Source organism: Podarcis vaucheri (assembly GCF_965113315.1).
Source record: "Podarcis vaucheri genome assembly, chromosome: Z".
Lineage (NCBI taxonomy): Eukaryota > Metazoa > Chordata > Lepidosauria > Squamata > Lacertidae > Podarcis > Podarcis vaucheri.
The window spans coordinates 37,231,129-37,518,621 of NC_138758.1; the positions used below are offsets into that span (position 1 = coordinate 37,231,129).

Consider the following 287,493-nt stretch of genomic DNA (forward strand, 5'->3'; position numbering starts at 1 on the left):
GCTGCATGCGGAAGAGCGGGGAAGCGAACTCGGTTCACCAGATTACGAGTCCACCGCTCTTAACCACTACACCACACTGGCTCACATAATAATATAGCTATATATATCATGATAAGGTGTGGTCACTGTATATCAGCTAAGTAAACAGACATGACATTAAATGTAAAACCTCCAGCCATTCATGCTTACATTCAATGATTCAGTTATTGGATTAAGAGTCCCTACTCAACTTTTCTTTTTAGATGCGACTGAAGTAAGCATGTAACCATGTACAGGATTTGTTGGAACTGATTGAAACTATTTTATTAAAAAGTCCTCCACTATAAATTTGTCTAATCCTCTTTTAAAGCCTTCCAAGTTGTTGCCCATCACTGCCTCCTGTGGCAGTGAGTTCCATAGTTTAACTATGTGCTGCATGAAGGACTTTATTTATCCTGACTATAAAAGGGAGGCATCTTCCTTCCAGTTGGTGGTGGGCAGGAGGCAAGGTGAGAACTGCAATGCCTTCTCTCTTGATATTTTTTTTAAAAAAACACACACGAAGATTTTTGTTTTTAGCAACTTTTTGCCCTGCACCTTCGAAGCTTCTCTCTCACACACAGAGCATGCCCCCCGCTCGGAGCCTCCCCCAGCCTGGCAGAAAAAGTGCAGGCAGATCAAATGTATTCTCTTTGTAGGCCGGTGAACATTCACACACCCAGACACGGCCGCATATATATTTCATGTGCCTAAAGATAAAAAATACATTTTACAGGTGCTTTCGGCATCTTTTCCTCCATCAGCTCCTCAGAGAAGTCCAAACACACACACGCACTCTAAAGGGGTATTTATAATGGACATCAGTGAAGACTTCTGCAAGGAGAGAAAGCTATGATGAGGTTCATTCGGTAAAGCCTCATACACTGAAAAAACTGGAAGCACGCAAAGAACTGGAAGAAGGCAGAACACTCAGTTTCCAAGTTGATCAGCTCTAATCAGCACAAAGGGCCAGGAAACTTCTTCTCGGTGGCTAAAAAAGGTCCCTTTCCATGCTGACTGGGTGGCTCTAGGATACCAGGGACAGGGAACCTTCTGCAGAAATAATAAGTAGTTTCTGATCTGCTGCAAGGTCGAGGTCAACTTTGGAACACAGCTGTTCAAGGCAATCCCCAGTAGCTAACAATGGGCAACATGTATTGATGCTAGTCATTTGGGCCAAAAAGAAAAAAGCCACTTTTGCAATGCTTTCCAAGCCTCATCTCCTAAACGGAGTTTCCAACTCACCATAGATGAGCAAGCAAATAGTTTGCTTTACACCAGGGTTGGGGAACCCTTTTCAGCCTAAGTGCTACATTCCATTCTAGGCAACCTTCTAGCAGCCCCATGCCAGCAGTAGGCAGAGAGAGAAGCAAAAGTGGGTGCAGGAACAAATGCTAATTGACTCTCTCTCTCTCTCTTGCTCTCTCTCTCTCTCTCTCACACACACACACACACAATCCTCCACCCAGGCAAGCTAAAGGCATTACTAGAGTCCATGGACACATTCCAGCCAGGTAGAAACACTTAAGGAAGGTGTGTAGCAGGGAAGACATTTACTAATCTTTCCCACTATACCTTCCTCAAACAGTAGCATCCTCAGGTGATGAAATGTCTAATTTAGATCCCACTCTTCACCATGAACTGATTGCAGAGGACTTTTTCTGTGGAATCTCCTCACCACAGACGTGTGGCTGCCACTTTCCCATACAGCTTTCAATGAATGCTGAAGATGCCCCTCTCTGCCAGGCCTTTGACACCTGATAAGTGTGTGCTTTCAGGGCCCACCTTATTCCTGGGACTGCAATTCATTTTAGACTGTTTTAAATTCTGAATTTTGAATTGCCGTAACCAGCCCTAGGATCTGCTGGTAAAGGACAGGTAATAAGTTTAACAACAACAACAGGAAGAAGAGGAGGAGGAGAACCCCCAGACTGTGTACCTGGTCCTTCAGAGGCCCATCTCCCTCCAGAACAGGTCATTCACCTAATCCTCAAACCCAGGTTTAAGTGAAGAGTATAAGAACAGAGCTGGTGGACCAAATCTTAGGTCCATTCTCATTGAGCATCCCAGGAAGTAATGCATCTTGTGACTAGGAGGAAGGACTGCAAACATTTTAACTTTCCTCCCTAGAAAGGAAGGTAACATGGAGGGAGAGAGGGGTTCCCTCTTCCATAAGAACTCACCTTATTTCCCCTCTGGCTGCCCTTGAAACGGTCATCTTTCATCAAGCTGGACAGGACAGATTCCATCTTCATCTCTGAAACACTGGAAGGCGAAAAACAAGGGATGGAAAGATCACTCATGTTTTGTTATTTAGCGCATATTTTATTAAATCATGTCTGGAAAGGGCACTTTAAAAATAAAATAAAATAGCGCTACATCAAGGGTAGCCCAAGGCGATGCCATTCAGGTTCTGCTGGGCTATAATGAAGGTGTGTAGCTTCATTTTTCAGCCTGAGGGCCACATTTCCCTTCTGGGAAACCTTCTGAGGGCCATATGCCAGTGGTGGGTGGGGCCATGAGTAAGAAAGCAACAAATATAAACATTAAAGGTAAAGGTAAAGGTACCCCTGCCCGTACGGACCAGTCTTGACAAGACTCTAGGGTTGTGCGCCCATCTCACTTAAGAGGCCGGGGGCCAGCGCTGTCCGGAGACACTTCCAGGTCACGTGGCCAGCGTGACAAAGCTGCATCTGGCGAGCCAGCGCAGCACACGGAACGCCGTTTACCTTCCCGCTAGTAAGCGGTCCCTATTTATCTACTTGCACCCGGGGGTGCTTTCGAACTGCTAGGTTGGCAGGCGCTGGGACCGAGCAGCGGGAGCGCACCCCGCCGCGGGGATTCGAACCGCCGACCTTTCGATCGGCAAGTCCTAGGCGCTGAGGTTTTACCCACAGCGCCACCCGCGCAGTATGTTAGTTTCTATAGAAATACACTCTTTCTCTATCCTCCATCCAGGTATTTCACACAAAATACCAGGTGCTTATTCTATCTATCTATCTATTATCACAAAGCGGTTTACACAAGGAAAAGGGCCTCAGATGATGATCACGGGGTCCAGGGAGAGGCAGTTCTTGAGGTACTGAGCTCCTGAGCTGTTTTAAGGCTTTATAGGTCAAAACCAGCACTTTGACTTGGGCCTAGAAACTAACTGGCAGCCATTACAGTCAGGTCAGGATTGGCATTATATGATCAAACCATCTTGCCCTGGTGTTCATGTGTTCACACATAAACACACACACACACACAATCCAAAATGCCCACGAGCCTGCAAGGCACACCAATATTGTCATCTCCATATTGCAGATGGGAAGGACCAAGAGAAAGGTGTAGGGAAAGTAGCTACAGTCCTTCCTCATAAATGCGGCCAAAATGTTTACCTATGGTTTCTGAATATTGCCCTTTTTGTGGGGTAGGAGGGATGGAATGTCTTTAAAATGAGGCTATTGTTGTAGAGTTGCTAGTACTGAATCCCACAACTCCTGCTTTAAGTTCAGGCTAGCCACCAAGCCATCCCCCCTCTTCCCTTCCTCCTTCCAGCAATCCTTCTGAGGACAGACCCTGCATCCATTTTACAGAGGGTAAGAACCACCACTGATGGCAGCTTGGTCAGTTTGCTGCTCATCAATGACGGCAGGCACACCTGCAGGCTTAAAAAAAATTACAGAGATTCATAATAACATGAGAGGCAAATGATGTGTGCAAAACAAAATTGTTCACAGTTCCATATAATCAATAATCATTTAAAAATTATTATTATTTACTCATTTCCTATCTCACCCTTCCTCCCTAAAGAGCCCAGAGCAGCAAACAAGAGACCAATCCATAAAACCCTCACCCAGTGTACTGGGCATCAACTCAGTGCAACTGGGTTTTGTAGTTGTTATCTCAACCTTGGATTATCTTCCATTAACCTTTCCCTTAAGACCATGATAGCATTTTGTACAATCCTGCCTCTCTCTCCCCCCCCCCCGATTTCTCATACACACATACACACACCTTTAAAATTTAGCTTCCTTTTGCATCCACATGGAATGAAACTGACATTTCAAAGGAGAAATAGACAAGGAAAGTGGAGGGGAAGTCAGCTCTAAAGTGTAATTTTTCTTTTGCTGTGTGTGTGTGTGTGTGTGTGTGTGTTTGCTTATGTCTCTCTTGGTTCCTTCGATTGAGACTTGCGGTTGTTTGGGGGTTGCGGGGGAGACGGGTTGAAAAGGATTGCATTGTTGTAAGAACAGCACAGGGGCTTCCTCGCCGACAGCTCATCAGACAATTGCTTTATTTCCTAACAGCTGCCTAACGAAGTTTATAAAAGAAAGCGGATCCCCGTGAAGGCATGAAGCCACACACACACACACACACACACACACACACACCAGCTTCAGCCCCTTTTCTGTGACGTGCTCCCCGCTGAGTGAACGAAGTTCGCTTATATGCAAGGTTGCAAGCTGGCAGCATGCCAAGCGTGAGGAGAGAAATGGCAGGGGTAGCAGGAGTAATTTTGGGGGAGGGGGTGTTATCTTTATATCTCCAGGAAATCACTGTCAAGTGGGGAGGTGGGGGGAAGGCTTTGACATTTTCATTCACAAATGTGTCAGAGCAGTGGGGAAAACACCACTTCTTCTTTTTTTTTAAAAAAAGAAAGAAATAAAAGCGCTCTGCCATTCATATCTTAATTTTATGACTTAATATAATCAAGAAGAACCAAAAGGGGGTTATTGAGATCTAGCGCAGTGGTGAGGAATGATGGATCTGGACCATATTTCCTCAGAGGGCAGTCCTGCCAGGTTCGGTGGGCCTTCCTTCCCCAGGTTAGACTGTGCCATGAATCACAAAATTGTTGGTTTTGTCTCTTGCCTCTGCTATGAACTCCTAAGAATGTAAGGGGGCCCTGCGAGATGAAACCCAATTGTCTGTTCAGTTCAGCACTGTCTTTCCACAATGGCAATCAGATGCCTCTGGGAAGCCCACAAGCAAGGGCATAAGGGCACCAGCCCTTTTCTCACTCCCGATTCCCAGGAACTGAGCTAGATGAACCAAAGGTATGGTTCAGTGTAATGCAGCTTCCCATGTTCCTATTTAATGCAGCCCTTTATAAAGACTATTGTGTGGGGAAGGGCTGCACCTCAGTGGTAGAACACCCACTTTGCATGCAGAAGGTCCCAAGTTCAATCCCCAGCATCTCTAGGTGGGAGAAATACTCCTCGTCTGAACTCCTAAAGAGCTGCTGTCAGCTAGCACAGGTCCTCAACGCAGGGTTGTCCACACAGACAGAGTCTCTCTTCGTAATGTACTTTGCTGTACCGTCCATCCAACACCGCCAAGGGCATCGGTTGGAATCGTAGTTCTGTAAAAGCGATTCTTAGTAGGGCAAGTGGGAGCTTTGTCGGGTATCTGGCTTGGGCATACTCCATTTTGATAAGTGGGAACCATGGTGAGCTCTTGGTAGGAGCAATCACAGTTAGATCCCTTTCTGCATCGGACCTAAAGAGATAGTCTCTTTAGTGCCTCTTATCCATCTTCATGGTCACCTGAAGATGTTGTAATTGATATTGGGACAAGAGGCGTTGGATGCCACTGTCAGCTAGCGTAGACAAAAGTGAGCCAGAGGGAGGAGCAAGGGTCTGACTCAGTAAAGCAGTTTCCTATCTAACATTTCGTCCTGCAAGAACATTCTGCTGCTAGAAGCCAGTCTTGAACAAGATAAAGGGGAGGGCGGTTTCCAGTGTGAAACTGCTGAAATACAGCTTATTGAGAAGTTCAGTTCCATCACCTGTGGCCTGAATCTGTTTTTAAATCCTGCTATAGGTATTCATAGGGACGCGGGTGGCGCTGTGGGTAAAAGCCTCAGCGCCTAGGGCTTGCCGATCGAAAGGTCGGCGGTTCGAATCCCCGCGGCGGGGTGCGCTCCCGCTGCTCGGTCCCAGCGCCTGCCAACCTAGCAGTTCGAAAGCACCCCCGGGTGCAAGTAGATAAATAGGTACCGCTTACCAGCGGGAAGGTAAACGGCGTTCCGTGTGCTGCGCTGGCTCGCCAGATGCAGCTTTGTCACGCTGGCCACGTGACCCGGAAGTGTCTCCGGACAGCGCTGGCCCCCGGCCTATAGATGTGAAATGGGCGCACAAACCCCAGAGTCTGTCAAGACTGGCCCGTTCGGGCAGGGGTACCTTTACCTTTACCTATAGGTATTCATGGTTTACCAATGCCTGTATGCAAGCGACGATGCTGCTTTCTGAGCAATGACTTTATATAATTTTACCAAAAATGTACTAGAAAGAAAGAAAGAACTTATTCATGCAGCTCATAGTTAAACTATGGAATTACTCCTGCAGGAGGGAATGGTGGCCACCAACTTGGATGGCTTTAAAAAAGCATTGGGCAAATTCATAGAGGAGAAGGCTATTGACGGCTACTAACCAAGACAGCTAAGCTCTGCCTCCACAGCTGGAGGCAGCAACGCTTCTGAGTATCGGTTGCTGGAAACCACATGGAGAGAAAGTGTTCTTCTATCCAGGTCCTGCTTTCTGGTTTCCCACAGGCATCTTGCTAGCCCCTGCAAGAACAGGATGCTGGACTAGATGGGTCATTGGCCTGATCCAGCAGAGCTCATTCTATGTTCTTATGTACATTTAAGCTTTATCACAGTCTGTGGGTTGCACATTGAAGTTAGTCACGTCCATCAATTTCAGTGGGCCTACTCTGAGCAGAACGAGCACTTACAACAGTCTTGTGTTCCTTGTATAATTTATCCACATGATGACACTGCTAACATCTTCTCTCCCTCCACCCATGTGTACCTGTCAATGTATCTGTCAATATAATAATAGTATTTCATGAATCCGATGAAGTGGGCTCTGGTCCACAAAAGTGGTACCTAAATTTGCTTTTTTCCTCTTCCCTCTCCATCACCTTTTCCTTTTGTGTTGCATCTTTTAGATTTAAAATCTTTGCGTGGGAATGGTCATGTTTTAGTTGATTGTATGTAAATCGTGCTGGGACTATTTTCACCTGAAGAGCAGGACACAAATGCTCTAAATAAATAAAAAGACTAACAAATTTATTACAGCATAAGCTTTCATGGACTTAGAGACCACCTTGTCAGACACATAAAGCAATTTGTTCGCGTTAGTTAGCTCAGAGCAAATTGCTATCTGCCACGAATGTGCCCAAATCGTATTATTACTGTTGTCAGTTACATCAGTTCATTAAGCTTATTAGTTTAAAAAGAGACAAGAGGCATGCGAAAAAAGAGACACAAGGCAGGCGACCAACCTTTCAGAAGGTGGCGGAACAGCTTTGCTTTCAAAGCACAATAGTTTATGCGCCAGACCAGCACATGGCCATTCTTCTGCCTCGTTTCCCACACTGAAATTGTCAGGATAAATTTCCACCAGGCTCCATTTATGAACGGAAAGGGCAATTAGATTTGATGCCACGTGTTGCCCTGGGCTTGGAACTGTCTATCCGGATCTGATCTGTAATCCATTAAGCCCACAGCCTGCTATCAGTCCCTTCTTACTTACACACAGGGATAATCCAGTTCCACATAGATAACTATCACACAGTAAGAAGCACCTACCTGTCCTAATTAGGCTCATGGATTCTGAAACGAGGACTTTCTAAACACTCTACTAACCCAAGGTCCTGTCCCACAACAAAGGGGTCCTGACTCCTGTCCCCTTAAGATTTTCCCCCAGTCCTCCTGGGAGATACTGGGAGCCTTTTCTAACTGGGGTGGGGAAATTTTACAGCTCAAGGGCACATTCAATTCTGGGCAACTTCTCAGAGGCCTCATGCCCATGACGAACAGGGCTAGAGGCAAAAGTGGGAGGAACAACAAATGCAAAAATTCACCTTTGTACAATAGGCTATCTTACACTCTCTCACACATCCCTCTCTATTACTATTGCTGCCATTGATAGTAATGAAATCCCAGCATTATCTATAGAAATTGTGGAACACTTTAGAGCTACTGAACCACCTAATTCTATACAGTATACAGCAAATTGATTATCCTAGGCCAGTTTATCGAACCAAACAGCACCATCTTTGAAGAAGAGTGAAGTAGCAGCAGGCTTGATGAGATCTCAAGACTTGCAGGAGTACAATAAATATTTAAGAAGAACTCACCCCCCACCTCCACACACACACAGGGGGCATGGAATTGTGGTGACTGACTCCTGGTGGGAAATGATGGGGAACTGAGACCAACTGGGGAGATGGAATGGATTATAGTGGTAGAGGACATGGCTGACTGGCTGGCACCCTGAACAGGAAATCACCCCACTGCAACTTTTTGTTGCAGGTTCCACTTAGATGGGGGAAAAGTTATCACATCAGTGAAGATGGGGCCTCCCATCAACAGAAAAGCTTTACACATAGAAATCCAGAAGGCATAACCCAACAAGTCTCCTCCTCTACCACATGTTGTAACTACTGAGTACTCTTTTCACTTTTTACTCAATTATGAGGCCACCTCCTATTCTGTTTCTCTTCCTACTCTGCAGCCTTTCTCATACCTCCATTTTCATCTTTGTCCCCATTTGCACGTCTCCCCGGCTGTCCTTTTCTGCATCTCCTCCTTTGCACTCCCCCATTTTCATCTGCACCTTCTCCCCCTCCTCTTTGCCTCCTTTTACCCCTTGCAAACAGACCACCACCATTTCCACACCACCACCTCCCTATTCTCCTACATCGGCAGATTTATGTTCCTACAAGTTTAAGATGAATAGCATCTTAAAAGCAAGCTCGTTCAGTTAGAGAAGGCTAAGTGATGGATGGTGTGTATACATGAGTGTTTGCTTGTTAATAAAATGCTTGCTGTAAATTACTACATTCTATTTGGAACTTCATCTTGAAGGCAACATTTGCTACCAGGAGTGAAGTGATATTTTAGCGCTACTTTATCACTTTCCCATGCGGCAGCTGAGGAAAGGAAGAGGGGGAGCTTTGAGTAAAGCAGGGACGGAAGGACAATGAGAAGGAAAAAGTTGCAGTACAGTGGTACCTCTGGTTGCGAACGGGATCCGTTCCAGAGCCCCATTCGCATCCTGAAGCGAACGCAACCTGCGTCTGCGCGTGTTGCCACTTCCGCGCATGATGTCATTTTGAGCATCTGCACATGCGCAAGCAGCGAAACCCGGAAGTAATGTGCTCCGTTACTTCCGGGTCGCCACGGAGCACAGCCCGAAAAACTCAACCTGAAGCTACTTCAACCTGAGGTATGACTGTATAAAACAATGGCAGAGGTTTTAATAAGGCATGGATAGAAAAGCACTGAGAGGAATAAAGTGGTGGTCTTAAGCAAGATTTCAGTACAGCTAGAAGGGAACTAAGAACAGCTTTGTTGTGTAAGCTTTTTGGTGTTGGTTTCTGTGTTGTACCCATCTCCACTATATCTCCTTGTTAAAACATTAAATAAATAAATCAGTATTTCTTCCTCCCCAATCTATTCAAACCTCTCCTGTTGTTTTAAACCTTCTCGCTTCCATGCAATGGTCTCTATTAATGGACTATTAATAACAATAACAATTAATTATTATAAGTAATCGGTTGTGTCTAACTAAGTTCTACTCTGCATTGCCCCACTGAAATTAATGGGCCCACATTAGTCATGTCCACCAATTTCAGTGGGTCTACTGTGAGTAGGACTAGCACTGTTTTCATCATCATCAGCATCATCATCATTTCTCCCGTATCGGTCTCTACAGCCACAGCAGGCGCTGCAACCTTCCATTTGCTTGCCTTTACCCCCAAAGGCACACTCCTCAATTGTCTCCTGAGACACAAGGATGCCAACCAACTGAGAATTTCATTAATTCTTTTTTTGTAATGAATTTTTTTTTTAAAAAAATCTCTTTGAGAATCATACTTCAGCTGTCATTAAAAGCATCCTTCTAAAAAGAAGGTAGCAACTACCATCCATTTGTAATGAGACACAGCAGTGCAGATACCTTATTATTGGTTTAGCTAGGAAGTTTGGTTGGAGAGGAGTGCGGGGGGGGGGGAGTTTGTGACTCACTTAATCTTGCAAGAAGCCAAGAAGTTGACATATTCCGCCTCTGAAGGTGCAAGGATGAGCAGGCTGTTCCCGTGACTGCCAATCCGAGCTGTCCTCCCAACACGGTGGACGTATTCGGCAAGCGAAGCTGGAGGATTATACTTTAAAAAAGAAAAGAAAAAATAATGTGCGAGAGAGAGAGAGAAAGAGGAAGTTTGGAGAGTGGAGGGGAAGAAAAGGAATTAACAGATTGCATGGGTGGTTAATTATCAGAGAGAGTGCTGTGTCTGAGGTCATTTAGAAAAATAAATCCCAGGTCATATCAGCTTCCTTTTCCAAGGAAAGAAATGGCTTATCAGAACCCATCATCCTCATATCCCCGCAACCATCATTCACAGCTACAGTGGTAACAAGGGTTTTTTTGACATATGAATATGACACATTGGCCAAGCTGTCTTCTCACCAATTTTTTAAAAAAACAAAATTTGTTTCTATGCAGGGGAGTGGGGGCATCAGTGACCTATTTGCTTCCTTTCTTAATATGCATCAGCTGCTCGCCATAGGCGCGAGACAAATAAACCCAGAGAGCGCACCTGAGTTGGTTCCCCTTAAAATTATATTGGCTTAAGTATACAGTAATTGGCTTGCTTAAAGCTTTCCAAGACCTGCTACTCAGCAGAGAGATGCATTTACATAGGCTTAGCTTTACAGTGTCATGGCATTTGATGGCTGATTCACACATTACACTGCTACCGTATATGTACCGTACACTGAGTGCACGCTTCAAAAATGTTAAAAAATGACAAATGGGGGGGGGGGGACTGCATTCCATACACTTGCAGAACCGCTTCACACATGCAAGGTCAATTCCTTAGGATGGACTACAACACAGGGCAATCACTCATATGTGCGAATCGGGTTTCGCAGACAGACTGATCGGGTTGCCTGCTCCCCCCCAAAAAATCATTTCAAAACACACATCTTCTTTTTTGCAACAGGTTCCAGTTTATGCTTTTAATTAGCAAGCAAAGGAATCAAGGGTAGAGAACTCAAATGACACCTGAAGGTGAGTGTCATATTGTAGCGGCACCATATTTATTAAATTAATTTCTGAACTGCCTTCTTTGGAGTAGGGGGGAACTGTCCATATCTGAGTGCCAGAGAATCTGCTCTGCACACAGAAACTTCCAGGTTTAATTCCCGAAATCTCCTGGCAGGGCTGGGAGATATCGAAGTCTGAGGGGAGAGGAGATAGCCATCTTCAAATATCTAACGGGCAGTCACATGGAGGCTTGTTTTCTGCTGCTCTGGAGGCTAGAACCTGAACAAATAGATTCAAATTTCAAGAAAGGACATTCCGACTAAACACCAGGAAGAACTTTCTAACAGTAAGAGCTGTTCAACAGTGGAATGGACTCCCTTGGAAGGTGGTGGACTCTCCTTCACTTGAGATTTTCAAGGAGAGGTTGGACAGCCATCTGCCATGTATGCTTTAGCTGAGATTCCTGCATTGGAATCTAGACGACCTGCAGGATCCCTTCCAACTCAATGATTTTATGATTGCATGAAAACCTGGAGAGCTGCTGTTGGTCAGTACAGGCAAAACTGCACTAGATAGATCAAGGGTCTCACTCCATACAAGGCAGCTTCCTATGTTCCTGGAAAGCACCACATAGACTCTGTGGCAGAGAATCTGCTTTGCATGCAGAAGGTCCCAGGTTCAGTCCCCAACGGCCTCTTCAGCTAGAGCTGGGAGAGACCCCTTGTTTGAAATTCTGAAGTGTTGCTGCCAGTCAGTGTAAACAGTACTTAGCTAGACCAAGGGCCTGAGTTAGAATAAGGCGGATTCCCATGTTCCTATCTAGTACAGTCATACCTTGGGTTGAAGTAGCTTCGGGATAAGTATTTTTGGGCTGCACGCTGCGGCAACCCAGAAGTAACAGAGCGTGTTACTTCCAGGTTTCGCCACTCGCGCTTGCGGTCAAAGTGATGGCACACGCGTGCACAAAAGTGGCGAATCGCGACCCGTGCACGTTGCGTTCGCTTCTGGATGAGAATGGGGCTCTGGAACGGATCCCGTTCGCATCCAGAGGTACCACTGTATGAGCTTACTCTGCCGTTTCCTTATTCCCTCATCAGAAACCTAAAGACCGATCAGCAACAGCCCCGTTCCATCGTTTTTCCCTGTGCCCTCTGGCATGCCTTCGACAGGCTGCAGGGCCACCCGAGACACACAGAGAGTAATCTAATTGCTTCCCACAGGTCTCTCCTCGGGCTTATCCGGATGACCGAGCCAAGCCTTCTGGACAAGCAGCAACTTCCCCAGGGTCTCCAACACACTGTCATCTAATATGGGGGGGGGTGTCAACCTGCAAGCCAATCCTGCACCTGAAAAGAGGCATGACCATTCGGGAAGGAGGCAGCATTTATTTTATTTATTTATTAAATTTCTAAACCACCCTTGATCTGATGGCAGAAAAGCACTGCTCTCTTATTTACAGGCCAGTGGAACACCTGCTGTTAGGACTGGCGAAAGCATATATGTTTAGAAGAGTATGTTAGTGAGATGTGCATGCTCATACTTGGGGGCAAGTGTGTGCCTGTATGCCAGAGGTAGGGAAGCTGAATGCAGCCTCCCAGGCCTCTCTGCCCTTGGACACTCCTCAGACTACACCCCTCACTTGCCCTGATTTGAGCGGTTTTGCTTGGCTGGGATATGTCCTTGCTCTGATGCCTAGCACAGGAAACTGCCTTAGACTGAGTCAGAGCATTGGGTCCACCTAGCTGGCGACTGGCAGCACATCTACAGGATTTCAGGATTTCATTCCCGCCCGCCCCCCACCCCCAAAATACGCTGCCTTGGGAAGGAGGTGTAGCTCAATCACAGAGCACTTGCTTTGCATGCAGAAAGTCCTAGGCTCAATTTTCCAGTTTATCCTGTTAAGAACCATCCTGCACAGCAAATGACCTTTGGGAAATAATTATGCCAGAGGCTGATTTTAGATCTTGAGAGGTCTAGCTAAAAACCTAAGTAGAATCAACAAGCCTGATGCCTGCCCACTCCTGATGCACAACCTAGAGCATACCAGAGCTCTGGACCAGGTTTCCGTGATGTTGAAGACTGATCCCTCCACCCATCAATCACACAACACACACATGCACAGGAAATAAAGGAAAGAAAAACTTACCTGTACAATCCAGGTAACCTGGGGCAGGTCTAATCCACGAGCAGCAACGTCCTTTGAAAATGAATAATGTATGATGAGCTCAGTTTTTATAAAGGTTTACGTTCACTACATTTATTATCGTTTATCCTGTCATTCATCCAAGGTGTTCAGGAGCAAATTACAATTGATCAACGGTGGAGATGTTACACTAAACTGGGGTTTGGCACTCTATGGGAAATTGGGGCGGGGTGTAGAGAAAGGGGAGAACCTTAACCTCCAAAAAGCTATTGCAATAAAGAAGGAAACAATTCTAAACTCAAATAAGAACATCCCCTATAGACCCACAAAATGGAAGAGCTAAACAAAAATGCTAGCAAGGGCCCGTGAACAACACTTCCCAATAAGTTGTATAATTAAATCAAATAAATATATGCATGACCTTATGTTCATAAGTTGTTATATAAAAAGATATTTCAACCCAATGCACTATGAAGAATGCATATCCACAGCCCTTTAAATAACATACTTCAGGAAAAATACGAAAAAAGTGTAATATTAAGAATGAGTCCTATGCTCATTAACTCCCTTCTCCACCTACATGCTTGATTTCAACAAATGACACACTACATCTGAACCGGCAGCTATGGTTTGCATTTTGTTTCTGAACACTAACTTACAAGCAGATTTTGCAAGGCAAAGTGAAAACCATTGTTTACTAGGAATTAACTCTCTTGAAGCCAAGCAGGAAAGGGGAAGTGTGTGCAAGCAAAGAACTTGTTCCCAGAGTAACAAAAGTTTACACCTGAACCAAGTTAGAGGTGTGAGTCCCAACCTGTATCTGTCCCTTTGATCTCTGTGCTGAAGCCCAAGTTGTATGAGTTACATTGCACCCTCTTCCACTTTCTCTTGGACCTCTAGCTGTGAAATCTACCTGGATATACCTTCTTGAGGGGCAAACTGGCTCATTTGTTTCTCCTGATTAGTTAGCTAGCACCAGAGACTTCCTATCAAAAAATGGACTTTCTTTAATAAACAGAAGCTTTCTTATTTCATACTGAGTCTCAGCCTGAACACTGTCTGTTTAAAGGTTTGCTCCAGCCATATGCCAACAAAACTTGGGATCTTAACAGCTGCAGAATCTGGGGCTCATGCATTCCTCAGCATGGAAACCTATACTGGCGGGTGAAAAATCCCTAACGCCAAATAAGAACACAAGAAAAGTCCTGCTGGATCAAGCCAAAGGCCCATCTAGACCAGCCTCAAGTTTTCACATGGCCAACCAGATGCTTCTAGCAAACCCGCAAGCAGGATCCAACCACAGAAGCCCTCTCCAACTGGAACTGCAATTAGCGATCACAAGTGTTGGAAGAGGATTTCCAAATTTTGTTTTTATATATATATATATATATAAAAGCGTAACTATAAAATAACACTTTCCATCCAGGTCCAACCCAACCCTAGTTGAGCTTTCCTTTCGTAGCGCCCCCCCAAAAAAGGGGGGGTTAAGGGATTTAAATTGGATTTGACCGATCGCTTCAGCTTATTAGATGCCATTATGCCAAGATATTGGATTTAGTTTTAAGGAGCTGCCAAGTTAAGAAGGGGGATTTATTACACCCAGCCGCGACCGGCGTCGAGTCGCCGCCTGTTCCCAGTCCACTTGATGAAGCAGATACACTGCCAAAAGAGGTTATTAGTTTAAGCAGATCAAGGCACAACACCATGCAAAGCCGTAATGAGTATGCAAATATATCATCTCTGGTTACAGCTCTTCGCCAGCATGGTTTTCGCTCTCTTCTCCTGCAATTAAAACCAGCTGCCTCCCAACACAAATCGCACTTGCATTCACTCACACCCCTCACACACGGTCATTCTGATTCTGCAGGTGCAACTGGAGCCACATCTGCACCACACATTTAAAACACTATGATGCCACTTTAAACAGCCATGACCTTCCCCAAAGAAGCCTGGGATCCGTTTGTTGTTAAGGGTCCTGAGAGATGTTATGAAAACCCTATTCCCCCTCCTGGAGAGAAGTTTAACAATCAATTCCCCTTCCCAGGGCTCTCAGGCAAAGGCAATTTTTTGTACTCCTTGTCTGCCCACCATTGGCACAAGGCCCCTGAACATTTGTCCAGAGGAGAAAGTGGCCCTTGGGTTCCTGTCCCTGGTTTGGTGCAACAAGACAAGGAATCTTGAATGAGCATTGCAGCAGCTAGACCCTGTTGTCTCACACACCACCCTTTAGGAACTGGCTTCTAAAATGAGACACAATCTATTCATTCCTTGCCAAAATGGCACGCTCAGTGGTCCTGGAAGTTGTATCCTCCTCTTAAACAAAAGTTCAGCAGTGAGTGTAATGCTGGAGAGAGAGGAAGAGGGTTCAGCCAGTAAACTCATGCCATGGACTATGTGCCCTGGGGCTTCAGAGTCCTCATCAGGCACAGAAGGGAATAGCAGCCTACAACTCCAGCTCCTACCATTGGCTAGCTGTTTGAAGCATCTAGATCGGCCAGGCCCACTATCAGTGCCCTGACTGGTGCGTTAGGGGAGGAGGTTAATTGAGAAGCACCTTCTACCCCAGGCTGGCAGAATGTATCCTCTGGGTTGGCTAGCCTGGTATAAATACCAGAGTCCTGATCCCTTCTGCCTTTGCCTGGTTGAGGGAATGGGGCCCTCATGGCCTGTTTCAGATTTCATTTCAAGGCCTCACTCAGGCTTCGTCCTCCTTGGTGGTTTTGTGCCTGTTTTGAAGGGTGGTAGGACAGAAATCTTGATTACTTGGAATGCTCATTTAACCCTAGTTCTCGCCACCAGTGTCCAGCCACCTTCTCTTCTCCAGGGAACTTTAGCCAAATAAGATGATTCAGTTGGTGTGTGATATCACATACACACACCATTAAGTTAAAGTCTCATAACATTTTATGGGAGTGCTGTTGCTGTTCGCAGATAATCTGGCCCCATCTACACTATACACTTAAGCAACACAATACCACTTGAAACAGTCAAGCCCCCCCCCCCAAGGATTGGGGGAACTGTCACTTGTTAAAGGTACTGAGAGTTGTTAGGGAACACCCACCCACCAATTCCCCTTCCAAACTTAAAATTCCCAGCATGTGTTAGCAATCAGTCTCTTTTCCTAGGGAACTCTGGGAACTGTAGCACCAGGAGGGAAATATGACTCTCTGAAAATTTAAAGAGATACCCTTCTGAAGCTACTATTGTACAGCTGGCTAATTTCTAAACATACATACTTCTCTTTATTATCCTCCATCCAGAAAAGCAAAGGTATTACCTTGGGTTACATACGCTTCAGGTTACATACGCTTCAGGTTACAGACTCCGCTAACCCAGAAATATTACCTCGGGTTAAGAACTTTGCTTCAGGATGAGAACAGAAATCGTGCTCTGGCAGCGCGGCGGCAGCAGAAGGCCCCATTAGCTAAAGTGGCGCTTCAGGTTAAGAACAGTTTCAGGTTAAGTATGGACCTCCGGAATGAATTAAGTACTTAACCCGAGGTACCACTGTATTAGAGTTCAAAAACACATCTCTGCCAGGCGAAAAACACCGGAGAAGGATTTGAAGCAAGGTTGCTGAGAGGGTGTCGTCTGCAGAAAAAGAGGGTGGGACTTGTGAAGGAGTGGGACCTGGGGAGACAAGTAGGCTGGAGTTTTCGCACAGGAAGTAAAAGAAAAATCAGTGAGCTTGGTGGCTTAAGAGGCCACAAAATTTGTTATCAGCAACCTTGCAATCAAAAAGGTCCCTTGTGAGCAAAGGCTGGGGGTCTACATGCAGTGACTGGGACTATGTGCACATAAAGCCCCCATTAGGTGGAGAAAGGAACAGCAGCACCCATGTCTTACCAGTAGTACGAAGCCTCTAGATTGGCTTGGCCTGGTATAAATACCATGAATGGCAAGGGCTCAAAGTTAGTTTTCTGTCTTTGCTGCACTTCCATCTCCACCGCTGGAGCTCTGGAGCTGAGGCAGGGGTGTTTTAAAAATCTTTCCAAATTTGGATCCTGTGTACAACCCCAATGTTCAGGACCCACCAACATCCCCAAGATTTAGGGACAGAAGAGAGAGAAAGAAATCTGATGAAGTCGTTCCTGAAAGGGCACTCAGTGGTGAGGCCTTGAAGGCCTTAGTCTTGACAATTGGCAGCCTCCGCAAGGCCTAGAAGGTGCAGATGGAAGGCAGCTCGTTCAGGTGCCAGGCTGTCAGTTGGATTAAAATGACTCATTTATTTACCAAAAAGAGGCACACACAAAGCGCTTTAGCTAAAACAGGGGGAAGCGAGAAAGAGAGGCAGAGTCGGGGGGTGGGGAGAGAGAGGGCCAAGCGGAAGGTAGGAGCTCTCATGACTTCCCAGCCTGCCAAGAGTCATTACAGCTGAGTGTCGAAAGCCATCAGCGGGGAAGGGACCCCCGTCGGCCAAGTGACAGATTGGGCTGCACGATTGGAGGAGGAAGGAGAGGGGGAGAGCGCAGAAAGCTGTCAGAGGGCGAAAGCGTTTGGCCGCGCCCGCCAGAAAACTGGCAGGATGAGTTAGCGTGATGGAGTTAACAGGCAAACAAATCTCCAAAATGATCTTCCTCTCACTGAACTTGCTCCCCCCCCCCTAAAAAAGCAGAGGCACCTCCCTGAGAAAGGCAAGCAAATAACTTCAGTGAAGGAGAAAGCACAGACATTTCGCAAGAGAAGCCCTGGTCTGTTTTTCAAACGTTAATTGGCGTGTTTAGGGGGAAAATTACAATTACTGCATAGGAACAGCATAGGAAGCTCTGGTGAGCCATCTAGCTCAGTACTGTCTACACCAGGGGTTATCAACCTTGAAGGTTTTCAGGGCTGCCTCAGGTCAGGTGCCCCAGACTGATTTTTCATTATTATTTTTACAAAAAGCAAGTCTCCAGCCCTTCTAGAAAGAAAGTTATACGGCAAAATGTGCAGGCACACACTAAGCGATTTCTGCATGGCTACCTCATATATTTTCCCTCATACTGAGGAATGCTCCTTGTTATTAGACAGCAACAGTCGTGTGGTGTGTGTGTGTGTGATGTACATAATCAGGACCAATAGGGCATAGCTGACTTCCCATGGTAAGCATAGTTGTTGGGGGTGGTTCTCTATTCAATTCTGTGTTATGCTGTGCTCCACAGAAATCATTTTTGTGTCATGACATGCCCACTCCATGGCAGCCATTTTTTAATTGGCACCCCTAACACTCTGAAAATTTGAAAAATGCCCACTAGTCAAATAAAGGTTGGCTTCTACTATTAATTCCATGGTTTTGGAGGGGTGTGGTTGCCATTATTGTTTTTGTGCCATAGAAGCTGGCACAGGGTTGCCTAGAATGTTATTTTTGTTCCAAACATTGCAAATTCTTGACAAGATGGACTGTTTCAAGAGGTGGCAGAAGGATATTTAGAAATTTGTCTGGCAGGGCAAAAAACCCAGAATAAAATTTAAAATTTTAATGGATGCAAAGGAAAGAGGGGGATTTGCCCTGCCGGACTTAAAACTGTATTATGAATCAGCAGCGTTCTGCTGGATGAAAGAGTGGATGCTCCTCGAGAATACAGATATCTTGGACTTGGAAGGTTTTAATAACGTATTTGGATGGCATGCATATTTATGGTATGACAAGGTTAAAGCGCACAAAGCTTTTAAAAACCACATTGTTAGAAAAGCATTATATAATGTCTGGATTAGATATAAAGATTTGATGGAAAATAAAACTCCTAGATGGCTGTCGCCATTGGAGGCTAAAGCTGTGAAAAAACTCAATATGGAGGCCAAATGGCCAAAGTATTGGGAAATTCTGGAACAAGAGGGTGATAAACTGAAATTACAGAGTCACGAGAAACTGAAGACTAAAGTACGAGATTGGCTCAATTATTATCAAATAATGGAGGTTTATAAACAAGACAGGAAAATTGGCTTCCAGGTGGAAAATCAAAATTAGAAACAGAACTGTTAGAGCCCAATGCTAAGAATTTGTCTAGAATGTATAACTTGTTGCTGAAATGGAATACACAAGATGAAACGGTTAAATCAGCTATGATTAAGTGGGCACAGGACATTGGTCATAACATTATGTTCGCTGACTGGGAACAGTTGTGGGCCACCGGGTTGAAATTTACGGCATGTAATGCCTTAAAGGAAAAGATTATGAAAATGATTTACAGGTGGTACATGACCCCAGTCAAGCTAGCAAAAATTTACCATTTGCCTGACAACAAGTGTTGGAAATGTAAAGAAACTGAAGGTACTTTTTATCACCTTTGGTGGACGTGCCCGAAGATTAAGGCTTTCTGGGAAATGATATATAATGAAATGAAAAAGGTGCTTAAATGTACTTTCCCTAAGAAACCGGAGGCCTTTCTCTTGGGCATTGTCGGCCAATTGGTGCCAAAGAAAGACAGAATTTTTTTTATGTACACGACTACAGCAGCAAGAATACTCATCGCAAAGTATTGGAAGACTCAAGATCTACCCACTCTGGAAGAATGGCAGATGAAGGTGATAGACTATATGGGACTGGCTGAAATGACCGGCAGAATTTGTGATCAGGGGAAAGGGACGACGGAAGAAGATTGGAAGAAATTCAAAGTTTATCTTAAGAATTATTGTAAAATTAATGAGTGCTAAAATGTCGAGATCTTAGGGGAAAAGGGGTTTACAGCTGAAAAAGACTAAGTAAAGAAAAGAATAAGGGAAAAATCTGATAAAATCAAGTGTTAGGATTTGCTAAAATAGTTTTGGAAATTGGGATGTAGAAAGGGGAGGTATGGGGAAGTCGACGAAATAAGGTTTAAGGAAAAAAAGGGTATGAAATTATACATGTTTGTTTGTTTGTTTGTTTGTGTTTATAAAAATCTTGTAAAACCAATAAAAAATTCTTAAAAAAAAAAAAGAAGCTGGCACAGGGAAATAAACAGGAGATCCAGGCGAAACAAACTGGTTACGACAGCAAGTGGCAAACACAAGCTCATGGGACTCACGCACTCTAGAGAAAGTCTGAAGCATAGGCTTTATACTCCTCAGAAGATAATTTTGAGACCTGAAGGCAGAAAATCCAAGCAGCTTTCCTCACTACTCAGATAGTAGGAATGCAAAATCAAAACAAAAAAATATACACAAAAAGTCTTTCATTGGAGGTAGACTGCTGTATCTGCACCAAATGGTCCCAAACAGTATGGCTGGCCAATCCTGCTTGTTCGAATAAAGGGAGGCCAGGTTACTCCAGCATTCCATTCTCACAGGGGCCAACCAGATGTCCCAATGGGAAGCCCACAAACAGGACCTCAACTATGGCAACTGGAAATCCATAAGGACTAGCCACATTACAGCTCTGGCAATTGGAAATACAGCTGCTATACCCAAGGGCAGTCTGCTGCTAAATATGGATGCAGAGGACAAGAAGAGAAGGCTACACTCTTCCTGCTTGGTTAGTGAGCAACTAAAGGCATTGGAAATTATCAGCAGTGGAAGGGAATTAGCTGCTGGACCTTTGGGCCTGATCCAGCAGGACTCTTTGATGCCTACCTTGCTCCTATTCCCAAAACTTGCAGCCATTTCCCAATTTAAAAAAATAATAATCATCAAGTAAAGCCACGTTATGGCAACCCAGAACGTCAGAACTTTTCAGCTCCAATGGCTCCTGATTGCTGTTAATTTACACATTTATGGTAGGCAGCCATCACTGAGACACACAGATTTCCCAGGCTTAACAGCTGCCATGGCTAAGTGAGCAAATTGTGTAGTGATGCAGCAGTCTGAAGCAGTAGAGAGAAAGGTTACTAGCATCCCACAAGCAGTGATGGTCTTCTATCCGCCCTTGAAGCGAGTTTGAGTTTATAATAAAACAGGTTATTGTGCTTTGATCTCAGTATTCTTAGTTTTCTAAGTTAATCAGGACTAGACAGACAACAGACATGGTAACTGGAAATCCACTGGGCATGCAATCCTCACTCCTCCTCTATTTTGGACTCCTCTTACCCTGAATTCATTCCATGCCCTTCCCTGCCAGATGACAACATAAACTGGGTGTCAATTATACTTGCTCATATTCAAAGCTATGCCAGGGACTGGTTGGATGCTAAAGAATGGTGGGAGGAACCAGCTGGGGAAACCTCAAGGGGAGAAGACTCAGAGTTGTGGTAGTAGGGGTTGGATGATGATGAGTGGTCAGAGAGAGAAGAGGAAGGAGGAGGAGGTGCCAGAAGCGGTAACAGGGCTTAGGGAGCGGGGAGAGTCTGTGACAGACAGCAGACCAGAATCAGTAGAAAAGGAAGGAAGCAAAGAAGCAGAGATGAAGAGGCTTGTGAAGAGGTATGAGTGTCTCCCCCTCCTGCTGCGATAAGTTACCCCCCCCCCCAGTCTCCCAGAACCAGGAGAGGCATAAAGTGGGAGAAGCAAAGACAGGCACGCAGAACAGTCTCTGACCGCTTGGGAAAAAACCCTGCAGAGGAGGAGACATAACCGGCTGTGGAGAGACAGGACTTTTAGTCTCAGCAACTGCCTCATGGGGACAAGACCTGAGTTGCTGTGCTCATCAGACATGACACTCCTGTGCATATCCTGTTTTGCTAATGTAGAGTTAACTCCAGCTTACATGGTGCGATACACTGCTCAACCACTCCTGTCAACTTATTATCCAGTAACTTACTGTGCAGAGTAAAATGCTCGTCTTTGATTGCAAGAAGTCCTGGAAGACAGACGTCCTCTCCTAAAAGAAATGAAGGGATTTATGAAGCAAGCATCCATGTGCTTCGTGAGCAAAATGAATCCTGTAGATGGGCAGGACATGGATCATGAAAGGTTACAAAGGATTTGGGGGTTTGGATAGAGCCTATGAGACCTGTCAATGTGAGAGGCTGAGGAAAAAAAGATTGTGCAAACTAATTATAAATAACCAAATATGATGCATGTTTAATTGGTTTTTTAATTATTTATACTGTAAGCTCCTTGCAGCAGGGACCTATCTTATACTGCTGTAACAAAAACTGTACTTGGATAGTGCTACACAAATAAGTAGATTAATTAAAGCCATTTAATTGGTTAATCATTGAGCGGGATTTCAACACAAGGGGCTGGGCAATGGGAAAACTTGTTGGTTAGATACTATCTTAGTTCTGCAACGGGGATGACATGGCTTTCCCCTCTAATAGTGACTGGTAGATTTTAAATTAACTAATTTACTGTCACACTAGCCTTCAAGGGCTAGTATGGGCTCTGACTACAAATCCACCTAACAAGTTACCTCATTCAACTCACATCTTACCACCTTCTTTGCAGGAATATCATAGGGGATTTTGTCAAAAGCTTTACTGAAATCAAGATATACTATGTCCACAGAATTCCACCAAGCTGGTAACTCCATCAAAAAAAGAAATGAGATTTGTCTGGCCTAACGTGTTTTTGAGAAACCTGTGCTGGGTCTTAGTATTCACAATATCCTTTTCTAAGTGCTCACAGACCGACTGTTCTAGGACCTTTCCTGGTACTGATGTCAAGTTCAAAAGTCAGTAGGTACCTGGGTCTTCTCTCCCCCTCCCCTTTTTTTGTGAAGATGGGAACATTTGGCTACCTCCAGTCTGCAGAGACCTCACCTGTTCTTGTTTACATAATGCTGTCCATTGGCAGTAACAATAAAGCCTTGACAGACCAATGGTGTCACTCAATATATTATAAGGCAATTTCCTAAGAGCCAAATCTGCATATCATATTAAAGGCACTTTTGCACCTAAAGTGCACAGGTTTTAGAAATAAACTCTGCCAGCTGGGGTCAGGGCTGATAATTAATGAGAGCAGAACAGGCATGGAAGAGGATAGAACTAGATGCACCAGTGTGCGCCAAAGAAAGCAACTAGGCCAAGCTGCCCTCAAACCCCAAGCAAAGGAACTTGTATTGATGAGACCAGCCTGTGCCCAGCAGTGCTGTATAGGAGGCACAATTTAGTTCCATTAATGCCCTTAATTCGAAGATACAGAGGGCTAATTGCACATTGGGCCCTAAAAGACAGGATCTTCCCTCTGCTGCTGGCTTTGGAATGGTATGTTGGTTGTCTTAACAGCTGGGGTTTGCATCAGGCGAGGCCAAGCCTACTCTGCCTCTCTCGGGTTAGAGAGAGGTTGGGAATTCCAAGGGCAAGAAAAGCACATTTCTAGGTGCCACGGGAAAGGAGCAGACGAGGACATAACTGCAGCTTCTTTATTTCTCAAGGTGTACCAGTTGCAACACAACTTGGAAATGTGACAGAGCCTCTTCCTGTTTAGGCACCCCACTGAGGCCCCCCCAAGTCCTTTCGAAAACCAAAGTTGTCCAATGACAACTTCATAGATGAGTGAGGATTTGAACCCCAGTGTCGTCTCAGCCCTAGTTTGACTCTCTAACCACCACCCAATAGCTCTCACATTTCTTCCGTCTCTCACATGCAAGAAGGAGCACAGCTCAGTGGCAGATCAGCTGCTTTGCATGCAGAGAGTCCCAAGGTCAATCCCCGGGACCATCAGGTAGGGCTGGGAAATGTGCCCTGTATGAAATCCTGGAGAGTTGCTGCCAGTCAGTCAGTACTGAAGCTAGACAGACCACTTACTCACTATTAGGCTGTGGATAGTATCCGAGAATAGAGCCACTGAAAGAATAGACCTAATTTAGTCAGGGCTGTCCGTTAGTTTACTCTGAGTAGGAATAAGCCCCATTTCTTTTTAAAGAACAATATCCCAAAAATGGCACGTGGAAGAAGCAGGATTACTGATTGCCTTTGAAAACCTTCAGCCAATTTTGGCCGGCTCCTGAATGGGGAAGTTGGGAGAGTGGGCAGTTCACCTCTTGTTTCATGTCACCATGCAAGCGTGCGAACGTCAAGGGCGAAAGAGGAAGCCATGGCTGCTCAAGGTCCGCAGCCAAGACTTTGTGGAAGAGGGTGTGGTGAAACTCCACCTGCTCACAGCTGGAGAAGAAGACAATCATCTTGTTGCATTTTTCAAACTGTGGGAATAAGAACAGACACAAATCAAGGGCTGAGTGTACTGTGGAATTCCGCAGGAGGGTGGGGGGAAATTAACAGAAGATAAAGCTATTGGTGGCTACTAGTAGGCCTCTAAATACCAACTGCAGGGAACTGCAGGAGGGGGGAGTTGCTGTTGAATTCAGGTCCTCCTTGTGGGCTTCCCATAATGGGTATCTGGGTGGCCACTGTGAGAACAGGATGCTGGACTAGATGGGCCACCGGGCTGATCCAAGCTGGATTGAAGTGAAGTGGAAAGAGATCCCCCCCATATACAGTGGTACCTCAGGTTAAGAACTTAATTCGTTCTGGAGGTCCATTCTTAACCTGAAACTGTTCTTAACCCGAGGTACCACTTTAGCTAAGGGGGCCTCCCACTGCCGCCACGCGATTTCTGTTCTCATCCTGAGGTAAAGTTCTTAACCCGAGGTACTGTTTCTGGGTTAGCGGACTCTGTAACCTGAAGTGTCTGTAACCTGAAGCGTATGTAACCCGAGGTACCACTGTAATACTAAAATTCAAGGACATCCAATGAAACTGACGTCAGGAGATTCAGGGCAGACAAAAGGAAGGACTGCTTTGCACAGCGCTCTAATTATGGCATTTGCTCTCACAAGATGTAAGAATGGCCACCAACTGGGGTAGTTTTCAAAGAGGAGGAGACAAATTTATGGAGGAGAAGGTTCTTATTGGTGGCTACGAATCACAATGACTATGTTTGGCCTCCATGGTCAGAGGCAGCAGCGGCGTAGCGTGGGTTGTCAGCACCCGGGGCAAGGCAAGTAATTTGCGCCCCCTAACCTGCCGTGTCAGGTGATCTGAGGCGAGTTGCCGCTGGCGCTGCCGCCCAAACGACGCTGCTTGCCCAGAGGAGGAGGAGGGCAGAGAGGCGAGGAAAATGCAACATGGCCCAGCAGCTGCAGCAGCAGCAGCGGCGGCGGCGGGGCTGTGAGGAGGGGCTGCCTGGCGCGCCCTCCGTGGCCCTGACGCGCGGGGACCGCGGTGAGCACTGAGAGCCGCTGCCAGCTCGTCGGTTCCGCGAGACATGGGGCTCTGCTACAGCCTGCGCCCGAGGCTCTTCGGCGACTCCGGAGGCGGCGAGCGCCCCCCCAGATGTTGCGCCCGGTGTGGCCGGCCCCCTTGCACCCCCCCACGCTACGCCACTGAGAGGCAGTAATGCTTTTGGACACTGGCCGACGGAAGCCACAAGATGGGAGACAGCTCTTGTGCTTGTGTCCTGCTCACAGGAGGTCCTTTCTCACTGGGGCACCTCATTTTTGTCCACCGTGAGAGCAGGATGCTGGACTAGATGGGTCACTAGCTTGATCACTTCTTATGTTATTACATTCTAAACAACAAACCCTTAAGAGAGGGGTCATGTTAAGTCTACTATAGGAAAAGATCTGGGGAAGGCCCACCCATTAACCTGTCAGCCAACAGAACTAGAACCTCACCTTCAACTTCCCAAGGATAAATGCTGCCAGCGTCACAAGCCTTAGCTTGCTAGGGACAACCACAACATTCTGCTGGAGGTTTTCCGGTACAGCAAATCCTCTTTGTTCCAAGCTCACTGGAGCGACACCGGCATCCTCCTTAGCACACGCTTCTGCCTTGGAAGTGTTTGACCCCAGTGATCCTTCCGCAATGGAAATGTAAACAGGATCATGCAAGCTGATGTCAGCTAACCTCGAGACTCCTGTTTCAGGCAGGGGAGGAATATTTATTTAGTATCACTGTTTCTTTATCCTGTTCTTCAACATGAAATGGCTCCCAAAGGAGCTTGCAAATATTAATGAGATACTGGTTGAAAACTGTATCTCAGGGGTGGGGAACCTCAGGGCCAGGAACAAATGTGGCCCTCTAGGCCTCTGTCTGGCCCTGGGAACTCTCCCCAGACCACAGCCTTCACTGGCTCTGCTCCATACCCTTCTTGAGTGCTTTAGCCTGGCTGGGATATATCATAGAATCATAGAATCATAGAGTTGGAAGAGACCACAAGGGCCATCGAGTCCAACCCCCTGCCAAGCAGGAAACACCATCAGAGCACTCCTGACATATGGTTGTCAAGCCTCTGCTTAAAGACCTCCAAAGTAGGAGACTCCACCACACTCCTTGGCAGCAAATTCCACTGTCGAACAGCTCTTACTGTCAGGAAGTTCTTCCTAATGTTTAGGTGGAATCTTCTTTCTTGTAGTTTGGATCCATTGCTCCGTGTCCGCTTCTCTGGAGCAGCAGAAAACAACCTTTCTCCCTCCTCTATGTGACATCCTTTTATATATTTGAACATGGCTATCATATCACCCCTTGAACTCTGATCATGTGTGTGTGTGTGGAAACTAGTGTATTCTAAAAAGGTAAAATTTACATTTGTGCTCAGCCCACACTTTGCCTCTGGCTCCACCCACCACTGGCATATTGCCCCTAGAAAGCTGCCCAGAAAGGAATTCAGTCCTTGGGCGAAAAAAGTTCCCTCACCCCTGCCAGAGCTGCTGGGGGCCCTCTCAGGTCTGTCGCGTGGGTGCAGGTAGGGGTGGGGGAAGAAGTTCCCTGCAACCAATAACTTTCTGGTGAACTTCCCCATCTGCCCCTCCTCCCACAGTGGCTGCTGCAATGAAAATACGAGCATCTATGTAGTACTTACCATCTGTAAGCGTTGCCGACAAAAGAACGTTTTGCCGCTTCTCACCGTCAGCATTTATGGCATTCAGTATCGCAGTGACTGCCTTCTCAAAACCCAGATCCAGGATCCTGAAACACAGGTGAGACATAAGGGGGGGGGACAGCACGAGGATAAGTAACACATCCAACTTTCCTGGTTCATGGTGGCAACCTGGCATTATGGGATCTCAGTAGCAGAGCATCCTCAGAAGGCCCCAGGCTCGGTCCCTACCATCTCCTGCCAGGAAGGGCTGGGGGAAACCCTGGAGAGCCACACCCAGTCAGTGTAGACAGTGCTGAGCTAGACAGACTCCATATAAGGCAGCTTCCAATGTTCTTACCTGCTGTGTGTTGTCTCAAAGATCCCACCTCCCTCATTGGCAGCTACTTCCAACAATTGAGGATGCAGCCAGGACTGCTTACCTGTCTGCCTCATCCAGGATCAGCCACTGGATGTGGCGGAAGTGAATGCATTTGGTGGAGTTGATATGGTCCACCAGGCGGCCAGGAGTGGCAATTAGGATGTTTATTCCTTTGCGTAATCTATTTTAAATTATAAAAAAAAATCAGAAGAAGAGTGATTGAGCACATGGGTAAAACAGACTAACTGTTAACAAAAGATCACACCTCGTTCATAAGCTCCTCCCTCCCTTTGTGATCTCTAATCCTGACACATACAACACACTGGACCTCTTTGTTTGCCAAGGTTCATGGTTTTCGTCTCGCAGCTTCCAAACCAGAATCCTTGAGGTATCCTGGACCCAAGTTGTTCAGGACTTTGCAAATCAAAACAGGATCCTGGCTCAGTAGCAGGTAGGCAGCCTGTGCAGCTTTTTTAATACTAGTGTCACATGTTCTTGACCCAAAACTCCCATCAGCAATGTGGCTGCAGCATTCAGCAGCAGATGAAGCTACCGAATCAGACCCAAGGGCAACCCCACATAGAACGCATTACAGTAATCTAGGTTCATGGTTCCCAGTGCATGGACTATAGCCGTGAGGCTACCCCTGTCCAAACCATGAACTTAGTCCTTCAGAGGGAGCACAACCCCATCCAGAACAGGTAACTCTCCCATTTTCCAAACATGGGAACCCCCCACCCGAAAAGCCTCTAAATAGAACACAGCATAAAGATAGCAAACATCATGGTTGAAAGAAAAAATTGACATAAATCAGTAAAACAGTAGCATGAAAGCACGTAAAAACAAATTTAAAAATAAGGAACTCAAGATAAACTTTAAAGGGGTACAATCTTACGGGTTGGGAAAAAGATTAGTCTTCACAAGATGTTTAAAGCAGCTCATGGCTGTTGCTTCACAAATGGCAGAGGGAAGGGTGTCTGTACAGGGGTGGCTGCTTCTTGTTTAGCGCCCTGTGATATTCGTAGAATATCACAGGGTGCTAAATTCTGCTTGTGCAGAATTTCCCCAGAAGATCTAAGGCAAGGATACCCAACATGGTGATCCTCTGGATGTCGCTGTACAAGAGCTCCTGTCATCCTTGACCATTAGTCATGCTTGAAGGGCCCAATGGGAGTGGAATCTAAGCTGCCGTTTTCTGACTCTTAAGAAAGACACACACACTTTCTTACTGCAAAATGGCAACATAGGAAGCTGCCTTATACAGAGGTCAAACCACTGGTTCAAGCACAGTATTGTCTTTGTTGATTGGCAGCAGTTCTCAAAAATTTCAAGCAGGGGTTGAACCTGGGACCTTCTGCATGCAAAACAGATGCTCTAGCACTGTTGGTGCAGTCCTTCCCTCTTAAAAAAGCATGACATAGTTCCAAACAAATAGGAAGCTGTGTTATACCTAGTCAGACAATTGGTCCTTCTAGTTGAGCATCATCTAGGGTTTTAGGCAGGGCACATTCCCAACTGTACCTGGAGATGCTAGGGATTGAACGGGGGACTTCCTGTATGGAAAACAGATGCTCTACCACTGAGCCACAGTCCTTTCCTCTAAAAAATAACTTCTAAGATCCCAGTTCTTGTCATAAGAAGTTGCCTTATACTGAGTCAGACAATTGGGTTCATCTAGCTCAGTATCAGACACTGAGAACATTCCCAGTCCAACCTGCAGGTTGAACAAAGGACAGATTCTCTGCCACTGAGCTATAGTCCTTCCCTGTCCCATCAGTTGAGCAAAACAGAAGAGCTTGCAAGAGACCTGGGTGGAACAGCAGATCTTTTTGGGGGGCGAGGGGAGTGGGGAAGAGTAGAGAAAGAATCTTACACACACCGGCAGGGATCACAGGCTAAAGAAGCTCATCAACATTTTACAACCAGAGAGAGGAAGATGAACACACTTCCTGCTGGCTCAGCTGTCCGTTTTTTGTAAGATCCACAGTGGGGGGTACTCACAGCCTGATCCAAAGTCACTCTCTCCCCACTAATAAAAAAAAGGCACCCTGGGAGAGAGAGAGTGGCAGATGAAAGGGACTGGAGGGGAAAGAGTGAACTAAAAAAAAAAGAACCCCTACAGGTTTTATGAAAGTGATGTCCTACCTGGCTTTCTCAGACTTTTTCTTCTCTCCTCCCATCAACACGCCAGGAACAATCCAGGTAAAGGGCTAAATGGAGGAGGGGGAAGGAAGGAAGTGTGGTGGATAACTGAGAAAGTGGGGCACTCACATTTCAAACCAAGTTGCAAAGGCAGGGAGTTCGACAATGAGCGACAGGAAGCTGACAGGCTTTCCTTCGAAAACAAAAGCAGTCCAGCAACACCCCAGTGGTCTTCTTGAACTGATTCCTGCATTGACCAGGAGACCACATGATCTCTGAAGTTCCTTTTGACTCTATTATCAGGTGTGGGGAACATCTGGAGGGTCAAACACCCCCTACCCAACTTGCTCTCTATATATGATCCACATGCCATCTGCAAAGCTCAGGGGAGAGTTGGATATGTTCTAGCAAGCCCCCTCAGTTCACACAGCTTAAGATAGAAGGGGCACAGGCCAGGATGTGATGTGAATCAAGTGAGTGCCCTGGAACATGCTCCAGAATCCTCAGGGGTTATTTCAAAGCAGTGGAGACTGGCCCATTAGGATGAATGGGGCAATGCCCCACTAACCTCAGTCTGCTCCCAGACAGTCCACCCCTGCTTGCCTTCTCCCTTACAACCCATCCAGGGGTGGTGGCCTTGGCTGTCAGCTTCTGCCTCTAGTGTTGCCCCTTGTAGAATAATGTAAGTACAAGGCACTTATCCACAGTGGAGTGTCTCTACTGCATCTCTGTATGTGACTGATCTAACGTGCTCCTTTCTATCATGAGGCATGGCCAGTGCACACAGAGATGTAAAGAGCCAGGCAGTGGTGGCTGATGGGAATGGTAGGGTGGAAGGCAGGGAGACCAACTGTAGGCAGAGACAGAGCCTAAGACAGGCAGAGCCAACTAATTCAAGTCCCACCTCCGCAATCTTCCTCCTGCCAGCCCTCACTGCCTGCCTTCTTACTTTCATCTAGCCTGTCAGCTTCCTCCTCCTGGGTCTTAGTTTTGCCCTTTCAGAACTTAGCAGGGAGAAGAATGGGATCAAAACTAGAATGAGTTGGCTCTGCCTCCACATACTGTTTGGGGTCCCTGCCTTCTGTCCCACTAGTCCCAATGAACACCAGTCACCATTAGTTAACGGACAAGTCAATGTGAACAAGATCCCACCTTTGTCCATGATGTTGGTCTTGTAAGGAAGTAATGCTAAACGATGGCTTAATGTTACATGAACATGCACCCCTTGCCCCCAAACAGCACAGCTGATTACCTATGGCAAGCATGCATTTGCCTCCAAGTGACCAGGGAACTATTGTAGGTACAGAGAGACACATGCACCCATTATAGTATGCGTTAATACAGTGCTATACAAAGGCTGTGCAATATCAGAACCATTGCTAAACTTTACATTCTATTGGGCAAGCATGGCCAATGTATGCTGAATTTGACCATTCAGAATCCCCCATCCCAAGACAGAGGGGGAAAACTGAAGAGGATTGAGGAACCTCTAGCTACCTCTCTGCACCCCAAGCTTCTCTCCGATTATCTCATATCTCCTTCTCTAAACAGTATCTTCAACCATGGGTCTCATGACACCTGTGGACCACAACTTCCATCACCCCTGAATATTGGGCTAAGCTGGCTGGAGATGATGGGAGTTACAGTCCAACAACATCAGGAAATCAAAAGTTGAACAACACAGAACTTAAAATGATTCCTACTTCCCCAAAAGTAAATATTTACCTTTAACAGTTTCTGGACAGTTTCAAAGCTCTGCAGAGCTAGCTGGAGAAAAGAAGGGATTAAACCAAATTAATACACATTCACACAAAATCTGCATTAAAACATCATTCTCCTTTGGCATAAACCAGTGGTTTTCAACCAGTGTGCTGTGGCACCCTGGGGTGCCTTGAATGATGCTCAGGGGTGCCACAGGCAACACTGGCCTCTGTCCCTCTTTCCTTCCCTCCCTCCCTTGATGCCCTCTCATCTCTGCCTTGCACAGCTGTTTGTTGCAGCAGCCCTGGCTCAAGCTCCCCAGACGAATGGTGGCTCTGGGCTGACCAAGGGGTGCTGGTTGGCAGGAGCTGAGGAGGCCTCAGAGTAAGCAAGCGGGTGAGGGAACCCAGCCAGCCACCAGCTTGCTGTTGGGAATGAATAGACAAGTGGGAGGCCGGGCAAGCAGGCAGGCACTGCGCTGGCCTTTCTTGTGCTTGCTGTGTGCATGGCCTGCCTGGGAGCCGAGTGCCTGGTGCTGAAGGGGAGCCTTTCCGCCATGCAGGCCCAGCAGCACCTACTGCTGCCACCCAAGGTAAGGTGCTGGCCCCATGTTAACCTTTGGTCAATCTCTGATGGGCCACTAAGGCTATGAGCATCCTCTTCCCAGGCTGTTGTGGGGTAGTGTGAGGAGGTACCTCTCCTTGGGATGGGTGGGGGCAGCTCAGAGATCAAGGGCGGTAACAGTAGTTGCCCGGAGGACCCCCGAGAACAGAGATTAAAATTTAAAATACTGACAGATGCTAAAGAAAGAGGGGGATTTGCCCTGCCAGACTTAAAATTGTACTATGAAGCAGCAGCATTTTGCTGGCTGAAAGAGTGGATGCTCCTCGAAAACACAGACATTTTGGACTTGGAAGGTTTTAATAATGCATTTGGTTGGCATGCATATCTATGGTATGACAAAATCAAGGTGCATAGGGCCTTTAAAAACCATATTGTTAGAAAAGCATTGTTTAATGTTTGGATAAGATATAAAGATCTGTTGGAAAACAAAACCCCTAGATGGTTGTCACCCTTGGAGGCTAAGGCATTGAAGAAACTCAATATGGAGGCCGGATGGCCGAAGTATTGGGAAATCCTGGAACAGGAGGGAGATAAATTGAAATTACAAAGTCATGAGAAATTGAAACCTAAAGTAACAGACTGGCTTCAATATTACCAAATAATGGAGATTTATAAACAGGACAGGAAAATTGGCTTTCAGGTGGAAAAATCAAAATTAGAAACTGAACTGTTAGAACCCAATACTAAGAATTTGTCAAGAATGTATAATTTGCTGCTGAAATGGAATACACAAGATGAAACAGTTAAATCGGTTATGATTAAATGGGCACAGGACATTGGTCATAACATTATGTTTGCTGACTGGGAATGGTTGTAATGCCTTAAAGGAAAATATTATGAAAATGATTTACAGGTGGTACATGACCCCAGTCAAGCTAGCAAAAATTTATCATTTGCCTGATAATAAGTGTTGGAAATGTAAAGAAATTGAAGGTACTTTCTATCACCTTTGGTGGACATGCCCGAAGATTAAGGCTTTCTGGGAAATGATATATAACGAAATGAAAAAGATACTTAAATGTACTTTCCCTAAAAAACCAGAGGCCTTTCTCTTGGGCATTGTCGGCCAATTGGTGTCAAAGAAGGACAGAACTTTCTTTATGTATGCTACAACAGCAGCAAGAATACTCATCGCAAAGTATTGGAAGACACAAGATCTACCCACCCTGGAAGAATGGCAGATGAAAGTGATGGACTATATGACATTAGCTGAGATGACTGGCAGAATTCGTGATCAGGGAAAGGAGACGGCGGAAGAAGAATGGAAGAAATTTAAAATCTACCTTAAGGACTATTATAAACTTGCTGAATGTTAGAATGTCGAGGTTCGAGTAAGAAAGGGTTACAGCGATATAAGACTAGATTGAAGGAAAGATTAAGAGGACAGAGGACTGACAGACATATTTAGAGTTGCTAAAAACTTTGGACATTGGGATGCAGAAAGGGGAGGTATGGGGAAGTCCGAGAAACACGGTTTATGAAAAAAAGGTTATGAAATTATACGTGTTTGTATGTCTTTATATATGTTTGTATTGTCTTAAATTTTTTTGTAAAACTAATAAAAAAATTATTAAAAAAAGGAAAGAGGCTGAGGGAACACTCCACAAAGGAGGGTGTTCAAAAAAGGGTGAGAGGCTGCCAGCTCTGCAGGCAAGGGGTGACATAACCGGGCTCCTGACCTGCACAGGGTGCCACAGAAGGAATGGAGTTGGTCAAGGCAGCCATGGACTCAAAAAGCTTGAAAGCCATTGGCTCTCTTGCTATTGTTGTTGTTTGCATTTGTCTGTCTCAAGAGACAATGGAAGACTGTGCCATACGGGGTAAAGTCAAACCACTGGAGAGTTACGGCATCTGCTATGGCTGTAGAGGCCAATATGAGAGAGACATGTTTTATTGCAGGTGGGGCCACTGAAGGTGTCCGGTTTCATTAGTGCAGATGCACCATGGCATTTCTTCTTTCTGCACTCCTTCCAGTGGTATACCCAGTCAGGCTAGTGGGTCCAGCTAGCTCAACACTGTCTACACTGGCTGGCAGCAGCTCCTCAGGGTTTCAAGCAGGGAATCCTTCCCAGTCCCACCAGGACCTGTTGGGTATGGAACCTGAGATCTTCTGCATGCAGAGCAAGCACTCTCTACCACCCTTCTTTCTCTCTCCTCCCCTTCTTCTCACCACCCCTTCTTTCTCCCTCCTTCCCCCCTTTCAACCACCCCTTCCCTCTCTCTGTGCCTCTCTCTTTGTTACCCACATGCAATTAGGTTGCCTGCTGCCCCCTAGCAACATTACTAACCATGAAACCGGTGTGGTTAGGAGTTAACCACAAATGCCCAGCAACTTACCTCCCTGGTTGGGACCAGTACGAGAGCATACGGACCATCACTACGCTATGGAAACAAGAGGCGTAGGGTAAGTGGCAACATTGGACACAGAGGAACGCGAGAGAGAAGGGAAAGAGCCCTTGTCATCTTCGACCGACCCAGCATGCCACAATTCCCCACAGTGCCAGAGTCTGCTTGGATCACTCTCTTTTCTCACATGGTGTTTCCAGAAGAGCTTTTTTAGGGACTATCAGAAAATCTCTGAGGGAGCCACAAGCCATGCCAATGAACTCAACCTTCATAGTCATTTTTAAAACAGCAAGCATCCTCCCATAAGTGAAAGGCACAAGAACAGCAGTCCTTGGTCCTGGTGGGGGGGATGCTCTCCGCCTTAAAGACATCATCCAAGGTTGTTGTGAGAATTACTGATAAATATGAAGTGGCTGAGAAAACCGGCTTTTCTTTTTTACAAGGTGGAGAGAGAGAAAGCCCATTTCAACACACTCACCTTTATTTTCGGCTCTGCTCTTTGCAAGGCCTGTACTAGAGGGATTCCGTAGGCCAGAGTTTTACCTTCAAGAGAAAAGATATTAGATTTTAACAGTCATAAGCAAAACTGTGTGTGGAGTAAGGCACAGTTGCCTTCTACACCCAGAGCATAGGCCTTTATAAAAGACCAATTTCCCATATCTCCTCATTCTTCAGATTAGGAGTGGGGAACCCTTTGGATATTGCCAGACTACAGTTCCCATCATCCTCAGTCTGTTGGCCATCCTGGCTGGGGCTGATGGGAGTTGGGAGTCCAACAATGCATAGAGGGAAACAGGTTCCACAGCCTCCCTCCGTTTCTCTCTGTCTCTCTTGGGAATGTCTCTTCTAAATAAGAGGCATTCTTCCATCTTTTGCATCCATCTATCTCTCAGGAGGTGCCACCACACAACAAGATTGATTCCTTACAAGTGCAGAACAAGTATTTTGTGGCACCTGTAACATTGCCAGTTCCAGTGATTGAAGTGGTTGAGTGGGAACATATGGGGTTGACTCAAGAGAACTACAGATGCTGTTGGACTCTAGCTTCCATCTTCCCTGGCCACGCTGCCTAGAACTGACAGGAGCAGCGAGTTCCCTGTCCCTGCACCAGACATTTAGCCATTGACACGCCATGTCAAAGGTGGCTTCCCAAATCTAGCACAGAGCTTGCTCGCTTGCTAATGACATCACCACTGTTCTTTCCCCATGGTGGGCCAGAATCAATCAACTGCTCTACTTCTGTTAGATCCCTGAGACAACAGAGTGCCCACACAACTGACCATCACACAATGCAGTACAACCAAAGGGTCACTTTACACCAGGTGGAGGGAATCTTTGACCCCTCCACATATTGCTGAAAGACAACTCTAATAGTCCCTGCCTAGTATCTGGAAGGTCAAAGGTCACCTACTACTCCTTTATACTACACAGTGGATGCTCGAGTTGCGAACGTGATCAGTGTGGGATGCACGTTCGCAACCCACAGCGTTCGCAACCCGCGTCTGCGCATGCGCGGGTTGCGATTCGGCGCTTCTGCACATGCGCAAAGCGCGATTTAGCGCTTCTGTGCATGTGCGACTTCTGAAACCCAGAAGTAACCCATTCCGGTACTTCTGGGTTTCGGCAGTCCACAACCCGAAAAAACGCAACCTAAAGCAGCTGCAACCCGAGGTATGACTGTATTTAAAATTATTTGTAGGCCCCCTTTTAAAGCAAAGCCGAAACAAACAGCCTACATATACACACACAACCCCTCCCCCACACTTACCAGAACCTGTCTGCGATCTCACCAGTGCATCTTTTCCTTGCAATAGTATGGGAATAGTTTGCTTCTGAACACTTTTGCAACAAATGGAGAAGTTAAGAAAAATCAAGACACGTTCTATTTTAGGTCAAAGTATTAAGAATGTAACAGTTGCTAGTTCATCTAACAGTGCTGGCTGGTCATTAGTGTAAGCTAGAAAGATGCTGGTTCAGTCTCTTAGGTGATAGCTAATTAATACTTAGATAATAGTCAATGAGATAATAGTCAGTCTGTTAAGTAATTGTCAGTTAATAGTTAAATAATAAAATCCTAGAACTGTACAGCTGTAAGGGACCACAAAATCCATCTAGGCCAAGCATAGGCAAACTCAGGCCTCCATATGTTTTTGAGACTACAATTCCCATCATCCCTGACCACTGGTCCTGTTAGCTAGGGATGATGGGAGTTGTAGTCCCAAAACATCTGGAGGGTTCAGTTTGCCCATGTCTGATCTAGTCTAATCCCTCACAATACATAATAGTTCGTTAAGTAACTAATATCTGTTAAGATAATAATAGGTTAACTAAATACTGTGGTGCAGCAGTGGGAACCTCCAGTCTGGGAATTAGAAAGGGTCCCAATTGCTGTGACTAAGCTGTTGATGGGTAGCATGCAACTCCCTTATGGAAACAGCTAAACTGGCTTCCTGTTTGCTTCCTACACCAACCCAAAGTGCTGGTGAAGACTTCTAAAGGCCTGTTATTGTTTGTAACTGGGATGTCCAAAGGGATGTCCAACATCCCCAGGAACACACCCTGTTGGGACCTAGGACATGACCTTCTCAGTGCTGTAACCAGGCTTTGGGTCTAAATCTTAAGAAGAGTTTGCCAGCCATCCAAAATTAACATTCACTGGATATCCCAGACTTCTAGTATCACGAGATTCACTTCCTCCACACCATGTAGAATTACATATTTATTATGTCTCTTCCAATCTGCCTTTTCTCCAAACAAAAATGAATTTGATTAATTGATTTGTTAAGTCATCAAACCCAGGACAGTCTCTAGGCAACTTACAATAAAAACTTCTATTCATGAAATAATTACACACACTTACCTGGTCATGCTAGATATTTTTAAGACAGAGATTAGGGTTGAAACCTGGTGGGGAGGTGGAGACAAAAATAAAACATTTAGGGCATAATATGTTTGATCCTAGAATAGGACAGAAATAGCCAAACCAGTATCATGTCAAAAATGTTAAATCAGAGAGGAGAAGGGAAAAAAGCAACAAGTATTTTAACGGGAACAGTCAACATTAGGGGAAAACTCAAGCATGGGTAGGCAAACTAAGGCCCGGGGGTTGGATCCAGCCCAATCGCCTTCTAAATCTGGCCCATGGATGGTATAGGAATCAGCATGTTTTTACATGAGTAGAATGTGCCCTTTTATTTAAAATGCATCCCTGGGTTATTTGTGGGGCATAGGAATTCGTATATTTTTTCCAAAATATAGTCTGGTCCCCCACAAGGTCTGAGGGACAGTGGACCGGTCCCCTGCTGAAAAAGTCTGCTGACCCCGAGTGTAATAGCTGTTTGAGAAAAGACTCCCTCAGGAGGTTGTGGGCTCTCATTTGCTGGATATATATAATCAGAAGCTGGATGGCCATCTCTGCAGGAAGAGGGAAACTTTTAGGCCTACAGGACCAGATATTTTGACTGCTCCCACATCTGTGGGCCAACTATGGCAGGTGAGTGGGAGCCTAAAAAAATGCTTCTTTGCCCAATCGACACCAATGCGCTGCCCCACAGCCTCTGACACAAAGCGATGAGCTGCATGCAGCCTGAAGCCTCCGACACAGCTGCCAGTACGCTACAAAGAGGTGGCAGAAATAAGTTCCAGTGAGTTCCAGCCCCCCCCAATCCCCTAGTAACTTCAGATGATTGACGGGGGGCCAGGGGTGCGGCATCCCATCTACCTGCCAAAGTTTTCATAGAAGGCATTGTTAAAAATGAGCTTAGCACCCCTTTTTGTTTTAACTGCAGTTTCAATGCAAGCCACTTTGTACTAAAGGAGTAACATATGAGAAAATTTGGCCCATGGGACAAAGGCTTCCCACTTCTGCTGTAGATGCTGCATCCTGCAATTCCAATCCTGCATTAAGCAAAGAGTTAGAGTAGATCTCCAAGGTCCCTTCTAATTCGATGATGAGAATGATCTAATTCTGGGGAACAGAGGAGGGGAAAGGTCCAGCTAACCCACCCCACAGGGTAAAGTGTGATACAGCTGGGGAATCTGTGGCTCCTCATATATTTAGTGGATTCCAACTCCCTTCAGCCACAGCAGAGCCAATGGTCAGAGATTGTGGGAGCGCAGCAACCTCTGGAGGACTTAAGATTCCCCATCCCTGGACCAGATACAGTGGTGCCCCGCAAGACGAACGCCTCGCAAGACGGAAAACCCGCTAGACGAAAGGGTTTTCCGTTTTGGAGGCGCTTCGCAAAACGAATTTCCCTATGGGCTTCCTTCGCAAGACGAAAGCCCATAGGGAAATCTCCGGGACAGCGGGGAAGCGCAGCGTCTTCCCCACTGTCCTCGGACCTCCTCCAAAGGCTGGCGGTGGGGCGGAAAGCCCTTCTCCCCGCGCCAGCCTTCGGAAGGCTGCTCTGAAGGCTGGCGGTGGGGCGGAAAGCCCTTCTCCCCGCGCCAGCCTTCGGAAGGCTCCTCCGAAGGCTGGCGGTGGGGAGGAAAGCCCTTCTCCCCGCGCCAGCCTTCGGATGGCTGTCCTGAAGACTTGCAGTGGGAGGAGGGTTTTCCTTCCCACCGCCAACATTCAGAATGCTGTTCTGAATGTTGGCGGTGGGGAGGAAAAACCCTCCTCCCACCGCAAGCCCCGGGAACAGAGGAGAAGCGCTGCGCCCCTTCCCCTCTGTTCCCGTACCTGTCCTGAAGGCTTGCGGTGGGGAGAAAAGCCCTTCTCCGCACCGCCAGCCTGGCAAGCGGTTTCCATAGGAACGCATTAATTGATTTTCAATGCATTCCTATGGGAAACCGTGCTTCGCAAGACGAAAAACTCGCAAGAAGAAAAAACTTGTGGAACGAATTAATTTCGTCTTGCGAGGCACCACTGTAAAACATAGTATCCACCTCTGATCTTCAGATACAGGCACAGCTGTCAACTTTTCCCTTTTCTTGCGAGGAATCCTACTCGGAATAAGGGAATTTCCCTTTTAAAAAGGGAAACGTTGACAGCTATGGGTACAGGGTGGTATAAAATTTTAATTTAACACAACAACAACAATTCCAAATGAGCCAGCTGGCCCCTCTGCACACCAAAATAGTATTGCGGACATTGTAAATAATGCTTTAGTGCTGTATGCTGGGAACTGAACAGGAACTTTTGTAAAGTTGCATTGGATCTTTGAGGAAAGGCATTTAATAAATATCATTAACTACTCCTACACCTACTGAGACATAGCACAAAGAAATAAAGTACCCACCAAATGGGGATGGAGGCCCAGCTGATCAAAGGAGTCTGAAGTGAAAACTTTCTCCTGCACTTGCTTCACTGATGTTCTGTAGAAGGAATTAATTTATTAAGTCGCAACCTTGAAACATGGCTAGAAAGGATGGTTCCAACTTTGTAGAAGGGAGAGCGCTTCCAGTGTGCTAGAGGAACACCAAACCTGAGACAAACATGCATTTGTGGCAAGGGCCACAGGCACTTTGGTAGGGCAGGGTCAGAGGCAAAAGTAGGCAGAGCAATTCATGTATTATTATTATTATTACTGTTGTTGTTTTGTTAACCTTTGTAGGCTACTTCTAAACACACTCACACATCCCTCTCTATCCAAATAAGCAAGAGTTAGCACAATCAAGACTGGCAAAAGCATCAAAGGGGGCTGTGAAGAAAGACTAGTTAAGGGTGTGGCCTAAGAAAAGAGAGTGTGGCTGGGGAAGGTGGTCTACATGAAACTCCTAGGGCCAGACAGACAGGCCTGGAGGGCCACATTTTGCACCTAGGCATGAAGTTTTCCCTCCCTTTGGTTACCCACATTTTATCAGAAAAGCGGGATTAAAAATAAGTACCTCTGAATGTCTGGAATTTCAGGGTTGTTTTTGAAGAGGCAGGAAGTCTTAACAAAAGGTCTGTTGCCGCTGGCGTCACTGTCCTTTGCATCAGTTAAAGGCTTCTGTGAAGGAAACTTTGGCAACCCTGCTTCTCTGATGCCACTTTTAGCTTTCTTCTGTGGTCTCCTGGTTTGGGGCGAAGGTGGAGCTGGCTTCCGCTTTAGTGGATTCCCTTCCTGGGGGCATTCAAATTTTATTTGTCCAGACTTAAGGAAGAAAAACAAGATGAAACAGGGGGACAGATTCAGCAACGAATGTCAGAATTAGCCTAGGCTTATGTGGTTCCCACCTCCCACGTGGCTGGGACTTGGCATTCAGAAGATTTTGCTTAACCATATTTATCATGGCATTTGGACTGACAAACCATGGTTCATGGAAAGTATGGTTAGTTTCAAACCAACAACTTCAAACCATTGTCTGAGACAATATACTTCTAAACACCAGTTGCTGGGAATCACAAGTAGGGAAAGTGTTGCTCATGGGTAGGCAAACAAAGGGCCAGGGGCCGGATCCGGCTCATTCGCCTTCTAAATCTGGCCCGCGGACGGTCCGGGAATCAGCATGTATTTACATGAGTAAAATGAGTGCTTTTATTTCAAATGCATCTCTGGGTTATTTGTGGGGCATAGGAATTCATATATTTTTTCCAAAATATAGTCCGCCCCCCCCCAGAAGGTCTGAGGGACAGTGGACCGGCCCCCTGCTGAAAAAGTTTGCTGTCCCCTGGTGTTGCTGTTTGTGCTCAGGCCCTGCTTGCAGGCTTCCCATTGGGGTGTCTTGGTAGGCCACTGTGAGAATAGGATGCTGGACTACCCTGACTGAGCACAGCTCTTCTACTGTTAGAGATACTGAATCTGGCTCACTTAAACCAAGGGTGGGCAGACTTCTGCAGGGCTTTTTTTTTTTTTATGCAAACCCTGAAATTCACCAACCAGAGCCTGATACAAAAGGCATAAAATTAATTTTGTGTTCAGGAATTTGTCTTAAGTACCGGAACTTAAACTAACTTCACAATCCTGCCACATAAAAATCCATGCACCCAACTCCCTAAAAATCTTAATTATATTTCAGCAGTATAATGGAGAGGGAAAAATTATTAATTATGTTATTGCCACTCAGAGCTCTCCTAGTTTTGGGGCATTGCAATGACCTATCAGAGGATAGAAAAGCCTCACATTACTTCTAGCTTTTCAGGCACCATGTTATAATAAACATGGCCACAAAAGGATTATGACATATGCAAACAAAATATTTTTAATTTGGCACATTCTTTTCTAGTCTTTTTCTGTGGTATGAAATCATTTTTGATAAAAAAAAACCTTAGTTTCATGCAACATCACTGTTGATATTAGGTACAGAACAAAATCTTGCACTGCAGGATGTTGGACCAGATGACCCTTGAACTCCCCACTATGATTCTATGACCCTAGGTTCTATATCAGTTAACAAAACTTGTGCATATTTTACAAAATCACGTCTCTTATTTGCTTAGATTTGCAGCTATAAGATGAGTGTGTCACAATTTATTTGCTGCATTTATATCCCATCTTTTTTCTCCAAGGTGGTGTACATGATTCTCTCCCTGCTTGTTTAATCCCCACAACTATGCTGTGAGGTAGGCTAGTTAGGCCAAGAGGCAGTGACTGGTTCCCAAGTCATAGCAGAGAAGAGATTTGAACCTGGTCTTCCAGGTCCTAGTCCAACACCTCTAAGCACCACACCACACTGGCTCTCCAATATGATCTAATTCATATTGAGGAACTTTTCAAATTCTCCAAAAAACCAAGTGTCATAATGAGAGGCCCCCCCCAATTGAGATTGGGGCCCCAGAGCCAGATCACTGCCCTGACCACCACCACTGTACAACTTGTGGGAGCAAATCCCATAGTTTAATGGTGCCCTGTGTGAAAAAAATCCTTCTTTCAGTCTGCCCTGAATCTCCCACCTTTCTGCTACTTTGGATGACCTCAGGTTCTACTTTTATGAGAAGGGGAGATAAACCCATTCTCCACACCATGCATAATTGTATACACATCTACCATGTCCTCCCTTACTCAGCCTTTTCCCTTAAATAAATTAGCCTCAAATGTTGTAGCCTTTCAACTCTATGAACTTAAATCAAAGACACTGTATGTACTTTTGTAACACAGTAAAATCTTAAAAAAAACATTTAAACATGTTGCAGCCTTTCCTAATACTGGGGGAATTCTTCCAGCTCCTTGACCATATATATATATATATATATATTTAAACATCTCACTCACCCACATCCTTACTCAACTCCCAACCTAAACTAAAACGCCCCAACTGAGGTAGGTACAGGAGCTGCTCCAACTCCATTCACTCTGGCGGCCCCCTTTCCCCCAAAACGCTTTCTCCCTCACCAGCAACCTCAGACAAGCATACCTTTTTTGCCTTGCCATGCTGTGGCTTTGAGGCTGTCCTCTGCTGAGTGCGGGGCTGCAAACCAGAAGGACGCTGGCAGACGTTGATGAACAGCCCCTCATCGCAATCCATGGCTGGTTGAAACGAAGCACTTCTGACAGGGAGTTAGGGGACCCAGAAATCGATTTAATACCAGGCTTTTAGGGGAACAGCAGTAGTAACTCCCAATACAGACTCCCAGAGTTTTGCACACTTGAGTCATTACCCCACCAGCACCCACGTGCGTATGTTGGAAGTAGAAGGACCCCAAACATAGGTGTCTAATAAGATCCCTTGCAGAAAAGCAGAAGTGTAGTGGATTCTGTGTTAGGAAAAGTTATACATAATCGCGAGTGTCTTAGTCTTTAAGGTGCCGCAGGGCCGTTTTTCCTGTTTGAATCGTGTTACTTTGGTTGCGGACACTCACAACAGACACACAAAAACATGATAATAGGAGCTGTGGTCTTTATTCCCCTCCGCGTTTTCGACAATTGAAAGGTGTATTTTTAGGACCCATCTTACGTGATTCCAAGTCGTTTTTAACATAAATGTTTTAATTGTTATATCCTGTCCTAGAACCTGAGGCTGGTGGTCTCATAAATGATAATGTTAATAATAGAGTCAGTGTGCTGTAGTGGACTAGGACCTGGGACACCAATCTTCGAATCTCTTCACTCGGCCATGGAGGTCACTGGGTGACTTTGGGCCAGCCACTCACTCTCAGCCTAACTAACCTACCTCGGAGGGTTGTTGTGAGGGCAAAACGGGGAGAAGGAAAAATAGGTGAGGTATAAATAAAAGCAACATAAAATAATAGCGTAACCTAGCAACGCCTGGATAGCCACTCCTTTTGTTCTCTACTTTTTTAGGCCAGTTTTAATGTATGTACATCGCTTTGAGTTGCCCTGGTAAAAAAAAAAGCGAGTAACAATAACAAAAATTTAAACTAATGCTTGGTTAAAGCCCCCAGGGATACTAAACAAAATAAAATAAAATACCGTAATTGCCTTCCTCTGCTAATACCAAAAAGCACCCGCACTCTCAAAAATCCAAATTCCTTTTCTCAGGCACTTAATTAGACACCCCTCGAACGGATTCTCCCTCCCCACCATACACGCGAGAGATAAACTAAGGTCCTTCCTCTCAGGCCCCACTAAGCGCAGCGGCGCATGGGCTCTCTGTGCTCGGATGGTGGGCAGTGACGGTTGGCGGCGGTGGAGCGTCGCGGGTTTGAAGGGGAGGGTCGCGCGGCCTTTAAGGCGGCGATAAGATGGCGATGGCGGCGGCTGAGGGAAGCCCAGCAGTGGAGCCGGCAGCGTCGCCGCTGACAGAGGGGAACGACGACGACGAGGAGGCTGAGCCGCCTCAAGAAGAGGAAGAGGAGGAAGACGACGAGGCGGCGGGACCGAGCAGCGGCAGCGGCAGCGCGGGGTTCCGCTTGACGGCGGTGCGTCGCGAGCCGGCAGTGCGGCTGCAGCACGGCGTGAGCGGTGTGGAGCCGCTGGCTTGGTCCGAGGACCACCGCGTGTCGGTCTGCACAGCCCGCAGCATCGCCGTCCTGGAGCAGCTCAGCGACGTCCAGGGCGGCGGCGGAGGAGGAGGAGGTGGAAGCAGCGGCGCTGACCTCGTCATCCACCGCACGGCCGTGCCGGCCCCCGCCGCCGCCTGTTACCTCAAGGTGGGCAGTCGATGGCGACCGCTGCAGGGTGGGATGGGCGGCCGCGTCTAGGCATGCACGACGTGTGCATGATCAACCAGCGGAACCCACCGCCACAGGATGCGGAGGTGTGTCTGTTTTAAAGGAGTTCACTCTCAGTAGGACTAACGTTAAGCGCAGCCTGTGCTCTCAAATGACATAGAGTTGGAAGGGACCCCCCCCCCCCCAATCAGGTAGTCCAACCCCCTGCAATGCAGGAATCGCATGCAGACCTTGCCTTTTCTGCAAGGAGATAAAAAAGCTTAACATGGTTCTTCCACTCTCTGCTTAATGAAGAAAGTGATCCTTATTCTCACTGTAATCCAGCATGTTAGGTTAGGCAAAGAGAAACAGAGGCTGGCCCAAGGTCACCTAATGAGCTTTATGTGGCTGAGTGATGATTTGAGTCTTACAGATCCTAGTCCAGGGTTAGGGGACCTCAGGCTCAGGAGCATGAATGTGGCCCCAGGCCCCACTCAATCTGGCCCTTGGAACTCTCCCTAGACCACACCCCCTATTCAGGCCACACACCCTCAGATATCCTGCTCCACACCTTTTTTTTGCCTCACTGAAATGGGCCTTCAAACTGCCTCTTTCTTGCCTGGGTAGAAAAGTCAGATGGTTCAAACCTCTGATATTTGAATGACTGGAACGTGCAAAAGTTTTGTTGTTGCTGCTCTGCCCACTTGTCCTCTGGGATGAAAAGGGTTTCCTGCACCTCTTCCATAGTCCAACACCAACCACTACACCACATGATAGATCTCCTGGTCAATAATAATAATAATAATAATAATAATAATTTATTTATTTATACCCCGCCCATCTGGCTGAGTTTCCCCAGCCACTCTGGGCAGCTCCCAATCAAATGTTTAAAACAGTACAGCATTAAATATTAAAAACTTCCCTAAACAGGGCTGCCTTCAGACGTCTTTTAAAGATAGGATAGATGCTTATTTCCTTCACATCTGAAGGGAGGATGTTCCACAGGGCGGGGGCCACTACCGAGAAGGCCCTCTGTCTGGTTCCTTGTAACCTCACTTCTCGCAGTGAGGGAACTGCCAGAAGGCCCTCGGCGCTGGATCTCAGTGTCCGGGCTGAACGGTGGGGGTGGAGACGCTCCTTCAGGTATTCAGGACTGAGGCCGTTTAGGACGTTAATGGTCTGCACCAACACTCTGAATTGTGCTTGGAAACGTACTGGGAGCCAATGCAGATCTCTCAGGACCAGTGTTATGTGGTCCCGGCGGCCACTCCCAGTCACCAGTCTAGCTGCCGCATTCTGTACTAATTGCAGTTTCCAGGTCACCTTCAAAGGTAGCCCCACGTAGAGCGCATTGCAGTAGTCCAAGCGGGAGATAACTAGAGCATGCACCACTCTGGCAAGACAGCCTGCGGGCAGATAGGGTCTTAGCCTGCATACCAGGTGGAAGCACCAGATCTCTGGGTGGTTTGCAATAATTCTGGAAGGATCTCAGGTGTTTTAACAGCAGCAGTGAAATGAGTCCCACCCTTTGCTACTACTGAAACGAAGAAAACTTTGGGTAATCAGAAGTGAATTTTGGGGTGAAAAGTTAGGAATTCTTTTCATTTCCAGGCTCAGATTTTCTTGTCTTCCACATCATAGCTTGTCTTCCACATCATAGCTGGTTTGGTTTATTAACTCAGAGTTCTATTTTTTAAAAAAACAAACTAAAACAAAGTAGATCCCACAAACCTGAAGTCTGTGCACCTCCATGCTTTACATATCTAGAACAAGGCATGGCCAGCATGTGGAACTTACTGCTGCAAGATGTGGGCTTGACTGCAAGTCTCATTCTTGAACGATTGGGCGTGGGGAGAGATGGTAAGAGGGCTCTTAAATGAAAGCCACAGTCCCTCCCTCCTGCTCATGTCAAATGCCTTTTAGTCAAATCAAGAATGGGAAACTTACTGCTCTCCAGATTTTGCTAGACTAGAGCTCCCATCATCCCTGACCATTTTCCAGTGTGGCTGGGACTGGTGGTGATAGGAATGCAATGGCTTCTATTTCCAGGCCCTCTTCAAGGGGGCCAGGATATCTTAAAGACTTCTTCCTCTCATTTGCAATGGCTCATAGGTTACAATCACCTTCTGAACAGGTTTTGGTGGTTGGGAATACCAGGCAGGGCCTTTTCTTCAGCAGCTCACTGGCCGTAGAATTCGCTCCCCAAATAGGATTAGATTGGACCAATCCCAGTTGACTTTTGGGCAGGCAGCTAGAAATGTTTTTATTTCATCTGATGTTCAGCAATGGCTGATTGGGCGATTGATATTCTCATTCCATTTTCCTTGCTTTTTTAGTATCTGAATGATTCTGTTAACAGTGTTTTAGTTGTTGTACTGATTTTCAGTGTGTCACAAATTGCTTTGGCCTAAAAGGTGGCATAAAAATGTTTTTTTATGAAAAAAGATAAGTAAAATAAATTTGGGTGGCTACTGTTGACAGGAAGCTTGACTCCATAGACTTTTAGTTCATTCCTGCTGACACTGTCTTACTTTCTGACAAGGACTGGACAGATCCATGGAGGATAGGGCTATGGGGTCATGATAACTGCCTCTAAGTACAGTGGTGCCTCGCAAGACGAAATTAATCCGTTCCGTGAGTCTCTTCGTCTAGCGGTTTTTTCGTCTTGCGAAGCAACCCTATTAGCGGATTAGCGCTATTAGCGGCTTAGCGGCTTAGAAAAAGGGGGGAGCGAAAAAAATCGGAACACTCGCAAGACGTTTCCGTCTTGCGAAGCAAGCCCATAGGGAAAATCGTCTTGTGAAGCTGCTCAAAAACGGAAAACCCTTTCGTCTAGCGGGTTTTCTGTCTTGTGAGGCATTCGTCTTGCGGGGCAGCACTGTATCGGGTGTTAAGGACAAACAAGAATGTGATTGTCTTCATAATTCTACTTCTGAGTGTCCTTGGCTTGCTTGCAGCAAGAAACAGAGGAATGTATCCAATTTAGTTCTACTTAAAGTAGATCCCCTAAAATGAATGTATTTTAGTCCTCTCTTCTTTTAGGGTTTTGTTTTTTAAAAAAGCAATCAAGCAGTGTATTAATTTTATGAGATAAATAAAATATGAAATAAATATATCAGTTTCAGTGAGTATTCTGAGTAGAACTAAGTTTTAATACAATCCAGAATGCTGAATTGCATGGCATTGGGTCTGATCCAGGAGGGCTATTGCTGTGTTCTTACAAAGCCAGAAGGAAATGTGCTAAATATAACAGTTTGTATTTCTATAATTTCTATTACTTTGATCATTGTTAACTGCCTTTGCCTCTTTATGGAGCAAAGGTGGGCGATAAGAATAATAAGTTATAATAATATTTTCCTTTTCTCATAAGAATAGAACCCAATGGGGTCATGCAATAAAGCAGAATGGTGAGAGATTCAGGACAGACAAAAAGAGGGACTTCTTGGTGCAGCATGTACTTAAACTATGGAATCTGCTGTCACATGGTGTAGTGATGGCCACTGACTTGGACTGATTTAAAAGGAGATTAGTCAACTTCATGGAGAATAAGGCTATCAGTGACTACTTGTCATGATGGTTATATTACCTCCAGGCTCAGAGGCCTCTGAATACTGCACCATTTGCAGGGGAACAATGACAGTAGGTGGCTATTGTGCCAGGGTGGTCCAACATGCAGCCCAAGGGCCACATGCAGTGTGCTGCTCACAGTTTCCATGTCAAACTACTACAGCCGCCCACTTGGTATAAAAATTTGGACCTCCCTAAGATAGGTCTTCAGTCTGATCTTACTGGGCTGCTCTTACGGTATTTAATGCTAGAGTGTTCAAAGTTGTGGCAAGAGCTTGCTTGATCAGATGTTTTCACCAGTATTGCACCAGGCTTTTGCTAAAAGTAGCTCATTTATATACCTTTAAGCTGCTACACCAGCCTTCATTTTGAACAAGCTAGTAAAATGTTTAATTGGTGTGTTTTTTTAACACACTTATTCTTTTTCAGGTTGGTTCCAAAAAGGAAGTTGCTGAATGTAAGGAAAAGTTTGCCAGTTCTAAGGATCCAACCGTGAGCCAGACGTTAATGTTGGACAGGGTGTTTAACCCCGAAGGGAAGTCGCTGCCGTCAATGCGAGGCTTCAGATACTCCAGTTGGTCTCCGCTGGGCTGTGATGCAAACAGCAGATGCCTCCTGGCAGCATTAACCATGGACAACAGGTTGACCATCCACGCTAACCTTGACAGACTTCAGTGGGTGCAGTTGGTTGACCTGACTGAGCTCTATGGAGAGCGCCTGTTTGAGAACGGCTACCGGCTTTGTAAGGGTGAGGGTCCCAGGGTGGATTTAGGGGACTTCTCCGAATTCCAGAGAAGGCACAGCATGCAGACCCTGGTGCGCATGGAATGGTCTGGAATCTGCACCACCCAACAGGTGAAGCATAATAATGAGTGTCGGGATGTGGGCAGTGTGCTGCTAGCCGGAATCTTTGACAATGGCAATATTGCCATCTGGCAGTTCCAGCTCCCATTTATGGGCAAGGAATCAATTACCTCTTGCAATACTATTGAGTCAGGAATCACTTCCCCCAGCGTACTGTCATGGTGGGAATATGAGCACAATAATAGGAAGATGAGTGGTCTCATTGTTGGGAGTGCTTTTGGACCCGTTAAAATCCTCCCTGTCAACCTTAAAGCAGTCAAGGGCTATTTCACCCTCAGGCAACCGGTGGTTTTGTGGCAAGAGATGGACCAGTTGCCTGTACACAGCATCAAGAGCATTTCTCTCTACCACCCATATCAGAAATGCAGCTGTAGCTTAGTGGTGGCCGCAAGAGGATGCTATGTGTTCTGGTGTCTTCTTTTAATCTCCAAAGCAGGCTTAAATGTTCATAATTCACATGTTACAGGGCTCCACTCTCTCCCAATCATTTCCATGACAACAGACAAACAGAATGGGACTGTCTACACATGCTCTATTGATGGGAAGGTCAGGCAGCTGATTCCCATCTTCACGGATGTTGCATTGAAATTTGAGCACCAGCTGATAAAGTTGTCTGAAGTGCTTGGCTCTGTGCGGACTCATGGGATCGCAGTGAGCCCATGTGGGGTGTACCTGGCGGTAGTGACCACAGAAGGCATGACCAATGGCCTCCACCCTATCACCAAGAGCTACCAGGTCCAGTTTGTGACTCTTAAAACATTTGAGGAGGCAGCAGCCCAGCTGCTAGAATCATCTGTCCAAAACCTTTTCAAGCAAGTTGACCTCACGGATCTTGTCCGCTGGAAGATCTTGAAAGATAAGCACATTCCACGATTCCTACAGGAAGCCTTGGAGAAAAAGATTGAGAGCTTTGGGTCCACTTATTTTTGGCGCTTTAAACTGTTTCTCTTGCGGATTTTGTACCAGTCACTGCAGAAGGCTCCCTCTGAGGCCCTGTGGAAGCCAACCCATGAGGACACAAAAGTCTTAATAGCACATTCCCCTGGGATGGGCACCAGTGAAGAGCATCAACAAGACAAAGGCACTTCAAAACAGGGCAGCAAGCAGAATCCAAGTGACATAATCCGAGGAGCAGATGTGGATGATCTGGCAGATGACTCTCTTGTCTACTCCAGTGACATAGGAGGACGGGAGCCAATGGAAGATAAGCTTCTTGAAATCCAAGCTCAGATTGAAGCAGTAGAAATGCATTTGACACGGGAACATATGAAGCAAGTGTTGGGCGAAGTCTACCTGCACACATGGATTACGGAGAACACCAGCATTCCCACGAGGGGAGTCTGCGACTTCTTAATGTCTGATGAAAGTTATGATGACAGGACAGCAAGGGTAAGTGCATCCCAGCATAAAAGCTGTTGGGTTGCAGTAGGATAGCACGGCTTAGTTTGCCCTATCAAATCCTGGCTTAAGAGACCAGGATATGCACCAGCTTCATGTATGCACATACAGCCCCATTTCTCTCACTTTCCTCCTCTCTTTGTGCAATCAGCAAAGCAACCATAGTTTCTTGTTATGTGTGACAGACAAACCACAATTCAAAAGCCAACTGTAAATCTTGGTGCATATTAAAATTTTTAAAAGATGGTCTCTAATCTGGAAAAGTCAAAGGCTACTGTGTCTAGGTCATTGGTGCAGGCTTCTGATGCCTTTCAGTGTTTATCTGTCCTTATTCACTAGGCAGATCTGGTAGCACTGACTGCTCCTGTCAAAGAAAGCAGGCCCCACCTGCCCATACTAGCAAGTTATAGTTTGGATTCCTAATAGTTCTTGAAGGTCTGCCAGAGGATCACAACTTCTGTTACTGGCTTCTATAAATATCGTGGACTTGTTGATCTGATCTAATGCCAGATCTCATCAGGGAGCAAAGGGGGGTGCTCTTTGCTAAGGCCAGAACTACCACAGTCAACTCTGCGTCACTCCCCTTCTGTGACGACTCTAACTACCATCAAATCACCTGTCTCAGGAAAGAACTGTGTGGCAGGAGCTGCCTTGTCCTCCTGGCCTGGGCATTATCTGATACTGAATTTGGTCTGGCGGGGTTGGGGTGGGGAAGGGTTGCTGGTCCCCCCAAGACAAGTGGCACCTGTATAGACAGTCTGTAAGGCAGAGGAGACTGCTTACTTATGCTAAACTGGACTGCGAGCAACTTTCTTGAAACCTACTTGTAAGCCACTTTTTCACAAATAAACTGCTTTTAAAACTTGTGAGTTACCCAGTGGTATATTAATATTCTAAATAAAATCAGTAAATATTTGTAGAAGTCAAAACATCACACTTTTCAGGAGGGAGTGCTAGGGCCTTCCCCTGCTGCCTCTCCAGTTGACATACGAATTGTAAGATCCTTGGGGCAGAGGTCCTGACCTTTTGCTTATGTCTTATTTACTTACTTTCATTAATGTATATATATACAGTCCTTCACAATATTCAACTTTGGGTGCTTACAGTACAGTTTAAAACATAAAGTAATAAAATATGCAATAAACCAAATGAAGGTAACAAATAGCATAATTAGCACAATACTGGCAGCCCCCCATTTACGCAGATTTATGTTCCGTGGCACTGCACACATTGATTAAATGGGGTGTAATTGAAACCCATCGAAAAAGCCTGCAAACACCATGTTCCACCCCTGCTCTGCCCTCATCCAATCCTTTTAGTGATGTTTTTATGACATTTCCAAGTGACTTCCAGGTTTGGTGCGATTCGCATATACATGAGCAGACATACTGAATGTGCATAAACAGGGGGCTGCCTGTACCTAGAATAGCAATTAAACTGGAAAGTAAAAAAAAAAAAAACAACCCAACTTCAATTCCAGTGGTTTTAAAATGTATATTCTTTCCATTACGATCTTAAAGCACAAACCGTTACAGTGTCTGAGAGAATAAAAATGTATGAAGCTGATGCCTTCTAGATGATAAAGTGGGGGCCAGGTAAGCTTCCTTGAGGCTGGAGCAGTCAGCAAGGCCTACTTGGATTCCCAACACCAAGATCGTTGCCAGGTACCAGGGGAAGGGTGCAGGTGGCCAGGAGGTTGGCATTGGGAGGGTGCAACCAGTCTGATGCCTGCACCATGCCAACCTCCCTTCTTCCTCTTGTTAACTAGCAGCAACCTTGGAATTGGGAAGCCAGGTAAGCACTACCACCCTGCCCTACTGACCACTCCTGACTTCAGGAGAGTTCCCCAGCTTGGGATACCCTAGATGAAGAAGCCGTCTCTTTTGTTTCCTTTTTAATCTGTGGTGATTGCAAAACTCTTAAGAGCCACAGCAAAAGATCTTTCTGCTTGGTTGATGTGGGAGCAAGTGGTCCATAGAGCCCTGCCTCCATTGATGGTTCTACATAAATAACAATTGTGCAGTGCCGTGGTTGCCACAATCCCGTATTTTTCTGCAGCTTCCTAAGTAGCTAAGACTTGAAACTCTGCTGACATAAGAAAGAGTGTTCAAAAATATTTTATCATGTTCTCTTGAGTGGTAACATGCGCTTTGAGGCAAAGCTCCTCTCTTTTCGATTTACCTTCAACCATCAGTTTTCTTCCGAAATGCGTGGGGGGTTAGGGCAATTAAGTTCCTCAGACTACCTGAGCGGCATGCAGAGAAGTCATTCACTCTGCATTTTGCATGCCTGAGACGCCTTTGTTGCTTTTTCATTCTGTTGTATTCCGTTTTAAGCAGGGCTTGGGCTTTTGCATCTTGTGTTCTTCAGAAAGCCCGCCTCACAACTCCTGTGAGATTTCCCCACCTTTCAGCAGGCAGCTGTCTCTTCCTATAAGTGCTGCTACTGACTGCTGCTGCTGTGTGTTCCCAGGTGCTGATTGGGCATATCTTAAAGAAAATGAACAAACAGACTTTCCCAGAGCACTGCAGCTTGTGCAAAGAGATCCTGCCGTTCACAGATCGCAAGCAGGCAGTTTGCTCCAACGGTCACATTTGGCTCAGGTAAGCCCAACTTCAAGCAAGCGCTGTCAGGTTCCCTTCTTTCTGATTTAGCCAAGTGGAGGGAGGGGGCAGGTGTTTATCAGTGGCTGTGAAATGCCTTTCTGCATGCCGAGGGGAGCAGAGAGTTAGAATCATGTTGATCTCTGCTTGCCTGAGAAAGTCTGCAAACAGGCAGGGTGCTTGCTTGCAAGGGCTGGAGAAGTATGGCTCTTAGGCAGTCAGTTTGAAATTCCTTTTCAATGCTATTTCAGCCTGTTGGCAGTTGTGTGCCTGAGTGTCTAACTTTTGCCACTTCCCTCATTGCCATCTTGTTCACAACAGACACCGGAATGTGGTGTACAGTGGTACCTCGGGTTACATACGCTTCAGGTTACAGACTCTGCTAACCCAGAAATAGTACCTCGGGTTAAGAACTTTGCTTCAGCACGAGAACAGAAATCGTGCTCTGGCAGCAGCGGGAGGCCCCATTAGCTCAAGTGGTGCTTCAGGTTAAGAACAGTTTCAGGTTAAGAACGGACCTCCAAAACAAATTAAGATCTTAACCCGAGGTACCACTATATCACTTTTGAGGTTCCTGGGAGGCAAGTGGGCATTCAACACCCAGAGGTGTTTCCCAGCCTGTGCTGTTTTGGACAGACCTGTAAATTTGCACCCCCCAAACTGTCTTTAAAATTGTGTCAGAACTTAAAATGGTTTTAACTTTGTGCTTGTTTCTTGGTGTGTGTGAAATGTGTTTTATCTCAAGAAATTGCCTTGGCAGCCTAAGATGGGCTGAAACAAAGGGTATAGATTCATTAAGTTGAAAGAAATTAGCCAAAGGGATAGGAATCGGAATCTGACCATGAAACTACAAGTGCTGAAGCTGAATATTGAGCCTATTTGGAGTATGTTACCTGCCTGTGCTCAAGTAAAACTCTGTTGGAGAATTGTTTGTTGCTGCCAGATTGATTTGAAACCTGTGGTAGATCTGACCAAATGGATTCTGTTCCACCAAAGTTCCTGTCATTATAGACTTGCAAGCCTTTGATTGTGCTGTTGAATCTTGGCTGTTCTGATTTGAAACTAATGTTTCCCGATTGCCTCCCTGACAGTGATGTAGTATTTTTTGATACAGTTTCTCAGTATTTTCAAATGTACTCATTTTAAAAACTTTTGTATACCCCTAAAAACATGTGTGTAAACCAACAATGTGGTAGTCTCAAATACTGGTAGGTGGGCAACGTGGCCAGCTAGTTTCAGTAAGGTGGGTAACTGACATCACTACCTCAGATTATGTAGGATAGTTCTACCATGCCAACAATGTTTGAAAAATAATGTCATCTGAATCATTATTTTGAGTGTATTTGCTAAAAGATGCTAACATTCTGTGCCCAGGCCATCAAAACTGATCTTGAAGCCTCAGGGCAGAACTAGTGGAAATTTTGCTTGACCCTAGGCACCTATCAAGAAATTTTGCTTGACCCATGGCACCTATCAAGCAAATTTTGAGATTTGGAGGCAAGCCTATCATTGTAGCTACAGTGGTTAAATGTGTTCTTTTCCCACTTTATAGGAGAGATGAATTATGTGTCTTACCTGCTTTCCTGCCCAGTCAAGAAATTCATATTTTTCATGTACTAGACTTGGATAATCTGATTTGCTTTCATTAGTTGTATTCTACATTTACATCCAACTGGTGATTTCTTTTTAGAAGAGTTTGGATCTAGACTAAGTTAGTTCATCTTAGGCCCCACTGAAATTATTGGGCAAGTTACTCATTACTCGTCTTGTTTATTCCCATGGGAGCAGAATTCAATTAATTTCATACAGTCCAGTATTTCCTTTCTTAGTATCATTTGAAACAGGGCTAGGGAACCTGTGCAGTTCTACAGAACTCCAGCTCCCAACAACCCTGACAGTTGGCTCTACAGGCTGGGACTGATGGGAGTTGGAGTCCAATAGCATCTGGAGGGCTTCATGTCCTCCAGCTATGATCCGAAGGGTGGCACAGATGGCATTCTGATAAGCATCTGATCCTTTTAACCACAAAGGCCTTTCCATAATTCTTTTCCCACTTCTGCAGGTGCTTCCTTACCTATCAAGCCTGCCAAAGCCTGGTGTACAGAAGATGCTTGCTTCGTGACAGCATCGCCCGGAATCCAACCCCAGAAGGTGAGCTCTTTCCTTTAGACCTAGGAGTGGATGATGCGGCTGAGTCTGGCTGAGTTTCTGATCTGGGCAAAGATGCAGGCTCTGCATTGATCCACCCTAGGCACCTATCAAGCATTCCTATCAGCTGGGTGAGGCCTAAACACCCCAGATATTGATTTACCTTGACCTTTTTGTTAGGTCATGGATTCTCATTTCTCCATTTCAAAATCCACTTGAGATTTCATTCCAGAAGCTGCACTTCTTGGAATGGGGAGTCATCCTCTTTTTGTGTATCATAATGAGACTGAAGTCATCTGTCAGGGGTTCAGGAGCAGAGGCAAGGGCAAGGGAGGAAACAGAGAGCGAGGGGGAGGAGGCAGAAGAAAGGATGAGTGATGACGACGACCCGAGATCTCCGAGTCTTTCCAGTGAATCAGAAGATTCACAGAAAGGAGCACCAGTGGCCAGGGCAAGGGAGGAGCCTAGGGGGACACCCCAGGAGGAAAGGGCCAGAGGGAGCTCAGAGGGGAGCAGTTGGAAATCGGGACCAGCGTCACCAACAGAGAGCAGGGGAGAGGAAGGGAGTCAGGTATCAAGCGCTGGCAGCTCACAACAGCAGGGAGGGCACGAGTCAGGAGTGGCCACACCTCCATCGGGGAGCGAAGAAACGGTCAGACGGAAAGTGGAAGGTTGGGCGCGCGCGCCAAGTTCAAATGCACAGGAAGGTGGCGCAGTAAGCAGCCCGGAAAGGGAGCCAGGTCCTAAAACCCGGCGCAAGGAGACAGAAGGGTCCGGGGGGTCAGTGTCAGAAGAGTCCCGGAAGGAAGAGACCCCGGGGGGCAGAGGGACCCAGAGAAGAACAGTCAGGCGGAAAAGGTGGAGTAAGGCTAGGATATTAAGTTGGTGTACAGGAGGCGGGGACCCAGACAGAGCTTCGCCGATCTAACCATAAGACGTAGAGTTGCACGCAGCAGCTTGAGAATGGGAACTGTAACTCAATAAAGACTTTTACTAAATGATCGCTGGCTAGCGTGATCCTCTGTGAGCTAGGATCGGGGAGCAACTCTGACATCATCCATGAAAGAAAAGGCAAGAAGATCCCAAGTTGCATATAATGCTGTTTCTTTGGTCCAATATGTTTTGAAGCAAATCTGTGCTCCCCAATAACAGTTTGCAAATAATCACATGTGTGAAGAATATTTGTGACCACAGAACAATGTGCTTTGTGGAGCCTCCCACCACCCTAACCCCCAGATTATTTTCTTCAAAACACTTTAGGCAGTACAGTGGTGCCTCGCAAGACGAAAAGAATCCGTTCTGTGATTCTCTTCGTCTAGCGGTTTTTTTCGTCTTGCGAAGCAAGCCTATTGAAGGATTAGCGCTATTAGAGGCTTTTAGCTGCTTATCTGCTGATCGGATCAGCTGATAAGCGGTTTAGCGCTATTAGCACTATTAGCGGCTTATCTGCTGATCGGATCAGCTGATAAGCGGCTTAGCGCTATTAGCGGCTTATCTGCTGATCGGATCAGCTGATAAGCAGCGGCTTTTAGCTGCTTTTAGCGGCTTATCTGCTGATCAGATCAGCTGATAAGCGGCTTAGCGGCTTAGAAAAGGGGGGGAGGGGGGAAAAACCCAGCAGGAACTTGCAAGACATTGTCGTCTTGCGAAGCAAGCCCATAGGAGATTCGTTTTGCGAAGCACCTCCAAAACGGAAAACTCTTTCGTCTAGCGAGTTTTCCGTCTTGCGAGGCATTCGTCTTGCGGGGCACCACTGTATTTATCTGTGTATAACATGCCCCCGTGTATAAGAAAATGGGGGGGTTGCCCCCATGTATAAGACTTTCCCCCTTTTAAACATTATTATTAGTTAAAAAACCTAGTCTTACATACGGAAAAATATGGTAGTATTCTGTGTACTGTACTGTGAGGCATTTCCCCCTATTGTCTCATGATTGGCCTTCTCTTTCGTTATCACCTTTCCTCATTAGTTCTCCAACAACCTGTTTTCTTATTTTCAGATCCTGATTGGATCAAGAGGTTGCTGCAGGGGCCTTGCAGTTTTTGTGACTCTCCTGTTTTCTAAAGAACAAGATTGAGAGCCTGATGTATGTTTTTCCAGCGCACAAAGCACCACTCTAACCCTGGAAACTGCCTGAAGGTGCAAGCATGTAAATTACCCAGAAAGGAACTTTTGAGTAGAAGACAGTGAGCTGGACATGCTTAGTAGTCCAGCATCCCATTTCAAACCTGAGAGGAAGCAGAAAAGCCTTCTGTTGGGAAAACTTCAGTACAGACACTTTGGAAACAGCCCTGACCCATCCCAGTTAAGCATTGGTACTTGACTCCTTTCTTTTCTTGTCAAGTAGGGTCTGGAATTGGAGAAATGCACCGGGGCTGACTTCACACCACCCTCCAGCCTGCTTCATTTGGCAATGGGATGCTTTTCGTGCAAAGATCCCAGCAGTGGGGGATACCGCTGCTGCTGCTGCTGCTGCTGCTGCTGCTGCTGCTGCTGCTGCTACTACATAGGACTTCATAGAAATTCATAGGACTTCATAGGAATTCATAGGAATTCATAGGAATTCATAGGACAGCAGGATTTGAGCCTCCTTTTTGCTCTTTCATTTATTTTTCAATAAATGTTTTGAACAAATGGTGCTCACTGTGCCGGAGACAATTAAATATTTAGAAATAACATGCGGGTTTAAGAATATTTTTTAAAATGTCCTGCATGCCCATTACATGAGGGTGAAAATCCTGACCATTTCACTCCTACAGAGGTTGGCAATCAAGTCCAGTGGCTTCTTATAGGAAACGTTAATCCCTCTGTGCCAAATGTGGGAGGGTAAGTTTTAAAAGGCTAATCAAGCTATTTCAGCAGTGGAGCATGTCACAAAGGGCCTCTTTTCTAAAAGTCTGAGCATCAGCATTTTTGATCAAACTCTTCTTGCCAGTGAATTTTTACCCCCTTGCAGCCCAGTTCCCCCTTCTAATCGCATAATCTTCTCCCAAATTTTTGCCAGTGCCTTTTTTTTTTAGCAACAATTATGCTTGCCAGGAATTCTTCTTCCTCCCATTATAGATGGATACATTATTTGTAGCTGTTGGCTTTGGCAGTCAATACGTTAGAAAATGCAACCAGGCAAATGTCTAACTTTCCCACCAAAGTTCTGTGGCCATTCACTCTTGTCTTATGAAATGAAGCTATCCAGCCAGAGAACTAACACTTGTAAAAATCCATTTTCTCTTTCAGTTTAGCTGCTTAGGGCTCTGCTTTCAGAGAGGTGGGGTGTAAATGTTTTAAATAAAATTAAAACATTTGCAGCTTGCTGTGGCAGAATCTGCAGCTGGATCCCTCCCACAGGAGGTGGTGATGGCAACCAACTTGCAGAGCTTTATAAGAGGATTAGACAGATGGATAAGGCTGTGTTCTCGCTTTGCTGTCAAAGGTGGTGTGCCTCTGAATACCAGTGGTTGGAAACCAGAGGGAAGAGGAGACAGAGGCGCCAGCTTCTGAAGGTGAATGGGGGAGTGTGTCGTGGTACATGATGTCAGGATGTTGGAGGAGCTGGGGGCAGAGCCGAACGTGGCAGCAGTTCAGTGGCAGCCAAGTTTCAATGGCTGTGTCTCCTGCTGCTGCTGTTGCCACCATCAGGGTCTGTTTCCCTGCTCCTTCCGCTCCATGACTGAAGGAGGAGAAGCCAGCTACTGAAGCCATGCCACGCTTGGCCGCCTCTGCTGCTTTTGGACTTGGGGGCCCTCCCCAAAAAATTGGGAGGGCAAAAGGGCTCAGCTCCTAAAAGATGGCACCCCTGAGGGGAGAGTATTCTTGTAATCAGGTCCTGCTTATGGGCATCCCAGAAGGGGCTGTGCCACTGTGAGAACAGGATGCTGGACTAGATGGGTCATTGCCCTCATCCAGCAGGGTTCTTCTTAGGTTCTTACAAGCTGCAGCAGAATAAATCAGAGGTCCTACTTCAGTGGGGAGCACATTTGTAGCACTTCTCTCTGTAAATAATAAAGTCACCAGTAAAGAGTTCCTGCAGGTTAAAATCAAGTATTCTGCTGCATATGTAGGCTAAGCCCTCTGAGGACATGCCCTTCATAGGAGTGAGCAGAAATTCTCTAGGAGAATTCTCTAGAATAGGCTGTAGGTACACTTTTTAGTTGTCCTTGACCAAAATACTGCACTTTAAAAGGTGGAGGTCAATTTGGATTGATCAACCAGTTCATGAAAATAGGAATTTATTGGCAGGGCGAACCGAAAGGGATCATAAAATGTTGTTGGTTTTGTTAATCATTTTGTGCTTTGGGGCTGATGTTTTTAGTGCCTCTGATGACTTTGTTCTAATGCTTTCTCCTGAAGTTATCTACTGCTCCCCTTGTACTTTCCAAGAAGGTCTTTCACACTGTGGGTATGAAAGATCCATGTAAGCAGGTCAAGATGATAGTCCTCACCCTACAACTCCAGCATGAAGGTCTCCTCCAGTTTAAAAGGATCTTGAATAGAACAGTGAGTGCAGTCTTGAGAGTAACTACAAATCAGTGTAGACAACACTGGGCTCAATAGGTTGATGGCAAAGTAATCTACTTTTTGTTTTGTTTTTTATTCTGGAGATGAGTAGACCCTGCTGGAGGAGGCAGTGCTATTTCCCAGCGATCACTCCCCACCCCACCCCCTAGCTCTGCCTGTTGGAGCCCATTCTCAGCCTATTGAGAGGACCTAAACAGTACGCATTAGGCAGTATGCTGGGTTAATTGGATTAAAACAGTGTAAAAGGCTAATTAAATATTGAACAATGTATTCTTGCTATGGTAAGCTGAGCAAGAGAGTGGAGTGTATGGAGCTGAATTCTCATCAATCAGCACTACTGAAGAACTCTACAAACTGCTGTAATAGATTTGGTGTTGTGTGGGAGGTTATATGCGGGCAAAATACAGCACCTGTACTTCTACTAGATGGACTTCAATTCTTTCCTGTATCGACTTTCTATTTCCTTCCAAAGGTAAATGCCCAGTATCTTTAGTTGCAGAGAGATTTAACAATGGGAGGAACCCACTGAACCCTCAGAAGCACATGAGAGCTGAGTTCAGACTCACTTCTGTTTTTCAACTGTCTTGACTGTGACAAAACTTGTCAAGTGGCTGACTCAAGCCCATGGCAGTTGAAGGGGCCAATTTTTGATGAAGGAACATTGTAGAATCAAAATGGAGGAGCACCAGTCTGCTGTTGCTGACAAAATGGGTTTACAACTTAGCAAATTCTTCTGTCTTGTGACTTATTTCTGAATGCTGTCCTCATAACCAAACGACTCCCACTTCTGCTGTGTGTTTGTGTGTGTTTAAAAAAAACCCCCACACACTGAATGTAGGAGGAGTTTATCCATTCCACTTTAGTTTTTATATATATATATATATGCAGGTTTTGGTGTCTTCGGGTGTCTTCCCGTGTAAGAGTCGGGGTGTCTGGGCGACGTTTCCCGACTCTTACACGGGAAGACACCCGAAGACACCAAAACCTGCATTCCTGTACCCGTGAAAATCTACGAAAGCATATATATATATATATATATATATATATATATATATATATATATGCAGGTTTTGGTGTCTTCGGGTGTCTTCCCGTGTAAGAGTCGGGGTGTCTGTGCGACGTTTCGACGAGGTCTCACTCGTCATCTTGAAGATGACGAGTGAGACCTCGTCGAAACGTCGCACAGACACCCCGACTCTTACACGGGAAGACACCTGAAGACACCAAAACCTGCATTCCTGTACCCGTGAAAATCTACGAAAGCATATATATATATATATATATATATAAATTTTTATTAAAGATTTTCCTCGTTTACAAAAGCACATTCATTGTCTCTTTCTTCAGGTTTTGTTTTCTACAGATCAGTTACATTTGTTGTGAGACATTGGTGTTATATGCAGTATAGGGTTGCGAAGAAAAGAGGGAGATGGGAGAGGGGGTGGGGTGGTAAAGCTTATGTTCTTTTACTTAGTGTATGTGCCAGGTTTTTGTGTCAGTGTCACTTGGGTAGGTTCTCTTTCTATTCACTTGTTATGTTTCCTTGGTGGTGAGAGAGGCTGGGGTGGCCTAGGGACAACAATCACACAAGAAATAAGCAAAATAACTAAACAGGTACTAGAAGTCACCCCAGAACTGGCCCTACTGAACATCTTCCAAGATAACAATGCCCACTCGCACTATAAAGAGCTCATAACCCCCTGAGCAGCCAGAAACATCATAGCCAGACACTGGAAGGACCTGTCAGGAATAAACATGGAACACTGGTATCAAGTACATCCTTGTGCAAATTAATTGAAACAAAACATGTTTTCTATCTTACTCGTAATCCTGTACTCAGAACAAACATGAAAATTCAGTTGATCATTATGGTGTTGGAAGCCTGCAGCCAATAGAAGGAATGATGCGCTCGCCACAATATGTTGAGGTTCTACGAAAGAGAGTTATTCCTGAGCTGGAAAAGAGGTATCCTGACAGTGCTGGGATATTGTAGCAGGACCTAGCCCCCTGTCACACATCAAAAGTGGTGAAGAAATCCATGACAGAGCAGCAAATACAGGTACTTGATTGGCCAGAGGATTCCCCAGACATAAATCCCATTGACAATTGGTGGGCTATATTCATAAGTCGCCTCCGTGCTGTAGACTGTACGACTATGGAGAAGCTCATTCAGGCGCTGATTCAAGTGTGATACAGGGATCCGAAAATCAACAGTGACTATTCGAAACTAGTAGACTCCATGCCAAACCGTGTTCAAATGCTGCTTAAAAATAGCGGAGGTCATATCCGTTACTAATGTACATATATGTGAGTTTTGTACATGTATATGTGAGTTTTGTACTGTACAATAAACTACTTAAATTCATTGTTTGTTTCAATTAATTTGCACAAGGGTGTAATATGGGAAACAGCCTTACTAGAAAAGCTAACCAATAGACAAATAGACGAGGATGCCTTTACTGCTCCCCTTTATCACATCCCGCTTAAGTTGAAGATGAAATTGGGGCAGAACCCAACCTTTCTTCCAAGGCTCAGAGTGAAAATGAAAACCATCCTTTTCATTATTTTATCGTCTTGCTTACAGAGGATAGATGGGACCAACCTCCAAGAACAGTTATTTGGAGTTTCATTCTTTTAAAAATCCAGAAACTAGAAGCAAGAGATGAGAATACTAAGTGATGTTAATGCTTGATCAGGCCAGTTGTCCCTCTGGTCTAACAACAGTTGGCCAGGCATCAGGAAGTTCTCATACAGATAGCAATAATGAGCCCAAAAGGCTCTAGGGCACTGCTGTCCAAACTTTTTTCAAAGGGGGCCAGATTTGATGAAGTGATGGAGTGAAGGGCCGTGAGGGCCAACCAAAGTGGTTGACCTTTTTTAAAATTTTTGAATTGAAGTTGTTGAGCTTTTTAGGATTGAAGTTGTTGAGGTTTTTTTAGGATATTACCCCAGGAAATAAACTGCCACAGGGGCCAGATTATACCAACCGGCAGGCCAGATTAGGCCCCCAATGTGGACTTTGGACATGAATTCTCTAGGGCAAGTGTGACTAACTTGTGGACCTCAAGATGTTGGATTCCCAACTCCCATCAGCCCCACTCAGCATGGCCAGTGTTCAGGGGTGATGGGAATTGGAGTCCAGCAGCAACATGGAGGGCCAGTGGTTTGCCACCCCTCCTCTAGGAGTATCTGACTGATCTAACCTGTAATCTTGGAATGGGTTTCCTGTTTTCTTTCCAGCTACATTCAAAAGCTTGAATAGATTTCTTTTGACTCATACACCTCATTTGAAACAGGTGAATACAGAACTTTGTGCTTATTGAATTAATATCAGTGTGGCTGTGCTCCCAGTACTTTCTCTGAACACTGGTTGTTGGCTCAAGATTTAATGAAGGCCAGCACAGCTTGACTGTCTAGACAAAGTCAGACTGCTCTTCCTTAAAGAATTGAGTCTCTTGCAAGAATTAGGGCAGATATTTCTGATAGGCAATATGGAGTTCATAAACCTGCCCAGTCACATTGGGGTGGGGTGTTTTAATCACAGAGGTGACTATTATGTTGTGTTCAGCTCCAAAATGTAGCAAATTCTCAACTAGCTTAACATTTGGTCTCCTTTATTAAAGGACAGGGGTGGGGAATTCTTCATTGTTATTTTTATGAAATAGAAACCAATGCCTGCCAGTCTGATGGATAGCGTGGGTCTGGAGATAGGGCTTCTGTCTGCCAAGGATGCTGTAACACAAGGTTGGCAAGGGCCACATTCACTCAGTGGGTGCAACCACTCCTCTCCCCTCTTCTCTCTTGTGCTTTTCCTCCCCTCTCTGCAAGGTTTCTGGGGGACAACACAGGTCACTCTTGCCAGTAATAAGCACTCATTTCAGGGGTGCTGCATGAAATTAGGCTAAGGGATGCAAGTTGCCTACCCATAGAACCATGGAAAGGTAGAGGTGGAAGGGATCCCAAGTTTCATCTAGTCCAGCCTCCTGCTATGCAGGAATCTCAACTAAAGCATTTGTGACAGATGGCTCTCCAATCTATGCTTAAAAAGCTGCAATGAAGGTTGGAGTGTGAGACATATCACCTAATATTGGGGTGAAGTGCAGCTTTGTCTTTACTGCAGGTTTTCCCCAAAACAAAGATTTGTTTTTCTCCATGGGTGTGAATGGCACCCGAGGCTTGTGAGGGAGCCTTAATCTGGTCCCAGCCCCCAGTGGTCCCATTAAAGTGTGAACCTGAAGTTCATTTAGAATCAGAATTGTAGAATTGTTGAAAGGGACAGTGAGAGTCATCTAGTCCAGCCCCCTGTGATACAGAAATCTCAACTAGATCATACAAACCTCCAGGGAAGAAGAGTCCACTACCTGCCATGGGGAGTTTGTTCCACTGCTGAACTGTTCTTACCGTCAGAAAGTTATTCCTGGTGTTTAGTCAGAATCTCCTCTCTTGTAACTTGAATCCATTGGTTCAGGTCCTACTCTCTGAAGTAGGTCCTACTCTCTCTGCAATCCATGTGACAGCCTTTTAGGTAGTTGAAATAGCTACCATATCTCGGCTCAGTCTCCTCTTTCCAGGCTAAACATACCCAGCTTCCTCAACCATTCCTCATAAGGCTTGCTTTCTAGACCCTTTATCATCTTGGTTGCCCTCCTCTGTACACGTTAAATTATGTCGCGCAGAATTGGGCACAGTATTCTAAGTGTGGTTTGACCAAGGCAGAATAAAGTGGGGCCATTACTTCCCTTGATCTGGACACTATACTTCTGTTGATCCAGCCTCAATGAGCTTATGATCATTGCCCAACCCAACCCAAATTCATACCATAAAGAAAGATCAATATATAGTCAGCATTTTTAAATTTATTAATTACCATTACTGGGATTCAGAGCATGTAAAAATAAGGAAGTGAAACAAGCAGAAATAATGTTACCAGAGGTTCCTCATTGGTGAGAAGGGGTGCACTCTGCACATGCCCACATCCTTTATTTCTGAGACTCACAGTTCCTAATTAGATTTTTCACACTGTACCCCACAGGCTTCTTTACAACCCCCAGGTTTTGACCCTCCTTCAACTGCTTATTCAGCCACTGCACAGTCCCATTGACCATGTTTGTGAATATTGAAATACTGACCACTTTGGGAGATCCTGCTATAGTGGGACAGAGCAACCTTGGGAACTACCCATTACGGATACAGTTAACCCTTAACAGCATATTTCATATGGCAAAAGAACAGTTCCTTCTGTTTCAAGGCACTTCATGCAAGTTTTTGCCAGAGAAGGTGGTGGGGTCTCTGCAATACAGAAATAACTATCTTGAAGGAACCCTTCACCCCCAAACACTATATCCCTCCAACCCCCCCTTGGTGGTATGTGGGATGCTGGGTCTGATGACACTGCAAGATGGAGCCAGAAGAGAAAATGTTTTCTGTGTTGCTGTTCTGCGGAAATGGGGTGAGGAGGAACATTATCCAACCCTCACGATATCGGTCCCAAATAAAAATGGGCTGAGATTTCCTTTTGAATTAGATTTCTGGTTGTAAAAGCTCACCTTTTCTGGCTCTCTTTTACAAAAGTTAAAAAGTAGCAGAGCCAGAGGTCTGACACACCAAACCATCAATTCTGAGGAGAAAAGCCATCAAAAATTATAGTCATTTGTAAAGATATTAATTATCCACCCGCTCAGCATAAATATAAAATATGTGTTATGTCTATGCGTTGTTGATTTCTTAAAATGCTGTGGTGCAATAAGGGAGTCTGATTAAGGGTTCATTCCTTAATCCAGTTAGGGCTTTTGCATCTTGGCTATTAAACAAAAAACAAAATCGATGTGTTGTAGAAAACAAATGTTAATCAACTAGCTGGTTCTTGTGTTACCAAGCTGACCGCATTAAGACTGTGTTATGAAAATGCTCTGGTTCCCTCGAGGACGGTACATTACTGTGAATATTAATGATGTATATATGGTTGACTTCTTTTGTAAATGTGAAACAGAATCTGGAGAATGTGTTTTGTATACTGCAACAGTAGCACTGTTACATTAATCTATTTCTAAATAAAGAAACACACAACTTGTGTATCGTGTTTAAATAGGTGCCTTGGCAAAGTGAAGGAGAATGGGTGATCAAACATTGGATTCTTGGCCGATAAAGCATTATGCTGATTTCTTGACCAATTTGTATTGCTTTAAAAGAGAATTGGACAAATTCAAGGAGGAGAAGGCTATCAACATCTACTAGCCATGATGGCTATGATCTACCTCAGGCTTCCTCAACCTCAGCCCTCCAGATGCTTTTGGCCTACAACTCCCATGATCCCTAGCTAGCAGGACCAGTGTTCAGGGATGATGGGAACTGTAGTCTCAACACATCTGGAGGGCCGAGGTTGAGGAAGCCTGATCTACCTGCATGGTTCGGGGTGTTAAAGCTTCTGAATACTGGTTGCTGGAAACCTCAGGCGGGGAGAATGCTGTTGCAATCAGGTCCTGCTTGTGGGTTTCCCACAGGCATCCAGCTGGTCACTTTTCACAGTGACCAGCTGGATGCCTGTGGGAAACAGGATGCTGGACTAGATAGAACATTGCCCTGATCCATCAGTTTTTCTTGTGTTATGACAATTAGCCCAACAGAAGGGACAGCAAGCCTGACTATATGTTACTTCCATCCTATGTGCAGTAGCTAGCCATGGGTAAGCCAGGGACTGAAGAGACGGAGGATTCTGAAGGGGCTCCCAGAGCCAAAACAGAGAAAGCTGGAGGGGACAGTAGTAGCACTTCCTGCCACCTTTCTCTGTGCTTTATTCTCCTTTCATCTACTAGATAGAGGTCAAATAAGTCCCAAATTTTGAATTAAGCTGTAACCCTAGTAGCAAGGACTCCATGAAAACCAGACAAATAAGAGTCTTACTGAGCTGAAAGCAGTACTACTTTGATGGCCACTTTAAGAACCAGAGGAAGAATGTTTAAGGACTGAACACTCAGCCCCACCCCATCAGTATCTATTGAAGGGAGAGGCCCCATCCATGTACAGGCTTTATTCCATCCCTGTTAAATGACTTGCTAAAGTCATTGCATGACTTGGTCAAGTGGAGACTCTTCCCTGACCTGGCATGCAAGCCACTGCCGCTTACCAGAAGGTGTGAAGTAACATTGGTGTGGTATGAACACACTGGCCAAGCCAATCTGGTTCAATCTGATGACTGAACCTCGTGCACAGCGTGACTGGGGAGGTATGTGCAGGACCTGGTGTTTCTCTATGCACACTGAGCTTAGGCAGTTTTGGTATCATGATGGTTTGTGCTTGAGCATATTGCATATTGTCACAAGACGAGGTGAGTAACCATGGTTGCCTTGCTTTGCAAGAGAAGTCCTTGACACAGCCAATCCTCTACTGAAAGCCTTTTCCCCCTCCCCACTCTCTTCAGCAGGAATTCCCACCAGAATTCTGGGACATGATTGCAAGGGGTAATAAATTCCATGACTGCAGGTTCCCGTGAGCCCAAACCTCTCACCCACACAGGGGAGTATGCCTGTTGCATCTCTGAATGACTTTGCTCGGGCCTTGCCCCTGCTGCATAAAGGATTCCGCTATGTCTCTGCCTAGGGCATGATGAGATAAGTTAAACCCTCATAATGCAGGCATGTAAGCAAATTGGCTGCCTCTTCAGCCTCTGCCTGGGGCCATTCTGTTTGGCATTCCTCTATCCGGTCAGGAGACACACTCACAAACAGTGATGTGTTTTTGAACAGGGCAAAAACAGGTTGCCTCCTTCTGAAGTCAGATTATTTCTTACCCTTTTTTGTGCATGGCATGCACTTCCAGTTCCAAATCAGACAGGAAGATGTGTGCCTGCTAGCAGAATCTGGGAAAATTTCTCTTGAGAATGTAGCAAGTTGGTGGATGGGACAAGAGTTGCATGTTTTAGGGGCCACACAAACATCCAAGGACTAGTTGTTGTCACCTGATGCACTCCTAGCCTTCTTTCTTGAGCTTGTGCTCTCCTTGCCAAATGTTTATTTGGCTGGAATCAGATGCTAATCAAATCCAGCCCAGCTCCCAAATTGGTTTTGAAGCATCGTCTTCCAATTATAAAAGTAATTCCTCCTCTCACCCGCTGAACCTTTTGTAGCATTAACAGGGCCTCTTACTATGCAAAGTGGATGCAAAGGCCTCTTTCGTTTCCCCAGTAATTAAATGAATGTCAATTGTTTTAGTTGTTTCTGAGGGAGAGTCCTACAAGAGTATTAGCATGTTCTGCTAACCCAGACGGCCTGCACTCCAGGCCTGGCGGAAGCCCTTGGGGGGTTGACCACTGACCCGAGAACTCTCTGGGCGGACACACCGGCTGCATCTCAATGAGCCGGCCTCATTCGGTTTCTCCGCGACTGGCTGAGCGGAACTAATATTGCCGACGCATATAGATGAAAGAAGGGGGGGGGGAATAGCTTTATGGCTAAATTAATTAAGCAGATGTACCTGTCTAATTAAAGAGCCACTGTCCCCTTTGTACCCTCACTTGCACGGCAAACAGTATTTAAATGCGCGGCCGAGCCGTTTCGCCTATCAATATTTAGTAGGAACACTCTGATGGAGGTGATATTAGCAAGATGTACTCTCCATTTATTATTAATAGCCGCCATTCCAATTTATGCACGGGAGCGGCAGTGTATCTTTACAAGCATTGGGCCAGGGCCTGGGGTGGAGAGGAGGCAGCTGCTGAGGTAAGCAGCCACGCATCCCACCGGTAAGGGGAAACCCGTCAGAAATGCCCCAGGGTCGAGCCACTGCAGCCCTTTCACAGGTGCCTGCTGACGTCATGCTTCTGAGCTCCAGCAATCCAAAGGTTGCCCTTGGTCTGATGTCACAGCCAGAAGCAAGAGGTGAGCAGGGGCTAGTGGGCCACGGGGATTGCTAGGTGACACCCCCCACATCCACACCCGTTGGGCTGGGGAGGACAAGGAAAGAAGTCCTTGCCTACTGTTGATCTGGAGCCTGGCCTCCTTGCCAGAGATTGCAACAACGTCCACAGCAAAATGGCAAAGGGGGAGCCAGGTGGCAGTGGCTGGAGCTGGAGCTGCAGTCGAAAGCCCATGCACAGAGGCTTGGCAATGGGCTGAAGCCAGAGTAACCAGCCTGGGAGGGTAAGAATGTAAAGCAGCATATTGAGCTTTGTCAGATCCGCTTCCTGTGAGGTTGGGGGCAAAGATGGTCCTTCAGAAAACATGAAAAGGTCATTGAGGCCTGAGCTGGAAGCACATTTAAAGAGAGCCAGGGGACTATAATAGGAGGTAGGGAACCTCAGGCCCAGGGGCCAGATCTGGTCCTCCAGACCACACCCACTGTCCCCAGGCCACACCCTTCACTGGCCCTACTTCTCCCCCCTGAATGCTTTTGCCTGGCTGGGATGTATCCTTGAATTCTAATAATGCTTCTTTCTTGCATGGATGGAGCATAGAGAGGGGTGTGTGAGTCTGTGTAGAAACTGGCCTACTGCACACAGTGTAAAATCCACATATGCCTCTGACTGTGCCCACCACTAGCACATGGTCCTCAGCAAGTTGCCCTGAAGGGAGTGTGGCCCTCAGGCTGAAAAAGACAGTCAACCGTGGGCTATAGAGAAAGATGGACCTATTGGGGGCCTTTTAGTGCAGAGGCTGCCTGGGCCTGCATGGCTCAATTCATGCTCTCCATTCCTTTGGTCAGAAGCGATGTGGCAGTGTGTAGATAAATTCCTCAGGTCATTGGCTAAAGACCGGAGAGGAGACCTGCTGGAAAGGAAAGGGGACTTCTAGCTCAGACAGACAGTTCATGGGTTCTCTGGAGTCCCACTCAAACATCTGCTGACTCAGCAGGATCCTGGCCCCCTCCACCAAAGAAGACGCCTGGTGTCACCAAAAGGGCACAACTGGAGTCCATCAGCCATCTGCTGTGAGATGCACAGACCCTTCCCCCAAATATGTCTGGCTCTGAGACAGGATTATGGCCCTATTGTTTGTTTCCATTATTATTTATCATTTCCTTTATAAAAGGCTTTTATGTTCTGTTTTCCTCCTTCCCCCAACATTTCAATGGCACCTTTTAATTTTTTTCTTCCAGTGCAAGTCGGCCAACATCACACAATAAGGAGGTTGGAACGTAAGTTCAGAGAGCTTTTTTTTTTTTATCTATTTTTATTAAGTTTCATGTGAATATCCAGAAAAAAGAAAACTAATCGACAATTACAAAAAGTAAAAAAAAATAACAAGAATCTAAACATAACATAAGAATATTACCCGTTACCGTTACAGTTAAATCTCTTCACAAGTTCAGAGAGCTTTTAATAGTCTGTTCTACATCTTCTGACCCAAGAACACATCAGGCAAAATTTGGGAGGAATCAGATTTACAGCTTGCCTTGAACAATCATCCATATAGGAAAGGACAGGATGGGGTAGGGAAGAGGTTTTTCTTCTGTCGCTGAACCATGGGAATGAGCAGGACACAAAAATAAAAAAAAGAAAAAAGAAAAATCTTGATTCATTGATAATCAAGAATGTTAAGTAAAGGTAAAGGTACCCTTGCCCGTACAGGCCAGTCGTGACCGACTCAAGAATGTTACCACCCCTTTAATTTATCTTGGGAAAACAAAACATCAAATTTACAGGGGGAGGTGTGGGTTTCTAGTCCAACTGGATGCTCTCAGGTCTAACTCTCAACATATGGATACTAGCAGTCCGCCGCCACCTATTTTAGGTCAGGTTTGAGGAACCTGTAGCCTTCCAGATGTTACACACCCAACTCCAACAACATCTGAAGAGTCACATGTCCCCCATTCCTGATCTAAGCATTCCCTAGTGCATGCAGAGAGTGGAAGAATGTCTCTATTTAGAAGAGGCATTCCATGTGAGAGACGATGCCTCTTCTTAGATCAAAGTGGGACTCCCAACTCCTATCAGCCTCAGCCAGCAGGGCAATGGTTGGGATGGAGAGCCATAGGTTCCCCACCCTCTTGTAAGAAGCAGGGCTGTTTGCAGCAACACTTAAATCTAGATCAGGAAGGTGCCTTATCTCTAGCCCTGAGATTGGTGACCTGAGTAGGTAGAGCCAAAAGACCCTGCTCCACTGATTAGACAAAGGCAGGAGGAAGCACTCACAGTTCTTCTATATATACCAGGCCCAGAGGATCCAGAAAGTTTATGATACCTAAGTCAGTGGTGAGGAAACTGGCCCTCCAGCCTGACCAGACTGGAGGGCCCCAAGTTCCCCACTCTTATTATAGGGAATCCATCGAGGGCTTTGTAGGCTGTGGGGAACTTGTGTTTCCTGACCCTGTTGGGCATCTGCAACCTCCTGGGTGGAGGGGGTGGGGTAGCTTAAAGCAAAGGTTAGTGCAGGATTGATGTAAAACTTGTAGTTAAAATTTTGAAATAAGGAACAGTTAAGGATGGTAATTATATATGTAGTACATGGTATGTATATATATATATATATCCCTCCATTTTGTGGGGAGATATATATATATATATGCGCAGGGTGTGGGTGTGGGGTGTGGGTGGGTGTAAAATGCAGGGGATAACACACACACATATATCCACCTCCCCCTTTTGTGGATCCATATAGATAGATAGATGATAGATAGATATAGATTTCCCCTGCATCTTCTTGGATATATATATGGATCCACAAAAGGGGGGAGGGAAGTCCAATGGAATATGTGTACTGTTTTGTTTTTGTTTTTTAATTGTTGTTTGCAAAAATTTGAAAATAATTTTTTTAAAAAATTTAAAAAGGAAAACAACGTAAAACAAAGCCAAGCCAAGCACTTGCCTAATCATTTTCAAGAAGACACTTCAAGCCATTTCTAGTGGAAAGCCTAGGGTGGTGGGTCGGGGATTGACAATGTAGCTTTCGATGTACTCAAATACTGTCTGAGGGTCTTGGTCACCATTGATGAAAATGGCATCTTCAAATACAGTCTCCAAGCCTTCAGCGATCCTCAAGTAAGCGTCCACTTTGAGTTTCACAGCCTCTTCCAAGTCCCTCGGATGTATCAGGAGGCGTTCACTGGCCTCCTTGGAGGCTGCCGGTTGGTACAGTGTGTGGTACCTGGAAATGGGGCAGAACAGTAAAAAGCTCAGAGACGAAGCTCTACCCTACCTTTTTAAGAGTGTCCTGGTGACAGCAGGAATGGGGAACCTGTGGCCTTCCAGAACCTGTAGCCACAACAGTCAATGGTCCAGGGATGAAGGGAGTTGAAGTAAAACATCTGGAAGGCCACGGGGTCCACCACACCTGTTTTAATAAACAGCATTCCCTACTGCATGTAATACATGGAAGGATGCTTCTCTTTAGAAGAGCAGTCTCTCATTTGAGAGAGGGGAGTGCCTCTTCTTCGATCAGCAACTGTGTGGCCCTCCATATATTGTGAGACTCCCACCAGCTCCAGCCAGCATGGCCAATGGTCAGGGGATGCTGGGAGTTGGAGTCCAGCAACATCTGGAGAGCCACAGGTCCCCCAATGCTGACATAACAATATATAGCCATAATTCAGAAAAAATACTCTTTAAAAACACAGGAAAATTGTTGGCAAAAGTGCTCACAATTCAACCAACCAAAGCTGGGGAGGCTTGGCCTACAGTTTTCTAGCCCCTGAACATAGATTTTTTTGTTTTTAAATGGCAAGTCTTGCATTCAAGTTTACAGCCTTGCCCCAAAGGTAAACTCCCTTCCTCTTGCTTGTCTGGATGGAGAACAGAGCAGTGTGTGTGAGCGTGTGATGAAACTAGCTTACTGTATAAATGCGAAAACTGACACTGGTTGATCTGCCCACATTTGCCTCTGGCTCCTCCCATCACTGGCATGCAGCCCTTGCAAGGTTGTCTAGAAGGGAAGGCAGCTTTTCAGCTTAAGAAGGGTGACCCACCCCTGGAGTAAATGCAAATGCAGACAGGGTCACTGTCATTCCAATGGAAATTCATCTCGCCCTAGTGGTGAAGGCTGTGACTAGGCGCATATGCCTGCTCAGTCTGCTGTCCAGGTGAGGCTGCCTGTTGGGAAGGGTAACTCAGGGCTGTCTTTGAATTGCATTTGGACCAGACATCCCTTTAAAAAGTGAACTGTATTCTGCAAAACAAAAACAAAAAACATGCCGCCCCCCTAGATTTGGATAAATTTTCCAAAACTATCCCCAGCACACTTGCATTGGTGCTACTAACCTTTCTCCAGTGACTGGGTCAAGCATACGGTAACACAGGCGCTCCAGAATGGACTCAGGTGTGATGTGCAGGAAAAACACCCTATGAAGAGAGAGGAGAGGGGAAAATGTTCAGTTAATGCCACTAGCAGTAACACACTTGACTGTTTTCTGAGAACAGCTGGATTCTTGCTATATGGTAGGCCCACAACTTATGCAGGGGTTATGTTCCAGGGATCAAGCCTAATGCCACAATCACATATAGTCAAAACACATTGGGTTCTGTGGCAGGTGGGACTGCCAAAGTCATTTCCACCCGTTTCTGCCCTCTTTTTTATTTTTAATAGGTTTTTTTTTTGGCCATGCAAGTAAAGCTGAAAGCACACAAATTAAATGCACCCAAGTTGCGGGCATTCTGTATCCTAAAGAATAATGATCTTTGATTAACAATACAAGAAGCTGCCTCAGTCCAGGGCCAGGGTCTGTTCCCGTCACCTGCCTGCACTTGGTCCTCTAACCTGCAGAAGCCTTTTGGATGCTGCGGTCTCTCTCAGTTAGCCTCCAAGTTAAGAGAGATAATTTCTCTTCCATCAAAGGGATCCTGGTGGTGCTATCTGGCTGGAATGTTCCCAGTAGCACCAAAGTGCTGTGTCTAGGTGCCATTTTAATTTCCCACATTGCCCTCATTGGAGCATCATTAAAATGGTGGCCTTTAAGGCAAATTGGAGTGTCACAGCTTTGAAAAAGGTGAATTCCATGCTAGGGATCATTAGGAAAGGAACTGAAACTAAGAGTTAAACTGTGGAACTTGCTCCTACAGGAGGCAGTTGTGGCCACCAACTTGGATGGCTTTAAAAGAGGATCAGACAGGTTCATTGAGGAGAGGGCTATTGATGTCTACTAGCCATGATGGCTGTGTGCTACCTCTACTCTCAGAGGCAGTGATGTCTCTGAATGGCAGCTGCTGGAGGTCACAAGTGCTTGCTGGCTTCCCATTCAGGCATCTGTTCAGCCCCTGTGAGAACAGGACGATGGACTAGATGGGATCATTGGCCTGATGCGAAAGGGCTGTTCTTACGTTGGGCTATTATCCTTCTTCAGGCATTACCAGTAAGCGCTCATGGAGCCCAAGAAGCTCAGTCCATTTGAACCTGGGGTTTCAAAGGAAGGAAAGGCAGAAGATCTCTCCATAGAGGATGTGCCAGAGTTCCTTCCTGTGCTGGCTCCTTCCCTAGATTTTGTTTCTGAGCATGCCTTAAAGTCCAATCTACACAGAGGGATGAGCTGGAAGAAATCTGCCCTGTATCACTGCCAGTTGAGAGTTACGCATTTTTAAATGCACCCCAATATTAAAAACTCCCTGCCACACATAAATATTATTTATTTAAAATGAGCACAACACAGGCCATGATTGAACCTTTGTCCTTGATCTGCTAGTTTTCTCTTTGCATGGTGTGTGTTTTTGTAAGGGAAAGAACTGAGAGGAGCATTTGAATCTGGAACTCCCCCACCCACAGGCTTAAGAGGAGCAATCTGTTCCACCACTCATTCATCATGTATATCATTTTGACCCTTGGAAGAAAAGCACCAGGACTTACACTCCTGGGCTATCCCAACTGACTACAGGAGTGCTCCTATTTTCAGATGCTCCCCTGAGCCCAAAGCTCCCCATGTGCAGTAGGCCAGCACTTGAGGGACTATGTTAACCCTCTCTCACTTCTTTACTATATGGAGGGGAATTTTTTATGCTCATTCATAACTACAGCCACCACTTTCCAACCCTGAAGTATGAAGTGCACCCCAGGATTTCTCATGCCTCAAGCTTCATAATGCAGAAAATATCTTTACCAAAAGGATATTGGAAGAGGTAACTTGGAAGAGGGGGAAATCTCCTGTTTATTATTTAGCTTTCTGTCTTTCTCCTGTTCCCTAATCCATTCCAAATTCTTTGTAGAAATGAACTTTTATTTTATTCTGGGTGGTGGGGAATAGGATATTTTGCCGGCTTTCCTCAGAATGCAATTTCTCCCTGCGGCTGGCTTCAAGGCTATACTGCTTAGTTTTTATATTTCATTTCAATTCATTGGGGGGGGGGCATGCACGTGCCTCTCAGACCGGTTAGTGTAAGCTTTAGACATTCACCAAAGGGAACATTTTATCCTTACTGGGGAGAATCAGATCAGATGAAAGCCGGAGGGTTCTATCACCGTGGCATGCACGTAGCAAGATTATTTGGCTCCTTTGTAGAACTTAAAGTTATGAAAATCATCGCGCTGGCTCTTCAAATGTTTACAGATAATGACTTCCACTTGCATTGAGTTAAAAAACACACACACACAAAACACACACACCTCAGCCCAGCATTAAAAATAAAAAAAGCAGAAGATCTCAATGATTCCAAAGACAGGAGGAGAATATAACAGTTTTCAACAGTCTTTTATCCTTTACACTCCAAACATTTTGTTTCTGCTTTGTTTCTGTTGCCCAACAACCGTCTAGAATTGTGACTGTCACAACGGGTAACTAGTGATAAAGTGTATTGAGATGAATATTCTAGCAGAAGGCAGGGAAAGGCGCACGCGGGGGGGGGGAGGCAACAATGTCTGCTTATACAGTCCTGATAATTGATACGGCTCCCCCTATTATTTTCCAAAATAAACAAAACAAAACAAAAAAAGAAGGAAAGGATTATAACCTGCCATATCAAGGAGCCTTGTCGCTACTCATAGTCACTAAGTTGAGAAAAAGAGAAATGTAGCAGGAAACTGAGAAGCAAAAGCCAAAGACCCACCCCTCTTAAGAAGCTGCCAGGAAGATGAACAGTGGAAGAGCCTTGTCGGAAATACACATTTTGTGTGTGGAGAAAGCGTGTCTTATTATTCAGTCTGGTGTCAGCAATAAAGACAAGCAGAGGGAAGGAGGGGGGGATGTTGTAGGGAGTCAGGTGGGTAATTCCTGACTCAGACGTGTTTATTGCCTAAATCAGCCATGGGGGAACGTTTGGCCTTCCGGGTGTTGCTGAACAACAGCTTCCATCAGCCCCAGGAAGCATGGCCAATGGCCTGAGATCATGGGCACTGTAGTCTAGTAACACCTGGAGGGTCAACGGGACAAGCAAGGGACAAGCCATCACCAAGCCCCTACTACAGGCTTCCTCAACCTCGGCCCTCCAGATGTGTTGAGACTACAATTCTCATCATCCCTGACCACTGGTCCTGCTAGCTAGGGATCATGGGAGTTGTAGGCCAAAAAATATCTGGAGGGCCGAGGTTGAGGAAGCCTGCCCTACTATATCCTGGCATCACCCAGCAGTTGAAGAAGGAGGCCATTTAAATGTGTCTGTGAGAGAGGGGTTATTGATTTGCTCACTTTTGTTTTTATGTTTCGGGTTTTCATTTTGTGCTTTTATGTTGTGAACTACCCTGTGATCTTTGGATGAAGGCATAGGCGCCGACTCCATGGGGCTTGAGGGGGCCCGAGCCCCCTCAAAAATTCGTTTGGGGGGGGCTCCGCCCCCCCAATAATCTCCGGCGCCCCTCCAGCAGAGCGCCATCGCCGCCCCTCCCCCAGCCCAAAATGCACAGGGTCGGGCTGCATGCCTCCTGCCCTCCCTCCCGAGCAAAAGCTCCACCCAATTTCCTTCGGAGCTGATTAATAGGCGCAGCACACTCTCCCCTATTCGCTCATGAGGAGGCGGCGCCACTTTATTTGCATATTCATGAGCTTATTTATTATTCATGAGCTTTCCCGGGCCCCCCCAATATTTTTTATAAGTCCGCGTCCCTGGATGAAGGGCAGTATACAAATTTAACAAACAAACAAACAAACAAACAAACAAACAAACAAACAAACAAACAACCACATTCTGAAGAGGATTACAAGGCATCTGTCCATGCTGCCAGAACTGCACAGCCCATCCTATTTATTGGTCTCCAGGGATAATCAATTTGGTTTCCTGAGCAGAAGATTCGGAGCTGGAGAATAGAGGACAGCTCCAGCCCCACCATTAGGAAGAGCAGCAGGTGCTTGCGGGGGGGGGGGGCATGCGGATGTAATCAGGCAGCAATTTCCATCCAGTCCTCCGTTCTTCACAATCAGCACTGTTTCCATTCTGCTAGGGTTCAGCTTCCACTAAACCTACATTATTACTCCCACTGTCTGCTAAAAATTAATTACAAAGAGTTGTATCCAACTAAGTTTTGCTCTGCCACTGAACTACAGCCCTTCCCCAATTGTTTTAGCTTTTATAGATGACATTAGTATTTTTACTGTTTAAAATTTTTGAACCAGCCCCAGCGGGCATGGTTAATAAGTGCCCTATAAATGCCCTCCCTCCAAAAAATGTATAGGGTTCTTTCTACATGTGTAGAGCAGGTATCTGAATAGATATCAGGAGTGGATGCAATCAAACTGGGATGCTGAGTGTTGGGCCCTGGGTTGGACAATGGAAATCTGTTGGATGTGGACCAGATGGAACGGGAACATTCTTGTGGGCACACGTTGGGACTCCTGGGTGCTAAACTATGGAACTCACTTCCACAGGAAGTGAGTTGGTGACGGCCACCAACTTGGATGGCTTTAAAAGAGGACTGGACAAATTCATGGAGGAGGATAATGACTATGAGTCATTCTGGCTAAACTGCCTCCAGTTGGAGACAGTAATGCTTCTGAATACTAGGAGGGGAGAGAGCTGTTATGCTTGGGTCCTGGGAGAACAGGATGTTGGACTAGATGGGCCATTGGCCTCATCCAGGAAGGCTCTTCTCATGTTTTTAGTGGTGGTTGTTGCCCATTGGGCCTTGTAGGGCAGAAGGCAGTGACCCTGCCAGTAGACAGAGACAGAGCCAATGACAGGTGAGGCTGGAAGCAATCAGAGGTGGGGCCAACTCATTCTAGTTCTGTCCCCATCCTCCTCCCTACAAGGGCAGCACTGAAACCATGGAGGAAGAAGCTGCCTGGCAAAGCCAACCCCTAAAGAGAAAAGGCAGGCAGGTGGGGTAGAGGGGCCCCTATATGCCCTAATAGACCAGCCTCGTCTGGTTAAAAGCTACTTTTAAACTTCTGCTTTTATTGTGAGACATCAACTTTCAAAAATAGAAGGCCATTCATCTTGTTCTCAATTTGCTAAAATAGCCTATACATCTTCCCCTTGGTAAGCAGGGACCAGCTGCCTGCTTTCTGTTCTGCATGCTCTGCACTTGGCGGGGGGTGGGGGTGGGGGGGCACTGGCTGATCCTTGCTTAAAATGGGAGCATAACTGATAATGCCACAGCTTCCCCCAGCTGTGCCTAAACCTGAGAGAGAGAGAGGGATTACTGCTGTTAACTATTCAGTTGCCAAATGTTCCAGGCCTGCCTTGCCATGGCCCCAGAACAATACAGAACCACAGAGAGGAAAGAGGCGGTGAAATCCAGTCTTCCTTCTTAGCCATGTAAGGCTGTCATCTAGGACAGGTGCAGGGAATCTTTGGTGTTCCAGATGTTGCTAGACTACAATTCCCATCAGCCTTAGCCAGCATGGCCTGGGATGATGACAACAGTTCAGGAATATCTGGAGGGCCAAGGGCTCCCTCCCCCTTGATCTACGGTGACACTGCAGAGTGAATAGCTTAAGAGGTTCCCACAGACACACTTCCTGCTCTGCCTTGCCCCTTCTGCTTCTAATTAGGAAGGAAGGATTTGATGCAGTTCACGTTCAAATCCACACTTTATGATACAATACATAAACTGTAACACAGCTCTCCTTCAAAATTCACACTTCTCCAAATTTTGCAATGCAGTCCTCTCTAGCCAAATGATGTGTACAAAAATGCAAGGAGAATCTGCTTCAGCTTTTAAACTAACCACAGTTCTCAGTGGGAACTTGGTAACTGTGGTTACAGCCAAACTACAGTTTAGTGTTACAAGGCTCTCCTCTTTGCTGAGTCTGATGACTGGCAAACTGAAGAAGGGGGAAAGAGCCTATTCAGGACATCACAGTCTGCCCAACTGATTCACAGCTTTTTGTACTTCAAAGCGGAAAAACTGACATGGCCTTCATACAGAAGAAGTCTCTCTCTCTCATCTTACCAAATCCTGAACATATACAACTTTGTTCTGATAATATTATATAGGGGATCAATCAGCTTCAGGGCAAACATGCCCAGTCTAATCCTCCTCCCCACCCCACCCCACCCCGTTCCAGTCACTAAATCTGCTAGGAATCAGGAATATCTGGTTGTAGCCAATGAGCAAACCCACTGAAATTACCAGATCTAAGTTAACCATACCCACTAATTTGATAAGTCTGCTCTGCGTAAAGCACTGAATACAACCCATCATCCACTGAGGGGGTGTTACATAAGCATACGGAGGGAGGGGAAGCACAGGCAATGCAAACATTTTAAAGGCTTTTCAAGATGTCCATAAAGTTTCTTTAGAGAAATTGCTCATAATGCCCCACTTTTTAAAAAAGAAAGGAACTGGTGGTATCAGCAACTGCTCCTGAAATGACATCACATCTCTTCACGCAAACACACAAACACACACACACCACCTCTCTCATTTTTATTCTCTGCCTCCTCCTCCCTCTCGTTTGTTATTCCATCATTGTCAGATTCCCCCCAGAGTTTGCTCCAATGGCACTTCACAGATCAGGAATAAAGATGGCAGCAGCAGGGAGCTCCTTCGGTGGACAACTGAGCTGGCCCCATTTCCCCTAATTGTGAGCTTAATCGCAGCTCGTCTCGGCAAGGAGGGGGCTTCTGTGGCTTGGAAGGGAGCAGAGAAGACAGAGCCTTTTGCTGTTGGAGCCACAGGCATAATCTGGATCCCGTACAATGCCAGGAAAGAACTTTTGTGATGCTGCAAATGATCCTGAACACATACAGGGAAGGGATGTATCTCATCTCAATATCTCCAGGTAGGGCTGGGAGACTCCTTGCCTAAAACCCTGGAGAGCTGCTTCCAGTAAGTGTAGACAGCACTGAGCTAGAAGGACCAAAACTCTGGCTCACTATGGCAGCTTCTTATGTTCCCCTTGGGCTGCCCAGCAGACTTTCTACCCTGCAGTTGGGGCTGCTACTGAAATGTCAGCTGGCTTGCTTGCTTCCCTACCTGCCTGGCTCTCGGTCGGCAGCCCCAACAGATGCCTTCCAAGCCTACCATGCTGTCTGAAGAGGCCTGAGTGCTTAACTTTGGTCAAGGAGAAATATAATGACATCACACAAGGGCCGGTAGACAACCTCTCATCACTACAGCTATAAGGTGAGGGAAAAGCAGGTCAAGACAACTGAACAGCATCAGAACGCAGATGTTTGTTTTGGCTATATCACCTGTGCCAATTTTCTACATTAACATCAAAATAAGATGATAATTGGCACAGCTGAAATGCAAGCTGAGAAGTCCCAGGTTCAGGTGTCACCTCGGCCACAACCTCATCCACTGGCCTTTGTAAGCCACTGCTTTGGCCCATCACTTTCCTGGGGCATCAGCCATGCTTAGTGAGAGCTGATGCGAGTTGTAATTCAGAAGCATTCAGAGAGCAACGCCCCCCACCCACTTTAAATACCTGAAAAATGCTATTTAAATTGCCAAGTATTAGTATAAAGAAATAGCGTGTTTTAACACTGTCTGTGTCCACAAAGCAAAGTTAATCCCTTTGGCCAAACGATAGTGGCAGAAACTTTTCCAGGGGCAAGATCTATGCCCTTGAATAGTCTTAATTTTTTGAAGAAGAAAAGGAGACACATTGCAAATGCAAAAGAGGGAGAAGGGGGGGGGAGGAAAAGAGCCGATGATGTGTCACTTTACACACGTGTCAAGAGTAACCAATTTCCTAATAGGGAATAAATTTCCCCCATTTAAATACTGTCAAACAGAACCTCTCCAGCCTAATAGGGTTCGCTTCTGGGGAAAACGCAAAATAAATCGGATTAAATATTTATATTTCATAGTATTAATTAAGAGGCAGGAGGGAGGGAAAGAGTGGGGAGGAAAGCAGTCCATCAAGAGAACCCCAATATGTTCAGCGCGTCCCCAGGAAGCCAGAGAAAAGGAAATTTCACAATCAAGTGTGTAAGTGTTCCAAAAAAGGGTGCTGAATATTTTATGAATATTTGTCATAAGACAGAAATAATAACCACCGTGCAGAGCTATTAGAATTAATATTTATGCTGCCCACCATGAAATATTCATGGGGACAGAGAAACGGGGGGGGGGGGAGAGACGGGCGCCCGTTAAGACAAGAAATAATTTACATTGGGTTCGGTTTACCCGCCGGCTTGATGTTTAAAGACGGGTTGACAAGGCTCCGTATGAATCCGTCAGTCACTTCCAGCCAGTGGGTGGGGTGAAGAAGGGAGGGATGGCAGAAGCAAAAGTGGGGAGTGGTGCCAGGGGGAGAAAGGGTCCAGGCTGCTGACAGCTCACAGATTGAGTTTCTGACAGCCCTTTTAAAAAAAAGGGGAAAAAGACCCTAAACGGCCCCCCCTTCTTCCATTGCCGGAGGCGGTCGGTATTTTGCCACACCATACATCCGGCGCTCTCCCCTTCCATCTGCTGAAATTAACGAATTAATGAGTGCGATCCATTTTACAGTGGGGCCCCAGGAATGTTTACTGGTGATTAAATTATAATGCAGGAGGAGCTGTATAATTCATGAACCAATTAAAGGAAGTGTTAGTTGATTTGATGGGAAGCGCAAATACAAAAAGCATTTAACTAATAGGGAACCGCGGGCCGCCCACCCGCCTCAGCTCTCTCGGATTACGCGGCTAATTGCTCTGCTTTATAGGGCTGTCACAGATAGCCATGCATATTTCATTGTTCTCAAAGACTTCAATTGTTTGCATGCGTGTCTCTACTGTAAGATGCAGAAGCCCGGCCAAATTTCGGTGTAGTTAAGGCACTCCCCCGTTTCAAAGGCCAAAGAGGAGGATGTGGGGGTGCACCAGGTAGAGAGGAGCGGGTGCCCGATGCTTGGGGGGGGGGGAAGGAGAGAGAAACTTAAGGCCACCGAATTGAATGTCACTCAGCAATTACGTGATTAAAAAAGTGTGGCGTACACACACAGCCATCTTTTCCGTTGTGGCCTTTTCTAGATGCTTGTTTGCAAGGCTCTCTCTCCAAATTTATTACTGTGTTTGCTAAATGCTCCCATTTCCTCCACCTTTTTTTTTTTTAATAACAGAGATTGGGGTGGTGAGGGGCACGGGGAAAGGTATGAAAAACTAGGGATTCAAATCACTCCAGAAAGCACAGCCTTCTGTGGCTTACGCTGATGGCCACCAACTTAGATGGGTTTGAAAGAGGATTGGCCAGATACATGGAGGAGGAGAGGGCTATCGGGGGCTATTAGTCACGATGGCTGTGCTCTGCCACTGCAGTTGGGGGCAGCATTTCTTCTGAATACCTGTTGTTGCAAACAACAGAAGGGGAGACTATTCTTGTGCTTAAATCCTGTTTGGGGGTTTCCCACAGGTATCTGATTGACCACTGTGAGAATAGGATACTGGACTAGATGGTCCACTGGCCTGAACCAGCAGTCTAAGAAGAGACTTCTGGCCTCTGGGCTCCCGGCCAAAATGATCAGCCAGATTGGGTGGTGAGGGCCAGCTGCCCATTGAGGCAGAGGCCTAATGCCCCACTTGTACAATAATAATTGTACTGGCCTTGAAACATGGAAAGCATTGGAAATTGGGTAAAGAAATGTTGAATAGATTATCCCCTGGCACCCTAACATTGGGAGAAACAGAAACAATACAATGTGATAATCATTTCATATTTTAAATTAACAGCATTCTTTGGGGGTTTAAGACTGAGACTAGGAAGAGGGTAAGGCTATTGATGGCTACTGCTCATTCTAGCTATACGCTGTCTCCGGTCCTGCTTGGCTGCTATAAGAACAGGCTACTGGAGTAGGTGGCCTGATCCAGCAGGCCCTTCTTATCTTATCATGTCTGATGTCTTGGGCCAATGCTTGAGCTAATAGCTCTGCAAAGTGGACATGCAGTGGACTGGCAAAGGAATTGCTATATTGGCTGGTTTAGGAGGCATGTTTCTCACTCGCCCCTCTTTGTACTGACAGGGCACTTGGCAAAACGAGCCTGCCACCTTGGCTCAAGCTGACCAGCCACAGGCCCTAGAAGCTTAAGAGAAAACTGATTCTTAACGAGAATGAAAAGAATGTTGCTTTTCACACAAAATGTTGTGGTGTGAAAAACAGCCAAGAAGATTTGAGCTGAATGATAAAATGATGAGTGGAATTTTAGTACTGCTCTCCTGAGAGGCAATGACAAGATGCATCAGGAGTTTATGCTCTCGGAAGAAATCTATGCATTTCTTCAAGGGAAGTAATAGTGCCACTGCATTCTGCTCTGGTCAGACCTCACCTGGAGTACTGTGTCCAGTTCTGGGCACCACAGTTCAAGAAGGACACTGACAAACTGGAACGTATCCAGAGGAGGGCAACCAAAATGGTCAAAGGCCTGGAAACAATGCCTTATGAGGAACGGCTAAGGGAGCTGGGCATGTTTAGCCTGGAGAGGAGGAGGTTAAGGGGTGATATGATAGCCATGTTCAAATATATAAAAGGATGTCACATAGAGGAGGGAGAAAGGTTGTTTTCTGCTGCTCCAGAGAAGCGGACACGGAGCAATGGATCCAAACTACAAGAAAGAAGATTCCACCTAAACATTAGGAAGAACTTCCTGACAGTAAGCGCTGTTCAACAGTGGAATTTGCTGCCAAGGAGTGTGGTGGAGTCTCCTTCTTTGGAGGTCTTTAAGCAGAGGCTTGACAACCATATGTCAGGAGTGCTCTGATGGTGTTTCCTGCTTGGCAGGGGGCTGGACTCGATGGCCCTTGTGGTCTCTTCCAACTCTATGATTCTATGATTCTGGATTTTGCTCTCCTCTAATAGAGCTGGCCCCAATGCTTGCTGGTTTGAATTTAAAGCAAAAACTACTTGATATTTCTGTGGGGTAGGAATTTCTCTGGGGGCAGGGGGGATAGGTTGTGCAAAGAGTCCTTCTTTTGATGACACTGGAAAGTACCACCATTTTCTCCTGACGTGCTATTTAGTGATACCCAATTTCAGTGGTTGGCGGGGGGGAGGTACAGTTCAGGGTCTGACTTCCATCTGGGATGCAGACCTAGATGCTTAGTCTCTGCTCCTTGTTCTAGCCTTCTCACTCCTCTAGAAGGTACTGTTAGCATATCCACTGAGCAACCTGGTTTGGTGCTGCTGTTGCTAAATGCCAGATCAATCCATAATAAGACCATGCTCATCCATAACTGGATCATGGATGAACAGGCTGATTTAGTCTGCATTACTGTGACTTAGATAAGTGAGCTGGGTTGTCTTGCTTTATGCAGCTGTGTCCACCTGGGTACTCAGTACAGCACTAGGCTAGGCTAGAATTGGGGGGGGGACACTTGGAAGGAGGTGTGCTATTGTCCATCAAAGCACTACCCCCTTGAACAGAAAGCCTCTTGATCTTGGGACAGGGTTGGAGGATCTGCACTTGGATGCCAGGCCATAGAGAGAGATTGGGGATGCTGCTGGTTTACTGACCATCCTGTTGCCCAGAAGCATCCCTGAGAATCCCTGGCCAAAGTGGCCTCTAGGGTATTGCTGGAGGACCCCAGGATGATAGTCCTGGGTGACTTCAATATCCATGTGGAGGCTACTACTGGGTCAGCTCAGGACTTCATGCCCTCCATGACAACCAGGGGTCTCTCTCAAATGGTTCAGCACATCAGGCAAGGCACACTCTTGATATAGTCTTTGCCCCTGTACAAAGGGGTATAGGATGTTAGTCAGCCAAAGGCCTGGTTGAAAAGGAATGTTTGCACCTGAAACCTAAAGGTATATTAAGAAGGCTCTATCTGATTCTCCCTGGGGAGAGCAATCCACAAATGGGAAACTGCTGCAGAAAAGGCCCGTTCTCGTGTTGCCACCCTCTGGATCTCTCATGGAGGAAGCACACCAAGAAGGGCTTCAGATGATGAACACAGGGCCCAAGTTGGTTCATGTGGGGAGAGGTGGTTCTTGTGGTCCTGAACCATTTAAGGCTTTATAGGTCAAAATCAGCACTTTGAATTGGGGATGGAAACTAATCAACCACTGCAGTGAGACCTATAAGTTACCAGAGCATAGGCAACACTAGTAAGGCTACTCCTGTCCAGATAGGGGGAAGCTGGGCCACCAGATGACATATTGAGGATGCAATGGAGGCAGCAAAGTATGCCTCTTTTACTGCCTTCGTTGCCACTAGGTAGGCTCGATGATGAGCCCTCACCAGTGTTCACTTGCATTTGATCAGATCTTTCCTCCATTCGCATTCAAGCCATCTCCCATTTTATTTCCTCACCCTAAGCTCTGGAGGATACCAGGGAGCTAAGCAGGCTCCACAAGGTGGGAGAGGGAGGTCAGGGGCAATTGTGTCAACAGTCTGATCCATTTGGATGATCCATTCAGATGTTCCAGAGGTCAGCCAGGGCTTTGACAGAAGTGCCAGTCATATCAGCCAGAAAATCTCCCAAAGCGATCTGGAAACCCATTGGATCCATCAGCCTCCAAGGATGGGCCATCCCTTCTGCAGAGAGGGAAAGGTGCTGAAAGCCTAAATGTCAACAGGCAGTGATCATACCATGACAAGCTGAGAAAACAAGGTCCAGAGTGTGGCCTGCCACAGTGTTGGGCCACTGACATGTTGGGATAGTCCCATGCTTGTCTTGGCAGCCATGAAGTCCTGAGGCACCCCAGAGCCAGTCACCTCAGTATAGATGTTGAAGATCCCCCAGAACCAACAGTCTGGGAAGCCTCAACACCACCTCTGAGACCAGCTCTGTCAGCTCAGACAGGGAGACAGCTGAGCAGCAAGGCAGGTGGTAAAGGAGCAGAATCCCTAATCTGTCCATGTTTCCCAATACCAGGAACATACACTCTAGTTCCCTCTAACTGGACAGAGATTCTGGAAAGAGAGATGGAATCAGCAACTCCCCCTTCCCACCCTTCAAATCTGCTCTGCTGCTGTACTGAGTGCCAGGTGGTGGGTACAGCTGGCCCCACCCTGTTCACCCACCCAGGTCTCAGTGATGCAGAACAGATTGGCCTCCTCATCCACAATCAGATCATGGATGAGGGAGGTCTTACTCCAAGCCCACCTGGCATTCAACAACAGCAGCCACAGAGAGAAGTGCTGGCTGATAAGATAAACCCAATTCCCCAGATTGGAGGAGGGTGTGGAACGTGGCAAAGTCAGTGGCTGCCTGTGCTGTGTGCCCCTTACCCAGCCTGCTCAAACCCCTGCCCCATATTATACCTCCCCTGAACTACAGTGACTGGGACCCTGCTTGGCAGGGGGTTGGACTCGATGGCCCTTGTGGTCTCTTCCAACTCTATGATTCTATGATTCTAGGAGCTGCTCTCCCCAGCTCCTCTCTTCCCAGGCACATCCCACAAAAAAATAATAATTTAAAAACATACAAGATAGAAACAGTTAAAAACAATTTAAAACAATTTAGACAACTGGGGCAATAATAACAAAATTGAAACCAGCTAAACAATACCGTAACCCAAATGTCCTGAATGCTGACAATCTTAGTCTCCCTTTGGAACTGGGCAATATAGAACAGCACAATGAAACAGGAGGCTGACATGATCATTCCTGGGCATCTCCCCCCATTCCACATTTGTAAGAAATCAATATTTTAGTGTGACAGAGCCTACACTTTGGAACTCCTGCCTATTGTTTCTCTGCTGTACCTTTTTTAGCACTTGCTAAAAACATTTATGTTTAGACAAGTCTACCCAAGTCTACCCAAGTCTACCCAAGTCTATACATTTCATTAAATAAAATACATATCCCTACTCCCACCCCTCTTCGTATATCAAATGAACCATCCCATCCCATCAGGGTGCAGGATTCAACCTAACATGTGGCATGAATATGTAACTGGACATCAGTTAAAGCTTCCTGCTATCAATTGGATTCGACTTTGTGATGACATAACTGAGAGCATGTGAGAGCCCCTGACAGCGGCAATTTAAACAGCGGCAAGCATGTGTGCATGTGTGCATGTATCCAAGGAGAGCCAAAAAAAAGATATATAACACTGCAAGAGAACATATAAATAAATAAGACAACTGTTCTAGAGAGATTGCACTCTTCGTAAATACTTGAAACTCTCTGCAAATGCTGAAAGCCATGCACATGTATTATCTCTGTAGTTCTTCAAAGACCTTTCATATAAAATATCTCCTATTTGTTTGTAATATTTCCATTTCCTTCTGGACTGTGGACATACGAAGCATCTGAAGCATGTGACTTCCTCCAAAGAATCCTGGGATCTATAGTCTGTTAAGAGTACTGGGAACTGTGCAAAACTCCGAGGTGGGTATCACCAATAGAGGCCAAGGCTCGGAAAAAACCCAATATGGAGGCCGGCTGGCCGAAATATTGGGAAATAATAGAAAACATCGGAGACAATTGGAGGTTGCAGAGCTTTGAAAAACTAAAGGGTAAGGTGCAAGATTGGCTTCATTATGCCCAAATTAATGAAGTTTTCAAGTTAGACAAAAAAACAGGATTCCAGGTGGAAAAATCGAAACTTGAGACAGAGTTGTTAGAACCAAAGACCAAGCTATTATCGAGAATGTATAACTTGCTGCTTAAATGGAATACTCAGGATGAGACAGTTAAATCAGCCATGATAAAATGGGCTCAGGACATTGGTTATAATATCATGTCTGGAGACTGGGAGAGGTTATGGACCACCGGTATGAAGTTTACTGCATGTAATGCTTTGAAAGAAAATATCATGAAAATGGTATACAGGTGGTACATGACCCCGGTCAAGCTGGCTAAGATATACCATTTGTCCGACAATAAATGTTGGAAGTGTAAGGAGGCTGAGGGGACATTCTTTCATCTTTGGTGGACTTGTCCAAAAGTGAAGGCCTTCTGGGAAATGATCTACAACGAGTTAAAAAAGGTGTTTAAGTACACCTTCCCTAAGAAACCGGAGGCCTTCCTTCTGGGCATTGTCGGCCAGAAGGTGTTAAAGAAGGATCGAACTTTTTTCATGTATGCTACCACAGCAGCAAGAATTCTTATTGCTAAGCATTGGAAGACTCAAGATTTGCCCACACTGGAGGACTGGCAGACGCAACTGATGAACTACATGGAACTAGCCGAGATGACTGCCAGGATCCGAGATATGGGAGAAGAAGCAATGGAGGAGGACTGGAAAAAATTTAAGGACTATTTGCAAAAGTATTATAAGTTATATGAACTTTAAGATGCCGTATGATTTGGAAGGTTAGCCCCAGCAACGAGAGTGGATTATATATGAAATTGGATAATATTTATGAAAGAATTAAAGTTTAAATGGGTAAAAACGATAATATGCTATATTTTTAGAGTAAATGGAAAATAAGGGATTTAAACTTAAAATTGCAATTGAAAGTACAAAGAAATACATGAAACAAGGGTATAACTTGCTGATAATTTTATTGTTAAGAACGCACTATGCGGGAGATGTGAGGAAGTCCGATAGAAATTTGATATAAGTTGTTGAAATGGTTTTGATTTTCTGTTTTTTTTCTTCTTTTTCTATTTTCTATGTTCTTTCTTTTTTCTGTCTTTTTTGTAATTGGAAAAAATGTAATAAAAAATTATTATAAAAAAAGAGTACTGGGAACTGTAGCTCTATGTGTGGGGTAAACTACAGTTCCCAGGATTCCTTGGGAGAAGTAGTGTGCTTTTAAATGTACTTTACATGTATGGCATGTATACAGCTCAAACATTTCTGAATGGCCATGTTTTCAAATGAGCTCATTCGGCATTCAAATGACAAAACTGGACCAAGTTGTCTCCCTTTGCCCATTGAACAGGGGCATTATCAAAAGACCCTCCAAGAGGTTACTAGAGGTTTATTCCCCCTTTTGAGATGCATTTTTCATCTTGAAAGGTCAAACTTCCAGCTCCTTTGATTCCAGCTAGCTGCATTTCTCTGCTCTCAGCTTCATAGTTCCCAAGACACAATCAAGATGGGAGGAAGCAAGGTATTTTGGCGACCAAGTCAGAAAATCCAAATGGCACTTAAATAATTTACAGAATTATCAGGGGGCACCACCAGACGGCTGGAACGAACATCACTGAAATGACCAGGGCCTTCTTGCAAAAGAATTGCAGTCCTTCTGAACAGGTCTCATTCACTTCGGTGGAGATGTGTGTGTGTGCAGGAGATGGTACCCACTGGGTTTTCCACTGGATGGTATCAAGGGGTGTAAGAAAGCATTGGTTTCTATTCTTCCTTGTATTCGTCACCTGCAGCCCTGTTTCCATTCTGATGCAGAAAGCCACATCAACTGTCTGTCTGCTGTGGTGAGATTACATAATTTATGCAATTAATTGTGTAAACTTCACTGCTATTACTTCATCTCACCCTATTCATTTAAATCCAAAAGAAACACAATGAAAATGGGGTGTGTAGTTAACATTGATATCCCACCTTTCCCCCAAGGAACTCAAGATGGAGTACACAATTCTTCCCCTCCTTTTTTCCTCAAAACAACCCTGTGAGATTAGCCTAAGAGACTGTAACTGGCCCAAGATCACCTTGTGCACCTCGTGTGTTGAGCTGGGGATTTGAACACTGGTCTCCCAGGTTCTAGTCCAATGCTCTAACCACTGAACCACACTTGCTCTCATTGTAGCTAGCAGCCACTGATAGTGAATTTGTCTGATCCCCTTTTGAAGCCACCTAAATTGGTGGCCATTGACACCTCTTGCAGGTGCAAATTTTGTCATTTAGTTGTGTGAAGAAGTGCTTATGGTGGAAGAGAGAAGGAGAAGGAGAAGGAGGCAGCATGAGGGGGAGAAAATACTGATTTTCCCACTGGTCCATTAGCCTACTTTACTGTCCTGGTTTGGCAGCATCTGTTCTATTGCATCTCTCTAGCCGCTGTCTCTCGCCGGACCCTCCCACGCAGTCAACCTCACTGGCCGCTTGCCGAGGATGGACTGTGAGGAGTGTTATTTCTACCAAAACACATCCAATATGTCTCATTTCTGAACTGAAACCCTCTTGTCTTTTCATCGCCATCTTTCAGGACCCTCCTCTAGTGCCAAAGGGTTGCACTTCTAGTAACAGTTGCTTGTGTATCGTGCAGGCTTGGACACTCAGGAGAAAAAGAGGCTCGTCATCCTGGTGCAGTCTCTTGGCTAAAGTACAAGATGTGAAGCTAGGAGGCTTTGATGGAACTTGGGGTTTGCCAACTGTCCTTGGTTTGGGGAAGAAAGCCAGAAAAACTGTCCAAGAAGAAGCTTTTTTGGTGCCAGGCACGTGTTTTGAAATCTTTATATGGCTGAGTGAAGACTGAAACCTGTTTGCTGATTTGGGGGTGGGGCAGATCTCCATCCCAATTTGGGCAGGGATCTGGGTCATCAGCAGCAGCCCCTCATAGTGATAGGAGCCTTAGAATGGGAGTGAGGAACTTCTTTCAGTCCTAGGGCTGCATTCTGTTGTGGGGGACCTTTTGCAGGTAATGTGCCAGTGGTGGGTAAAAGTGAGTAGAACAAATCATGTGAATTTTACCTTTTTACAGAAAGCTACATTCCAAGCATGAAAACACCCAAGCTTCTCCTTCTTCATCTTTCACCAGGAAAGTGAGAGGTATTGCTCACATGCTGTGTTGCCTGGGGAGAGTCGCAGGGACTCCTAGAGGGCTGTATTTACGGTAGTTCCCAGGCCTGAGGTTCCTTATGCCAAGAATATTTCAGCCCCTCTCTACCCCCCACCAGGACTGCATGCCCAGAAGCCTTTAATACAGTGCTGGGGGAGGAATGTCTGAGAATTGCGTCAGAAACAGAAATGGGAGTGAAAATTCCTACGATTTGCACATTCATACAAGGTCAGGAACAGAAATCAGGCAAGTGAGTACGAGTGGTATTGGCAATTTTTTTTAAGTCTGCAAATGATAGGTAGACAATCATGCTGCTTACTGTATTGTTTTTGACGTTTCCTTTCCACTGAAATACATGGAAGTTCATTATGTAACTCGTTAAGCTACAACCACAGCGTGTATTGGGGACAAATAACATCAGTTAAAGCGGAGGCTAAAGTGCAGCAGAACAAAAACAGCACTGGTTGGTGCAAAGTCAAGATAGGTTGGTAAATGCTGTCTCCTTACATCGCTATGTACATATGCACGATGGCCAATTCACGCTCCTCATCATTGTACATGCCTAATTACATCTCTAGATAAAAAGGCCCTCAGTGGAGATGTATACGCCATACATTTAAAGTACACCCTCTCTACTCAAGAATCCCAGGAAGTGTAGTTTACCTCCCATGGAGCTACAATTCCCAACACTCTTAGCAAACTATGGTTCCCAGAAGTAGGGGGTGCTTTAAGTGTAAAGCGTGTTTGCAGCCTTTATTTTGCAAAACATCATCAACAATGCCTAATTCAAGTCTGGTCAGATTTTAATTTTCATGGGTCACTGAACTGCCCAGATCAAAAATCAAGAGCAAAAGTTATCTGAAAGCCAACACCCCTCCATTTTGATGGGTCCAAACACAGCCAGTACAGCGGCATTAGGAAAAAGCTCTGCAACTCATTGCCTTGGTTGTATATATATTAAAAAACAAACAACCTTTTTCTCAATCCTCCTATCACTACAGCAACATATATATAACCCATCAAGATTAGTACCCTGAGACTCTCACTCATCTGATTTCCTCTGATCTGCTTATTACTCAACAACTAAATGTTTCACAAAGCCATTTCCCAGAGAAATATTTATGGCTCCCCAATGTTTATTGAACCCTCCATCATGATCAAGGTTTTATGAGCACTCTGTACACAACTCTGAATTAAAAAACATAATTCTTGCTCCATCAAACCTCAGCTTGATGTGGCATTTCTCTCCCTTTATACGAGTCAGCTTCAGAACCCCTTACAGGAGAATTTGTTCGCAGACAAGGAATATTTCTCAGCCAGAGAGGGTGGCTGTGAGGCGCTCTGGTTGCATAAACACAATGCGATACAGCGAGAGCCAAGCCTGGAATTGATTTTCTTGGAGGATAAGGCTATTGCTAGCTACTGTGCTCTGCCTCCACAGCTGGAGGGAGGAATGCTTCTGAGAACCAGCTACCCAAAACTCCAGGTTGGGAAAAAGCTCTTCTGCTCAGGTGCAGCTTGAGGGTTTCCCACAGGCGTCTGGTTGGACACTGTGAGAATAGGATACTGTTTGACAGTCTATTGGTCTGATCCAGAAGCGCTCGTCTTATCTTATGATTTTTCTGCTTCTGTTACAGAGGTTAATGCAGCCTTCATCAACATGGAGCCCTCCGGATGTTTTGGACTAGAACTCTCATCAGCCCCAGCTAAATGGTTGGCTACAGCCCAACTATTATTATTATAGCCTTGTAACTGGAATATAAAAGTTGGGTTCTGGTAGTTGGTCACCCCTCCTCCTCTTTGCTATGTCCTCCAAGGGGCAACACTGAGACTAAGGAGAAGGAGGAAGCTGCTGGGCAGTGCCACCCCCTGGGCTGGTTGTAAGAAGGCAAGCAAGTGGGGTCCAGCTGAGTGCAGACTGAGGTTAGTGGGGCAGTGCCCCCCCACTCCAATGTGCAAGCCTCCACTGCTGGAGCTGGACCACAAAATAATGGTGGTGGTGGTGTGTGTGTACTGTAGTGTGTGTGTGTATCTTCCTATATACATAAAAGTGTAAGGCTGTTGTCATTATGTGGTTTGCATAGCCATGAACAATAGGCAGGCAGGTGAGGAAACAGCATGGGTGGCAGGTGGTCCAAGCAAGCTGTTTAACCAAAGAATGAAGAAGATTCAGAGAGAGGCTTGGCAAACCCCTCTTTTAACTGCCCCCCATTAAACTTTCTGAGGTGCCTCCCCCACCTTTTGAAAGGGGTTGGAACAAATTGTGAGGGAGTAGGGGAAGTATAAAGGGAGGAGGGGTTGGGAAGGGGTGGAGGAAGGGAGTGGAAAAAAGGTCGGAAGGTAAGTGGGGTTGGAAGTGGAGTGAACAGAGGTGGCAGCCCCATGGGCAGGGGGAGAGAAGTGAGGGAGAGGGAGAGAACGTGTGGGTAAAACGTTGCTCTTTCCTGGCTCATTCTTAGGGATTTCAGAGATCCCTGTATCCAAGTCCTATTGCTCTTGCAACATCTGTGATGACTATATTGCTTGTGGCACAGTGTCTCGCTCTCCCCCCTCCCCCCCCTATCTGACCCCCACTATAGATCTCAACGGTTGTTTTACCTTGTCAATGTTTTGTCTATATTTGCTTTAACCCAGATGCCCCCGCTTTGCTGGCAGCTGTGGGACTTGGTCCCCTCTCTCCTATCAACAATAATTAGGCCTTGTAAGACTAATGGAAGAAATCGTGTCTAATTACCTTGCTGAAGACCCAATTATACTATTAACATTCACAGGCTAGAAGCTAATGATGAGGAGAGCCTTTCATTTGCATAGCATTAAGTTAATTGAGCTGGAAGCTATAGGGCAAAGAGTAGTGGGGGGGGGGGCAGGGAGTGATGCTGGCAAGGTAGAATTACAGAATGGATAAGGATGTCCAGACCGGGACAATTAATCTGACAGTTTTATTAATTAACGGCTATCTGACTACCTAGAAGGAATAGCATTTGGCAGCCTTTGTGTGTGTGGGCGGGGGGGGGGGGAACAGCTCACCTCCTTCTTCCTACCCAATGTTAAGAGCCTGCCCTACTGCTGATTATGTATTATGGTGCAATTTGTGGATAGTAACAGCGCTGTCTCTTTGAAAAAGGCTAGTCTGCAAACTTTGAAGCATACAGGGAACAGCCATGGAGGCAGAAGCTCCCAGGTTCACTCCTCAGCATCTCCTATTCAGAATCATGAGAACTGAAGTCTTATTTTATTTTCAGATTAAAGATTAAAGACTCAAAGATATAGCACATGTTCTGAATGCAGAAGGTCTCAGCTTCAATCCCCAACTGACCTGCTGTCAGCAAGTGTATTGAGTTTGACAGCGCAAGGGCCTAACTCTGCATAAGACAGCTTCCTATGTTCCTAATTTTACAACACTTGCATACAGCCAGAGAAAGGATTCCCAGTTCACAACTCGAGTAGCTGCCTTATCCAGGCAAAGTCCCATCTGTTCTAAAAGAACTTCCCCGAGTTAAGGTTCCCACTTAGCCAACATAATCTGGCTTTCTGCTTTTATTCCCAAAGTTCCTGGGAGCTAGCCAGGTTCAAAGGTAATTTACATTTTTGAGGTAGCTGCTTCAAAAGTTAATTGCCACACAGCTCTCAAAAGGCAGATAGCAAACCTAGTAACAGACTTCCTTAAACTAAGTTTTAACCCTTCAAGAAGCAAGAACGACCTTTCCACATTTACTCAGAATAATAATATTCATCAGTTCCCCTCCCCGCCCTCCAGCACAAGCACAAACAGTGGAAATAAATAGTCAAATGTCAACAGCTTAGAAATAACAGGACAGCTTCATTTCCCTCTCATATATTTCTTTTTCCTCTCTCATTTACAATGTGCCGCTGTCCTATGACGTGTGAAAAAGACCCTGACCTTCCCAGTCTAGTCTTAAACCCCCAAAGGATGCTGTTAATTTAAAATATGAAATTATTATCACATTATATTGTTTCTCTCAATCTAAGGTGCCAGAGAATAATATATTTAATATTTCTTTACCCAATTTCCAATGCTTTCCAGGTTTCAATTTCCACATCCTGCAGGGCCGGTACAAGTGTTGTACAAGTGGGGCATTAGGCCTCTGCTTCAATGGGCAGCTGGCCCTCACCACCCAATCTGGCTGATCATTTTGGCTGGCAGCCCAGAGCACATAAGAAGAGACTGCTAGATCAGGTCATTGGTCCTTCTAATTTAGCATCCTGTTCTCACAGCAGCCAACCAGATGCCTGTGGGAAACCCACAAGCAGGATTGGAGCACAAGAGCCCTCTCCCCTCCTGTGGATTCCAACAACAGGTACTCAGAAGCAATGCTGCCTCAAACTGCAGCAGCAGAGCAGAGCCATCATGGCTAATAGCCCTTGATAGCCCTCCTCTCCTCCTCTTCCTCCTCCATGAACTTGTCTAATCCTATTTTAAAGCAATCTAGGTTGTTGGCCATCACTGCCTCCTGCAGGAGGCAGTTCCACAGTTTGCACTGCATGAATAAGTCCCTCCTTTTTTCTGCCCTGAACATTCAACTTCCCTGGATATCCACAAGTTCTAGTGTTACGAAAAACTGTTATCCACCTACTTTCTCCAGGCCATGCTGGTTATAAAATTCTATTGTGTCACTTCTTACATTTTATCTAAACTAAAAACTCCTAAACACTGCAACTTTCACAGGGGGTCACTTGATCCTCTCAATCATTTTCGTTGTCCTTTTCTGAACCGCAATATTGGATAATGCTCTGACCTTCAGAAGCAGCTTTCTTGGGGCTCAAGGGGCTGTAATGGGAAGCCCCCTGCCCTCCCCATAAACACTCAGTGCCTGTCCAGGAGGAACACTACAAATAGTGCTTTGGATCTTAGCCTTTCACATTATTGCTAAAGATGAAAACAGAGTTGTAAATTGCAAGGCAACCACAGGGTCCACGTCCCAGTCACTGAATTGTCCTCGGCTTGCTTGATGATTACTGTAGCAGTGGCAGCAGAAACACCTGCCAGAACCTCCCTATGCTGCTACCGACTTGGTGGGCAGAAAACATCAGCTCTCAGGCATGATGAGCAAAAAGATCCAACAACTGAGAATAATCCTGGCAGCCAGTTTTGGAGAGTGTCTAGTCCCCCACTGTCATTCCAGCAAGACCAGCAGAAGATCTGGGGAGATGATTTGATCCACTGCCCTCCCGCCCCCAAGAAAACCACCATTTCCCCTGAGAGTTTGAAAAACTGGGCATCTTTTGACTTCTGGGGAGAAGGAATGGCAGATGACTGTCTCTTTGTTAGTTCTCTGCCGACAGAAGATAATTATGTGGTAGTTGATGACAGTCAGACAGATGGTCTGACTATTATAAACCACTCTAGAGATAAGAGTGATCCAGGTAGATAGAACCTCAAATGCTTTGATCAAGGTCATTTTTTGGAGTCTGCACCTGGGAGCTTGGAAGGGGGCTAGAACGAGCTGGTAAGCTGAGGAGTCAACACCATGCCCAAATGCCACGTAACAACCCTTTGTGGGTATGAAGACCCACATCCTCTCTTTCTTAAATAAAAGAAAAACTGTAAAGTGGAGAGATTTCTTTGATGTTGGTGAAAAATAACAATCAGGAAAAAATTCTTCTTGTTTCGTTTCTTTCTTTTTCAGTAGTAGATAAGAGAGGGAGCCCTTTCTGTGGCTATTCTCATATTGTGGGATTCTCTCCCAAAAGAGGTCAGTCAGACTGGTTGCCTCTTTGCTTTCCTTCTGCTGGCAGGCAAAGACCTACCTGTTGAGACCAGCCTTTGGAAACTAAGGTGCAGGTGATGCTGATCACTGGGACAAAGTGGATTTGAATAGCTGGCTCTAAATATATTCACATGTATTTTAACTATTGTTATTAACTACGGTAGTTTCTTTTTATTACTTTGTATTTTATAAGGTTGTTTTTTAAATATTGGATGCAGCCTTGAATCCCATCTGGGGAGAAAGGCAGGATAATAATAATAATAATAATAATAATAATAATAATATAATAATAATAATAATAATAATAATAATAATAATAATAATAATAATAATATATTGTGGAATGCCTTCCCTAATGAGGTGTGCATGTGTCCATTATTAGTAACTTTTCAGGAAGAATGTGAAAACATTCCCATTTAGCTAGGGATTGAGTGGCTGAAGAATACTGATCCTGGAAACCATGAGGTCATAGGATGGAAGAATGTTTTTAACTGAAATTGCTTTTACAATGTTTTTTAAAAAAAACCTCTAACTGCTTTTAGATGCTTTTGATTGCAACTGTTTTTAGAATGTTTAAATCTGTTTTATAATTTATTTCATTTTCATCTTTAAAAATTGTATCTCTATTAACTACCCTACAATCCTTGAGGAGGAAGGTCAGATTACAAACTCAGTAAATTATAAAATTAATTATTTCTCATCTTCTTTTCTTCATTGATCTTTGTGTGGTGCCATTTTGCAAAGCAAGTGTATAGCATGGGATAAGAGCCCAGTTTTTAAGATTTATTCAAGTGCTGATTAATCCAGCCATCAAAAATAATCTCTCTCTCTCTCTTTCTCTTTCTCTTTCACATACACACGAGCACCTTTGACTCTGGACTCTAAAAACTTCCCTCATTAACTTGTTGGGATCTTAATTAAGTCACGTACCTTCATCTCTCCACTTTTTTAAAATATTTTTTCGATTGGCCACGGAAAGCAGCAGGTAAATGTTAAGAGGAGGAAAGAACAGAAGATTTGAAGTTAGATGATCTTTAACCAAAATCTTTCTTCCAACTGAAACGGGAGCATCCGCAGAATACATATTCAGCTATAAGTATTCCTGCCCACGTCTGGCAAACTCACAGATAATGGCACCATGTGAAGGTCACTGGGGTTCTATTAGCTCAATTAATAGAGGAGTAAGATAGGGCTAATACCTAGCTCTTCAAACGGCTAAAGAATAGAGCTGGTAGTAATAGAGTTATTAACCTCTCTCAGCCATTGAATTTTGCTGCTGGTTCAAACTCCATCTCCTAGTTCAGGCCTCCATTAATAGGCTGTTTATTATCCCTAATCCAACCTGAAAATCAGATGTTGGAAGATGAAGGCCTAAATAATGACCAAAAGAAAAAATGCAGGAAGAATCATCTAAATTCCCACTCTTCCCTCACCACTTAAAATTTAAAACACTCATCCTATATCTGGTTTTGGGAAAGTGGAACATATTACCAACAAAGCAGAAATGCTGGGGGTTAGGGGAGTGATCCAATTAGAGAGACCCACCAGAGCCTTTTAATATTGGCTCAATCTGTGAAATATTAAGAAAGAAGTATAGACAAATTACATTTTATTGGAATTGGGCCTGGAGCCTTTTGCCAGCCCATTTGGGCACTTTCTGAGTGCCCCCAAGAGCTTGGAAGGGTCCCTCACTAGCTGCACTGCCATTCTCCACTGGTCCCTTTGATGCTTTTTAGTGGCAGTGCCACTTTTCTATATGAGCCAAACTCATCTCCTATCCAAGCATAGTGCCACCAGCCCCCTCAATATTTGTAGCAGGGGACGAAGCCCCCGCAATGTTGAGGGGATGGACGAGGCCTCCTTCCAACAATGTGCGCCTCATCCTGACAATGCGTGTGCCACATGGCATGCCCTGCCGCCATCACCCCCTACCTACAAATGTGGCTCAGACTGCCCCAAACTGATGCCACCATCTGCCCACCCAGCCACCCAGCACCTTCCCTCTGCTGGCTCTCTGCCACCATCACAGCAACTAGACCAAGGTCTCCACTGCCACATCGAAGCATCCACTGAAGCCAGATCCAGCTGCAGATGTACTTCAAAAAACCAGGTCACACTTCCAAAAGTATGTCTGCAGCTGCACACATTACCTGGCCAGAGTACTGCACTTTGGAAATTTTGAGAAGAGTGAATCCTGAAGGATAGCTCTGTGTAGGTTCAAGTTTCATTTCGGGAAGTGAGAATTTGGTAAGACCGCCTTTAAATGCAAACTGAATCACGGATTTCCGGGTTAGCGCCATCGGCAATGGCGGAGTTCCTCTGACCGAGAGGAACCTGCTCCGTGAGAATCGGGTCTTGCCGCCGCGGCGAAGGCGGGGACCCCTTAAAAATCCCAGGCGGAGGAAGCCTGGGAACGTGGGATTCGGCGGGCACCAAGAGCGCCTCCCCTACTCGCGGGGAAACCCATTTTGGGGCTCCGGAGCGACGTGGGGTGAGCGGCGCGGTGCTTCAAACTGATTGCTACTTTCACAGAGTGAAGCCGCACAGCTGTTGCCGGAGAGCGCTGACTTTTTCCTGTGGACAATTGGATTTAAAAGTAACTACCCGTGAGTAAAGTGAAGAATTGGAGTTTTAAAAGTTGAATTAATTTGGCACTGAAGCGGGAAGGTCTAAACAGGAAGTCCACCTTCCGCTTTTGTAAATAGATTGAAGCAAAGACATTGCAAGCTAAAGTCTGGAAAGTCGTTTGTAAAGGACTAAATTTTCATCAGCTAAGAACACCAAACCCCCCTTGGAAGCAGGAGAAGAGGGGAGAAATCTTAGATTGTTTAAACCTGCAGGAGAGAGAGTAAAGAAAGATAAATTTCCACCGTCTTGAACCTGGGAACGGGGTGTCAGAGACAGACGCTTTGGGGAAGTTCATTGACTGTAAATAAAACGCTTTTTGACAGATAGTTAAAAAAGAGAAACATATTGATTCCAATGTTTCCTTCTGCATATAAAAAGGAATAAAATATCTGGAAAACGAAAGTATTTTTGTTGCTGGAGCTGCTTTCAAAAAGACGGATACAAACAGAAATTGTTTCCTCTAGAGGGAGCTTGTGATACTGTTGCTGGAATCGATCTGGGGAATTTTACAGCTGCAGAGATTAAAGATCGTGGGAACCTGACATTGACCTTGAGCAAGAATGTGTCTAGAAGAAGTTTTAGTGCTTGCTCTTTGCAAGACAAGCACTTTAAATGAAAAGATGGATTTGATGACTGTTGCAGTTAGCAATTTTGGACAAACGGTGAATACCTACATAGAAACTACTCAGGAACTACTCAGGAACCATCTCAGGAATTTGATTTGACAGGGCAAGTTGTGCAGAAGACAAAGGAGGAGGTTGTTGCTGAACCTCAAGTAATAGAAATGGAGAGAGCCACAGCCTTGCATGAAAATAAGTTGTTGTTTCTGACGACTGAACCTGGAGAAAGTCAGATTGGGAGAGATGGAGTACTGTTTGGTTTGGAGATGGGAAGCTGGATGGATCCCCCTATGCAGGAATGTTCTGACTTTTGGGATCTGGTTGTGGGCCAGGGGGAGCTTGGAGTTGTGGGGGCCCTTAACTTTGGAGGGACTTTGAAACATGCCATCAAATATCTTTTGGATTTCAGTGCTGACTATGGAGAATGGGCTGACCTGTCGAGAAGGGATAAAGACATTGTCAAGTTGGAGTCTCCCCGAGATCTACCCCTCAGTGAGAAAGGATGGAAATTAAGAATAAGATCAGCAGAAGATAAAGTAAAGTGCAGGTATAAACATGAAGAAGACCTGCAGAAGGGACATGGAAAAGACTTAAGAGCCTCGGATAGAAGGTCACCAGGTTAATGGACTAGATGGAAGGGATAGAAAGGACTGACAAAACTCGAGACCAGGAAGAAAAGACGAAAAAAGGGAGGTGTGAGGAGGTTGATGAAACAAGTTAACGAAAGATAAAGATTTGGGAATATTGGATTTGTTTTTAAATTTTTTGTTTTTCCTTTTTTTGTTGTTGGTTTTGATGTATTGTGTGTTTTGTATTTTTCTTTTTATTGACTTGTATTGATTAATTCCTTGTTTTTCTGATTATATATATATATATATCTTTTTTCTTTTCTTTTCCTTCTTTTTCTTCTTCTCCTTCTCCTTCTCTCTTTTTTATTCTCTGTAATTTTAAACTTTCAATAAATATCATTAAAAAAAATGCAAACTGAATCACATTCCTCCTCCAGTCCCATTCAGTGGAATAGCACTTCCTCATAGGGATGCTCCGTTTTGTTATTATGCTTGATAGACTGATCCTCTAGGTGTCTATATAATCGTTGTTATAAGCCCTTGGGGCAGGTGGCCATCACCAGGTATTGCAGTGAATTCCATAATTTAAAAATTACATTGCTGTGTGAAGAAGTACTTCCCTGATTGTCTGTCAGTACAGCCAACTCCTGTTTTGTGCATGTTCAAAAACGAGTGACAATATATGCGCGAGCTGTTTTCGGACCAGAAGGAGGATGTGACAGGGCATAACAGGGCATAATGGGGGCAAGGGAGGGCTTATGCATGCTCCACCGAGGTGCACAATGACCTGGAATGTAACCCCCGTGGAAAATGTGGGTTGCCTGAATGTCCTTTGTGAGCCTGCCGTTGTTCATCTTGCTTTGGGGGCCAACGCTGATTTAAACAAAATTTAATACCTTCTCTGTTGGCAGTGTGAAATACATTATTTCCTTCTTTGCTTTAAGGGCAGATCTCTGGGTGCTGTTCCTGAGGTTGCAAGAGATCTCTCTTTTTTATTATTACATATTAAGGAACTTTATAGTCCAATTTGCTCCTTGTAGTTTGGGGGGTGGGGGGGTTCCTCCCCACCCTTTCAAATAACTTGATTTTTCATTCTTCCCTGCCATCAATTACTGAGTTTCTTTCCTCTACTCTTCCATAAGACGGGAGAGCCAAGAGACTGATACTGCTCAAAGGTATATAATTCAGTATTATTTGCACCAGGTTTATGAGATGGAAGTCAGATAAAACATCGTAGTTGAACACTAAACCATTTATTACTTCTAAGAAACAGACTCACAAGTTTATGTCCCGACAATAATTCTGCCTTTTGATCAACCAGAGAGGTCTACTCGGAGTTCCCAGCACAGAGTAACGGACCTTTCCACCAATAACTTTGTTTACTGATGTGACGGGGTTTTAATAATAAAACTTGATATATATGTAAATTTATTTTAATCTAATTTCATCAACCTGAGCCCACCTAAAAATGAGGAGGCAGAAGGGGAGATGCAATTGGTTCAGGCTGTGATTTATACCTTTCCACTTCCATTCCCAGATTGATTTCCAAGCACTAATTCTATCTGGGTTTCCCGCAGCCCCTCCCCCGCTGAAATCACACTCCATTGCAGACAGTGTGTTTTATAACCTGTGCCAGAAGCAACTGATTTACAGCCCAGCTTCCACCAGACCGCTAGCTGTGCTTCCACCGATTGTTTCTCTCTCGCCCAGTGCTTGTCAACAGCTTTGTGTGTGTATGTGGAAGGCATCAGTCTCAGAATCAAATCAGTTTCTCCGTCCCCTAATAAAACACATACACCCCTCCCATCATACTCAGGAATTTCCACACTCATGCAGGAGTGTAGTGGCAAATTCAGAAGTGAAGGGACCTTTTGTGGGAGTTGTAGCCACGCCCCCTTCTAAGATTATACAACCTTCTGAGATGATGAAATAATCTTATAACTGCACAACAGTAATTACAGATGCATTGCAACAACAAATGTAGGCTTCCATGTGCTGCTTTTCAGCCAGATCTGCTATTTTCTGCGAACGTACATAGCCAAATGATTTGGTGTGCTCAGATTATTTTCTTCCAGAGTGGCTTAAGATCTGTTTCCCTTGAAGTTCTAGTCTATGTAACAAACCTTGCACTCCACTCTCTGGATACTTAAGCACTTTGTATTTTCAGAACACTTAAATGCTTAGTTTTGGAGCTTACAGTGGCTAATGGGGTGGCTCTAGGATGCTAGAGGCAGGGATCATGCTCTGGAAATAGTAACAGGCCTTTGAAATCCCTGCCCCCACTGACCCCACAGCATTACACCAGTGCATTCACATCAATAATCCCTACCTGTGGCAAAAGGTGCCCCCTACAACTAGAGGCACATCCAGACTGCTCTAATTTAATGGTCTGGATGTCCCATTTCTGCACATGCAAAGCTTATTCTCCTGAGGCTTCACAGGTCTATACAGGAATGACAGCTTGGAGAATGGCCTGGGTGCCTTTTTCAGTCTACATTCCTTCATGGGCAAGCTCCCAGGGGCCACATGCCAGTGATTGGTGGGGCCACAGGTGAAAGCAGACAGATAAACAGTTGCCGCTCATACATTCTGTACCATGGTTGACATTCCAGCCAATCAAAATCCAGAGGCTTCCACCCCACCAGCACCACCCCACATCTCCATCCTCCACACAGGTAAGCGAGAGCCATGGTCACAGTTCAGAGACAGAGCATTGCTGGGGAGCAGTGTGGTCTCTGGAGGGCCATGGCTTATGGAGGGTTGTCATGGGCAGGGAAGAAGTGCAGGGATAACAGAGGATATTCACACACAGATTTGGGGGCAGGGCAGGAGGGAAGATTCAGGGCAAGAAGTAGTGATGCTCAACAACCTAGGTGTGTTTAGAAGAGGATTAGACCATGGAGGAGGTGGCTAATGATGGCTAATCTCTGCCTCCACTGTCAGAGGCATTATGTCTCTGAATACCAGCTGCTGGAAACCACAGGAGGACAGGTTGCATTTGTGCTCAGGTCCTGCTTACAGGTTTCCTACAGGCATCTGGTTGGCCACTGTAAGAAACAGGATGGTGGACTAGATGGGTCACTGGCCTGAACCAGCAGACTCTTCTTATGTTCTTATGGGAGCACAAATACCCACCACTGCCTCAGGGCAGGCTGTGAAGGAAAGATCACTGATCTGCCTCTGAGTTACTCACACACAGAATGTCCCTGAAGAAAAGTTTCTTTGTTACCTGTTTGGATTAATATTTGCACGCTGCATCAGCTTTGCCTGGTCCTCATCCCGAGGGAATCCGTGGAGCACCCAGCCTCGGATGTGGCAGTCCAACCTGTTCAAACGCTCTGACAGCATCTTTACAACAATGTTGTCTGCAACTGGATGGAGAGATTTGGGGAGAACATGCTGGAAATTGACATCATGGAAATGAAAGCACAGGAGAGTTAATTAAGGGTCCTAGCTAAGCACCCTACATTGATAAAAGTGAAGGTGAATTAGGTGGGATCGTTGGACATGGCTAATGTTATGCCGAGCCAGTAGTCAAGGTAGAGGGGGTGGGGTGGAGAGATGGTCTGCGAGATCTTTTCATACTCGGTATGTTCCCCAGACTGATGAAAGCAAAGAAGAGACCAATGTTCTAACTAAAGCCCTTGCTTTGGAGTTACTAGAATTTGCTTGAGCCTTACCTGGCTAGATATCAGAGGAAGTGATGAATTTATACACAGGCTAAGTGAGCTACAGTTTAGGGCCTTGGATTGTGAGAAGCCTATACACACACACATAAATGACTAAATATCAAGTTTTATATAGCTAGTTAAAAAATAAAGGAAATGGGAAAACAGACCCTAAAGCAGTCATTAGCGTTCTGATATGACAAAAATATTCTTAGTGGTTATATACTTGTCATACTGTGTTTATAAACCTGTGCAGAAATACCTGTATCAAATTTTCATCAGACCAGGTACCCATAAGGTGTCAAACCACACTAGTGAGGGCTGGGTCAGTCCTCAACATATCTTAATCTGTCCCTGATCACAGCCTAGAAATAGCTTGCTATTTCGGAATCATCATCATCATCAGTGGAGCAAACTGCCAAGGGTTCAATTGCATTATAACAAATTTGCATTAGTAATCCTTACAACAGACTTCTGAGGTAGGCTAGCATTTATTTTTTATCCCCACACTGTACAAGGGGACAAGGAACTGAACCCAGAAGACTAGGCTTGCGTTGGTGACTGGAATGAGATCTGAACCCAGGAATTCCTGGGGTGAGAGTCAAACCCGGGGATACAACTCACACTCTTGGACACGATGCTTCACCAGCACACAGGATCATGTGATAAGATGGCAGGTGACTAGACACTTTTTAGTGATAGTCTCCTTACTTGTGGAAACAAGGTCTCCTTTTAGCATTAAGGTCCTGCTTGAAGGCTTCCCATCAGTCAATAGAATTCGTTTTCTTATGTTAGTTTCACTAATATACGTATTTGTTCATGCACACATTTCCCAAATGTAATCATTTTTGTGCACATTACTTGGCTAGACAATTGTAAAAATTAAGAGAAGTGTACGTTTTGAAGAACAGTCATGTTTTGGAAAGTGCAGATTCATAGGTGCAACTTTAAATGTGAACCAAATCAAATTTCTTCTTCTTCCCTCCCACTCTCCCCCTCGCCCTGCCGTCCACAAAATAAATAAATAAATACTAGCCTACCTTAAAAGGCTGTTGTAAGGGTTGCTAAAGAAATGAGATAGTACCCCAAATAAAACAGAAACATAAAAACCCTAGAATCCACTTTCAGAGGGGAACAAATCTTTTGAGAATTTGGAGAACTGCACTACTTAGAACAGCTGCATTAAAGAAAACATCTTAGCAGGTTTTCAAAAGGCCAGGATGAAGAAGAGATGAAATCTACATCACTTCTATTTCCCTGTGATTAAAACAAATGAGGAGGCAGTAATGTATGGTAGATCTTCTCACATGGGGCTTCCTTGAGGTTGTCGGGAAAATTGGCTAGTCTCTGTAATTGCCATTAGGGTAAGACTAAAAAGCTAGCCCTAGATCTCTCAGCCTCAAGTGTACCACTAGCTAGCAAAGTTGAGTTCACAATCCTTCTGATGAAGTCATCAATCCGCCTGCTTTAAGGGGATTATGATGCATGAGAATTGCAAACCATCAGTTCTCTTTCATCCTAAATGTGTGCGAGTCTTCAGCCTCTGTCTTGGAGCTAGAGGGGTTGTGTGTGTAAGGGAATCTCTACAGACAGAGGTTTTTGGTCTTTGGAGAAGTCCAAAGGTAGATTTCTAGTGGAAAGGGCCCAATGGCTGGCAATGTTTGGTTAAAAAAATAAAAAGAGAGTATTCATCAGGGGTGATCATAAGGGAGTGTGTGCACAGGAGATGAGCCAAACTGAAGAATAGGATCCTGGCTTGTGGGAATCCCCAAGATGCTTGATTTTTACCATGCAAAGAAGCTGCCCACTCAGCTCACTTGTAGTGAAAGCAAGCCAATTGGGATTGGCTGCAGCTCCCAGGGAGCATGAAGCCAGCACCTGTAGTGCAGCCAATCCCAGCAGGCTTGCCCTCCCCACCAATCAGCTGATTGGCAGTGACTGTAAACCTTCTGACTAGATGCCATGTCTCCACCTGCCCCTCACCTGATGCCACAAATGATGTCATGTGTGGGGCAGGTGGGCATGGGTTTTGGGAAAATGGCCTCGGCCAAACTGGGACCTCTGCAAGTCCCAATGAGGCCTGCAGCCTGGAGATTCCCTACTCCTGGGTTATTGGACTAGGACCCTGAAGACCAGGGTTCAAATTCCCCACTCAGCTATGAAGTCACTTCCTCTAACCTGCCCAACAGGGTTGTTGTGTGGATAAAATAGGGAGGGAGTAGAAGCATGTACCTTGAGCTCCCTGAAGGAAAAGTGGAATATAAATAAATGTAGTAACAACAATAATTTCTGAAGGATGCCACTTAAGCTCTTGCCAAATTCTCTTTACTCTATAAGCCAGCTACCTAGATCTATTATCTCTGTATGCTCCTTCTATTAATTAATTAATTAATTAATCAATTCCTTTCTCTTTTTCTTCCTCAGACAGAGCACTGAGTGGCTAATAATAAGGATGAAATAGGAGGCTAAAAAAGTTAAAACAGAACCCACTGTAAATAAGAAGAAGAAGCATAAAATACTCGGATAAACAAACAGGGCTACCTGTCAAGTTGCGAATGCCCTGCAGAAATGGGAGGGACCTCAGTTGTGTGACCTGAACAAATATAAAGGTAAAGGTACCCCTGCCCGTACGGGCCAGTCGTGTCCGACTCTAGGGTTGTGCGCCCATCTCACTTAAGAGGCCGGGAGCCAGCGTAATGAAGCTGCTCTGGCGAGCCAGCACCAGCGCAGCACACGGAAATGCCGTTTACCTTCCCGCTATAAAGCGGTCCCTATTTATCTACTTGCACTTTGACATGCTTTCGAACTGCTAGGTGAGCAGGAGCTGGGACCGAAAGACGGGAGCTCACCCCGCCACGGGAATTCGAACCGCCGACCATGCGATCGGCAAGCCCCAGGCACTGAGGTTTTACCCACAGCGCCACCCACGTCCCTGAACAAATATAAAGTGGCAACAAAATTGGCCAGGGGGAAAAAACCAACCTTCCAGAGCAGCTTGTTTTGTCCTGGTGCCCTCCAGATGTTCAAGACTATGTAAGATCAGAAAGAAGAGCCTGGCTGCTGGATCAGGTCCCACAGGCCCACATAGTCCAGCATTCATTTCTCACAGTGGCCAAGCAGGTGCCTATTATGGGAAGTCGAAAGGCAGAACCTGAGCATAACTGTGCTCTCCCTGCTTGGGATTGCCAGCATCCTTCATTGAGAGGCATACTGCCTCCAGCAATTGAGGGAGAACATACTAGTCATTGTAGCCAGTAGCCACTGATAGCTTAATCCTCCATTAATTTGTCTAATCCACTTAAAAAGTCATCCACATTGGTGGTCATCACTACATCTTGAAAATTGATTGGGGGGGGGGAGGATTAATCCCCACAATAACCCTGTGAGGTAGGTTAGGCTGAGAGGTAGTAACTGGCCCAAGGTCAGCCAATGGGTCTCCTCTGGGTCCCTGTCTGTTGCTTTAACCATTACACCCCACTGGCTTTACCCTAATATATTTTCCTGCAAAAGAAGGAGAAAGCAAAGAAGCAACCTGACACTTCTTGACCTCCACTCTAAACCCATAAATCCTTGATAATCCAAGAACCATACAACAATGTTCTTGGGATGCAAAACTTCTAAAATTCACATGCATTCACATGTGAAGCTTTCCTAACCCAATATCTTTGCCTCCTTTAGAAAAAAAAGGAAAAGATTTCTGACATATATTGACCTACACTCTAAACCTATAAATCCTTAATATCCAAGAGACACATAACTACGTTCTTGGGGTGGAGGTCCAGGGAGCTCTCCATTCTAAGCAGGTGAAAGTTAGAAGCTTCTTTGATAGTGCTGTCCACTTACCCTTTTCCCTCCTCTTAGATATTTTCTCCCTCCTTCCCCCATTAGGTCTAAAGCCTTCCAACATTAATTCAGATGCCTGAGGGTTGATCTCAGGGTTTGACAGTTAACATCTTGCCCTGAATACCAGCTACCGCCAACGGCTACTTTCCCTGGATCGGCCTGTCATCCCTAAATTCAGCAAAGTGTGAGAGCAGAATACCTTATTATTCCACAAAGGTCAAATTGGTTTAATATTATTTGAGTCCTCCAGGGAAATCCCCAGTTTTCCTGCTGACCATGAAGTTCGCAGGAGTTATTTCTTTTTGTTAACAAATGGTTTCAGGAAGGGATAGTCTATTGGTTACAGTATGTGGCCAGCCAAGAACGACAAAACTAGACAAGACCTGGGTTCTGACCTTTGCTGGAGCAACACCTGTTACCCCCTGGGAGCTATCCTAGGTCCTGAATAACCTGGTTCTGACCTGTTGCATAGAAATCTTTCTGCTACCAGGTAAGCATGATGGCTATGTTGTAAGTTCCTAAATACCAGTTGCTGGAAACCTCAGGAAGGGAGAGTGCTTTTGCACTTGGGTCCTGCTTGGGGGCTTCCCCTTGGGGCATTTGGTTGGTAACTGTGAGAACAGGATGCTGGACTAGATGGGCCATTGGCCTGATCCAGAAAGCTATTCATAGGTTTTTAGAGAACTGCTGCTGTCTTCCAAGTCTAACACCCTCAGACTTTACCAGCACCCTGGAAACACTTGGCCTAATCTAGAGTAGGCACAGCACAGGAGCAGACGATTGGATACCTCTCCGTTGCTGCACCATGAGATTCAGCTTTTGGAATAATGACACAAACGCTCACTAAGCAAAACTTATTAACAGCCTGAATATCACATTTGGTAGAAGCTATTACTGGCTAGTGGTCCACAAACTGGTGAGTGTGCAATTTCCCATTGGCTCTCATGACCCAGACTCTGGTGGCCATTCACGAGTATGCTCATTCTAAGGCTCTCTGCTAGTGGAAGCATAAGCCCAGCCCTCTTGGATCAGTCCAAGTACATCTGATTAGGACTGGGAGAGAGACCCCTGTCTGAAACCCAGGACAGCTACTGCCAGTCAGGATAGACAATATTGAGCATATGGATCCATGACTTGACTCAGTGTAAGGCAGCTTCCAATGTTCCCAGTGAGCTTCCTAAGCTCAGGTCTCTATTTCAAACATTCAATCCATTTCAACACAATGGGCATCCTCAGAGAAAAGGCTTATAGGGTCTTCTTAGGGAGGCCAGCCTCATACTTGCAGAAGCCTTGAGGCAGACCACTGGTCTTCCTAATTTTATAATCCTAATGTGCAACAGGAGACTGAGTTACTCTTTATGTCTATCTTTCTCTCCTTTCTCTCTTCCTCCATTGCCCTCTTAAAAATAAATAAATGAACATTACACACACACACACACACACACACACACACACCAGTGGTGATGTTGCTTGTACAATCCAGGGCTCATTTATGGGCCCTGACACACCAGTGGAATATCAAATGGCCAAACTCTGTTCTTGTTATGAGTCTTTGGGCTGGAACATTCAATGGGAAGATTAGCTCAGGAAGGTATGCAGTGTCACGCCCCAACAGCTTCTTGCAGCAGAGCCAGAATCAGACAAGGCCTCCTCAGGGAAGGAAGATCCCATTGCTGGTTCTTAGCACATAAGCGGCTCAAGAGGAGTCAGTGGAAACTGAAAACCCCTCTGAACTTACTATCCAGGAAGGTGCCCCACTCAGGGATGTGACAAATCCAGGGAATCCAACATGCTGACTGGTATGTCCCCTTCCAGCTGTAGAAACTGTAATGTCGCTGCCAGGAGCAAAAATGGTGGAACACTGCCAATTTAATGATAGCATGAGGCCATCCTTCTAGTCCTGCTTCAGAAGAAGCCAGAATGAAACCTACTCTTGAGTACAGCCGTTGTGATGCGCCAGGAAAGAATGAGGCACCAGGGGCAGCTATAAAGCCTCCTAGTTGGTGCCTAGCCATTGCAACACATCAATTAGTTTAGCTGTCTATCACTGGACAGTTGGGCCATTCTCCATTCTTGTGGTTAATAGGAAAATCTAAGTCAGGGGAGGTCAACATGGCTAGACTACTACTCCCATATAGTCCTTGACCATCAGCCATGCTGGTTGGAGCCAACGGGAGTTGAGGTCCATGTGGGCACCACAATTTAAGCCACACAGCTGTGGTGGTGGGAACAGGGCAGTTATAGTCAGTTTGGGAGCTAGGGCTGAAAAATAGTTGAGTTGTATGGCATATCTGTCCACAGGTAGATGAACAGGGGCCCTCTTGGCTTTCCAGAATGTGCATGAGATCACCACGGAAGTGTGTGTGTGTGTGTGTGTGTGTGTGTGTGTGAGAGAGAGAGAGAGAGAGAGAGATGGAAAATTTACTGAGGTTATTAGGCCTTGACTTCCAGGGGAGGAATATGGTGGACTGAACATCTTCTGTCAGCAGGCTGCAAAGGAGACAACTCCTAGGGGCGGGTGGGGCATTCCCATTCAAATGGTGTATGGACTGTGTCACGTGATCAATTATGTGGGAAGGGGCTTACCTGGGCCCCAACATTATTTTGTTCATCTTGGCACGCCTGGCAGGTTGCCAACAGAAACAGGGAAATAACCTCTGACACTCTGAAAAAGCCATTTTCTAAACTGAGAGACTGAGAAGCAGTCAATTCCTGGGAACCTAGATGGGGGTGAGCGACTTAAAGCGCAGGAATAAACATTATGCCCAAAAGCCATGTAACAGCACTGAAGGGCAAAGGGTCTGCAAAAGCCTCCATTTCTCTAATTATCTTTGAGAAGTTTATAATTTACAACTGAGGACTCAGCTACATTCATAAAGATAAAGTGCTTTATATGTGTTATAACACTGTGACACCACATGGCGCTGTGGAGTCCCATCTTTTGCCAACAAGATTTCCCTGCACGAAGTTTACAACAAGTTTAACTGAATCGCCTTTTTGATGTGTCTAGATCCTGCCTGAGAGAGGTTTCTCTGTCTGCCGGTTGAAATTTACAACTGTTGTATGAGCTACTTTCTGGCTTTAAGAAAAGTTTATCATTAAAGGGCTGAAGCCAGAACAAAAAGCATGCTCCGTTTGAACCAAGTAAGTTTTAAACGATCAAGGGTGTTTTGAATGCTAATAATTTTTATTTTCTTTAAATTTGTTTTCTCAGTGAAAGTGTTGCCTTGAAATCAAAACTACTTCTTTGCTATTTCTTATTTCCTTTGTGGGAACGTGGTTTGATAGCAGATAATGTTACAAAGATCTTAAGGTCATGACAGGGGGTTGAAGACAGGAGACTGTGAAGATCTTAAAGGGGAGCCTGAATTGTTAATATCAAGAACATTCAGTATGGCAGATAAATTGCTGGACACTCCATTGGCTGTTGGTGTCCTTCAGCAATTGTCTGATGAGTAAATAAAAGTGATTAGAGCTGAGATTGGTGAATGAAAGCAGACCAGAGAAGGATGAAATGGAAAGTGGCATTAAAGAAGACACAGGGACTTCAGAGAAAAATATGGATGAAGGATCGTCAGAACAGGAGGGTGAAATGGATGCAACAGATGGTGAAATGGAGAAGTCCTCCATACAGGTATTTGAAACAGCCAAATGGATGGATAGATGAGAAGACATCCTGAGCTGGCTGAGATAGAGTTGAGAGAGAGAAAGGACTCTGTTTACAACTTTAGTGTTTTCCTTGGGAAAAGAATGGAAGAAGCATAAATGGAAAAGGAATTTAAAAAAAAAATCAAGATGGAACACCACAGCACATACAACAGGAAATGGGAACGGAAGATATGGAACTAGGTGCGAATTAAGAAACGCATAATAAGTAAAGAACTATGGAATAGTTAATATACTGTATAATCACAGCAGAAAGAATCTTGTGTGGACTAAGACAGAAAGACTTATTATTGTTTAATATGTTGAAGTTACTGGAGATAAAGTTGATATGTTTGATTAGAGAAAAATTATTGCTTACATTTATTATTAATAATAATAATTAGAGAACCCCTTTTGAACTTTTTGTGGAAAAAACCAAAATGAATTAATCTATTTGGATTGGAAGATTGGGAAAATATTGTCTAACAGAAAGTAGATCAGTTGGGTGTCATTCTAGAGTGAATATTTTGAATAATTTATTTTTATGTAACTGATGGAAAATCAGAAGTCCTTTTTATTTTTGTTCTTCTCTTTTTTCCTCTTTTTAAGTTTTCCTTTGGTGTTTTCTTTTCTCTTTTTGTTTTTATTTAGATTAGATTCTTTTATCCTACTGTATTATGAAAGAGCTTTAACTGGCCTAACTGCAGATTGGAATGGGCCCTTCTTCCTTTAGGCCAATTGATTAAAGTTGTGTCAAATTGAGACCATACTATTTCAAAAGACCAAGGGGACAACCACCTATGTGATGGATGAACAATCTAAAACTATGTTGATGCAAGAAGCAAACAACAGAGAACAACAGAAAGAACTTGAAGAGGCATATATCTAAAGATGGATGTGAGACACTTCAAAAGAAAGAAGAAAAGTATGTGTGAAACTAATGCCATTGCATCTCTTCCTTACAAGGGAAATTGTGAGCAATTTTTAAAAAGTTGAACCTTATTTTAAACCAGGCTATTGAGAAGCCTGCAATAGAATTGCTTTGGGGATGGAGGGCAGTTGTGATCCAGCGATCCATCATCGCCATTTCCATTCCAAGAGACCATCAGGTCAGGAAAGGTCTGTTTTTGCATTCAGGCAAGAGCGGCTCACAGACCCAAGTCTGGATCATCCTCGCGCCTGCAGTAATCTCTTGGTGAAGCATTCCTTTCCTCTTCCTCCTCAGCTTCTAAGTGTGGGGATTTTATCTTGCATGAATAAAGATGATAAACTTGCACCTCTTTTAGTCTGCAAGGTATTTCTTCTCCCCCCCCCCCACTTCCTGCCCCCGTGTCCAGCTGCCTTTTATTCTCCACTTTCTGTCTCTTCACGTGTGGGTGTTTCTTTTTTCTTGTCTGAAGATTTTTCTAGATTCCCACTTTGAAGATGACATCTAAGGCTGCATCTGGTCTAAAGTCTGCATTATGAGAATTCATGTAAACTCCAGTTTCCATTAGAAATTGAGGTCCAGGCCCTTCAAAGTGTGGCTAACATAATAAGTACAGGAGGCATCTAAGACAATCATTATTTCCTTAACACCACCGCTGTTTTTACAGCTTTTGAGTCCTGCCGATGGAGGCTCTGGTTATGTAGCTTGCTAACGTTTGCCTATGATGTACTAATAAACAGAACAGTGGTGATCAGAGGCAAACCTCTTGGCGAAGTGAGTTTGTTTATTAAGCAGCGCCACCTGCAGGTGATACATGGTTGCTGCAATGTGGAGCTGTGCTCACCGAAGGAAGAAAGGTACATTTTTGGGTGCCAAGACTGAATTTTACAGAATAGGATAGATGCCTCTACCCCAAGACAGGGAGGCGGGGGTTGTGTGTGTTAGAGTGTGTGTGTGTCGAGTAGACAACAGTTACAGCTGCTACATCAGAGCTACGGCTACCTAGCATTGCAGCACACAGTTAAACAAGGGCACTTGCTCTTCCAGGAAGCAGTAATGGCCATGATCTTTAAGAGAGGATTGGACAAATTCATGGAGAAGGTTATCAATGATGACTAGCCACAATGTCCATCCTCTGCCACCACAAGCAGAGGCACTAATGCTTCTGGAAACCAGTTTCTGGAAACCACAAGAGGAGAGAGTGCTCTTGCGCTCAGCTCCTGCTTGCTGGTTTCTCCCTGGCTGGGCACTGTGAGGCAGGATGCTGGTAAACATACTTAAGAATGTTTTTAAATATCGGCTTCAGTGCTGAGCTGGCCTTAATCTGGGAAAGGTGGAACTCAGGTGGGCCACAGGCTCCCTGCCCCAACATTAACTGATAAAATACTGCAGTGGGTGGTAGTGTGTCCATTTGTTGCCCTTTTCAGGGTTAATGCTGAACCTGCCCTCGGCTAGCGGCCTTCATAGGTAATGTTCTGATGGGGGAAGAGAGGGGCAATGAGTATTTCCCACCATGTAAAGACACACTTGGATCTTCCCCACAAGGGGCCCTTCTGCCCTGAACACCCTTTCTTCACACAAACCCCACCCAATGAGATCCAGCGTGGTATGGTGGTTACAGTGCTAAACTAGGACCTGAGAGACCAAGCTTCAAATCCCCGCCTTGGGTCAATCACTCATTCTCAGCCTAACCTACCTCACATGGGTGTTGTGAGGATAAAATGGGTAAGAGAACTATGTAAGCCACCTTAAGCTTTTTGGAGGAAAGATGGATAGAAATTAAATACAAAATAAAATAAAATAAAATAATTGTCACAACAAGAGCATTTGGTTCATAGTAACAACTCTTAGCATTCAGACCAGTTGTTCCCCTAAGTGGACAGTACCACTTTGCTTGTGGGGCTGTGGGATTACATAGGTAAAGGTAAAGGGACCCCTGACCTTAGGTCCAGTCGTGGCCGACTCTGGGGTTGCGGCACTCATCTCGCTTTATTGGCCGAGGGAGCCGGCGTACAGCTTCTGGGTCATGGGGCCAGCATGACTAAGCCGCTTCTGGCGAACCAGAGCAGCGCACAGAAACGCCGTTTACCTTCCCACCGGAGCAGTACGTGCTTTCGAACTGCTAGGTGGGCAGGAGCAGGGAACGAGCAATGGGAGCGCACCCCGTCGTGGGGATTCGAACCGCCGACCTTCTGATCGGCAAGTCCTAGACTCTGTGGTTTAATCCACAGCGCCTCCCACATCCCTGTGGGATTACACAGGGGGTACTAAAAGGCAAGAGAGTGTGCTGGAGGTGCAAATGACTATCGGACACTGAAAAGCTGGCATTACTGGATGAAGTTCATCAGTTTTGTTGAATTAATTAAACCAAACACTTTAAATTGAATTTTTAATAAATGTGCAATTAATTGTTACTGGTGTGAATTATATTGTGCTATTATTGTCCTTAGCGAGCTGTGCAAATCACTGTTTTTGAATAATGCTTTCTATAGGATAGGGTAAGGGAACACATGTTTTAGATAATACTTTAGTGACCCTTGCAACAGCCTAGTTAAGGCAAGCTAGTACTGTATTGGGGAGAGAGAGAGAAAGAGAAAGAGAAAGAGAAAGAGAAAGAGAGAGAAGCAGATACAGAGACAGAAATAAAGACAGAGAGAAGGGAAGATCCACTGGCAGGTGGTTTATTTGTTCCTCTAACCCTCAGTTTTTGTCACCGGGGTTGGGAGGACAGACATAGCCCCATGAAGAAAACTCTGTAGTAATTCCCTAGTGCAAAATGTCAGACTTGAGAATAGCAAATAGCAGGTGGGGGCAAGGAATTACTTCTATAGCACTGCTAAACAGCCAATGGAGCTAAAGGTGGAACATCCGATCCATTTCAGGTTCTGATCATCCCAACTTACGTTAGCTCACCACTTTTCCAGTTCTGTTGCAAAAAATTTTTTTAGAAAGCCCTTACGAGACTTTGTCTGCCTTTTAAGGCACATTTCTGTTGTTGTTGTTGTTGTCATTATCATTATCATCATCATTAATTATTATCATTATTATCATTGTCATCGTCATCGTCATCATCATCATCATCTTACCTGCCCTCCCAGAGGAGCCCAGGGAACCACACACATTAATAATAACACCATCGAAAACATTTTAGTTAAAGGTAAAGGGACCCCTGACCATTAGGTCCAGTCGCGGATGACTCTGGGGTTGCAGCATTCATCTCGCTTTATTGGCCGAGGGAGCCGGCATACAGCTTCTGGGCAGGATGACTAAGCTGCTTCTGGTGAACCAGAGCAGCGCACGGAAACGCCGTTTACCTTCCCGCCAGACCGGTACCTATTTATCTTCTTGCGTTTTGAAATGCTTTCAAACTGCTAGGTTGGCAGGAGCAGGGACCAAGCAATGGGCGCTCACCCCGTTGTGGGGATTCGAACCGCCAACCTTCTGATCGGCAAGTCCTAGGCTCTGTGGTTTAACCCACAGCGCCACCCGCGTCCCCGAAAACATTCTAAAACCAACTAAAAACAACCACATTCACTCAACCAGTGATTTCAGAGTTTCCAGGAAGCTTCCTCATAAAAAGCAGAGCATTCCACAAACAGGGAACCAACAGAGGAGACCCTGCCATGGGTCTAAGACCACTGGGCAGTGCCCCCCACAAGGCCTCACCAAGAGAAAGCGGAGTCTGAGATGATTGGCATATATATGATTTTGCAATGATTTCCCCTAATATAATGCACTCTTGTATTTCCTTTTCATGAATTATATGCATTTTTCAGGTACACTTTCCCCTAATATATACATTTTGCTGCAGGAGAACTCCATCGCAAAATTACCCCCCGTCACCAGGAGACTCGAAGAGGGCCGGTCAACGGGTGGATAAATAGAACTTTAGGAGAAGAGGAAATTAATCTGATTTTTCGTTCCTGTTTGGACTTGTGTGTATAGAAAGAAAAATGAAAGAAAAATGTAGAGGGATTTTCCATCCTCCCCCACCCCCCAATAATAAAAAAGAGAAAGTAGCTCTCTGCAGGGCCCCTACAGCTTGTGAAAAATTAAAGTCGACGGATTCAAACTGTCCTATTTCCACATCAAACGAGGAGAGGCACTGTGCGCTTCCCAACTTATCTTCAAACGCCCAGCACCCTCGAAAGTTTCTTGAAAAAAAGAGAAAAAGAGCGAGAGGGAGAGAGAGAGACAGGAAAAGGAAAGAGTCTCCAGCTCCCCCAAGTGCTGTGCCCGTTACCATAGCCGCTGTCTCTCTCTCTCCTAATTATACCCCTGTGAGTTTATTAATCAACTTGTAAATTATTTAGAGAGCCATGCGTGCGCGTCTTCAGCTAGTACAAACACACGTGTGAGAAGAGGCGCTTGGAAAAAAACCAGCGGAGGGTCCCCCAAAGGATGCTCCGGCAATGTTGCAGGCTGCTTTCAGGATGGCTGGCTGGTGTGTGTGTGTGTGTGTGTGTTTGAAAAAATAAGAAATAAAACCGAGCTTATCTCCTCAGATAGAAAGATTTACCTAGCCTTTCAACTGAGAAATTATTTGCAACTTACGGATAGCAAACGATCCGCTACCACCCCCCAACTCTCCTTCATAAGAAGAGAAAGAAGGCTCTATTGTCAATTTTTTAAGCTGCCACTTTAGAGATAAGAATGTTAATTTCACTGTCAAAAATAAATAAATATGAGGGTGGGGAAGAAAAGCTGTGATCTTGGGGCCACCATGACATCCAAACTTGCAAAAACGAAAAGAGAGAATAAAGTAAATCATTGGGGAGTGGGGGGCGGCGGAAACATCCCAGTTTATTCATTTTTTCTGCAAGAAAAGTTAATGTTGTTATAGTAAAGACTGGGGGGTTTTTGTTAGTAATAGCAGAAATTAGGAGATTCCCAAATCCCCCTTCTTCTACTCCTCCCTGTTCTCCCTCCGCCCAGCCAATGAAGCAAGAAGAGAAAGCCACTGGGATGGATTCAAATATTACTATTTTATAAATGGAGAGTAGCAGAGGTGGGGAAGACACCAACACAGAGAGCTTGTGTCTAGCTCAATGGGGCTTGAGACAAAAAATGGGGGGAGACCTTATCTTTCTTTTCGTTGCTTTTGTTTTGTTTTGTCTATTAAATTTGTATACCACCCTTTCTCATCTCTCTTGTCAGACTAAAAGTTGTTCTGACCATAAGTGAATAGCACCAATCAAGAGCATGCCAAGGCCCCAGCCTGTCCACAAGCTCCAGTGATGGGGAGCAACTGGAGAAAAGAGGGTGAATAGACCCCAGATCGGTTCTGAATAGACATCAGGCTGGGAAACCTCACAATTAGTGAGGCAAACTCTGGCCCTCCAGGCCTTCTCTGGCCTTTGGGAGCCTCCTTCATGACCCCTTTTCCCCCAGCCTACACCCCTCACCAGCCCCACTTTGCACCTTCCTTGGATGCATTTTTCTGTCTGGGGTGTGTCCTTGGAACTCTGCTCTTGTCTCTTGCTTTCCTGGAAGGGGGACAGTGAGAGGCATGATAGCGTAGCAACTATCCTCTCTTGCAAAGGTAAAATCTAACATTTGTTGCTCTGTCTACTTTTGCTTCTGGCTCTGCTCGCCACTTGCATATGGCCCCTGAAAAGCTGGCTAAAGGGGAATGCAGCCTTCAGGCTGAGAAAGGTTTACCTACACCTGGGGGAGCAACCTGAAGGAGCCTGTGATCTTAACAATCAGACAAAAAGGTGTGGGGGAAATTCTTAAGAGTGGAAGAGGAGTGACAGAAGAAGGGGCACTGAAGTTAGGAGTACTACAGTCTTTGACTAATATGACTTTTTTTTAAAAAAAGGTTCACCAAGTAGCCTAACTCTCTTTCATTTCCCCCAAGGTCTTCTGCAAAGCCACTAATGAATTCTTGTTAGTATTTACTCATGCAAATTCATGCTTTGTTATCTTGAGGAGGAGTGGATTAGCAAAATGATCAGACTTATTATTTGTCTTAGAGCATAAATATTGGCTAGGATGCATCCCTTCATTCTGCTAAGATATGCCCCACTTAAGCCATAAAGCCACACAGATGCAAAAAAATATCAAAACAAACTTGGAGAAAAACAACTCTGGGATACTTATTGGTCATGTGGACAGAAGATAAAGCTCCAATGGGTGTCCTTAGGATATGTTATGACCACGTTACAGTATCTTTGCCTAGTAGAGAACCCTAACATTTAAACCATGGGAATGGCCAGGATCCAAAGGACTATTTAAAATATCATCTCTCCCCACACACCTGGCCATTTACCCAACTAATCACTGTGCTCTGCAGGTGAGGGCCTCTGCAGATGTACCAACTTATCAGGAGGTCTGTTGGGCTTTTAGTGTTATGGCACCTACTCTTTGGAATGCCCTCCCTTTAAATATCAGGTCCCGTCTCTGTTGTCTTTTCAGCACCTCTTGAATACATCCCTCTTTCAACAAGCATTTCAAAGTTGAGATCTTTCTTCATCTGCATTGGAATTGTTTTTCAGATGTTTTGATTGTTTTATTACTTGTGTATTTGCTGCCCTGGGATCATAGATGAGGAGAAGGAGGAGGAAGAGGAGGATCTACCCAGTCATCCTCTGGATAAGAGATGCTGAGAATTAGCAGGGAAAGTCTATTGCCTTAAGCTCTTGCATGTGTGCTTCCCTTTAGGATGGGGCAAGGTAGGTTACTCAGTGGGACACCATAGTGGGACACAGTAATGACCTTTGAGGAGCACAGTTTTATGGAGATTAGTTTTTGTTATATCTTATACATTTCTGATACTATTTTACTTTTATTTTAAATTCTGAAGAATGTTATCATTTTTGAAGTAACTGATACATTGGATTTTTTTCACAAATTGAAAATATTTATGGAAAACACACAGTGGAAAAAGAGGATGTCAAGGAAAGTGAGAGTACCACCAAGTCTGTAAAAGAAGATGGTACTGTGCCTGACTTCAATTACAGTGACCCTGCCAACTGGTCTAACTATTGCAGTGATAATTTGTGACAGCTTATAATACAACATGAACCACAGCAGGTTGTATCACATGATTTCCCCAAAGAGTAAAAGAAAAAAGAAAAAAAGAAAAAAGTTCTCTCCTTTACACTACAAGAGAAGAATAGCAAATGGTGAAGAAATATCAATTGAGGTTGATATATTCAGCCTCAAAATATGGTGTGTGTAAGTTGTTCGGCAAAAATATCGTGCACTACCTCTACAAGAAACAGGTTCAAAAGACTGGAAGAACATTGAATAATAATAATAATAATAATAATAATAATAATAATAATAATAATAATAATAATAATAATAAATTTATTATTTGTATCCATCCCATCTGGCTGGGTTTCCCCAGCCACTCTGGGCGGCTTCCATAGAAACCAAAAATACTGTCTTCACATGAGAGGAATACTGACCATTTAGAAAACTATCAGACCTGGAAATAACTATTGCACTTATCTAAAGGAAAAACATTGGTGATATTAACATGAAGAAAATTAGACAAGAAGAACATTATTGAGGGCAAATCTTGGAACACTTGATTGCTTTGGTCAGAGTTCTTGGCATACAAAACGTGGCATTCCATGGTACAACTAAAAAGTTGTATGGTGCTAGTTGCACAGTGGAAATATTTTGAAGTTTGTAGAATATCTAGCCCTTTATGATCCCATCATGAATGAACATTTGCACAGAGTTAAAGATCAAGAAACAATGGTTCACTACCTAGGAAAAGATATCCAAAATGAGCTTATACAGCTTCTAGCAGGTACTATAAAGCAGGGGGGGAGCACATGAAAACGCAGCCCAATACTATTCAATTATTTTGGACTGCAAACCTGATGTTAGTCATATTGTACAAATGACAATGATTGTATGTTTTGTTGATGTAATCAAACCATCAGATAATGAGATATCTGAGCCTTAGGTTATAAAAAGAGAACATTTCTCAGGATTTGTTCCACTAAAGGAGACTACAGGTGCCTTTATGACAGAAACTCTTTTGGACAGCTTGAGCAAATGGGATTACCAAGGAAGAATCCGTATTGTCAATGTGCAGCACTGTGAAAGGCAAAGAAAATGGCACACAAAAGAGAGTCCTGGACATAAACCCATGTGCCTTTTTTGTGCCCTGCAATGCACACTCTTTAAACTTGGTTGTCAGTGATGCCACTGTTGTCTGAAAGCAATTCAGTTTCCTCAGTTTAGATCAACAGATCTATAATTATTTCTATGCATCGACTCAGCGTTGGCAAATTCTAACTAACAATGTATCAGACTTAGGTATAACTGTTAAGCTGCTGAGCGAAAGAAGATGGGAGAGTCAGATTGATGCTTTGAAACCACTGAGATATAATCTTAGAAGTATATATGATGCTTTAATAGAGATCTTTGATGACACAAGCCTAAAAGGTTTATCTGGAAATGCTTCCCGAATTGAAGCTAAGGCCCTTGCTGATCTAATTTGTAAGTTCAGGTTTGTGCTGTGAACTTACAGCAATATCTCAAAGACTTCCAAAGTCGATACCACCACAAGGAGTACTTCTCTTCATACTACAACAAAAACACCTGGATAATGTGCCTAATGGTTCTGTTGCTCTAAGGATCCTTCTCACACTTCCAGTTTCTCAAAGCTCAAACTTATAAAAACTTACACTTAATGTTGCAAAAGAGATTAGTTGGCTTGGCAACTATATTAACTGGACTTGCCCAAGCATCAGCCCTTGACCAGAAGGAATTGGTGGCAAAATTTGCACACAAAGTGAGATTTTGATGTGCCTGAAATTGAAACTTTTAAGAGATTCATTTTGAGCTTCGTAATTCACAAGATTATTCAAAACGATTTGTATGCTAAAACACTTTCTTTTGTATTTGAGAAAGATAATCAAAGATTCTTGTACTACTTATTCCTGCAATTTTAAACAAATTTAGCAGTTTCAAGTTTTGTGCTTTCCCTTTTTTTCTACAAGAATCTGTTTTTGTCGAAGTTAGCAATTTTTTTTTTGGGGGGGGTGCATGTGTGCACGTAGCTAGCCTTGCCTGGGGTGCAAAATAGTCTGGCACTGGCACTGGGAAACAGGGAGGCTGGACAAGATAGCCCTTGCATCCTGATCTAGCAAGGACATAAGAGGAGCCTGGCTGCCGTATCATGCCAAAGGAGGACCCATCCAGCCAAATAGCTTGTTCTCACAGCAGCCAAACTGATGCCCCAATGAGAAGCCAGAAAGCAGGACCTGAGTGTGACAGCAACATTCTCCACTCGTGATTCCCAGCAATGGTTATTCAGGGGCCATGCTGTCTCCAACAGTGAAGGGAGAATAGGAGAATACATGTGCTTTAAATGTATGGTGTGTATGCAGCCACACATGTAACAAATACAAGCCTTTCTCCTTACCCTTGTGTGATTCAGCCACCACTGATGGATAATACCAGAGTGAGGGGAAATGCCACTCTGTGTGCACAGCACACAGGCATCGCAGCCTCCTCCATGGCCCCCTACAGTAGGCAAAACTCTCCCTTGTGTATATCCTAACTTTCGTGTATTGATGAGCATTTTATTAGATGTTGATGGTATTACTGTTATAGTGGTACCTCTAGTTACGAACTTAATTCATTCCGGAGATCCGTTCTTAACCTGAAACTGTTCTTAACTAGAGGTGTGCTTTTGCTAATGGGGCCTCTTGCTGCTGCCGCTGTGCCACCAGCACACGATTTCTGTTCTCAAACTGGGGCAAAGTTCTCAACTCAAGGTAACTCTTCCAGGTTAGCGGAGTTTGTAACCTGAAGCGTTTGTAACCTGAGATACCACTGTACTATTATTATTACTACCATCACCAGTGGGCATTTCAAGAAAAGGTTGCTAGGAGGAGTGTTCTTGTCACAGCTTCAGCCAGCTGGCAATGACACTTTTCAGCAAACTGTATTCCATTTGCTCTCCAGTTTTCTTGCCCCTCACCCGATTGATAATCAGCCAACATTCTATGTTTGCTGAGCATGCTCAGTTCTCATTGGCTGTTTCAAATTCCCTCTTCTCTCAGGGTCCCCACAACCCTCAAAAATTGTTTATTTGTTTACTTCTGAAAACTTTGGGATTCCTCCAACCCTGCTTATTATTTACTCCCTCATGTGCAGACGGTACTTCTTTGGCTTACCTATGGATCCACTCTGAGAGAACAGAGTTCCCTATTATTTGATGACTGGTGATGGTACTCAATAAGCCACGTGTAGATGTCATGGATGGACAAATCAGTCCATTTCACTTTCTCTCAGATTCTCATTGTTCCAATCTTAAGTTTGGTGCTCCACATATCCATATCAGTTTGCAATATTTTTTAAAAAATATTTTTCCTCATGAAAACTCAACAGCATTTTAGTGCTAATCTCTCCTAATATACACATTTCAAGTATAATTTTGACTAATCTTACGCATAATAAAATTGTAAGATGTTATCACTCTGTTTTCATTAACTGCTTTCTGAGGTTCTAAAGGCAGGAGTAGGGTGGGGTGGCTCTGAGAAAACAGTGTGACAATTGAGCAGGGAAGAGAGAGGGCAGGTTAATATGGGAGTTTTGGTCCTCTGGTGATGGGTGGGAGGCAAAGAGAAGGAATTGGGAAGGATAGATAGGGGAGCAAAGTGGACATCTGTGGGGAGAATGGTAGCAGGGCTAGCAAATGAAGCAAGCAGGGGCACAGCTCCTAGTATACATATATTTTTGAAAAGCGTTTCCCCCAAATATAACTAATTTTTTGTACATCATTTTTACAAGTACTGTCATGGATGCTTTTCTCTAGCAAGAGCATTTTTGCGCACACAACTTGACTACAGAACCACACAGTAGAATTTAAGGGTACAAGGGTTTCAGAGGACAGCTGGCTTTCAGTTAGCACATTATTTCAGAAAGGGTAAACTAAGTAAGTTCGCAAACAGAACCAAATTTATTCCCCTGCCTTACAAGATGCATCCTCAGCTCCAATCATGCCACAAAGATGCCCCCCTCCAAACCCCAAGATTATGCATCTGTCGTCCGTTCCCCCCAACTTCCCCACCTCCCCACAGATTTGTAAGCACTGCATGGGAAGTGCAGAAATGTGACCTTACCTGGCCAACCACTGTCAAAATACGGCTTAATGAGTTCTCCAAGTTTTGTCTCGTCGGCTACAGCTTCCTTTAGCAATTGCCCGCAGCAAACTGAGAGGAACGAGGAACAAAAAAGACATAAGGTTAATTTTTAAAAAGGAAGTAAGAAAGCAAAAGTAGAGGGGAGGGGAAAGGTGGATTGTGGGGAGGGCAGAGAGAGAGAAAAATGGCAAAGAAGCTGCATATTGGGAAAAGGGCACTGAATAAAATAAAAGACATGGGGGCTTGAGGTGGTTTCTCCATCTCACCCCTCTCTCTCTCTCTCTCTCTCTCTCTCTCTCTCTCTCTCTCACACACACACACACACACACACACACCTCTTTTTGCCCTAGCCAAACAAAAGCTGGAAAAAATATAGGATAATAAAGAATACATTTGGCTGGGAACATTTTTATTTTAAAAGAAAAATATACTAATCAAAATATAGAATGGAAAACAGCAAGTCAAGGGAGAGTCTATGGGTTGCTGACTGGTTATAAACATAATTACTGGAGGAGGAAGTTACAGCTTCCAAATTTTTCTGCTGGAGGTGCTGAGGAGCTCCTGGCTTCCTCATGTGGAAAGCTGACCCAAAGGGCTGTCGGCTGCTAGTGCCAGAACGCTGGTAGCTGGAAAGGATTCAAGAGGTCCTTCTAATTCAGCGCCCCAAGAGCAAACAAATAGGAAGAATGTAAGGAGTGCACAGTGGCTGGATTAGGCCTAAGGGCCATCTGATCCAGTTCTCACAGTGCTTGATGGCTGCCCAATTATGGGGCAGGAGCACAACAGCAGCACTCTTCCCACTTGTGCTTCCCAACAGCTGTTATTCAGAGCAACTGGCATCCCAGCAGCTGGTACAGAACTTTGATAGTGCCGTTTACTCATCTGGATGGAGGACAGAGGAGTGTGGGAGAGTGTGTGAAACTAGCCTACTATACAGGCGGTGGCCACTTTAGGCACGTCCAATTCATGCGTGATCACTAACGGGAGGGTTCTGCTCAACTCAGAAAGTGCAGAATGGGAGCAGGTCAAGGTGGAGTGGACACAAGGCGGGGGTGTGTGTGTGCTTATGCACGCTCTGTTGGTGCGTGCAGGGGCCAGGAATGGAACCCCCGTGTTGCCACCTATACAACGGTAACATTTTATTCATTGTTCCACCCTCTTCTGCCTCTGGTCCCGTTCACCACAGGCAGGTGCCCTCTGGGAGGTTGCCCAAAGCAATGCCTTGCCATGACCTTCGCGAGTGCCATCAGTGGGGGAGGAACGTGTCACACACCATGCCACTCACTCTCATGTTCCTTGGGGAGTGGGACTCATGCACTCTGGCCAGCCCCAAGGGGTGGCAGCAGCAGCCCAGCCCCACTGGGGTTTTGTTTATGCTGCAGCTCCCCATGCAGCTGAGCGTTTCTGGGAGATAAAAAAATGTGCCGGTACTACGTAAGTAATGCCAGGAAAAAAGCATTGCCCAGAAGGGAATGCAGCCTTCAGGCTGCTAAACATTCCTCACCTTTTCTCTAAGGATATAAACATGGAAACTTTAAATGTATATATATATATAAACGTACAGTACATACGTCAGTGCTGTCTTGTTAAAGTTACAAAAGTTTCTATTGCCTAGTGGCCTTTTATCAGGGGATTTTTGCTTTTGATCTGGGGTGGTTTGGAGAAATATTACATCCTCAGCAATGGACAGAGACAGCCTGAGACCATTGAGGATTTAAGACAGAGAAGGTAACAAACCATTGATGATGCCATATTTCCGAGAAAGTAACGATGCTTGCATGCTTTTCCCAGAGCCTGGCGGTCCACAAAGGAGAATCCGGGGTGAAAACGGGGCAAGTGTTCGAGGAGGAGCTTGGACATGGGTGAAGACTGACAAACAATAGAAGTGGTGGAAAGTTAGGATATTCAAAGGGTATCCAAAGGTAAGCACAGAGGAATAGCTGTGGGTAGTACTGCCCCCCCTTCTGAAATCTGCTTGTTTTGCTTTGCCTAACAGTAGGACCCTTGCACCTTGCAGGTTAAGGAGACTTGCTGTTGGTTTCATGCCGGGGAGGGGGGCTACCCAAATATTAGAACTAACCCTACTCACAGCGGAGGGAAACAGTCCATTTGCACATAATTTATTCCCAAATAAATATCAGCTAACCAGAGACAGCTCTAAGCTGTTCTTCCCAGCCCAGCATATCTGCAGCAGAAACATAACAGGCCAAGCAGCCTGCTTACAAATGATGCTTAATTTGCAGTAAATAAGCAAGTTAATTAGGAGTAATGATCCCCCAGACAGTCTCCACATCTAATTATTCTTTTTAAAAAATCTGGCTGCTTGATGCATCAACTGGAAGAAAAAGATGGGGGGAGATGATCTGGAGAGGATTTTTTTTCCATTCCAATTTTCAATTTATTTCACTGCATTATTAATTAATAATAATTAATATTCAGCCTGCATACATATATTTACAATTCAAGGCATGAATTGTTTATGAACGATGATGTGAACTTTTAAATGTAATTAAGTAATTTAGAGGTAATTAATTTTGTAAATTCCGGATATAAACCTCCAACTTGTTTACCTCAAAGTGTGGCGCTTGTGATTAGAAGGAAAGGCCCTTTTTCCAAATGAAAATATTAGCTGGGTGATAAAAACAGGCCACTGAAAGACTGTTGGGAAAGGGGACAATTAAAAAGCAAAAGAGAAAGAAGAAGAAATGTGCTTTGTGGCTGTCAATTTCTCAATTTTCCCTACGGAGAGCTCAAATGAAAGGAATCATTTATATACAAAGTCATGATAGCAAACCAAAGAAATGAGGGTACATCACAAATATGTTTGTGTTGAGATGAGGGTTTGTTTCACGAATTGTTCCACTCCAAAACAGGGCTTTTAGGCTATTTCATCTTAGAAGATCTGGGGAGTGGAATTTTCAAAGTGGGAAAGAAATGATGCTCACCCTCTGAGAAAGATGGACCTGAAACTGACCCTGTTGACAAAACCACAAAATCTAACAGCTGTCCATCTCTTCCTACCCTGTGCAAAAACATCTGCGCATGGCTGGTCAGCGTTGATCAACTTCATGCAACTCCCAAAGGACTGAAGAATCCCAGGGTAGTCTTGATGGTATTTCAATATCCGCCTTGCGGTCTCCACTTCAGATATGCCATGCGGCACCTTCAGGCGCTGCCGTATGTAGTCCTCAGTTGGCCAATCAAAAGTTGTATGGTACACCTCTGGAAATGGGTTGGCAGAAAAGATTCACTTGAACAGAGACTGGGCTGCATCCGCGCCATACATTCAAAGCATAATTAAAAGCATATGACTTCTTTCTCCTTGTCTAATGAAGCATCCTGGAACTGTAATTAATCCCCTCATGGGTAACTTGGAACAGGCTCATAAATGTGGCTGCCCCTGTTCTGTGGAACAACATTGCTGTTGAGACACTGGTGGAGGAAGAGGAGTGCGGGGGGAGCGCATCGCCCCCGGCAGCGCGATCCCGGCAGGGTGCCATTGTGGCTGTCCCCCCAGGCTGGGCGCCCCACCCCCAGGACACGGACACGCCCCCAGGATGGCACGTAACGCCCCCAGGACACGTGCCAGCCCTGCCCCCACCTGCTCTCTGCCCCCCCCCCAGTGCCAGAGCATAAAGCTCCGCCACTGTGTTGAGATACAACAGGCACCCACAGTCTGCACTTTCCAGAAACAAATTAAGACATTTTTGTTCCATGAGCTTTCCTAACTGGATGAAAAGGATCTTTTATCAGAAGTGTTCACTCCCTAGTGATTTAGTCTTGTTTCAAATGTATTTGCTGTTTTGGTGCTTTTAACAGTTAATTATCTTTTGTGTAAATTGGCTTGAAACAGTGGTTTAGGAGATGATTAATAAATCTGTGGTGATGGTGGTGATGATGATATTCTAATCTACTGCATCCCCTGAGCTAAAGATTCCATTGCCCCTGCCACCTTTATCCTGCCATTCTCAGCCACCACTTCCTCATTTCTGTTAGCAAGAAAACAAAAACAACGGCACACCTCCTGTAGAAACATCCACTCTTTTCCCAAGATTCCTCTCAATCAGCACAATATCTGGAGCGAAAAGCACCACTAGGAAGGAAGAAAGGAAAAATAATTGCAAATACAACTGACGTTAATTTGGCTTTCTGGAAGCCTGATTAAAACAACAACAACAACAATTAAAAGTATGCATTCCAGATGTGCAGAGAGGACTTTAAAACATATAGTTCTGTATATGTGTGTGTTCCTTTTTCTCCAGGTATCAGGGAAGTTCCTAGATCTGGTGCCAACCTGGTGCCCTCTAGATGTTTTGGACTATAGGTGCTATTAGTCCCAGTCACCATGAAGGCTGGCAGGTTGTGAAAAGCTATGCTGGACTTACAATCACACTAATTTGCATGAGGCAAATTCCTCCAGGGAATTATTTCACACAATCCTTATTGCAAGGTTGGGGAACCTCCTGCCTGCAGGTCAAACCTGGCCCAACAGGCTGTTTTTCTGAAACCACACCCATCTGACTCACACCTGATGTCATATGTGAATAGGAATATAAGGTGGGTGGAGATGCAGCTGCTGAAAACAGAATTGGAGCTGGTTTGCAGGGAGTTCAACCCAGTTTTGTGCACTATCTTCCCCCATCCCAGCAGGGCAATTTTGACATGTGAGTGGGACACCACACCTGTCAGTCACCTAGTGTCAATATGACATCAGATGATTGACTCGTAAGTAGTCAAAGTTGGCCAAAATTCCTCTGTCTTAAATTCAATGGCGCAGGGACAGAGGTTTCTGGGGATAAGATGCTGTGATTTTCCTCCCCATTACAGTACTGTGCCAGGAGAAGAGGAACCTCTCCTTCCAGCTGTTCTGGTTCTCCATCAGAATCAGAACTCAAAGTATCACCATGTTTGGAAGTTTTTATATTTATGAAGTCAGTATAGAGTCTCAAAATTGGTCTACAGGTTTCATATTGGGAAGGCACAGCAGAGACCTACAATGCATGACTAGGCTGAAGTGAAGACGTTGAAGTAGAATTTGACAGCCCCTCCCATGTGCTCTCCTTTTGAAGGTATCTATCTCTCAAGCTCTGGGGCCCTCCCCACAGTTTAGACTTCTCCTGGGGCCCCAAATTCTCACCGCCAATCTACAAAGATCCTCCCTCTGGTCAGCCTCCTCTAGCTTTCCTCATCATCATCATAATCTGACCACTCTCTCTAAGATGCCTCCATAGGACTCATGATACTAGCTCTGGGCTGTGTTGGGGCACAAAATTGGGGTCATGAAAGTTGCCTGAGGCTTAGTAGACCTGGGCAGTGGTTTAGCCACCACTGCTCTAGGCAGTAATGGAATCCATGGAAATGCAGTGGCTCCTCCCACCAACACGAATCATTGGTTCTTCTGATTTGGGCAGTGAAAGTTTTTCCTGGCTCTGACTCCTGGCTTGATTCTCTAGCTGCGACTCCTGGATTGACTCCTGGCTCCAGAATGAGGCCTGTACTCATCAGCCCTGATGTTGACCCCTTTATAGTATTGGGCATTAGGAAATGCCCAGCTTCACCAGTCATGGGTGCTCTTCTGCCACATGATATTCACAGAACCTACTGTTATGTCTATACTACTTTCTCTACCTCATTTCTGTCAATGAGGCTTACAAGTTTAAAACACTAAAGAAATAAATTATGTATCCTGTAAGAAACCCTGGGGCAAGGGGGTAGGGCAGTCTGTTGTGTTTGACCTGATGTTCTCTTGCCTCTTCCTCGTTCTCTTTCTCAAATGGAAGAGAGAGATTAGAAAGTCAGAAAGAATTTGTAAAAACACAATGGAACTAAACATGTTCTTACCAACGTGCTTGGGAATGATGCCCATTGCCAGCAGCTCCCGGGCAAGTTCTCGACTTTGGGGAATAGCCTCCATAATCCAGCCCTGGTGAAATAAGACATATAACAGCTGATCATTGAAATGAAGCACATATTGGGTCACGATGCTGGGGAGTCATGGAAGGAAAGGTCTCTGATTTGTGACTGCTGGATAGGGATGCGGGAGATACTTGATTCAGTTCATACTTCATCTGCACCTCCTGAAATAATACACCAACCAAAACAGAACCATCCTTCTAATAATTTTGCAGTGCATGTTTCCAGCAAACTGGTGTGTAAAAAATGCATTATATTCATGAAAATAACATACAGAGATGCATTCTCTTAGGAGAAATAGCTTTGCAGAAATGCAGTATATTGAGGAAAAATGCATACAAAAATGTTCATGTTTGGAGAAATTTGCATTAAAATGCTGCTGAATTTTCATGAGACCTTCTTTAAAAATTGCAGACCAATATACTTATTTTATTTATTGCATAAAACTTATGCACCTCGTAAAAGGCGGGGGGGGGGATACCTCAAAGTGGTTTACAGCCCAATGTGGAGAACCAAAGACTGCAAAACGAGAAACAGAGAGAAACAAAAATCAACATCCTCATCCATCCCTAGTTTCAAGCCTCTGAGCAACTTTTCCCAGTATAAGGCCTATTGAAGCAGAATGCTTGTTTTATAGGAACAGAGATAGAGATATAAAGATAGAGATAGATACCCTTCCAACTCTTAAACCATTTTTATCTGCACATGTCTTTATTGAAATATTTTTAAAAAATGGGAAGAGAAGGAGAAGTCTAGGTATTTTTGAAATATTCAGGAGGATGTGAACTCATACAGCCAACTTTTTAAAAGCTAAACCAAGCTAAAGAGGACAAAGGGGGAAAGATATGTGCATGTCCATCCCCCAAATTATACAGGAAAATGTGCTGTAATGGAAGCCTCCAAACCCCCAGAGCTAACGAAGCAGGCAAGCTAAAGAGATCTATATATGAAAAGGGCTGTTTGCTCCCTAAAGTCCTTGTTATAACCAGCTAAGTGCTGGACTGAAGATCTTTTTTATGATTATGTAAAACAAGACGAAACAGAAAACAACAACAACAAAAAAAAAACAGGAAAAAACCACAAATACTTATGAATCTGTACTGGACTGACTGAGGCTGAAAGGAGATGTAGTCCAAAACATCTGGAGGGTACCTGGTTGTCAAAAGCTGGTTTACGCAATACAGTGGTACCTCGGGTTAAGAACTTAATTTGTTCTGGAGGTCCATTCTTAACCTGAAGCTGTTCTTAACCTGGGGTACCACTTTAGCTAATGGGGCCTCCCGCTGCTGCTGCGGCGCCACTGCACAATTTCTATTCTCATCCGGAAGCAAAGTTCTTAACCCAAGGTACTATTTCTGGGTTAGCGGAGTCTGTAACCTGAAGTGTCTGTAACCTGAAGCATCTGTAACCCGAGGTACCACTGTACCAGACTGGAAGCCAAACTGAACCTGAGCCAAATACTTTTTTTTTTATTTAAATAATTTTTATTGCATTTTTTCCAAATAAAAGTACACAGTATTAAACAAACAAAGAAAAAAGGAAAGAAAAAGAAAAAAAGAGAAAAGAAAAAAGAGAAAACAAACCATTTCAACAACTTATTTCAACTTTCCAACGGACTTCCCCACATCTCCCGCACAGAGCATTCTTAACAATAAATTTATCAGCAAATTATAACCTTGTTTCGTATGTTTCTTTTATACTTTCAATTACAATTTAAGTTTAAATTCCTTATTTTCCGTTTACTCTATAAGCAAACATACTATCCTTTTTGACCATTTAAACATTGATTCTTTCATTAATATTGTCTAATTTCGTATGTATTCCACTCTCGTTACTGGGGCTAACATTCGAAGTCATGCGAAATCCTATAGTTCATATAACTTATAAAATTTTTGCAAATAGTCCTTAAATTTTTTCCAGTCCTCCTCCATTGCTTCTTCTCCCAAGTCTCGGATCCTGGCAGTCATCTCAGCTAGCTCCATGTAGTTCATCAATTGCGTCTGCCACTCTTCCAGTGTGGGCAAATCTTGGGTCTTCCAATACTTAGCGATAAGAATTCTTGCTGCTGTGGTAGCATACATAAAAAACGTTCTATCCTTCTTTAACACCTTTTGGCCGACAATGCCCAGAAGGAAGGCCTCCGGTTTCTTAGGGAAGGTGTACTTAAACACCTTTTTTAACTCGTTGTAGATCATTTCCCAGAAGGCCTTCACTCCTGGACAAGTCCACCAGAGGTGAAAGAATGTCCCCTCAGCCTCCTTGCATTTCCAACATTTATTATCAGACAAATGGTATATCTTAGCAAGCTTGACTGGGGTCATGTACCACCTGTATACCATTTTCATAATGTTTTCTTTCAAGGCATTACATGCCGTAAACTGCATACCGGTGGTCCATAACCTTTCCCAGTCCTCAGCCATGATATTGTAAACAATGTCTTGAGCCCATTTTATAATGGCTGATTTAACTGTCTCATCCTGAGTATTCCATTTAAGCAGCAAGTTATACGTTCTCGATAATACCTTGGTCTTTGGTTCTAACAACTCTGTCTCAAGTTTCGATTTTTCCACCTGGAATCCTGTTTTTTTGTCTAACTTAAAAACCTCGTTGATTTGGGCATAATGAAACCAATCTTGCACCTTACCCTTTAGTTTTTCAAAGCTCTGCAACCTCCAATTATCTCCAATGTTTTCTATTATTTCCCAATGTTTCGGCCGAACCTGAGCCAAATACTGAACCAAACCTCTCTCCCTGCACCTCCCTGAATTGGAAACCAACTGGAATCACTATTTGAAAGCCAACCAAATCAATCTTGAATTGCTAATTGAACATGGACAAAGACACAACTTGGGTGTGGAGAGGGAAGAATGGTTGGCATTTCAAAACAAATCGTAACAACTCACTAGAAGAATGATGTCTCTCAAAGAGAACCAAATCAGTCCTGGAGGTTTGCAGGCTTACTGAACCTTTACAGTAGTACCTTTGGATACGAACAGGTTCCATTCCGGAGCCCTGTTCGCATCCTGAAGTAAATGTAACACGCGACTGCATGTCTGCGCATGTGCGGGTCGTGTTTTGCTGCTTCCGCGCATGCGTCTGCTATCATTTTGAGCATCTGCGCGTGCGCGAGCGGCAAAACCCGGAAGTAACGCGCTCTGTTACTTGCGGGTCGCTGCAGAGTGCAACCCGAAAATATTCATCCCGAAGCTACTTCAACCCAAGGTATGACTGTACTAGCTTGGGGGAGGACAATTCAAATTGTAGCTGAGCACAAATCTAAGCTGAACCAAATCCTTCAGTGGCTTGACGCCTGACTATGTGGCACCAGTGTCAGCTGGAGCTGGGCAGCTGTGGGGCCCATGTGCTGGCAGAGCCCACTGGGGCTCCTCATAGTTGGTAGGGTGGTCAGTCATACATTTCCAAAAAAAGAGGATATGCATCACGAAAAGGACAAAAGAGGGGTTCAATTGACATAACATTTTAATTTATATGTATCAATGCACTTTTAGAAATAATGTTTTAAATAGAAACACAATACATCAAGCTGCAGTGGAGGCAGACACCAGCTGACTTGTGTGCCTACAAACCAAGTAAGCCCAACTGCTGATAAGCTCCTACGTGCCATTTTTATGGCTCCTTGACCAGACTTGGGGACTGGATAGCTCTCAAACAGAGGCGTTCTTCAAAGGATCAGCTCTTCACAGCAATAGATGGTCCTTTGTAAACTAGGACATGTGGCTACAATAGTGCTGGGTGCCACAAGTAGTGCCCCCATGCTTACAGGTGACAGCACCACCACTTACCTGGGTCACTAACACACATGCAGCCTTACCTGGTGGTGCTAATATGCTTCTTGCTAGAATGAGCCTCGATTTTTTATTTCCTATAATTCAGGGGTCACCAACATGATGCCCACAGGCACCAGTATCTCCATCAATACCTCCTATGGTGGCTGCAAAAGATCTCTTGGGGGAAAATCCAAACTGTGTTTGAATGGGTGTCTGCTGCTAAAATGCAATGCTACAGAAAAGGAGTAGTGATGAACATCTGTGGGACTGCTGGGGGGGGGGCACCAGTGGTTATATACCAAGGACCCACTTATGCCTGACAGGCCAGCCCCATTCAACTCCCAGAAACACAGCTCGCTTCCATAGCAACACTGAGCAGTGGGGAGGATGGCATTTAAGACTGCTAAATCTGGCCAAAATTTTCCCTCTGCTTGGTGACTTGACCCTGCTGTTGCATTACTACCAGGAAATTTTCAGAGGAATATGGGAGAAAATTGTGTGTGGGTGCACATGTACCATGAAATATAAATATTTAATATTGCATTAAGCCATTGATAATTATCAGTTCCTGCCTTAACTTGAATCTGTAATCAATAGGGGACCCCAAAAGCTGCAGAACTGTTCAAGGGAAACATATCCCATGAGGAAGAGACCAAAACATTCTAATTACTGGAAAACACAACTGTCTGCTGGCAACTCCCTAATTAGACCAGTTTTACTAACATGCTATGCCACGGATTTCTTCAGGAAATGGGAAAACAGTCTTGAGGCAAAGGTATCGTGGAAACCGTCCACTGTTACCACTGCACCTCCCAGCATCGTGTCTGCAAACAAAACAGCACCTACATTAAGGAAGTCCAAGTATCTGAAAGAGGTGGGGGAGAAAAATGGTCCATATCCTATATGGCTGACAGGCGGTGGTGACTGTTGCCCATTGGAATTGGCAGGGCAGAAGGCAGGGAGGTCAAAGAGCAGGTTTAGCCACAGCAAAAGACAGATGAAGCCAAAGCCAATGACAAGCAGAACCAACTAGATGAGGGAAAATAGTATTAAGCAATCTAAAATGGCTGTTTATAAGACTGCATAGATGAATCACAGTTCAGTGACAGAGCACATTCTCTGCAAGTAGGGATGGATGGATGTTTCCAGTCTGCATCCATTTCCTTGTGTGATAATTTGTAAAAGTTCTCTCCTGCTTCCACATTAATATGTGTTTTTAAAAAAATATGTGTGAAGATTTCATGTTTAAATACATATATTTTACTGCACTTTCTCACAGAATACAAATTTATAAACCTACTTCATTGGGGGGGGAAATTAATCAGGGAGTCAAACCATTAATTTTGTTTTATTTTTTGGTTCAGCCACAACTGAAGGTGTCCCAGTTTGGTTCTGGTTCAAGATAAAAAATGTTCAGCCTGTGCAATCGAATTGGTTCAGCTCCAGTTCACTAGAGATTATCTTTGTAGTGTTTGATTTCAACTGTACAAGCACAAGCACACAAGCATCTGTAGTAGATTAAGAAATAAATCAAAGTAATTTTAAGGAAGGAGGAAATGATTTAGTAAATAAACACTGAACAATTACTGTGATTAATTGACTTTAAGGTTTTCAATTGAGTTTTTCTTCCTCTTTCATAATACTAGAACTTGTGGATATTCAATGGAGTGGAATGGTGGAAGATTCAGGACAGACAATAGAAGGTACTTCTTCACACAGTGCATAATTAAACTTTTTAATTTATTATTAATTTAACTCCATAGTTGGAGGCAGTAATTGTTTCTGAATACCAGTTGCTGGAAACTACAGGAGAGGAGAGTGCTCTTGTGTTCAGGCATTGCTTGTAGGCTTCACATTAGGGCATCTGGTTAGCCACTATGAAAACAGGATTCTGGACTATGTGTCATTGGCCTGATCCAGCAGAATCATAGAATCATAGAGTTGGAAGGGACCTTGGGGGTCATCTAGTCCAACCCTGTGCCATGCAGGAATCTCTTCTTACATTCTAATCCACTCCCACAATAGGTAGTGATGGACAAAAACCTGGATGGCTTTAAAAGATGAGTAGACAAATTCATGGAGAAGGCTATCAATGCTATCAATGGATAACAAATTCATGGAGAAGGCTATCAATGACTATGTTCTACCTCCATTGTCAGAAGCAGTATAGGAATCACAAGTAGGAAGAGTGCTGTTGTGCTCAGGTCCTGCTTGCGGGCTTCCCATAATGGGCATCCAGCTGGCTACCATGAGGACAGGATGTTGGACTAGACTGGTCTGATCCAGCAGGGCTTCTACATTCTTATTTGTGATGGCATCAATGTAGGATTTTAGGGTGAATGTCCCCAGCCTCATACAACAGAACAGGACGGCTCCCAGATCCATCAGGGCTGGCTGACCACATATTGAAATCAGCAAAGTAATGCACCTTAGCACAGGAATGGGGAACCTGTCACTCTCTAGTTATACTTGATCTCCAACTCCCTCCCATCAGTCCCAAGTCAGCATGGCTAATACTCACCAAAAGACCATTCAATTCAGAATTGGAGACCAAAGTTGGAGATTGCAAAAATTCTCCGTGGCTGAGGTCACTGATTTTTGCCCACTAAGTTCCATGCAAACATACACACATTTGCTACTCCACAAGTAGAAACACACCACCCCTGAGATCACATATGAAGCTGGTTCCCACATCCCAGTCTATAAAGTTTGTGATTTCACAGTTTAAGGCTCTAAGCAAAGCAACAACAAATGAAATGAAATAACTAAATAATAATAATCCAAGAAGGTAGCTCAACAAACAAGTTGCTTGTAATTAAGGCGCCATGCTAATACATTATAAATAAGCCCTCTCTAAAACAGTTAGATATATGGGTCATTCTCCACCTCAGCCCCCCCCCCAAGGTTTCCCAGTTCCAAGGCCCCAGCCAATCCCTAATTAGAATACATTATCCGTCGGCTTGACACTTCAGTGAAATGTCTAGCCTGCCGCCGAGGTGCAGCTCCGCTCGGCACAGGGTTTATTGATATTCCGCTGCATTTCCTTCGCCATGCCCCCAGTGGCTCAGTTCTGTTTTATCACACATCAAAAGGGCCGTATGCTCAGGGCGCCCCCCCCCCTTGCACATGGCTCAGAGCCGGAGGTCTGGAACAGCTGCAAGTAGGATGGTATCACAGAAGGGACAAGCTCCAAACAGATGTCAACGATAAAAAAAGGGGGGGAGGATAAGAAGACAACAGTGGTGGGGGGAGAGGGGGAAGGATTGTGGCTTGGGAGCCAAGGATGAAGGAACAGCACAGAGTCCATCGAGGCAAGTCAGGCTTTGTGCAAATGCTGGTCGTTCCTGCCCTCCTGACTGCCATTAAAGGCTAATTAGTACCTTCACAAGCTAAGGATTTGTTTCTTTGCGAAGCAATTGGGAGGGAGAGAATGCTTCCCCACGCAGGCAAATAATCCCCAGACGCTTGAATAAACGGAATAAAAGATCCTTCACACTTGGTCCCACATGTCTGTCTGCCTCTCCCATTTGATCTACTTTGAAACAGGGCACCATGCACATACCCCAGTCATTTAAGAGCTCATCCATACAGTGGTTTAATGTGAATGGTAAGCTTCCTGTGCCTCCATTAATTTTTCCGTTGTACACATGGTGTTCTCCTCCAAGTCAGTGTCTTCCCCACACTTTCCCCACCCTCAATCTGGATTCCCCCCCATCCCAATCCCTCTGCAAAAAAAAGGAGATAGCATGAGAAAACCATAAGAACAGCTCTGCTGGATCAGGCCAATGGTCCATCCAGTCCATCATCCCGTTCTCACAGTGGCCAACCAGATGCCCCAATAGAAAGTCCGCAGGCAAGATATGCACTAATATTGCAACAATGGTGTGTGGCAGAATGAACTTGCATGTTGTTGGGAGCAGGGAACCAGCGTGTGTGTGTGTGTGTGTGTGTGTGTGTGTGTGTGTATAGGGCAGACCCAAGACATTCTGGTGCTGGAGATGAAGGAAAAAATAGTGCCACTCGTTCACCCTACATGCAGAATCAAACCAAATTGTCAGCTGACTCCACTTCAACCTGGCAACAGATTGGTCTCCACCACTACACTTCAGCTAAGCAGGGTAGCTTAGGGAAAGCAGCATGTTGGTGAGCTTCTACCACACACGCATACACCATGCTTTGTTTCTTTGCGGCAGCTACCTCACCTCCAAGTTACTGCATTTGTTCCATTTCACAATTTCTGGGTGACTGAGTTCATCGTTTTGGAAAGTTTGGGATACAATTTCTTTTCTTTTTCTCAAATGAAGGAAAAGATAAGAATGGTAGAAAAACATGCTTTTTATATATGTAATTGTTTTATACTTTTTATTGTATGGTAAAATCAATTGGAGATGCTTCATGGGAAGAGATTTCTAACTGGAATGTAATTAAGGGTACTGGGAATTGTAGCTCTGTGAAGAGGATCTCCTAACAATTCTCAGCATCCTTTAACAAATTAAAGTTCCCAATATTTTTTTCTGTTAAATTGATATAAGAGTTCTTTGAAATGCATAGTGTGAACATGACCTATTTATTTCCTCACAGCATAGTTTTGAGCAGGCCATAACTATGCCGGTGGACTCGGTAACGTTTTGTGTGAAGGTCTTCAAATGATTCCTCACCAGGGCTTCCTCAATTCCTATAAATTAACTCTGCTACCACACTAAACTAGCACAGCTGTGGCTTCAAGGAACAGCCAGTCAGTGGGGCTGCAAGGACCTTATGCGAACCTCGTAAGGCACAGCAGCCCCAGTTCCCAATCCCACACATAGCTTGCTCTAGAACATAATGCCTGCCATAAGTTTTCTCGGTTTGCTAAGACCACCACCACTCCCTGCGTGATCCCTCAGCACCCTAACTGCATTTGGATTTGCAGAACAAGCCCTATGGGGTCCTGGAAGAGCCATTGATCAATAAAACCGTGTTCCTCCGAGGATACAAGCGACATCTATAAACCTGAGAGTGTCAAAACAACGGCACACAAAATCCGGCATTCCTACCATCGGCAGGATGAAAGCTGGGCAATTAATGCCAGCCGAATGACACCACCAGGAGAAATAAAACAAACAGCTGGTAGTACAGTGGGCTGGTGGCCCGCTCCTGGCAATCTATTAACATTTTTTTCCAGGATAATATACTGACTTGTGTTATGAACCACAGCAGCATAAATCTGGCTCAAGAAGCAAGCTGACGGCCTCTGCAAGATTCAAATATTTTGGGGTGGGGTGGGGGGAAGTTTTCTATTCCAGAAAGGCACAAGCTCCAGATGTAGCGTGTTTTGCCTTCAAGGTGGACATTTAAAAAGTGCTATCAAAAAAGTTTTGCACTTATAAGGCACTAATCACCAAGATGATTCCTGTGTGCTTGTGCTACAGCTGTTGTCCAAGGACAGGGGTGGTAGCATGAGCTGAGGTCACAAGCACCACACTAGATATTGAACAGGGCTGAGGCATGGCTGAGCAAGATACCCATGATTGTAGGAACATTTGAAGAGCCCTGCTAGATCAGGCCAAAGGTTATTGAATCCAGCATTCTGTTCTTACGCTGGTCAACCAAATGTCCATTATGGGACGCCTGCATTATGGGATGCCTGCCTGAATGCAACAGCAACTCTCCCCACTTCCCAGCAACTGTTATTCAGAGGCAGACTGCCTCTGGTAAGAGACAGCCTTATCCTCCATTAATTTGTCCTCCCTTAAAGCCATTCAAGCTGGTGGCCATCACTACAATAAGTAGAACAAGTCCATTGTTTTTGTTCATAGTTCCTGAAGAAGTATTTTGCCCTGAATTGTGTTGAGCTGCAAGAAAGAGCTTTGCATCAGTGAGCACTGCAGCCTATTGTCCTTTCAGTTTTGTACCCATGGATTAGAATGTAAAGTTGTAAACTATAGTCACAGCTTCCCAAGCAAACCATGGTTTAGAGGAGTCTATCTCCTTTTGTTTGCCATCTGATCGGCTCATCCATCTCTGAGTGTGGTGGCTTCTAGGAATCTGGATTAATTGTCAATTCAGACATTTGCCAATCCATTTTTTAAATTCTGCTCTGCCAGTGTATCACAAACCAAACCTCCTTTTATTAATCTTAACATTATGTCAAACCATCATTAAGCTTCCTGAACCATGGTTTGGCATGATGTCTGAATGAAGCCTCAGAGGTCTAATTCCTGTGTGCATTAATACACATTTATGCAAATACAAGAAAACCACACTAGATATTTGGCCCTGTGGGATAAATATCTATCTATTCATCATGAGTGAAGGGGTGGGGTGGGGAGAAGGATAAATAAACAGATAAATTACTGAAGCAGCTCAGCTTTAAAGAGCTCTAAGAGAAATCAGGCAGACCCAAATAATTCAAGCGCAAGTCATTTGCAATGCAAAAGTTTAATTCTACTTTGCAAATTCAAAATGAGCAGATAAATTATGGATTAAGGTGCACGGTATTTTGTACGGGCAAACTGACAACCACTTTCCAGTCATTTAGATTTCCCTTCAAATCTCTCACCTCCCTTTTCCTCGAACAATTCAAAAGGACTGATGCAATTTTCTTGTAGTTGATAGAAAGGGAGGGACAGAGAGAGAGTGTGTGTATAAAATGGCACCCTAAAAATGTAATGATTGGCCATTTGAAAACAGAAAGCAGATGATAAGAAAAAGGCTTTTAAAAGTTAATGAGCTAAAAAGAATTAGCTTTCTTATATCTTTGATGCAGCCTATTACAAAATGAAAACCTGTAAATGAAGTAAAAATAAAAGTCAGTGTGGTGTAGTGGTTAGAGTACCAGATAATGATCAGGGAGACTCAGGCCAAAATTCAACAAAATTCCTGAGCTAGCCCAAGAGTTAGGGGTCAGCCAACAGGATTTCCCCTTTCTTCCCCCTCACCGTGCACTTTGCCATGCCAAAATCTGCTCAGGAGGGTTGAGGGAACCCTCAGGACAGATTTAGGGGTGTGGGAGGGAGAGAATGTTCTGTTGTGCAAGGATAAGGTTGGTCACTGTGGCTGGTTACTATGAGAACAGGATGCTGGACTAGATGGGCCTTTCATCTGATCTAGCAGGCTCTTCTAATATTCTCCCCCCCCCTTTTATTGTTTTTCAGTGTTTCAACACATACATGTTCTAAATATTTTCTTCCATCCATTCCCTTTAGAACCCCCCCCCCATGGCTTCCTATTTTCCCTTTTTTATGGGGCAGATCGTCAAAGAAATTGCCACCCATTATCATTCTATTCTTTATTCTAGTTAGGCTCTTCTAATATTCTTATCCTTCCAATATTTTTATTCATCCTTCAACTCTCTCTTTCCATCCATTTTCCATCCATTTACAAGGGGCAGTGGTGACCACCAATGTGTGTGGCTTTAAAAGAGGAAAGATTCACGGAAGATAAGGCTATCAATGTCTACTGGTCATGATGGCTAGGTTAATCTCCACAGTCAGTGGGAGTATGTCTGTGAATGCCAGTTGCTGGGAATCACAGGTAGAGACAGCTGCTGTTGTGCTCAAGTCTTGCTTGCAGGCTTCCCATTGAGGCATTTGTTGGCCAATGTGAGAACGGGATGCTAGACTAGACGGGCCACTGGCCTCAGCCAGCAGCGCTGATTTTCCTGAAATACCAGGGAATTGTGACAGACACAAGGATACACCGACTGCCCATCCAGTCAGTAGCCTCTTCCTATTTCCTTTCATGAGGGCTGCTGGGACTCAAGGACAGTCTAAGAGGTCTCGGGTGAGTGGGGTAAGGCTGAAGGAAAGAGGCACAGCCTCTTATTTTAATTGTTCCAAAATTGGTAGGTATGCTGGTAAATGGCTACTACCTTTTGCAAGGTGATGCCTTCATGTTTTAGATTCTCTTTGTAACAACCACCTCTTAGAGGGACAGAGAGAGGGAAAGTCATGGCAGGAACTAATTATAAACATCCTGATTGGTCTCCCCCCAAATTCTTATTTATTTTCCTTTTCTTGGCACAAATCCCATCTCCTTGATTAACATACCTTTAGTTAAATATGCATTATGGTATTTATAAACATCTTTATTAATTCATACCATGTTACATAAATATACCTTCAAAGATACTGGTGTTGATTTAAATAGGGCTCCTTGAGCAAAGGGAGACAGCAGCCCCTACCAGGAGGCAAAGCAAGGTGGCCATCTCCTGCGGCAGTGGATCTGAAGTGCCTCTAAAAGGTGTGTGTGTCCAGAGACACACAGATCTGACCAGTGAAGCCGGTACAGCTAGGAATGTTCTACCTCCATCGCTGGAGGCAGTATGCCCCTGAAGACCAGTTATTGGGAATCCAAAGCAGGAAGAGTGCTACCATGATACATCTTGTTGGCCCCTGTGAGAACAGGATGCTGGACTAGATGGGCCTTTGGTCTGATCCAGAAGGCTCTTCTTATGTTTTCCCTCCACTGTCAGAGGAAGTATGCCTCTGAATATCAGTTGCTGGGAATCACAAGAAGTGCCATGCCCGGCCTAGACCTGATGCCAGACATTGAGTCCTTGAAGGAAGGACCAGGCACCCCACAGATCAAGGACCAGATATGGAGCTACCAAATAGTCTTGCAAGTTTACATTTTTAATTGCACTGATATTTTTATTGTGATTTTTTTTTGTAAATTGCTTTTGAGTTTTCTTTTGTTTTTTTACAATCAAGCAGTGCATAAATTTTATGAAATAAATAAATAAATAAATCTGTTTGCTGAAGAGAAAGAGCAGGATATGAAATTAAAAATAAATAAATAAACAACACTTTAATGAATGCACAATTTGGGGGGGGGGGGAGATATCTATGAAATGGTTGGTTGGTTGGTTTGCTTGTTTGCTTCTTAATGTTGCCTGTTTGTAACAGGTTTGCCCACTCAGGACTCTGCCAGTCGCCTGCGGCAGTCAGCAGAACTACACGGCTCTTCCCCCTTTGGTCGTCTTGGTAGCCAGACAATTAACATATGTGTACCTTCAGCTTCCCCATTTATGCTGTTAATCATACTCCAAATTCCCTGCAATGACCTAGGGGAATCAATCCCATCCACAGCACAAACTTCCACGTCACCTATCCCACCACACCCCATGAACAATCTCATCCAGCAAGAGCCACACTTACGCTGTGAACACAGTCCTCAATCTGCAAACGTTCCACAATCAGTTCAGCCCACAGAGCGTCAGGGATTTTCTAAAAATTTTAAGAAAGAAATACGGTGAGTTTAATATCCACAAAGCAGTTCAAAGAGAATTACTGCACTTTCTGTGTTTGAATACCCCCCTTAAAAAAAAGAAAACAGCTGGAGGGATCAAACCCTCTGCAAGAAATGACACACAAAAGAAAAACAGAAAGCTTCCACCACTCCAGCCAGTGAAAGAAACAAATTGTCAGCTAAGCAGTGGAGTCGAAATGTACAGTTGGTGGGGTTAACTGTTTTTTTTTTAAAAAGACACTCTTGGCTAATTAGGCAACATTTTTATATAAAACACACACACATTATTTTAAATTTAAGTATTTTCAAAAACTGCAGGTGGGAAGCCCCATCATAAAAGAGGCAATCTCCCTTGCCTCTAACGCAATAGGGAACACCTATTCTAAAGTCGTACACAATTTTAAGCACTGCCTCGTGGAAGGGGTGTGGCTCAATGGCACAGCATCTGCTTTTTTGGGTGCAGAAGGTCCCGGGTTCAATTCCTGGCATCTCCAGGAAAAGACTCCCTGTCTGAAACACTGGAGAGTTTCTGTCAGTCAGTGTAGACAGTATGGAGCTAGATGGACCAATGGACTAAAGCAGCTTCCTATGTCCATTACAGCTTGGTTTGTTTTTAACTAGAGATGCTGGCAACTCCAGGTCCCAGGAGACTTGAGATCTTCTGCATGCAAAGCACATTTCTATGGCCCTTCCCCAGGTATGGAGTGTGCATTTTCCAGGCCTGGATATCCCCCTGAAGTGAGTTTTTTGAACTGGAGCTGGAGATCTGAGCTGGAAGCTGAAGTCTGTTATATCAGAGTCTTGCTCAGAAGACCAGGCAAGAACAGAAGGCCATGCTCCTTGTATGCCTGCCAAACCAGGCAAATCGCCAATGACAGGCAGAGCCAGCTAAGGCTACATTCCTACCATATATTTAAAGCAGTATGATACTTTAAACAGTCGACGCTTCCCCCAAAGAATTCTGGGAGCTTCTTTGGGGTGCTGAGGATTGTGAGAAGACCCCTTAATCCTCTCCCAGAGCGACCAATAATTTTGAGAATTCTCTGGGCAGAGGAATTGCTTGTCAAGCCACTGGGAAATGCAGCTTTAAGAGGGAAAACAAGGGTGACATCCAACATCTCTCTGCACCCTTAACAAACTTCAGCTCCCAGAATTCTTTGAGGGGAAGCTATGATTGTAGAAAGCAACACAAGATGGCTTTAAATGCATGGTGAGAATGTGGCTTAATTCCAGTTTTGCCCCCATCCTCTTTCCTGCTTAGTTCAATAAGGGGAACACAGAGGTTGAGAGGAGGAAGCTGACAGCTTAGGCCCCTACTCCATGACTGGTTTTAAGAAAACAAGTGCCACAATTAAAGGAGGCTATCAACAAATTATTGTTATTTTTTTATTCAACAGAAAATACATAATAAGAACAAAAACAAAGACAGCCCAGTAATATCCCCTTCCACAACATGTTTTAAAAGGGCATGTCAAAAGGCAGGGGTCAGCAAACTTTTTCAGCAGGGGGCCGGTCCACTGTCCCTCAGACCTTCAGGGGGGCTGGACTATTTTTTTTTTGGGGGGTGAACGAATTCCTATGCCCCACAAATAACCCAGAGATGCATTTTAAATAAAAGCACACTTTCTGCTCATGTAAAAACACCAGGCAGGCCCCACAAATAACCCAGAGATGCATTTTAAATAAAAGGACACATTCTACTCATGTAAAAACAAGCTGATTCCTGGACTGTCCAGGGGCTGGATTTAGAAGGCGATTGGGCCAGATCCAGCCCCTGGGCATTAGTTTGCCTATCCATGTCAAAAGGCCTTGTTATAGAGGAAAGTTTTCACCCAGCAGGCACCTAAAGGTGTATAATGAAGGCGTCAGCTGAGCCTCCCTGAGGAGAGCATTGCACTGCAGAAAAGGCCCATACTCATGTTGCCACCTTCCGGACCTTTTTGAAGAAACACACGAAGAAGGGCCTGAGAAGAATGTGTGCAGTGGAGAGCAACCAAGATGATTAACAGTCTGGAAACAAAGCCTTATGAGGAACCGTTGAGGAAGTTGGGTATGTTTAGCCTGGAAAGAGGAGACTGAGCGGAGATATGGTAGCTATTTCAAATACCTAAAAGGTTGTCATGTGGATTACGGGGCAAACTTGTTTTCTCCTGTTCTGGAGGTAGGACCTGAACCAATGGCTTCAAGTTACAAGAAAGGAGATTTCAATGCAACACCAAGAAGAACTTTCTGATGGCAAGAGCTGTTCAACAGTGGAACAGTCTCCCTTGGAAAGTGGTGGACTCTGTTTCATTGGAGGTTGTTAAACAGAGGTTGGATGTCCACCTGTCATGGATGCTTTAGCTGAGATTCCTGCATTGCAGGGGGTTGAACTAGATGACCCTCAGAGTTCCTTCCAACTCTACAATTCTATTATTCTATTATTCTAACGGCAAATTGATGACAGGCAGGCAAGGGAGCAACAAAATGACCCACTTAGGTCTTTTCTCAAACATCTCCTGAGCTCCATCCCACTCAAAAGCAGGCGCATTCACGCACACACAGGTGAGGGGGAAAGAAGAGCAAAAGGAAATAAAATGTGTTCCTTGCAAGTCTGCGGGTCCCGCAGGGAGATGCGTCAAAGCCTCATGCAGCCTCTCGCGGCTGGAGCTAGGACTGGCAGCTTTGAGGCTGTCATTTTACAAAGGTGCCTCATGCTGCTCTCAGAAACAGCTAGACTCCCACTTCCCTCTTTGATGTGTCATTTCAAGAGAGGCTAGTGGGCTGCCAGGGGGTCCACCTGGCTAAGGCTTGAGGAGCCAATTTAAACTGGAGTCCTCTACAGGTTCCTTTAGCAGCCTTGCAATCTGAGCAATCTGCAGAGCACCTCTGTTGACCAGAATTTGGGGGGTGGGAATAGTCAAGGGGGCGTTTAGAGACAATGCAAAGGGGCTGCTGAGCAAAGCCGCTCTTTCAAATTGCAAAGGCCCAGATCCAGCTTTCGCTTCTAAGTGCTTTTTGTTCTGACTCAAGTTCTGCATACTACCACTGAGCTGCAACCCTCCATCAAAGTTAGGAGCACTGGAAGCGACCTTATACCACACCAGACTCCTGGTCAAACTCTCCCAATATTGTCAGCACTGACTGGCAGCAGCTCAGTAGGCTTCATTCAAGAGACATTCCCAAGTGTACCTGGAGACAACAGGGATTAAACCTGGGACCTTCTGCCTGCAGTGCAGGTGCTCTGCCATTGAGCTACAGCCCTTTCCTGCTATATATCACCTCAGTAACAAAGGAAGTTGTCTTATAGAATGCCAGACCACTGTGGTCTACCTAACTCAGTACTGTCTACACTGACTGGCAGCCACTCTTCAGGGTCTTGGACAGGGCTTCCCCCTAGAAATGCCAGGGATCAAACCTGAAAACTTCTACATGCAAAGAATGTGCTCTGCCACAGAGCCACAGTACTTTGTCCTCAGCAACATAGGGTCTGATACAGGTGCTTGGCACAGACTCAATTTTCCTCCATTTTCCATTTATAGAGCCAGCCCCAGACTTTTTGTCCTGCAAGATGGAAGGCCCCTCTTCAGCCAGCTCCCGCCGTCTCCCCTCCCATATGGTTAGCATCTTTGAGCCCTCTTGCCACTTAAACGTATTTGGCTCCTTCCTCTTCTAACAGTGGCAGGGTGATAAGCAGTGGCCAGGAGCTGGCCCGGCAAAAATCACTCAATGAACTTTCAGCTTAAATATTTGCAGATTCTTCAATGATGGACAAAAGAAGAGTCCTCTCCTACCTGGAGCACCCATCATGATATAAGTTTATAAACTTATGCATGGCATAGAGAAAGTGCATAGAGAAGAAAATATCTCCCTCTCTCATAACACTAGAACTCGTGGACATCAAATGAAGCTGAAAGTTAGAAGATTCAGGACAGATAAAAGACAGTACTTCCTCATGCAGCGCATAAACTATGGCCTTCTGCTCCACCAGCCTCAATGGTCCCTATCCACCATGGTTACTCTCTGGCTCCTGAGGCTAACCTTGCATTTTTAAAAAAAGATAATACACTTGTTTTCTTTTTAACCAAAAACATCTTCCTATGCAAACACCCTGCCAACTCGAAAGAGCATGTAAAGCACTGCACTGATTTCACCACTTCCCTCTCTTTCTTCCCCTCCCCATACAGCCTGATTCCTTGCCAGATCTCCTTGACTTTCATGTCCCACCCCATAATAATCAAGGAAACCCTACAGGGCCCCCTTGAAAGTGCTGCTGATTAGCCTGAAGTATGCTAATAATGAGAGTAATTAAACCAAAGGGGATTTTTGTGCGTGAGGCTGTGTTCCTTTCTATTTTTCTCCCTCCAAATCAATGGTGGGGGTTTTTCTTGCACAACTGAATAAAAATAATCTTTGACAAAATGAACAAAGTTTAGGATTTATTTCCGCATTTGTTTTATGAATGCAGTTTTATTCCTAGGGTTTTATTCTGCTCACTGCCATGACATTCACAGTACATAAATGTTTGCAAATGTATATCTATATTTTCAAAAGATGCTCATTTGCTATGTGTTTGGACACCTCTGAAGATATCATAACCAATTATGCATGGTGGTTCCTGAGATCAAAGAGTAGACTTTTGTCTATGTCTGAATACAACTGGATTCCATTTTGAATCAAGATGGTGGAATGAATCTTTCAAAACTGCACTGATTTTAATTTGGACAGGTGGCAGGTTTCAAGTTGAATAAGATGAAAACCAAGGTTCTAGAGAAAAATGTAACTATGAATGAGAGAGAGAAGTTTCAGGAGGAGACAGGACTAACATTGGTTTAAAAAGTGAAATACTTAGGGGTTAACATAACTGCTAAAAATGTGAACTTATTCAAGGATAATTATGAAAAATGTTGGACTGAAGTGAAAAAGGATTTAGAAGTATGGACAAATTTGAAGTTATCATTGTTAGGCCGAATTGCTGTGATAAAAATGAATGTGCTGCCAAGGATGTTATTTTTGTTCCAAACATTGCAAATTTTGGATAAGATGGATTGTTTCAAGAAGTGGCAGAAGAATATCTCTAGATTTGTTTGGCAGGGCAAGAAGCCTCGAATAAAATTTAAGATATTAACGGATGCTAAAGAAAGAGGTGGATTTGCCCTGCCAGACCTTAAACTTTATTATGAAGTTTTTTGCTGGCTGAGAGAATGGCTGCTTCTTGAAAATACTGAAGTGTTGGATTTAGAAGGTTTTAACAATGTATTTGGTTGGCATGCATATTTGTGGTACGATAAGGTAAAAGTACATAAAGCATTTTAAAATCATATTGTTAGAAAAGCATTGTTAATGTTTGGATAAGATATAAGGATTTGTTAGGGGGGGGGGAACCCAAGATGGTTGTCACCAATGGAAGCGAAGGCACAGAAAAAACTCAATATGGAGGCCAAATGGCCGAAATATTGGGAAATTCTGGAACAAGATGGAGAGAGAATAAAATTGCAGAGCTTTGAAAAATTGAAAAACAAAGTGCGAGATTGGCTCCATTATTACCAAATAATGGAGGCATACAAATTGGACAAAAAAGTTGGTTTCCAGGTGGAAAAATCAAAATTGGAAATAGAATTGATAGATCCAAAAACCAAGAATTTGTGAAAAATGTATAACTTGCTGTTGAAATGGAACACTCAGGATGAAACGGTGAAATCAGCTATGATTAAATGGGCACAAGATGTTGGACATAATATAATGATGGCTGACTGGGAACGGTTATGGACCACAGGTATGAAATTTACGGCATGTAATGCCCTAAGAGAAAATTTAATGAAAATGATTTACAGGTGGTACATGACACCAGTTAAGCTTGAAAAAATCTACCATTTGCCTGATAATAAATGTTGGAAATGTAAGGAGACTGAAGGTACATTCTTTCACCTTTGGTGGACGTGCCCAAGGATTAAGACATTCTGGGAGATGATTTATAATGAAATGAAAAAGGTATTTAAATATACCTTCCTTAAGAAACCAGAGGCCTTTCTCCTGGGCATGGTCGGCCAATTGGTGTTAAAGAAGGATAGAACTTTTTTTATGTATGCAACAACAGCAGCAAGAATACTTATCGCAAGGTATTGGAAGACACAAGATCTACCCACCAGGGAAGAATGGCAGATGAAGTTGATGGACTACATGGAATTGGCGGAAATGACTGGCAGAATCCGAGACCAGGGAGAAGAGTCGGTGGAAGAAGACTGGAAAAGGTTTAAAGACTATTTACAGAAATACTGTAAAATTAATGAATGTTAGAAAAATGTTGGAATGAAGTTATATGGCTTTAGTAGAAATGCTGTAAGGAATTAAGTATAAATAGATTAATAGAACTTTAAAGGAAAGAATATGGTTAGAATGTGTTAAGACAATTATAGGATAGAAAACAGAGAAAGATGGGAAGGAATTGCTGAAACAATTAATGGAAGTGGAATACAAAAAGGGAGGCGTGAGGAGGTCGAGGAAATAAGGGAAAGAAAGACAAGATGTTGAAATTGGATTGTGTTTTAAATGGTTTTTGTTTTGTTTTGTTTTGCTTTGTTTCTTTTATTTTGTATTGTATTGTATTGTATGTTTTTTTTTTCCTTTATGGTTTTTTGTAGTGTTGTGTTGGACTTGTTGGAAAATTAATAAATATTTTTTTTAAAAAAAAACTGCACTGATTTTAACCTCAGATTCAAAACTGTACTGATTCTTTGCTATCTTAGAATCCCCAGGAAAAATGCTAGGTACACTGCTAGGGAATATATAAAACCAAGTTCACCTCTTTTAAATTAGAGAAAGGAAGGAAGGGGAAAAGACTGGGTCTGTAGCAAGGCTGCTGCTAGTGCAGCAGGGGAGCTGTCTAACTGAAGTGTGAGAAGTGGAGAAAAAGACTAGGAGAGACAGAAGAGGAAGAGTTGCACAAGCAACAGTCAGACTTTATTCCTGGTCCTGCTCTTCCTGGAGCATCTGTAGGACCCTAATCAGTGAACATGGGCTCACCATTCCTCCCCAAGGCCAGAGATCCCAGATGGATGTCATCATGCTGTGTACCTTTTAATCTGTGTAGCTTCAATCTAAGGCCTGTAACTTTCAGTTCCAGGAATGATTGCAGAATGTAGAGTGTCAGAAGAGAGAGAGAGAAGAGAGAGAATATAAACAATTAGGGTCTGATCCCTGGACTCTACAACAGGAGTGAGACACCTCAGGCTCTCCAGGCTTCAGAATTCCCCTCAAGCGGCAACCCTCACTGGCCTTGCTTTGCACCCTCCTTGAGTTTCCTGCTTGGCTGGAATGTATCTTTAAACTCTGATAATGGGCCTGCTTGTCTGGATGGAGAACGCAGAGGGGCATGCGTGAACGTGTGTGTAGAAACTAGCCTATTGTATGAAGGTGAAATTTACATCCCTTGCTCTGCCCACTTATGCCTCTGGCCCTGCCTATCATGTGGCCTTGCCCATGGCTGAAAAGGGTTTCCCATGCCCTATTCTACAGGCTCAAGGCTACTGATTTTGGACTGTGTCTTCCCAGGACCACCCTCCTTGGCACTGACTATGCAGAAGACCAAACCAGGTGAGGCATCTTTCAGAGGAGAAGATCTTTGGAGTGCTTGTCAGGGTCTGCTCTGTTCACTTCATTTCTAAATATGCTAGGAACTGACAATAGGGTCTTCCTCTAAGAAAAGGGATGCAGGTGGCATTGTGGGTTAAACCACAGAGCCTAGGACTTGCCGATCAGAAGGTCGGTGGTTTGAATCCCCGCAACGGGGTGAGCTCCCGTTGCTCGGTCCCAGCTCCTGCCAACCTAGCAGTTCGAAAGCACGTCAAAGTGCAAGTAGATAAATAGGTACCGCTCCGGCGGGAAGGCAAAGGGTGTTTCTGTGCGCTGCTCTGGTTTGCCAGAAGCGGCTTAGTCATGCTGGCCACATGACCCGGAAGCTGTACGCCGGCTCCCTCAGCCAATAAAGCAAGATGAGTGCCGTAATCCCAGAGTCGGTCACGACTGGACCTAATGGTCAGGGGTCCCTTTACCTAAGAAAAAAGTCCCCACCTGGTTGCAGGATGGTCCAAATAGGTGGGTGGGGCGATAAGTAGGATACTCTCCCTACCCTAACCTCCCCCATCCTTAAAAAAGAAAGTTGTGAATAGGGATGTAAGAAGGCACCAATTTTTGTCCCATCCTGCTTTCATGAGAACCAGTGCTGTTTCCGCTCTGTTTACACTAAAACTCGGGTTATTCATCTGTTTTGGGCCAAAACTAATGTTATTATGTACTGTAATTAATTTCAGCAGAAAGGGAATGTCAAAAATGGTGCACAAAATGGCACAGACTGAAAAAACCAACAATAGTAAATACTGCTCATATTTGCTTCTGTGATTTCTGTTCCTGACCTTGGTCAAGCATGCAAACTGTCATGATTTCTGCTCCCATTTCCAAAAGAATTCTCCAACATCGCAGCTATGGACTGCATTACATTCAGACACACTGTGCTCATGAATTTCTATCCACCTGGAGGAGTTTTTAATACCTTGTTTTTAGTAACAACTATGGCATAGGGTAGATTGTGAATTCAGAAAAGTTCAATATTTATTCTCAGCTGAGGATAGCAAAGCTCCCTTTGCTATTTCATCCCTAGAATGGAGGGAGCCCACTGCCACAAATTCACAAGTCTGTTCTGAAATCACCACAGATACAAAACAAGGTGCGATAATTGGATCGCTCGTTTGTGTCTGCAGAAAAATAAAACGGCAAATGCCACAACTTATATTTCCCTTCCATGCAGAGATAGCATCGTTACCTCTGCCCACGCACCTGTTTTGTGTCTTGATACTCCTGTACTTTGTCTGTGAGGTTTGACCACGCACTGGTTAACAGAGTCTCCGGAGAAATCCGTGCAGTTCCCAGTTGTTTACAAAGCCACATTGCCTGGAGGGAAAAGCAGGTGTTTGGGGTGGGGGAGAGAGAAGGAATAAGAGAGAGCTGTATCTTCCCAAAGGAAATGAAAGTGAATTTGAAGAAAATTTAAAAACAAATAACACCAGCATTTTCACAGTTTTTCCATCGGAGTGTGCAAAATTCGTAACGCTTAAGTGGAAAGTAGAAAAAGAAAGCACCATCTGTAACAGGAGAGGGGGAACAGCAAATATGTTATCTGTCACTTTTAAAAGGAATATAGTGACCATTTTGAAATTCAGCACAATGGAGATCTGGAACGTTTTCATTTACGATGTCACTTTAAAACCTGTGCTCCTTCTGCCCCCTCCCTCTGGAAGAGCCCAATGCCTGGATTTTCTCAAAGACTGCTAGGGAATGAAAAAATAAGCAGCAAAACCTATACACACACACAGGGAATCTTACTTAACCTGTTTCCTTCTGACGAAGGGTAATTAATCAACAAAGAAATTTATTGAAATTAAAATTAATCTGTAAAGAGTTTAAAGGATTCAGCCTTAGGCAGAGTAGGAGAGAGCAATGATTTAGTGCAAGGACAGGCCTGTGTTAATCATACTACTTTATGTTTATGAAGGGCTTGACTTTGCAATCCTATACCTAGACAGATGGGTAGAGGACCGCAGCTTCAAAGTTTTCCAACACTTTCCCATACATTGCACAACTCCACTGTGAGGTAGAACAGAATAGCTGCAAAGATGTGGGCTGAAGAGAATCTGAAAGTATACAGTGGCTTCTTGTCTAAGGCTACTTTTGAGAATCTGGAAGAGACGAAAGGTTTGAACTGGGAGTTTCCTGACTCTTGCGGCCAACTGCCCTATCGCAGGCACTCAAGGAACTTTGGAAAGACTGATTTATACCAATGATTACTAAAAATGTCAAGCCATAGGCCAAGATGTCTGCGTTTTCACGGAAACATCACAGGTGGTCTGAAGCACCGTAATAATATAAGGCAAGCCTGTTGGAGCATGCCAGTGGCCCATCTAGTCCAGCATCCTGTTCTCACAGTGGCTGGCCAGTTGCCCCAATGGGAAGCCAGCAAGAAGGACCTGAGCACAGCAACTCTACCCACTTGTGATTCCCAGCAACTGCTGTTCAGAGGCATACTGCCTCCGATAGTGCAGGGTAGAACATAGCAATCATGGCTTATCCTCCATTTGTATAATTTAAAAACCATCCAAGTTGGTGGCCGTCACCCACATCTCATGGGAGTAAATTCCACAATTTACCTATATTGGAGCTTTTTGTCCAGGTCCAGAAAAATGCTAAGTACTAATATAGACTTTAATAAAGGCAATGAGTCCTACATCTGCTATCCATTAAGAACATTTCCATGCATGCACAAAATCCACTTACAATAGTCGTTTTCCCAGAAGCAGGAGGTCCAAGTATACAGATCTTTGGAACTGTAGATGAAATAAAAAACACATGAATGTCACAACATTGTAGCTGTTAAGGATCCTTGTAATTTCCTGAAGATAACTGCAATATCCATTGCCATGCCAGTTCCTTTTATTAGCATATGTTTAAATGTTGGAAATGCTGGGGTGCACTGTAGGCTTAGTCCCCTTCCTAGACTGTCCTTTTTATGTTGACCTATTGAACTTTATCCAGTGCTAGACTGATACCCAATTCCTCTTCCATTTTCTCCATGCCTCCCTGGTGAGAGGACACCTTTTTGATTCTCTCACCATCCAAGATGCAAGATCATGCATTCTCCACCTTAGATAGAACTAAGACCTTTCCAATCAATCATGCATTTTGTTCAATGAACATAGCTTTCCTCCCACCCAAACTTAAAGAGTCTCAGTGTGATTATATACATAGAATCATAAAAGTAGAAAGGACCCCAAGAGCATCTATTCCAAACCCTGTAATGGAAAAATCACAGATAAATAATCCCTGACACATTGTCATCCAACTTCTGTTTAAAAACCTCCAGTGAACAAGAGTTCACAACCTTCCCAGGTAGTCCATTTCACTATTGAACAGCTCCTACCATCAGAATTTTTCCCCTAATGTTTAGTTAGAATTTTTCTTTTAATTTTGGTAATCAAGAGTAAAGTAGGCTCCTCCAGCAGGGATTAACTCAAGATGCCAACAATTTACCCCCTTAGTATGAAGACCTCAGGTTTGGACTAGTGGTCAGCTAGTAATTGTGGGGAAGGAATGCTGCTATTTTACATAGGATAGGCAACATTGTGCCCCTCCAGATGCTGCTAGACCTAGTTCCAATCAGCTGCAACCTACGTGACCAATGGCCGGGAACAATGAGAGTTATAGCCCAGTAGTATCTCAAGGTGGTAAACAACAGATCGTATTAAGAAAAGCAAGCTTTGCTCACTGTTCTGAGGAGATAGGCTACAATCTCAAGCAGAGTGGGGAGGACCTAATGGCCCAGGGTAAAAGACAGATTCAGCTGCTATTCCAAAACATATATGGGACCTCCCCACTACTTCAGGAGACCTGCAGCCTAAGGACTACCTGTTGAGTGCACTCGGGTTGCCTGTGTATCCCTGGGTACTGGTTCTGACTTTTCTGGCTTTCAAAGCCCTGAACACCTGGGACACCTTCTGAGAAATGCACCCGCTTAGAATTTAAGATCCAGATCAAGAGTCCTCAACATGCTCCAAATTCAGGGGGCAGAGACTGGATCAGTCATGTTGCCTGCATTATGGAGTGACTGCCCCCACTTCCAATGCTTTTAAACAGTGACTGATCATGGCTGTTTTGATTACAGTGGGCCCACCACTTCCACAAGGTTCGGTTTTAGGAGTCCACGCACAGAGGCAGGAACCCCTGGAACTGCCTCCCACCCCTGCAACATGGAGAGCAACTTACTAGGGTCTGGAAAGGTTGTGGGAGAATCCTGAAAGCTTCCCAGGGCGTTTGTGAAACCTTCCCAAAGCCCTGTGCCTCACTTACCTAGCTTTGGGAAGGTGCCGCAAGGACCCTGGAATGCTAGTGCCAGAGTCCTCCTGCAAAACCTAGTGGGTGAACAATGCAGGGAAAATTAATAAATGGAGAGCAGAGGTGGACCTGGCTCTCCATTTATTTATATATTCCCCACAGCAGCCGGACATAAGGTTATGATCATATACGTAAAGCAAGCACAATTTGAGGGCTTGATGTATTGCTATTTGTCCTGTGCTCTTATTAGTTTTATGTGGTTTTGCTCTTACATGGTTTTTAATCGGGGCACTATTTGCTTAACAAGAGTGTGGGCTATGGATTTATTTATCTTTTAATTAAAGCCATGATTGATTTTTGTTAAAGTTACCTTGCTTTGTGTATTAAGGCATATCATTTCTTTTTAAAAAAAATAAGTCAAAAAATTAATGGCTGCAACTAGTTCCCAAGGTAGAAAAAATAAAAAGGAATATGTAACAGTGTTGTAAGAGGAAGCGGGCCTTCCAAGGCCTCATCCTGGCCAGTCCCGGCTCAACCAACAAAGATCTGGGGTTGAGGGGCATGGGGGGGGTGCGCTGGGGTGTGTGTGTGTGCAATGCACTCTCTGTGTCAAGAGAACAGACCTACCACACCCCTCCTAGATGTGTGTGACGTCTGAGCAGAACCATGGCAGGTATTTTGCTAGTTTAGAAAGAAGATGGTTTTCATTTCACTTTCCCCTCACGTCTCCTTGACCCAGAGACTAGCTACCTCCTGGGCAGAGCTGGGGAAGATGAGACACGAGGTGCGTTTCCCAGGTTCCTTCTGGAGCAAGATGGCAAAAACTCCCCCCCCCCTTCAGCCGCTAGAGAGAGAAAAAACAAGTTACTCCATGTGTGTTTTCACCCTCCTCAGTCCTTTTGTCTCGCTGCTCACTCGCTCTCCCCCTGGACAGCATTAATATCAGATTCCTCCCTGCTCTTTTCTTGTTCATTCCTCGAGTCCATGGTTGTCCGTGGCACAACCTTCTTTTGGTTTCAGAGCAAGATTAAAGGCAAGAGGAGCTGAAGAAGAAGAAAGGGATGGCGCGCCAGCCGCCTTCCCCCTCGGCACATATGTCCCCGCATCTTCTTCGTTACGCGGACGTGTGCGGGGTTTTAATGGGCCCTTCCATCTCGAGCACCGTTGCGGGCTTTTAATGATTAAAATATGGGAGAGAGGAGGCCCAGGTGCTGGGAAACGGCAATCAAGTTGAGGTGGATTACCAGAAAGGATGGTCTAGCGAAAGCAGGGGGAGGTGGACATAAAGGGGAAACAAAGGGTTGAGAGTGTAGGAGGCAGGAAGCCTTGGGGAAGTTCTTGGCTGAGATTAAGGCTGTGTACACACTAGGCCTTTAAAGCACATTTGAAACGCATTCTTTCCCCTCAAAGAATTCTGGGCACTTTAGTATGTTAAGATTTGCTGGGGATTGTAACTCTGCGAAGGGTAAGCTACAGTGCCAAGAAATATTTGAGGGAAATAACGCACTTTAAATATCTAGTGCAGGCACAGGCAAACTCAGGCCTCCAGCTGTTTTGGGACTACAACTCCCATCATTCCTGACCACTGGTCCTGTTAGCTAGGGATGATGGGAGTTGTAGTCCCAAAACATTTGGAGGGCCGAGTTCGCCTATGCCTGATCTAGTGTGTACATATGCCCATTTTCAGGAGTTGTGGCATGGGGTGTCAGCGGCCTCTGGATCAGAGCTGCTAGGAATTGCAAGTCAGGAGAATGATCTCTGTGCTTGTGGGTTTCTCACTGGGGCATCTTGTCTGCCACTCTGAGAACAAGATGCAGAACTAGATGGGCCTTTGGTGTGATCCAGCAGGCTTGTCTAATGTTCTTATGGTATTTCAGCCCACCTAAACCGATTCTTTGAAAACACAGTTATCTTGGGGTACAACTCAACGGCTGAGTAACTATTGGTATAAGTCAGTCTTTTCAAAGTTCCCTGAGTGCAAGAGACAGGGCTTGGTTACGGAAAGACAAAGACTTTTTGGTTTCCACACCCTTTTAAACTTTACTCTTTTAATATCTCCTTTGATGCTTTGTTTTAATGCAGCCTTCCCCAACCTGGTATATTCGACAAGTATACTGGCAAGGCAGCTATGGCAATGACTCACCTCTCCAAAACAGTATGGGAAAATGTGATGCTAACGACCAATGCTGCATCACACTGTTCTATGGAAGTGAGTCGTAGGCAACTTATACCCACCAGAAGCAAAGCCTCAATCTCTTCCATAAGTGCTGCGTCAGGAAGATTTTGGGCATCACATGGCAGGACAGGACAGTCTCAAACAAAGACGTGCTCTCCCAAGCCCACATTCTCAGCATGTTCGCACTCCTGTCTCAGTGACATCTACATTGGATTGGTCATGTCTACAGAATGGAAGATGGCAGGATCCCCAAGGACGTGCTCTACGGGGAGCTGGTTTCAGGCACCAGGCCTGTTAGCAGACCAACTCCACCTAAACATTAGGAAGAACTTCCTGACAGTAAGAGCTGTTCAACAGTGGAATTTGCTGCCAAGGAGTGTGGTGGAGTCTCCTTCTTTGGAGGTCTTTAAGCAGAGGCTTGACAACCATATGTCAGGAGTGCTCTGATGGTGTTTCCTGCTTGGCAGGGGGTTGGACTCGATGGCCCTTGTGGTCTCTTCCAACTCTATGATTCTATGATTCTAAGATTCTATGAACTCTATGCTACAAAGATGTCTGTAAACATGACATGAAGGCTGGCAACATCACCCCCTCCATTTGGGAATCCCTTGCAGATGACCGCAATGCCTGGAGACAGACAGGTTCATACATCCATAGCCATAGCCAGAGGAGGAATGACCACTGGGAGGAGTGCAGAAAGAAGAAACGTCATGGTACACCTGCATCAGCACAGCCAGATGCCATCATCTGCCCCAGCTGCAGCAAAACATGTCTCTTCCATTTCGGTCTCTACCACCACAGTAGGAGCTGTAACCCTCCAATGGTTTGACTTCACCCTCAAAGGCACTTTCTTCCATTGTCTCCTGAGACAAACAGATGCCAACCAAGCAACCAGCCAAAACTATCTATCAATATGACATGTTAAAGTTATGTGCCTGGGTAAGCTTGTTGGAACAAAAAAGGTTTTGGCACCACAGGAAACAATACAGTGAAGGTGTATTGATATTAGGTAATAACATAAATGGGCAGGAAGTTCCAAAGTGTAGGTGCTCTTACACTAAAGGACCAATTTATTGCAAGTGCAGAACAAGCATTATATGGCAGGTATAAAACAGACAGAAAATAACAACCTTAAATACTTTTTTAAAATCCTGCTTGCTTTGGAGATTTTGTTTGCAACTGAATCTTAATTAGATCCACAAGCAAATATATCCTTTGAACCTCACTCTGTTGCCCTCTGTTCCTGAAATCTTTCAGCTTTGTTTAAAATCTGAAATTTGGACACCTGCCATTTTCACGATGCCCTTTGAGGTTGTGATCTGTTGCCCCTTTGCCCCCACCCACACACCCACTGCCATGTTATATACAAGCACTGTGATGGCTAGTCTCCCAGTGCATTTTCTTGGAAGCCTGCTCCCTTCTACCCCTCACATCTTTTCCAAAGGTACCTGTGGAGATAATTTCAGTCGAAGATTCCAGCCGGCCAAAATAAAAAATGACAAACCTCGCTAGATCTTGCTATCCAAAAGGGAGCGATGCTCTCTGATCTTGGCAAGAGAGCCAAGGGAAAGAGAGAAGTGTATTCCCCACCCCACCGTCCACCCCAAAGCTTTGCAACCGCTTTCCAGTATGGAGTTGAGCAGTGGAAAATTTTAAATCATGCATGAACCCCCCAAATTACAAATTCATCTTTACAAAGTTCTTTGACTTGGGAGGTTTAAAGGAAGGGCTCTTACTGGCTCTTGTAAGAGCACCAAGAAAAGGCTATACATTATCAGGAAAAGAATGCTTTAAAAGGCTACATCAAGCTGTTTTTGTCACCTAATTTCTTTCAAAAAAATAATGTGATTAAAACCTGTGTGGCTTTTTTCTCCTCCATCCCCCTTTTTTTTAAAAAAATCTTAACACCTTGAAACTCCAGCCTGGTAAGTGAGGAATTATTTATAAACAGAGCCACTGAAATGTGCTGTGGTGCCAACACTAATCAACTTCTTCAACCCGCTTCAAAGCAATATATATATATATATATATATATATATATATATATATATATATATAATATCACGAACCTTTCTATCTACAGATCCTTTTGAGGTTTAAGTAAGGAGCACGATTTAAAATTCACAAGAAAACCCTGAGGTACTGAAGCTTTAATACACAGCTTTTTGGACAAACGTTTGATAGGAGGGGGGAGAAAAAGGAAACGTACCATTATACACACCGTATCACGCTTTAATATTGCCCAGGGCTACTGTAAATGCTCACTTTGTACTAAATCTGCTTTTCCTTCTGCATAGGAGCTGGCAGAAGACGTGCCAATGCAGAAATGTGCCGATTTACTCATCTGCACACCGGTAAAAATCATCTGGGGCTCAGTCCCTAAATGTACCACACGGGTGGCAGAGTGTTTCTAGGGCAACTTTGTAATGGACTGTTTAACCCTTCTGGTCTGCACACCGATCCCTTTATACAGTCAACAGTTCACCATTCAACAGAGAGTTATGCCAGCTGAATCCCACTGATTTTTGTGTACTTAACTCCTTCTTGGACTAGGGCTATGGCATGACCACCACCCCTACCCCCCAAGCAGCTGCTAAAATGCCAGTGTTATACATTTCCAAGATGGAAATTTTAACACAGAAGGCTGTCAAGGATTTGGCTTCCAAAATTTCTGTTATCTAACAAGGTGTGACTTTGTTGAATAAGCAATCCATGTTCAATTATCCAACCACTACCTGATTCTGCTTCTCTGCACTTCATTCATTTTTCTGAGATTAAGATTCAGCTTTGATAATCATAATCATCATCATCATCATCATCATCATCTTTATTTTGTTCACAGCTAATTTACATTCAGATTAGTGCTACAGTTTCTGCTGTTTGTCCTGGGTCCAATTCAAACTCCTAGTATTAATCTTTAAAGTAGCCCTAGGGGTCAGTTTACCTGCAAGTGAGTTCCTATCCAAACTCTAAAATGTACCTTCTGAATGCCGCTGCCAAATGTAGTGAGGTGGATGACTACTAAAGGGGAACGGGGATTGAATGAAGGATGAAATTTTATTTGGATCGCATTTAAAGATGTACTTGCTTAATTCTCACTTTTTGAAAAAACTCAGACATACAACCTTCCGAGTCTACATTTCTCCTAATTTTTACAATGCAGTTCTCAAGCCCAGTAGCATGCCAAAAAATGTACATGCCCTGGTAAAGTGTGCACAAAAAGCATACATCTGTGGAAGTCATATATGCATTCTGTTAGGGGAAATTGCTTTGCAATCATGTATATTGATAGACTTTGCATACAAAAATGTTAATATTAGAAGAAATTTGCACAAAACACAGATGAATTTCCACAAAGAGTTTTAAAAAAAGAACACCACAAACTGATGTGGAACTGTAACTAGCTGAACCTAAAAACAGAAAACTGAGAAACTGAAAGAAGCCACAATTTTCAAATTTGCCCAACCCTACCTGAATGTAGAATACCATCCCTATAAGGGCTTCCTAACACTAACTGCACTCTTTCCGGCACAAGACCAAGACCCTTTTATTCTCCCAGGCTTTTAAAAAACTTTCACTGTTTCTTAATTATTTCAACCCACCCTAATTTCAGACTAATATATTTTATATTGTTTTAATTCCGTTATAGGTTGCTTACTTTTTAACCATTATATGTTTTTAGCATTCTGAGATTTTAAAATAAATAAATAAATAAATTGTAAGCCACCTTGAGTCCTGGTTCTGTGGGGGGAAGGCAAAATACTAATAAATAATAATTAGTCATAATAACTCTCATTGGGCCGACACGTAAACTTTGCAAAATCTGAGGCTATGTGCTTCAACACTGCCCCCCCCTCTTCCGCATACCCAAAAGGAATTCACCAACATCAAAAAAACAAAAAACAAAAAAACTGCCGCACCAAATTCAGGTACCTAGGGGATCGAATAACCAGAAACCTCAACAAACTACAGTCGTACCTCGGGTTGAATGTGCTTCAGGTTGAGCACTTTCGGGTTGCGCTCCATGGCAACCCGGAAGTAACGGAGCGCGTTACTTCCAGGTTTCGCCGCTCGCGCATGTGCAGATGCTCAAAATGACATCACACGCATGCGCGGAAGCGGCAAAACGCACCTTGCACTCTCACAGAAGCGCAGTCGCATCTTACGTTCTGTTCAGGATGCAAATGGGGCTCCGGAACGGATCCCGTTCGCATCCCGAGGTACGACTGTATACCTCCACAATTACAAGCCCCTGTTCAGGCTGCCTCACACTTTGGAACTCCCTGCTGCCTGACATAACTACTCTTTTTGGTGCCTGCTAAAATATTTTTGTTTAGAGAACCCTACCCAGACATGTTTAACCTGTTTTTTAGTTTATAAGTGATTTTATTTATTATTCTGACTCAGGTAGACTAGAGTATGGTGATACCCACAGGAGAGTTGTAGCTCGCAGAGTGCAGGGCTGAAGACTCACTCTGATTGGCTGCAGGTCCAGCTAGCCAGAAGGTCTGTGGAGACAGAACTTTGTGACTGGAAAAAGAATAGCAGTTGAGAGTCTGGGTTCCTGGCGTTTCAGTTGGATAGTATAGCCCATGGGTAGGCAAACTAAGGACTGGGGGCCAGATACGGCCCTATTGCCTTCTAAATCCGGTCCACGGACGGTCCAGGAATCAGCATGTTTTTACGTGAGTAGAATGTGCCCTTTTATTTAAAATGCATCTCTGGGTTATTTGTGGGGCATAGGAATTCGTTCACTCCCCCCCCCAATAGTACACCCCTCCCCGCAAGGTCTGAGGGACAGTGGACCAGCCTCTGCTGAAAAAGTTTGCTGACCCCTGGTATAGCCTCTGAACTGTGTGCAATTTGCCCTGAGAATAGTATCTACAGCCAGAGAAGGAAGTCTCTGAGCTGGGTGTTAGATTAAAATAAAGTGGCTGGTGTCTTTTAAGAGTATATAGACTAGTGAGAACCAGGAAGCTCAATTTGAGAAAAGAGAAGTGGAGATATGAGGAAATACTCTATTTAGGTCTCAAGTTCAGTAAAAAGGGGACAGACTTTCTGAAGAGAGGAGTAATCCCAAACCAGTTAGCAGTGGTGTAGCGTGGGTTGTCAGCACCCGGGGCAAGGCAAGTAATTTGTGCCCCCTAACCCGTGGATTTGCGCCCCCTAACCCTAACCCCCAAATGTTGCGCCCGGTGCAGCCGGCCCCCCCCTGCACCCCCCATGCTACGCCACTGCCAGTTAGGAGGGGAGTGTGTGCTGATCCCCTGGGCTAGTATACCAAAAGAGGAGGCCTCAGGGGTGAGATTTGTAAAAGGTTGGAGAAACTGACAGAAAGTGTCAAGTTTTCAGAACCCTAGTTTTATGACCTAAACTGAAACAGCGCTGCAATTAGTTTAATGAACCAAAGCATAGCTGTCAACTTTTCGCTTTTCTTGCGGGGAATCCTATGCGGAATAAGGGAATTTCCCTTAAAAAAAGGGAAACGTTGACAGCTATGAACCAAAGTGAAAATAATCTGTGCATTTACCATCTTGTTTAGAAGCCTGTGACATCCACTGTGATATCAATCAATCGATCGATCGATAGATAAGATACCAGTAACTGTTTCTTTAAATAATTCTGTCCCCTGACACATCTTCTCTTTTGCCTATTTTACTTTAAAATAAAATATTTTACCTTTTTAACTTCCCTAAGTCTCCAAGTGCCATTTTCTTTAAAAAGCAAAAATACCCAGTAGGAAGAGGGGACACATATCCTATGTTTTAACCTGTTTTTAGTTTATCGCTGATTTTATTTTTTTAATGTTTAAATAGTTGTTTTTACTAATGGTTTTATTGTTTTGTTATTTGTAAGCTGCTTTGAGGGGTTTTTTTAAACAGCAATGTATATATTTAAGAAATAAAAATAAATTTTGATTGGTTTGTATCCACTCAGAGAGGACTCATTGAAATTAACAGATCCAAGTTAGTTATATCCATTCATTTTAATGGGTCTACTCTGAGGAAGACACTGGATACAACCCCATTGTCCTTGGGTTTTTCTGAGTGATTGTTCAGCTGGAACTGAAGCTGGACGACATTGAGGAGTTTGACGGCACCCGCAAGGAACTTGAGAGTCTTAGGAAGCGCAAGGAGGTGGACGTGGTGAGAGCCAGGGATGGTGAAGGTACGCTGGGACTCTCAACACTGATCATAAGAGCCGGGAGCAGATGATACATGACCAGATTAGCTACAAACCCCAGCCCAAACCAAACAACCATTCATCTCAATTTGGGAACTTTGAGTTCTAGAGCCCAAAGGGCGGACAGTGGCAGTGCCTGGTACCTGTGAGCTTCGGAAGAAAGCAGGAACTTGTTTCAAGAGCCCGACAGGCTCTGTTTAGAAATAGCAAAAGAGACTAAGCTTCTCTCCTCTAGGTTTAAATGGAATTCCTCCTTCAAGCAGAGCAATCTTGCTTTCCCTACAAAGATGGGATCTCTGCCTTACTTGATGGTTTCTTTTGTGCAACCTTGCTAGGCTGCTGTGCTTAAAGAATATTTGTTTTTAACTTTGCATGCTTCATTGTATAAACATAGATGGACATTCTAGCTACTGTACTTAATAAAAGATTTTTTTATTTTTTAAAAAAAGTTTCTCAAGGCCTGTTGTCGTTTGGAGCTATAAATTACCAGCGCCTTTGTGTATAGCGTCATCGTGCCCACGCCACACTACTTAAAGGAGTACTTTAGAACCAATTATTAATTAAAAGCTTTTCTGCCTTCACACCTGGGAAAAATACAATCTCTTTTTCTTTTCCTTCCACATCTCTGTTTGAATTTTTCTCTGGGGCGAAAGCTGCCTTGGAAGGAGAGATCATGAAAATTCATAGCTTTCCTGATGACTTTAATAAGGTAATGCTTCTCCCTCTCTTCAGTCAGTACCTTCTTCTGTGATCAAGAAATTTGTTTAAAACACACACACATTTACACACAAAGAAACCAAGATTGCTAGAGATTCCTCCTCTGTTATTCTTTCTTTTTTTTCTCAACAGCTCTTTTTAGCATTGTTCCTTCCATTATTTAATAAGAATACTCTGAACTTGAGCAGACAGCAGTGCTTCATTTAAACCAAAGACAATCTCTTTTACTAGAAACTCAAAATCAAGAGCTTTTTGCTTTGTTTTCAAATCCCACTCTGAAAAATAAAAGGAACAAACCGTAGCTTGGTCATTTAGGATGTTCAGCTCAAGAATTTAAAAACACAGTTCAGCTAACTGGTTCCACTAACAGGAGCCACTACAAGAACTTTTGCTAGCACAGTGGGGCTTTCCTCCATCCTTAAACACACCCCTACACCCCAAATTGGCTCAGGGGGGTTGGGAGAAACTCCAGAACAGTGCACAGGGGAGAAGAGGGAAGATCATTCCATCAGACAAACAGGATGTTGGAGCAATCTCCTTAGCACTGTGTTGAATTTCTCCCCCAAAAAGCTGCCTTATACTGCATCACTCACTGGTCTACGTAGTATAACATCATCTAAACTGACTAACAGTGGATTCCCAGGGTTTCAAACACAAGACATTTGTGGAATGCTCTCCCCAGAGAGGCTTGCGCTGCATGAGCAGGAAACTCTCCCCCCGCGCCTTCCAAAATCTTCTTTGATCGCTCCCCTAACCATCCAGAGCAGATGGGGGGGGTGAAAGGGGTCACATTTCACCAGCAGCATTGGAAGCCCTGGTGGCACCTGGGGCAGGTGCATGCACACCCCACTACACCATGGGAGCGGGGCATGCCATGGGGTGGGCTGGGGGCCAGAGCAATTATGCCCTAAATCAAAATAGCAATCATTATCATCAGTTGAATCATGCCCTTGCTTCAGCAGCCAAAAGGTTTACATGAAAACTTTTCTATGGTGTACTTAAAAACAAAACGAAAAAAACCCTCTCTTAAACAGATCAGAATGGGTGCAAGCTACATTCAGAAACAGCTCCTGGATGCAAATTGTTTTTTCTCACTCACCAACCCCAAATATTTAGCTTCAAATTCACCTTGATATGAATCTCAACCCTAAAACATAAAGAGCCCCAGACGTCTCTAGTGACAGAGATTTTATTGATGTGACACAACAGAACGTCTGGTGTGTGTGTGTGTGTGTGTTTTAAAAAAGCAACAACCCAGAGTAAACCGTTACAGAAACATCAAAGCAACATGACACCATTCTCGCCTTGACAGCTCATGTGGAATGAAAAATTAGAGTGCCGTTGTGCATAGCCAAATCTAATCCGCCTAAGGGTGAACAGTTTGTAAATCAAATAATTTTGATTGAGGGTACACGGCTCTTCATTGTGGCAGGAACGCAGGCTGTTCGATTCGTCAGCCTGCCTTACACACAAACACACACTCATGTTAAGAAGCCCACTTGCAGCTTCCCCGACTGCGAAGCTGTTGAGCTGTGGAAGTCATTAGCTGTGGCAAGTAAGTAAGTAATTTAAAAATAAAAATAAATGGCAGGCAAAAGCTGCCAGAGCTGAGAAGCCAAATTTTCACTTGACAAAAGGAGTAATTAGCAAGCTTAATGACATCAGGAAGTTATCAGACGGAGGCACAGAGAGTATAAATAATGGATACACAAGAACTCCTGCCATTCCCAGGAAAGGCATCTTGGTTGTTGTTTTTTAAAAAGGGATCTGTTAATGCGCTTTTCTCTTTGGCTTTCCACAGGAAAAGAAACTTGAAGCATCTTACAAACCCTAGAAATTAGCACATGGTGGGCAACGGGTAGGAACATAAGGAGGCAGTGATTTCTGTCCTGTCCTGTACTTGCCACAATCAGCACTGTTTACATTCTGCTACAGTTTGGCTCCTGCTAAATCCTGTTTGCCTCACTATATTATGTCTGAAACTAACACAATTATTTACATAATTAATTTCTATGCATTTCAATGGAAAGGAAACATAAAAATAATGCAGCAAATCACATTTTTGCAGACTCAAAAAAGAAAAAGAAAGGACTTCCGGTTGGCGCCAGTGCTTAATGGCGGTCCTTGCCTCGAGCTCCGAGGGAGGACTGCTCCGCAAGTTCGGGTCTGACCCGCTACGGCGAGCGGGGGACCCCTAAAATTACAGACGCTGAAGCCTGTAAGCAAGGAGACTCGGCGGGCACCTTTTGCGCCCCCCGGTACTGTGAAAGAGCCTTTTTAAAGGCTACGGAGCGGCATCGGGAGTGAGCGCGGTGCTGAGAGTTGTCACCCAGCCTGCGGAGTGAAGCCGCGTCACCATTGAGCAGAGAGCGCCGATTCCTTCCTGAAACTGAACTCGGACTGTAAAACCCGTGAGTAAGATTGACAGACGGAACGGGACATTTAAAATGGGACTTTTAAAATTTGGCTGAAAACGGGAAAGGCATAAAGTAAGGAAGTCTGCCTCCCCGGACTGCATGTAAATAAAGCAACGAAAGAACAAAGCTGCATTTAAATGAAGGTTAACTTCTAAGTTGTTTAAAACCTGACATCGGACTTAAACTTCCCCCCCAGTGAGCAGGAGAAGGGGGGGAATAAGAGTGAAATTTACAAGCCTGCTTAAAGGAGTGGAGGAAAGAGATCTTTCACTGTCAAAACCCTGAGTCGGGCTGCCGGAGCAAGCACCTGGCAACTAAACTGTCAACTCAAATTGGATACAAAGTTGGGGTTTTGACTGAAACAAAGTTATAAGACTTTAATGGAGTTATTTTGTGAACATCTCAGATTGAAACTGTAAAAAGTGTTTTGACTATGGACTTTTGGACTCTGTTTTCTGGGATTCTTTGTTCTCTACCCCAGTGTTTCCCAAACGTTTTTGGGCAACGGCACACCTGTTTACCGGAAAAAAATCTCGCGGCACACCACCATTAAAGCCCCGCCCCGTGACGTCAGCGCGCAGCGTCACGCCGGGAGGGACGCACAAAAGTGAACGTTTTTTCCCTTCCCCTTGCCGGGGTGGGAGGAGGCAGCAGAGCGAGGGACTGAGGGACGGCGGCAGCTGAGGCGGCGGCAGCTGTTGTGGTGGTGGCGGCGATAGCGGGCGGAGGAGGAGCCGTCGCCGGGAGTTGCTGCTGCTGCTGTTGCTGCTGCTGCCCGGACATGCCGGCCTCCTCCTCCTCCGCTGTCTCGCGCTCCTCCCTTTTGCGCGCGCTGCCCCGCCGCTCGGCACCACCACCGCGGAGCCGCCCCCGGCTCGACGCGGATCCTCGCCGCCGCCGCCTCTCGCCGCCCGACTCGCCCGCCTCCCTCCCACGTCACACCAGCCGGTGTCTCACGGCACACTAGTGTGCCGCGGAACACCGGTTGGGAAACACTGCTCTACCCTATGTGTTTCTGACTTTCTAAACTGGATACAATTAAATGCTCCCTCTAGAGGACTTAAAGAAAATTTGTTACTGTGAGAGGGAAAGAGTGGAACTTTCCACTTCTAAGCCTTTCCTGTGAGAATTGACCTTGAGGACATGAGTAGCCAACCAGATGAGATAACAACTAGATCCAAAGCAAAACAAACCCAGCAAACTCAAAAGAAAAGGGGTTCTTTGCAAGGCACAACACCAGCTGGACAGGAAAAAGCACCAACTGCATCTATGGAGTCAATGACACAGGCATTGCTCAAAATAAATCAGTCTTTGGAAGCACTGACAAAGCAGTCAGCGGAGAATACAAAAAAATTGAATGATCTGACAACAAGATTGGACTTGAACACGGCAAGCGTAGCCTCTAATACAGACTCGATAAATAAACTTATTCAAGAAAATTCAGAAACAAGAAAGATTGCCCAAAGTGCAAAAGACACAGCAGAAGAAACTAAGAGGGAGCTTGCTCCAATTACGAAAAAGGTGAATGAACATGATGCAACCCTGGCTTTGTGGGAACTTCAGAGAAAGGAGAAAAATCTTAAATTAAGATCAATCCCAGAGGAAGAGAAAGATAGTCTTGCAGAATTCCTCACAGAAAATATTTTGGAATTTTGGCAGGACGAATTCCAGGAGGAAGAATTTGAAATAACAACGGCCTTCCAATTGGGCAGAAGGCAAGGCAAGAAACCTAGGGACTGCTTGATTACATTGAGATCTAAAGAAGAAAGAGACAAAATTCTAGATCTACATTACCAAAAGGCCCTTGTAATCCAGAACTGTCAAGTACAGATCTTCAAAGACATCCCTAAATACATTTTGGAGGTGAGGGCCTTTTATAAAGATCTGGTCTACCTTCTGAAGAAGAACAATATACCTTTCAGGTGGGAGTTCCCACAAGGACTGTCTTTTAACTACACAGGAAGGAAGATTAAAATAAAAACAATTCAAGACAAAGAATTGTTTTTGGAAAGAAACCAGGAGGATCTACAGAAAGGAACAGTAGGCACAACAGCGGAGAAAGAACCGACAGATATTGCAAATCTCTCATTTGGACTTTTACTACCATCGGAGGAAGAACAAAAACTTGGAGCAGTTGGAGGAGTAGGTACATAGCACCAAAATGTCTCTGCAACTTCTTAGTTGGAACTGTAATGGTCTAAACCTCCCCAGGAAGAGGCGCCAAGTCTTTCATATTTTGAAAGGAGAACAATTGGACTTAATTTGTTTGCAAGAAACGCATGTGACTAGGATACACAGGAAACTACTTATAAATAAGAGGCTTGGACAAGAATTCATCTCATCAGATAAAGTTAAAAAAAGAGGTGTTGTAATTTATGCAAAAGAGAAATTGGCTCCTAAAATGATCTTTAAAGATGAACAAGGAAGATACCTGGCAATAGAAATACAAGTACAAGGAGAAAAAATTATGATATTGGGAATATACGCACCAAATGAGGGGAAGGCGGAATTCTTCAAGAAGTTGCATGAGACTTTAATGGACTATTTGGACTTTAAAATTATAATGATGGGAGACATGAATGGTGTTGTTTCCACCAATATGGATAAGGCACAGAGACAGACTATCTCCAATGATGGGAGACTTCCAAAGACCTTTTTTGAAATGACTGAAACACTGGACTTGATTGACATCTGGAGAGTAAAGAACCCTCTGGAGAGGGAGGGAACTTTCTTTTCTGAAGCAAAGATGACCTGGACAAGGATTGACCAAATTTGGGTAACTAGTTGTATGGCACCGAAGATAAAAAAAGCAGAAATTTGCCCAAAGACTTGCTCAGACCACAACGCAGTGAAGATAGAGATGAAACTTACAACAACTGGAACCTTCAGATGGAGGATGAATGACGCCCTATTTAGAGATGAAGAGATCTACAAAAAGGCCCAAAAAGCACTGAAAGACTATTTTGAAATAAATTTGAGAACTGATGTGGAAAAAAGAACAGTTTGGGACGCTAGCAATGCCGTGATGCGAGGTTTCCTAATACAACAAAACTCCATAAAGAGGAAAAAACAGAATGAGAGAAAAGAAAAACTTTTGGAAAAGATAAAAGAAGCCGAAAAGAAATTGAGGTCCAAACCAAAGTCTCATGAGATTTTGAGAGAAATAAAGTATTATCAGTCACAATATATGGAACTGATGAACCAAGAGATAGAATGGAAGATAAAGCAAATGAAACAAAGAACATTTGAATCGGCGGACAAATGTGGGAAACTTTTGTCATGGCAATTGAAAAAGAGACAAAAATTGAACACTGTGACAAGTTTGGAAATGGAAGGAAAAATTATCCACAAACCAAATGAGATAAATAACTGTTTCCAAAGTTTTTTTAGAAAACTATATGCACAAGGGCCGATTAATGAGAAGGAAATAGAAGAATTTATTCAAAAACATGGATTACCAAAGATCTCAGATCAAAGTAAAAGAATTTTGAATGAGAAAATAACAGGACAATAAATAGAGGACGCCATTCAGAAGATGAAACTGGGAAAATCTCCAGGCCCAGATGGCTTGACTGCTAGATACTACAAGGCACTGAAGGATTGGTTAATACAACCACTGAAGGAAGTTTGTAATGAAATTTTGGAAGGGAAAAAGGCACCCGAATCGTGGAAAGAAGCTTTTATTTCACTTATACCGAAAGCAGAGGTTGAAAAGAACCAGGTCAAAAACTACCGCCCTATATCATTACTCAATGTGGATTACAAAATCTTTGCAGACATTTTAGCAAAAAGATTGAAGAGAGTATTGGTGCAGGAGATTCATAAGGACCAAACAGGCTTTCTCCCAGGGAGACATATGTCAGACAATGTAAGGAACATTATAGACATTTTAGAGTTGTTGGAAGTTAACATTAATAGAAAGGCAGTGATAATTTTTGTGGATGCGGAGAAAGCCTTTGATAACATTGGTTGGACCTTTATGAAGAAGAATCTCCAAGGGATGGGGGTAGGCCAAAGATTTGAAAACGGTATAGGTGCTATATATTCTAAGCAAAAAGCAAAGCTGATTGTTAACAATGTGGTAACGGAAGAGATTCCTATAGAAAAAGGTACACGACAGGGATGCCCAATATCACCCTTACTTTTTATAACAGTCCTGGAGGTTTTGCTGAACATGATTAGAGGGGACCAATTGGTTAAAGGCATTCAGCTCGGAGCAAAAGACTACAAATTAAGGGCGTTTGCAGATGATTTGGTACTGACGTTGCAACAGCCAGAGACTAGTACTAAAAGGGTCTTAGAACTAATTGAGAATTTTGGTCAAGTAGCAGGATTTAAACTGAATATGCAAAAAACTAAAGTGTTAGAGAAAAATCTAACAATGGCAGAAAAAGACAAGTTTCAGAAGGAAACAGGTTTAACAATAACAAAAAAGGTGAAATATCTGGGTGTGAACTTGACTTCTAAAAATGTAAACCTATTTAAAGACAATTATGATAAATGTTGGACAGAGGTGAAGAAAGATCTAGAAATATGGTCAAGATTGAAACTCTCCTTGTTAGGCCGAATTGCTGTCATTAAGATGAATGTATTGCCTAGGATGTTGTTTTTATTCCAGACACTCCAGATCTTAGATAAGATGGACTGTTTCAAGAGGTGGCAAAAAGACATATCAAAATTTGTCTGGCAGGGCAAAAAGCCCAGAATAAACTTTAAGATTTTAACTGATGCAAAAGATAGAGGGGGTTTTGCCCTGCCGGACTTGAGACTTTATTATGAATCGGCAGCTTTTTGCTGGCTGAAACAATGGCTACTTCTTGAGAATACAGACATTTTGGATCTGGAAGGGTATGATAATAGATTTGGCTGGCATGCATACATATGGTATGACAAGGTAAAATTGCATAAAGGCTTTAAAAACCATATTGTGAGGAAAGCACTGTACAATGTTTGGATAAGATACAAAGATTTGCTGGAAAGTAAAACCCCTAGGTGGTTATCACCAATGGAGGCTAAAGAGGTAAAAAAACTAAATATGGAGTCCAACTGGCCAAAATATTCTGAAATTTTAGAACAAGATGGTGAAAGAGTTAAATTGCAGAGTTTTGACAAATTAAAGTCTAAGGTGCGAAATTGGTTGCATTACCGTCAGATAAATGAGGTATTTAAACAGGACAGGAAAATAGGTTTCCAGAGGGAGAGGTCGAAATTAGAAACAGAACTGTTAGAACCCAACACTAAGAACCTGTCGAGAATGTACAATTTGCTGCTGAAGTGGAATACACAAGATCAAGTAGTAAAACCAGCCATGATTAAATGGGCACAAGACATAGGTCATGACATAATGATTGATGACTGGGAACAGTTATGGAATACAGGTATTAAGTTTACAGCTTGTAATGTATTAAGAGAGAATATAATGAAAATGATCTATAGGTGGTACATGACCCCAGTCAAACTTGCAAAAATTTACCATCTGCCCAGTAATAAATGTTGGAAATGTAATGAGACGGAAGGTACCTTCTATCACCTTTGGTGGACCTGCCCGAAGGTAAAGGCCTACTGGGAAATGATCTATAATGAAATAAAAAAGGTCCTTAAATGGACATTTTTGAAAAAGCCAGAGGCCTTTCTTCTGGGTATGGTAGGCCAATTGGTGCCAAGGAAGGACAAAACATTTTTTATGTATGCTACCACAGCGGCAAGAATTCTTCTGGCAAAGTATTGGAAGATGCAGCAGCTACCTACTCTGGAAGAATGGCAAGCGAAGGTGATCGAATATATGGGAATGGCAGAAATGACCGGCAGAGTCCGCGACCAGGGGAGAGAGACGGTGGAAGAAGACTGGAAGAAATTTAAAAAATATCTTAAAGACTGTTGTAAAATTGATGATGCTTGAGATGTTATGGTTATAAGAAATAGAGAATTGCAGCTGTAAACTATAATCTTAAAGAATGTACAAAGAAAATGAGCGAATTAACTGAACGAAGGGTTGCTGAGAAGGGGTTAATATAAGGATGCAGAAAAAGGGAGGTATGGGGAAGTCCGGGAAAGAAGGTTTTGAAAATAAGTTTAAGAAATTATACATGTTTATTTGTTTGTATGTCTTGTAGGGTTTGTTTTGTTATTTGTTTTATTATATGTTTGGAAAATTAATAAAAATTATTATAAAAAAAAAAAGAAAAAGAAAGACCATAGCGAATTCCACTCATATTCACTGGCATGATTTCTGCTGCCAGCATCAGACAAACATGTACATTGTGTACAAAGCTAGCCTTGTTTTCAAAGTTGCCATTTCAGGTTTCAGGACAGGGGAGCTATGAGATTACAATAGTGGGACACAATTTCCAGCAAGGATCAATTAACTTGTTTTAGAGATATATAGATATATACATATGTATTCAAGTTCAAAACTGATGGTTATTTTATAAGTATTTAATGTGGGGTTTCTTAATATCTAGGTCAGGGTTTCCCGAACTTAGGTCACAAATTGTTTTTGGACTGCTACTCCCATCACCCCAAGCTAGCAGGCTCGGTGGTTAGGGATGATGGGAACTATATAATCCAAAAACAGCTGGAGACCCAAGTTTGGGAAACCCTGATCTAGGCAGAGGCTTTTCAATCAGGTTGAATGGGGTGCTGCCCCACCAACCCCTCAGCCAGCCCCCACCTGCCTGCCTTCTTACTCACAACCAATCCAGGGAGTGGTGCCCCTGGCTGTCAGCTTTCTCCTCCTCCCAGGTTTCAGTGTGGCCATTGTAGAACTAAACAGGGAGGAGGATGGGGACAAAACTGTAATTAATCCCCCCCCCCCAAAAAATGGGTCTAGCTCCACCTGCTGTTTGGACTCCCTGCCTTCTGCCCTTTCAGTCAAAACAGGCATCAGCCACCACTGTACCTAGGTGCTCCTGGAAAATAATTGTTAGGTCTGAAAGGCATAGCCCTCTTGGTATACCATCGCTAACCAATTTCATCTCAGTCGTGCAGATGATGGTTAGGTCCTACTTGTGTGCTTCCCACTGACACCTGATTGACCACTGTGAGAACAGGATGTGGAACTAAATGAACCATTGGCTTGATCCAGCAGGCTCACATTTATGTTATGTTATGTTATGTTATGTTATGTTATGTTATGTTATGTTATGTTATGTTATTTTGTGTTAGTGTTATGTGTTAGAGTTATGTTACCTATGGTTTCCATGCAAAGTGGTAGGGGCATAGGAAGGGGGGGTACAGGGGTGCGGTCCACCCCGGGTGTCATCCTTGAGGGGGGTGACAAAACGGCACACCGCAGGGGGTGGCACTTATCGCGGGTCCTGGCCTGCAGCGTGCCCGAGCCAAGCATCTCTCCTGGGAGTGACGCGGTGGCTCGGGGCCCCGTGCTGCCTGAAATGGCGGCATGGGGCTTGCGTCCGCCAGGTAGACTCCATGGGCAGCTCGCCACACCACCCCCTTGGGCAGATTGCCCCGGAGCCCCCATGCACAATCGCTGCAGCGCCTCCGTGCACAGATCACCCCGCCCCCACCGCTCCAGGTGTCGGGGCAGTTAGCTACGGCCCTGCAAGGTGGTACCAGCGGCGTAGCGTGGGTTGTCAGCACCCGGGGCAAGGCAAGTAATATGCGCCCCCTAACCAGCTGCCGCTGCCAGCTTCTTCTTGCTGCTGCCTGGGCTGGTCTGGTGTGGTTCTCTCCCACGCTCAGCGCTGCGCTGGGCGGCCGCTGCGGTGTCCCTCCCCCAGATAGTCCCTCGCTCTCTCTCCACACTGCACGCCTGGCACCCACCCCCTCCACAGTGGGCGGCGACCAAGCGGCTCGGATCGGATTCGCACAGCCAGCACTGCAGTGAGAGAGAGTGAGTGAGCCAGGTAGGGGCAGAGAGCTGCGAGTGCAAGCGCCCCCCCCCCAATGTTGCGCCTGGTGCGGCCGGCACCCCCTGCACCCCCACGCTACGCTACTTGGTGGTACTGTTGGGTACTGATTAGGGCTGGTCAGCCAAATCTCTACATGAAGCAACCCCTTGAAACTAAGCCATCACTTTTCCCCCTTCATCACTGCAATATGGCCTTACCAGCAGATCCCATCACCCTGTGGCTGAGCCAAGCATAGAGGAAGTGGGGAACTAAAAGCTGAGATAGGCTCCCCTGTTATTTTAGCTTCCCACTTGTGCCTCTATGCTTTGCTCAGCCATGGGGTGATGGGATCTGCTGGAAGGACCATACTGGAGGAAGAGAAATTGTGGGTGGGGGGGAGACTGTCTGCACTTTGGGAGGAGGCCAGAAAATATAGTTGGTGGCTGATCAGCTGTCTTGATGTCCTGCGTCCTAGAGAAACTGATCAAAACATTCTGGTGGCTGCCATAAAGGGAGAAAATGTGTAGGAAGAGGGTAGGCAATAAGACAAAAAGGATGGTGGGAAAGACAGGCTTGAGGTCAACAACTTGTAGGGCAGGAGCTGCCTCTCATAGGCTGGATTCAGCTCAGGAGCTGCTAGTTGCCCAATTCCCCAACTACAATTATTTCTTCCCTTTACTCACCATCATAGTTGTCTCGTTTTAATTGTTTGATCAAGAAGTCTAAAGGCTCTTCCGGTTTATGGATAAGCAAACCTTGAAGCATTTCCTTTAAAAACAAAATTAAAAGAAATATTATTACAGTGGTACCTCCGGTTAAGTACTTAATTCGTTCCGGAGGTCTGTTCTTAACCTGAAACTCTTCTTAACCTGAAGCACCACTTTAGCTAATGGGGCCTCCCGCTGTGGCTGCGCTGCCAGAGCACGATTTCTGTTCTCATCCTGAAGCAAAGTTCTTAACCCAAGGTACTATTTCTAGGTTAGTGGAGTCTGTAACCTGAAGGTACCACTGTACTACTACTATTATTATTACTGTTACTGTCTGCATACACTCCATACATTTGTTTTTTTTTAATGATATTTATTAGAAGTTTAAAGATTACAGAAAAAAGAAAAAAAGAAAACAATAGAAAATTTAACAGAACATACCTTACAATACATAAAAAGAAAAACATGAAAAAACAATACAAGACAACAAAAAGAAGCAAAAACATTAAAACACACATCCAATATTCAATATCTTTACCTTTCATTACTTGTTTCATCGACCTCCTCACACCTCTCTCCTTTGTATTCTAGTTCAATTAGCTATTTCAGCAAATTCTTTCCATCTTTCTCAATTTTTGTTCTATAATTTATCTTAACGGTCTAACCTTAAATTTTTCCATTTTGGCCATTATCAATCAGTTTTTACTTAATTCTTTATTACATTTCTGCTAAAGCCATGTAGCTTCATTCCAGCATCCTTCTAACATTCATTAATTTTGCAATATTTCTGTAAATATACTTTAAATTTTTTCCAATCTTCTTCTACCGACTCTTCTCCCTGGTCTCGGATTCTGCAAGTCATTTCCGCCAATTCCATGTAGTCCATCAACTTCATCTGCCATTCTTCCCTGGTGGGTAGATCTTGTGTCTTCCAATACCTTGCGATAAGTATTCTTGCTGCTGTTGTGGCATACATAAAGAAAGTTCTATCTTTCCTTGGCACCAATTGGCCGACCATGCCCAGGAGAAAGGCCTCTGGTATCTTCAGGAAGGTATATTTAAATACCTTTTTCATTTCATTATAGATCATCTCCCAGAATGCCTTAATCTTTGGGCATGTCCACCAAAGGTGAAAAAATGTACCTTCAGTTTCTTTACATTTCCAACATTTGTTATTGGCCAGATGGTAGATTTTTGTAAATCATTTTCATTAAATTTTCTCTTAGGGCATTACATGCCATAAATTTCATACCTGTGGTCCATAACCGTTCCCAGTCAGCCATCATTATATTATGTCCAACATCTTGTGCCCATTTAATCATAGCTGATTTCACTGTTTCATCCTGAGTGTTCCATTTCAACAGCAAGTTATACATTTTTGACAAATTCTTGGTTTTTGGCTCTATCAATTCTGTTTCCAATTTTGATTTTTCCACCTGGAAAGCAACTTTTTTGTCCAATTTGTATGCCTCCATTATTTGGTAATAATGGAGCCAATCTCACACTTTGTTTTTCAATTTTTCAAAGCTCTGCCGTTTTAGTGTGTCTCCCTCTTGTTCCAAAATTTCCCAATACTTCGGCCATTTGGCCTCCATATTGAGTTTTTTCTGAGCCTTTGCTTCCATTGGTGACAACCATCTTGAGGTTTTATTTTCTAACAAGTCCTTATATCTTATCCAGACATTAAACAGTGCTTTTCTGACAATATGGTTTTTGAACGCTTTGTGTGCTTTAACCTTATCATACCACAAGTATGCATGCCAACCAAATACATTGTTGAAACCTTCCAAATCCAACACATCCGTGTTTTCAAGAAGCATCCATTCTCTCAGCCAACAAAATGCGGCTGATTCATAATAAAGTTTAAGGTCTAGCAGGGCAAATCCACCTCTTTCTTTAGCATCTGTTAATATCTTAAATTTTATCCGAGGCTTCTTGCCCTGCCAGACAAATCTAGAGATATCTCTCTGCCACTTCTTGAAACAGTCCATTTTGTCCAAAATTTGCAATGTTTGGAACAAAAACAACAACCTTGGCAATACGTTCATCATACACTCCATACATTTGAAGTGCATGACTTCCCCTGCCCGGGAATTTTTGGAACTGTAGTTTGTTAAAGGTGCTGGGGTTTATAGCTCTGTGAGGGATAAATTGCAGTTTCCAGGATTCTTGGGGGGAGGTGTGTGCTTAAATGCTAATGGTGAGTATGCAGTCAATATTACTAGTGGTATTTATTAGACATTAAACATTTCTTACACAAAAGTCTCCAAGCAACTTTTGGAGTTTAAACATAAAACGTATTATAAGATTAAAACATTCCTTTAAAAAAGAACACATGTAAGTCATAAGAACATACAAAAGAACTTACTCCTCCAAACAGCTGTGGTATATAGAAAATCCATCTCTCTCTCCAGGCTCTCTGCCAGTTGAGCGGAGATCTAGAGTGTTTGTCCCTGACAGTGGGTCATCAGGACAGATTAGGCTCTGGTTTACCACCCACCTCACTATCCAGCAGTCTCCCTGCATGAACTGACGAAAACAGTGTTGACAGGGTTTTTTTTTTCCAGCTGGAACTCACCAGAATTTAGTTTTGGCACCTCTCATGTGCACAACGTTACCATGATAAGAGAGCAAGGGAGGCATTCGTGGTGAGTTCTGGCACCTCTTTTTCTAGAAAAACAGCACTGGGTGCTGATGACTCCCAGTCTTTTGGTTCTAGAAGACTTCAACATCCTTGTCCTAGGCTATTAAATTGGGGGTGGAGGTTCAGGGCTTCAGGGCTGACGTTACAATATGTTATTGGCCCATCCACACTCTGTATCTGGTTTTCTTGACTGGGCAGGAAAAAGGTGGATTGGATTTAGATAGTAAGTGCCTGCCCCTTATTCATTCTCATCACCAAGGCTATACCTGCAACTGTGGCTGATAGCCAGCAGAGGCCACTGTGGCCTTGCCAAATTAGCCACAACTCTGCAGGTCACCCTGCTGCTCCCTCTGCTCGGATTCAGTTGCCTGAAGAAGGAAGGAACAAGAGGGGGAACAGTAGGGTTGTCATATTTCAAACAGTGAAAATCCAGACAGAAAAGCTGTTGAGCTTTTTTTTGGCAAATTTGTTGGCAAAGACAGCACTGCAAGCATATAATCTAATGTCATTATCCCTCGGTTTAAGGCTGCATTCTCTCCTCATTCACCCACAGTCACTTTAACGTCCCTCTCTTGAAAGTTGATTACAATTTCCAAACAAAATGACGAGAGTAAGGCAGTTGGGGGGCTGCTATTTTTATTTTATCTTTGCATTTTATTTTCTATTATTAAAACCACCAGGTTGCCAATAAAACCAGGATCATTGGTTATCATCCCCAGAGATCTAGCCTGTAAACTTTAAAAGGAAGGAAGAATGAATGGGGAACCTCTGGCCTTCCAGATGTTACTGGACTCTCTCCCACCATTCCTTACTATCAGTCATGCTGGTTGGGGCTGATGGGAGTTGGAGTGCAATAATGTATGGAGGGTCGACAGTTTCTCTGCCCTGATCTAATAATAATAATAATAATAATAATTTATTATTTATACTCCGCCTATCTGGCTGAGTTTCCCCAGCCACTCGTGAGGGAATGACTCTTCTAAATGAAGGCCTTCTTTCATCTATTGTGTGCTACTTCTTCGATCAGGAATGGGGACCTGTAGCCTTCCAAATATTGTCAGACTACAACTCCTATCATCCCTGAGCATCAGCCATATTGAGTGGGATTGATGGGAGTTGGAACAAAATCTGGAGGGCTACAGGTTTCCCAGCACTGGATTACAACTGCCCTGATGCTCCAGTTCATTAGCCAAAGTTCATTATCCTTTCTCCTTATTGTGGCTGGGAGCCACAAGTTAACAACAGATCACATGCTTCTGCTTTATATATAGGCAGCAATCATTTTAGGCATGTCCAAATGATGAGTGATTACCAACATGTGAGTCCTTTTGGACCTGGAAGAGGAAAGAACAGTGGCAGGGTGATGCTGTTGTCTAAACCACTGAGCCTCTTGGGCTTGCTGATCGGAGGGTTGGCGGTTCAAATCTCCACAATGGGGTGAGCTCCCGTTGCTCTGTCCCAGCTCCTACCAACCTAGCAGTTCGAAAGCATGCCAGTGCAAATAATAAATAAGTACCTCTGCGGCGGGAAGGTAAACGGCGTTTCTGTGCACTCTGGCACTCATCACGGTCCTCCGTGCACCAGTTGTGGTTTAGTCATGCTGGCCACATGACCCAGAAAACTGTCTGTGGACAAACGCCGGCTCCCTCGGCCTGAAAGCGAGATGAGCATCGCAACCCCACAGGTGCCTTTGATTGGACTTAACTGTCCAGGGGTCCTTTACCTTTACCTTTTTATGTGCACTCCACTGACGTGTGTTAGCCATTGCCTGTACAATTATTTATTATTATATATTGAATATTGTGATGAATTATATTTCTCTAACTTTTTTGTATTTTATGGATATTATAGGCAGATCCACACAATATATTTCAAACTTATTTCTCCCCTCCCAAAGAATCCTGGAAAGTGTAGTTTATTAAGGGTAGCTGGATCTGTAGCTCTGTGAAGAGAAAACTACACTTCCCAAGATCCTTTGTGGGTGCAGCTTATAACAATCACATCACCACCTTCAGGCTTATAATACTTTTTCAATAAAATTAAAATGAAAGAGCAAATCACCAGCGCTCACTCTGACCTATAAATGCAGGGTGGACAAATACCCTATGCTAATCTAGCTACTGCATTTCCCCAGAGCAGGAATGGGGGAAATGAAATACAACTCCCATCATCCCTCACCATTACCAATGCCAGCTGGGGCTGATGGTAGCTGGAGTCCAACATAGGTGGCACGTCCACCCACTTTTGCCCTAGAGCATGCTGGGAACTGTAGTCTAATAGGCTTCCCCTCCCTCGGTGGTTGCCGGGAATTATCGAACTCTCACATATCCCGTCCCGGTCGGACAACTCCCTTGTAAGTTTTATATTCTCCGGGCCGTTTATTCCCTTCAAGTCGCCTGCGCCAAGCATCCCCTCACCTGCATAATTTGGTGGAGGCGGTGTTTCTCCGCGTAGAGCCCCATCTGCGGAGGGATATGTATAGGTCTCTTAGTGGCGTCCATGGGTGCCCTAGCAACAGCTCGTCGCTAAAGGAAGAACGTCACTAGAGAGCGACGAAAACCATGGCCGCCAGATTTGGCATCACCCCCTCATAGATCTAGGCTTGCTAGTTCGTGCAAACGCAGTGTATGTCATCAGATAGCGACGAAGCTATCTTCTCCATCACACTCCCTGCACCTTTAAAGGGACAGTAACGGCTAACTGGTTACAGGATTGAGATAGTTTCTAAATCGGGCCATTTACCTCATCGTATGAAAAGGACTGCACATCACATTTCAGCTACTCATTAAGACGCATAAATATAGATAGATAGATAGATAGATAGATAGATAGATAGATAGAGATAGATATACGTGTGTGTGCAATATGTATCGTTCTGCTAGGATAACTAAAGCATCACTAACAAAGAAAAAATGCGCGCACACAAAAAGCAGGGAAAAGGGAAGGGCACATATCTGCATATGTTAATTCATTAGTATAAATGCAAATTTAGACAAATACTATATCATAGAATTGTATAGTTGGAAGGGATCCTGAGGATCATTCTAGTCCAATCCGCTGCAATGCAGGAATGTGCAGCTGCCCCATTCAGGGATTGAACCTGCAACCTTGGTGTTAACACCACTATGCTCTAACCAACTGTTGGCTAGAGGTTATGGTTACGGAAGAAGAAATATCTCAAAATAATAAGAAAGACCATGTTGAGGTGACTTTGTGCCTGCTGGGTGTGGTGTCTAAGTACTCCCTCGAATATCCATAAATGCTTTTATTAGGTAGCCTCAGTGGCTAGAACTGCCTTATACCAACTGCAGCTGGTTCAACAGCTACAGCCATTCCTGGACCATGAAAGCCTTGCCACAGTTGTTCATGCATTCGAGACTGGATTATTGTAATGTACTCTGTGGCGCTTCTCTCACACTTGCCCCAGAAGTTGCAGTTGGTACAGAATGCTGCAGCATGATTGCTGATAGGAATGAGGCCTGCGCTCAGAGAGCAGCACTAGTTGCTGACTTCCTACCAGGCCAAGGTGTTACTAATACAGTGGTGCCCCGCAAGACAAATGCCTCGCAAGACGAAAAACTCGCTAGACGAAAGGGTTTTCCGTTTTTGCATTGCTTCGCTAGACGAATTTCCCTATGGGCTTGCTTCGCATCAAAACGTCTTGCGCTTTTTTAAAAAGCCGCTTGAAGAGGCACAGTTGTGACGGACCGTGCTTCGCAAGACGAAAAACATCGCAAGACAAAAAGACTCACGGAACGAATTCTTTTCGTCTTGCGAGGCACCACTGTATAAAATCCTTACCTTGGTACCAATTTACCTATGAGATTGACTTACCCCACATGTGCCCAATCAACTGCTTTGGCACTACTTCAGGTGCCACATAATACCTATTCCACATTTGTAAGAACTCGATTGTTTAGAGTGGCAGCACCTACACTTTGGGACCCCCTGCCTATAGATATCAAGTAGGCACCTTCACTCTTTTTGGCAATTGCTAAAAACATTCTTGTTTAGACAAGTCTACCCAGATGCTTAGAAAGTTGAGGTAATTTTACTCTGTTTTAGTATTTTAACTTTCCTATGTTATGAAATATGGTTCTGATTTTTTCTTGATTTTACTGTTTTAACTTTTGTAAATTGCTTTGAGGTGTTTTTTTTTTACAATCAAGCAGTGTTAAAACTTTATGAAATAAATAAAGTAAGAATAAATAATAATACCTTTATTTCTGGCTGGGCACTCCCCCCATCCTGACTGATCCATGGTGGACAGAAGATTCAGCAGGTACTTCTGACCCCCATTTTATACTCACAGCCATCCTTTGAGGCAGGTCAGGCTGAGAGATTTTGATCAAGGTCATAAATGAATTTTGTGATAGAATGGGTCTCTGATCCTGGCAAGCCCCATCAGTACTATACATTTAAAGCAGTATCAAAGGCGGAATTGATGTCCAGGGGAGACGAAGGGTGGCACTTTGTCTTTAAAAAGCTCAATAAATTTTTAGGGGCGTTCCTTAAGAAAAGCTCAACAACCTTTGGGATGTCCTGGTTTTTTACTTTTTGAAATATGGCAACCCTAATTATACTACTTTAAACAGCCGTGGTTTCTCCCTCTCCTGACTGTTCAACCATTATGGAAACTGAACAAATCTTTATTCTGCATTAATTATTAATTATTAATTATTATACGCTTTAGGAGAGGAACCCCACCTCCCAGTCTATTGATTACAAGAATGTTCCATGGCCACAAAAAGATGGGGAACGTGGAGGGAGAAAAAAGCATGGAATATCCAGGAAGCAGGGATGGCTGTCTGGCTCCCAGCGCACAAACCCTTTCGCTATCACTTTTTGTAATTTTGTACTGTAATTTCACATTACCTTCCTGCAACAGACTAAAGAAAGCTCACATGGTGAGCGGGTCGGGGAAGAAGAGGTTCCCGGTCGCTTGTCCCCACAGGTAGACTACGTCTGAGCGTGGAGGCTCCACTGGGAGCGCGGCGCTTAGTCCAAATCCTATCTCCTCGCACTCCAAAATATCTCCAGAAAAAGCAGCGGACCCCCTCCACTCCCAACTGTAGGTGGGTCGGGTGGGACTGGGACAGGGTAGGATGGGGTTGGGTGGCCCTGGACAGGGAGGCGTGCCGGCTGCGTCAGCAGAGCCTCCCGCGGCCACGTGCACGCGCGTACACACACCCCGGTTGCCCGGGGTGACGCGTGTAACAATTGCTCCGGCCGCTTGCCTCCAGCAAGGAGCCGGCGAGTGCCAACAACAGCCAGCGCCCGCGGCGGAGGCGGCTTCGCGACATGCACAATCGGGGAAAGGAGCGGAGGGAGGAGGAAGCCTGAAGCTGCAGTCGGAGAGACAAATTAATGACATTCCTGTCTCCGACCTACCTCACAGGGTTCTTGGGAAGGCTGCCGAGTTGACGCGCGCGCTTTGCGCTGAGAACATTCTAAAACGGCGTTTGAACGGGAAAGGGGCCGGAGGTCAGTGTCAGAGCGGCGTCGTGGCAGACAGAAGGTCTCAGGTTCGACCACCAGCATCTCCCCTGCCAGGCTGATGGGAGTTGCAGTCCAAAACATCTGGAGGGCACCAGGTTAGGGAAGCCTGATCTAAGGCACACAGACACACAGACCCATCTCTCTGGGAAGAACTGCAAAGCCCAGAAGGGCACCCCACTGGTGTAACTCAGTTTATTCAGTTGGTCTCCAGTTCTCAAACTTGTGTGCCAGAAGAGAACTGTAAATCTAAACAGGTTAAACAACAAAAGGTTCCTGGGAATCCGGGGAATAACGAAAAGGCTGTTCGGTATGTTGCTGCTCTGGGCTGACATTCAGTCTGCGTCTGCTAGGGCTAGGTAACTGCTCGGTCCCTGAACCAGGTATATCTCTGCATTCAATACCTCCTGGTGCAGGAACAAAGCAGATTTGCCTGCTCTAAGAAGTGGGTGTCTGTTGTGTCTCTGTACAAGTCACTGCTCTGGGCTGACCTTCAAATCAGGGACAGGAGATGTTCAAAACAGCAACTTATTTTTTGTTTTACTGTTTTGTTTTAACTTTTATTGTCATTTTTCATAACAGAAGGGTTGCAGACATAAGCAAATGCAAAATGCAGCAAAAACGATGGTAAAAATAATTAAGGATACTGAAGAACGGGAGGGGGAAACAACATAGTGTGCAATTCAGCATAGAACAACTATTGCATGTAGAAGAGTCAGTTTAGTGCTCAATAAATTTAGTTCTCTGCATGTTTACCTGTAAAACAGGGAGTTCAATGGGCTGTGCCAGTCAAGTTTACATAAGAGAATAAACATCCCACATTGAATAGAAGTGATCTATTTTAGATGCACCATTAAAGACTCTGTTGGTGTGTCCGAATTTCTAACAGTACAATGTCCCATACCTTTCCTAGACACTCCTCTCAGGAAGGAGGTAAGTGAATGAGACTAGCTAATTCTTATACTGTACAAACCATTCTGGGCATCAGTGTTCAGTTTCTGACATGCCTACTTTTGAAAGAGTTGATACGCAACCCTGGCCCTTGTGCCAAGGTTATATTCCCTACATCCTCCCTCTACCTGCCTACACACATGCACATGCCCTCTCCACCTTCCACTTGGAGGGGACCAGTGAAAATCTGGAGACTCCACATCAGACCCAAAGATCTGGCAAACCTAACCCCTTACCAATCTAGATAGGGAGCCACAGCACATCCTATAAATGTGCCCCCCCCCACACAATCTCAGCTTAGAAATGTGAATGATCCATGCTAGAAAAACCACTACCACTTCTAGAATCCTGTCTCCCCCAATAGGTGCAAGCAAGCAAAGGTTAACATCAGCTGCAGGGGCCCCTCATTCCAACGTCCATCAAGCTAGCCTTTGCATTTAATGACCAGGAGGAAATCTGAAGTCACTTGGGCCACTGTTTTATGCTAGCCAAGAGGAGGCTTCTGTCCCCTCGGTCTTTTCATGGCATCACAGTTGATGCATTGCCGCATTATGTTTACAATCGACTCACTAGGGTTTATGGCACCTGATTGTCAGTCAGTCTTTTCTGGACTGGAGGTCTGTTTCTGCTGTATCATTACAACCATATTGACTTACTGTTTGGGGATCAGGGGCTGCAGAGTTAGATTGTGATATATCTTTCCCACTCTCCCTTTAAACACACACACATCTTGCAACTGGGCTCTTCTATGGCAATATAGCTTCGGGTGTCCGCAAATGGATAAGCACCAATAATCGAACCACCTGGGAAGTCGTTAGTGTTAAGATCAAGCTTCTCCATCAAATGAGAAGATGGGTGGGATATGAAGCAAACACATATTAAGTATTTTAGAAGGTTGCAATCTGCTGACTGTATATTCAGAAGTTACGGGAGGTAACCTGGCATGTGGGGGAAAGGGGGGAAATGAGGTGGGGAAGTATCATGCATGCTCTCTTGAGTTTCTTTTGTGGGAAAGGGGGAATATAGGCTATAATAATAATTCAATGAACAAATAGAAAATAAAAAGTACTAGATCTAATTCAATTCAGATAGTGCAAGAGGACAATGCAGGTGTCAACATTTAGGCAGGTAATTATGTAAGGAAATAGTGATCACAACTATAAGGCATGTACTGGCTTTATAAAAGCCTGTTTGTTTGTTTGTTTGTTTGTTTCATTTTTATACCACTTAATATTTTTAAGAAAAATCTCAAAGCGGTTTACAGAATATTAAAACATCAATAAAACAATCTGAGGAAAGTAAAATTTAGAGTATACAGTCAAAGCAACATAATTAACAGAAAACTAAAATATCTTGAAGATTTCAATATAAAACTACAAAGGAGGTCAACTACAGAATACATATTTAACACAAACAAAGTTAACAAAAAAACTTAAACATTTCAAAAGAAAGCATTGCTAAGGAAAGTCAAATATAAGATGCATATTTAAAACAGCATAATTAACAAGAGAATAAAATATTATAAGCATGGCACGGCTGTGAGGCAGACACAAAAAGATGGGGCAAAAGAATCCAATAGTTGTTGTCAGGCATAGCGATGTCCCTCTGGTCTCACAGGAGCCTCTTTAAAGCGGCCCTACCCGCTAAGCCAGATGGAAAGGGCCTTGCAGGGAGAGGTCCTTTACGACTCACAGCTTGGTGAAGAAATGTCTCCTTGTTTCTTCCAAATCCTAGGAGCAGGGGAAAATGAATGAAATCAAGGAGAGCCTGCGGAACATTGAACAGACTTACAAGATCTTCCAGCAACAGCAGTTCACCTTCATTACTGCACTGGAACACACCCGAGAGAATGCCCATGACAAAATCAAGCCTGTGTCAAGCATCGGACAGGTATGGAGAGATCCCAGAACTAGGGGATGAGGGAGAAATCCACTTCAGGCCATAGCTCAGTGGTAAAGCATCTGCTTTGGTTACAGAAGGTCTCAGGTTCAATCCGCCATGGCATCTCCAGGTAGGGCTGGGAGAGATTCCTCCCTGAAACCTTGGAGAGTCGTTGCCAGTCAGTATAGACAGTGATGTACCAAGGGCCTGACTCTGTGTAAGGCAGCTTCCTAGGTTTCTCTGTGTTTACAGGTGACTCTACGTAATGCATACTTTCCAGTGCAATTTTGGAAAACCGAAATGCAGCCTCCCTTCGAAATCTGTGCTTCTCTGAATTGTGTGATGCAGGTCCAAAAATGTGCCAAGAAATTATGAACATAACTAGGGTGAAGAGTGCATAAATGTACATAATATAAATGAAAAGTGCATGCAAAATGCATCACATTAGAGGAAATTCATATATTTAGACAAAATTGCAAATATATTAGGATAAATTTGCACTAAAATGCTTATGAATTTTCATGAGGACTTAAAAAAAATAATCACAAACTGATGGTGAGAATTGAAACCGATACACTGAAATGGACAGATTCGCCCATCCTAGTTTTTTTCTCTTCCCCCTGATTTCCCTCCCCCCCCCATTAATCTTTATTAAATTTTAAAACACATAAAAAGAAAAAAGAAAAAATTACAGTTGTCAAAACAAAAAAAACAATAAATGAAGACTTCCGTAGTGTATACCATTTCTAAAACATATCCATTATGGATGTTTGAGTGCAAAATAAATTACAAGGTTTTAACATAAAGATTCAAACATTGTTTGCTTTTTTAGTTAATCATGTAAGAAGGAAAGGAGAGCCTATGCCAACCAAACCTTCCTATATATCTTTACTGGATTTTGGGGGGAGGGGGGAGGACTTATACAAACATAACATAAAGGCCTGAACCAATGTACCCAAATTGCAAAATAGGAGATTTAAACTAAACATTAGGAAGAACTTTCTGATGGTAAGGGTTGTGGAAAAGACTCACTTGGGAGCTGGTGGATTCTCCTTCCTTGGAGGTTTTTAAGCAGAGGTTGGATGGCCGTCTGTCAGGGATGCTTTAGTTGAGATTTCTGCATTGCAGGGCGTTGGACTAGATGAAACAGGGCACCTTTCCAACTCTACAATTATGATTCTAGGAACAAACATAGTATGCTAACTAAAACAAAACATAGACTTGGTGTCTACCCACAAACTCTAGCATTACAATCATGGGTAGGCAAACAAAGGCCCGGGTGCCGGATCTGGCCCAATCGCCTTCTAAATCCGGCCCGCGGATGGTCTGGGAATCTGCGTATTTTTACGTGAGTAGAATGTGCCCTTTTATTTAAAATGCATCTCTGGGTTATTTGTGGGGCATAGAAATTCGTTCATTTATTATTATTTTTCAAAATATAGTCCGGCCTCCCAGAAGGTCTGAGGGACAGTGGACCGGCCCCCTGCTGAAAAAGTTTGCTGACCCCTGATTACAATGAAAGCAAGAGAGTTGGAAACAGTTTCACATCTTCACAGTGAAAATTATAAACCCTATGTGCTGTTTTCTTCTCAACAACCATAGTCTTCAAACCAGCAACCAACAGTAGTGTTTGGGAACCGTATCCAGCAACATAGATTTTGGGTTCACCTATCCTTGAGTGCAATTAATAAATCCTTTGGCCCATTGAAAGGAATGCAGTTAATCCATCATAACCATCTCTTTTTCATAGATGATTGAGGACATACTGTCCTTCGCTGCTCCTTGGTAAATCTGGAATCCATAATGTATTATAGCAACAGCCTTTTCCCATCTCTCTCTCTCTCTCTCTCTCTCTCTCTCTGACACACACACCACTTTCCCTCACCCCACAGTGTGTGTCCCCATGGTGTAACTATAACTTTGGAAACCGCCTATTAAAAATAATGGCTATGTGTCAAATGTGGAATGATGAATGAAGACCTTGCCTCTCCCTCCTTGGGGGACACACAGATTCTTTCTGAGTTGTACTAACGTGGAAAAATGTGTCAGCTCTTAAGTGATCAGTCTTGGAATATTTCTCTTTTAAAAATAAATAAATAAAACAACCTCATTTTTCACACTTCCAGTTCGCAATAACATTTAGACCTGGGGAAGGGGAGTCACATAATAAGCATTCCACTTGAACAACATGCTTTTTTAAAAGCAGGCTGATCTCTTGCTAGTCATTTCAAAGTTATCCCTTTCCCAAGGGAAGCCTTTACAATGTTTACAGAGTAGTCTTTTTTAAAAAAAGAGGAAAGTGCTATGGAGCCCTTTATTCTCTTTGTGATAATCTGCTTATTTACAAATGTACAGTTAAGGCAGAAGTGCAGAAACAAGCAGACAGGAGTACCAAGCAACAGCATATTGTTCCCTCCACCCCAGCTAAATCCAAATATTTGTTTCTTTCCGGGTCGCCATGTATATTTGTCCCCTCCTACCTGCTCAAATTCATTTTTTCTTCGTCTTCTAACGCTCCATGTATACTCATACTCTAGATGTCCAGAACTTGGAAAGGTAATTTTTTGAAAAGCAAGTAGTTCTTGCTCAGGTGTGGCATGTCCAAACAGGAACTAATTTCTGTTCATCTTCATCCCTCTGAAAAACAAGCAAGCTCAGTTCAAGTTCATCCAAATGATCTTCGGCAGAAAGAAGAAAAAACGATATTCAGAATGTTGCAAGTATATTAAATATACTTAAGACTAATAAAAAAATTAAAACACACGCACACAGTGGAATGTGAACGGCTTATTTCCTTCCAAAATTATTATATTTTTAAGTTAAAGGCTGAATGAGTCTAAGAAGTTAAAAACACATGGTCCGTCTAGCTCCCCACAGGCTGGCAGCAGCCCTCCAGGGTTTCAGACAGTCAGCCTCTCCCAGCCCTACCTGGAGATGCCGGGGATTGAACCTTTGCTCTGCAGCTTCAAGTCATTTGCAGCAGAGGCTGAATTAAACAGGGATATTAGAAGCTGCCTTTTCACTGAATCATATTTTTGGTCCATCTTGTTCAGTATTGCCTACAGTGATTGGCAGTGGCTCTCTAGGGTTCCCAGCCCTACCTGGAGATGCCAGAGATTGAACCCAGGACCTTCTGCATGCAAAGCAGGTGAGCCACAACCCTTCCCCACAGGACACCAGATTGCAGACAACTGGCCTAACGTGTAATACATATGTACTTAAGTCACAGGTAGCCAAAGTGGCGCCATCCAAATGTTATTGACTACATTCCTATCAGCCCCACGCACCCACCCCAGCCAGCGTGGTCAGTGATCAGGGAGCTAGCCCTGAACATGGATGATGGGAATTGTAGTCCAACATCATCTGGGGACCCAAGGTTGGGGAAAGTCTGCCTTAAAGTGCTGCTTCTCTCTGTCCTTTAACCTCCCCACTTGTAAGTTGGGCCACACACACACACTCACAGGCCTACTAAGCCAGGCAGTCGTAATAAGGTTCCCCAAGATAAATAAGGTACTTCAGACAAGCACTTTGTAGTAGTAGTAAAGCACAGGTGTGAGGAATCAGCTAAAGATTCTTTAACAACCAGGAATGGTCAAAGGTTCAAGCATCTGCCTTCCACCTTTGGGGAAGGAACGGGCATCCTCAGAGACCCTCCAGCAAGTAACATGCACAGTTATTTTGATCTATTCCTTCCATTAGGGAATGTACGTGGCAACAGCTCTCCATCTTGGCGATGTGGCCGAGCTCAAAATCTGGTGGGGCCACTTAAAAAGGAAGGAGGAGGGGAGTTCACTCAGACCTGCCTGGGCAACCTTGGCCCTTTTCCGCTGAGTCTGTCATCCCGGGACTCAATTAAGCAGAGCCACTGTGAGTGGCTTCTGTTGCGCAGTGAGCTTGCCTGTCCACTAACGGCTGACCCGAGACTGCCAGGCAGCCAATTGAGGATACAGATTTGCAGCAGGTGACCGGCCTGAACCGGATTGAAGCCAGCAACCTCTGCACCCCATTATCTTTTCCCTTCAACAACCCCCCCACCCCACCCTGTTTGCATTCTCTTGCGTGGAAAAGGCAAAGTAACAAAAAAATATAAGCACAAGAGGTGACAGTATTTGTCTCCAAACAATTGTCAGGACTAGGAAATAACTCCTTTTTGCAGGTTCAATGTCCTAGCTCCTGGTAGTTGTCCTGGATTTAGATAGAACTGTATAACTATCTTTTATTGTTTTTTTGAGGATCATTTTATCCAAGGCACCTAGATTATTTTGCTTATTTAAAAGCATTTATATACAGCTTAGGAACGTAGGAAGCTGACTGAATCAGACCTATTGGCCCATCTAGCTCAGTACTGTCTACACTGACTGGCAGCAGCTCTCTGGGGTTTCAGGCAGGAATCTCTCCCAGACCTACCTAGAGAAGCTATTGAGGATTGAACCAGGGGCTTTCTGCATGGCAAAGCAGATGCTCTGTCACTGAGCTACAGTCCTTCCCCAAAGCTTAATTGTTCAAAAATCTCTAAGCAATGCATACCCTAATATAGATATATCATTCAAACACAAACTAAAACCAGAAAAACTGCAAGCTTCTTTGGAGAGACGAAGGATCTCTGGCTGCAGCCATCATACATACAGTGGAAGAGAAGGCTAGGTTAAGCCCCATCCAAACAAGGAAGGAGATGAAGCACACAAACTTTGGCTGTGAGTTCCAGGAACGTTTTCCAAAGCCCATTAGGACAGGGGTATGGAACTCAGGCCTGGAGGCCAGGTGTGCCCCCCAAGGCCACTCTATCTGCCCCTTGGACACCCCCCTCCCAAAGCATGCTCCCCGATAGCCCTGCTTTGCATCCTCCTTGAATGTTTTCGCCTGGCCATAAAGGCATCCTTTTACTCTGAACCTAAGCCTCTTGCTAACCTCACACTCAATTAAGACTACACAGAACCTTTATTCTCAATAATGATGGAACTCACAGGTGGAGAATACCTTTCTTCTCTATATATCTTCATTATTTGTAAAGGGAATATTTGTATAAGTGAAAACTTTACTATCCCTTTGGAGTTGCGCTGTGTCTTTGTACTTTTGTCCTTGGAGGCTGTGATGATTTATGTTTCACACTTTTGACTTTGTTTTCTTTCCATTTTATTAACTTTGCACTTGTTTTTTCCGTTAACAACTTTTTTTTAAAAAAAAAGAGCTGCTGATTCTGAAATTCATATAGACTTCCACCATGCTAGCTCCGGCCCTGCCCTTGCCAGTTGGTATAACTCGCCCTCCTTCCCCCTTGTGTGTCCGGCAGGTGCAGACCTACACGGACCATTACTGCAACAACTCCACTGACAAACGTATCCTGCTCCTGTTCCTCAGCATCTGCAGCGACTTGAACAAACTTTGCCAACGGCTGGAATCCCTACACCCTGGTAACAGTGTCACCAATGCCCTCTTGGACAAGTGCAAAACGTTGGTGAGCCACAGCAATGACCTCAGTGGGATCAGAGCCAAGTAGGTATTTATTTGTAGAGCATGGGCTGGCTGGGGCTAGTGGGGACTGTCACCCAAAACATCTGGAGGGAGCCAAGTTGGCTAATGCCATCATAGCAACATAGGAAGCTGCCATATGTCTTGTACTTCATCTGAAAACAAAGCAACATTCCAGTCCCCATTATTCTGAACAGCAGCATAAAAAGCTGCTATAAACCAAGTCAGACCCACTGATCCATGTAGCTCAGTATTGTATACACTGGCAGGCAGTGGCACCCCACGATTTTGGGCAGGAAACATTCCCAGCCCTAGCTAGAGATGGCAAAGACTGAACCTATGGCCTTCTGTATGAAAAGCTGGTGCTCCACTACTGAGCTGTAAGTGCTCCTGATGAACACATGAAGTTGCTTTATACAGAGCCAGATCTTTGGTCCATCTAGCTCAGTATTGTCTACACTGATGCACAGAGGTTCCTCGGGTTTCAGATAAGAGTATATCCCAGCCCTTCCTGGAGATGTCAGGAATTGTACCTGGGATCGTCTGCATGCAAAGCAAGATGTTCTGTCACCGAGTTGTGGCATTTCCCCTGAAAGCCAGGATTCCAGTCCTGATGGTTCCGAATTAAAGGATGATTTAAATAGGCATGTAGGGAGCTGCTTTCTGCTGAATCTCCATCTAGCTCAGAATTGTCTACACCGGAGCTTTCCAAACTTTTCAGGTTGGTAACAAACCTTTTAGACAAGCATCATTTCACATTGAGTCAGACCGTTGGGGTCCATCTAGCTCAGTACTGTCTACACCAGCATCTTTTAACCTTGGGTCCCAGATGATGTTGGACTAAAACTCCCATCATCCCTGACCATTGGTCATGCTAGCTAGGAATGATGAGAGGTATAGTTCAACAACATCTGGGAACCTAAGGTTGAGAAAGGCTGGTCTATACTGACTGGCAGTGGCTGGGTGGTGCTGCATATAGGCAGCTCTCCCAGAACTACCTGAAGAGCTTCACTCAGAGATCTAACTTTGAGACACGTGGAGGAAGAGGCGTATCACACAGAAGGGGCCTGGCTTTCCCCTATTCCGACCTGTTGTCAATCCAAGGAGGAAGGCCTACAAATAGTTGAAGGGGGGGATTGTTCTATAACCGCCACAGTAGAGTAGTGGAAAATTTAAAAGTGCAGGATCCCTTCATGCAGGATCCCCTTTTGAGATTATGAAATTATCTTGTAAAATTATATGATGATGCAGGATGCATTCCAACAGTCGGTGCAGATTTCCATGTTTTCTGTGCATGAACACAAATGATATTGAGTGCTTCAATATCTTATTTTGGAGTGATTTAAGTTGTGTTTTTATTGACATTCCATTGTACATAACAGAACTAGCACATCCTTCTCTTAAAAGTGAGGAACCTTTTCCCAGTGCTCCTAAATGCTCAGCTTTTAGGACAACTCCTTGGTGTCCTTCCAGTGCATCTTATCCAGAGGGACCCTAGGAGACCATCCTCAGCAGCTGACTCACCTCCTTTCACTCTGATTGGCCTCCAATCAGCAGCACAAAGAGGCTTTTTATCAGTGCCAGAAAAGTTCCCCTTTTATGCTGATTGGATAGCTCTAGAATGCTGAAGACAAGGACTGTTGCAGAAATAGTAATGGGTTTCAGGGCCACTCATGACCAGGGCTGATGAGGGTGGAGGGGAAGCCAGTACAAGAGGGTCAGAAGGTGACCCAGGGCCTGACTATATTGCATGTATTTTTGTCTTGGTTGTATCATTATTTATCCATTGTTTCTGACATCCATTGAAAAACCGCTTGCAAACTTATGCTTGGGAACCAAGCATTCCCATTTATTTCTGACTCTGTATGAACATTAGCTTCTGTGCATTGACAGTAGGACAACAAAGCCTCATCTTATTATGCACAGTCACCTCTGTATGTTTTCATAAGTGAATTCTGTGTGAATACAACAAAGTTGCCGCGGGATGCACATCATGTTGCCTTACATGTACAAGTTCAACATTTAAAGTATTTGGCTAATTCAGCTGAGATCACATGGGTGCTTCTATTACTGATATTAGCTGTTGGGACCTTAATGTTCTCAGCTGGCACATGAATATTATACAGTGGTACCTCGGGTTGAGTACTTAATTCGTTCCGGAGGTCCGCTCTTAACCTGAAACTGTTCTTAACCTGAAGCACCACTTTAGCTAATGGGGCCTCCCGCTGCTGCTGCGCCGCCGGAGCCCGATTTCTATTCTCATCCTGAAGCAAAGTTCTTAACCTGAGGTACTATTTCTGGGTTAGCGGAGTCTGTAACCTGAAGCGTATGTAACCTGAGGTACCACTGTATTTATTATTAGCACACACATGAGATCACACGTTTATTTTTATATCCCTTGTAAAGATTTTTAGCCACTCTGCCCTCGCTGGAAGCTGTGCAAAAAATAAAAATAAATCAAAAATTAAAAAAAAACAACACACCAGGGCCCAAGTCTGCTCTCAGTGGCCCCGCCCACAACCCCAAACCACTGAACTGCCATTGACTGTACCAATGCCTTTTGGCCTTCTCCTCCCCGCCACCCCCAAATGTCCAACAGGTACCCTCATGATGTTGTGAACCACCTCAGCTGCGATGAAGCCCGGAACCATTACGGCGGTGTGGTGAGCCTCATCCCCATTGTCCTCGACAGCATGAAGGAGTGGGTGGCTCACACTGAGAAGCTCCCGCGGAACATGTTACACAGTGTGAGTGCCCGGAAGGCCGCCGTCTACAACCAGGCAGAGCTGCCCATTCGCCGTGTGGGCGACCGCGACCACTTAGGCCGGCCCGCTTTCATCACCGAGGGCACTCAGACCTACATTAGCTTGACAGAAAAGGCCAGGGAGAGGGAGGACAGGAGGGTTAAGCTAAAGCAACTGGGTGGCCTAGGCAGGGCCATCCGGAAGTTTCTCGACGGGCCCTGGAGACCGCCTGGCAAACACGCATTTTAAAAAAAAGAGAGAGAGAGTAAAGACCAAAAAAAGAAAAAGAAAGCAGCCTGCTCGCTTAGCATCCGGCGATTAAAACAATCTCCCTATATTTGCTTCAGTTATGCCCTTTCCTGAGGGGGAAAAGAAAGAGATACATCTGCTTTGGTAGCGACAAGCATGATCTATCTTATCCCTTTCTTGGAGCAGGTCACCCTCAGATGAAGATACTTTAGCCTACTCAACAGTGTTCGAGTAACCCCAGCTTTAGAGCAGACCAGGCCTACAGAATTAATGGGCTACTGTGGTGAAATTAGGCCACCACCAAGTACTGGTGTGGTGTCCGCCAGGCACTTAATGATACCTCAAGTTGTGGGGAGGCAGGGGAAGGGTTAGTGGGTCATCACATCAGAGCACAGGGTTTTGATTCACCTTGACAGCTGCCCCTCTTCTGCACTTCTTATAGGCTTGAGTGTTACATGTCTGCCCAGTGTGAACCTCTGGCCAAATCATAACTCTAACATGGGTTACTTATTTAGCTGGGGAAAGAGGTGGTAAAACAACCAGAGAAAGGAGGATCCATTTACACATTTCTGAGAGGGTGGAAATACGCTTTAAAAGAAACAAAAAACTTGTACACCCACTTAGAGCTCACTACTATCTGGCACCAGTTAAACCAGGATACACTGAGTTTCTGGAAGCACTGAATTTGGTTGAGTAAAGCTTTTTGACACACAGAAGGAAAAGCACAGGGCAGGAAAGGAGTATTTTTGTACTTAAGTAAGATTCCAGGTCACCTCAGGAGACTTAGACCACTTTTCAAGGCAGAATGGCACTTTAAAAAAAAAATTAAAGCACCTCTGGAAAAATGAGGGCTTGACTTCTCACAGAAACATAAAAAGGAGGAAGAAAACACATTTCCAGCATGCCAGGCTCACACCAACTCACACCAACTTCTGCCAGGGGTGGGATAGGGAGTATCCATTGTTTTCAAGAAATGGAGCATTTTAACATTAGATCTTGTCAGTACAACTCAACTCCTTTTGTCTGATTGTTTCTTTTTCCCCTCCTCGCAGGATCCTTAGCTCCTGTTTTTTTGCCTCTTGCCGGAAGATGCTTCTGAATAAAGCTGTTTCCCCTGCAAGTGCAGCTCGTTGCTAGAATTATAGAGGTGTTTTCGTGATCAAATTACTAAAGGAAAATTATGCTGAGCCCAGGGATGGGGGTGGTAGAGAAGGGACAGGCAAACTTGAACCCCAGACCCAGGACTACCCTCACCCTCATTTTAAATCTATAAATCTACAACATGGTTCCCCCCACTTCTAATTACTATGACTTTTTTTTTCATCTCCCCAAATTACACACTGGAAATCTAGGCCCAAATCCAGTTCCTAGATTCTTCCCAGACACCCTCCCTCTACTTCTTTTTGACTGTCCCATTTGGAGATTACAGACAGGCAAAGGAATTTCATCACACAGTGCATCATTAAACTATGGAACTCCTTCCCACAAGAGGCAGTGATGGCCACCAATTCTGATGGCTTAAAAAAAAAAAAGATGAGATCATGGAGAACAAGGCTATCATGACTACTAGATATGTACTCCTCTGTGTATCAGTTGCTGGAGGTGACAAGTGGCGAGAATGCTCTTGTGCTGTTTTTGCTTGCTGGCTTCCCACTGGAGCATTAGGTTGGCCACTGTGTAAACAAGATGCTGGACTAGATGAGTCGCTGGACTGATGCAGCAGCCAGGCTCTTCTAACATTTTCTGTTATTCTAACATATTCTGTTATTCTTTTCAGAATACTGCATGACTTTAAACTTCCTAGCCTGGGATAGTCTGAGCAGAAAGGTGGGTTTAAAAGCTGCAATAATAGTGGGAGAATGGTAGAAACAAATCCCAGTTCTCTGCAGGGGAGACTGGCCCATTAGGGTGAATGGGGCACTGCCCCACCAACATCAGTCTTCCCTCAGCCACTCCCCACCTAGCTGTCTTCTTTGTTTGCAACCAGTTCAGGGGGTGGCACTTCCTGTCAGCTTTCTCCTCCTCTGTCTGTGTGTTGCTCTTGTAAAACTCAGCAAAGGGAAGATGGGGAGAGGTAGGATTAGTTGGCTCTGCTTGTCATTGGCTCTGGCACCACAACTGTCTCCTGCCCTACCAGTCCCAATGAGCACCAGTCACCACTGGTCCTCTGATGTCAGATGAGTTCTAATTTTCTTTAAAGAATAGAAAAAAGAAGAGGAAGATAAGATAGCTATCACTTTCCACCAACACCTTTGTAGTAAGGTAGCAAGTTAAAATGCACTGTGGGGTTTGAGTTTCTACTCTGCATTCAGGAAGTAAAAATAAATGAATAATTGAGCCCTTTCAACCTACATCCCCAACTCTTTCGGTATAAAATGTTTATTATTTATGGTGGTGTTTATAGACCTACCAAAGCATTCTTGCTTAGCACTAGAAAGCGCTGGAAGGTAATTTATTTTTCTCTTTTTCTATCTTGCTGGCTTCCTTTCTCTGATATAATACATATTTAATCATTTTGATCCAGGTAGGGAAGCATTCCCCTTTGAATATTAAATCAGCAGTGAACCATAAAAGTTATTTTTCCAAGTGCCAAATTTCTTCTGTATTTATTAAGGCAAACCCAGCCTCCATCCCAGCCAATGATTTATGCAAGAAATCCAACATATTCCTATCAAGTCATTCACACACCCCAACATATAGAGTAGTACCCTTTTATTGCTTCAATAGCACACCGAATGTTGTGCATTAACCATTTATAGCCTATTGCATTGGCATCCATCTGTCTCAAGAGAATGGATTATGCCTCCAGGGATGACGTCAAACCAGTGCGTAAGCAGCACCAAAGTGACCTCCCCATGACACAGTATGTAAGTTGGTCCTGGGCTGCCCAGATGACAGGAACCACCCCCCTCGGCCTCACTGGTGTGGTCCAAAGGAAAACAGAGCAATACGTTTTGCATCAGCTTGGCTGCAGGAGTTGCCAGGCCATCCAACCGTCTTCTCCAGATATGTATAGCCTTTTCTGCTTCTGAAGACATCATGCAAGGCAGCAAAGGTTTAGGACCAGTTTTCCTTCTCCTAGATGGGCTACCTTCCCAGGTTGACAAGCCTCACCTGCCCCTCACTTTCCTCTACAACACATGCAGAAACCCCCCTCTTGATCATTGGACCCACTATTTATCTCGTCCGCTCAATATGCTGGAGCCTGTCTTCTCATGCAGGGAAGTCCTTAACCTACTGAGGGTTTGAGACCCAACAGCTACTCTTACCTGGTTTAGCCAGGCAGTCAAAGTCACTTCCCAGGGTGTAGCTGCTGTCGCATGCTAACACCTTCAAGGAGCAACAGATGAGAGTTGAGTGCAGGATGGGAACCAAGGTGGACAAATTACTGCCGAAGAAGCACAATGTGTCCCCTCCCAGAGGTCCTACCCTTCCTATAACACCCCTTATTGCCTGTATTTATTTTAAATCCCCCATTAAGGTAAGGCTAATCTTGACAAGAGACTGTTTCGAACCAGTATACGTGAGTGGAAAATGGGAAATTTGCACTTTGCTACATGTAAACAGTTACCTTTCTGCACCCACCCACATGCGCACACACACAGGTTCTTGAGTTAAAACCCGTAATTATTGAGAGGTAGGGTGAAGGAGGATTAACCTGGATTCTGGAAACAGAGTGCTCTTGTGCTTGAATCTTGTCTGGTTGCCCATTGTGAGAACAGGATTCGAGGGTTGGATGAGCCATTGGCCTGACCCAGCAGGGCTTTCTATGTTTTTCCTAGAAGCCACCTGCAGAATCTCTTAACAGCAACCCCCTTCCCAGTTACGAATTCATTAGCGGTTTACAAAATCCCAGGTTACAAAATTCAGATTTTATACACAAACCCATACCCAAAAGAACTGCTGGCCAGCTGCCTTTTGCCCCAACTGCCCAACACACAACTTACATCTCTGGGTTGGTGTTTATTGGATCAACACTTGGCTATTAGTAGCTGATCCCTACTAGACAGGTACTGTACATAAAAGTTGGGAATCGTTTGAGACGTTGCTTCACAGAGTTCCAAGGCAGGCACAGCTTCATTCAAAATGGAAGCAACTAAAGCTACAGCAGCCACAGAGCTTCCAGAAGAACCCCTGGACAGAGGAGGAATCTTGCTAGGCAGGCAACTTGAGATGGCTTGAGGGCTTTTGATAAAAGGTGGCGGGGAGAGCAGGTTTGCACCAAGAGTACGGTGGTGGTAACTTTTTTCACCCAAGGGCCACATGCTATGGTGGGCCGGGCCAGAGTTGAAAGTGGGCAGAACAACTAATGTAAATCATTCCTCTGTACAGGCTAGTCCTACACAAATCTCTCTATCCTTCATCCAGACAAGCAAGCAGCATTGTCAAGAGTTTTTAACCTGTCTTTGAAAACTCTTGACAATGCTTGACAACAACACACACACACCCCAAGGTGCAAAGCAGGACCAGAAAGGGTGTATAACCTGGAAAATATTCAAAGGGCCATATGCAGAGGCCTGGAGGGTCACATTTAAGATTCTATACCCCAGGCATACTACACACACTAAACAGAGTAAGTCTAGTCCAGTATTCTCCAAAAGTTGGCAGATGCCGCTGGGAAACTCTGAAGCAAGGAATACTGGGAAGAAGAGAGGTTCCATTAAGCTGCCATTAACTATTAACGATTAGCTAGAGTAATCAGATCTTGGTCTAATGAATCCCACCAAACGTCACACACTGTGAGGAAGCATTGTTACACCTCCATGCTCAAAACCACATGCACTGTGGAACGCTGAAATCCTTACTTTAGGAGACAGGGAACTGGGGAGTCCCATCAACATCTGAAGAGCCACCGGTTCCAGCTAGCCTGGTCAAGACTGATGATGATTTATTATTTGTTCCCTGCCCATCTGAATGGGTTGCCCCAGCTACTCTAGGCAGCTTCCAGCGTATATAAAAACATAGTGAAACATTAAGCCTTAAAAAGCACATCTCCTTGACATCTGATGGCAGGGCATTCAACAGGGTTGGCGCCACTACTGAGAAGGCCCTCTTCCTGATTCCCTGTAGCTTCACTTCTCACATTGTGGGAATCTCCAGAATGATGTGAGTTGTCACTCAATCTCTGGGAGGGTTACACTTTCCTTAACCCTGCCTTGCTACGGTTGGAAAACCAATCCAGCTGTTCAGTAAAGTGCCCACTCTCTCAAACAAAAGGAGTTTCTGCACACTCCTATTAACATTAGTTAGCCAGTATAGGTCCTCCAACAGGATCCTTTTATGATTTTACTTGCAAAAACCATTCAGTCTAACATAGTACAAAAGAATTCTTTTTATTTTTGTTCACAGTAAAACACAAGGAACTGCTGTGACATATTACAACATCCTAGCAAGGACAGCAAATTTTCATCCATTTGGGGTTTTTTTTCTTTAATTTACTCCTTTATCTTGAATTGCACCATTTCTTACTTACAATTTCATATTTACGGCATTTTACATTTTATAAATGTAAAATATTTACTTATACAAAGAGCAAGGCAGGAAAATGTTAAATCTAAATAAATCGCTCTCTGACAAACGGTTAACTAAAAGCAGCCAGGTTGTTGGGTTTTTTTGTTAAGGGAACAAAATAATTTCCAGCTTTACCACCGGGATCTTCCTGCATCCCCTTGCCTTTTCATGTGCTGCATTCATGATTCAAGAGATTTACTGAATGCTCCATAATTTCTGTGGTCCATGGTGCAGTGGGGAGAGAACATACTGGGAGATTCTGGCAGGTGATCATGTGCCCTTTTAGTGAAAAATGCTGTCTCTATAAAAGAGAGAAGGCTCTCTCAACTGAAGGGGTACTTTTGTATTGAAAATAAAGCCCACTTTGCAAATGAACCACAAGGGGACAGTTTGCATGGGGGGAGGACACAATATAGCCAATCCCACTGCTTTTAAATCAAGGGGGGGGGAATTCAGAAGCATTCCCTCTCCCATAGAAATGTAAATAGGCCAACTTGGGGAGGGGGGAACCAGGGTGGCATCTGGGCTGACAATGAGAAACAGGACTACCACTCCTTAGGAAGGAGTGGAAGAGAAAAAAAATCAGCTCACCCTTTTCTCATAAGTCAGACACAGCAGCAAACACAAAGAAAAATTTGTCTCAGCTTAGGTGAGGCATTTGCTTTGCTGAGGAAGTTCTGCATCCACTGTACTAACCAGAAATCTCCACAGGACAGTTTCCAACAGAAAAGCCTCAGCTTTCTTTTCCACTCAGGGTGGAAAAATAAACACCCACACAACTGGAGGTCAGCTCAGTACCATCTCATCCAGCAACAAAAGCAAATTTGTGGGGAGGGGAGATGAGAGAAAGAGGGTATGGTTTTCAATGCTGGAGGGGACTCTATCTCATTTCACGGTTAGAGTGAAGTCCAGTCTATGCACAAAATGCAAAAAGTTGAGGGGGGGGATGGGGAGGGGGAAGGCTGAAGGCGGGGAAAAGACTGAGTTGCCATCATATTATAACACTTTGAGAAAAACAAATCCAGGGGTTTCTCATTAAGAGTAACCCTGAGTTGCTTGCAGGAGGGGAGACAACAGATGCTTAGTTCTCCAGATGAGCACACCCCGAGTATTCCTTGGGGGAGGCTCTGCTCCATATTGCACACAAGTTCATTTAAACCAACCTCTCAGCAGGGGGGTAGGGCAAGAAAAAAGTGGATGGGTTGACAAAAAGTTTGGAGAAATCCTAGCTGCTGCGTCAAAGTGTGTACTACACAGTGGCTTCAAGAGGGACAGAAGTGTTTCAGGGAAGGCCTTGACTGATCACCTACACTTCTAGACTCAGAAACTCAGCCATCCCATAAATCCACTTGGGGCAAACAAGTCCAACAAAAGAACTGCCGCCTGTGTAAGCCGGTAGGGTGCTGGACTGACAAAACTCAAAAGCTTTTAGTTAAATTGGGCAGCCACACCTCCCTGTTCTATGCCAAAAATATGAAAATGTTAATACTGATTTTGATTTTCCTTTTCTCATTTCTAGCTATGGCCATGAGATTCATTGTAATCCATGATATGAAGCTGTCCAACATTGGCGTCCTGGGTTCTGGGGGAGGGAGGCAGTTCCTCAGGGCTAGGGGAGGGTGCCTGGGCTGCCTCTGTGACCTCCAGGCTGGGATCTTTGCAGGTCTTCAAAGGTTCACAAACGTTGCCAGTGGCCACCCCATCCTCATTGCAGTGACCCTTGCTCTTGTTGTGGAACAGCTCTTGGGCCTTCATCCCTAGGAAACTCTCAGAGCTTGGGAAGGAGCCCACTGTGGGGGGGACGCTGCCAGAGGAGGGCTCCAGCAATGCAGACGACTCTCTGCGGTTGTTGAGCTGCCCGGTGCGCTGGCTGGGCTTCTCAGGGGTGGACACCTCGCTGCTGCTGCCCCGGGTGCTGGGAGGTTCAGTCTCACTGCTACATTCCAGCGGTTCCTCACTGTGTCCCACAGTAGGGTCAGCACTGCTTTCGTTTGCTCCAGGCAGCCTGTTGTGAGGGCCGGGGGGAGAGGAGAGAGACAAGTCAGCCCAAGCGACCAAAGGTTTGCCTTCAGAAGCAGCAGCACATGGGCTGAAAACCTACCCAAAGATTTCACTCCCCCTACATAAGAACAGCCTGCTGGATCAGACCACTGGCCCATCTAGTCCAGCATCCTGTTCTCAGTTAGTGAAACTTAGCCAGTGCGTTATAGTGGTTAGAGACTAGGAAAGCAAGATTCTAATACCACCCCCCTCAGCCATGAAGCTCACTGGGAGACCTTGGGGCAGTCTCTCAGCCTAACTTACCTCACAGAGTTGTTGTGAGGGGAAGAACTATATAAGCCACATTGAGCTCCTTGCAGGAAAGGGGTGGGGTGGGGTTATAAATGCAATGAAGAATAGACCCATGTGTCAAACCCATTAATTTCAATGGGTCTACTCTGAATATGACAAATGTTGGCTGCAACCCCTAAGCTCTGAAAGCCTGCCTCAGACATAAATTGTTTATTATGAGCAGCCAGCAAGCCTCACAGCTGCACTTGGCCCCTTTACCTTTCATTGGATTCAGCTTCTTCCACCTTGTTTTCTTCACGGTTGTTCAACAGCCGTTCATTCTGCACTTGGCCATGCAGACTCAATATCTCCACCTCAAACAGCTGCGTAATATTTTTCTGCATTTTGTACCAGCCCTCAGCTGCTTGGAGTTGGAAACTGAAAAAAGAAAAGAAACCTGTGTCTGGATTTTATGTCATTACATTTCCCCTCTGTGTACAAAAGCATTTCTCTTTCAAGGGGAAAAAAGAGGTATTCCCCTCCAGGCTATGGCCACATTCACCCCATATATTTACAGTACTATAATACTACTTTAAAGAGTCACAGCTTTCCCCACAGAATCCTGGGAGCTGGAGTTTGTGCAGGATGCTGTGAGTTGTTAGGAGACCTTTGCTTGCCTCAAAGACCTAACATTCCTGGAGGTTGACAGGAGTGAAATTGGGATTTGGGGGAGGCCTCTGTACTCCCTTGCTTGGTAAAATGAGCTGAAGGGCCGGGGGGGGGGGGTTACCTGGCTTGAATTTTAACATCTTCCAAGTATTTCTTCTGCTCCAACAAGAGGTGGTCCCTCTTTGCTAGCTGATATTCCAGGTCGCCTACTCGCTTCTGAGAAGCCTCCAGCTCCTGGCTCTGCTGCTGAATGCAGTAATGTGCTTTCTCCAGTTCTTTCTGAAAGGCCATCTGCAGGCATTCCACTTCCTGGAAGATGGAGGGGGTTAAATAAATCTAAATGATTGTAGACGGGAGAAGAGAAGACTGAGAGGGAACATGAGAGGCCAGGCAGAATTATGACAGAACTAATTAAGGAACTGCTGCTTTTGACCTTGGATCTGGGTTTAGCGAAACCACTAACTCATTGTAGGCGCTGGCAAAGGATGCCTGGGGTTCAATTCAACCCTATCATTCTTCCTAGAGGTGTAAGATTTTCAGGTGCTAAAATATTGGCAAGTATTTTTTAAATCTCCCCAGCCACAGATAATTTGATGAAAATTGAAATGCCTGCCATCATTTTCTTATTGGAAATAAATATTACTACTGTACTTCTTTAAGTACATGCTTTTTTCAAAGTACGCAGGGTTCAAAGTAGTGCAGCAGTGGCTAACCTATGGTCCTCCCAGCTGCAGGCCTGTCTGTAGCTGCCATCATCCCTAATCGGTGGGGCTAAGAGGGGTCCAACAACATCTGAAGCACCCAATCTATTGATCTGATGCATGCTCATTTGCAAAACTAGGTTTTATTTCAAAGACCCAGTTTGGCACCAACACCCCACACGTGCATTTGTGCACACACACACAGGCTTAAAATGTCAATGGCACCCCTCTGGAGGCTTCACCTGGGGTAAAAAACCTGGCTAGTGCCCCCCCCATTGGTAGCTATGGCACTGATTAACTCCCCAGCACCCCTGACCATAAGGCTGAGATTCATGAATGCTGGAGTCCAGCGGCATCTGCAGGGACAGCCTGTTGTGTTTGTCCAATGTGAGCCACAAGCAACACTGCTGGCACACATCTCTCCTGAGGCATACCTTAGTTGTGCCAGCCTGCTTGTGCTGAAGCTGTTTCAAACACAACTCTTTCATCTCCCCAAAGACTAGGAGTTGCCTGTTCAACATCTCCATCTGCTGTTGGGCCGACTCACAGTTAGAAAGCTTAAAAGAGAAAGTTTTAGTTAGAGACTATACAATTATTATCTTTTTTAAAAAAAATACTGCTTATACCAGAAGATGGGGAACCTGCTGCCCTTCATGTTTATTTTGTATTAAATTTATATAACACCCTTCATTCAAAGATCACAGAGCTGCTCACAACACAAAATGCATACTAAAACAAAAACCAATAGACCCCCCCTCCCACGCGTTACTGGACTCCAACTCCCACCAGCCCCAACCACACACACAAACACAGAGCAGGGTCCACAATACTGGGATGCAGCTGGAAGAAGTCTTATTGAAACCAAGGACACACACCTATGCACACAAAATAGGGGAAGTGGGAACCCCACAGGAAAATTTAGCTCTTACCTTCTGAGAAACCTGGCTCAGCAACAATTCCGTGTGACACATCTTGCTGCTGGCCGTGTTCAACTCCAGCCGCAAGCCTGCGATGATTTTGTGGCAGTCTTCCAGTCTGATCTTGTAAAATGAAACCAAAACAATATTAGTGAAGCTGGTTAGTGGCACCATATCCTTGGGAGACCCCTCCCCCTGCCCTTGCTGGCCTCAACCCCCAACTCAGAGAGTCACTTCTTGTACCTTCAGTTCCTGGCTGTGATTGTAATACTCTTCCCGTTCCTGCTGCAACTGGCGGATCTGGCTGTGGAGCCGAGCCATGAGCATGTCGTGTTCCTCCTGGAACTTGCAGAACTTGGCCTGCTCCATCTTCAGGCTGAGCTTCAGGACGTGGATGTCCTTCTCCTGGAGCCTCAGTTGGTCTTTCTGCCAGGAAGCATAGACCAGTCAAAAGGGCCCACTTCAAATAAGGGCAGGTTTTGTCAAACGCAAAGTGTAAATGTGTTTATACCATGCCTGCTGCATGTCAGTAGGTCTGTATTTTATTTCATAGAATCTATACATTGTTTAAAAGCCTCAAAGCAGTTTGCAGAAAAAAAAGATGAAACAAAAAATCAAAGAATAGAATTAATAATTTAAGACTTTTCAAAAGTTAAAATAACTCAAAACTCGAAACAGATTAAAACTCATACCAATTTTCTAAATATCTGGGTAAAGGTTAAATGTTTTAAGCACAGTCTCCAGCCATGCAGAAACACTCAAGGAAGCCACAAAGCAGAGTTGGTGAAAGGCACGGCCTGGAAATACAGTGGTACCTCAGGTTAAGTACTTAATTCATTCCAGAGGTCTGTACTGAACCTGAAACTGTTCTTAACCTGAAGCACCACTTTAGCTAATGGGGTCTCCCACTGCCGCCGTGCAATTTCTGTTCTCATCCTGAAGCAAAGTTCTTAACCCGAGGTAATATTTCTGGGTTAGCGGAGTCTGTAACCTGAAGCATATGTAACCTGAAGCGTATGTAACCCGAGGTACCACTATATGGGGCAATGTGTGAGAATTATGGGGGCCACATAAGAAAGTATTGAAATCCTGCACTTCACTCCCAGACCCAAAGTTGCCTTCTGTCCCCCTTCCCCAGTAGTAACACAGCAGGTGGTAAACTGCCTGCAGTGTAGAGGCTCCCTGTAGAAACCTTGACTCACCATGGCAGCGTTGTGTTCCTCCAGAGCCGTCACCTTTATCACTTTGCGCAGGAGCCGCCGGTTTCGCAGCGCGTGCTGTTGCCTCTTGAAACGCTCATACAGCAGTTCATTGTGCAGCAGGAGGAGCTGGATTCTGAGAACACTGAAATCATCTGGTGCAGGAGCACCTGAGGGGAAGGCAGAAAGAAGACGATGGTACGCAAAGATGCTGGCACCATTCAACCAGCAGGCCTAAGACACCTTGCAAACAGGACACACAACCAAGGCTGCATACACACAATATACGTAAGAACGTAAGAAAAGCCTGTTGGATCAGGTCAACGGTCCATCTGGGCCAGTATTCTGTACTCACAGTAGCCAGCTAGACACCTGTATGAAACCTGCAAGCAGAATTTGAGCGCAATAGCGCTCTCTCCTCCTGTGGTTTCCAGGAGCCAGTGTGGTGTAGTGGTTATGAGCGGTGGACTCGTAATCTGGTGAACCGGGTTCGCTTCCCTGCTCCTCCAACATGCAGCTGCTGGGTGACCTTGGGCTAAGCACACTTCTTTGAAGTCTCTCAGCCTCACTCACCTCACAGAGTGTTTGTTGTGGGGGAGGAAGGGAAAGGAGATTGTTAGCCGCTTGGAGACTCCTTAAGGGGAATGAAAGGCAGGGTATCAAGTCCAAACTCCTCTTCTTATTCAGAAACATTGATGCTTCTAATTGTGGGGGCAGAGCATAGCCATAAAAGCTAACTGCCATCAATAGTCTTATCCTTGATGAATTTGTCTAATTCTCTTTTAAAGCCCTTTAGGTTGGTGACCATCACTCCCTCTTGTAGTAGTGAAGTTTCATGGTTTAACTATGTGCTGTGTGAAGGAAAACTTTATTTGTTTTGCATCTGCTAACATTCAGCTTCAATGGATGTCCACGAGTTATAGAAAAACTACTCTCTATCCACTTTCTCCATGCTATGTATAACTTCTATCATGTTGCCTCTTACTCGCCTTTTCTCTAAGCTAAACTGTCCCAAATGCTGTCATGTTTCTTCATAGGGGAGACGACTGTCCAATCCAGCCTTAGAGATGGATGTCCAAGCATTGCCTATAGCATAAAGCACCTTCAACCAGGTTGGTGTGTGCTCTGCAGCCCTGTTTTGGAAAAGTGTGATCTGGCCAGTTTTCCCATGTTCTGGTTAACATCTAGGTTAAATGCCACTGCGCTCAGGTTCACGAAGTCTATGAAGAAACTGCAATGGATTACCAGATGCCAGTGAATAGAGGATACACCATTTACACTCTTGGAAGCTATCGAGCACCATCAAATGCAAGATGCCAGTGCTGTGAGGAAAGATGCACAGCAGCTTGATACAAAAGCTGAGCAAAGTTTTGCTCCAACACATGGATTAAAATACATGCCTCAAAAAAACAACAGCCTCTTACCTCCAAAGTGAGTCCAGTCAGCTGATTTGCTTAACAAAGGTAATCTGAGGAACAAATAAGAATGGTGGGTTTTCTGGATTGCAGTAAAAAATGTTTTGTTTTTTTTAAAAGCAACAACAAACCCCAGGTGGTTTCAAGCATCACCCTACTGCTCTCACTGTCCTAAGGTACAGGACTACGTGAGTGACCAATTACACCAATGTAGTGGTAAATCTGGGACGCAGGCAGCACTGTGGTCTAAACCACTGAGCCCTGGGTTTGCCGACCAGAAGGTCGGCGGTTTGAATCCCTGCGATGGGGTGAGCTTCCGTTTCTCTGTTCCAGCTCCTGCCAACCTAGCAGTTCAAAAGCACACCCAAAAGTGCAAGTAGATTATTAATAGGTACCGCTCTGGCGGGAAGGCAAACAGCGTTTCTGTGCACTGTTCTGGTGTCGGTGTTCCGTTGCGCCAGAAGCGGCTTAGTCATGCTGGCCACATGACCCAGAAAAACTGTCTGCGGAGCGGACCAATGCCAGCTCCCTCGGCCTGTAAAGCGAGATGAGCGCTGCAACCCCGGAGTTGTTTGCAACTGGACTTAAATGTCAGCGGTCCTTTTACCTTTAGTGTTATATGTAGCAATTAGCAAGCCATAATTTAAAAAAAGTCAAAAAAATCAGAGCAAGTTCTTAAAGTGGAGCATGCAGGTTATATGCACTGTTTTGCCAAGCTCTACATAATGAGATTAAGATTTTGAATTGTTTGGCAAAGGGGGGGGGGAGCTGTGCTGAAGGAGACCAGAGGATGAGAGGAAGGTCACACGGCTATTTCCAAGCTTTCCACAGCCCCATCCCATTTTTCCAAGAGCCACATGCCGATGGGGCCAGAGGCAAAACTGGGTAGGGCAACAAATGAACCTCAGTGGTGGCTCCCCATTTATGGAACAGTCACACCCCAGGAAGTATGCCTAGCACCATCACACTATTTTATTTTAGGTGACAAGGCAAAAACATTCTTATTCAAATAGGCCTTTGGATCTTAGCTTTTTGCTTATATTTTAGTAATAATAATAATAAATTTTATTTATATCCCGCCCTCCCCAGCCGAAGCCGGGCTCAGGGCAGCTAACAACAATCGAATAATCCCACCTTCTAAAAACATTCCATTATAAAATTAATTAAAATCAAATTGATGGCAACTGTTAAGCAAAATTCTGTGCAGATTGCCAGAGGAGGGAGTCAGGCTGCGCCCTGACCAAAGGCCTGGTGGAAGAGCTCTGTCTTGAAGGCCCTGCGGAAGGATGTCAGGTCCCGCAGGGCCCTAGTCTCTTGTGACAGAGCGTTCCACCAGATTGGAGCCACAGCGGAGAAAGCCCTGGCTCTAGTTGAGGCCTCACTAGTGAGGTTTCATTTGGATTTTTTTTATATGTTACTTGCATATTTCAGAGTTTTGTTTGTTTGATCTTTTGTAAGTCGCTTAGCATTTCTTTTTTCCTGAAAAAAGGTAATTAGAGGATAGAGATTGTTGTATGTAGAAACTAGCCTACTGTATAACACACACACACACACACACACACACACACACGACTACTTTTCTACAGCAGGCCAGTTTCTACATACTACATACTACACTCTCTACCCTCTGTTCAGACAATCAAGAGGAACCATCTACATTCTGGTCATGCAAAAACACTCAAGGAGGGCAGTGGCCCAGGAAGCATTCGGGGGCGGGGAGAGAACCAGAGTGCCCTGGAGAGTTGCATTTGGCCCCAAGGCCACAGCATTACAGGGAACAGGTGAGTAACTTGAAACAGTGGTTCAGTCCTGTTCTTGTCACCGCACTAGCTCCAGCCTTAAGAATACAAGCTCTGCCGTCACTTACTGGTCAAGCCGTTTGCTGTGGGCATCTGCTCCATGCTGTATGAGCTGATCCAGCATTTCCAAGGGGGATGGGGAGGAAGAGTTCACTTTGTCGTGACCTGCGTTGACATTCCTGAGAAGCTCTTCAGTCTTCTTGCTTACAAAATGGTAGGCGGTCTTTGGCAAAGCCACTTCGAAGAGGTGCTCGTAATCAGGGGGCTGCTCATCCCCAAACCCCATCCACTTGCGTGCAGGAATCTTGCAAGGGCTAGGGGCAACAATGTTTGACTCCAGAGACACCTGGCTTTGCTGGTGACCAGAAGGATGATTCTCGGAGTATCGGCTGGGTAGGTCAATAGGCGTGAAGGTTTGCTTAGGCATATCCAGTGACCTTTTGAGCCCAGATTGGGCCACACCTGGTGTCGATGCTGCAAGGGGTGACAACGCCAGGGGCTTGGAGTCCAGGTTATGCCCCTGTGTACTTGAGGCAGCCAGCTGGGATTTCTTTGAGCTGGGGAGACCCTCATTCAGGCGATAGAAAGGGGAGTCAAAACCTCCCCGAGGCACCACAGGTTCCGTGTCTGCTGTGGTGATCTCTGAGATCTCTCTTGATATGGCATCTAAGGACAGAGAAAAGCAAAGTGTGGATGGATCAGACATGCTGCCCTATATTTGCTCATCAGTGGCAGGAAATCCACCCGCCTTAGCTGCTGTTGCAAAAGGTGGAGCACTGAAAATAATTTAACCTTCTGGTGTTATCCCCCCTTGAGGAATCACTTTGTTATTAGGGTCTGAGACCTGCCAGGGCAGATTCTATGCCAAGACAATACATACTCCAAATAAAGAAAACACTTGGGATTCTGTAACTATGTATGTTATTCCAGTATTTCTTTTTTAAAAGAATGTTTCTTCAGGACAAAATGCCACATTTGGTATTTTGCAGAATTTATTTTGGGTTTGCTAGGCATGAGGCAGTGAAGCTCTAGCCCCTTGGCAGTCCTGTTCAGACAGCCCAATAGCTTTCTGAGATTTCAGCAGGCATTGCCCTACATACTTTCAACAGTCTCTTTGCAGCCATGACGGATAGAAACTTGACAGCGGAAGCTGCTTTAAACCAAGTCTGCCCACTGGCTCATCTAGTTCAGTATTGTCCAAACTGAGCAGCAGCAGCAGCAGCAGGCTTTCCAGGGTTTCAGACAGCGAACCTTTCCGAAGCCTTACCTGGAGATGTTGGTGGATTGAAGCAGGGACCTTCTGCATGCAAAGCAGATGCTCTACTACTTGTTTTCAAAAGAGAGATTTCTTCAAGCAGCTGAAGCTGGTGCCTAACATTAAGTTCTGCATTCCCCAGGGAAACCATGACACATGCACACACATACTGCTCTGCCCATGCCTAAACTGCTAGTCGATAAAAAGACTGTTTTCATTCAGCACCTACCCAAAGCTGGACAGAGGCATACAATTCCCTCTGGAGCCACACAAGGTGAGATTCCAACAAGCAGACTCATGAGCACAGAGTGTACCCTCTTGGCCATGATGTTCTTGAACTTCCCGACGCCCCCTACCCCATTACCTTCCTCTCGGTCCTTCTCACCACTGTCTTGAGAAGAGGCCTCCAGGTCACCCAAGATGCCAGGAAGGTCACTTAAAGTTACCAAACTTTTACTGCTGTGAGAATCTTTTATGGGAGGGGAGAGAGAGAGAGAGAGAGAGAGAGAGAAAACAAAATATTTTAACTTGTTTGCTATGGCAAACATTGTTGCAATGCAAGTTCAAACCACACCAAAAGGCCTCTTCTCCAAACTATCACAAAATTTGGCTGTACCCACACACACTCTGGAAGAACTTCCACACTTAGACTGCCATCTAATGAACTAGCAGAGACATGATGTGCAAATGACACTCCCAATTTGTAAGAGATGATAGAGGATAAAGATTTAGGACAGGGGTCAGCAACCTTTTTCAGCCATGGGCCAGTCCACTGTCCCTCAGACCATGTGGTGGGCCAGACTATATATTTTTTTTTTTTGGGGGGGGAAAGATGAACGAATTCCTATGCCCCACAAATAACCCAGAGATGCATTTTAAATAAAAACACACATTCTATTCATGTAAAAACACCAGGCAGGCCCCACAAATAACCCAGAGATGCATTTTTAAATAAAAGGACACATTCTACTCATGTAAAAACAAGCTGATTCCCGGACTGTCCAGGGGCTGGATTGAGAAGGCGATTGGGCCGCATCTGGCCCCCGGGCCTTAGGTTGGTGACCTCTGATTTAGGAGGTAGGAATTCAGGTGATGCTTACCAACAGCTTGAGAACTTTGGGTGATGTTTGGCTGTCGGGACAGCGAAGACCTTGCGGGATTGGTTCTGCCCTCCTAGAAGAGAGCAAGCAACAGACACATCTCCATCACAATGCTTCACATGTTTCCCAAAACCAAACAGAAAAGGAACACCCCCAACACACACACACCAATTAAAACCAGGACCACCAAGAGTGTGTGCAAGGGAAAATATAATACATGTTTTCTGGAGGAGCTTCCCTCATATACCCAAGTCACTGCTCCGGGTGTGCCTCCTCCAAGGGCAGGTAATTCAGCCCGTGCATAGGAATGAACTGACAAAATGACTGCACCCCAGAAGCCAAGACTGATGGGAAGGAAGGAGACTCAGCAGCAAGTATGGTGTAGAGTGCCCAACTAAGTCCCGGGAGACCAGTGTTCGAATCCCTACTCAGCCATGAAGCCCACTGGGTGATCACAGGCCCATCACCGCCTCAGTATAACCACCATCACAGTGTTGTTGTGGGGAAGAACCATGTACATTACCATGAGCTTCTTGAAGAAAAGATGGGCTGTTAATATAGGCGTCCACCCACTTATGGGTTTACATTCTGGGCCCTGGTGCGCACAAGCAAAATTGTGTAAAGTGGGGTTCACCCTCTAAAAAGCCTCGAAATACCTACTTTCCCCTACTTTCCCCTCTCTTTCCTGCTCTTTCTCCAATCCAGACCAAAATATCTAGAGCTGAAGCTCTGAGGCTGGCTGGAGGCTGGAAGATGTGTGGGAAAGCGGTAGTGGCTACTGCTGTGCTACCCCGTGTGTCAGCTGTTAGGTGGGGAGGCTGATCAGCCTAAACAAAGCCCCACTGGGCCTCCAGTCTCTTCCTCCACCCTCACTGTATCTCCTTTTTTGGCTCCAGGGAGGGACTCTCCAGCTCTCTCCCATTTCCTGGTATGATTCTATTTATTAATTTCCTGGTGCCATGCATATGCAAGGGTACACGTTAGTAGAACATGTATGTGGGGAGGCGGGGAATGCCTGTAAGTCTTGCAAAGAAACAGCAAGTAGCCTCCTACCTAAAGTAGAGTTCTTTGGACAGGGCTATGCAGACTTCAGACTGGTCCCCCCCTTTTTTTTAACAACTAGATTTCAAAGTTCTATGAAACAAAACCAGGTGCAAGGAACATACGGTTTAAAATTAAACAAGAGGATGCCTCTTGAGTAGTGGAATTAGTTTTCAGAACCAGCACTGTACTCAAAGTCCTTTCATCCAAAAGTCCACTCCATGGTTAGTCCTTAAAGCTTTATTCATTTCAGCACCATAATGTAGGGTGGGGAAAGTCATGTTATGGTTGCTTCTGATGAACTGGGAATCAGAATCACATTGAAAGTCTCATAAATCTGCTCATAGGCCAAGTTCAAAAGTGGAATCCCCATTTTGCCAAGCGTTAGCAATTTTGATGGTACCTTTTTGGGAGGTGCAGTGGAAACTGAAACATGAGCAACTTCTTCTGAACTGCATGAGGGAGGTGGGGAGATGGCAGTTTCTGGGCGGGCACCTTTCTCGGCTGTTTAAAAGAAATACAGACAAAAAATATTCCCTTACAAATGTTAATGCATGACCCTTTTTTTAAAGCAAGGGTTGGGGAGAGCACTTTTCAGCTTCCCAAGGACTATGCTCCCTCATGGGCAAACATTCCAGGTGTCATGTCCCAGTGGTAGGCGGGGCCAGAGGCCAAAAGTAGGTAGAGCAAAGTTAACTCTTTACCTTTGTACCACAGGTTATGTACCAGCCACACACAATTTAAGAGGTTTCTATACACCCACATATATCTCTCTTCCCACCAAACACACTCACCTCTATCCATCCTCCAGTCAGGCAACCAAGGGTATATTCTGGCCAACCAAAAGTACTCAAAGAGGGCACAGAGCAAGGCTGCTGGGGCACACCTAGGAAAAGGCCCAAGGGCCAAACAGAGAGGCCAAAAGGGCCGCTTTGGGCCCCCACGTATGAGAGTTTAGAGGCTTCAGGGGCTTGTGCAATAATGTCACAGGCCAATGGTTTGGCACTTAACTAGTTTTTGTTGCTGACAAACCTGCCAGGGTGCTGAAAAGAAAACCCCAATATGGCTGGCCCTACCTGGTATGTTAAAGGTCCTGTTGAGAGTCTGGGCTGTGGTATAAGGTGTCTCCAAAACAATTCCAGGGGAGTGGGGGGGAGTGGTCATGCCACAAGCAGCGGCAGGGCTCCAGAAGGTCACCTGGAAAAAGAGTGGCAGGGTTTTTCCCAGTGTACCCAATAGAAAGGAGGGAAAATCAGACCTCCTGCATCCACTTTCAGTGCCATCACCACTTTAAACTTCCATCTCTGTTCCAGTCTTCACCAACCTGGTGTACCCTCCAGATGCTTTGGGCTCCCAACTCCCATTGACAAGGCTGGGGGGCATGTCATCAACTAGGGCAGCAAGGCAAGAGCATTTTAACCCAGCACTGGCTGCCTGTGTGGTTTTGGGCCCAATTTAAGGCATTGGTATCAATTTTTTTGTTATTCAGTCAGTCTTGGTATCAAATTAAATAAAGCCCTGCATGGCTATAGACTCAAGTTTCTGCAGAAGCACCTTCTACAAGGCCAACCAACTCAATCATTAACTTTGACTGGTGTGTGTGTCTGCTCATTGACGCTGCTAGGATTTGTGATTCAAGGTTGCATAACAGGGCCTTCTCTGTGGTGGCACCCAAGCTTTGGAACTCCCAATACAGGAAGCTGCCATACACTGAAGTCAGACCATGCAGTCAATCTAGCTCAGTACTATGAAGACTGACTGACAGTGACTCTCTCAGGGGAATCAGACACGTCTTTCTCAGCCCTATCTGGAGATGCCGGGGATTGAACCTGGGACCTTCTGCATGGCAAAGCCGGTGTTCCAACACTGAGCTGGGGCCCTTCCTCATAGCTCCCTTCTAGAGCAGTGTTTGTCCTCCTCACTTTTTACACTGAGACACAGTTTGAGGATGCTCTTGTTTTCCCAGGGCTTTACAGATTTGAGATTTTAATTGGCTTAATGCTCTACCGCTGCAAGTGATCAGTATTTATGGCTTATGCATTCTTTCATTTGATGTATTTTGTTCTGCTATCTTTTATTATACATTTTCCTGAGATCTTTCTGGAGAATAATTCATAACTGTAACCAGTAAAAGAAAAATGTAACAGTCACAAGACAAGCAGGGTTACCTGCTCAGTTGCCAGAAATGAGGACTGATACTTCGAGATCTGAGGTAACTGCCCTGCCATTCGTGACAGCCGAGAAGTTGGTGTTCCTGTATTTTTTATTAAAGAAGATGGAGAAATAAAGGGTAAAAGGGAATTATTTCTCCCCAAACTAATAAAGCTGTATAAAAATTATTTCCTATCCAGCAGGATTCCCCCTCCCAAAATTTGTAGAGTGTGTGTGTGTCTAAATACACACACACATACGCACGCACGCACGCGCGCACACACACATATATACATATAAAAACTTGGAATGCTATCAAAAATGAGGCATTAGGAACATAAGAAGATGCTTCATCATCATCATCTATTTATTCCCCAGCCACTCTGGGTGGCTTCCAACAAAATATTAAAAAACAATATTTTATTAAACATTAAGAGCTTCTCTAAACAGGGCTGCCTTCAGATGTCTTCTAAAAGTCTGGTAGTTGTTCTCTTTGACATCAGGTGGGAGGGCGTTCCGCAGGGCGGGTGCCACTACCGAGAAGGCCCTCTGCCTGGTTCCCTGTAGCTTTGCTTCTCGCAGTAATGGAACCGGCAGAAGGCCCTTGGTGCTGGAACTCAGTGTCCGGGCAGAACAATGGGGGTGGAGACGCTCCTTCAGGTATACTGGACCAAGGCCGTTTAGGGCTTTAAAGGTCAGCACCAACACTTTGAATTGTGCTCGGAAACGTACTGGGAGCCAGTGTAGGTCTTTCAAGACCGGTGTTATGTGGTCTCGGCAGCCGCTCCCAGTCACCAGTCTAGCTGCTGCATTCTGGATTAGTTGTAGTTTCCGGGTCACCTCCAAAGGAAGCCACAGAGAGCGCATTGCAGTAGTCCAAGCAAGAGATAACTAGAGCATGCACCACTCTGGCCAGACAGTCTGCGGGCAGTAAGGGTCTTAGCCTGCGTACCAGATGGAGCTGATAAACAGCTGCCCTGGACACAGAATTGACCTGCACCTCCAGGGACAGTTGTGAGTCGAAGATAACTCCCAGGCTGCACACCTAGTCCTTCAGGGGCAGAGTTACCCCATCCAGGACCAGGGAGTCCTCCACACCTGCCCGCCTCCTGTCCCCCAAAAACAGTACTTCTGTCTTGTCAGGATTCAACCTCAATCTGTTAGCCGCCATCCATCCTCCAACCGCCTCCAGACACTCACAAAGGACCTTCACCACCTTCATTGGTTCTGATTTAAAAGAGAGGTAGAGCTGGGTATCATCCGCATACTGATGAAAACCTAGCCCAAACCCTCTGACGATCTCTCCCAGCGGCTGCATGTAGATGTTGAAAAGCATGGGGGAGAGGACAGAACCCCGGGGCACCCCACAAGTGAGAGCCCAGGGGTCTGAATACTCATCCCCCACCACCACTTTCTGAACACAGCCCAGGAGGAAGGAGCGGAACCACTATATAACAGTGCCCCCAGCTCCCAGCCCTCTAAATGGGCCAGAAGGATGTTATGGTTGATGATGTCAAAAGCCGCTGAGAGATCCAGCAGAACTAGGAAACAGCTCTCACCTTTGTCCCTAGCCTGCCAGAGATCATCGACCAGTGAGACCAAGGCAGTTTCAGTCCCATGATGAGGCCTGAATCCCAACTGGAAGGGATCCAAATGGTCCGCTTCTTCCAGGAGTGCCTGGAGTTGTTCAGCAACCACTTGCTCAATCACCTTGCCCAAGAATGGAAGATTTGAGACTGGGCAATAGTTGGCCATTGTGGCCGCATCTAAAGATGGTTTTTTTAAGAAGCAGTTTAATAACCGCCTCTTTCACCAGATCCGGGAAGGCTCCCTCATGGAGAGAAGCATTCACCGCTCCACGAAGCCCTTCGCCCAGCCCTTCCCGGCTAGCTTTTATAAGCCAGGATGGGCAAGGATCAAGGAGACAAGTGGTTGATTTCACTCATCCAAGCAGCCTGTCCACATCCTCGGGGGTAACAGATTGGAATTGATCCCACAGAATTTGACTAGACAGGACTCTTAGCACTCTCCCGCCCTGGCCCTGCTTCCACGGTGGAGTGTACCTCTTCTCGAATCTGAGCAACTTTATCTGCAAAAAACTTTGCAAAATCATTGCAGGAGATCATGTGGCCCGTACTGGGCCCTGATGGAGCAAGTGGTTCCGCTAAATTGTGAAGCACCTGAAAGAGTCTCCTGCTGCTGTTTTCCGCAGATGCAATAGAGGCAGTGAAGAAAGTCTTCTTCGCCATTGCTACTGCCACTTGGTAGGCTCGACATTGAGCTCTAACCTGTGTCCGGTCAGCTAGAATGAGTTTTCCGCCACCGGCGCTCTAGCCGTCTCAGTGATTGTTTCATTGCCCTCAGCTCCATGGAAAACCACGGGGCTGTCTGGGCTCCACGCAATCGGAGAGGGCGCTTCGGAGCCAAACAGTCAATAGCCCTGGTTATCTCCACATTCCAGCAGGCCACCAGGAAATCAGCTGAAAGGCCATCAACATGGGATAAAACATCCCCTGAACTGCATACACAGTTCATTGTTTTATCTAGCTCAGTATTGTCTACACAGAGTACCAGGAGCACTCAAAGACTTCAGAAAATGGACATTGCCAGCCCTACCTGGAGATGTCAGGGATTGAACCTGGGACCTTCCGCATGCAAAGCAAATGTTCTATTAACGAGCAACAGTCCTTTCCAGGAATATAGGAAGCTGTGTTATACCAAGTCAGATTCTTGGTCAATCTCATTTAGTACTATTTACTCTGATTGGCAGTAGCCTTTTTCACAGGATGGAGAACATGGGGGTGGGCTTTCTTGAACCAGCTGGAAATGGAAATTTAAAGCACAGCATGAAGTTCTGAAAGGGGCTCAGCAAAAGAGAGCTGACCCCTGCTTTAAAGCAGTATAAGCAACTCAAGTGGGGAACAGGGAAGACAGTGGCAGGTCAGAACATGAGACACATAGATACAGATTCCAGAGCAATCTTGAGCAAGCTATGGTTGCCCACTGCAACCATTACTTTGGCTTGCAATAAACCATGGTTTGCAAAAACCAGGATTCAACCACAGACATGGTGTCTGCTTCCATCCCTCCACTTGCTGCCTCATACATGAGTTCACTTACCATGTACACCAACACTAGCCAGGTTCCAGTTTAGATAAGGTTAGCAAAACCAGTTTATGACAGGGTCTGCTTAGCATCAGGGCATGTGTCACAGGAAACCATGGTTAAGGCAAAAAAAAGAAGCCCCAAAGAATGGCATTCGGAGGAGAGAACTAGTAAACTTGGTTTGCTAGAATGAGCAATACATCTGCTCCTAGCAGTTGCTTCAAGGATGCGCCTGCTGTTTATAGACATTCTGAAGAGCTGGGGGACCTTACCAAAGTTTCTCTGCAAAGCAACAGAAGAATTGGAAACAAAATCAGAGGAGTGATGCTGAACGTAAGAGCTCATCTGCTGGGAAGGTGAAGAGTAGTCATCTTCACAGGAAGCTTCGGCTGGGTCCAGGGAGATACGGGCACATTCTATCAAAACATCATGGGTTTCTAGCCTCTTCCACCTGTTTTAGGTCCAAGCACCACCAGTCAATTTCCACCCCGTCACAGAATTTATGATACAATCTCTATTTACTGGAAATATTTATCAAAAACATTTAAAAGATTTTTGAAAGCCAACCCTAGGTGACATGGGTGTCACTATGGTCTAACCTAGGGATGGTTTTAGAAAGGGTTCATTGCATAATGCCATGAACATAGTATTTTTATTTCAGAAGGGACGAGCTAAATGTTCAATCACAGCCTCTCTTTCAAAAGGGATGGGAATGTACATACCTCCGAGGGTCCAGTTCGTGATCCTTGGATCCAGTCACTAGCTCAGGGTGGATGCGCACATGTGCCATCATTGGCTGGAAGAAACAGAGAGAAAATGGGTATTTTATCTTGGTATATCTTAAAAAGAGCTCTGTTGGATCAGACCACCAAAGGCCCATCTAGACTAGCATACTGTTTTCATACTGGTCAGCCAGATGCCCATGATGGGAAGCATACAAGCATGACCCAAGCCCAACACATCTCTCCCCACTGCTGATTCCCAGCAGCTGGTATTCAGAAGCATACTTCCTTCTTACTGTGGAGGCCGAAGATATCCACCAGGGTCAGTAGCCAGTTACAGTCTGATTGTCTTTGAATATGCCTAAAACGCTTGTCAAGCCATCTAAGTTAGCCATCACTGCTTACTGTGGAAGCAAATCCTGTTGCTGTGTGTTGTGTTGAATACTTTCTTTTTTCTATCATCAGAGGTCTAGACAACCATTTGACTGTTACAACACAATTCTGTTATTTCCGGGTAGCAGTAAACAAACGTGATGAACATAGGACTTGGGGGGGGGGGACACGCAGGGGGCACTGTGGCTTGCCGATCTTGGGCTTGCCAATCTTAAGGTTGGCAGTTCGAGTCCACACAATGGGGTGAACTCCCAGTGTTCTGTCTCAGCCCCTGCCAACCTCACAGTTTGAAAACGTACCAGTGCAAGTCCATAAATAGGTACGCTGCAGTGGGAAGGTAAATGCCATTTCCATGTGCTTTGGCTTCTGTCGTGGTGTCCTGTTGCACCAGAAGGAGTTTAGTCATACTGGGCATGACTCAGAAAGCTGTCTGCAGACAAGCGCCGGCTCCCTCGGCTTGAAAGCGGAGATGAGCACTGCACCCCATAGGCAAATTCAACTGGACTTAGCCACCTAGGGATCCCTTTGTCTTTAAGAACATTAATCAATCTAGCTCAGCGCTGTCCACCATGGCCGGAAGCAGATCGCTAGGGTTTCAGGCAGGGATTCTCTCCCACCTCCATCTGGAGATGTCAATGGGGATTGAGCCCAAGACCTTCTGTATGCAAATATATGGCTGTTCCCTATACACACCTGATTGCAGGTATTAATTTTCAGTTCCAATTGATTGCTGGACTTCCAATTTCTCTTTAGAAGCTCACTTCCTCAGATGCAGGTTCAACTAGTTATTCATTTCGGTACAGTGAATGGCCAATACAAACATAAATAAATACCAGCAATCATGCAATTCCGAAAAAGAAACTTGGGCCAGGTCTTTCTGACTTACAGGTAAACACAAACAAGACGTGCTTTAAAGAAAAAGATTTACCTTGACTATCTCTTCAAAGGTCTCCAAGTTTTCTTTCATACTGTAGTGGGAGCGCAGAAAGGAGACAAAATTGCAAGGGTACATTCCGTAAAGGCGGTGAAAGAGAGCATACACACTGGCATGGAGGTGGACCAGGTAGATCTCAGCCGTGTGTCCTAGGGAGGGAAAGACGTAAAACAGGTTACAATAACTCCTATTATTGAGGTCTCTGGACATGTGCCCTCCCCCTAAAAATACTGCTGTGCTGTAAATATTATCATAGTAAGTGCCATAATTCCATAGGTGCACAAAGGTAGCGGGGAGAGTAATTTTCAACAGAACTGGCTGTGAGTTCAGCACCTTAGGAAAATATGGCTTCATTTTTAGAAAACTGTGTGCAAGTCTGATTTAAACTCCATGGCTCACTCTGGGACAATCTGTTAAAATGGAGATTAGATGACAATCTTTACAACAATTTAAAATGCAAACATTAAAAATAACCTACAATCACAAAAATGTGGTGTGTCCTGAAAATTTACATCTCGGGTGTCAGAGGTCAGAATGCAAGTGTGTCTTCAATGTAGCAGATTTAAAAAACCCAGACGATGAAAGATCAAAATGAAGCCCCAGTAATCTGGCTGCTGCATTTTGCACTGATAGAAGTTTCCAGTCAATTTCAAGGGCTGCTTCTTGTAAAGAACAATGTCAGGCTGAGACACAATGACTGTGACACAATGTTACCCAATGAGCTTTCAAGACAAGAGTCAGGATTTAAACCCTGGTCTCCCAGGTCCAACACTCTGAAAACACAATGCCATAATTTCAGGGGGTTGTGTATCCATGGCCAGAATTGTAGTCTGAATTTAGGACCTTCAGCAAGGCGGGGAGAATTAGTGAACTGCCTTATTCTGAGCCAGGCCTTTGGTTTATTTAGCTCAGTATGGGCTACAATGAGAGCTATTCGGTTTTGGTTACTTTGATGTGGGTGGACTAAAACTCCCGCCATCCTTGACCATCATGCTAAGCTGGCTGTGAATTCTGAGAGTTGTAGTTCACTCACATCTGGGGACCCAAGGTTCAACAACGCTGATCTATGATGACTGGCAGGGGCTCTTCTGCATGCAAAGCTGATGCCCTACCACTGAGCTACAGACGTTCCCAAGGATAAGCTTGTTCACAGCAGACCTTTTCTAGCATCTCACCTGGATTCCTCAAGTTCCAGGAAGCAAGGCGACCAAAGATGCCAAAATAGTCATGCAGGTACTGCTTCCCAGACTGGGGGATCATTGGCAGCATCGTTATTAACACTAGCACACCTGTGATGAGGACCACTACATCCGCGTCACTCTGCAAAGGATTGGGGGGGGGGGAGACAGTTATCCAGAGGTTTAAGATTTCCTGACAGATGCATCACAAGTATTAGGAAAGCCCTCTGCTCCATTGCCTTCATTTCTGTGGGTTCAGTTAGGATATCAATAGCTCTTTCAACACTCCTTAGCAGAAACTGCATTTGTACTGCAAATGCACTGGTGTCACATGCTTTTATGCTTCTACAGATGAAGGAAACCCAACATTTTACATATAAAGCAGCATGTCAGGTAGAAGGGTTTAGGTCCCTCTGCACAACACCTAGTTTTGTACTTGTAGGAGACTCTGAATGATTCCACCATATTTAAAGCAATCTTTATTTCTCACAAACTCCCTTTTTAAAAAAGGGTTATTTAATTTCCATTACTCTCCTTTTTACATAAACAGGGTTCAATAAAAGTAACAGAATGAGTTAAGTGCCAAATTTAAAATGTGCAACAATGTTTGAGAGTCTTGGCCAAAGCTACACTGGGTGGGGGGTGGGGGGAGAGCCAACAGTGAAGACCCTATTTGGGACAATGGGACAATAGTTGCAAAAACACACTGAGTTGGATCAAATATTAGTCCTACTCAGAGCAGACCCATTAAAAACAGTAACAGGTTACTAACTTGGGTCTGTTAATTTCAACTCTTCTACTCTGAGTAGGACACAGCCCAATGAAAACAAACAAAAAAAAAACCCCAAACCCAGCTGTGAAGAAAGAGGTGTTATTTATTTTCACCATGTTTTGAGATTCTCTCTCTTATAATGGAGACTTTACCACTCTGATTTTATTGATCCATTTCAGAATTAAAGCTTACATCCCTTGGAAAGAGAAAATTCTGATATGAATGAGGGGAACTGATCCAACTTGCATGAACAGGAACAGGCTTTGACTCATTATCTGTCCTTGCACTATGGCAAGAGGATGATCGAAGAGAAATCAGTAAGTGATAAAGGTGTTATGTGAATGTGCCCTACCTGATGAATAGTTCTAGGTTGGGCGCCATTCACTAAGGTTTGCACTGCGGCCAGAGTGTGCAGTGGCCACTGTCCAAAAGGGTTTTGTTTCTGTATCTCAGGCTGGCACCCTCCAAATGTTGTTTGACTACAACTCCCATCAGCCCCAGCTAGCACAGCCAATAGTCAGGGATGATGCAAGTTTTAGCACTGAACATCTGGAGGAAACTAAGTTGTGAGAGGTCACTGTATGTCATCACATTCCACAGAAACATATAACAAACAAGAATTGCAACTAAACAGCATCTGTACCTTAAGACACTTAAGCAACGTAACCAGGACAGACGCCTGAGAAAGCTTATGTTTCCAAGATGGCTGACATCTTATCACATGCCCAAGGAGTGAGAGAGCGGAGAGACGGGTACTTGACCTGTTCATACATTCATTGATTTTGTCCAGAAGGTGCTAAGAGAAATAAAAAAGAGAGAACTTGTGATAAAAGCACATGGAGAATTTACCTGGAGGGTAGCCGAAATATATAACTGAACCTGCTCTCACTCTCTTTCATAGATCTCTCAAAGCACTCCTAAATAACAACATGGGCATTGGTTCACCTGTTAGATCACCTTGCCCCATGAATATGCCCACTTGACCACTTCCATCTGCAAAACTGGCTACCACATAACATTCTGAATGTAGAATATGTGTTTTTGCCTGTTTTTAGCTTATCACTGATTTCAATTAATATTTGAATGTTTTTACTGTTAATTTGCTTTATTCTTTTTTTAAGCTGCTTTTTACTATCATATTGTATATAAACTGAATGAAATAAATATTTAATTGTTTACATCCCACCTTTAACTATAAAATAAACTCAAAGTGGCTTGCAATATAAAAATCTCTCCTTCCAAGAACCAATGCAACTAATGAATGCCAACAGGATTATAGTAAAAAGGAGGGCACTGAAAAGCATGAAGAGATTAGCATGTTCAGAAGGAACCCCAAAGTTTGCAGAACAATCACTCAATCTTTGGGGGAGACATTAAGGAGGTTATAAAAGGGCAGCAACTCCAAAACAGTCCAATATTGACTCAATGGCCGCTGAATGCTGAGAATATCGGTTTAGGGACATGGTTGGCTGGCATTCAGAAACATTCTGAAAATAATACAAACAAGTGCAAATGCAAAAGATACACACCCCACAGCAGTTTCATTTAACTAGCGGTTGTGGTTCAAGAACAGTACCACAATTAAAGACCCACAACTGGCTCAATTCACAAGGTTGCTTCATTCATACATGCTCAAAACTGGACCATGGAAGAAGGTGCTCAGAGGCACCTACAGTCACATGGGAAATGATTGGCAGTGATGGACACCAGCTTCAATGGCTTTTAAAAACTGCTTTGATGTATCTCCCCCTTCCCCCCACAATCAAGCAGTTTTATAAGTTTTATTAAATAAATAAAAAGTTGATCAGACAAAATCATGGAGGATAAAGCTATCAATGGCTACTAGCCATGGTAGCTATGTTCCACCTCTGCTGTCACAGGCTGCATCTCCTAAATACCAGTTGCTGAGAATCACAAGTGAGAAAATAGCTGCTGCACGCAGGTTTTGCTTGCAGGCTTTCCATAATGGGCATCTGATTGGCCACTGCGAGAACAGGATGCTGGACTAGATGGGCCACTGGCTTCATTCAGCCGCACTCATCTTTTGATCTAAGTGGGCCCCAGTCTTGTTGCTTTTTAAAGCAGCTCAGCAATTCTTCAGCTCAATTTACACATGGCAGACTTTTCAAACATCCCTTCTTCCATTTAGTGTTTTCTCAATTTCTCGATAAACATTTCTTATGACAACATACGTGTGCATTACCTTGTCGTGAGGCTCTTGAAGAGTGCACAGGGCGTGCAAGACTTGCTCTGAACTTGTTTCCAAGTAGGAGTCCACCAGGGTATTTACATGCACTGGACCGCGGTCTGATGTGGTTATTGGCCACCAAAAGAAAACACAATTACAGATCAGTGCATTCACATACACAAAAAAGATGTATTGGTTAGAAATGATTTGAAGAAAGTTATATAGGAAGTTACAGAATAAATCCACTGAGTACTATGCAATTTAACATTTATCCTGTGGGGATTATAGGATTTATTTTATTTTTAATATTTTATTGAAAGTTTTCAGTAAGGAAGTAAAGTGAAAGAAAAGAAAGGGGGGACTGAAACTGAAATACAATACAATACAATATATGGGTGTATAAATAATATAATTATTCCACCAAATGCAAAATTATTAACAAATTATATTTTTCATAAATGGATTCAAACTATCATTTTATTTATCCATACACAATCTGTCTAAAAGCAATCCATTTGTATGCTACAAGCACTGTCATGACTTCTATCCATTAATTGAGGGGGGCCATGGTATTATCTTTCCAATGAATTAATATCAGTCTTTTGGCAGAAGGGCACAGAGAATCTATCTACACCAGGGGTTTTCAACCTGCTCCCTACTGCCCACTAGTGGGCATTTCAGGATTCTAGGTGGGCGGTAGGGGGTTCTACGGCACAAGCTGAACCCTCCTTCCATCGAGCACTGGTGGGCGGTAAGGAAATTTTACCATCAAGAAAGATGCATTAGTGGGCAGTAGGTATAAAAAGGTTGACTACCCCTTATCTACACTGATCCATACCCCATATAGTTGCTATATAATTTAAAATATTATCACCTGACAAGTTTACATTTTTCAGTGGGGATTGTAAGATTTAATTGAAGACTGAGTGGCCAGCCACATGAGACACCTCTGCTAAAACATCTGCTGGCTGCCTCTATGATTCTGAGCCACCTTATGATGCTATACAAAACTTGGGTCCATGATGTCTTAACTTCCTGAGCATTTCTATCCCAGTCTTCACTGAGATTATATGGAGAACTGTTAGTGCCCGCCCCCCCCCCCTTATCAGAGAGGTGCCATTAGCCTCAGCTACAAGTACGGCTTTTGGTGCAGCCAATCCCATGCTGTGGAACACTCTTCCAGCAGAGATGCAGCATGCACCCTCGCTTTTGACTCTCCAGGTGTCTCTTGCAGACTTCACGCCAGCAGGCCAATGCAGTTTAAATCTCAAGAAGCCAGTTGTTTCAATGATTGTTCTGTACTGATTGCAATGGCTTACATTTTTATACTGCTGTATGCTGCCCTGATATTTTCTAAGAGGGTGGTATATTATTACTACAACAACAATTTAAAATAGCAGTATTCCGTGGCCACCTTAGGTTGAGCAGCAGTTGTGGGCCAGCTGCTTCAGAATAAAATGTGAGGAACTTCAGAAATTCTATGAACATCACTGGAGACATGACTGATACTTACCTGAGTTTAGGATTTCTCTAAGCTCAGTCTTTACACCTTCCAGGACAGGCAGATGTGGGGAATCCAGTACAGCCAGAAGATGGCTGATATTTCCATGCTGAGCCATTCTTCTTCACACAAAGTGCTTCTGTGCATGCCACACTGGCTGTGTTGACTCTCACTGCTTCTGTCTTACTGAGGCAAGAGAAATAAATAAAACCCCTGCTTTTGAAATGGGTTCTTTTTCCCCCTTCAGCCAAATACTGACTTCTTTACACCTCAACCCCCAATGCTTTCAATGTATATGCATGCTCAGAAAATGAAAACTACTACTATCTGAAATAAACTTACAGTATTCTGGTGTACACCAGCAGCAAATTTTGTTATTATTATTAACTGTCCTTCAACACTTTAAATGAGTTAAATATATGCCTAAATCCCTCTCAGCAAAATCAATGGGGTTCAAAAAATACTCGTTTTATTTTATTTATACAGGGGTTGTTCCCAGTATAACTGGAGTACACTGTTCTCACCAGTTAACAGTTAGCTTCCAGCAGATTATATAGTCAGCTCGAGGGTGATTATCCTGATTTTACAAAGGGCATTATTATTATTTTGCAGAAGGCAAACTGAGTTTGATACATCGCAGGCTGGCTAAAACAATACAGTGGTACCTCAGGTTATATACACTTCAGGTTACATATGCTTCAGGTTACAGACTCCGCTAACCCAGAAATAGTGCTTCAGGTTAAGAACTTTGCTTCAGGATGAGAACAGAAATCGTGCTCCGGCAGCCCGAGGCCCCATTAGCTAAAGTGGTGCTTCAGGTTAAGAACAGTTTCAGGTTAAGAACGGACGTCCGGAACGAATTAAGTACTTAACCCAGGGTACCACTGTACAGGAATCTGTATGTGAGGCCTGATATTTGAACCCAGGCCTGTCTTGAGATTCAAAAAGTAAAGCTGTCCCACTACCTCTAACAAAGAATTTTAAACAGACTTTCTGGACATTTCCCATTTTTGCCTTTCAAAATGTGATTGAAATCCTCGCAGCCTACAGGATTCTATTTTCGCAAACACACCGATTTCTAGCAAACAGCAAAAGGCAGGTTTTTAGCTTTTCTTTTAATGCTAAGAACTGGGCTGAATGCCTCAAGCCAAGTCATGCTGACTGGTGCCAAGTCAACTGGACTCCTGCCACTGTTGTCTTCATCTCCAGTGTCATCACCTCCTTTTCACTGCTATTTTGATATTCTACTAGCAATAGTACACAACATCTTGCACAGAGCTTTAATTTCAGGACAGACCCAGCGTCAATAATTCTTTGACAAAAGAGCTGTTGCTGCAGAACCAAACCGCCATTTCCCAGAGTCTTGGAACCGTCAGGGAAAACAGAAAAGGAAGTTATGTGAGATTTGTTTAGATTGTGACAGCTGACAGGCAATGCTGCCATTTTGCAAGCAGAAGCCAAACCCAAGCACAAAAACCCAAAACCATCCTTAAGGCATTTGGCAGCTGCCATCCAACATCAAATACAGCTTTTATATATATGGGTTAGTAAAGGACACTCAACACCAAAGAAGAACTATCAAATTTGCAAAAAAAAAAAAAAAATTAATCCCAAACACTTGCAGAGCATCTAATAGCATTCCAGAAAAAAACAGGCTGCAGTTTAAAGTTCAGAACTCTTTAACTGTAATGCTGACTCTCTTTCCACTGCTAGAAAATCTGACTTTTTTTCATTAACACCAGTGGATAGGAAAAATAAAGATAAAGGATGATGAGTAAATAGCTGTTGAGCACTCCTACATTCAACAATTTGCCCCAACTAAAACCACAAACTGTATTTTAAGACTTGAACAGATTAAATACTTCAGTTATCTAGGGCTCACATTCCATCATACAGGATCTTGGAAGCACCACTGACAAACCTCCCTTCAAAAGGCGGAAATCTCAAAGCTAGCCATACTCAGATTTTTTTTCACAAAGGACGGCAAATATGTTCCAGCAGCCTTAAGGGTTTTCAATGCACAATCTGTTTCCCAACTCCTGTATGCTGCAAATGTCTGGCGTAATGGGGACCTGCCTAAGCTAGATGACTTTCAAGCAAAATTTCTACAATCTCTGCTGCAGGTACCCAACTGTTCCCAACTCCATACTACTGTCAGAAGCTGGTGAATGCCCAATTTCAACAAAAGCATGGTGGGCTGCCCTAAAACATTGGCTCAGGATCTCAGTGTTTGCTCTAGGGAAGGGTTTGTACCAACACCTGACCAATGAGGAGTCTGTCAGCAAATGGCAGAAAACCATGGCCAAAAAAGCCACCTCAATTGGTCTGTCACCCCCCACAACTTTATTACCTGGGTTATGCAGGCGCCCAAAAGACGTTAAATCAAAGATTATGGGATAATACACACAGTGACTTGCGATCTTGATCAAACGCAATCTGTAGTCCGCTGGCAGTAGGAGTACAATATGGGCATGTCTTTAAGTTAACACCTTACATTAAAAACCTGGCAGTACCAAATTATCGAAGGTTATTCACCAAAGCCAGACTAAACGTCTTTCCTTCTGCAGTGTTAGATGGCAGGTGGAGAGGAGCCCCCTACCAGGACAGACTTTGCTCGGGTGCTCAAGACATCGATTCTATAAAACATATTTTGCTGTGCAAAATATGAGCAAGCCAGGGCTGAACTGATATTACCCTTGCTGGTACCTTTCCCAGGAAAATCAGAGGATCACTATGTCTGGTTCCTATTGGAAGACCGGACAAACGCTAGAACATTAGCAGTGGCAAAGTTTTTATCCGTGGTTGCAAGAACCAATGATCCCTATCTTTAAGTCTGAACAAAATGCTTGTTTAACCTGGAGGTAGGCTGTATGAATTGTGTATTGCTTTGTAACGATTTGTTGGGTCTCTGGACCGTAATAAAGATTGATTGATTGATTTTGAGACTTTCCAGAGGGCCATGACCTGCCCTACAATAGTGAGTTGTACACAGGTGCCACATCCTTAAAGCACTAAGATACCACCTGCAACAATCATGGATTCTTCTGCAGAATCATGGGAGCTGCAGTTTGGCAAGGGTGCCGAGAGTTGCTAGGCGACACCTATATTGCTCACACAGCTAAAAATTCCAGAGTGCTTTAAAAATCAACCCTTCTTCCTAGGGAACTCTGGGAATTGTAGCTCTGTGAGGTGATTACAGTGTCTCTTAACCCTCAAAGTCTATGACAAACTAGAGCTCCCATGATTTCTGGGAGGACCAGGGAACAATTGTAGGAATGAAAATGTAATTTCTAGCCATGTTTGGTGATCAAGGCTCTCTCAAAAGAGCCAGACCTAACTGTAAGACTTAAATCTAAAGCTTCTTCTATCATGGCTCAAAAAAGTAATGTCTGCACACTTGCACACAAAAGCTCATACCAATAACAAACTCAGTTGGTCTCTAAGGTGCTACTTGTAGGAATTTTTTTTATTTTGTTTCGACTACGGCAGACCAACACAGCTACCTACTTGTAACTAGAACTGTGGTATAGTGGTTAGAGTATTGGACTATGGCTTGGGATCAAATCCCCACTCAGTCACAGAGCTCACTGGGTGTGACCTTTGGCCAGTCACTATCAGCCTAACAGCCCAAGATTGTTGTGAGAATAAAATTTAGAGGGAGGTGTAGAAATACATATGCCACCTTGAGCTCTTGGAAGTAAGGTGGGATAAAAATGCAATAAATAAATAACAAAAATAAAAGTTAAGCAACTGCAAATGACAGCTGGCCGAATCTCTGCTGGAAGGGTGTTTACAGTGTGGACCCACCAACCACAAGTGTCTGACTTCTAGCTGAGGCCAGCTTTGCCTCTGTAACACGGGGGGGGGGGGGGGCTACTAACAGGACTCCTGTGACTGAGCTGCAATATAAGGGCTATGGCGATCCTTAAGGTACTCTGATCCAGAAGAGCATTCCTTTTTAAAATGCAGACTTTTACGGTGTCATCTCCCTTCATACACAGCCAAGTCAACCAGGACACAAAGTTTAGTCTGCACATTACAAAAGTTATCATAAAACCTCCTGTAAAATTCTGCTGAAGTGGATTCTTCTTTGGATTGCTATAGACAAGGACCTCAAAGATGACTTCCCCCCAAAAAACCTAATAAATAGACTGAAAGCTCAAGACAGTTTTCACATCCAAACCAACCAGGGAATAACCTGCTGGACCAAACTGACTCACAGAACCAACATAGCACCCTCCAGGCAGTGTGGAGTACAACTGCTATCAGCCCTGATTACTGGCCATACTGGCTACAGCTGGAGGAAGTTGCAGTCCACAATTTCTCCCTGCCTGTAGACAATCAATGCCTGTAAGGAATAACTTTCATAAACTCTGAAAAATTAATCTTATTTTAAGTGATGGAGAGTATTATTAGTAACAAGCTCATTAGACAGGATAGCCTGAGGTATTTCAAGTATGCCTGCCATTTTGACAAATTAGCCATAGTTGGTATTAGTCAGTAGAATTTTACAGAAGTCATCACCAGCCACACACAGAGAAACGAATGTGAGAGAATTTTTAAGTGCATACAGCCACCTTGAATACTCTCTACTGACAGCTATGCCTGGGAAGAGTGGTTTTCCTCTCAATCTAAGCCAGAGATCCACAACAATAGGATAAGCAAGCCAGCTGACTGTGCCTGAAAAACAGAAAGCCTTACAACAGAAATAATCCAGCTAAAAACAAAAGACTATTTTGTTCCTTTATTTGTGGGTCCCTCTGAATTAGAGCCAACAGGATGTTTTTCAGAGGAGAAGGGTGGATTTTCTCTCCCCACCCCCCAAATGTAAGAAAAACCCTGCTGGATGACAGTGGCCAAACAGATACCTATGAGAAGCCCACAAGTAGGATCCAAAGGGGGCTATATACACTAGCCAACTTTCCATTTTCAAAAACAGGTTAGTCAAGATTTGCCAAACACTGGTTAAAATGTATCTCAGATAAAGGGGCCCTTAGAAGGGACTTCCTGGTTCAAGGGGCAGGGAGAGGACGTTTCAAAAACAAGCTTAAACACAAGAGAACAGACTGGGGAATATTCACAAAGGCAATTCACCCATGTCTTTGTCCTCCCCCCCCCATTCCTCCCCTCTACCCACTACCACCTCTACTTAGCCCTGCCCACCTCACAGGAATAGCACACAAATAACACTAAAAGCTATAAAACTGAAATAAGTATCGTTCCTTTACCCTTCCTTACATAACGACAGAGCCCATCTACCCTTGCTTCCCTCCCCCCTTTTGGACCTTATTCTCCATTTCTTCTTGGTCTAAAGGCTTGCTTCATAGCTTTAAAACAATAAACAATTGGTTGCATCAACTGCTAGTTCTACTCAGTAGAACCACTGGTGCCTAAGATGCATGGGTAAGTTAGGTCAATTAATATCAATAGGTCTGCTTTCAATAGAACTAGTACTGGGTACAACCCCAATGTACATGAAGCACTGTGATCACAAAACAAGCACTATAACTATTATTTAGCAGCTGTCTTATGATTCTGCTTCTCTACACCGCCCCACCGTGCCCCTTCCTCATTCGGCCCCTACTCCAAATAATACTTAGAACTGATCTTCCCCTCATCTTCTCGATTTTTCTCCCCACCCTGTTTTTAGGCAAACACTATTCCGCAGCAAGAGCTTCAATTCAAAGACGCATTACCTCTATTATTTCTTTGCCCGCAGGACCCTCCCCCACAATATATTTAGCTTTCCCTCCGCATCGCCACTTTCTTTCTTCCTCCCCCCTCCCCCATCAACACACCACTTTTCCCTGACCTACCTCTCAGGGGCGTTGTTACGGATAAACTGAAAAGTTGCAATGACAAAAAGGCGTCCCTCAACCAAAAAGCTCCAATTTAAATGCACAATGCCCCTTTATTGTTTCTTCGCCTCCCTTATGCTCCGATGCACACAGAGACAGCCCTGCCCTCATGCTCCATCCTCTCCCCGGCTTCCTCTCGCCTGATGGACCACTCCTTCCCCACTGCCCCTTATTCCTCTCATCGCTACCCCCGTTTCTTCTTCCTTCCCCCCTGCTTTCCCCACTGCCATCCATTCATTCTTACCGAACCCCAAACCTAGATATTCACCCTTCCGATTCTGCTCCGGCGGCTGCTCCTCCTTCGCCTACGCTCAGCTGTTTACCACTCAGGACTCCTAAAGCCCACAGGGCGCCGCCATCTTGCCCCGCCCAGATATCCCTCCGCCGCCTTTCTCTTCCTCGCCCCCTCCTTCAGAAAATAGTCCCTCTCCTACAACACAAGCGACCCCCCGCTCCCGCCCGGTGTCACATCCTTTTGCCGCCTCAACCAAGACCCCTTCTCTTAGGATAGTGAGACCCGAGCAGGGTGTGTGCCGTCTCCGGTGTCCTTTGCTCTAGGGCGGAGGCGGACGGTTATCAGAACAGGTTGGCAATGCGTAAATCGACTCGAGGTCTCGTGATTCCGAGGGAGGCCCGCGGCGAAAAAGGTTCCAGCACTAGGGGTGGGTCATGTGATGCGAAGTCGCTCTGTGGGGGAGCAAGGCGGGAGGAAACTTTTGCAAACGGACAAGCAAAGCTGATGGAGGGAGGTGCTACCGGGTTCGGCCCTGGGGGCCACGCCCACCCTGTTTACGTTAGCAACTGCGGCCTGGACAACTTGAACCCGCCTGCCGCGTAATTAGAAAATGGTCAGAACTAGGAATAGGCCCGCAGCTCACTGGAGGGGAAAGTTACAAGGGCAGACCCCTTGGTCTTTCTATGCAATATCTGAGTTTCCATTCGTCTCATGAAAGCAGACACGGTTGCATTAAAACACTACATTTATTCCAAGAACATTCATCACTATTACAGTGGTACCTCGGGTTACATACGCTTCAGGTTACAGACTCCACTAACCCAGAAATAGTACCTCGGGTTAAGAACTTTGCTTCAGGATGAGAACAGAAATCGTGCTCCAGCGGCAGCAGGAGGCCCCATTAGCTAAAGTGGTGCTTCAGGTTAAGAACAGTTTCAGGTTAAGTATGGACCTCCTGAACGAATTAGGTACTTAACCCAAGGTACCACTGTATATATCAGCATAAGAACCTAGGAAGAGCCAGGTGGATCAAGCCAATGCATAGCTGACAACTTTCAGATTTGAAAATAAGGGATCAGCGGCCTCACCTGTCCCAGGGACAGTCTACAGGATATCTAACACTCCGGGATAGCAGCGGGAAAGGGCGGGAAACGGCGCTGGAATAAGGGTATTTCCCACACAAAAAGGGAGAAAGGTTGTTTTCTGCTGCTCCAGAGAAGCGGACACGGAGCAATGGATCCAAACTACAAGAAAGAAGATTCCACCTAAACATTAGGAAGAACTTCCTGACAGTAAGAGCTGTTCGCCAGTGGAATTTGCTGCCAAGGAGTGTGGTGGAGTCTCCTTCTTTGGAGGTCTTTAAGCAGAGGCTTGACAACCATATGTCAGGAGTGCTCTGATGGTGTTTCCTGCTTGGCGGGGGGTTGGACTCGATGGCCCTTGTGGTCTCTTCCAACTCTATGATTCTATGACACCTATGAGCCAATGGCCCAATATTGCAGGAAATATAAAAAATAACGAAACAGGTAATAGAAGTAACTCCAGAAAAAGCACAATTAAATATATTCCAGGACAATAACCCACATGTACATGACAAGGAACTCATAAGTCACTCTCAGCAGCTGGAGATACCATAGCTAGACACAGGAAAGACCTATTGAGAGCTTTCATAAGAGAAACCATGCTCAGAGAGGGTAGTTAATAAATGAACCTCTCAGTGTTACGTATTTCTATGCTAACAAAAGAATTTATCTTTTTACTTGTATCTTTTACTTCTGTGTAGCTGTACAGTGCTACCTCTGGTTACGTACTTAATTCGTTCCGGAGGTCTGTTCTTAACCTGAAACTGTTCTTAACCTGAAGCACCACTTTAGCTAATGGGGCCTCCTGCTGCCGCCGTGCCACCAGAGCACGATTTCTGTTCTTATCCTGAAGCAAAGTTCTTAACCCAAGGTAATATTTCTGGGTTAGCGGAGTCTGTAACCTGAAGCGTATGTAACCTGAACATATATAACCTGAAGCGTATGTAACCCGAGGTACTGTAATACCACTAAAGAATGTAGCTGAGCAATCCAACCATTGACTCTATCAAAGGTATCCCTTTTGTATCTTTCAAAAAAGTGTTTTCTTACACTAAAAGATGTAACTAGAATAGAAAAATGTAACTGGAAAAATGTAGCCAAAAGATTTTAACGTGGTACCTCAGGTTACGAACTCTTCAACTTACGTTTTTTAGGGTTACGAACTATTGTAACCCGGAAGTAAGTTGTCCGAGCTCTCGGAGGCCTCGCCACTGCCTGGAGCCAAGCGCGGACATCCGCAGGGCCTACGGAGCTCTCAGAGGCCTCCGCAAATGCGGGGAGCCAAGCCCCAACATCCACGGGGCCTGCAGAGGCTCCGTGACTGGGCTCAAGCCGCGGGAGCCCTCTGAGGCCTCCATGAATGCCAGGAGCCAAGTCGATTGGGAAAGAGGACCCTGAGCCCCCATCCAAACAATGACTATCATCAGCGTAGGTAAGAAAAAAATCACATTTTCATTTTGTACTGTTTTATTGATTTCATTTTATGGATCAATGGCTTCATTAGATTGTAAAAATTATGTAAAATTGCTGTTTTAGGGGTCGCTTTTCATTGTCTTGTTCCATTTTGCGTTTTGGTTTGTGTGGCTTTTTTGTTTTTTTGACTGTGATTTGTTCTTCGTTTTATGGGACTGACTTGTGACTTTGCTTTTGTGACTGTGGCTTGTGACTTCATTTTTGGGACTTGTTTTTGTGACTGTGTGGAACCCACTTCAGCTACTGGTTGATTGTGTGACTTCAGAAATTGATAAAAGCCCCCCATCCAAACTGACTATCATCAGTGCATGTAAGAAAAAAAATGATATTTTTTCCCATCTAAAATACTGTCTGAGAAGGGCAGACGTGGCAAAAACTGTCGTAGTCCAGATCTTACAGCATGGTCATCTCAAGCAGGGCTTGTTCCCACCGCAGTACAGCACTGGAGTCAAAGGCCTCTCTCCTTGTCAGACTTCAGCCAACCTGCCCAAGATGGATCTATCTTTGTTCTCCCCTTCTTCTGGCCAACACACCTTGCTCTAAAAACCTCTCTGTTCCTGTCAACTCAAACACACACACCACCATCATGGCAACCTCTGTATGCCCAGGCCCAAGATTCCTCTTAGATGGGTCATTGACACCTTTTATCATGCCAACGCCTCTATCTCAGATGAGGCCCTGGCTCGAAAGGAAGCTTAGCCTGTACTTTTCCACTGACTTCCAATCTTGCCTTCAAAATGCCAAATACTCAAATCCTACCATTTACTAATTTCTAGGGTTTAGGCAGGTCCCCCAAAATCTATAACACTACCACCCTTTTAGAAAGAGAGACAGCTTTCCATAGGTGTGCAGAAGAAATAACAGAAAGGTTACAGCATTTAGAGCAACACATCAAAGCAGGTGATAGTGCAGTGACATGTTTAAAAACATAAGAACAGTTAATATCCAGGTGACTTCCAGCTTCCCTGGAATCCTCCAGGCTTTCTCTTTCCTCTTGAGGTACACTCTGATAACCATTCCACTGCAGCTTACCCAGTCACCCACACTTGGCAGCCAAGATTATGAGTTTCCAAAGCATGTTTAAGTCAGGATGCCAGCCTCAGAACCAGAGCTGTCTCAACCGAGAGGCCCTTCGTCATCACTATCAACATTTTCACCATTTCTTATCAGCACAGTTCCTATACATCATTAACAGTTTTCATTATCACAAGCATGCAAAAGCACATTACTGAACAGAGTAATTTAGACAAAACACTTACTAGCTCCTCCACCACCAACTGCATTCAAGAAAACAAAACACACCACAGCATTTCAAAACCTTTGTTGAACTTGCAGCAGGCAAAGTCCCTTTGTAAATCTGTTCAGTCAGCAGAAACCCATCCTCCTCTCCTTGTTGCAATACCCTGCCTGGGGTTTCCACAGAATTCTTACTACTGAGTAAATCAAACAAAGTTCTCAGTCCTTGTTGGTTAATCCACAGGTTCAGTCTTCCTGGGGCCCTGCTATTCCTTCTGGGTTGTGGGTCAGGGCTTCCAAACTTACACCTGCATTTTATGCAGCTGCTTGAAACACAATTCCGGGGCCCCCAGCTGTTTCCTCTCTGGCACATGGGGAATCTCTTCCCTGGGGCCCAGTCCACCCCATCTCCTGACCCATATCCCAAATGAAAATCTTGCCACTAGGCTTTATCTGGGGGCACTTTCTTCGGAATCTCCAGGCCCGCCCCACCCACACAGATGTCCAGAAAACCCCTCTTTGCATACTCCTGGTCAGTGCCGGATTTATGTATAAGCAAAACAAGCTTTAGCTTAGGGCCCCACTCTCTTGTTTAGTCGTTTAGTCGTGTCCGACTCTTGGTGACCCCATGGACCAGAGCACGCCAGGCACTTCTGTCCTCCACTGCCTCCCGCAGTTTGATCAAACTCATGCTAGTAGCTTCAAGAACACCATCCAACCATCTCATTCTCTGTCGTCCCCTTCTCCTTGCGCCCTCCATCTTTCACAACATCAGGGTCTTTTCCAGGGAGTCTTCTCTTCTCATGAGGTGGCCAAAGTATTGGAGCCTCAGCTTCACGATCTGTCCTTCCAGTGAGCGCTCAGGGCTGATTTCCTTCAGAATGGAGAGGTTTGATCTTCTTGCAGTCCATGGGACTCTCAAGAGTCTCCTCCAGCACCATAATTCAAAAGCATCAATTCTTCGGCGATCAGCCTTCTTTATGGTCCAGCTCTCACTTCCATACATCACTACTGGGAAAACCATGGCTTTTACTATACGGACCTTTGTTGGCAAGGTGATGTCTCTGCTTTTTAAGATGTTGTCTAGGTTTGCCATCGCCTTTCTCCCAAGGAGCAGGCGTCTTTTAATTTCGTGACTGCTGTCACCATCTGCACTGATCATGGAGCCCAAGAAGGTAAAATCTCTCACTGCTTCCATTTCTTCCCCATCTATTTGCCAGGAGGTGATGGGACCAGTGGCCATGATCTTCGTTTTTTTGATGTTGAGCTTCAGACCATATTTTGCGCTCTCCTCTTTCACCCTCATTAAAAGGTTCTTTAATTCCTCTTCACTTTCTGCCATCAAGGTTGTGTCATCTGCATATCTGAGGTTGTTGATATTTCTTCCGGCAATCTTAATTCCGGCTTGGGATTCATCCAGCCCAGCCTTTCGCATGATGAATTCTGCATATAAGTTAAATAAGCAGGGAGACAATATACACTCTCTTGGGGGCCCCAAAAAAAATTAAAGGAAAAAACCCTGGATGTACATTTCCAAAATATAAGATAACAAATAAAATAAAACCTACATACAGCAACAGTGTTTTGGGTTGTGTAAGCTCCTATGACGTAAGTAATGGACCCCGCCTGCTAGCCTGCGCCTAAAATATCACTGGTTTGCTCATTTCTTTATATAGTTCAACAATTACTTTGATAAAATACATATTTTGTTATGTGCAAATGGCTTTAGATACCTATTAGGTCCATAAATTACCATATAGCATATATGCAACTGAAAAAAACAGCAACAATTTGTTGTTGACAAAGGACAGCTGGACATATAAAGGGCCCCATTACCTTCAGTAGCTTAGGGCCTCATCAAACCTAAATCTGGCCCTGCTCCTGCTGCTAAACAAAGACATGTAACTTCCCCAGCAGCTTTCTTCCCCAGACCGCATTGCTCTTGGCAGCTCTGACTGCTAGAGTCCACTTAAGGACTGTTTCTAGCATTGGGTCATTTCCTCTCCCACTCAAGGCCATTTGGAGCCATCCAAGGGACAAAAGCCCCAACGTTCCCCCCTCACCAAATCCAACAGGCACTGAAGCCTCCTGTTTTGATTCAGCTGTCTGCTCCCTGAAATAAAAAATAAAGGTCTTATATGTATAATAAATGTTCATAAAGGTACCAAGCAAACACGTACATAAATATAGAAACCACATGTCTGAAGCAGCACAGGAAAACAGCCCTGGAACCATTTTGACTCTCAAACTGACCAAATGTTTTCTCTGCAAGGTTGAAGGAAATGGAAAAGTCTCCCCATTGTCTTTTCATTCACAAATCCTGTCTTAAGGGTATGTCTGTGTATGATTAGGGTGAGCCTGTGACCTGGCTCAGGAACTAAGTATTTGTCATTACAAAAGACTGGCCATGCTCCCCAGGGTATCCAATCAAGTGACCCTTAACAAGTCTGCCAGAAAGGAGATAAACAATGCACTCAGATTTCTGTTGTAGACTGCCCTTTCTGTGATGTAGGTATGATGTATCTGGGGGGTGGTCTTGAGCTACACTCCTGTGATATATGTATGATGTTTCTGGGGGTGGTCTTGGACTCCAGGGCGGCCAATTTAAAATGTCTATATAAGGGCGGGCACACCTGGGTTCTGGGTCCCTCCTCCTTTCCTGTGTGAGAGGGGAGACCCTGTTACAACAGTTCAACAAAGATCAGGCTTACGAGCTGCTTTACTTCTCAATATCCTCTGGTTGGCCTCTGTTATTTTCTCCGACCGATGGAGAACCTGCAAAGGACTCTATAAGGGCTCTTGTGTTCCCCATAAGGGAACAAGGGCAGATTTTTGTTTATTACATCCCCTTTCTCCTGACACCCCCTGAAAGTATCAATCCAGCAGTCATCCACTGCTCTTCTGGCTTCTCCCTGAGCACAAAGGAAGCTGCTGCCTCTTCCATGGGTAGACAGACCAGCATCTACTGCCTTCCTCACAGGTGCTGGCGCCTCTCCCATTTCCTCAGGCACAACTTCCAACTCAGTGGGAGCCAACTGCTCCCCCACTCCCGACAGCTCATACTTGTCTCCATTGCATTCAGTTGCAGGCTGCAACTCCTCACAGTCCAAGCCCTTCAACTGCCCACCCACATATTCTGGATCTTTCTGGCCACCCTGGGCGGTCTGGCAGCTAGGCTCCCAGATTACTCCCTGACCCTTGTAGCATCTCAGCAGGGCACTCTCCTCACGTGGTATAGAATTCAACTGGTAGCAATTCTTGCTCTCTGGTACCTCCATTTTCTCTTTTTCTTCCACCGCTGGCTGCTGGAATGGAGTCACATTTTTGCTATGCAAGGAGACTTCTCCCCCACTATGTCACCAGCTGCCTCATTTCATCAAATCATTGCTTCTGGTGCTTTTCCAGCCTAACTCGAACTGCTCAAAAGGTGTTACTGTTTCTCCCTTCATTGTTACCTCAGGTAGACGTTGCGCCTACGTCAGGCAACCTATGGCCCGGGGGCCGGATGCAGCCCAATCGCCATCTCAATCCAGCCTGTGGCTGGTCTGGGAATCAGCGTGTTTTTACATGAGTAGATTGCGTCCTTTTATTTAAAATGCATCTCTGGGTTATTTGTGGGGCCTGCCTGGTGTTTTTACATGAGAAGAGTGTGTGATTATACATATTTAAAATGCATCTCTGGGTTTTTGTGGGGCATAGGAATTCGTTCATTTCTTTTTCTTTTTCAAAATATAATCCGGCCCACCACATGGTCTGAGGGACGATGGACCAGCCCATGGCTGAAAAAGGTCACTGACCCCTGGTCTACATCTTTCTCTCCAGAAGCTCCAGTGTTACAAAAGTTGGACACCACCCCCACTCTCTGCTGAGCGGTAGAAAGTTTCCAGGGGGTTCCAGACATTCACCCAGGGTTTGTGCCCTTTAGAGAACTGAAGATGTGGAGGAGACTGTCATAGCTTTAAGAAATATAATATACTCACATATTTACATCTTCAGTCTTCATGGAGTCCAAATCTTATAGCATGGTCATCTCAAGCAGGGCTTGTTCCCACCGCAGTACAGCACTGGAGTCAAAGGTCTCTCTCCTTGTTAGACTTCGGCCAACCTGCCCAAGATGGATCTCTCTTTGCTCTCCCCTACTTCTTTTTTTTGAGGGTGAAAGAGGAGAGCGCAAAATATGGTCTGAAGCTCAACATCAAAAAAACGAAGATCATGGCCACTGGTCCCATCACCTCCTGGCAAATAGATGGGGAAGAAATGGAAGCAGTGAGAGATTTTACTTTCTTGGGCTCCATGATCAGTGCAGATGGTGACAGCAGTCACGAAATTAAAAGACGCCTGCTCCTTGGGAGAAAGGCGATGGCAAGCCTAGACAACATCTTAAAAAGCAGAGACATCACCTTGCCAACAAAGGTCCGTATAGTAAAAGCCATGGTTTTCCCAGTAGTGATGTATGGAAGTGAGAGCTGGACCATAAAGAAGGCTGATCGCCGAAGAATTGATGCTTTTGAATTATGGTGCTGGAGGAGACTCTTGAGAGTCCCATGGACTGCAAGAAGATCAAACCTCTCCATTCTGAAGGAAATCAGCCCTGAGTGCTCACTGGAAGGACAGATCGTGAAGCTGAGGCTCCAATACTTTGGCCACCTCATGAGAAGAGAGGACTCCCTGGAAAAGACCCTGATGTTGGGAAAGATGGAGGGCACAAGGAGAAGGGGACGACAGAGAATGAGATGGTTGGATGGTGTTCTTGAAGCCACTAGCATGAGTTTGATCAAACTGCGGGAGGCAGTGGAGGACAGAAGTGCCTGGCGTGCTCTGGTCCATGGGGTCACGAAGAGTCGGACACGACTAAACGACTAAACAACAACAACTTCTTTTTTTATTATATTTTATTTTATTAAAGATTTATTTGTTTTACAGTAGTAAGTGTAATGTCTCTCATATTTTTTCCATGTAACATTTTTACAAATCCATTTCATTTGTTGAGACATTACAGGAAAAAGAGAGAGAGAGAGAGAGAGAAGGGATGGAGGGAGGGAAGATGGGTGGGGTGGGTGGCGATGTTTCTGTTATGCTTAATATATGTAGGCTTTGGTGTCAGCGTTTCTTGTGCTGTTCACTTGTGTTCCTTTGGTGGTGAGAGAGGTTGGGGTTGGCCTAGGGTGTGGTTGTTTGTTTGTGATTGGCTGTGGTGCTATTTGTTTTCGTGTGTGAGTGGGGTGGGTGGGTGTTTTGGATCAGGTTAGCCATATTGATTTGTATGCTGTTGGTGGGCTGTCGTCATTGTCTTGTTGGGCTGTGTATGTGATAAAGGGGAGCCATACCGGGGTCAAGGTGTCTTCTTCTGTTTGTCCCCGTGTCAATTTCAGTTTATTGGTTAATTTTTCCAGTAAGGTTGTTTCCCATACTGTTTGGTACCATCGATCCATGCTTACTCCTGACAGGTCTCTCCAGTGTCTTGTTATGGTGTTTCTGGCTGCTGAGAGTAGGTGGGTTATGAGTTCTTTGTGGTGTAAGTGGGCATTGTTGTCTTGGAAGATGTTTAGTAGGGCCAATTCTGGGGTCTAATACTTGCTTAGTTATTTTACATATTTCTCGTATGGCTGTTGTCCAGAATAGTTGGATTCTGGGGCTCTCCCACCACATGGAAGTATGTGCCTCATGTTAGGCTCTTCCCTACTTCTGTTCAGTACACCTTGCTCTAAAAACCTCTCTTTTCCTGTCACATCAAACACGCTTCCCATTGTTGTAAGCCATTATCACATTTATTGTTGCCCTTTGGGCCACCACCACACCATCAGAATGGCAACCTCTGTCTGCCCAGGCCCACTATTCCTTCTAGAGGGGCCATCAACACTTTTTGTCATGCTAACACCTCTGTCTCATGTGAGGTTCTGGCTTTGAAGGAAGCTTAGCCTGTACTTTTCCACTGACCTCCAACCTACCCTTCAATACTCCAAATACAGTGGTGCCCCGCAAGACGAACGCCTCACGAGACGAAAAACTCGCAAAACGAAAGGTTTTTTCGTTTTCGAGTTGCCTCGCAAGACGAATTTCCCTATGGGCTTGCTTCGCAAAACTCGCAAAACGAAAGGTTTTTTCTTTTTCGAGTTGCCTCGCAAGACGAATTTCCCTATGGGCTTGCTTCGCAAAACGAAGCTTGCCCCGCAAGCTCTGGGGACAGCGGGAAGCGCAGCGCGTCTTCCCCGCTGTCCCCGGACCTCTTTTGAAGCAAGGAGCGGCGGGGAGAAGCGATCTTCTCCTCTCCGCCCCTTGCTTCAAAAGAGGGGACAGAGCGGCGCTTCCCCTCTGTCCCCGGACGGTCTCCATAGGAACGCATTGATTGATTTTCAATGCATTCCTATGGGAAACTGTGCTTCGCAAGACGAAAAACTCGCAAGAAGAAAAAACTTGCGGAACGAATTAATTTCGTCTTGCGAGGCACCACTGTAAAATCCTACTATTTACTAATTTCTAGGGTTTAGGGAGGCTCCCTTTTCAAATCCATAAAACCATGTTCCTCTGGTCCCTCCCTGGTACAGTATATTGGCCTAGTTTAACAGATTGGAGCTATTTAGATAATAGGCTGGTCAGCTCTTGATGACAGAATTAGCTTCATTTTGTTCACGCTGTGTTATTTTGCTAAAGACTCTTTCACTGCTTCTTTGTGCTGTAGTCAAGACTGCTATTTAATAAAAGCAGCTAGCTTCCCTCCACTTGTGTTGTTATTGCCATTGAATCCAAAAGAACCCTTCACCTTTGGCCAAACGTTTTGAAACTTTCGAAAAACCTTTGAATGGTTAACTTATTAACTATGTTTAAACAGAAACTAAAACTCGAATGCTGTTTAAAAGAGAAAAAAGGCTCATTTTCTATAGAAGTGAATGCAATTAAACTGGAATGACCGGAAAATATAAATATATTGAAGGTACCCAGAGGTTGGGACATGATATTTACAAGAAAATATGCACTTTAATGTACCTCATCATTTAAAATGTTTGATTTTTATGCTTATGATTTTCTCTCTACCCATAGTAGCACTGGAGTGCCCTCTACTGTTAAAAAGAGGACAGACACCAGGGTGTAAGTTCTAAAGCAGGGGTCAGCAACCTTTTTCAGCCGTGGGCCAGACCATGTGGTGGGCCGGACTATTTTTGGGGTGGGTGGGGAATGAACGAATTCTTATGCCCCACAAATAACCCAGAGATTCATTTTAAATAAAAGGACACATTCTACTCATGTAAAAACGTGCTGATTCCCGGACCATACGCAGGCCAGATTTAGAAGGCGATTGGGCCGCATCCGGCCCACAGGCCTTAGGTTTCCTACCCCTGTTCTAAAGCATGGGTAGGCAAACTAAGGCCTGGGGGCCAGATCTGGCCCAATCATCTTCTAAATCCGGCCCGCAGACAGTCCGGGAATCAGCACTTTTTTACATGAGTAGAATGTGTCCTTTTATTTAAAATGCATCTCTGGGTTATTTGTGGGGCATATGTGTTGTGACGTGGGGTTTGTGATTTCAGCTCTCTTGACATAATATGCTGGAGACAGTTCTGTAGTAACACTTCTTTATTTAAGCAAACAAGACTGAAGACTGAGGAGGGGAAAGCTATATTTATAGGGACAGGGAAATAGCTAGAACGGATACATTTTGGAGGGAACAATATCAGGCAATCACTGTCCTGCCTTTTGGAGGAAACCAATAAGACAGAGGATCCAAATACAGCAGCTTAAATGGACCAATAGTAGCTGTACCCTCTGAAACCAAAAGGCAGTTACTTTACCCTAATGCAAGTACAGACAATAATAATACAGATATAAAATCCTTTGACTCAATACACAACAATATGAATTTGTTCATTTTTATTATTTCCTTCAAAATATAGCCCCCCACAAGGTCTGAGGGACAGTGGACCAGCCCACTGCTGAAAAAGTTTGCTGACCTCTGTTCTAAAGGTTTTGGGTTAATTCAAAAACATGGAAAGCTTAGATTGGCAAAGGACACTACAGTGGTGCCTCGCAAGACGAAAATAATCTGTTCCGCGAGTCTCTTCGTCTTGCGGTTTTTTCGTCTTGCGAAGCACGGCTATTAACGGCTTAGCGGCTATTAACGGCTTAGCGGCTATTAACGGCTTAGCGGCTTTAAGAAAAAGGAAACAAACTCACAAGAACTCACAAGACGTTTCATCTTGCGAAGCAAGCCCATAGGGAAATTCGTCCTGCGGAACGACTCAAAAAACGGAAAACTCTTTCGTCTAGCGAGTTTTTCGTCTTGCGAGGCATTCGTCTTGTGGGGCACCACTGTTTTGCTTAATGGCCCAAATGAGCTACAGATATTAATCTAATTTCTTTAACAGTGAAGGGGTTGGGAGATCCAATAAAACGCACCAGAATGAAAACTTATTTGTTCAAAATGGATCTATATATAGCCTTTTTTCAAGAAACCCATAAAGCAGATAGAAAAAAACCATTGTTTAACAGTCATGGGTTAGCCAAAAGTTCATGGCAAGTGGCTTCCACAGAGCTAGAGGGGTGGACCTTATTTAGGGTTGCCATATGTCCAGATTTTCCAGACACAGGAGGAATTCAGCCCTCGTTAACAGCATCTGGCAGAAATCTCTGAAGTGTCTGGGAAAATCCAGATGTATGGCAACCTATGTCGGAGTGTCGTTTTTGGTGATATTCCTTTAAAATAGTTGGAAAACTTGCTCAACATGTTTCCAGATTTTCATTTTGAAATATGGCAACCCTACCTTATTAATACATTCATTATTTAAATTTCAGTCTACAAAACTATTGAGAGATTAAAATGGAAGATATATTTTTGTTCAAGACATTAATGAAACACAAAACACCACATTGGCACTTACCTTATTTACGCAAAGTACCCTTTCTGCAAAACAAAACAAAACACAAAACAAAACAAAAACCTCTGGCCAAAATGAAAAAAACTGAATCATGTGGGCAAGGTGTTTTCTTAACCTGGAACTCTGGAAAAGGCTGGCTACAGTAGTACCTGTTTATGAACTATTTGGTATATGAACTCCACAAAACCGGAAATAGTGTCCCAGTTTGAAAACTTTACCTTGGTCCAAGAACGGAAGCTGAACGGAGGAAGGGTACTGGCAGCAGGAGGCCTCATTAGGGAAAGCGCGCCTTTGTTTAAGAACAGCTTTGGTTTAAGAAAGGATTTCCGGAATGGATTAAGTTCGTAAACCGAGGTACCACTGTACTGGAAAGTGGGAAAAATCTAATGTTCTGCTTGAAGACTCTGCAGGAGCTGTGCATACTCTGCTGATCACACTGGTCAAAGTGTAGTATAGTATCAACAACAGATGGTGAGCCCCGTATAACAAATTATGGGCCAACTGACTTAGTAGTACTAACAAGCAGTTATTTCACACACATGTACAGTGGTACCTCGGGTTAAGAACTTAATTCGTTCTGGAGGTCCGTTCTTAACCTGAAACTGTTCTTAACCTGAGGTACCACTTTAGCTAATGGGGCCTCCCGCTACCACTGCACCGCTGCAATTTCTGTTCTCATCCTGAATCAAAGTTCTTAACCTGAGGTACTATTTCTGGGTTAGCGGAGTCTGTAACCTGAAGCATCTGTAACCTGAAGTGTCTGTAACCTGAAGCGCCTGTAACCTGAGGTACCACTGTATACCCATTCTTTACCCACATGCACTCGAAGCATAACCAATTATTTTCTTTATTTGTTTCTGGAGAACATAAGCCTTGTTTTGGTTTGTTTCCTACAATTTGAATCACTTTCTATAGTTATAGAAATAGCCGCCAAATAAAAAAAAGAGATATTAGAAGATAAGAAGGAAACAGTTTACCAAATGAAAACAGATTCGTCATAAGGATGGAGGAAGTCAATTGGAAGAAATGAAGAATTGAAATTTTTCTGTACAATACCTTGATATTGTTTTCTCCTGGTTTTTTTGTCTCATTTTTTGTTTTATGAGTGTGTGTGTTTGTGTTGTAAACTTAATAAATAAATAAATGAGATTAGGTATTTAAATTATTGAAAATGATAAAAATACAATGCCCACCCATACAAATACTTTTTTTTCCAATGCTTGAAATTATAAATGACATTAAAACAATATTTCTGGTTGTAGAAACATTGGTCCTGTGAGCCTGATATAGATTTGATCTTTATAAAGAGTTCATCATCAGGATTCTAGATGCTTCATGTTCAGTGCCAGCAATGGCTGTGGAAGCTGAAATGTAGATTTTCATTGATGCTGCTCAGAAAAGTTGAAACTGCAGAGAATAATCAACTCCATCTCTCCAAGAGACTTGTGGCAATCATTCATTGCCTTAGTATATCTCTCCAAAATGTAGGATGCAAGGACTCCTCCTATCCTTTCCGATATGATGGTAAAGTTGACTCATCACACTCAGAATAGGCAGGAGAAGATGAAGTACTCTTCACTCTAGTTATAGCAATGCAGGAAAAACAGCTGATGTGTTCTGGCTCAGGATTCATATTGTTATGAGTCTGTGGCGGGGCTTGATTCCCCTAAACTCCTGGGTGCCAGATCCTCCTCTAAATTCCTGAGTCTAGTGAGTGTTGGGGTTTATTCAACGGACTGAAATGGACTGCCAGACACTGGATTTAGCAAGGTGCTAAAATACAAGCCAAACCAGTTTCCCATTTAGGAAATTGCCTGGGAGAAGAATCATAACGGAGAGTCAAAGGGAGGTAATGGGAAATTAACAAAGCAAATACTCTGTGCCAGACAACACATGGGTTGAGATTTTAGGATTGCGGTTGGCTGGCATACTATCTGTTAAGCACAGCAAGCTGAGCCTAGGAACGTCTGGTGACCTCTAGGTTAGATTATTGCAATGTGTTATACATGGGGCTGCCTCTGAAGATGGTTTGAAAACTTCAGCTGGAGCAGAACTTGGCAGCCAGGTTGCTCACTGGGGCAAGACACCAATCCTAGTCTGATAGTACTGGGTGCCTGTAAGTTTCTGAGTCCAAAGTACAGTACTGGTTTTGACCTATAAAGCCTTAAATGGCTCAGGAAGACAATACAGTAGTACCTCAGGTTACAGATGCTTCAGGTTACAGACTCCGCTAACCCAGAAATAGTCCCTTGGGTTAAGAACTTTGCTTCAGGATGATAACAGAAATGGCGTGGTGGCAGCGGGATGCCCCATTAGCTAAAGTGGTGTCTCAGGTTAAGAACAGTTTCAGGTTAAGAACGGACCTCCGGAACAAATTAAGTTCTTAACCTGAGGTACCACTGTACCTCAAGGACCACATCTCCTTATATAAACTGACCCGGATGCTGCAATCATCACCCAAGGCCCTTCTTTGTGTTCGTCCTTTGCGAGAGACCCAGAGAGGGGCAACATGAGAATGGGCATTTTGGGGGGGGGGCTCCCACCTTGTGAAATGCTCTCCCGAGGGATGCTTGCCTAGCACCTTCGTTACATACCTTTGGGCAGCAGGTAAAAATGTTTCTCTATAACCAGGCCTTTGGCTGATTGAACATTCGATGGGCTTTTAAATGTGTTCACAGAACTACAACTCCCATCAGGCCCAGCAAGTATGGCCAATTGCCAGGGATGATGGAAATGTGTAGTTCAGCTGATCAACAGTGGCTCTCCAGGGTTTCAGGCAGCGGGCACACCAGAAATGCCATGGATTGAACTTGGGACCTTCTGCAGGTAATAATGTGGGTTAAACCACAGAGCCTAGGACTTGCTGATCAGAAGGTTGGCAGTTCGAATCCCTGCAACGGGGTGAGCTCCCGTTGCTCAGTCCCTGCTCCTGCAAACCTAGCAGTTCAAAAGCACGTCAAAATGCAAGTAGATAAATAGGTACCGTTCCAGCGGGAAGGTAAGCAGCATTTCCGTGCGCTGCTCTGGTTCGCCAGAAGCGGCTTAGTCATGCTGGCCACATGACCCGGAAGCTCTATGCCCGCTTCCTCAGCCAATAAAGTGAGATGAACGCCCCAGAGTCGGCCACGACTGGACCTAATGGTCAGGGTCCTTACCACTGAGCTATAGCCCATAAGAACATGACAGGTCTGCTGGACCACACCAGTGGCCCATCTGCTCCAGCATCCTGTTCTCACAATGACCGAACAGATGTCTTGCCAGGAAACTGGCAAGCAGGACCCAAGTACAAGAGCACCCCCCCTTGTGATTTCCAGCAACTGGTGTTCAAAAGCACTACTACCTCCAACCACCATGATTAGTAGCCATCATTAGCCTTCCCCTAAGTGGCATGCCCTAACTCTGCAAAAGGTCAGGCTGCAGAACTGCTGCTCTTTCTTATCACCAGAAGGGTATTGGTTCAGGATATAAAACCTAGCACAAACAGCCTTTGAAGATGGTTCTGCAATCTGGGATTGTGTCTGCATATTTCACAATTCCCTGCACATGGGATTCTATGCTTGTTTCCCTTGAAGTTTCACCTGCGAGAGGTCAGCCCATCTCAGACAGAGGGATGGGGGAATCAGTTTCTTGATGTGAACTGCCTTCTAATCCTGTCCCACTTTGTGAATTACAATTAATTTTTATTTCAGTCTCCCCCCCCTCCTGCTGTGCTGGAGGCATGTTTATTTAATCTTCCCCTGGGAAGAGAAAGGGGGGGGGGAGAAAAACTTAAATTAGGATGGGGCTTCAGAAAAGGAATGGATGGAAGCAATTAGTAATATTATTTCTCCTTGACTTAATCTGCATAACATTACATCGGAATAAATAAATTGGTGCACCATTCTGGGGAGGGGTATTTGAAAGTGGGGCTTGTTAATGGAAAGAGACGGGGTGGAGGGGTGGGTTTAGAATCCCAATGCATAAAATATTTCAAACCCCCCCCCCCATTATATCATTACCCTTATTTCCTCTTATGAGTCCATGGCCTTTAATGATTTATTTATTCTGCCTGTAATGTCTTAAAGTGTGCAGTGTGCATCAAAAGCCAGTAAGACACTAAGAACCACCTGGCTGGATCAGACCACGCAGTAGTGTTATCTGGGCCACAATCACACCATACCATTAAAGCCTATGGTACCACTTTAAATCGTCATGGTCCAAATGAATCCTAGGTCCAGGAATCTGGTGCTGAGAGCCATTAGGAAAACCTTCTTCCCCTCCCAGAGCTGGAATTCATTTCTGGAGTTCCCTGGGATTGATCACTAAGCCACTCTGATCGTTACAGATTTCACCTCTTCGTCTTTGGTCTCCCAATCTAATAATATGTTACACATCTTTTTTTAAAAGCTTAGTGTTTTCGCCTACAATTTCTTTTTGGAATCTAGATACTGTGTAACTAAACCCCTTTTTATTTATTTTTATTATGCTCAAGTAGGCACAAGGTTTAGGACATAACATACAAATGGAAGACTGGGAGAAACTATGGAGAGTGAATCTGAAGTTTACTGATTGTACTTTGTTAAAAGAGAATTATATGAAAATGATGTACCTATCGTATATTACACTTTTGAAAATGGCTAAAATGTATAAAACCGGCACCAATAAGTGTTGGAAGTGTAAAGAAAAGGAAGGCACCTTTTTTCATTCATGGTGGAATTGTAAAATAATTAAAAATTACTGGGAAATGATATATAATGAAATGAAAAAAATGTTTAAGATAACTTTTGTTAAAAATCCATAAGCTTTTTTGTTAGGTATTTTAGGTCAAGATTTGCCAAAAGTGAAACAAAAATTCTTTATGTATGCTACAACTGTGGCAAGGATGTTATTAGCACAAAGATGGAAAAGCGATAAAGTATGAACTAAAGAAGAATGACAAGAGAAACTTATGGAATATGCCGAAATGGCAAAACTAACTGAAAGACTCTGAAATAAGGACAACAGGGATTTTTAAAAAGATTGGGAACTATTTACAGCATATTTACAGAAACAAGGCAAAGAATTGGACATAATATCAGGCTTTGAATAAACACTGACAATTAACAAAATAAATATAGTAATTATAAATATGACGTTAATATGAAAACAGAACTGTAAGAATAGGATTTAAAGATACCAAAAAGTTGAGAAAAAAGTAGAATAAGCAGAAGATATTATGTTAAAATAAACCAGAAGAGGAAGTTGAGGTAAGTTGCATGGAGGAAGGGGGAAACTGGGGAATGATGTTCTTGTTATATAATGTGATATTTTGATGTTTATAAATGTAAAACCCTATTTTAAAAAAATCATTAAGCCACTCTGGGAATTGTAGCTCTGGGAGGGATATAGGAGTCCCCTAAGAACTGCCAGCACCCTTCACAAACCACAGTTCCCATAATTCTTTGGGGGAACTGAGCACCAAATGTATGGTGTGAATATGGCATACTTCTTTGACTTGAACATCGAGCTAGTGTTGTGGTGCAGGAGTGCAGAACTTTTGCCCTCCAGATATTGGTGGATTACAAAGGTTTCCATTTCCATTTCATACAGATTATCGATGACTATGACCCGCAGTGGCTATGACAGTGGCTCCTCCACTGCACTGCCTGAGGCCGCATGCCTCCGAATGCCTGTTGCTGAGATTCACAAGTGGAGAGTGTTATGTATTGAAGTTCTCACCCTGGCCACCAGGAGTATCATGTAGAGAGTTTTCACTCAGGTTCACGTCAGTTATTTTAGGCGGGAAACCCTGGGTTGTTGTTGCTACAGTGTTGACAGCTGGCTGCCTATAAAAGCAGGCCGGCTGAGCTGTTTACTGTTCAGTTCAGTTCTGGCCTGTGAATAAACAAGAGCTGTTTGAAGAATCGCTGTGTCATCTGATATGTTCACCCACAACTTAACAGAGAGAGGGCTAGAGTGCCAGGGCTGGCCAAATACATTTTGCAGCCCGAGGCAAACCATAAAATGGCGCCCCCTTGCCCTGCCGTTTCTCACTTTTACCAAAAACAAACATTTGACTAGCTGGGAGCTGAAGAGGCGCTTTTTGAGCTCTTTCCATCAACCTGCAGCCTGGGACATTTGGGCAGATAGAGATGCTCAGCACCGCCCACAGATGTGGCTACTTCAATGCTCTCCTCCAACTGCCCATGGTGTTTGAAAAAGAACAGCACTATCTGCTCCCACCCCCTAATAATAAATAAATAAATAAATAGGACAGTTTGACCTCCCAATTCTGATTAAAAATACCCCCATTGCAAACCCATCACATCTGCCAGCCACCTCCCACATGCCCCCAGTCAAGGATGCAGCCCTGGGAGCATGAGGCAGGGTCAGCCTGACAAAAAGTAAAAGCATGTATAGGATTACAGCCTAAAGACTTTCTAGGAATTAGCATAGGCCTCTGTTGCTTGGCCCTGAACATCAACCTCCTTATAAGGAAAGCAAGCTGATTTCCAGGCTGATTAGGCAGCTGCTAATTCTCCTACCCAAGGACACTTTTTAATGTTGGGCAAAAAGAAAAAAAGCAATCAACACAACAGCCAAAAGGGAGATCCTGCAAGAGATTACCGCCTCCTAGAATTGTAGAGTTTGAATGAATCCAAAGGTCATCTATTCCAGCCCCCTGCACTGCAAGAACCACAGCTATGATCTGTAGATTTACTGCAGCATGCAATTTATGGCTATAATCCAGTGCACCCATCCTTGGATGTGTGCCTTGTAATTATCACTATCATTTTATTATCCCAAAGGGTGGCAGTGTTGTGCTATAGCAGAAAACAACCGTGCAAAAGTTCCGCGATGACACATTAAAGACTTCACAAATTTATACTGTAATATTTATTGATAAAGTCACTAGAGGGAATCAATGTATGTATTTTAAGGGTGCAGAGCAAGGTCCATTGAACTCAGTTGCATCTACTTCAGAGTAAGAGCAGAGTCCTTTATTTTCATGGAATCCTGAAAGTCCTTACCTGGGAGTAAATGTCACTGAATTTAGAAGGGGTTGGTTCAAAGTTGGCATAGTTAGGTATGAACTGCCCCTCTCGCTGCTGCATCTCTCTTCCCTGAGAGAGGGAAATGTCAAGGCTGTGAAAGGGATTCAGCAGCAAGAGAGAGACAGAGGCAGATGACAGAAAAGGCCTTGAAACCAGTCAGGCACCTGTCAGGCACCTCACTCAAGGCTGTGGCCTTGGTACCTCATCAGTGCGCCAGGTGTGTAATGTGCTGATTGGCCACAGTGGTAACAGTGATGCAACAGGACTCTTCTTATGTTCTTATCCCACAGCAGGGGTAGGCACACTAAGGCCCTGGGTCTGGATGCAGCCCAATCACCTTCTCAATCCAGCCCACGGATGGTCTGGGAATCAGCGTGTTTTTACGTGAGTAGAATGCATCCTTTTATTTAAAATGCACCTCTGGGTTATTTGTGGGCCTGCCTGGTGTTTTTACATGAGCAGAATGTGTGCTTTTATTTAAAATGCATCTCTGAGTTATTTGTGGCCATAGGAATTTGTTCATTTATTTATTTTTTCAAAATACAGTCCGGCCCACCACATGGTCTGAGGGACGGTGGACCAGCCCACGACTGAAAAAGGTTGCTGACCCCTGGCCTAGAGGATCATATGTAACATCAGAGAATCCTACCTCTTCTAGGTTATGGGGGGCATTGAAGATGATGTGTCTGAGGGCTGAGGGCCACAATCAATAATCAATCAATGGAGACATTGCACACACTTTTGTAAATCAAGAAAATCTTTAATAAAATAATAATACAGTGGTACCTTGGGTTACATACGCTTCAGGTTACATACGCTTCAGGTTACAAACTCTGCTAACCCATAAATAGTGCTTCAGGTTAAGAACTTTGCTTCAGGATGAGAACAGAAATTGTGCTCCGGCGGCACGGCAGCAGCAGGAGGCCCCATTAGCTAAAGTGGTGCTTCAGGTTAAGAACAGTTTCAGGTTAAGTACGGACCTCTGGAACGAATTAAGTACTTAACCCAAGGTACCACTGTAATAACAACAATAATATGAGAAATGTGAAATTTTATGTTGTCAGTAGATGGCAGTAGCGACATCTACTTGATTAAAAACAAAACAAAAAAAGCTTAGGTTGTGTTGTATGCATTACCTGAGCCTATCTCTGGTGTTTCGAGCTGAGTCCACATGACATTAGTCACAATCCATATGCATCCAGCAGTTCCTTCAGAAATTCTGTTGTTTTATGCATTTCCCCCACGAACCCACCTTCCATCTGATTTGAAAACCTGAGCCATGCTTAAGTTGAGTAAGTTTCAAACACCCATTGTACATGCCCAGATGACAGCTTTGTTGAATAAAATAAATAAAATTCATTATTATTATTATAAGAATTTGGGGAGTGGAGGGATCGCAGGTGTATGGAAAGGATCAGGTAATGTGTATTGGGTGAAGACATCTCCACCCCCTCCACCCCACCCCACCCCATGTGTCAAAATGTGACTTGAAAACAAAGCATCTCTACAACAGGCAATAAATGGAGGGGGCTGGTTTCAGGCATAAGCCCCTTTTGATCCACACCCAATAAACTTCTAGGACAGGATGGTCCAATGCACAGCCCTCAGGGCCTTTTTTTGGTAACCCTTGGCAACATTTGATGTCCTCCATCAGCCCTCCCAGCCCTTGTGCTGCCTTCCCAAAGCCAGGTAAGTGAGGCACTGGGCTTTGGGAAGGAGATGGAAGGGCTCTAGGACCCTGCCAGAACTTAATGTCTCATTCCCAAAGGGACAAGGTAGCCCGCAAGTTCCCTGTCAAAGTTCTCTTGCAGCCCACTTGCTATGAAAAGTTGGACCACCCTGTTCTAGAGCAAAGCAGCAGCTCTATCTTTTCAAGGCCCTGGGAGTGGGATATAGGAGTTTGTGGGAGCACCATTTGGAAGGGCTTTTCTTTGGCCTTCCTATATGTGTGGTTTTGTTCTTTTAAAATTGTTGCACTTGATGATCAGTCTATTAGGCCATTTTATTGTACAGTGGTACCTTGGGTTAGAAGAGACTCTGGTGGTGCTGTGGGTTAAACCACAGAGCCTAGGACTTGCCAATCAGGTCGGCGGTTTGAATCCCCGTGATGGAGTGAACTCCTGTCGCTCGGTCCCTGCTCCTGCCAACCTAGCAGTTCGAAAGCATGTCAAAGTGCAAGTAGATAAATAGGTAAACGGTGTTTGGTGCTTTGGTTCTCCAGAAGCAGCTTAGTCATGCTGACCACATGACCTGGAAGCTGTACGCCGGCTCCCCTGGCGAATAAAGTGAGATGAGCGCCGCAAACCCAGAGTCGGTCACGACTGGACCTAATGGTCAGGGGTCCCTTTACCTTTACCTTGGGTTAAGTACTTAATCTGTTCCGGAGGTCCATTCTTAACCTGAAACTTCTTAACCTGAAGCACCACTTTAGCTAATGGGGCTTCCTGCTGCCACCGCGCCACTGGAGCACGATTTCTGTTCTCATCCTGAAGCAAAGTTCTTAACCCGAGGTAATATTTCTGCATTAGCGGAGTCTGTAACCTGAAGCATATGTAACCTGAAGCATATGTAACCTGAGGTACCACTGTACTCCATTCTGTATTTTGTTGTTTTAATATGTGGTCCACTGCTTTGGGGGACTTGTGGGGTGTTGAAAAGCAATATATGAATATGAATTAATTATTGTAGTAGTAGTAGTAGTAGTAGTAGTAGTAGTAGTAGTGTAGTAGTGGTGGTAAATCTACTATGTATTTTGGAAAGTTGTTTATTTGTCTGATGGCTATGCATGCAAACACCTCTTAAAAGATCGCAAGCAAATTTGCACAATGGTCCTTGCCATTGAGGAGCAGCTTTAAGTCTGTATTTAGATACAATTGGACACTTAGAGTGTTTCCCATTTAGAGGGTTCAAAGCACTTGCCCCATCCCTTTTTCATAATACCAGAACTTGTGAGTATTCAATGAAACTGAATGTTAGACAGATAGCCATGACTATGTTCTGCTTCCAATCTTCTGAATATCATTGCTGGAAACCACAGGAGGGAAGAGTGCTGTTGTCCTGCTTACAAGTTTCCTACAGGTGCCTGGCTGGCGCCACTGTGAGAACAGGATTCTGGACTAGATGGGGTCATTGGCCTACTGAGGCAGAGCTCTTATTATGTTCTTCTTATTTCAGTAACCTAACAGCTTTGCAAGGCAGGGCGGTATTATTATAATTCCCCACATTGCTAGTTATGGGGTGGGGGTCTCAGGAAATGGATGGATTTCGTAAAGTCACCCAATAAATTCATCATGACTGACATGAGTTTAACATAAATGCCCTAAGTGAAAAAATAGCAACACTACTTTTCCTTCACAAAGCCCAGCATGTTTTTCAGTTGTGTATGTTTGGGCAAATTATATTTTCCTTTCCCATTTCTAGAAAATCAGTATCTTGAAAGAACACTCTACCAAATAAAAAATAAAAAGTCACCAACCGTCTGTGAAAGGGTGTCACTTCTGGGACTTGAGCAACACAATATTCTCTTCAAGGTCATGAAGCCTGGGAGGTTTTGATAAGCAAATGCTGTGGAGGGGTTTAGTTCCTCATTGGCTGCCTGGTTCACCACCAGATTTTGACATGAGTATAATCAGATTGAAAAATCAGGGAGGAGAATGAGGGAAAGTGAAGAAGGGGAAGAATGAGGGAGATGTGTCTAACTTCAGCTGACAGCAAGACTGTGGAAAAGTCGTAGAGAAGGCAACTTCACTGTGAGGATCGTCCCTGAGGGAAAAAACAAGTCTACTTTCAGCAATTCTGCAATAACAGGTAATTTCCCCCCTTCACTAATAATAATAATAATATTTTTTTAAAGGATTGTATCCAAAGTTTTCCAAGTAGCCCCCTGAAATTAATGGGCCTAAGTCATGTCCATATTTTTCAATGAATCTACTCTAAGTAGGACCAACACTGAGTAGGACCTACAGTTCACTTCTAAGAGCTAGGTTAAAGCTTGTATTGATGTAATAGAAACCAAATCTTCTGAAAAGCTGTGCTGCAAGAGGGTTGCAGATAGAAGTTACTATATGGTGGGGGTTTTTAAAGTTATGGGTGAGAGCTAATGTTGGTCATACTCAGAGTAGACCCCATTGAAATCTATGGAATTAAGTAACTTGCAGCATAATCTTAACCATGTCTTCTCAGTAAAAAAAGCCCCACTGAGTAGGGCCATGCGGGGTTTCCCTTGCATTGGATTCAGAAGCTGCAATTACTGCAGAAAGCCGCAGCACCGAGACCCTCTCAGCATACAAGACCTCTGCTCAGAGACCAGCACTGGTTGCCAATTTGATACCAGTCCAGGTTCAAGGTGTTGCCATTAAGTATATAAAACTAGAACAACTTGGAACCAGTTTTCCTGCAAGATGACTTTACCCCATATATGCCCACTCAACCGCTTCAATCTGCAGAACTGGTCCATAATACTCATTCCCCGCTTGTAGGAATTTGATACTTTTGTGTGGCTGTACCCACACTTTGGAACACCTTGCCAGCTGACCTCAGGTAGGTGCTCTCACTGTACTTTGGAAAGAACCTGCATTAAAACATTTTTGTTTGGGCAAGCCTATTCAGACATGTAGAAAGCTGACATGTATCTTAATCTGGGTGGGTTTATTTTAGCTTAACCTGTTTTTAACGTGATCTCTTTTTTTACTGGTAATTATATTATTTTATTATTTTTCTAAACTGCTTTGAGATTTTATTACAACCAAGAGGTGTGTAAATCTTGTGACATTAAATAAATACCAAATTCAATGAGGCTGACTCCCAGGTAAATGGGGTTACTCTACAATTCTATGATTCTATAATTCTACACTGGGTTAAATCTACCTTCAATTCTACTCAAGAGGAGACCTATTGACATTAATGGGCACAACTAACTTAGGTACCGGTAACTCTGAGGAGGACTTCATAGGTTCCAAGCCATAGATTTCAATGGGTCCGCCCTGTGTACAGAATTGGTGTAGTATAGAGTTTCAGATAGAACCTGCGAGAGACTAGGGTTCGAATTCTGACTTAGCCATTAAGCTCAATAGGTGTGACCTTGGGTCGGTCACTGCCTCCCAGCCTAACCTACCTCACAGGGTTGTTGTGGGGGTTAAATTAAGAGTGGGAGAAGAACTGTGTAGGCTACCTTGAGCAAATTGGAGAGAAGGTGGGAAATAAATGCAATAAATTTAGTCGGGACTTTACCCAACTGTCCCAAGATGTTCCCAGCCAGGGTTAAGCCTTGTTAACACAGGAGAAATAAGGTTGACCCTTCATTTAAATAAATAACCTAATATTCCTGAGTTTTACTGCTTGGGGAAAAACATGAAATAACAAAATAATTAAGAGAAAGTATTGCAAGGAGTTGGATGTGATGTCCCCCTGGTCCATTCCAACTATACAAATCTATGATTTTATAAGCCATATTACGGAATTATTGGGAAACAATGTTGGACTGCTAGGATGGTACTGGGAAGCACAATCCCTCTGACGGTCTCAGGAAAGCAGGTAAAGAATTGCAACCCTAACCTACTGTAAAGAAATTTGGAAGAGAATTAAGCCTGCACTCCTTTAGTCAACAGCTGCGAGTAATCCCCACTGAACAGTTTTCAGTCAGAGGATTTCAGTGCAAAAGGAAAAGGTCCTCTCTCTGCTCATTTTATATTGCTTATAAATTCTATTTTCAGTTGTTTTGTGCATACTGCTTTTAAAACCATTTTAGTTTTAAATATTTAAAAAAAAAACTTTTTTATGATGTGACTGTGTAAATAGCCTTGAGACATATGTGTGAAAGGCAGCCTAATAATAGTAATAATAATAATAATAATAATAATAATAATAATAATAATAATAGGTCTCAAACTTTTTTATCTGGGCCATAATTTCATAATAAATATTTCTTCATGAGACACCTTTTTTTTAACTGATAAGAAATAAATAGGAAAGCAAAAATAAACAACAACTGATTTATAACGAAGAAATAGCTATCCATATTCTGCAAATAAAAAAGTTATTTTGAAACTATACTATACTACACTGAAATGTTTAGATGTTTCTTTGATGGTTCTTGAATCTTCCCAGCACACTTGCTCCCCTCTCCTGCCAAACCAGGACTTAGCAACACTAAATTTTGTTGCTTATCATACCATAGATGACCTCCTGTCACCGATAAATTCTCAATTATGTGCTATGATGTTGTAGTATCTTTTCTCTTTCAAAAAACCACACTCGCCCACAATCTGTGCTTCTTGTCTTTCTCACACTTTGGGTGGGGGACAGCCAGAATTGTGAGTTGCTAGGCCAATTGCTAGAGAGGACGAGAATGGGCCTTTGAGTACCATTGTCCCAGCCTAACCTAACTGACCGGGTTGTTGAGAGGATATAATGGAAGAAGGAGTTGGGGGAAGAAACAACCATGTATGCCACATTGAGATCCTTGGTTGAAAGATGAGCTATAAATATAATAAGTACAGTGGTACCTCAGGTTACATACGCTTCAGGTTACATACGCTTCAGGTTACAGACTCTGCTAGCCCAGAAATAGTACCTCGGGTTAAGAACTTTGCTTCAGGATGAGAACAGAAATCGTGCTCCGGCGGTGCAGCGGCAGCAGGAGGCCCCATTAGCTAAAGTGGTGCTTCAGGTTAAGAACAGGTTCAGGTTGAAACAGACCTCCAGAGTGAATTAAGTACTTAGCCCGAGGTACCACTGTATTTTTTTTTTTTTTTGTAAAGCCAACAAAAATTAATCAGATGGGGCTGTTTCAAAATGTTGTATCCAATGTGAATTCCACTCAGAGTAGACCTATGGAAATTAATGGACATGACTGATTTAGGTCTATTCATTCCAGTGGGTCTACTCTGAGTCGAATGCATATTCACACCATACATTGCCAAATTAAGCAGTCATGGCTTCTGAGAGCCGGAGTTTGTTAATTTTCTAAGAGTTGCTAGGAGACCCCATTTCCTGTCCCAGAGCTACCCTTCCCAACCCCTCTTCCTAGGAAATTATGGAAATTTTAGTCTGAGGGGGGAATACAGGCCTCTGAGCAACTCTCAGCACCCTTAACAAACTGCAGCTTCCAGCATGTTGGGGGAGAAGCCACGAGTGTCTGAACTGGTGTAAAAGTGCTTTCAATGTATAATGTGAACGATGTCTAAGTTGGCTACAATCCATATTGACTCGAGGGCAGTCAAAATATCTTTACAGTTAAACAGACCTGGGAGACAGGAGTGGTGGGAACAGAGACAATCTTGAGAGCCTGGATTGAGTACATATTTCCCAAGTCAAAATATAACATTTGTTTGTACGGTTACTGAACGGAGCAACTGGAGGAGAAAATGCAAACAAACATGCAAATGAGAGACTACTTGATTGCCTTCCAGTATGTTACCTTGAGGTTCTTCCATGGATTATGTTACTTATCACAAGGCAGCTGGGTTTAGTGGGGGGAGAAGAGATTTGCTTGTGCATATTTTATGAAGTATGTGGGAAATAAGAGCTATGCAGTGTCCAGGGAGGACATTTGGAACTCCAGAAAAGAGGGCACAGATTTGTATAAACTTTGCATATGGCTAATGTTTATGTACGGATGCAAAATTAGGAATAATTCCTGAAGTTTTCAAAGGACAATAATCTCTTGTGCCTAAATTTGTGGCTCATGTACTGTTATTTGGCTCTTTGCACAGAGATTCCTGTAAAGAATTAATCACTCCCTTAGTAATAAGTCTCAATCAGGGCATAATTCTGTGACCTTTCTCAAAAAGGATGTTGCAGAGTTGGAAAAGGTTCAGGAAGGGCACTCCTCTGTGAGGAAATATTGCAGCGACTGGGACTCTCTGGTTTGGGAAAAAGGCGAGTAACAGGTGACAGGATGAAAGTTTATAAAAATATGTATGGCAAGGCGAAAGAGGACAGAGAAAAGTTTTTCTCCTTCTCTCATAACACCAGGAATGCAGGGACATCCAAAAAAGCTGAATGTTGGCGGATTCAGAACAGATAAGATAAAGTCCTTCTTCATGCAGTGTATAGTTAATCTATAGAACTTGCTCCGACAGAAGGCAGAGAAGAGCATTCATTTGGATGGCTGCCCTGTGGAGCAACCTCCGATCAGATGTCAAGGAAATAAGCAACTATCCTACTTTAAAAAGACATCTGAAGGCAGCCCTGTTTAGGGAAGTTTTAAATGTTTAATGCGGTATTGTTTTTTTAAATATTTGATTGGGAGCCGCCCAGAGTGGCTAGGGAAACCTAGCTAGATAGGCGAGGTATAAATAATAAATTATTATTGTTATTATTTTTGTTGTTGTTAAACGAGCATCAGACTAGCCACAGTGTCTATGTTCTACTGCCTCTGTCAGAGCCATCATGCCTCTGAATAAAAGTTACTTGGAATCAATCGCAGGAGAGGAAAGTGCTATTGGACACATGTTCACGTTGCAGGCTTGTATTGTCCCCAGGCTAGTTCTTTTTCCCAGGGTTGGTTTTTCATGAATTCAGGTTGAGCAGATGGGAGGCAACAGTAGCAGTAGTAGTAGTAGTAGTAGTAGTAGCAGCAGCAGCAGATAAAATTTGCATACATTATGGAATGCATCAGGGGCTACTCTGTCAACCATGGCAGTTTAACCACACATGTGATTTTAATTATGATCAGTGTATTTTTGGGGGGGAACGGGACACAGGGGTACGCAAACCCCTAAGCATTTTGTGAATCTTAGTTTGGCCTCACTGATGGGCAGTATTTCAATATGAGTAGGAAAATGAGAATACAGTGGTACCTCGGGTTAAGTACTTAATTCATTCCGGAGGTCCGTACTTAACTTGAAACTGTTCTTAACCTGAAGCACCACTTTAGCTAATGGGGCCTCCTGCTGATGCCGGGCCGTCGGAGCCCGATTTCTGTTCTTATCCTGAAGCAAAGTTCTTAACCTGAAGCACTATTTCTAGGTTAGCGGAGTGTGTAACCTGAAGCGTATGTAACCCGAGGTGCCACTGTACCCCTAAACATTTTTAAAGAAAAAACCACTGATGATGATGATGTGTCATTCTGGTTTTACAATGTTTTTTCCTATCTTTCTGGATCTGTTTTCCCCAGGTGAACAGGAAATGCCGAGGTCTTTCTTAGTGAAGTGTAAGAAGGCAAACTCTTATCACCAGTACCGAGTTGTGGATGATGGTCTCCTGGTTCCGAAATGGGACCCAGCAACAGTTGTGCCCTCCACTGCAGGTGGGTCAGACAACTCTGGGTTGTCTAGGAACCACGCTGGTTACGCGGAAGCCTCCAGTGTTTAATCATAGTGACACTATATTTATTTGTTTGATTTGTGGATCACCTTCCAATAATAATAATAATAGTAATAACAATAATTATTATTTATATGCCACCCATCTGACTGGGTTGCCTCAGCTGCTAAGGATTAAAGCTTAGCAGCAGAGCATCCGGTTCCCATGCAGATGGTCTTGAGTTTAAGAAATAAAACTATTGCCTGCATTCTGATCACAGTTATTCATGGCCACAACACCCCCAAGGACAGCGAGGCCCTCAGCACTGGTTGCCCACAAGGCCCTGCTCCAAAAGATGGAAATGAACCCAAAGGAGTCAAAGAAGAGTATGTTCTCCCTGCCCAGAGTATGACCAGAACAGTGTCAGGGCCTCCGATATCAGGTGAGCAGCTGCGGGTCACAGCACTTTATTTGAAGCAGGCTGGGTAAGAATCAGTGCTCTTTTTTGGTTTAAAATAAAGTGTGTGTGTGTGTGTGTGATCAAGAGAGGCTCCCAGAGCAGCAGCCAGATCACTATTTAAAAAGACACAGCACAAAAGGAAAACTGACTGGGAGGAGGAAATAACCAAGCTCAGGGTCAAGTTCCCAGTTCAGCTTGAGTGGAAAGGTCTGAGAAGAGAAAGTGCTGAACTTGCCGGATAGAGTGGCCGTGTGCCCCTTGTCTTCCCTTTGGTATGCAAGTCCAGGGTGCAGCTTCCAATATTCACATACTTAGGCTGCGGTCTTGTACTCACTTGCCTGGGAGAAAGCCCCAGTGAGCTGCAAAGCCTGGGGGTCAGAATGAATCAGTGTATAATAATAATAATAATAATATTATTTATACCCCGCCCATCTGGCTGGGCCTGGGCCTCCCGAGCCACTCTGGACAGCCTCCAACAAAATATCAAAATACAGTAATGCATCAAAATGCAGTAATTAAAAGCTTCCCTAAACAGGGCTGCCTTCAGATGTCTTCTAAAAGTCTGGTAGTTGTTGTTCTCTTTGACATCAGGCGTTTCACAGGGCGGGTGCCACTACCGAGAAGGCCCTCTGCCTGGTTCCCTGTAGCTTTGCTTCTCGCAGTGAGGGAACCGCCAGAAGGCCCTCAGCACTGGACCTCAGTGTCCGGACAGAACGATGGGGGTGGAGATGCTCCTTCAGATATACTGGACCGAGGCTGGTATGTGATGCTCTGTTTAGCTGTACATCAGCATTGCCCAGTGGTCAAATTTGCACCATTGCTTTTAGGATATGTAGGAAGAAGTGTTGATGGGAAAATGTGTTTAAAACAGTCTTTCTGTCCTGCTGATTTAAGCCCTTGCTTTGTACCTCGAGTGTTTTCCCCTGGCTGGAATGTGCCCTTGTTTGCCTCGGTGGAGGATGGAGAGGGTGTGTATGCTTCTTTGCTCTACAAAGATAAAATTTACATGTATGCAATGCTTTTTTTCTATATAAAAAAAATGTTTAGAGGTACTCTCATTTTGACTCAAGAAAATCACCATTTTATAGTTCAAATCGGGAAAAGTAAATACATTAAATGGACAAAAGTACAAAGATTCACAAAATGTTTAGGGGTATGCGTACCCCTGCGTACCCCGAGGAAAAAAGCACTGCACATATGGCTCCATCCACGTTTGCCTCAGGCCATGCTTGCCACTGGCATGTGGCCCTGGGAAGGTTGCCTAGATGGGAATGTGGCCCTTGGGCTGAAAAAGGCTCCCCACAGCCCTGGATGGTTAAAAAAAAAGTAAATAACGAGCAGGCTGATAATCTGATTCATCCTATTTCACCTCAGAGATGCCTGTCCAAGCTCTGAAATCCAAAGACAGTGGCTCAGTTGAAAGTGTGGCCACCTTTTACAAGCCCAATTTTGCTTGGAGTGCCTTCCGTCCTCCATACAGCTACAGGCCAACTTCTTCTACCCTTCTGGAACATTCCGCTAGCCTGTATGAGAACCATCTCCTCCCAGCCTCAGAACCACCCCTTGACTACAGCCTGAGATTCTCACCGGACATGGAGACATACCACTGTGTGATCTGTAACAAGGTGAGTTCCCCGTGGACCATGGGTGATAAATCTGTGGCCCTTCTGATGTTGGATTACAGCTTCCATCATCCTTGGCCATACCTGCTGGGGCTGATGGGAGTTTATTTTAATATTCACCCCCCGCCATTCGGCCAATAGAGGCTCCCACGGAGGCTTACCGATCATTTATCTAAAAAGCATAGCTGTCAAGTGTCCCTTATTTGAAGGGACAGTCCCTTATTCCAGCACCATGTCCCGCTGCTGTCCCTTATTGATGGATGTCCCTTAAATGATGTCCCTTAAATTTCAAAGGAAGCAGCTCCTCTTCTTCCCTCCCTCCCGGCCAGGGAGGAGGGAGGCTCCAACTGTGTTGCTTGGCTGTGTTGCTCACCCAATAAGAAGTCTAAGAACGACTGGGGGGTGGAGCTTGCATGCCTTGTGTGTGGCTAGTTAATGCAAGCTGAGGGGTTTTTTGAATGCTGGACGCCATTTTGTTGCACGTGCTGCTGCAAACTTTGCTGGGAAGCCATCTTAAGTTGAGGCTGCATAGGCCTTGTGGTGCATGTGATTCAGATTCTATTCAGTTGAACCTTTGGTTAAAAAGTTGGTTGGACAGTGTTCTCGAAGCTACCAGCATGAGTTTGACCAGACTGTAGGAGGACAGGAAGACTGGAGTGCCTGGAACAGGTGAGGCTGCAGGTCCCTTATTTTCAAGGCTGCTGGTCCCTTATTTTCAAATCTGTGACAGCTATGAAAAAGACACGACACAAAAGGAAAACAGAATTGGGAAGAAGGAGGAAATAACCAAGCTTAGGATCACATTCCTAGTTCCCAGCTCATCTAATGACCATCTGGGCTAGAAAGGTTTGAAGTTGGGCATTTGGAAGGCCAAAAGTTCCCCATCCTGATCTAAGAAAAGGCATTCCCCTCTCTCATAAGAGAACAAATATAAGGGCCTATTTCATTGTAAGGAGAGAATTCCACAAGGGTGGTTTGTTGTTGTTGTTTTACATCATTGAAACAAATTGCTCATTTACCAATCTACAGGCTGACCAGATAGGAAGCAAGCAGACAGCATAGTCTCCATGGACCCAGCTGCCATGATAACCTTGATGATGCATACATAATTCATGCTGCTGAATGGCTAAAAAAAATTTTTAAAAAATTTGCAGGTGTAAAGGAGGTCTACTCTAGAGTGGGAACTTGGTATGGTGGGTGGAAAAGGGCTTTAACCCTTTGCCTTCTGCTATGGGCTAATGAGACTTGTTGTCCAAAATACCAGTGGAGGCAGGGCTGGAACCATGTTGGGGAAAGCCTGCTCCATGAGAAGGAGAGGCGGAAAAGCAGAACGTGAGACAGACTGAACTGCCACAGTTCTAAAAACATCTCTTTGCCCTCTCAGATATTTTCTACCCCACATGGACTGGAGGTCCACGTCCGACGATCTCACAGCGGCACACGACCCTTTGCTTGCGACACCTGCGGCAAAACGTTTGGGCACGCTGTGAGTCTGGAGCAACACGCCAACATTCACTCTCAGGTCAGGAGTGAGAGGAGGCAATAATATTCTTCCTGTCCCGTTTCTCTCACAATCAAATCTGTTTCAATTCCACTACTGTTCAGCTTCCATGAAAACCTACAACATAAGAACGCAATAATTCCCTGTTGGATCAGGCCAATAGCCCATCTAGTTCAGCATTCGTTTCTTACAGTGGGTAACCAGAGACCGCAGTGGTAAGCCCACAAGCAGGATTCAAGCACAAGAGCCCTCTCCCCTTCTGTAAAGGTAAAGGGACCCCTGACCATTAGGTCCAGTCGTGACCAACTCTGGGATTGCGGTGCTCATCTCACTTTACTGGCCGAGGGAGCCAGCGTACAGCTTCTGGGTCCTGTGGCCAGCATGACTAAGCCGCTTCTGGTGAACCAGAGCAGCGCACAGAAACGCCGTTTACCTTTCCGACGGAGCAGTACCTATTTATCTACTTGCACTTTGATGTGCTTTCGAACTGCTAGGTTGGCAGGAGCAGGGAGGCAGGAGCAGGGCCCGTGCAACGGGAGCTCACCCTGTCATGGGGATTCGAACCTAGGCTCAGTGGTTTAGCCCACAGCGCCACCCACGTCCCTCTCCCCTCCTGTGCCTTATCCTTCATGAATTTATCCAAACCTCTTTTAAAGCCATCTAGGTTGGTAGCCATCTCCTGTGGGAGCAAATTCCATACTTTAACTATGAGCTGTGCGAAGAAGTTCTTCCTTTTTTTCTGTCCTTGAACTTTAAACGTCTGTCATGTCACCTCTTCCCTGCCTTTTCTCTAAATTAAAAAGTTCCAAATGCAAAAAGTACCTACATTGTTGTTCTCTCGCTAGTCACTATTCACTTGAAACAAGCAAAATTAATTATGTCATTAGTTATGTGATCAATTTCAACCTGAGGAAAACCTGGAAGACAATACTGGAAATAACATTTACTTAGGATTTGCAGACTAAAACAGCCCCAACAATAGCAAATGCTGCTTGTATTCACCTGCATGATTTCCAGGGTTGGTGTTTCCCATCTCTGGACAACTGGCCTGACTTTTGGTCTCGATTTCTTGATCTTCTTGTTACAGGAGAGAAGCTTTGCATGCAAAATGTGTGGGAAGACTTTCAAACGCTCTTCCACCCTCTCCACCCACTTGCTGATCCACTCAGACACAAGGCCGTACCCCTGCCAGTACTGCGGGAAACGCTTCCACCAGAAGTCAGACATGAAGAAACACACTTACATCCACACAGGTGAGAGGAGGAGCATGTGTCTATTGCACTTGTTTATTATTATATGTCTAGACCCACCTTTCCTCCAAGGAGCTCAAAGTGGCATTCATGGTTTCTCCCCTCCCCAATTTTATGTTCACAACAACCCTGTAAGGAAGGTTTAGGTTGAGACAAAGTAATAGATGACCCAGTGAGCTTCATAGGGAAGTTGGGATTTGAACCCACTTCCACAGGTACTGGAAGTTACATTGAAGCCCCTGAGTGCCATGCTGGTGACATAATGGATACATATAATAAATCCTTTTGACCTCCTTTCTTTGCCATCCAGGAGAGAAGCCAGTTTGGTCTCTCCCTTGCCTTGAATTTATTCCTGGGATGTAAGCGCAACAGGCTTCCCAGGGGCCCTGTAGTGGTTCACCACACCTCTTAGGCTAGTGGGCACCTGTGGAGTTTTGGGAGTGTCCTTGTCAAAAATAATTTTATCCATTATAGCTATATTCCAAGGTAAATACTACCAAGCATCCAGTGTAAGACTTTCTTTCCCATTGAATTACTGTTCGAGCTCCTAAGACCATACGACTAATTAGAGCTGCTGATATATTTTTACTTCTTGTCATCTCCTCTTTGCCATCCAGGGGAGAAGCCACACAAATGCCAGGTCTGTGGCAAAGCCTTCAGCCAGAGCTCCAACCTCATTACGCACAGCCGCAAGCACACTGGGTTCAAGCCGTTTAGCTGTGAGCTCTGCGGCAAGGGGTTCCAGCGCAAGGTGGATCTGCGGCGACACCGGGAGAGTCAGCATAGCCTCAAGTGAGAAGAGGAGAGCAGCCTTCTGTGTTCAGCTAAGGGGAGATGGCTGACATCAGGAGAGATCCTTGTGAAGAGAGGAGAGTGTGCCCAAGATGAATTTCCTCCTGTTCTTCATCACAAGAGAGAGAGAATGAAGGAGCCTAAGGAAGAGCAGCATTGTTCTCCTCCAGAAGGCCCATTGCTTAGGCTCAGTTTTCCCCACCTGTAGATTTTCTTCTCCTTCAATGGAGGCCAGTCAATGGAGACAGTACTGAGCTAGACAGCTCAACAGCCTGACTTGATTTGAGGCCCCCTCTGCACTGTACGTTTAAAGCTGTCTCGTACCACGGCTTCTAGTTTGCTAAGAAGGCTGAGAGTAATTTGGAGACTCCCCATTCCTTTCACAGAACTACAATTCCCAGAGTTCCCCTGGAAGACAAATTAGTTGTTAAACCACTCTGGGAATTCTCCCTCCAAAGAATCTTAGGAAGTGTAGTTTGTTAAGGGTGCATAGTAGTAGTATTCCCTTAACAGAGCAACAAATCCCAAAGTTAAGAGGGATTGGTTGTTCAACCAATCTGGAAACTGTAGCTCTGGGAAGGGAAAATGGATCTCCCAAGTACTCTTACACCCTTAACAAGCTACAGTTCCCATAATTTCTTTGGGGAGGCTATGAAAGTTGAAAGCTGTATGATGCAGCTTTAAATGTACAGTGCAGATGGAGCCTACTAGTAAGTCTGTTCCATATAATCTGCCCGCAAAACAAGTGCTCTGTCACTGAGCTAAGGCCCTTCTGGGATAATTTTTTTATTTGCTGAACTGTCATGGCTTCATCCAAAGAATCCTAGGAAATGTAGGTTACTGAGAGTAGGACATTTCCTACTACAGTGGTACCTTGGGCTAAGAACTTAATTCATTCCAGAGGTCCGTTCTTAACCTGAAACTGTTCTTAACCTGAAGCACCACTTTAGCTAATGGGGCCTCCTGCTGCCACTGCGCCGCCGGAGCATGATTTCTGTTCTCATCCTGAAGCAAAGTTCTTAACCCAAGCTAATATTTCTGGGTTAGCAGAGTCAGTAACCTGAAGCGTATGTAACCCAAAGCGTATGTAACCTGAGGTACCACTGTAGCCTTCCCCAACAGGACTACAGTGCCCATGATGCCCTAGGGAGAAGGAACAACAGTTAAAACCACTTTAAGCATGGAACAGTGATATACTGCATGAAGAAGATTTGCAAAAAATAAGAGCATAATGGCTAAGCTTGAGCCCCTCCTTGTTGCCCCCCCCCCGGCAAAACCTTATCTGCCTTCTCAGAGAACACTGTCAATATGTATTTGTGCTTATCTTATTGTATATATTGTTTTGAATGAATCATGCATTAGATTCTCTCTGCCACCTCTGGTGTTTTAGCAAAGATGCCTTACACAGCACCTATGAGCACATAGTTACTGGAGGACAAACCTTTGCGTTGAGGTTCTCTGCTCTCTGTTTTGGAGTATTCAGACACCCCCAACGCCCCATGCCACTAATACAATTATCATCTGTTTATTTGTACTCCATTTTCCCACAAAACTGTGCCCAAGGTGGATCACAACATACCAGCAGAACAAGTATAACAAATATAACAATTCAAAATATATATTAGAAACAACCTATGAGATCATCTTATCACATGTCCACTTGAATGCTTCGATCAGTGGAATTGCCACTATTACAGGTGCCACATTAATACCCATTCCACATTTCTAATAAATCTTTTACTCTGGCAGCACCTACGCTTTGGAGCTCTGCCTAATGATACCCGGCAAGCGCCTGCATTGTACTCTCTTTTGGCACCCGCAAAAAACGATGTTTAGACAAGTCCACCTGGATGCTTAGAAACATGACGCAAGATTGAATCTGTTTTCAGTCTATTGTTATTTTAACTTTTTGAGTGCCTTAAATTATTTTCTTAGTGATAATTCTATTGTTTTATCCTTTTTTGTAAACTGCTTTGAGGTTGTTGTTTTTTATAAGGGGTGTATAAACTGTATGAACTATATGATACAGTACATAATATCAATAAATGCATTTTTAAAAAAAACCACCAATCCATACAAGTTTGTATAAAACAATACAGACAAACCAACCTAACTAAACAGCTTAGAATTAAATAGGAGAGATAATAACGCGTAACACAGAAGTAAAAAGTATAGAAATCAACCACATGATACATTGATTTCATAGAGTTTGGACCAAAAGCTCAATTTTCAAACTTCCAGGGGCCTCACCCTTTCTATCTCTTGGGGTACTGCAGATACTCCTACATTAGTTCTCAGGGTGGGGAGAGGTCATGTGGGTGCCAACTTGAATAAAATAATGGGGGGGGGGGCAGGTAAGCCCCACTCCACAGAATTGATCACAAGTCGTGGTGCACAGACAAACCATGGCCCATCACCTTTGGGGGGACCTGCCCCCCTCAAATAATCTATGGGAGGTGAAGGGACCTCAGCCCCTGGGAATTGGCTCCTATGATCTTGGCTGTCACTTCACACAGAGGCCAATAACATACCCTCCAACATTTCTCTGAAGAAAATAGGGGTGTCCTACTGTGTTGCCCCAGCCATTCTAGCTGGCTTCCCACATATAAAAACATTGTGCCATATCCTCCAACATCTTTCTGATGAAAATAGGGACGTCCTAATGAAAAACAGAACATTCTAGGATCAAGTCAGAAATCGGGATGGCTTCTGTAGATTCGGGTCCCTCCCTGGAAAACAGGGACAGTTGGAGGGTCTGCAATAACTTTCATTCCACATTCTTCTACCAAACAGCATACATTCACGTGAGCTGGGGGGGTAAACAGACTTTCTCTCAGATAAGGGTAAGAGGAGATAAATATACCTTTCAAAGAGAGTGTTTTATAAATAAAAATAAACGACTATCTCTAGGAGTGGGGAGTGGGAAACCTGTGGCCCCATGGGGCAGGTCACCCCATTTGTCCTGTGAGGCAAGCTGTTGTAAACAAAATCTGCCCTTTTTACCTTATGGGGTATCCAAGAGCCTGTATATAGTCCTTAAGTGGGTTCCCTATCGGTAAGAGAAAATAACAGAGGCCAACCAGAGAATATTGAGAAGCAAAGCAGCTATTAAGCCTGATCTTTATTAAACTATTGCAACAAGTTCCTCACTCACCCCAAGCAGGAAAGAAGAGGAACCCAGAACAAAGGTGTTAGCCCTTATATAGACTTTTTAAATTGCCCACCCTCAAACTCCAGACTGTTCCCAGAAGCATCATACCTACATCACAGAAGAGGTGGTCTACAACAGAAATCTGAGTGCGTTGTTTATCTCCTGTCTGGCAAGTTACCTGGTTGCATTATCTGGGTTTTGGCCACTCTTTTGTTATTATAACTACTTAATTCCTGAATCCAGGTCACAGGTTCACCCTATTCACACCTTAAATGTCCCCTTGAGGCAGGATTTGTGAGCACAGAGACAATGGGGAGGTTTTGTCTATTTCTCCCTCATTGCAGAGAAATATTTGGTCAGTTTGGGAGAGTCAAAATGGTTTCAGGACTGTCTTCCTGTACTGTTTCAAACATGTGGTTTATGCATTCATGTACAGTCATACCTCGTTACATTTGCTTCATGTTACATTCTTTCAGGTTACGTCCTGTGGTGACCCAGAAGTATCGGAAAGAGTTACTTCTGGGTTTTGCCGCTCGTGCATGCGCAGAAGCGCTATATCGCGCTGTGCACCTGCGCAGATACGGCACTTCAGGTTGCGCTGTTTTCATGTTGCGAACAGGCCTCCGGAATGGGTCCCATTCGCAACCAGAGATACTACTGTATGTGTTTGCCTTGTACATTTATTTTATATATTTGAGACTTTAAATTCTTATAACAAAGCTGAGGCCATCCGAGAGGCATGACTTAGGTATGGGGGTGTGGCCTGCCTGGGGACAACCTCATGGGTCAGAGAGGCCTGGACTCCGATGTTTTAAAACAGAAGTCGTGACTCCCTAAGTTTTCTTGCTGCCACTCTAAATGAGTTAGAATGGAAGGAGAGGCTGGGGAAATAAAAACAGGAAGAGGTGGGGAAGGAGAATGTTTCAGGATACACAGATTCAAAAGCAGGGCTATGTAAGTCAGCCTCATGGCTAGCCAGGTAATGTGAATAACTGATAGTGATGGAAATGTCATTGACGCAAAGCCTTTTGTTTCACAAGATAGGAGAGAAGCCAGGAGTCTGATTTGCTTTTTATGGATATTTACAGATTTACCTGGGGTTTGCAAGGCCATTGTAGTACATCTACAAAAAGCTTCCTGGGATGTTGGGGAAGGGCTGCAGCTCAGCAACAGTGTCGTACTTTCAGCGCAGAAGTCCCAGGTTCAATCCCCACCAGATTCAATCCTGACAGCTGCTGCCTGTCAGTACAGACAGTACCAAGCTAGATGGACCCAATGCTTTGACTCTGTAAAATTGCATGCAGAAGGTCCCTGGTTCAATCCCCGGCATCTCTGGGTAGGGCTAAAGGAGACCCCTGTCTGAAACTCAGGAGAGCAGCTGCCAGTCAGTGTAGACAAGATTGAGTAGCTCGACCAATGATCTGAGTTGGTAAAAGGCTTCCTATTTAAATCAGTTATTTATCCAGGACTAGAGAAGAGTACCTTTTTACATGCAGAAGGCCCAGGCATTTCCAATCCCCAATGGCATTTCCAGGTAAGGCTAGAGGAGACCCCTTGTCTGAAACACTGGGGAGTAGCTGCCCATCAGAGTTGACATTACTGAGCTAAAGGAATGTTGGCTTTCCTTAGTATAAGGCAGCTTCCCATCTCCTCCCCTTCCCCCACCACACAAAATGCTTTCACCTTTCTGGAGATTGCACATTTTTGCTCTTCCTGCTCATAATCAGCCCAAGATCTGTTGGTTGAAGACAGCTGGAAGGAAGAATACACAAACGTGTAAACCCGCCCCCAGCCCCTCCTGGAAGAACCCTGCAGGGAGTGCTTTGCATGCCCCTAATTTGCTAACCAAAGCAATCCAAATATTCCTCCCCTTCCCCCCCCTCAAGCACAGGAATGAAGGTGTTAAGGTGGGGAGGGGTGAAAGATAGGGCAGGAGGAGACAATCGGGCTTTGCATTCCTCCAGTTTTGTTGAGATTTCGATGTTAGGTTAGTTCCTAATTGACTGGCAGCTAGGATGGCTGCTGAGGCTGGCAGTGTGGCCCAACTACTTGCGGCAAGTCCACATACAGTGGTATCTCAGGTTACATATGCTTCAGGTTACAGACTCCGCTAACCCAGAAATAGTACCTCGGGTTAAGAACTTTGCTTCAGGAGAAGAACAAAAATCGTGTAGCAGCAGCGGGAGGCCCCATTAGCTAAAGTGGTGCTTCAGGTTAAGAACAGTTTCAGGTTAAGAACGGACCTCCGGAACGAATTAAGTACGTAACCAGAGGTACCACTGTACTGGACACCTTCACATCACATGGCTCCTGCCACAAAAAGAGAATATTGGGAACTGTAGTTTGTTAAGGATGCTAGGAATTGTAGCTCTGTGAAGGGGTAATTACTACATAATAATAATTTAAAGAAAGTAGCATTAATAGTCACTGCCTTTCAGCCTAACCAACCCCACAAGGTGCTTGTGGGGATTAAATGAAGATTGGGAGGACCATGCCCACCGACTTTAATTAGGGGAAAAGATGAACTATAAATGTGATAAAATAATGATAATGATAACAATAATTTAAAGACAGTAGTAGTAACAGTCACTGTCTCTCAGCCTGATCTACCTCCCAATGTTGTGGGTATTAAATGAGGGGGGGGACCACACCCACCCCCCTTCCTTGGAATATAAATGCAATAAGTTAATAAAAAATAAGGATACAAAGAGAGAGCTTTTTTTTTTAAAGCAACCTTTGGTTTTATGCCCCTCACCCTGACACAAAGTAAAACACTACTGGAAAACGGGAGCCTGGAAATCTGAGGCTGAGGAGGGCAGCTTGTGGAGCTCAGCTTTGGGGTGATAAGTTTATCAGGGTTTGCCAGCTGCCAACTGCCAAGGCTGTCAAGCAGGCCTGTTAGGGAGGGGGAAGATCTACCAGGGCAAGATAGGTCACCCTAGGCCTTATCAGAGCCCAGTCTCACAACACAGAGATCCAGAAAAGGGCTTTCTCCACCCCACAACAAAAGGCAGATTGGCAAGGCGAAGGACATGGGAATGGAGTGTAGGAGGAGATGAAAGTCTTCCATGCAACCAGGGAAATTTGCAAATTGGAAGGCGGTGGTGAGAAAATCTGCAGAACAGGCAAACATGGAAAGTCTTGGATGGGAGACACTTAGAGCAGTAGTTATTACAAAAAGACTGGATCCTCTTTAAAGCCTCCTTCATATCATACATTTAAACCACTATGATACCACTATAAACTGTAACCGGTTTCGTGTGAAATTTTGGCAGCTGTAGTTTGTTATGGGTGCAGAGAGTTGTTAGGAGGTGCACACACACACACACACATTCCCCTCCCAGAGCAACAATTTGTATATATCCTTTTATTTCCTGTTTCTCTGAATTCCAAAGCATTCAAATTATTAATAATAATAATAATAATAATAAATTTTATTTATATCCCGCCCTCCCCAGCCGAAGCCGGGCTCAGGGCGGCTAACAACAATAAAAATAGTTCAACATTCTAAAACATTCATTATAACATTAATTAAATCAAATTAAAATCAAATTAATGGCAACCATCAAGCAAATTTTTGTGCAGATTGCCAGAGGAGGGGGTCAGGCTGCGCCCTGACAAAAGGCCTGGTGGAACAGCTCTGTAATATGACAAAACATAATACATAATACATTTTGTAATATGACAAAACATAATACAGGAGAAATAAAATAGGTGGGGGAAGTGAAGTTACAAGGAATCAGGCAGAGGCGCTCACCTTCCTATCTGATGTCAAGGAGATAAATAACTATGCAACTATTTTTTTAAAGAAAATTATTGATACAGCAAGAAAAAAGAAAAAAAAACCACAAATACTAAATTACACACAGGAATAACCAATGTTGTAAACAAAAATTGCCCTTTTCCCTTATGGGGTATCCAAGAGCCCATATAGAGTCCTTACATAGGTTCCCTATTGGTAGGAGAAAATAACAGAGGCCAACCAGAGAATACTGAGAAGCAAAGCAGCTAGTAAGCCTGATCTTTATTGATCTGTTGCAACAGGGTGCTCCCCTCACCCGCGGGAGAGAGGAGGGACCCAGAAAAATGGCGCACAAGGCCTTATAAAGACTTTTGAAATTGCCACCCTGTAGATCAATACCACCTCCAGAAATGAGAGGGAAATGTGTGTGCGTCCTATGGGGTGAATGCAGGCTTCAGGAAGCTATCCCCCCAGCCTGGCAAGCTCTGGGAGCGATGGCAAAGCTGCACGCAACTTCGCCATCGCTCTGGGACCCGTTCTGGGGGCTGGGAAAGCTCCGGCTTCCCCCACCCCCAGCCCCTGCAAGCTCCGAGAGCAATGTGAAGCTGCGCGCAACTTCGCCATCGCTCTCGGACTCTCCAGGCTTCGCGCAGCTCTCCACAAGCAGTGGGAGCCCGGCGCTGGGCTCCCATGGCTTGCGGAGAGTTGCCTGCATGCTGAAGCCTGGGCGCGCTGAGCTCAGTGCGCCCAGGCTTCAAGCTTCCGCACCTCTCTGCAAGGTGCGGGAGCCCTGCGCTGGGCTCCCGCAGCTTGCAGAGAGTTGCCTGCATGACAAAGGCTGGGTGTGCTGAGCTCAACGCGCCCAGACTTCGCGCACCTCTCCGCAAGCCGCGGGAGCCCTGCGCTGGGCTCCCGCTACTTGTGGAGAGTTGCCTGTTCTGGGGGCTGGGGAAGCTCGGGCTTCCCCCACCGCAGCCCCGCGCCTGGGGGAAAAATAACCCCCCCTTTATTTCCCCCCCAAAAAACTAGGTGCGCCTTATGGGCCGGTGCGTCCTATGGGGCGAAAAATACGGTAGTTCCTGGGCCAAGTCACAGGCTCACACCCTTACATAATTTTCTTAACAAACAATAAAACATATATTGGTCTTAACACTAAAGACCCAGCCTCCTGTCTATTCCATATTTTTATTTCATATTACTTATTGCCAATACACAAAAGTGAATAACTATGCAACTTTTAGAGGTCATCTGAAGGCAACTCTGTATATAGGGAAGTTCTTAACGTTTGATGTTTTATTGTTTTTATCTCTGTTGGAAGGTGCCCAGAGTGGTTGGGACAACCCAGTCAGATGGGTGGGTACAAATAATAAAAATTATTATGATTATTATTACTAGTTTTTAATTGTTTTAGCTATGTTTTGTGTACAGTTTTGCTATGTATGCACCATTCATTTTGACAAATAGGTTTATAAATCTTTTTTTTTTTAAATAGACATAATAAATATGTCTGCATGGACTATGTGTGTTTGCATGTGTGTCATAGAGCATATCCCATAATTCTTTGCAAACCACACAAACTTGAATACCATGGCAGACTGATGTGGAAGCTGCTGCTCCCAGTAAATGACAAGCCCCCCCCCCCCGAACTTCCTTTTCCATGCCATTTCAAAAAGTGGACAGCTTATCTTCCCTCCTATACTGTTTTCTATTTGGAGCTTTCATTGCATTTTTGGCTGTGGCTGAGGAGCTGGAATCCCCTTCCTTTCTGCTCAGTGCAAACTATCTCTTGGAGCAGAAAGCGTTTTTTTGTCTCTTCATATTTTTAAAGAGCAACATTGCACCACCAAAGCTGAATACAGCAGTTCTACAAGTGGCGGCAGCCCATAGCCACCTGTTGACTCACTCACTCCTGTACAACTGAGACATGTGTTTGATAAGTCCAAAGGGTGCTGTAACACATTGGAGAACACACTATTTGCCACCTGAGGGCTGCATTCCTTTCTAATCAACTTTCTAGGGGCTACATGGTATGAATTTATCCTAATAAACACATTCTTGTAAGCAGTATTGTCTAAAATACAAATTTTTGCACAGAGTTTTCCCTAAAGCAATGCATTCATGCATTCATATTTCACAATTACATTAATTTTTACAGACACATTCCACTTGTGTATGCAGATTGTAAACATTGGTTGGTTGGAGAATTGCAATGCAAAATTAGGGTAAGTGTAGCTTTCAAAGGTGCTGCATTTCAGTTCCCATATGGTTTCAGAAAGTGCAAATTTGAAATATTCACTTTTAAATGTGAACCACATTTAATTTCTCCATCATCCCTACTGGTGTGATTTTACTGTCACTTCTGGGACTAATGAGTGGAGCTGCCCTGTGTATACAGAAATATAGCCTCAATTGTTCACTCTCTATTGACCTTCTCCTTGAACTATTACATGGGGCTACCCTTAAAGATAGACTGGAGGCTGCAGCTGGTGAATAATGCAATCGCTAGGTTGTAAACTGGGTCAGCCTGATGGGACCATATAACACCAATAATGAAAATATTACTGGGGCTGCCAGTGAACTACCAGACCAAATTCAATGTATTAGTATTAGCATATAAAGCCCCAAATGGCATGGGACCCAAGTACGTAAAAGAGCCCCTTTTCAAATACCAACCATCTCAGACCCTATAATCATCAGGTGAGGACTTGGTGGTGGTGCCACCACTGGGGGGGCTACCCAGCTGACAAGGCCTTTTCAGTGGTGGGTCCCTGGTTGTGGAATGCCCTCCCTTGCAATATGTGCCTTTCTGTTTGAAGACATTCCTGTTTATCTAGGCATTTGGTGACTGCAGAATACTGTTCCTGGTGACTCTGCTATCCTTGGATGGAATAACCTTTATAACTGCAAGTGCTTTCAGAATGTTTTTAACTGAAACTGTTTTTAGATAGTTTTAAAGCTCATTAGGTGCCCTTGGACCAGTCATTGTCTCTCAGTCTAGCCTACCTCATAGGATTGTTGTGAGGACAAAATAGGGAAGGGAAAACAATGTAGGTCACCTTCAGCTTCTTTGAGGAAAAGCTAGTATATAAATAAATAAAATTTAGAATGTGTTTTAAAACTGTGTCTCTTTTGTCTGTCACCCTAGGCTTATTGGGGTGGAAGGGTGGGGTATAAATTACAGTAAATTAATAAATAATAAATGAGAAAATGAAATTGTCCTTACAAGATATCCCATAAACTACAAGCAACTAAAGGGCAGAGCTTGAACGAGCATTTTTATAAATATATATGGCATGATTTTATTTCTTACACAAACACGTGAGGAGGCACGTGGTCACTCAGTGCCTTCAGTGTATGCAAATGTCTGGCTCATTTAAGTCTACATAGAACCTTTATTCTCATAGGCGGAGAATACTTTTTTGTTATAAGTCTTTATTACTTGTAAAGTGAATCTTTGTATGAGCTAAAACTTTTATTATCCATTTGGAGCTGTGTTGTGTCTTTGTACTTTTGTCCTAGGCTGTGACATTCTATGCTTTAAATCTTTTGACTCTTTATTTTCTTTCTTTTTGTTACATTTGCAAGTCTTTTTGTTAACAATTCAATGATATATATATATCATTGGTGCACTATTTATTTTATGTGCTGTGAAGCAGTTCTCTGCAAATCCCCGCTCTGCCTCCTCAGCTGTCAAGCTGAAATCCTTCTGAGAGCCCTAAACCTGCTATCCACTGAGCCCCAAGGCCATGGTGTTATCGCTCCCTGCCACTTGCCTTTTTGTCCCTTGGATTCTCCTCCCCCGGTGATTCAGCAAAATCTTCTCTGAGGAAAGAAACAGAAGCCCCACACTGAACAAATCACAAGGTCAGATTGCCCAGGTGGACGGGAGGAGAGTTGAAATACAAAAAGGGGGAAATTAGGTGGTCAGGACACCATGACTAGCAAGACTTATTAATAATATTGTACTGTGCACACAGGACGTGGGTGGCGCTGTGGTCTAAACCACTGAGCCTAAGGCTGGCTGATCGAAAAGTTGCTGGTTCGAATCCCCACAACGGGGTGAACTTCCATTGTTCAGTCCCAGCTCCTGCCCACCTAGCAGTTTGAAAGCACGTCAAAGTGCAAGTAGATAAATAGGTACCGCTCCAGCGGGAAGGTAAACGGCATTTCCGTGTGCCGCTCTGGTTTCGCCAGAAGCGGCTTAGTCATGCTGGCCACATGACCCAGAAAAACTCCCTCTGCCAGTAAAGTGAGATGAACGCCGCAACCCCAGAGTTGTCCGCGATTGGACCTAACAGTCAAGGGTCCTTTACCTTATCATGCACACAACTTACTCAAGCGGCAGCAAGTTCCAGGGGTTGACTTTTATAACGTTGGTTTCCTTTTGGGTGGGGGAAGAGAGCACTGGAGACTTCTGATGTTTCTGGAAATAAATTGTTCATTTAAGAATGTAAGAAGGTGCCTTACACTGAATCAGGCCATCTGGCTAAGAACTGACTGGCAGTGGATCTCCAGGATTTCAGGCAGAGAACATTCCCAGCCTGGCCCTGAGCTCCCAGTGGGGATTGAACCTGGGACCTTCTGCATGCAAAGCAGATGCTCTGTCACTTGAGTATGTATTTAAAAATGTACAGGTTGTGCAGATGGGAAACAAACAGCAGGCCAAACATTGTTATTGTTGTTAAGTTACGCATTTAGAAACTGCTTTACAGTCTGCATATATGGAAGCAGTGTACAATAAGAAATAATGTTATTAACTATGAGTAATACATACACCGGAGAGGATATCACCTTCCCTGCTGCTACAGTCACATGGGCTTTGAGTTGCTCTGTATGCTGGTGGCTGTGGCTGCAACCTACCATTTTAATTCCCCCACAATGTCTCTGGGTCCCTGACATAGTGCTTCTGCACTATGCAGAATAATCAGACATTCTGGACAGAAAACTGTAAAATTTCTCCTTCCTCATATATAGGGTGAATTCCAGAAAGCAGCCCCCTCGCAGAGCTTCACACCACAGTACTTCACCACATAGCACATAGTTAAAATGACAGGATTTGCTCCAACAAGATGCAGTGGTGGCCACCTTTTTGAACACACCTGGAAGAGGACTGGACAAACTAGTGGAGGATAAGACTATCAATGCCTGCTAGCCATGATGGCTATGTTCCCCCTCCAGGGGCAGAGGCATCTAGTTGGCCTCTGTGGGACTAGATGCTGGCAGGTGTGCCAGCTTGGGCCTGCGACCGTGGGTGCCCGCGGTCATGGATGTCATGCAGCATGCATGGCCCTGGTACCAATTTTTTTGGGTGCTTGGGCACCCAGGGCCCCAGAGAGCTATCACCTATGGAGGCTGGACTAGGTGGGCCTTTAGCCTGATCTAGCAGAACTCTTCTTACGCTCTTATGATCAGCTCTAGTGAAGATAGATATACAGTGGTACCTCGGGTTACATACGCTTCAGGTTACAGACTCCGCTAACCCAGAAATATTACCTCAGGTTAAGAACTTTGCTTCAGGATGAGAACAGAAATTGTGCTCTGGCGGTGCAGCGGCAGCGGGAGTCCCCATTAGCTAAAGTGGACCTCTGGAACGAATTAAGTACTTAACCTGAGGTACCACTGTAATATTTTAAGCGCAGTGTTAGCAAACGTGTGCTCAAACCCTCCCATTACATTTGAATTCTTACATCATTCTTCACCCTCAGTTTCAGCAAGGTGCAAATTTTCAAGGAAGATCAGTAACAGTAGGTAAAGTATGGTAAGTTTGCCTGCCATTACTAATTGAGGACCCCCTGAAAAACTTATGAGGAACCAGCACCAGAAAATAATGTGCAAAACAACTGCTGTATTCAATGAACAAAACAACAACAACCCTTGTATAGTGTGCGTCTTGTGTCACTGATAGTTGTCAAATAGTGCACCCTGGTGTTCATGAAGTGAATAAACAGACTTAAAAATGGAACAAATCAACACTCCAATAGAAAGGGCTTCCTGATTACCTTTGATGCCACCTTTTCCCTCTCTCTCCTGCAGAGTGTTGAATAGTGGGTAGACATGGCAGACGACACGGCGATTTCTCCAAAGCAGCTCTTTATTTTGTAAGCTGGAACAGAACTGAACAGCAAACAGCTCAGCCGGCCTGCTTTTATAGGCAGCCGGCTGTCAACATTGTAGCAACAACAACCCGGGGTTTCCCGCCTAAAATAACTGACATGGACCTGAGTGAAAACTATCTATAGTATCCCCCTGCTAGCACAGGGTGAGAACTTCAGTACATAACACAGAGTAAATGTGCCAACACTATCAGACCCTTAGAAATACTGTATTTGCTAACTCGGCTGCTTTGATCTGTGGAACCGGCTCCATATAATACTCTTTCTGCAGTTGTAAGAAAATTAAAACAATTAAAACCTTACGTTTTTCAGATTTTCTGTGGATGCAGTTCTGTTGTTGTTGTTGTTTAGTTGTGTCCGACTCTTCGTGACCCCATGGACCAGAGCACACCAGGCACTCCTGTCTTTCATTGCCTCCTGCAGTTTGGTCCAACTCATGTTAGTAGCTTTGAGAACACTGTCCAACCAACTCGTCTGTTGTCATCTTCTCCTTGTGCCTTTAATCTTTATCTGCCCTTAAATGGATCCTGGCAGGTTGGGGGGGAACAGCACAGAAAACAGCACTTACTTTATGGCACAAAACTAGCACAAAACTTGGGCATTGGTTTGGAGGGGATCATACAAAGTTGGATGTTAGGGTGTCAACTTGTACCCATGTTATAATAATTTTGAGGTCATATATAAAAATAAATGTTCAAAACTGTATATATAAACCACATGTCTGAAGCCCCACAGAAAAGGTCTTTAATCAAAACTAATTTTAAAATTTGATGTCCACTTTTCCTTCTCCTAATCCTCAGAAAAGAAAAAAAAGAGAAAACAAACATTCTTTGCTTCTTGCCAAAGTGGCTCTCTGCACCCTGGCAGCAAAAGAAATACTTTTAGATCCCTTGCTGGATCCACGACCCCAGGAATTAGAAGAGACTCGGGCATCGTGCAGGCTAACGTCCCCCCCCGCACCCCCCCCAGAACCCCCTACCAAAAAGAAAAAGAAAAAATAGAATCTACTGTATATGTATAGGCGGAACCTTTCTTCACTGGAACCTTCGCGATCGCCACCGTGTTGCTACGCGACGCGGAGGGGAGGACGCTTTTGAAGAGAGCGACTGTGGCGGTTCCTGGCGGGGAAAATGGTCGGGGGAGACAGCGCCGAGGGAGGCGCAGGCTGCTGCTCTCCGGCCGTCGGGGCGGACGCGGCGACTTCACGGCTGAACCGCGACAAGAGGCTGGTGTGCGTGGAGTACCCAGGCGTTGTGCAAGACGTGGACAAGACGCTGCTGACGCTGGGCGGAGAGGAAGGGGTCTCTAGGGTAAGGATGGGGAGTGGGCGTCCTTTGAAGAATGGCTCTTCCTTCTCCCCGCTCACGTGTCTGAGAGGCAAACCTGCCGTGGGGGGCGGGGCGGGGTCTCAAGCCACCCTGCATTCGGATGCCCCGGTACCCGTGCCTGGTTACATCGGACACTTTGCACGTTCCCTGTGGAACTCTTCTCTCACAGGGAGTTTTCGTGACAGAGAGTTTCTATCTCTCTATCTCTCTCTTTCTTGCTCAGAGCCTCCAGAGGCAGGGCTGGAAAGTTGGACCCCATGGGAGTTGAGGAGTGCTTTTACTGTTAGCACGCACACCATTTCCATTTACAGATAGGTAGCTGTGTTGGTCTGCCATAGTCAAAATAAAAAAATTCCTTCCAGTAGCACCTTAAAGACCAACTAAGTTAGTTCTTGGTATGAGCTTTCGTGTGCATGAGTGTATCTGAAGAAGCTTTCGTATGAGCTTTCGTGTGCATGAGTGTATCTGAAGAAGTGTGCATGCACACGAAAGCTCATACCAAGAACTAACTTAGTTGGTCTTTAAGGTGCTACTGGAAGGAATTTTTTCATTTCCATTTAGCTCATCATCATCAGTTTTTCATCGCCACATCTATATCCCACCTTCCCCCAGGGAGTTCAAGGGAGTACATGATTCTCCCTCCTCCTGTTATTTCCTAACAACAACTCAGTGAGGGAGGTTGCCCCCTAGGGCAGGATTTGAACCCTTGTCTTCCAAGGACTTAATGGCAGTTTAAAGAAGTGGCAGGTTGGGGATCTTGCTTGTGTATGGCTAAATGAATATTTTACAGAAATGTCCCTTGTCTGTGTTGAAATATTTCCCCTACAGAAGCTCATTCAGCTTGGAAGAGGCTTCTGGCTACCTGTGGCAAGAGGGAGCCTCATACTTAACATCCCCTTCACACCTTCTTTATCTCTCATTTTGAAAAGAAAAGGGTGATCTGAATTGCTGTTCTGCGTTGTGGGGGTGATTGTGGAAAGGGGGTGAGCCATACAGGGTTGCCATACATCTGGATTTTCCCTGACCATATACAGAATATAGCAGTCGACAGCAGTGTCCAACTGGGAAACTCCAGACGTACGTCAGCCCATACCATCCAGCCCAGCAACTTTGGCAAAAAAATTAAATCACATCTCAACAACTTTTCCAAATACAGTGGTACCTCTGGATGTGAACGGGATCCGTTCCAGAGCCCCGTTCGCATCCTAAAGCGAATGCAACCTGCATCTGCGCGGGTCACAATTTGCCGCTTCCACACATGCGTGTGATGTCATTTTGAGTGTCTGCACATGCGTGAGTGGCGAAACCCGGAAGTAACGCAGTCTGTGACTTCCGGGTTGCCACGGAGTGTAACCTAAAAAGGCTCAACCTGAAGCAACCCGAGGTATGACTGTACAGTGGTACCTCTGGTTGCGAACAGGATCTGTTCTGGAGGCCCGTTTGCAAGATGAAAAGAGCGCAACCCGCAGTGGCGCGTCTGTGCACGCGCGGGTTGCGATTCGCCGCTTCTGCGCATGCGCGTAACGTCATTTTGCGTGTCTACTCATGCGCGAGTGACAAAACCCAGAAGTAACCCTTTCCGGTACTTCCAGGTCGCCGTGGGACATAACCTGAAAGAATGTAACATAACCAGGGGTACCACTGTAAAGTTCAATTACTTTTCTGTCTGGATTTTCACTGTTTGAAATATGACAACCCTACATTGTAGGAGTTGGATTATATCCAACTCAGGGTGAGAAATTGCTGGCCCCTGGGGGTCAGCTTGTTGTGCATTTGGTTCACAGCTTCACTTCAGCCCATCCCACCCTCTCCTGTCTGAGAGCCCCCATCCTGCTGCATTACCATTCTGGGTTGGGAGGAAGCAAAACCTATTTTCCCGTCACTCGTGTGCTGGCAGAATGACCTAGCCTTTATTTACGTTATTGGTTGTGTGCATACTTTTCAGATCTACACTGACCCCAGCCGAAGACTTGAGCTCTACTTCCGCCCCAAGGACCCCTACTGCCACCCTGTGTGTGCCAACCGCTTCCCGACATCTTCCATGTTGCTGAAAGTTAAAAAGAAAACGAGGAGGAAACAGTCAGAAGCAGGAGATTTTGAGGAAGATGTCAGTTTTGAAGTAGAAGTTCTTGGCATTGTTACCACAGTTTATAAGTTTCAAGGTAATGATTCCTTTCTCTAAGGCAGGGATGAGGAACCTGTGTGGTCCTCCAGATGCATGGCGAGAGGACCAGGGATGATGAACGTTGTTCCTCAACAACATTTGGAGGACCTCACCCTCTTTGCAGTAAGGAAAGATTTGCCTCCATCATAAGACTCTGTAAATTTCAGTTTCGCCCTACTTCCTTGCCTCAGGGATTCTCACTGGGTGTGCTGTCTGGTGGCACCAAGGAGACCCCATGAATACGGTGGGGCTGCCTGAATTAACCAGGGATTTCTTCAGTAAACACACCATTGTGATCAGAACAACAGCCTCTTGGGATCTCACAAAAGTAGAATCCACAGTCTTATAAATTACACAGGCTTATATAGAGGCATTATCTCTACTTAGCTATACACAGATGTAAAAATTAGGCTACACTCTCAGAGGAAAAGCATGCCTGTATTATCATCTGAGTCCCTGATTCAGCGATAAGAACAGGATGTCTCCTCTCTATCAAGCTGGCTCAGTGCTGAGTTTTTTTCCTGCACATTCTTGACACATTCTTAATACAACAATATACTTCCACACACTGTTTCACAGTTTTTACATCTCTTCACATGTAGGCTCTCTATCAAAGCATATGCTATAATTTTCACTACGCCAGGCACCATGTTATTTCTGATTGCATGTGCAAAACATTTTGAATGTGATTGCATTGTGCAAATCTCCGCAAGTTGCCACTTTGAGAGCTTCTTGGGTTGCTACAAAGCAGAATCCCCAGTATCTCCAGGTAGGACTGAAAGTGAGTTCTTCCTGAAAAACCAGAAAGTAGTTTCCAGTCAACTTAGACAATACTGAGGTAGATGGACCAGTGGTCAGACTCAGTATAAAGCAGTAAGTTCCAAAGAATGTTAGTATTCAGGCATTTTAAAGAAATTAATAGATGTTGATTTGGTACTGAATGAGATGCCTGTTTCTTTTGTGCAAGTTTCACTAAGTAGTTAAGTGAGGGAACAATCTGTTGTGGTGATCTGAACACTTTTGCCTCCTTCTCTCCAGGGATGTCTGATTTCCAGTATTTGGCAGTGCACTCTGGACCAGATGGCAAGCAGACCTCCATGTATGACAAAGTCCTGATGCTCAAGCCAGAGAAAGAGGAGTTCTTCCTGAGTGACCTTCCGCTTTATATCCCTCCACCCATTTTCTCACGCTTGGACACTCCTGTGGACTATTACTATCGACCAGAAACGCAACATAGGTCAGTGTCTTCTTTTGTAAGGGTAAAGGGACCCCTGACCGTTAAGTCCAGTCACGGACGACTCTGGGGTTGCGGTGCTTATCTTGTTTTACTGGCCGAGGGAGCCAGCATTTGTCTCCGCAGACAGTTTTTCCAGGTCATGTGGCCAGCATGACTAAGCTGCTTCTGGCGAACCAGAGCAGCACACGGAAACACCGTTTACCTTCCCGCCGGAGCGGTACCTATTTATCTACTTGCACTTTGACATGCTTTCAAAGTGCTAGGTGGGCAGGAACTGGAACCGAACAACGGGAGCTCACCCCCTTGCAGGGATTCGAACCGCCGACCTTCTTTTGTAGGTGATGGCATATCCACCTGATGGCAAATCCATCCTGTGGCAGGATTAATATATGTACCAGCTACTATGTTGGCTGAATATAGTTGCAGTTTAGGGTTGGACTTGGACGGTAGGGGGAAAAACCTCTGGTCCTCAGGCCAAACATAGCCTTCTTGGCACCCATATCCAGCCAACTAGCTTATTGAGCTCTGTCCTCTCCACAACTCTGCCTCTCAGCTGTGTGCAACAACCTCTGGAGGGCAACCCTTGATCTAAGAAGTGGTATTCCCCTCTTAAGGGAACTCCTTGGGGGGGGGACAACAAACAGCTTTTTTCGTGTTCAGTGGTACAATATAACCATATTGGAACCAAATAAAAATAAATAGTGTCTTATGCAGTGTAGGTCCAGAGTATAAAAAGGAAGCTCTAGGAGAGATTGGCAAAGGGATACACACACTGTTTCCATTGTCCCCTGTACAAATTAAAGAAGATATAGAATAATAGTGGATATCTCCACATAAAAATCATATTCAGCTGGCCCAAGTTCTCCAAATGTTGCCTGTTCCTGTTTATTATAAAGGTTCACCAGATGGCTGCAAAGTCTTCAGGCTCCACTTCATCTTTCCAGACTCTCAGATGGTGTTTTAGTTTTTCAGAGGCAGCAAAATTAAGAACTTCTTAAAACTATCTGTCCAGAGTGATATTGGTTACATTCTTCCACTCTTGTTCAGCTGCCAAGCATGCTGCAACCAGCAGGCCCTGCCCTCTTTTAGATTTGGCCCTGCCCACCACTGCCTAGCATGTAGTCCCTAGAGTGCTACTCACATAGACCAAAAGAGTGCCCCACATCGGTTGTACCTGGGAGCAACCTTCGATACACCCAGAAGTCTCTAGTTGACTGTAGTGGCTATTGGTTCTGACAGCTGCAACAGGCACCTGTAGAGAGCCCCTATCCACCCTTCTCGGTACCTCTCCTGGCTTGGTTACCTGCCCAATGCAGCACCTGACTTCTTCTGGCAGCAGGGAGGAACAACAAAGTCAGAGTGACTTCTGTGTTCCTCTCTGCTTCTAGGTTAAATCAACATGTGCTTGTTGCAGCTGTCAGAACTGATAGTTGCTACAGACATGCAGAGGCTTTTGGATATGTGGCATTGAGGTATGAACCCAGCTCTCATTTCACTTGGGTTTGCATGCACAAAGGAGTTGAAACAAGGTATTGGAGAGTGAAATACATACTTCTCTTAGATGTCCATGTGTTCCTTAGATATTCATCAGTGCAGCTCAGATCCGAGGGTTGGGACAGCCGCATTGTTGACATTTGACAAGAGGTGGCTGTGCTTTCCAATTCATTAGAGGTAACATTTGGAACTCTTCTCATGCTAACACCTTTGATTTTTCTCACTGTTATTCTTCATAGCTCACTTTGCTATAAAGTATCTGAAAGCAATTTAACAATAAAAGCATCAATAATCAAAACAATTTCTAATATAAAAGCAGTTAAAAACAATTTTGTATAAAAACAGTTAAAGCGATGATTGCTTTTTGTGATTTTTATTGCAATAAATAATACCTACAACATACATTAAAATGTTACCTTGGTTTCCCCTTTCACAATAAGGAGAACATATGGTTGGACACTGTCATTACATTTCCCATTCCAGTGTTAAATAAAAAGTGCCTTTAGCTGTAAAAGCCAGTTATTATCTGGCTGTCATCCTTCCCTGGCTGTTATATAACTTGCCAGTTTCAGCTATCTGTCAGGTAATTTCCAAACAGCCTTGAAAAATAGGAGCAGTAGTCTTCCCTCCCAGCCTGCTCTCAGATGAACCATGGCTGCATGTAGAAGATTTCAGATAAATTCAAGATTGCAAAGGTCAACTTTTCCCTCTTTAAAGAAGGTTAATTCACGATAACAAGATTCCCATTATTAGGTCCCTCCAGACTCCCCACAAACTGACAAAAAAAGGGAGAATCTATTTAGCCTCATATCCACTATACATTTAAATAGTTTCTGGTTTAACAGTCAGTCCTCCTTCTTAGGGAACTGTGAGGATTGCTCCTCCAGTATCTGTTTTGAACCCATTTCAAGTGCTGTATTATAGGAAGGGACATAAATAGGTGGGACTAGGTGGCTCGTGATCTGATCCAGCAAGGTACTTATTTGCCTTAGCTAGCTGAATGAATGAATTATGGTAATAAGCCAATAAAATTTAGGGCAGGCAGAATAAGGCTGCAATCCTATATACACTTCCTGGGCGTAAGCCCCACGGACACAGTGGGTGATAAAAGTAGATCCACTGAAATTAATGGACATCTGTAAATAACTTTCAAAGTGAGTTCCCTTCTAAAGAGGGGATTGGTCCACAGCCTCGACCATTGGGTTGAGTTTATTTCATACTCTATGTCATGCTCCCATTGGTCTTTGATTTTGGTGAGGGACCTGTAGTGTCTTGGAATAGTATTTTATATGTTGCCGATACTGTCACTTTGCTGTGTCCCTCTGTTGACAATTGCCTAGTGGTTGCTGACTTGATTTCTGGGTTGTTTAAGAATGCATGTAGTTGATGATAGGTCAGTCAGGATATTTGGTTGTCCATTAGTTTGTTCTGTATTTCTTGTGACGGTGTGGGGTTGCCAAGTCTTTTAGGCGGTATAGCCTTTTAGGCTTGCCATACCTTTACTTGAAAGCTTTGTGATGCATAGTGGAGTGGGTGGTAGGCTAGGGGGATTAACAGGATAGGCTGGGAACAATGCTGAAGACTTGGAGTAGATTTGTTTAAGGGTTTATAGGAAGTTGGAGCCAAATTTCAAATCTCTCGTTCCCTCTTATTCAATCTTCGTTTCTGGTGCTTTTTGGCATGGCTCTGCACCTTTGGGCCCAGGTTACATTGGGCAGTGTGGAAGAATCTTTTCATAATTTGTGTTGAAGAAATATAGCTCTAACTTTTCAGTAATACAAGGGAAGAAAAATATCAAGTTTTAGTGGGTCTACTGGGTAGAGTTATTAATAAAGGAAGAGTCAAACTGTCTAGGCAACCTGAACAAATTACAGTATAAAAGACCAACAGATTCTCTCCAGTTCTTTAATGACAAAATCCAACATTAAATGGAGTCTTATGAAACTGGCCTGCTGCCTTACTAAAGAAGTTGAAATTCAAGAGGCCCCCCATCCATGTTAGCATTCCACCATGGAACACCGAAGGCAAGTGTTCTGCTGAACAGAACTTGTGATTTTATTTTTCAAACTGAGGAGGTCATAAGTTCCAGATCTGGGAAGGGCTGAGTTCTGAGTCTCATCAACACATGGCAGCTCCATGCTCACCATTCTGAGTTCCACAGTTGAAGATGCCAGTGTGATATAGAGCTTAGAGTGCTGGACTAGGGTTTTGGAGACCAGGGTGCAAGTACCTGCTCAGCCATAAAACTCACTGTGTGACCTTGGGTCAGCCACTCACTCTCAGTCTAACTTACCTCGCAGGGTTGTTGTGAGGATAAAATGGAGATGTGGTAGAAGTGTGTACACCACCTTAAGCTCCTTGGAGAGAAGGTGGAATATAAATATAATAATAAAACAAATAAATATAAATGCAGGCAATCAACCCACAACTTAGCAAAATTCATGTCTTTTTAATGAACAGATTCATTGTTGTCTCTTTAGAAATTCTGTTTAGATAGCAGTTTAAAAGGGGGCATCAGAAAAGAAAAATAGAAAGAAAATTACCTTTTTTCAATTTTTTTAAATTTTCAGTTTGAGTTGTCATAAACAAAAAAGCAAGCATTATCAAAAATTCACACAACTGAGTTGAATGGGATTCATTTTTGTAATTTCTGTTTCCCTCCCCTGCAGGGAAGGATATCAGAACCCCACGTTGTCCAGCGAAAACCTGATAGGTCTCAGCCGGGCCCGTCGGCCCCACAACGCCATCTTTATCAACTTTGAGGATGAGGAGATCCCCATGAAGCCTTTGGACGCTGCAGAGCAGACCTGGAGGAGAGTTTGCAGCAATGCAGTGGATCACAAAGCAGAAGAGGAACTGAGGAAGGTAGACACACCTTTTGGGGTCTGTTCACACACTGAAAGACATGTTTGGAAACTTGGGACATCAGAGCCAGGGTTGCCTGGAACTCCCTGCTGAGAGTACCTTTCTTGGTTGAGAGGGAAATCTTTTACCCCCACTTTCAATAATTTTATTTGTATAGCATGTACAGAACATTTATAAAAAGGGCATTAGAACGAAAAGTATATTCTGTAGAAAAGCCATACGAAACCCTAACAACACCAAATCATCAAAACACGAGACTACAAGGATACCAACAACTAATTCTAGTGAGGCGGCATGAAAAGAAAAAGTTTGAAGGGCCCCAAGGGGGAGACAAAGGGCCAGATCAGTCCAGCAATTCTTTCAAATAAAGTCATACTTGGCTGGAACGAGGCAATCCATTGTATGAGTCAAGAAAGGCCTCCATATTGGGACACGGCTCTTCCTGAATGCTTGGCATATTGGCATCAAGTGCAAAGGACTTGCCAAAGCAGACAAATTTGAAAGTGTTTGCAGTACTTTCTTGACCTATGTTAATAAGGACTGTCTTGCTACAAGCTCTGCAGGCTCAGATTGCTTTGTAGAAAGTGTATTCACAATTTTCACACACATGATGTCTTTATGGTGAAACAAGGCAAAGCTGAAAATGTTATTAACAATTTACTTTATGTGGAAAACATTCTATTTTTGTATAGAATGCCTGTGGAACCTAATTTGTTATTGTCACGGAACTGACATCGGAGCCAGAGGCGGAAGCAAGGCTCTCAAGCGATGCTGGAGAAGGGCCCAGCAGGGAGAGAGGCAGCTCAGTTGGGGAAGGAAATCAGCGCAACACCAGGGATAAAGGGGGGCAGATGGGGGAATCGGCGAGGGGGCTCCAGGACTCCTCGCCGGAGACCAGCGGGGAGAGCACGGGTCCTCCACTACCCACACCCTCCCTGCACAGAAGACTTCCGCGCAGGGAGAGTAGGAGGAGAC

The 287,493-nt window shown here is 44.5% G+C and overlaps 7 protein-coding genes and 3 long non-coding RNA genes across 27 annotated transcripts in view; 6 read left to right on the forward strand and 4 right to left on the reverse strand.

Moving 5' to 3' along the window:
• DDX31 (DEAD-box helicase 31) overlaps nt 1-42,887 on the reverse strand; it is a 69,878-nt gene extending 26,991 nt beyond the window's left edge. The window contains exons 1-17 of the mRNA XM_082207822.1: nt 42,314-42,887; nt 39,866-40,113; nt 39,277-39,352; nt 36,894-36,937; nt 35,802-35,872; nt 34,512-34,576; nt 34,025-34,069; nt 31,088-31,129; nt 29,366-29,430; nt 27,282-27,401; nt 26,842-26,948; nt 25,655-25,896; nt 24,020-24,181; nt 21,857-21,916; nt 13,207-13,257; nt 10,040-10,179; nt 2,202-2,283 (exon numbers count right to left, since the gene is read on the reverse strand). Of these exons, the coding sequence (XP_082063948.1) occupies nt 2,202-2,283; nt 10,040-10,179; nt 13,207-13,257; nt 21,857-21,916; nt 24,020-24,181; nt 25,655-25,896; nt 26,842-26,948; nt 27,282-27,401; nt 29,366-29,430; nt 31,088-31,129; nt 34,025-34,069; nt 34,512-34,576; nt 35,802-35,872; nt 36,894-36,937; nt 39,277-39,352; nt 39,866-40,113; nt 42,314-42,424 (1,731 nt within the window). The 5' untranslated portion in view covers nt 42,425-42,887. The remainder of the gene's footprint in view (nt 1-2,201; nt 2,284-10,039; nt 10,180-13,206; nt 13,258-21,856; nt 21,917-24,019; nt 24,182-25,654; nt 25,897-26,841; nt 26,949-27,281; nt 27,402-29,365; nt 29,431-31,087; nt 31,130-34,024; nt 34,070-34,511; nt 34,577-35,801; nt 35,873-36,893; nt 36,938-39,276; nt 39,353-39,865; nt 40,114-42,313) is intronic.
• A 152-nt stretch (nt 42,888-43,039) lies between these two features.
• On the forward strand, nt 43,040-57,229 carry GTF3C4 (general transcription factor IIIC subunit 4). 2 transcript variants are annotated; one of them, XM_082207820.1, is made up of 5 exons: nt 43,040-44,009; nt 48,006-49,829; nt 52,311-52,441; nt 54,504-54,592; nt 56,590-57,229. In XM_082207820.1, the coding sequence occupies exons 1-5, from the start codon at nt 43,602-43,604 to the stop codon at nt 56,652-56,654; spliced, it is 2,517 nt and encodes an 838-aa protein (XP_082063946.1). In that variant the 5' UTR covers nt 43,040-43,601; the 3' UTR covers nt 56,655-57,229. The 2 variants fall into 2 exon arrangements, with proteins under 2 accessions (XP_082063946.1, XP_082063947.1); XM_082207821.1 differs by lacking the exon at nt 43,040-44,009 and adding an exon at nt 44,017-44,116.
• Nucleotides 57,230-69,399: 12,170 nt separating this feature from the next.
• AK8 (adenylate kinase 8) lies at nt 69,400-181,278 on the reverse strand. Of its 5 annotated transcripts, XM_082207847.1 has the most exons (14): nt 178,592-178,756; nt 173,507-173,591; nt 151,927-151,976; nt 150,433-150,546; nt 141,531-141,599; nt 128,531-128,612; nt 126,711-126,782; nt 125,711-125,911; nt 124,427-124,558; nt 122,669-122,758; nt 102,718-102,859; nt 72,292-72,372; nt 70,904-71,182; nt 69,400-69,553 (listed from the first exon to the last, which is right to left on the reverse strand). In XM_082207847.1, exons 1-13 carry the CDS (start codon nt 178,673-178,675, stop codon nt 70,927-70,929), a joined length of 1,458 nt encoding a protein of 485 aa, XP_082063973.1. In that variant the 5' UTR covers nt 178,676-178,756; the 3' UTR covers nt 69,400-69,553; nt 70,904-70,926. The 5 variants fall into 5 exon arrangements, with proteins under 5 accessions (XP_082063973.1, XP_082063975.1, XP_082063972.1 ...); XM_082207849.1 differs by lacking the exons at nt 69,400-69,553; nt 178,592-178,756 and adding an exon at nt 181,050-181,278 and having other exon boundaries at nt 70,888-71,182; XM_082207846.1 differs by lacking the exon at nt 69,400-69,553 and having other exon boundaries at nt 70,888-71,182; nt 178,592-178,755.
• On the forward strand, nt 104,203-106,307 carry LOC309523777. The gene is made up of 3 exons (XR_014215610.1): nt 104,203-104,778; nt 105,581-105,765; nt 106,105-106,307. It is a non-coding gene; the product is annotated as an uncharacterized lncRNA (long non-coding RNA).
• Nucleotides 110,021-111,920, forward strand: LOC309523780. 2 transcript variants are annotated; one of them, XR_014215615.1, is made up of 3 exons: nt 110,021-110,143; nt 111,296-111,569; nt 111,658-111,920. It is a non-coding gene; the product is annotated as an uncharacterized lncRNA (long non-coding RNA). The 2 variants fall into 2 exon arrangements; XR_014215614.1 differs by having other exon boundaries at nt 111,296-111,920.
• A 240-nt stretch (nt 181,279-181,518) lies between the features above and the next one.
• On the forward strand, nt 181,519-194,084 carry SPACA9 (sperm acrosome associated 9). Of its 4 annotated transcripts, none has more exons than XM_082207883.1 (4): nt 181,519-181,658; nt 184,356-184,511; nt 189,793-189,995; nt 192,571-194,084. In XM_082207883.1, the coding sequence occupies exons 2-4, from the start codon at nt 184,368-184,370 to the stop codon at nt 192,962-192,964; spliced, it is 741 nt and encodes a 246-aa protein (XP_082064009.1). In that variant the 5' UTR covers nt 181,519-181,658; nt 184,356-184,367; the 3' UTR covers nt 192,965-194,084. The 4 variants fall into 4 exon arrangements, with proteins under 4 accessions (XP_082064009.1, XP_082064008.1, XP_082064010.1 ...); XM_082207882.1 differs by having other exon boundaries at nt 181,629-181,768; XM_082207884.1 differs by lacking the exon at nt 181,519-181,658 and adding an exon at nt 181,775-181,980.
• Nucleotides 194,085-198,277: 4,193 nt separating this feature from the next.
• TSC1 (TSC complex subunit 1) lies at nt 198,278-230,038 on the reverse strand. 7 transcript variants are annotated; one of them, XM_082207809.1, is made up of 22 exons: nt 229,913-230,038; nt 223,799-223,972; nt 222,301-222,404; nt 220,741-220,893; nt 219,323-219,467; nt 218,142-218,296; nt 216,821-216,894; nt 216,371-216,549; nt 213,011-213,096; nt 211,919-212,039; nt 211,246-211,346; nt 209,802-209,874; nt 209,087-209,170; nt 207,515-208,112; nt 205,657-205,700; nt 204,236-204,402; nt 203,277-203,459; nt 203,046-203,156; nt 202,551-202,673; nt 201,537-201,724; nt 201,026-201,184; nt 198,278-200,480 (listed from the first exon to the last, which is right to left on the reverse strand). In XM_082207809.1, the coding sequence occupies exons 2-22, from the start codon at nt 223,902-223,904 to the stop codon at nt 199,991-199,993; spliced, it is 3,444 nt and encodes a 1,147-aa protein (XP_082063935.1). In that variant the 5' UTR covers nt 223,905-223,972; nt 229,913-230,038; the 3' UTR covers nt 198,278-199,990. The 7 variants fall into 7 exon arrangements, with proteins under 7 accessions (XP_082063935.1, XP_082063929.1, XP_082063930.1 ...); XM_082207803.1 differs by having other exon boundaries at nt 209,066-209,170; XM_082207804.1 differs by having other exon boundaries at nt 209,066-209,170; nt 223,799-223,968; nt 229,913-230,033.
• Nucleotides 230,039-232,277: 2,239 nt separating this feature from the next.
• GFI1B (growth factor independent 1B transcriptional repressor) lies at nt 232,278-266,420 on the forward strand. 2 transcript variants are annotated; one of them, XM_082207870.1, is made up of 9 exons: nt 232,278-232,393; nt 249,844-249,937; nt 252,974-253,360; nt 258,672-258,803; nt 259,080-259,241; nt 260,634-260,884; nt 262,266-262,403; nt 263,470-263,635; nt 264,250-266,420. In XM_082207870.1, exons 4-9 carry the CDS (start codon nt 258,683-258,685, stop codon nt 264,426-264,428), a joined length of 1,017 nt encoding a protein of 338 aa, XP_082063996.1. In that variant the 5' UTR covers nt 232,278-232,393; nt 249,844-249,937; nt 252,974-253,360; nt 258,672-258,682; the 3' UTR covers nt 264,429-266,420. The 2 variants fall into 2 exon arrangements, with proteins under 2 accessions (XP_082063996.1, XP_082063995.1); XM_082207869.1 differs by having other exon boundaries at nt 253,164-253,360.
• Nucleotides 261,477-278,425, reverse strand: LOC309523785. 2 transcript variants are annotated; one of them, XR_014215621.1, is made up of 5 exons: nt 278,310-278,425; nt 277,598-277,957; nt 277,317-277,344; nt 275,652-275,740; nt 261,477-261,611 (listed from the first exon to the last, which is right to left on the reverse strand). It is a non-coding gene; the product is annotated as an uncharacterized lncRNA (long non-coding RNA). The 2 variants fall into 2 exon arrangements; XR_014215622.1 differs by lacking the exon at nt 261,477-261,611 and adding an exon at nt 262,392-262,499.
• A 100-nt stretch (nt 278,426-278,525) lies between these two features.
• GTF3C5 (general transcription factor IIIC subunit 5) overlaps nt 278,526-287,493 on the forward strand; it is a 16,846-nt gene continuing 7,878 nt past the window's right edge. The window contains exons 1-4 of the mRNA XM_082207840.1: nt 278,526-278,740; nt 280,704-280,920; nt 281,961-282,159; nt 286,323-286,518. Coding sequence (XP_082063966.1) covers nt 278,561-278,740; nt 280,704-280,920; nt 281,961-282,159; nt 286,323-286,518 — 792 coding nt within the window. The 5' untranslated portion in view covers nt 278,526-278,560. The remainder of the gene's footprint in view (nt 278,741-280,703; nt 280,921-281,960; nt 282,160-286,322; nt 286,519-287,493) is intronic.

Coding starts and splice junctions, on each gene's coding strand:
- SPACA9 (XM_082207883.1), top strand. CDS start 184,368: ATGAATGAAATCAAGGAGAGCCTGCGGAACATTGAACAGACTTACAAG. Junction 184,512..189,792: donor CTGTGTCAAGCATCGGACAG/GTATGGAGAGAT, acceptor TGTGTCCGGCAG/GTGCAGACCTACACGGACCA. Junction 189,996..192,570: donor CTCAGTGGGATCAGAGCCAA/GTAGGTATTTAT, acceptor AATGTCCAACAG/GTACCCTCATGATGTTGTGA.
- GFI1B (XM_082207870.1), top strand. CDS start 258,683: ATGCCGAGGTCTTTCTTAGTGAAGTGTAAGAAGGCAAACTCTTATCAC. Junction 260,885..262,265: donor ACTGTGTGATCTGTAACAAG/GTGAGTTCCCCG, acceptor TTGCCCTCTCAG/ATATTTTCTACCCCACATGG. Junction 262,404..263,469: donor ACGCCAACATTCACTCTCAG/GTCAGGAGTGAG, acceptor TTCTTGTTACAG/GAGAGAAGCTTTGCATGCAA.
- TSC1 (XM_082207803.1), bottom strand. CDS start 223,904: ATGGCTCAGCATGGAAATATCAGCCATCTTCTGGCTGTACTGGATTCC. Junction 218,297..219,322: donor CTGGAACTTGAGGAATCCAG/GTGAGATGCTAG, acceptor TTCCCTCCCTAG/GACACACGGCTGAGATCTAC. Junction 209,875..211,245: donor CCACTGCACCTCCCAAAAAG/GTACCATCAAAA, acceptor GCTCTCTTCTAG/GAGGGCAGAACCAATCCCGC.
- GTF3C4 (XM_082207820.1), top strand. CDS start 43,602: ATGGCGATGGCGGCGGCTGAGGGAAGCCCAGCAGTGGAGCCGGCAGCG. Junction 52,442..54,503: donor AACGGTCACATTTGGCTCAG/GTAAGCCCAACT, acceptor CCACTTCTGCAG/GTGCTTCCTTACCTATCAAG. Junction 54,593..56,589: donor CCGGAATCCAACCCCAGAAG/GTGAGCTCTTTC, acceptor TCTTATTTTCAG/ATCCTGATTGGATCAAGAGG.
- AK8 (XM_082207847.1), bottom strand. CDS start 178,675: ATGGACGCCACTAAGAGACCTATACATATCCCTCCGCAGATGGGGCTC. Junction 151,977..173,506: donor AAAACGAGACAACTATGATG/GTGAGTAAAGGG, acceptor TTTCATCTACAG/TTCCAAAGATCTGTATACTT. Junction 72,373..102,717: donor GCAAATATTAATCCAAACAG/GTAACAAAGAAA, acceptor CTCTCTTCATAG/GGTGTTTTTCCTGCACATCA.